The sequence below is a fragment of the Trachypithecus francoisi genome, unplaced genomic scaffold, assembly GCF_009764315.1.
Source record: "Trachypithecus francoisi isolate TF-2019V2 unplaced genomic scaffold, Tfra_2.0 Lachesis_group12, whole genome shotgun sequence".
Classification (NCBI taxonomy): domain Eukaryota; kingdom Metazoa; phylum Chordata; class Mammalia; order Primates; family Cercopithecidae; genus Trachypithecus; species Trachypithecus francoisi.
Window position 1 is genome coordinate 100,350,942 of NW_022681457.1, and position 288,358 is coordinate 100,639,299.

Below are 288,358 nucleotides of genomic sequence, written 5' to 3' on the forward strand. Positions count from 1 at the left end.
TAGCACCTGGGTCTCACCATCGCTGAGCACAGGTGTTGGATGCCAGAGCCCTGCTTCATGAGTGTCTGCCATGGACCCGGCTGTGGGCCCAGAAAGGCTGGTTTTGGCTGGCACTATTTTCCATCTTTAATTAGGGCAACATATCCTTAGTTATTAATAGTAATTCTGGTTATAGAAACTTCTCTGGCTGGGTGTGGTGGCTTATGCCTGTAATCCCAACACTTTGGGAGGCTGATGCAGGAGGATTACTTGAGGCCAGGAGTCTGAGACCAGCTTGAGCAACATAATGAGACCTCATCTCTACAAAAAAAAAAAAAAAAAATAGCCATTCATGGTGGTGTGCACCTGCAGTCCCAGCTACTCAGGAGGCTGAGGTGGGACGGCTGCTTGAGCCCAGGAGGTCAAAGCTGCAGTAAGCCAAGACTGTTCACTGCACTCCAGCCTGGGTGACAGAGTGAGACCCCATCCTAAAACGCAAAAACAAAAAAATAAAAATAAAAATTTCTCTCTTCCATAGTTAAGTTGGAAAAGATCTATGACTGTGCTTGAACTGAAGATGTATCACAATGTAGAAATCATTTTCAAGCAGTTTGGCGGCCAGTTGCCAGCCTCAAAACACCTCGAAAATGCACTTTGCCACCCGAAGAACAGGTCCACAACCACAGCTACCCCCCAATTACAGCAACATTAACAGTTAAGCTGATTAGGCAGCTGTCAGGGCTTCTACAGAAACAGTTTACACACACACACACACACACACACACACACACACACACACTCTTTCAAGATGTGAAGGTACCGCACTCAAGTGATGACACTCAAACCCTGTAGCCCATCAATAAAGAAAAGTACTTTTTATTTGGCTTTTCTATTGGAGAAGTGCGATCTTCAAAACCACAAATGGGAGAACTTCTAACAGCTTGTGACAGCAGTATCGGCCTTTTTCCCCTTAAGCCTAGAGGTTGTTTGGTTATTTACTGAATAAAGCAAAGAAGACAGAGGAGCAGATTATAAGGTCCCCTGAAGGAAACAGCAGATGGACCAAATCTAGAGAGAGTGCACACAAATTGTGAAACACAGATTTCTGTCCTTTGCAACCCCACTTACCTATTTTGCTATTGAAGGGCATCTCAAAGAGGCAGTCAAATTATAAGCAGGCAATTACCTAATCCAAAGCCCAAAAACAGCCCACAAAACACTTCAGGTTTGCAAACCTATCCAGGGAGCTGGACTCAAACATACAGTTTTGATCTAAGACATCACAGTTAAGAAAAACCACGGTGAGTTCTTCCCCCAACAAACCATGCAAATTTGCCCAGGAACAAGGGAAAGTGTTGCAGCTGCCCAGGCTGCTGTTCAAGCACTCTGGGCTCCGTTTTCAAGGTTGGTGTGGTAGCAGATCCATGCCAGCTGCTCGAGAAAACGGATGACTGCTCTCTAGAATGTCCACTGGAATCTTCCCTCCCTCTTTCTTGTCCTCCCTGTCCATGAAGTAGGAAAGATATGGGAAGCCCAAGTTCAGCTTGAATTCCACATCTGGCCTTGGGTTCCATGACAGCCAGGAGCAGAACGACATGGGCCAGGTGCAGATGCTCCGACGGCCCCATCAGAGACAGTGCCCATATGGTGATCTCTTTGTGACTTTTGTGAGCGAGCATTGGCTTTGATGAACAAGCATCAAACCCCGCTCTGCCTCTGAGAAGCGGAACATGAGTGGATGTTATCCATTCGGGAGGACCAGAGGCCCCTGTTCATAGGCCTGGTGGTGTGTGCCTGTGGTCCCAGCTACTCAGGAAGCTGAGGTAGGAGGATCACTTGAGCCCAGGAGGCAGAGGCTGCAGTGAGCCGAGATTGCTCTACTGCACTCCAGCCTGGGCAACAGAGCCAGACCCTGTCTCAAAATAATAATAATAATAATAATAAAAATAATGAATAAAGCATCCTTTCTATTCCTGAACATTCAGTCCAGAAGCTGTTGATGGAGCCATGTAAGGTAGCTGTGCACAAAGCTGGGCAGTGGGGGAGCTGCAGCAGCCCGCAGCACGGTGTGGGGTCCAGGTGGGGCAGGGCAGGTGGTCACTTGGAGAGTGGCCTGGCATGGGGTATTGGAGCCCAGCAAAGATGAGGATGGTATGCCCAACAAGAGGCTGCCTAACACAGGGTAAGGGGGCAAGTATTCCTGCATTGGAGCAGTCGGACTGGAGGGGGAAGCCCAGGCAGGGTGGGAAGGTGAGGGGGCGCTGTGTGGGAACTCAGCAGCGGGTAGTGGAGCCCTGTAGGGTGAGGGGGTGTCTATATAAGGGGTAGCCCAGTACACACAGGAAAAAGGCAGTGACAGTCACAGGGGAAGGGAGAAAATTCTTTAATATTGGACTGGAGCTGGACGTGTTAAATGTAAATACATGTATATGCACGTATGCAGATAATGTGTATATGTGTACATGTATGTAGACACATGTGTGTATCTGCATATTTCCTAGCCCTGTCCACTGAAGGGCCTGGAAACAGGGACACTCCAAGAGCAGTGGACACAGCCAACTGCCATATCCTGGTTTCTATACACTCTTCTCCACTGAAAGCAATCCAAGGGCTCCTTGGAAAAATGGCTGACTCCTAGTTCAACACTGTATGTTGGAGCCCAAGCGCCAGGGCTGAGGCAGCAAAAGTACCAAATAATTCTGGAATATCTTGTGCTAGAAAGTAAGGAAGTACTCAAAGAATGATGGGTGCATGTCAAAAAGACACAGAAGCCATCTTGAAGGGACAACTACTGGCCAACTCTGGACAAACTGCAGCATCAAAATAATCACAGTAACAGATTATAACCAATGAATAAAATAGGAAACCATGGACCTTACTGTATGAATAAACTGAATACACTGAAGGTTTGATGGGGAAACAGTTTCAAAGTACCTCCCACAAAATATTAATTAATGACAAGGAGAAAAAGAGCAACTCGACAGTGGAGAAGTCTGGCAGACACCACCTTAACCAAGGCTCAGAGCCAAAGGGGACAAATGGAAACCGCACCATCGGACAGGACCTGAAGGGAAGAGATCAGCGTCACTTCTGCAATGTTCTGGTCAAAGACGCACAAACTGAATCAAACCCAGAGGAAACAGCACGCAAACCCAAAGTGAGAGACATGCTACAGAATAACTGGACTGCAATCTTCAAGAGGGTGGGATGCTATGAACAGTGAACAAAGACAGGCTTCCTTCAGATTGAAAAGGACTTAAGAGACCTGACAAATAAATGCGATGGGTGAGAAACAACTGGATATTTTCACTATAAAGGACATTACCGGGACAACTGGCAAATCCTGAATGGGATCTGAGGATTAGGAGGGAGAAATGTAACAATGTTAATTTCCCGGTTTTTGGGATTTTTTTCTCCCAGGAAAATGCCCCTGTTTGTAGGAAATACATATCGAAGTACTGGGGAGTGACAGCTATCATTGTGGGCAACTTATGCTTTGAAATGGTGCAGGAAAAGCAAAGTGCCCTATACACCTAACCATCAAAAGTATCTTTTTTGGGGGGCATGGGATCTCGCTTTGTTGCCAAGACTGGAATGCAGTGGTGACATCATAGCTCACTACCGCCTCAAATTCCTTGGCTCAATAGATCCTCCTGCCTTGGTCTCCCAGAGTGCTGGGATGACAGGTGTGAACCATCATGCCTAGCTTATTTACTTATTTATACACATACATATATTATGAACATGTTCTACTGTCCTAAATATGACATAAAACTTACAAAAATAAAAATGTAAATCAGGCAAGGAAATAAAAAAATAGGAAAGACATGGTTATTCAAACTAATTAATAAGGGTTCAACATAAATGTTGGGGCGTGTTGATGTCTCAGTACATGTAGATTACTTTCCCAGTCATTTTTCCAGCACATATTTCATGAACAGCAAAGCTCACAAGCCAGGCTCTGTGCTAGGTGGTGTGGAGGTGACACACATGCCTATCCTGAGCTCCCTCACTTCTGAATTACCCTGTCCTCAGCCATGGGAACACTCTACCATTTTCACTTATCATTGAAAGTAATTGAAGGCCGGGCGCAGTGGCTCACGCCTGTAATCCCAGCACTTTGGGAAGCCGAGACGGGCGGATCACAAGGTCAGGAGATCGAGACCACGGTGAATCCCCGTCTCTACTAAAAATACAAAAAATTAGCCGGGCGCGGTGGCGGACACCTGTAGTCCCAGCTACTCAGGAGGCTGAGGTAGGAGGATGGTGTGAACCCAGGAGGCGGAGCTTGCAGTGAGCCGAGATCGCGCCACTGCACTCCAGCCTGGGGGACAGAGTGATACTCCGTCTCAAAAAAAAAATAATAAATAATACATAAATAAATAAAGTAATTGAAGATGCTTATCTCAAAATATATTACAATATTTCATGGCCAGGCATGGTGACTTGCTTGAATCCAGGAGGCGGAGGTTGCAGTGGGCCGAGATCGCACCACTGCACTCCCACCTGGGCAACAGAGTGAGACTGCGTCTAAAGAAAAAAATACATATATATATGTGTGTGTGTGTATATATATTTGAAATAATATAGATTTGACATACATGTATATATATGTGTGTGTATACATATTTGTATAAATATATGTGTGTATATATATTTAGGGATTTTTGAAATATCTATAGATATTTCAATTTCCAAATGTTTACTGTTACAAAGACAGTTGATTTTGTGCATTGAACCCATATCCTACAATCTTCCTAAACTCACTTATTCGCTCTAACAGCTTTTACATAGATTCCTTTCTAAAGAGACAAATCACGTCGACTTCCAATACAGACAATTTAAAATCCCAGCACTTTGGGAGGCCGAAGTGGGCGGATCACCTGAGGTGAGGAGTACGAGACCAGTCTGGCCAACATGGTGAAGCCCCATCTCCACTAAAAATACAAAAAATTAGCCAGGCGCAGTGGCAGGCACCTGTAATCCCAGCTACTTGGGAGCCTGAGGTAGGAGAATCGTTTGAACCCAGGAGGTGAAGGCTGCAGTGAGCTGAGATCGCGCCATTGCACTCCAGCCTGGGCAACAGAGTGAGACTCCATCTCAAAAAAAAAAAAAAAAAAAAGTGTGTGTACATACACACAGAGTATCAGGCTAAACCAGAATAAGTGCTGATATTTGCACTTCTGACCAACAAATAGAGCAATTTCATACGGTTAAACCTATTAAAGTTTACAGATTTCATGGAAAATGGGAAACCTGAGTTCAGGATGATGGTTGTCTCTGGAAGGAGACACAGGGGATTCAACTGTATTAGTAAAATTTCATTTGTTAAATTGGGTGGGCACGTGGGTGTTTTTTATATTAGTCTTTATCCTTTTTGCATAACCTAAAATTTGCCTTTTTTATTTTGAGAGCCTGGGACAGCACCTTACATAAGAGGAATAACCACAACCAAACTTGGAAGCTTTACCTGTGCCTAACCTGGGCTCCTTGGAGAAGCAGAGGCAAGGCAAGGCAAAGGCACACACACTGTTTGTTTCGGGAAGCGACCCCATGAGACAAGAGTGGAGGCCTGGGAACAGTGGCACTGGGAAGGAGGGCAAGCCCATTCTCTGTCCTTCCAGGTCGTGTTTTCAAGCTTGTCACCTCTGTGGGCAACTGGGGCTCCTTGCTGGGGAGCCAGTAAGAACCCACCTGAGAATTGCTGGATTCAGTGTCAGAACACTGGGCAACATAGCAAGATCTTGTCTCTTAAAAAAAAAAAAAAAAAATCAGGCCGGGCACAGTGGCTCATGCCCGTAATATCAGCACTTTGAGAGGCTGAGATGGGCAGATCACTTGAAGTCAGGAGTTTGAGACCAGCTTGGCCAACATGGAGAAACTGTCTCTACTAAAAATACAAAAATTAGCTGGGTGTGGTGGCATGTACCTGTAGTCCCAGCATTTTGGGAGGCCAAGGCAGAAAAATCATCTGAAGCCAGGAGTTTGAGACCAGCCTGGTCAACAGGTGAAACCCTGTCTTCACTAAAAATACAAAAAATTTAGCTGAGCATGGTGGTGGATGCCTGTAATCCTAGCTACTTGGGAGGCTGAGGTGGGAGGATCACTTGAATCCGGGAGGCAGAGGTTGCAGTGAGTTGAGACTGCACCACTGCGCTCCAGCCTGGGTGACAGAGTGAGACTCCATCTCAAAAATAATAATAATAAATAAATAAACAAAAATGAAAACTTAGCCGATGTTCTGGTGCATGCCTATAGTCCCAGCTACTTGAGAGGCTGAGGAAGGAGGATTGGTTGAGCCCAGGAGGTCAAGGCTGCAGTGACCTATGATCACACCACCACATTCCAGCCTGGGTGACAGAGCAAGACCCTGTCGCTTTTTAAAAAGACAGAGAAAAAAAAAACTGGCGTTAAAAACAAACAAGCGAATACAGTCACACTGGGACAAATCCAAATCTGTCAAAGAAAAATGAAGCACTAAGCCTGCCGCACTCCTGATGGAGTGACTGACTAGCACAGCACATGCATGAAATTAACAACCCTATAGCTGAGAAATATACATTGAAAGGTAAGTCCTTTACTCCACCTATTTTTCTTACAGTTTATTTTCCTATGATTTATTATCCCCCCAACACTATTAAGAAATACTGATAAAAACATAGAGCCAAACCTAATAATCTAGAGCAAAGATTTACCTTTACATGATAATAGCACCTGTGTTATTTACTCTATTGTTTGGAAGAATGTAAAAGCTTACTCCAATAGTTAGAAGCTTATGAAGACAAAAACTTTTTCAAGTTAGGAAAAAAATTTTTTTTTAACAGAGATGGGGTCTTGCTATGTTGGCCAGGCTGGTCTCGAACTCCTGGGTTCAAGCAATCCACCTGCCTCAGCCTCCCAAAGTGCTGGGACTATGGATGTGAGCCACTGCACCCAGCCAGAAATTATTTTTTGAAATTAAAGTGTTTCATTGCAATCAGGATTATTTTGCCTATAATTCAACAAAAGCAACTGTTTTATTTTTTGCACATTCATAGATAACCTGAATAAACAGGTGATTTCAGGAGAAACTACAACAAAATAAGACACTGATAGAAGAAAAATGTAAAGGAAACATTTGATTCTGCCCATATTTTAAAAAATATTTCTTTAATAGAAATGGGGTCTCACTATGTTGCCCAGGCTGGTTTCAAACTCCTGGCCTCAAGCAATCTTCTTGCCTTGGCCTCCCAAAGTGCTGGAATTACAAGCATAAGCCATCATGCCTGGCTTTGATTCTGTCCATATTTTATATCCAATTGATGATCTATAGATAACTATAATATAAACATTTTATATTTAGTCATTTCAGATATTACTGTTAAAGTTATTCAATACAATTTACTAGGAAGTCCACTGAACTGCTGTTATTAGAATTCCTGCTGGGATGATTTCCAGTATAAATTTAGGTTAGATATAATCCCCAAATGGTTTAAAAACTGAACTGAAACCCAACAAGGACTCACCCTTTTTGCAGGTTAAAAATTTCCCAGGCTACAGTTAAAAAGAAAAGGTAGAAATAGAAAAGACTGTGAGGTTTCTTGAGAGAATTCCTACGTATATAATTTTAACATAAATTGGCAATTCATCTGGTTTTTTACAACAATAAACAACAAGGTTAACTTATTTATAACATAAAAACTTAGAGCTCTTAGAAAGCATGAGAAAACTCAAAAGGATGATTTCAAAATGTCTAAATTATGACTGGACTTGGGAGAGCAAACAGCGTTTGTAAATGAAACAACCCTGAAAGACACAAGCTGGTGACTGCAGCCCCTTCCCTGCTCCACTTCCGGGTGGGTCATCTCCAGGTGGGTGCACTCCGAGAGCTCCCTGCTCTGCCCTCTTCTCCCATCGCTCCACCATCCACGTGCTGCGGGCTCAGCTTCCTGACATGGAGCTCTGATGGCCGCTCTGTGCTCAGAAAACCTCCGACCGTCTCCCACAAAAGGGCAAGCTCTGGGTTGTGCTGGGCGGCCCCATACTTACTCTTCTGGCCCGATTTTCTGACTCTGGCCACATATCAGCTATGTGCTAAGCACACAGAATGGCTCGCTACTCCCGAAATGGCCCACACTCTCCCAATTCAGCTCTTTTCTCATTTTGTTCCCTGTGGCCAAAATTCCCTTTCCCTTCCCTGCTAAAATCCTACCCAGCTCTCACAGCCCTTCTCCAATGCCACCTCCCTGTGAGATCTTTTATTCAAACTGGCTGTGATCCTTTCTCCTTTCTTACCTCAATACACTTTCTAAATTATTATTACTTTTTTATTTTATGGAGATAGGGTCTCACTATATTGCCCAGGTTGGTCATGGACCGCTGGGCTCAAGTGATCTGCCCGCTATAGCCTCCCAAAATGCTGAGATTACAGGCACGAGCCACCGTGCCTGGCCCTCTACTTTCAAGTGTTTCTTTCTTTTTTTTTTTTTTTGAGACTATTGCCCAGGCTGGGGTGCAGTGGCGTGATCTTGGCTCACTGCAACCTCCGCTTTCTAGGTTCAAGCAATTCTCCTGTCTCAGCCTCCAGAGTAGCTGGGATTACAGGCACCTGCCAACACGCCCAGATAATTTTTGTTTTTGTTTTTGTTTTGTTTTGTTTTGAGACGGAGTCTCGCTCTGTCGCCGGGGCGGGAGTGCAGTGGCGCGATCTCGGCTCACTGCAAGCTCCACCTCCCGGGTTCACGCCATTCTCCTGCCTCAGCCTCCCGAGTAGCTGGGACTACAGGCACCCGCCACCTCGCCCGGCTAGTTTTTCATATTTTGTAGTAGAGACGGGGTTTCACCATGTTAGCCAGAATGGTCTCGATCTCCTGACCTCGTGATCCACCTGTCTTGGCCTCCCAAAGTGCTGGGATTACAGGCCTGAGCCACCGCGCCCGGCCAATTTTGGTATTTTTAGTGGAGACGGGGTTTCAGCATGTTGGTCAGGCTGGTCTAGAACTCCTGACCTCGTGATCCACCTGCCTTGGCCTCCCAAAGTACTTGGACTACAGGCGTGAGCGACCATGCCCGGCCACTTTCAAGTGTTTCTAAAGGCACTAAGATTCCATTTGATATCATAATTACTTGTCATCCCTACTGCCTGGCCTTGATTTTGCTGCAGGGCTAGACACCATGAGACAGAAGCTGCATGACTCACGCTCTATCCCCTGAAGCAAATGGCACCAGTGCCTGGCACAGTGTAGGCACTCAAGTATGTCCTGAGTTAAACGGTATCGAAGTTCTGCTCCAAGAAAGTCACTGGAAGGGAAATATTTTGGGTGCACTGGCTGAAAACTAAAGGGCCAGCAATAGCGTTTTGAGAAAAAGCCTCAGAACATGGAAAACACATCCCAGTGGCAGAGCTATTTTACTTTTGTGGGACTAAGACCTATAGCCTTTTGTGAGGTCATGAGGGGGAAAAACAAAATACACACACACACACACACACACACACACAACTCTCTTTCTAGGTAAATAATAAATGAACTAAAGGAATCTTTAAAATAAGCTCAATCATTTTCCCCAGTTGTAGAAACTAATACAAGAAACGTGAACAATTTTGTTATGACAAAATCAAATAGTCCTAATAGGTTTTAGGTAAATCAGCCCCAGGAAAAAGCTGAATTCCTTCTTTTGTGAACACACTCCCAAGTAACAGGAAGCCCGGCTACAGATCTCCAGGTTTTCTTTAATTATAGTCTCTGAAAATGAGTAAGTGAATAAATAAGTAAATGGATTGAATAAGACTTGACTGAGAGTTCACTAAATGCCAGTGCTTCTCAAAGTGTCTATGGAGAAGGACTGGTTTTGAAACATTTCCTATCTGCTGCAGACTGACACTCCTCTAAAAATACAATAAAAATTCTGCGGCAACATCTATAAGTGGACGTACACTTTCTTTTTTTTTTTTTTTTGAGACGGAGTCTCGCTCTGTCCTCCAGGCTTAAGAGCAGTGGCATGGTCTTGGCTCACTGCACCCTCTGCCTCCCAGGTTCAAGTAATTCCCCTGCCTCAGCCCTGCGAGTAGCTGGGATTACAGGTGTGCGCCATCACACCTGGTTAGTTTTTGCATTTTTAGTAGAGACAGGGCTTCTACATGTTGCCCAGGCTCGTCTCGAACTCCTGACCTCAGGTGATCTGCCCGCCTCAGCCTCCCAAAGTGCTGGGATTACAGGTGTGAGCCAATGCGCCCGGCCTAAAAGTGGACATACATTTTCTATACTTAATTTGTCAGGGACCAGTCATGCTCTGTTTCCCCAAATCCACACACATTCAACATGCTACAAATGCAGGGAAAGGGAGGATAGATGCCTACCTTCTGCTCTCGTGCCTCAAACACTGCTTCATGGACGCTGCAAGCAAAAAGGGAGGTAGGCAGATCACTTAAATCCATCATCTCATCCAAATCATCTTCATTTTCACCAAAAATCATCTCTTCTTCCTCTTCTTGGTCAGTGCTACACAGATCTGACTGGCTATCATTCCAAGATTTCATAGTGTCCCTCAGCATTATCCTCCAAAGTGGGCCTTTTCCGTCTGTATAGTCCTAGAATCAGGCACCCACTGTTAAAAAAAAGAAAACGCAGAGGTAAAACTCTGAAGGCCAAATAATGTTCCAATCAATCAATGTCTCCAGGTTGCAATTCATCAAATGAAGGAATCTTATTTAGAAAGCTAACTCAGTACTTAAATCAAAGCATTTCAGTCCTCATAAGTGAATTCTAGATACGCTAATTTGATTTGCTTAGCATATTTTATGTAACATATTTCACTGGCAATGATTTATTAAGAAAAAAAGGCAAAACGTTTTCTAGTGAACTTATGGAAAAAAGGGTAATATAAAATGAGATCATATCAATATGTACTCCAGTTTATAAGCAGTAGAAAGAAAAATGTGAACCAGAAGAGCCTCCACATATTTGTTTGGGGTTTTCCATCTACAACAGTGTAACTGGCACAGCCAAATACAACCCACACTAATTCTCTCACCATCTGCACCCTGAAATATGGTCTATGATGAGCTGACTGTACCTCTCCTAACCAATTTGTTCTTTTTGAATACACTTGAAAGAATTAAGTTACACAGAATCAAAAGCTGTCTATAAATTCAGTCTTTGTTAATATCTGAAATATTTGCAGTAGGCAAAATTTAACACAGAAAATCAAAAAGAGAGCCAGGTGCAATGGCTCACGCCTATAATCCCAGCACTTTTTTTTTTTTTTTTTTTGAGATGGAGTCGTGTTGTGCTGCCCAGGCTGGAGTGCAGTGGCTCCATCTCGGTTTACTGCAACCTCTGCTTCCTGGGTTCAAGCGATTTTCATGCCTCAGCCTCCACTACAGGCGTGTACCACCATGCCTGGCTAATTTTTTATATTTTTTGGTAGAGATGGGATTTCACCATGTTGGCCAGGCTGGTCTCCAACTCCTGACCTCAGGTGATCTGCAGACCTCGGCCTCCCAAAGTGCTGGGATTACGGGTGAGAGCCACCACACCTGGCCAATCCCAGCACTTTGGGAGGCTGAGGCAGTGATCAAAGGATCACTTGAGCTCAGGAGTTCAAGACCAGCCTGGCAACATAGTGAGACCCTGCCTCTACAAAAAATTTAAAAAAATAAAAAGATGTCATTTTTCTGAACTTTTTTTGAGATGGAGTCTTGCTCTGTCGCCCAGGCCGGAGTGCAGTGGCGCAATCTTGGCTCACCGCAAGCTCCGTCTCCTGGGTTCACACCATTCTCTTGCCTCAGCCTCCCAAGTAGTTGGGACTACAGGCACCTGCCACCACGCCCAGCTAATTTTTTGTATTTTTAGCAGAGACAGGGTTTCACCGTGTTAGCCAGGATGGTCTCCATCTCCAGACCTCGTGATCCGCCCACCTCGGCCTCCCAAAGTGCTGGGATTACAAGCATGAGCCACTGCGCCCAGCCCCTTTTTCTGAACTTTAAAAAATAACCAATTTTAAGGCAAATGTCTGAAGCTGACAGTGTCCCTGAGTGGAATAACAGGACAGAATCTGTCTCTCATAGACTGTTTCTGTGCATGTCTGCCTCTTCCAATGAATTGCACATCACATCCACCAAGCAGAGAGTCTTGGACATGACACATTTCAAGATGTAGGGGCAGAATTTGAGAAATAAGTAGCAGGCACAGACAAACTAAGTGATTATGATTACTACCTCAATACCACCTGATTTGTGATTTTTCACTTTTATCTCAAAGAACAGAAGGTCACAAATACATTGCTTATACACAGTACAATACAGAATGGTAATTATAGAATAAAAATAGTGAGGGTTTTTGGTATTCTATAATACTAATCAAGACTACTTCTAAGAAGTAAAATCTTTACCCATTTGTATACACATTTTCTGAGTGCCTACTGCTTGGTGTTGGGGAGTGAAGAGAACATGGTTCCTACCCTCAAGGCACTCCCAGCAAAGCCAGCATTTCTCCTCCTCAACAATGGTAAGCACCCGCTCTCCTAAAGAACTTCGTTCCATCAGCTGTCAGCTGTACTTAATTTTTTTTTTTTTTTTGAGACAGAATTTTATCCTGCCACCCAGGCTGGAGTGCAGTAGTGCGATCTTGACTTACTGCAACCTCCGCCTCCCAGGTTCAAGCCATTCTCCTGCCTCAGCCTCCCAAGTAGCTGGGACTACAGGCATGCACCACCATGCCCGGCTAATTTTTGTATTTTTAGTAGAGACGGGGTTTCACCATGTTGGCCAGGCTGGTCTCGAACTCCTGACCTTAAGTTATTGGCCCACCTCGGCCTCCCAAACTGTCAGCTATACTTTCAATTCCTTCTTCTCCACTTGTTCCTCTTCCTCAGCAAACATATGTGTTCCCGCAAGCCCTACCATCTGGATTCTACCCTCCCTTCACACCGGCCCTAATTCTCCTTCACCTTCCTACCAGCTCCTAGGAAATGTGATATCTTCTTGCCGCGCTCCCTCTGCTCTAGTCACTCCTGAATTAGGTGTAGTTTGGCCTCCGCACTACCTTTTGGCTGCAGCTGCCCTCCTCATGGATGGCAACGGCTTCCCAACAGGCATCCTACATTTTATCATGCGTCACTGTATCACACAGAACTGCATTTTTTCCAAAGTGACGGCTTATGACAACCCTGCATTAAGCAAGTCTATCAGTGCCATTTTCAAACAGGATGTGCTCACTTCATGTTTGACATGCTCTGGTAATTCTCACAATATTTCAGACCTTTTCATTATTATTGTATCTGTTATGGTGATCTGTGGTCAGTGATCTTTGATGTTACCATTGTAATTGTTTTGGGGCACCATGAACTGCACCCATATAAGATGGCAAACTTAATCAATACATGTTGTGGGTGTTCTTAATCAATACACATGGGTGTTCTTAATCAATGAATACATGTAGGTGTCCTTAACCAATACATGTTGTGGGTGTTTTGTTTTGAGACGGAGTCTCACTCTGTCGCCAGGCTGGGGTGCAGTGGGGTGATCTTGGCTCACTGCAACCTCCACCTCCCGGGTTCAAGAGATTCTCAGCCTCCAGAGTAGCCGGGACTACAGGTGTACGCCACCACAACCAGCTAATTTTTTGTATTTTTAATAGAGACAGGGTTTCACCATATTGGCCAGGATGGCCTTGATCTCTTGACCTTGTGATCTGCCCACCTCAGCTCCCAAAGTGCTGGGATTACAGGCATAAGCCATGGTACCTGGCTGTGGGTGTTCTTAATCAGTATGTGTTGTGGGTGTTCTAACTGCTCCACTGACTGGGGCCATTCCCCCGACTCTCTCCCTCTCCTTGGGCCTCCCTACTCCCTGAGACACGACAATACTGAAATTAGGCCAACTGATAACCCTTCAATGGCCTCTAAGTGTTCAAGTGAAAGGAAGCTTCGTGAGTCTCTCGTTTCAAATCAAAAGTCAGCAATGATTAAGCCTACTGAGGAAGATTCGTCCCCAGACGCTGAAAGCTAAGTCTCTTGCACCAATCAGTCAAGTTGTGAATGCAAAGGAAAAGTTCCCAAAGGATATTGAAAGTGCTACTCCAGTGAACACACAAATGTCAAAAAGGCAAAAACAGCCTTATTGCTGATATGGAAAGTCTGAGTGGTCTAGATAGAAGATCAAACCAGCCACAACATTCCCTTAAACCAAAGTCTAATCCAGAGCAAGGCCCTAACTCTCTTCACTTCTATGAAGGCTGAGAGAGCTGAGGAAGCTGCAGAAGAAAAGTCTGAAGCTAGCAGAGGTTGGTTTATGAGGCTGAAGGAAAGAAACTGTCTCTACAACATAGAAATGCAAGGCGAAGCAGCAAGTGCTGATGTGGAAGCTGCAGCAAGTTCTCCAGCAGATCTAGCTAAGGTCACTGATGAAGGTGGCCACACTCAACAGATTTTCAATATAGACAAAATAGCCTTCTATTGGAAGATGATGCATCTAGGACTTTCATAGCTAGAAGTCAATGCCTGGCTTCAGAGCCTCGAAGAACAGGCTGACTCTTTTGTTAGGGGCTAACACAGCTGGTAACTATAAGTTAAAGCCAATGCTCATTCACTATTCTAAAAATCCTACAGCCCTTAAGAACTGTGCTAAATCTACACTGCCTATGCTCTATGAACGGAACAATACAGCCTGGATGACCGCATATCTGTTTACAGTATGGTTTCCTGTATGTTTTAAGCCCATTCTTGAGACCTACTGCTAAAAAAAAAAAAGAGATTCCTTTCAAAATATTACTGCTCGTTGACAATGCGCTTGGTCACCCAGGAGCTCTGACAGAAATACACAGGGAGATTTCTTTTCATGTCTGCTAACACAATATCCATTCTGCGGCCCATGGATCAAGGAGTAACTCTGACTTTCAAGTCTTACTATTTTAAGAAATACATTTCGTAAGTATACAGCTGCCAGAGACGGCAATTCCTCAGATGGATCTGGGCAAAGTAAATGGAAAACTTTCTGGAAAGAAGTCACCATTCTAGATGCCATTCAGAACATTCGTGATTTATGGGAGGAGGTCAAAATTGCAACATCAACAAGAGTTGGGAAGAAGTTGATTTCAACCCTCATGGATGACTCTGAGGTGTTCAAGACATCAGAGGAGAAAATAACTGCAGATGTGGTGGAAATACCAAGAGAACTAGAATTAGAAGTGGAGTCTAAAGATGTGACTGAATTCCTGCAATCTCAAACAAAACTTGAATGGATGGGAGTTGGCTTCCTGTGAATGAGCAAAGAAGGCGGTCTCCTGAGATAAAATCTACTCCTGGGGAAGATATTGTAAACATCATTGAAATGGCAACAAAGGATTTACAATATTCCATAAACTTAGTTGATAAAGCAATGGCAGGGATTAGAGGATTGGCTGCAAATTTGAAAGAACTTCTATTGTAGGTAAAATGCTATCAAACAGCATCACACACTACAGAGAAATCTGTCACGAAATGCTGTTGTCTTATTTTAATAATTGCCACAGCCACCCCAAACTACAGCATCACCACCCTGATCAGTTAGCAGCCATCAACCTCAAGGCAAGACCTTCCACTTACAAAAAGATTACGACTCAGTCGTCAGCATTATTTTTTGAGATGGGGGTCTAACTCTGTTGCCCAGACTCTAGTGCAGTGGCGTAATCATGGTTCACTGTAGCCTTGACCTTCCCAGGCTCAGGTGATCCTCCCACCTCAGTCTCCCAAGTAGCTAGAACTACAAGCACACACCATCATGCCCGGTTAATTTTTGTATTCTTTGTAGAGATGGGGTTTTGCCATGTTGCCCAGGTTGGTCTGGATCTGGTGAGCTCAAGTGATTCACTCACCTCAGCCTCCTAAAGTACTGGGGCTATAGGTGTGAGCCACCACACCAGCCGATCGTTAGCATTTTTCAGCAACAAAGTCTTTTTTAAATGAAGGTATATACATTTTTTAAAGACATATGCTATTGCACACTTAATAGACTATAGTATAGTGTAAACAAGACTTTTATATGCACTGGGAAACCAAAATTCGTGTGACCGGCTTTGTTACAATGATCTGTAACAAAACCCACGACATCCCCGAACAAGCCTGTAGTTGAAACCCAGTGTCAAGTCTCAGCCTATATCTGTAGCACATGACCAGCCTGCCTATTCCACTCATTCTTGGCTCTTCCTGGCCCTTCTTCCTCACCAACTCTATCTTTTTTACTGCCTCCTCTTTCTCCACATCCTCATCCTCTTTTCCTCATCTTCCTCTCCTGGGTGATTTTATCCACACTGGAGTATTTAGCTGCCTAACCACCAGAGGTTCTCAATCAAGTTCCTGCCTCTCTGTGGTTCACACACACCTTTGTCAATACTGACTCTCATTTCATGCAACGACCTTAAGAGAGGATGAATGTCACCAAAGTTGGGAGGGAAGCCAGAGCAGAACCTTGAGCAATAAGAAGGATAGGTAATTTGGAAAAGTACCATGTCCCCAAGAGACTGTGATCTGCCTGTTGGTCTTTCCTGCCTACACACCCTGAAAATCACTGATTTATATAGCTACGTTCAAATTTATATACCAGGATTCACTCTCTCTCCTGAGTTCTAGTCTTGTATTTTTCAATTTCTTTCTTTTTTTTTTTTTTTGAAACAGAATTTCGCTCTTGTTGTCCAGGCTGGAGTGCAGTGGCACGATCTTGGCTCACTGGCAACCTCTGCCTCCAGGTTTCAAGCGATTCTCCTGCCTCAGTCTCCTGAGTAGCTGGGACTACAGGCACGTGCCACCACACCCGGCTAACTTTTTGTATTTTTAGCAGAGATGGGGTCTCATCATGTTGGGCAGGCTGGTCTTAAACTCCTGATGTCAGGTGATCCACCCTCCTCAGACTCCCAAAGTGCTGGGATTACAGGCGTGAGCCACCACACCCAGCCGTATTTTTCACTTTCTATTGAATATATCTATCTGGGTGGCCCACAGGTACAACAACTGTTTTTAACTTATTCATTTATTGTGCCAGAAATCTCCAATCGGGAAAGGGGCCCTGGGGGAGCAGGGCAGGGAGTGATACTGTATCTCACTGTGGCTATTAGTCTTTTCTTCAAGACAAAGTTAGCAGGTGGACTTAGCTCTTACAGTGCTTGGTTCATTTTTCTGTTATACACACTTATGTTGTGATTATTTGTTTACAAATCACTCCTAGCTACAAGACTGTATCTGTGAAGCCCAGGCCCTGGCAGTTTCCCGCTCATAGTGTATGCTTAATAAGGGAGGCTGAACAAAAGCAGGTAGCATTGTGGTGACCCCACTGATAGGTCAGCACAGACACAGGTAAATTGAATTCTGCATGGGGTTAGAGATAGCTTCCCAAAGGAGGCGATGGTGAGACTTCAAGGATGAACAGAATTTCAGGAGGAAACGAATGGGGAGTATTCCATGCAAAGCCAGCAGGACATGAACAAAGGCAGGAAGACAATAGGACCCGCATGTTCACGTCATCTGGCATGGCTAAGGTGCAAGGTGTTTGGTGGGGGTGGCATGAGACAGTCGGAAAGGCAGGTATGGGCCAGGTTGCCAAGAAAGTAGGGTTACAGAGTTTTGACATAAAAACCATGTCACTATCAGCATGCCATTGTGGGTTTCTAGGCAGGGAAATGATCAAACCAAAGCAATTTACTTTTAGTATCTCTAAAGGTGGGCTGTCTTTGTGTCTTATCTCGTAGAGGCACTAATGTTTCTATCCTATTCCCAACCCGTTAAAAAGACGCAAAGAAAATACTGTGCCTGGGTTTTTGGAGGCTGACAAGTTGAGGAGCTCTGGCTGACTAGATTTTGAAATTTGAGAAAGTCAACCTATTCTTGATAAGATTTTTTTTGTTTGTTTCAAGTTCCCTCGTCTAACCCATAAAAAGATTTTAAAAAACAGAACACAGGAAACAATCCTTCACCTGACTTAAAAAAAAAAAATTCTTAGAATGTCACACCTTCATTCCTGTTTTCTACCTTCAATTCTGAGTACCTTTTTTTTTTTTTTTTTGGTATAACTTCAAACAGAAGTTATAAGAATAGCAGGAGGAACTCAGGTACGCTGTATCCTTTACCCAGAGTCACTAATTCCTTCTGTTTTGTCCATCTGCTTTATCTTTCTCTATTTTTATAGACGTGCATTTTCCTGAGCCATTGAAAGATGGAACATACCCCTTTTACTTCCAAATACTTCAGTGTATAAGAACAAGATAATTTTCTTACATAACCCATAAGATATTTATCAAAAATAGGAAATTTAACATGGATATAATACTATTATCTAATACATAATTTGTCAAATGCATAATCTGGATTCAAATTTTGTCAGTTATCCTAATAACGTCTTAGCTATTTTCCTTCCATTTTTTTTTTAGATTATTGTCAAATTATTTGTCTTTTGTCCCAAGATATCTATATTTCTTTCTTTTTTCTTTTTTTAGAGACAGGGTCTCTGTCACCCAGGCTAGAGTGCAGTGGTATGATTACCGCTCCGCTCCAACCATCACAAGACTCAACTGTTCCTCAGTTTACCAATCCAGGGAACTCCTGACTGGCCCAGCAGAGCGGGCTGAACCAATATCCTCCAGCTCCTGTAAGCAAAAGTCTGTGCTAATCCAGGTTTCCCATCATCTTCAGCACAACTATAACTGCGGCTGGCTTCTGGCAAATTGTTTCTTCATGGAAATATCAAATGAGTGCAAAAACTCCAAGTAGCATGACCATCTGGTCTGCCACAACAAGCCTGTGATAAAAGTTATCTATCAAGGCAAAATGCCAAGCACATGGCATGGATCTTGCATTTTCTGTTCTGATCAGGAAAAGGCAAATTCTTTCTCCTCCAGGATTAAAATAATAATTTTTCAAATTAATAAGCTTCCCAACTTGGTGAACATTTCAATATCTTAGCTAGAAGCACTTTTTACTTTGTGTATGTGTTAAAAATGCTAGCAAGCAATACTGGAAGCAAACAAGTGCTCCATTTTCAGCTCTACAAGCGTCCTGCTGAATAACCTTAGGGAAGATCACTTGGCTTTTCCGTATTTATAAAATGAACAAAATAAAATACATAAAATGTATAAAATAAACACAGGTGCTTTGGGCTACTAAGTTCCTTTTATAAACTTCTAAATTATAAATTTCAACTAAGTTAAAAAACAAAACGAAACACCTGGATTGGTGTGGTGGCTCATGCCTGTAATCCCAGCACTTCGGGAGGTGGAGGCAGGCGGGCTGCCAGAGCTCCAGAGTTCAAGACCAGCCCAGGCAACATGGAAAAACCCCATCTCTGCAAAAAAAAATACATGGTGCACACCTGTAGTCCCAGCCACTCAGGAGGCTGCCGTGGGAGGACTACTTCAGCCTGGGAGGCCAAGGCTGCAGTGAGCTGTGTTTGCACCACTGCACTCCAGCCTGGGCAACAGAAGGAGAACTTATCTCAAAAAAAAAGAAAAGAAAAAGAAAACAAAAACAACAACGAAAAGCCACTTAGGACCATCAATGGGAAGTTCCAAACGGCTATCACAAAGCCCTACCTTCTATTCTCTACTCATTTACCACTTACAGGTAGAACTGTACTATTTTTTAGCAGCTGCGTGTAAGAAAAATTTGGTGCGACGGTAAACTAAAACAGGTGAAGATCTGATTTTTGTATTTTTTATGTTTCAGTGACCCATGTCCTGTTTTCACAGATAACCTAGAATTAGCCCTGTTAAAATTGAGGTTCCACTCCACCAGGAATTTGTTAGCAAGAGACAGATAGAAATAAACAACAACAACCAGCCTACAAAACACATGAAAACAACAGGCTTTAAAGAATAACTGAAGTTGAGATATATAAGACTGATGCTATTTCTTGTGCTGTGTGTAATTCCTTTCCCCTGGATAGAACCTCTACATTCTAGGGAGAAAGTGGAGACTGCTGTCCTACCTCCACCTTCTGTGGTTTTTTTTTTCTAAGTAACAAATGGTGTTGAACTTCAGAGCTTCCATTATTTCACAGGCTTCAGGCTAATGAATTTCCGGTTCACGCTACTTTTCATATTTTAAGTCCTTCAACCAACAACTCTAACACCATACAAAATCTGATCTTGTCTGTTACCTAATGTTCACGTTTGAAACCTTTACAAACGTTATATTTCAACAGCAGGAAAAATCTTGTTTCCTAGAAAAGCACTGAAATCTGTTTCCAGGCTAAGAAAAAAGGTCTAGGTCGGGCGCGGTGGCTCATGCCTGTAATCCCAGCACTTTGGGAGGCAGAGGTCGATGGAAGGCTTGTGCTCAGGAGTTCAAGAACAGCCGGGCAACATGGTGAGACCCAATCTCTACAAAAAATTAGCCGGCACCTGCAGTCCCAGCTACTCGGGACGCTGAGAGGTGGGAGGATCGCTTGATCCCGGGAAGTTGAGGCTGCAGTGAGTTGTGTCTGCACCACTGCACTCCAGCCTGGGTGACAGAGCCAGGCCTATGCCTCAAAAAGAAGGAAAGGACAGGACAGGACAGGACAGGACAGGACAAGAAAAGAGAAAAGAAAAGAAAAGAAAAAAGGCAAGGCTTGCCAATGCAGTAAAATGTAAAGCTGATGACCTGGCTAACAAAGAGACTCAGTTTTCAGGCTTTTCACAGTCTTTCTGCATGGAAAGCCCATTTCTAGAAGATCAATTTAAATCCCCACCAAAAAGAACACATTTGTGTGATGCATATCTAGCTGCTGAATTACGTGTTTACAGAGCTTAAGATATTGAACTAAAGCCAATGAAACAGTCTTAGAACAAATTACTTTACATCGTATGTAATCACAGCTACCGATAAATCAATTGCTTCTTTTGCCAAATAGTACATCAGAGACTTCTATGAAAAGTTCAAATAAATGTGGTGTCCTCAGTGGCTTCCAACAAGTGGAAGCAAATATTTTTGGCTTTCAGCACTACAGGAAAACATCACTTTAAATAATCCTTGTTTGTATCTGAAACACGGATCTGGACTGCTTCCTACACTAGAATCCTAATCTCTAAAGGAGATGATCAGATTTTGCACGGAAGCTAGACGAATCAATCTGGAACAGATCACTCCTGCCCTACCTGTCCAGGCGGCGGACAGAAGCAGACAGACAAGTTTCAAGAAGTTAGGGAGTCACTGATGCGATAGTGATCCACGCACCGTGGGGGCAGCGGGGCAAGGGAGAAAGACAGGGGGCTTCCACCTTCCAGGCGCCCATGCACTGCTCCTGCCTTCAGAGGCAGGCTGGGCCTGTCGGCTTTTCAAAAAGTCAAACATTTGGTGGGAGAAAATCGTTGGTGGAGAAGACAAAACACTTTTGTTTTATTTTCCAGGACACCACCCTCGAGGCTGCCAGACTAGACTCCGCGCGCGAGAAGGGTGCGGCGGGAGGCGACGTCGCTGCGACGACCCAGCATCTCTGGGTCCCGCGGCTCGGGGCTCCCACCCCTCCCGGGCTTCTGGGGGTGCCTTCTTCCTTTTTTTTATTTTTAACTTCTCACGCCCCCCGCCACCGCCCCGCGCCCCACCCCCGCTCCGCGCTGGGTGCAAACCTGCTGGAGAGGGCGGGCGCCAAGGAGCCTCACCGGCACGCCCCACCGCCGCAGGACCACAGCCGGGAGGGCGGCGGACGAGCCCTGGCGGCCCGACGGGTCTGCGGGGAGCCGGGCGCCGCGAGCTGTGGGGCCTCCGAGAGCCTGGAAGGCGGCAGGCGGGGCCGAGGGCAAAGCCAGGAGCCGCGGGCACCAGCAGCCTCGCCGCCACGCCCTCGACGCCGGAAAGAGCGGCCGCCTAGGCGCGGACTAGGGCGGTGTCCCGGCTGAGCTAGGCTGCCGGCGCCGCGCGCGCGCCCGCGCCTGCGCGCGCCCGCCTCGTCCCCTTCTGTTCTGGCAGGGCGCGCGCGCGGCGGCGCAGGCGCCGGAGGCCGGGCAGAGGCCGGGGCCGGGGCGGGGGCGCGCGGGGGCCGGGGTGGGGGTATCTCGCCGCGCGCGCGCGCGCACCCTCCTTCCGCTCCTCCGGGTCCTTGGTCCCCAGCCTTTAGGGGGCTTGGGCTGTAGCGCTGGGGCAGGGGCTTTAGATCCCCCCAAAACAGGACCTCTGGCGACCTTCTCGTTTTCCACCGGGAGCGGAGAGAGCCGATCTCCTTTTCCTGCTAGCCCCGTAGGACAGTCTCCGGGGCAGCTCATAGGAATATGACGAACGTTTACTCAGGGCTGGTTACTATGTACACTGCGCCCCGCGCGCGGCGAGTTTACCTCGGTTCACCTCCCGGCAACCGGCGGCCCGGGTATTATCAGATGCGGGGGACTTCCCGGCGCCTCATTGCCCGAGGAGAGGCGGCCTCAAGTACCTGAGCTGGAGCTAGCACCAGGTGTGGGACGGCACAGGCTGGGTCCCGCCCTGGCGGGTACAACCCTCTTCCCCTTTCCCACACCTTCCCCTCCCCTCCCCTCCTCCCCACTCGTGCTCTTCTCGCTCCTCCCGCTCTCCCTCCTCCTCTTACTCCTCTTCACCCTATGCCCTATCTACCGTTGTCGTACAATTCACATGTATAATGCTTTCTTTTTCGTGTAAAAACGCTTCCATGCTGTCTTGCTTGCTTGTCTCCGACGCCCTAGGAGACCATGGGACATGATTACAACTATTAGGCAAAGGGAAGAGCCGGGGTCTAAACTGTTCAGCGCGTTTCAGTGGTAGAACCGAGGCTTACATTGGCAAGTATTATTATTACCAATAACAACTATGATGACAAAGCTCCTGAGCACAACTTGGAAGGCAGCTGGTGTCTCCTCCCTTAGCCGGCAGAGAGGGAAGCAGGGTCACAGAGCAGGGAAAATAACTGGGTTCAGCTCCTACCTGCAAGGACCCGCAGCCGCGCGGTGGTGCGCACCCATAGTCCCAGCAACTCAGGAGGCTGAGGCGGGAGGATCGGTTGAAGCCAGGAGTCTGAGACCAGCCTGGATAACATAGCAAGGCTCCGTCTCAAAATAAAAAAAAAGGAATGTGCAATGCAGTCAGAAGAAAATCAGCTCTACCCACTCAAGGCCTTTCAGAGGCAAAGTGAGGCACAGTGAAGGTTAACATCAAAGGCACTCAGTGCCTGCATCATGGGGCAGGAAGATGGACTAAAATGTGTACAGCACATCTAATCCCTGTTAGATGTAAACTGAGGAATCGGGGTTGGATTATGACCCCAAGGGCTCTCCAGCAGTTGAGACCAGCACCGTCACAGAGGTATACCCAGCAGATCACCCTTCCTGCTTCCTGCTTGCTGCTTCTGTGGTTCCTGCTGCCTCCAACCCTGCTGCTCCTGCTCCCCATCTTGTCTTAACTAAGTTCTTCACTTTCATTCGCTTAACTAATAGTGATTGCAAACTGCTTCTTTTGTCAAAGTCACCCTAAGGACTGCAGTAATTTTTTTTCTCTAAATTCCTCTAACACAGCAACTTTTGCAAAAGTTGAGGGTTTTTTGTTCTGTTTTGTTTGTTTTGAGATGAGGTCTGCTCTGTTGCCTAGGCTGGAGTGCAGTGGCACAATCATAGCCTCAACCATCCAGGCTTAAGCGATCTTCCCACCTCAGCCTCCTGAGTAGCTGGGACTACAGGTGCATGCCACCATGCCTGGTTAATTTTTCTATTTTTTGTAGAGATGAGGTCTCACTATGTTGCCCAGGCTGGTCTTGAACTCCTGAACTCAAGCAGTCCTCCTGCGTTGGCCTCCCAGAGTGCTGGGATTATAGGCATGAGCCATTGCACCTGGCCAAAAAAATTGAGTTTTCACATCACATGAGATTGGAAACAGCTGCATTCCATAGCCCTGCCTGGAGATGTCTGATGCATGTTCACACACACACACACAAATGGCCTTGAGAGATCCTAAGTCAAACAACCAGGTTAGTTTGTTTAACTGAGTTTCTCTGAGGTATTAGGCCCTGTGCAGGTTTTGGGCTTGCACGGGTAAGGCCCATACAGATCCACCACCTGAGGAGCCCACAGATAGGGGAGACAGTGATTGTGACACAATTGTAGATGTGCACTATTTGAGACATTGGCGACGCGCTGACAAAGCAGAGGAAGAAGTGAGCAATCTACATGATGGGCCAAGGAACGGAGTTCACATTGTCCGGTATTATTCAAGATTTTCTTTTTTTTTTTTTCATGGAATACATCACTCAGACTGGGTTAAGCAGCAAATGGAATGCATTGACTCACATAACAGAAAAGTTTGGGGCTTCAGGCATGGCTGGATTCAGGGGCTTAAACTACGACATCAGGATTAAGTCTTTTCTCTCCATTTCTTGACTCTATTTCCTGTTGACTTTTCATTCTTAGGCTTCCTTTTCCCTATGAGATGGCAGAATGGCTGCTTACAACTTCAAATCACACCCTTTCCAGCAGAAAGGGAGTTTCTTTTCCCTGATGCTGTCAACAAAAGTCCCAGGACTACATCTCATTGGTCTAACTTGTGTTACCCATGCATCACTAAACCACTCTCCTGAGGAGCATGGAACATTCTGACAGCTCCTCTCAAATCGCATGGGCTGAGATTTGGGGAGAGCTGGCTTCCTGTGCTAGACCATTTCTGTTGGCCCTTCCAGATCTACTCTCCACCCTTTTCCTTCCTGATTTGAGCCTCAAGAGGCCAACCTGCATGGATTGCTTCCACAGGTCCCTTGTCCTCTGACTTACAGTTGAATTCACCAAATAGAAGACATTGGAAATGAGACCCAAGGGTTGGAGGAGGAGGAACGTAAGGGTTTTATTCCTCTGGCCCCTGCCCTTCTGGGTTGCTGCAGGTTGGCTACATGCATTTATTGAAGCTTCTGTCAACTGGCCTTCTTCACGCAGGTACTCTCTCCTAGTTCTAGTCAATTCTCCTTTCTCCACCTCCAGAATTATCCACCCTGGAGGTGATAATGGCTCCCCTCTGTTTCCTGCCACAGTGTATCACACCATCAGACCTGCTTTTTCCCTCAACCCTGCCCACACATCTGTATGGAACCTTTACTAAACCCACTTTAGATTAATCATCTGCTGGGATGCTGATGGTTACATTCACCAAAGGAGATCCAAGTTTCTATTACCAAAAGAAAGGGGAATGAATCAAGGGCAGGCAACAGCACTACTGTAGTGATATTGGTTTGGAAGAAGTATCACCACAAGTGCAGACCAGAGATGACTGTGGCTTGGACAGGGTCGTGATGGGGGAAGCAATGAGAAATGGTAGGATTCTGGCTATATCTCAGAGGCAGTGTTAACACAGTTTACTGAGGAAATGTATGTAAATTATGAGTGGTAGAGAGGAGCTGAGGATGGAAGCAGTTGGAAAACATGCATCTGGAGCCTAGGAGTGAGCTCAATGAGTAGTGATTTGGGACGGAGTGAGTTGAAACCACGGGCTCAGATGAAATGATCCCGGGAGCGCATGTAGAATAGAACACAGAAAAGGCAAAAGGCAGAATCTAGAAGAACAAACACCAGCCTTTCCATGGTGAACAGAGGAAGAGTTGCCATCTTGTATCTATCATCTACATTGTAAGCAACTCGATAACTTGAGAACAAGAACAGAATCTTCCACATCCTTCCTCTTTACCATCATGTCTAGCGAGGTGATGACCACACGGTGGGTAATAAATGCTTGTTATGAATGAACTTGACACAGTTTCACATTTCTAACACTCCCTCTCCATCTCATGTGAGGTTTGAGTTACAGGCTGAGAAAAAGAGAAATTGATCCCTGTGGCTCAATCCGTTGAAACCTATGCCCAGGTTGCTAAGCATTTCGCTGCCCTGGAAAACTTAAGCAGAACCTCTCAGATGATGCCACAGATCCCGAGTAGCACACCTCTTGCCTTTCAGGAGAATTTCTAGACCGGCGATTTCATTTCAGATTTTCTTATTCTTATTTTAGTAGATTTAACAGTAAATATCCTAACAAATCTTTATTAGGTTTGTTTTGGAGCTGTGCTATGAAAATAATACAAGTGGCAAAAGATCTCTATCTCACATACATTGCTGGTGGAATGTAAAAGGATGCAACTGTTTTTAGAAACTGCCAGTTTACCAAGCTAAATGTACACCTACCCTATGACCCAGAAATTCCACTCCTAGATGTAGACTCGAGAAACCTAGGCAAATGTCTACCAAAAAACAGGCTGGTACAAGAATGCTCTTAACATCTTGGCTGGGTGCAGTGACTCACCCCTATAATCCCAGCACTTTGGGAGGCCAAAGTGGGTGGATCATTTGGGGTCAGGGGTTTGAGACCAGCCTGGGCAACATAATTAAATACAAAAATTAGCCAGGCATGGTGACGGGCACCTGTAATCCCAGTGACCCGGGAGGCTGAGGTGGGAGAATGGCTTGAACCCGAGAGGCAGAGGTTGCAGTGAGCCAAGATTGTGCCACTGCATTCAAGACTGAGCAACAGAGTGAGACTCCATCTCAAAAAAACAAAAACAAAAACAAAACAACAACAAAAAATCTTTACTCATACTGTTCTCCAATTGTAAATATCCCAAATGCCCATAAGAGGAATGGATAAGAAAACCATGGTATATTCAAACAATATGATACTACACAGCAATAAAAAAAAAAAATGAAATACTGATACATAACGGATAAATCTCAAAAGCAATTGTTGAGCAAAAGAAGTCAAAAAGCATAGATGTATGATTTCATTTATATGAAAGTCAAGAAGAGGCAAAACTAATGTATGGTAATAAGCATCAGAATAGCGGTTGCTTCTGAGGGTAGGGATTAACTGGAAAGGGGCACAGAACATTCAGGGGTTATGGAAATGTTCTTCCCATGCCAGTATGTTTACTAGACACGGTTCTAGGCATTGGGAATATAGCAGTGAACAAAACAAACCGAGTCCCTGCTTTTGTACTAATCTAAGTTCTTTTAATTGGTTGCATTGTTTAATGCATTTTAAATAGGAAAAAGTGACCTTTCTTTAAATATAGTCTATGACACATCTGAGGAACTTTCTTGCTTCGTTTTTAGTTGCTGATGGGAAGGCAGAAAAGTACAATGGAAAGAGTACGGGCTCCAGGAAGTCAGCTCTACCACTGGCTGGTTGTGTGATTTTTGAGCAAGTTCTTTAAGCCTGTGAAGGCTTACTTTTCTCATCTCTTACAATGGATTTTTTCATTATTATTTTTATAATTTACAAGCAAGGTCTCGTTTTTGTTGCCCAGGCTGGTCTCAAACTCCTGGGCTCAACTGACCCTCCCACCTCAGCCTCCCAAAGTTAAATAGAATCGATGATACCTGCCTTGCAAAGTTGTTTTGTAAAGTGCCAGACACATTGCAGATGCTCAGGAAACATGAGCTGGTTTATAATCAGTTTACAAGGAAAATTTTACTTTTGCCCAGTGAGATATGAGCAGAGGGAGGCTGACTTGGCTGGCAGAGGTACCCTTTTGCTTTTTTTTTGAGATGGAGCCTCACTCTATCACCCAGGCTGGAGTGCAGTGGTGTGATCTAGGCTCACTGCCACCTCGCCTCCCAGGTTCAAGCAATTTTCCTGCCTCAGCCTCCTGAGTAGCTAGGATTATAGGCATGCGCCACCACATCTGGTTAATTTTTGTATTTTTAGTAGAGACAGGGTTTCACCATGTTGGCCAGGCTGGTCTCAAACTCCTGACCTTGTGATCCGCCCACCTCATGCTCCCAAAGTGCTAGGATTACAGGCATGAGCCACCGCGCCTGGCCCAACCTTTTGCAGTTCTTTCTTCTAGACTGCAATGTGAACATGATGGCTGGAGCTCCAGCAGCCACTCTGGACCAGGAGGTAATCTTGAAGATGGAAGCCACATGTCAGGATAGTGAATCCAAAAGATGAGGAGCCTGTATCCCTTGTGACACCAGAGCTGCCGTACCAGCCCTGGGTTCCTCCATCTATACTGCCTTCATATGGTAAAGAAATATTCTTGTATCTTGTTAGGTGTCTGTTGCAGCCAAACACAATCCCAACTGATATTCACCGTAAATGATTCCATGGCTCCCTGTAGTACTTTTTCAAAGCATCTATCACAATTGTAATTAATAAAATAATTATGCAATTACTGGTTTAAGGCCTAAGTCCCAAGTAGAATATCAGTTCCATGCGGGCAGGGATTAGTCTGTTCATGGATGTATTCCCAGCTCCTGTAACAACATCTGGTTCTGGTAGGTAGTAAGTGCACAATAAATGTAGTGGAGTGAAAGGGAGAGAGGAAACGGAGCTGCTTCTGATGAGGAGAGAAATCGCTGCATGAGAGAGCATGCAGTGAGAAATAAAGAAGGGGAAACTAGAGGCCTGCCTGCTTTAACTCTAGGAATTGATCGATCTCTATCTCAGACTCATTAATATGCATCTGGGTGTGCTGGATATTTTAGTTCATGTTCTGCCACACACTCTAGATCTCCTATAGGATTTGCATCACAGATGGTACCTTTTCCTGAAGAGCCTTAAATTAACCTGCCTCCCTGGTAACACCCTCATTTGTCTCCCATTCCTGGCAAGTCAGCCATTCCCCCAAGAAGAGAGTTGCAACACGATCCAATAGTTTGCTGGAGGAGTGAAACTTCTTATCAGCACCACATCCAACATTGGTTGGGAGATGAGTCATGTTGATTTTTGATATTTAAAATTTTCTCATAAAAATTGGACTTGGCCTTTATAGAACATTTGAAAACAAAAAGATAAATAAAAAAAAATTCAAATCACGTACAATCCCAGGATCCAGAGATAGTCATGTGCAAGGAAAATACCTTGGACCCCCCAAATCACTAAGCTAAAGGGAAAAGTCAAGCTGGGAACTGCTCAGGGCAAACATGTTTCCCATTCTATTCAAAGTCACCCCTCCACTCACTGAGATAAATGCATATCTGATTGCCTCCTTTGGAGAGGCTCATCAGAAACTCAAAGGAATGCAGCCATTTGTCTCTTATCTACCTATGACCTGGAAGCCTCTTCCCCACTTCAAGTTGTCCCGCCTTTCCAGACCAACCAATGTTCATCTTACATATGTTGGTTGATGTCTCGTGACTCCCTAAAATGTATAAAACCAAAGTGTGGTTTGACACCTTGGGTACATGTTGTCATGTTGTCAGGACCTCCTGAGGCTGTGTCACAGGCATGTGTCTTCGACCTTGGCAAAATAAACTTTTTTTCTTTTTTGAGACAGAGTCTCGCACTGTCACCCAGGTTGGAGTGCAGTGGTGCAATCTTGGCTCACTGCAAGCTCCGCCTCCCAGGTTCATGCCATTCTCCTGCCTCAGCCTCCCTAGTAGCTGGGACTACAGGTGCCCGCCACCACACCCAGCTAATTTTTTTGCATTTTTAGTAGAGACGGGGTTTCACCGTGTTAGCCATGGTGGTCTCAATCTCCTGACCTCATGATCTGCCCACCTCGGCCTCCCAAAGTGCTGGGATTACAGGCGTGAGCCACCGCACCAGGCCCAACCTTGGCAAAATAAACTTTCTAAATTAACTGAGAACTGTCTTAGATTTTTGGAGTTCAGAGTCACTATTCAATATTTTAGCATAGAGTGTTTTTCTCTAATTTTTTGGGTAAGATTAGTATACCATTAATCAGCCAATTTGGGTCTCCTATCTATTTCACTTAACATATTGTAAACATTATCTTGTGCTTTAAAATACTATTTAAATTTTTTAATGACTACATAATATTGCATTGTGTGTTCTGTTATTTATCTAATTATTTCCTTATTGTTGTAATCAAAGTTTCATTCCAATTTTCTCTTACATGATTAACCATACAATGAATAATACCTTTGTATGTAAAATATGCTGTTGCATTTATGATTATTTCCTCAGCATAGATTCCCAGAAGCAGTTACTAGGCAAGGGGCATGAACATTTAAAAAAACTCTTATTGGAAAATGACAAAATGCATTTCAAAAAGGTTGTTACTGTATTTAGTTATAAATGCCTTTCCTGATTGATAGGCCAAAAAAAAACCCCAAAAAACAAAAAACCTTCCCAAACATGACATCTTGATTTTTCATGTGCTTCATTTGAGATCTGCCCAGGTTCTCTGTCCATTCTTCCACTGAACTATTAGCATTGTTTGTTTATAAGAACATCTCTTATACACTGTGGATAGTAACCCTGTGATTACATTTGTTGAAAATTTTCTCTCTTTTTTTGATATAAAGATGTTTTAAAATTTTTATTTGGCCAGGAGTGGTGGCTCATGCCTGTAATCCCAACCATTTGGGAGGCCGAGGGAAGAGGATTGCTTGGCTCCAGGAGTTTGAGATCAGCCTGGGTAAACACAGTGAAATCTTGTCTCTACAAAAGATAAAAAAATTGGCTGGGTGTGGTGGCACGCACCTTTGCTTCCAGCTACTCAGGAGGCTGAGGTGGGAGCATTGCTTGAGCCCAGGAGGTCAAGGCTGCAGTGAGCCATGATTGCACCACTGTACTCCAGCCTGGGTGACTGTGTTTTGAGACCTTGTCTCAAAACGAACAAAAAACCCATGTAATCCTAGCACTTGAGGAGGCCCAGGAGGGAGAATCACTTGAGCCCAGAGGTTCAAGACCAGCCTGGGCAACATGGCAACCCCCTAATCTCTACAAAAAAAAAAAAAATCAGCCTGGGCATAGTGACAGGTTATACCTGTGGTCCCAGTTACTCAAGAGGCTGAGGTAGGAGGATCACTTGAGCCCTAGGAGGTTGAGGCTGCAGTGCGCTGTGATCACACTGCTGCACTCCAACCTGGGTGACAGGGTGAGACCCTGTCTCAAAAAACAATTATTTGTATACAGTGTATTGATCTTGTACTTTATGATCTCTTAGCTTGCTGAAGGCTGATTAATCATGACCTTTACTTTCTTTTTTTGGAGACAGGATTTATCAAGATGTAACACCAACATAAGTCAAGGTAAGCCTCAAACTTAAATACTATTTCCAGTGGTTCTAACATTAATAATGGAAGAACCCACTGCTTCATATACATACAATTTAGTACAGATGCTCCTTGACTTATGATGGGTTGTGTCCTGATAAATCCATTGTGAGTTGAAAATATCGTTAAGTCATAAGTGTATTTATTTATTTAGAGATGGAGTCTCACTCTGTTGCCCAGGCTGGAGTGCAGGGGTGCGATCTCGGCTTACTGCAACCTCCACCTCCTGGGTTCAAGTGACTCTCCTGTCTCAGCCTCCCGAGTAGCTGGGACTACCGGCACATACCACCACACCAGGCTAATTTTTGTATTTTTAGCAGAGACAGGGTTTCACCATGTTGGCCAGGCTGGCCTCGAACTCCCGACCTCAAGTGATCTACCCACCTCAGCCTCCTAAAATGCTGGGATTGCAGGTGTGAGCCACCACGCCCGGCCCGTAAGTGTATTTAATACCGTATGTGTAACCTACTGAACATCATAGCCTACCTGAAGCATGCTCAGAGCACTTACGTTAGCCTGCAGTTAGGCAAAATCATCTAACACAAAGCCTATTTTATGAAGTGCTGGATAGCTTATGAAATTTATTGGTGACGGTACTGAAAGTAAAAGCAGAATAGTTGTGTGGGTACTCAAAGTACAGTTTCTACTGAATGCATATCGCTTTTACACCATTGCAAAGTGGAAAAATCATAAGTTGAACTATCAAAAATTAGGGACCTGGGCAGGGCGTGGTGGCTCCCACCTGTAATCCCAGCACTTTGGGAGGCTGAGGCAGGCGGATTGCTTGAGTCCAGCAGTTTGAGACCAGCTTGGGCAACTTGGTGAAACCCCATCTCTACTAAAATTACATACACACAGAAAAACTAGTTGGGCATGGTAGCATGTGCCTGCAGTCCCAGCTACTTAGGAGGCTGAGGTGGGAGGATCACTGGGGAAGTGAAGGTTGCAGTGAGCCACTGCACTCCAGCCTGGGTGACAGAGTGAGACACTGTCTCAATAAAAAATAATTAAAAAAGAAAATTGAAGGCTGTCTGAATATATAAGAACATACTACATATATATTTCCAGATGATTTCTTCTGTTGCATTGATCTAGCTGTTAATAAAAACGGTTTTGATCATTGTAATTTTATTATCTGGAAGAGAATGTCGGTACACATATTTCTAAATACTTTTCAGAAAGGTTGTACCAATTTCTACCTGCCTCCTCCTGGCCCCTGCCCCGACTCTGTCCCCTTTCCACAGTTTCACCAGGGCTGCAGGCATTTTACTTAAAAATCTTCACATCTTCAGAACACTCAGGCTCCTACCCTGCTTGCGCTACTAACTACAAGTGGCTGTTTAACATTGAACAAACCTCACATTCTTTAAGCCTGGCTCTTCAGCTTAGTGGAAATAACAGTGCTACTGCCCTTCTAAGATGGTTTGGAGGCTCAAATGAACCGTTTGTGACAGCACCTAGAAAAGTGTAAACTTTCAATAACAAGGCTGGCAATCAATAACTATTGCATTTTCATTAAAAAGAAACATGTCTTAAAAAAAACCACTCCTGCATACTTTTGAGGATCGGGTATGGAAATATGTCTTCAGCATGTTTGGAGGCCTGGATGCTGGGTAAGGTTTCATCTTGCAGCGTTGCTCTAAATTAGAAAGAATCAATCCCATTTGCCTGAAGATTCGGAAGCTGCTGAATTAACTACAGATCTGTTATCTTCAAGGGCATCAGTACCTACAGCTTCACACTGGAAGGAGCTGCTCTTTAAATGTTGCAATCCTGGAATTTGGGGGGAGGAGATTTTATTTCCTAATTAATTTGAGCTGCAGATGGTGAAGAATAAGAGCTAGATGGCCATAATCAGAAGGAAGAAGGGACAGGCAGAGAGCCAAGGAGAAAATGGAATATTAAAAATGGGCAGCTGCTTGAGCAGCCCAGGGATTCAAATGAGTCTGAATTTTCTTAAGTATCCATCAGGGTTTGGTCAAGAGACAGAAATCACATCAGTGAGTTAAACAGAAAGAATTTAATATAAAGAATTGTTGGCCAGGAGCAGTGGCTTGTGCCTGTAATCCTAGAACTTTGGGAGGCTGAGGCAAGAGGATCCCTCAAGGCCAGGAGTTCGAGACCAGCCTTGGCAACATAGAGAGACCCTGTCTCTACGAAAAAATTTTTTAATTAGCGGTGTGGGGGCGTGTGTTGGTAGTCCTGGCTATTCGGAAGGCTGAGGTAGGAGGATTGCTTAAGCCCAGGAGTTCAAGGTTGCAGTGAGCTGTGATCGTACCACTGCACTGCAGCCTGGGCAACAGAGTGAGACCTCCTCTGAAAAAGAAAAAAGAAATTGTTACCTAGACATAAAGCTATTACCTAAGTAACTGAATGGGTAAAACTCTAAAGAATCATGGTGGTAGCAACTATACAGAGCTACATGCATTCCTAGGACCAAGGGAACCAAAGGAAGAGGCTGTAATGATTAAACTTTAGAAGAGGTGATTCAGACATGAAAAGAAGTATGTGCTACAACTTGGATAAACCTTGAAAGTATTATGCTAAGTCAAAAAAGCCAATCACCAAAGCCCATACATGATTTCATTCCTAGGAAAATCCAGAATAGGGAACTCTATAGAGACAGAAGATAGATTGGTGCTTGCCAGGGGCTAGGAGTTAGGGGGTACCAGGCAGTGACAAAGAGTATAGGGTTTCTTTTTTAATTGTGGTAAAATACACCTAACATCAAATTTACTCTTTTCACTATTTTTAAGCATACAATTCAGTGGCATTAAGTACATTTTCCCTGATGTGCACTGATATAATAATTAGAGCCTCTTCCTTGGTTCCCTTGGTCTGAGGAATGGACATAGCTCTCTATAGTTGCTACCTCCATGATTCTTCAGAGCGTTTACCCGTTCAGTTACTTAGGTGATACTTTGTGTCTAGGTAACAATCCTTTTTTTTCTTTTTTGAGAGGAGGTCTCACTCTGTTGCCCAGGCTGCAGTGCAGGGTGCCATCACAGCTCACTGCAACCTCAAACTCCATCCATCTCCAGAACACTTTCCATCTTGCAAAACTGAAACTCTGTAACCATGAAACTGTCCCCTTTAACTCTGTACCCATGAAACCCTGGACCCATTGACTTTCCAGTTCCCTCTCCCCCAGCCCTTGGTAGCTGCCTTTCTACTTTCTGTCTCTATAAATTTGATCCTCTAGGTACCTCATATAAGAGGAGTCACATAATATTTGTCCCCTTGAGACTGGCTGATTGGACTTGGTTTAATAGCTTCAAGGTTCATCTATGCTGTATCATGGGTCAGAATTTCCTTTTTTTTTTTTTTTTTTTTTACGGAGTCTCTCTCTGTCACCCAGGCTGGAGTGCAGTGGTGTGATCTCGGCTTACTGCAAGCTCCACCTCCCGGGTTCACGCCATTCTCCTGCCTCAGCCTCCCGAGTAGCTGGGACTACAGGCGCCTGCCACCACACCCGGCTAATTTTTTTTGTTGTATTTTTAGTAGAGACGGGGTTTCACCATGTTAGCCAGGATGGTCTCGATCTCCTGACCTCGTGATCCACCCACCTCGGCCTCCCAAAGTGCTGAGATTTCAAGCGTGAGCTGCTGCGCCAGGCCAATTTCCTTCGTTTTTAAGGCTGAATGATATTCCATTGTGTGGAGAGACCACATTCTGCTTATCAACTGATGGGCACTTAGCTTGCTTCCATCTTGTGGCAATCATCAATAATGCTGCTACGAATGTGGGTGTACAAATACCTGTCTGAGACCCTGCTGATATGGTGTGGCTGTGACCCCCACCCAGATCTCATCTTGAAATGTAGCTCCCATAATTCCCACGTGTCGGGGAAGGGACGCAGTGGGAGGTCACTGAATCACAGGGACAGGTCTTTCCCATGCTGTTCTCCTGGTAATGAATAAGTCTCACGAGATCTGATGGTTTTATAAATGGGAATTCCCCTGCACAAGCGTTCTCTTGCCTGCCACCATGTAAAATGTGACTTTGCTTCTCATTCGCTTTCTGCCATGACTGTGAGGCCTCTCCAGCCGTGTGGAACTGTGAGTCAATTAAATCTCTTTCCTTTATAAATTACCCAGTCTCAGGTGTGTCTTTATTAGCAGCGTGAGAACAGACTAATACATCTGCTTTCACTTTTTTGTGTATATATAACTCAGAAGAAGAATTGTTGGATCATGTGATAATTCTATTTTTAATTGTTTTTTAGACGTGCACTTATTTATTTATTATTTTTGAGATGGAGTCTCACTCTGTTGCCCAGGTGGGAGTGCAGTGGCACATCTCGGCTTACTGCAGCCTCCACCTCCCAGGTTCAAGCAATTCTTGTGCCTCCGCCTCCCAGGTAGCTGGGACTACAGGCATGTGCCACCACATCCAGCTAATTTTTGTATTTTTTAGTAGAGCTAGGGTTTCACATGTTGGCCAGGCTGGTCTTGAACTCCTGACCTCAAGTGATCTGCCCACCTCGATCTCCCAATGTGCTGGGATTAAAAGCTTGAGCCACTGCGCCCAGCCTATTTTTAATTTTTACAGAAACCACCATACTGTTTTCCACAGTGGTTGCATCATTTTTCCTCTCTCTCTATCTATCTCTCTCTCTCTCTCGTCCTGCTTTGTCACCCAGGCTGGTGTGCAGTGGCAGAATCTCGGCTCACTGCAACCTCCTCCTCCTGAGTTCAGCGATTCTCCTGCTAAGCCTCCTGAGTAGCTGGGATTACAGGTGCCCACCACCACGCCTGGCTAATTTTTCTATTTTTAGTAGAGATAGGGTTTCACCATGTCGGTCAGGCTGGTATCAAACTCCTGACCTTGTGATCCACCCACCTTGGCATCATTTTCATTCCCACCAGTGCTGCAGAAGAGTTCCCAATTTCTTTTTTTTTTTTTTTGTATTTTTTTTTTTTTAGTTGAGACGGGGTTTCACCGTGTTAGCCAGGATGGTCTCGATCTCCTGACCTCGTGATCCACCCGTCTCGGCCCCCCAAAGTGCTGGGATTACAGGCTTGAGCCACCGCGCCCGGCAAATTCCCAATTTCTATACCTTGTCTCCAATACTCGTTATTTTTTTTTTCCTGTATTCTTTTGAATTGATGAAAATATTCTAAAATTAGCTGTGGTGATGCATATATTTGTGATATACTAAAACCATTGGATTGCACACTTTATTTTTTTATTTTTTATTTTTTATTGAGACAGGGTCTCACTCTGTCGTCCAGGCTGCAGTGCAGTGGCGTGATCTCGGCTCACTGCAAGCTCTGCCTCCTGGGTTCATTCCCATCCCAAAGTGCTGGGATTACAGGCGTGAGCCACCGCGCCCGGCCAGATTGCACACTGTAAATGAATACATTGTATAGTATGTGCATTATATATAGAAAAGAGTTTTTTTTAAAGAAAAGTAAGAGGAGGGGCCCTGTGGACCTGGGACATAGAACTCTGAGGAAGGAGAGCTGTTGTCTCAGATTGGGGGAGGTTCTGTGAAGCTGGTTGTGCAAGAATTGGAAAGAATCACACAACTAGATTCAGCTGCTGCTAAGCTAGAGCAAAGTTGCGTTCCTGGGGTGATGTGTGTAGAAACAGGAAGTAGATAAGAAGAGCAAGTCCTTTCTGCCTCCTCCAGCCTCAGTTTCCCTCACAGGCCCCTCACAGGGAGCAGCTGGTAAAAGAGAGAGATGCTTTGGAGAGTTCCAGCTCCAACATTCCAAAGCCAGCGATAGGTTTGGAACTGAGAGGAAACAGCGTAAGAACTTGCACTTGATCTTGGCAACAAAGAGGCCTTTATCCCTCAGCAGGAATCAGACTGGTTTTGTCATCTCAGAGGCCCCAAGTGGGTCTTCAAAAAGATACCCACAAATTTGGAGGCACAGTTAAACTTGTAAATGTCTGTTGAGAAGTGGATCGATATCTTTGGAATAGTAATCCCTCTCCCTCCCTGTTGTGTCCAAAATGTAGCCTCAAGACCCACATGAAAGGCAGGAAGCTACAAGGGAGGCACAAAGCTCTTTGCCTTCTGCCTGGCAGCTGCATCTCTACTTACACTGCTCCATGGCTTAAAGAAAAATAGTAACAACAGCTAACATTATTGGCCGGGTGCGGTGGCTTATGCCTGTAATCCCAACTTCAGGAGGCCGAGGTGGGCGGATCACGAGGTCAGGAGTTCAAGACCAGCCTGGCCAACATAGTGAAACCCCGCCTCTACTAAAAATACAAAAAAACTTAGCCAGGCACCTGTAATCCCAGCTACCTGGGAGACTGAGGCAAGAAGAATCACTTGAACCTGGGAGGTAGAGGTTGCATGTGCCATGATCCCGCCACTGCACTCCAGCCCGGGCAACAGTGTGAGACTCCATCTCAAAAAATACAAAACAAAACAAAAAAACCCAGCGAATATTATTGAGGTCTTACCATGTGTGAGGCATTGTTCTATATTCAGTCCTTATAAATACCTACAAGGAATGGAATATTACTATCTCAGTTTTACAGATGAGGAAACAGAGGCCTGGCAGTGTTATGTACTTTCTCAAAGTAATCGCAGAGAGTGAACACCAGAGCCTGGCACCCTTTGCCACGATGCCATGCTGCTTCCCAGAGTCCTGCCCCTGTGCTTGTTATGACTTGATAGGCCACGTGGTCTTCCTTCTACCTATGCTGCACGTAGCATCCCAAGAGATCTAGATGACGTTGAAAACCCACCTATGCTTGGGAATTGAACAATGAGAACACTTGGACACAGGGCGGGAACATCACACACTGGGGCCTGGAGGGGGCTGGGGGACCAGGGGAGGGATAGCATTAGGAAATATACCTACTGTAAATGACAAGTTGATGGGTGCAGCACACCAACATAGCACATTTATACCTATGGAACAAACCTGCACGTTGTGCACATGTACCCTAGAACTTAAAGTATAAAAAAAAAAAAAGAAAACCCACCTATGCCATCAAACCAGAGATCATGGTGAATGGTCCTGCTGCAATACACGCAGCCCCTTGAATGGTTTCAAATGCTGCCAGCATTTGCCTTGATGTTGCTGTGGCCTGACCGGCTGGATTGACATCACCCCGAATGCAATGGGTTACTTGGTGAAGACCTGAATAAAAATTCTGGGCTGGGCACGATGGCTCACACCTGCAATCCCAGCACCTTGGGAGGCCAAGATGGGAAGACTGCTTGAGGCCAGGAGTTTGGGACCAGCCTGGGCAACATAAGGAGACCCCACCTAGAGAAAAAAATGTTTAAAATTTAAAATTAGCTGGTGTGGTGCTGAGCACCTATCTGTTCTAGAGGATCGCTTGAGCCCAGGAGTTAGAGGTCGCAGTGAGCTATGATTGCACCACTGCACTCCAACCTGGGAAATGGAGTGAGACCTTGTCCCCCCTCAAAAAAAAAAAAAAAAAATCTGAAGCTGAAAGAAATCTACCATTTGAAATGTTTTTCTTTTCTTTTTCTTTGACACCGCGTCTCACTCTGTTGCCCAGGCTGGAGTATAGTGGCGCAATCATAGCTCATTTTAACCTTCAACTCCTGGGCTCTAGCTGTCCTCCACCTCAGCCTGTCAGGTAGCTAGGACTACAGGTGTGAGCCACCACACCTGGCTAGGTTTTTATTTTTTATAGAAACAGGGTCTCGCTATGTTGCCAGGCTGGTCTCAAATTCCTGGTCTTAAGTGATCCTCCTGCCTCAGCCTCCCAAAGTGCTGGGATTACAGGCATGAGCCACCTTGCCTGGCCTGAAATAGTTTTTGACTTTAAGGGTGAAGACTTGAGTTGCCTCAGTTCTGGGAGGGCCAGCGGTGTTGGGCTCTTTGAGAAAGGAGATGTAGCTTAAGTTCTTGAGGAAAGACTTGGGCCCAGTGGAATCCAACAGGTCTAGCTTCTCTGGTACTTGGAGATTCCTGGTGGAGAGAAAGAGAGCTGCCCCTGAACCGTGAAGGCTTACGTGGATGGAGGATTGGTGGGGGGAACCCTGCTCATTAAGTCTTTTGAGGTTAGGCATGGCCTGTAGGCTCTCATGGAGCCATTTCCAGGGGCTGCTGAGGGCCTGTGCCCTGCTTTGTGGGGAAAACCCACGGTGGAAGGCAGAGCAGGTGGGGAGCCCCTGGCAGTGGAAGGTGAGCAGCAAGGGGCTGCCATGTGCTGGTCTTGAGGGGCAACAATAGCTGAGCAAGATGAGAAAACCCAAGAGATGTTGCAGAGTACACAGTACGCTCAAAGCATTCTCTGAGAATGTCTCCAAAAAAAAACAGAAGATGGGGATGGGGGAGAGAAAATGTCACACTGAGGTCGGATGATTTCCAGCTATTAGGAACTTGTGATGGAGTCATCTGATACAAAAAGGAAAAGCATTATTAGCCAAAGTCATGGTCTGGTGAGGCCTGAGATATAAGGGTCCAATTGAAATATACATTTTTTTTTTTTTCCTCTGTTGCCCAGGCTGTAGTACAGTGGTACGATCTTGTCTCACCACAACCTCCGCCTCCCTGGTTTAAGCAATTCTTCTGCCTCAGCCTCCCTAGTAGCTGGGATTACAGGCGCACGCCACCACACCTGGCTGATTTTTGTATTTTTAGTAGAGACTGGATTTTGCCACGTTGGCCAGGCTGACCTCGAACTCCTGACCTCAGGTGATCTGCCTGCCTCAGCTTCCCAAAGTGCTGGATTACAGGCATGAGCCACCTTGCCTGGCCTGAAATAGTTTTTGACTTTAAGGGTGAAGACTTGAGTTGCCTCAGTTCTGGGAGGGCCAGCGGTGTTGGGCTCTTTGAGAAAGGAGATGTAGCTTAAGTTCTTGAGGAAAGACTTGGGCCCAGTGGAATCCAACAGGTCTAGCTTCTCTGGTACTTGGAGATTCCTGGTGGAGAGAAAGAGAGCTGCCCCTGAACCGTGAAGGCTTACGTGGATGGAGGATTGGTGGGGGGAACCCTGCTCATTAAGTCTTTTGAGGTTAGGCATGGCCTGTAGGCTCTCATGGAGCCATTTCCAGGGGCTGCTGAGGGCCTGTGCCCTGCTTTGTGGGGAAAACCCACGGTGGAAGGCAGAGCAGGTGGGGAGCCCCTGGCAGTGGAAGGTGAGCAGCAAGGGGCTGCCATGTGCTGGTCTTGAGGGGCAACAATAGCTGAGCAAGATGAGAAAACCCAAGAGATGTTGCAGAGTACACAGTACGCTCAAAGCATTCTCTGAGAATGTCTCCAAAAAAAAACAGAAGATGGGGATGGGGGAGAGAAAATGTCACACTGAGGTCGGATGATTTCCAGCTATTAGGAACTTGTGATGGAGTCATCTGATACAAAAAGGAAAAGCATTATTAGCCAAAGTCATGGTCTGGTGAGGCCTGAGATATAAGGGTCCAATTGAAATATACATTTTTTTTTTTTTTCCTCTGTTGCCCAGGCTGTAGTACAGTGGTACGATCTTGTCTCACCACAACCTCCGCCTCCCTGGTTTAAGCAATTCTTCTGCCTCAGCCTCCCTAGTAGCTGGGATTACAGGCGCACGCCACCACACCTGGCTGATTTTTGTATTTTTAGTAGAGACTGGATTTTGCCACGTTGGCCAGGCTGACCTCGAACTCCTGACCTCAGGTGATCTGCCTGCCTCAGCTTCCCAAAGTGCTGGGATTACAGGTGTGAGCCACCGCGCCTGGCCAAATTAGCATGTATCCAAGCGGGACATTAGACCAATCAGGCTGTTGGTGTCAGGTGATTTGGCTTGAAGTGAATTGACTCAGAGCCCTGCCATCTGTATCTCTCTTTTACTTCAAAGGTTTCCTATGCGGTGCTGAGCTTTTTCTTGATTTACAAGTCTTTGATTTTTCAAAAGGCAGCAGTGTAGTGCAAGTGCCCACAGAGCAGCAGAGTTTGTTTTCCTTCTTTCTTTAAATCATCATAACTTATTTCGATGGAAACTGATGCCTACAACTTTTAGGAACATGCTCTTTTTCTTGGATGAGGCATGTCTTGAGCTGGCTTCAGAGCAGCTTTCACACTAAGAACCTACCAGTTTGTGATTTTTAGTCCAAAGAAGTGGGCATTGCCTGAGTGTCCCGGAAAGGCCTCCGCTGGACAGATATCCGGGGCCTCCTTCCCGGGCACTGTGGGCTGTGCAGGTGCACAGTGCCCCACACTCCAGTGGGCATCACACTTGGTTTAAATGCCCTGCGTTTATCATCTTGAAATCCTTAACAATCTCATCTCTGAATAGTTTTCCATCTGTAAGCAAAGTCAGATGGGACAAGGCAGCCATGGGCAGATTGGCACAGTATATGTGTCTGCTGTTTTTTGCTGCCCATTCACATACAGCATTCGCCATGCCCCTGAGCACCGAGTTCTGTTGGATCCATCACGTGTGCACAAAGCAGGTCCAAGGTAAGTGTGTGATGGCCGGGTGCAGTGGCTTACACCTATAATCCCAGCACTTTGGGAGGCCAAGGTGGATAGATCATTTAAGGCCAGGGGTTTGAGACCAGCCTGACCAATATGGCAAAATCCCATCTCTACTAAAAAAATATTAAAAAATTAGCCAGGCATGGTAGCGCATGCCTGTAATCCCAGCTACTCGGGAGGCTGAGGCATGAGAATCGTTTGAATTAGGGGAGGCAGAGGTTGCAGTGAGCCGAGATTGCTCCACTGCACTCCAGCCTGGGAGACAGAGAGCGAGACCTTTTTTTTTTTTCTTCTTTTTTTGGAGACAGAGTCTTGCTTTGTTGCCCAGGCTGGAGTGCAGTGGTGTGATCTTGGCTCATAGCCACCTCCGCCTCCAGGGTTCAAGTGATTCTCCCGCCTCAGGCTACCCAGTAGCTGGGATTATAGGCATGCCACCACACCTGGCTAATTTTTTTGTAGTTTTAGTAGAGGCAAGGTTTCACCATATTGGCCAGGCTGGTCTCGAACTCTTGACCTCAGGTGATCTGCCTGCCTCAGCCTCCCAAAGTGTTGGGATTACAGGGCATGAGCCACCGTGCCAGGCTGACCCTGTCTTTAAACAGGTAGGTGTGTCATGTTTATGATTCTTTTGGGGGGGCAGGGGTGAGAATGGGGAAGGGCTGGCCTAATAGGGAGGCCACGCTTTCTCCTCCAACCCAAACTTTCTTTAAACACAGAAAGGCGGCTGTGGACAAGGAACCCTATCATGTCCTCCTTACTAATGTTACCTCCTGTGTCAGCCAACTGCTTACACTGAAAATGATGACATAGAGAGACAAGAAAAGGTGGGGCAACCCACAGTGCCTTTTCCTTTCAGTCTTTTTTTTTTTTTTTTTTTTTTTAAGAATTGGGGTCTTGCTGTCACCCAGGCTGGAGTGCAATGGTATGATCATAGCTCACTGCAGCCTTGAACTCCTGGGCTCGAGTCATCCTCCCACCTCAGCTTCCTGGGCAGATAGGACCATAGGCATGTGCCACCACTCCTGGCTAATAATTTTAAGTTTCTGTAGAGTCAAATTCCTGGGCTCAAGCGATCCTCCTGCCTCGGCCTCCTGAGTAGCTGGGACTTCTGGCATTTCCTTTTAGTCCTTCTTGACTCATCAGCAAGCTGAAGGCAGAGAGAGGTGGTAGAACATGTGCAATCAATGAAATAAACACAGTCGAGTGTGTTTCATGCAGGGTTCTCACTGTTTTGGTAAGAACAATATACATATGTATGAGCTATGAAATACAAATTCTATACTTTCAGTGATTACCGATACGAGTTAAGTGCGCTTATATTTGCATTTAAAATGGGTATTGAAGAAAATAAAGATGAATGGGTAAAAAATTCATGCTAATCATTTAAAATTTTAATTTGCCTTTACTGAAAATGACATTAAGTAACACATTTAAAAAGTCAAGAGAGAGACTCTTATTAAAAAGAGAAAAAAGCTTTTAGAAGTCTCTTGGTGGCACTTTTTCTTGGTTTTTGAACTAAGGGCCCCGCCATTTTCGTTTTGCCCTGCGTCCTGGGGACCGGGTCAGGACAGGCTCCAGGCACGAGATACACTGCCTGCTCTGTCACTGCTAGGGCCACGCCCACAGCTTCCATTTCCCTTTCCTGGTTCTCTCCCTGCCTGCTTCGTCCCGACACTGTGAATGTCATTGCTCCCTCAGTTATAACATTCACCACACTTTATGTGGTTTGCTTTAATTTCTGACTGCTCTGCATGGGGGATGGGCACTGTCTCTCCTTCTCCACTGTATATCCAGTGCTTAGCTCCTAGTAAGTGCTCAGTGACACTAAGTTTTCATTTTTTTTTTTTTTTTTTTGAGATGGAGTCTCGCTCTGTGGCCCAGGCTGGAGTGCAGTGGTGTAATCTCGGCTCACTGCAAGCTCCGCCTCCCGGGTTCACGCCATTCTCCTGCCTCAGCCTTCTGAGAAGCTGGGACTACAGGCGCCTGCCCCCACGCCCGGCTAATTTTTTTATTTTTATTTTTATTTTTAGTAGAGTCAGGGTTTCACCGTGTTTGCCAGGATGGTCTCCATCTCCTGACCTCATGATCCGCCCGCCTCGGCCTCCCAAAGTGCTGGGATTACAGGCGTGAGCCACAGCGCCCGGCAAGTTTTCATCTTTTACTATGAAAACTTCACATAGGCTGGGCTAATTTTTTTGTAGTTTTAGTAGAGGCAAGGTTTCACCATATTGGCCAGGCTGACCACAGCCAAATCTGCCACTGTTTTCTTTTCGCTTTTTTTCAGACGGAGTCTTGCTCTGTCCCCCAGGCTGAAGTGCAATGGCGCAATCTTGGCTCACTGCAACCTCCGCCTCCCGGGTTCAAGCGATTCTCCCGTCTCAGCCTCCTGAATAGCTGGGATTACAGGTATGTGCCACCACGCCCGGTAATTTTTTTTGTATTTTTAGTAGAGATAGGGTTTCACCATGTTGGGGAGGCTGGTCTCAAACTCCTGACCTCAGGTGATCCACCCGCCTTGGCCGCCCAAAGTGCTGGGATTACAGGTGTGAGTCACCGCGTCCGGCCAGCTTCCCCTGCTTAGAGTAATTCTTAGGGTTCCCTCTGGGGCCGATGTTGTTCTGTGTCCACAGGACCAATAAATAGTCTTCCCATTAATCCAGATTGCTGCCCATAGCACAATTGTTCTTGGCACTTACTGTCTAAGCTCAGAGCCACTCTGGGGCTGAGAGGTGAATGTCTGTGCCTAGGTTGCCATGTTGAACAGGAACCACTAACAGATATTCTTGGCATGGTTAAATAATTGTTTTCTCTCCCACTTAAGATCAAGGAGTGTCTCTTTGTCAATCTGTGGTCTCCAGGGCTCATCCAGAGCCTCATGGGTCTGGGTCTCCTTTTTTTTTTTTTCCCTGAGATGGAGTCTTGCTCTGTCACCTAGGCTGGAGTGCAATGGTGCAATCTTGGCTCACTGCAACCTCCACCTCCCTGGTTCAAGCAATTCTCCTGCCTCAGCTTCCCAAGTAGCTGGGACTACAGGCATGCACCACCACGCCTGGCTGATTTTTATATTTTTAGTAGAGATGGGGTTTCACCATCTTGGCCAAGCTGGTCTTGAACTCCTGACCTTGGGTGATCTGCCCACCTCGGCCTCCCAAAGTGCTAGGATTACAGGCGTGAGTCACCACTCCCGGCCTGGGTGTCCTTTTTATAGGGCCTCTCCTCTAAGCTGAGACACAGCATCAGCTAGTGAGGCTGCCTCCTCAGTGCTTGAGTTTCAGCTCCACAGGGCCCCTCCTCCAGGCACCTGCATTTTAATGATTCCAACCTGTTACCTGTCTTCCCCCAGCCCTAAGGGTGGTGGCTTCTGACAGTGCTCTCTCCACAATACCTTAGCCCTCTTTTGCCCTTTCAGCTACCTTGTGAAAAAAATGTATACCTAGTTAACAATTATGTATGTATTTATTGTAGAGACAGGGTCTCACTATGTTGCCCAGGCTGGTCTTGAACTCCTGGGCTCAAGCAATCCTCCCCCCTCAGCCTCCCAAAGTGCTAGGATTACAGGCGTAAGCCACTGCGTCCGACCCTAGTTAACAATTATTTATGTTAAATTTTCTGTTCCAATAACTGCTGTGGCTTCTGTCTCCTGACTTGACCCTGATGGACATGACTGCCTAAGAAATGATACATACCTGGGCCAGGCAGAGTGGCTCATGCCTGTAATCCCACACTTTGGGAGGCAGAGGTAGGTGGATCACCTGAGGTCAGGGGTTCAAGACCAGCCTGACCAGCCTGTCTCTACTAAAATACAAAAATTAGCCAGGCATGGTGACACGAGCCTGTAATCTCAGCTACTTGGGAGGCTGAGGCAGGAGAATCGCTTGAACTCAGGAAGCAGAGATTGCAGTGAGCCAAGATCGCGCCATTGCATTTCAGCCTGGGCAACAAGAGCGAAACTCCGTCACTGAAATAAAATAAAATAAAATAAAATAAGATAATAAAATAAAATAAAATAAAAATATAAAATAAAATAGTAAAAGACATGATATACTAGGTATATCAATGAAAGGACAGATGGCCTGGCCCAGGGAGTTTATGAAGATTGACAAGCTAATAGCTGTCGTGCTACTCAGAACCTAAGGAAGTTTCATTCTATGCAAAAAATAAATAAAAATAAAGAATTTAACGGCCGGGCGCGGTGGCTCAAGCCTGTAATCCCAGCACTTTGGGAGGCCGAGGCAGGCAGATCACTTGAGGTCAGGAGATCGAGACTATCCTGGCTAACATGGTGAAACCCCGTCTCTACTAAAAAATACAAAAAACTAGCCGGGCGAGGTGGCGGGCGCCTGTAGTCCCAGCTACTTGGGAGGCTGAGGCAGGAGAATGGCGTGAACCCGGGAGGTGGAGCTTGCAGTGAGCTGAGATCCGGCCACTGCACTCCAGCCTGGGCGACAGAGCAAGACTCCGTCTCAAAAAAAGAAAAAAAAAAAAAGAATTTAGAATAATTGTCTATTGATATATAATGGACTGAAAATTTTTTTAAAATACAGACTTTGAAGAAGGTCATATGTAGGTTTGAATCCAGGCTCTTCCACTTACCCACCAGGTGGCCTTGGGCAAATTACTGAACTTCCCTGAACCTCCGTTTCCACATGTGTATCATATAACAGGGGTTGAACAGCTTCCTTGTGGGGCTGTTGTGAGAAGGAAATGCATAATGCATGTAAAGTGCCTGCCCAGAGTGAAAGCTCAGTAAAGGGTAGTGGACCTAGGATGTAGGAGGTGTTAAGAGGAAAAGACTAGAGATCATAAGACCTGAGTTCGAGTTCTGTACCTGCAACTGACTAGCCAGTGACATCCTCTCTGTGGCCCTCCCTCTCCTTACACCGGTACCAAGACCAAGCGTGACTCTGTAATGCTGGTCTCATCTTATCGGCCTGCAGCAAAATAGGCAAATAATGACAATATCTGACATTTTTCATAAAGCTAAATTATTCCGTTTAAAGGATTACTGTCTGGGATTTTGCTCTTCTTACTGTTTTGGTGTTAATGTCTTTTTTAAATGAAATGGCAGGATAGTAGGGTATTTTTTTTTCCTTTCTATGTTCTGATTTGACAACATAAGTTTGAACAAGAGCAAGGAGCTGAGACTTGCCCAAACAGATTTGGAAACATATTGGAAAGCCTCGATAATTGACACAGTATTACTGGTAAATGTACAGGCAGACCAATGGAACAGAATGGTAAGTCCCCAAAACATAGATATTTAGTGTATTATAGAAGTGGCATCCAATTCTTTAGGGCACAGCTGGACTATTCCATAAATGGTATTGGCATAGCTTGGTAGCTATCTCAGCAGAATAAAGTTGGATCCATACCTTGAACTGTGCACCAGAATAAACTCCAAGTGGCTTTCAGATGTAAACACACAATCAGACTATTGTCTAGTAAGTCCAATATTTAAAAACAACAACAACAAAAAACCAAAAAAGACTCAAAGATGACATGGGGAATTCTTTTATAATCTTGGAATAAGTTAGACCTTTCAAACTATGATTCAAAATCCAGAAGCTATAAAAGACATTCAATTATGTAATGCAAATATTTATATAAGTAAATAACATTTATATAGAAATAATTATATGTAAAACAAAAAACACAGAAGAAAAAGTCTTTTCATAGTAAAAATAAATACTACAAGCAAATCAAAAGGCAAGTAACAAACTGGGGGGAAATCCTTGTAGGTGTTATCACAAAGAAAAGGTTAATTGATACCAAAGAGCACTTTCAAATGAATAAGAAACCAAAAGAACCACAGAATGGTGAGCAAAGCATATGGACAATTTCCAAAAAAAGAACCACAACAAATAGTGGCCGGGCGTGGTAGCTCATGCCTGTAATCTCTGCACTTTGGGAGGCCGGGGCGGGTAGATCATCTGAAGTTAGGAGTTTGAGACCAGCCTGAGCAACATGGTGAAACCCCGTCTTTACTAAAAGTACAAAAATTAGCTGGGTGTGGTGGTGTGCACCTGTAATCCCAGCTACTCAGGAGGCTGAGGCAGGAGAATCGCTTGAACCTGGGAGGCGGAGGTTGCAGTGAGCCAAGATCACACCATTGTACTCCAGCCTGGGCAACAAGAGCGAAACTCCGTCTCAGGAAAAAAAAAAAAAAAAGTACATGAACATGAACATATGCAAAGATGTTTAGTCTCACTCATATGAAGAGACATTTGTGACTTGACAATTTTGATAGAAGATATTTTCATAATTATAAGACAATATAAGAGATTGCTATCTAGTTTCCTGAATCATCCCAGGAGACCTACACAGCTGAGCTTTGTAAGATCAGAGTGTAGGGACAACTGCATAGCTGTATTTCTGATGTTGTTTTTTTTTTTTTTGAGACCGAGTCTCGCTCTGTCGCCCAGGCTGGAGTGCAGTGGCCGGCTCTCAGCTCACTGCAAGCTCCGCCTCCCGGGTTCACGCCATTCTCCTGCCTCAGCCTCCTGAGCAGCTGGGACTACAGGCGCCCGCCACCTCGTCCGGCTAGTTTTTTGTATTTTTTAGTAGAGACGGGGTTTCACCGTGTTAGCCAGGATGGTCTCGATCTCCTGACCTCGTGATCCACCCGTCTCGGCCTCCCAAAGTGCTGGGATTACAGGCTTGAGCCACTGCGCCTGGCCCTGATGTTGTTGTTTAAAAGACAAACAGGAGAGTTAAAGATAGGGCTTTCTGGGTTTTTTGTGTCTTTTAACTTCTTAAAAAGTAATCCTGAGAATTAAGTGCATCAAAGTTTCCATCCAGAGTGTCTCACATTTCAGTATAAGCTGGAGAAGGCAAAAAGCAATGCGCTCGCTGCCATGTGAATCTTCTCTCCTTACACCTGGGCAGCTTTCACAGAACTATGCTCCTACCTGAATACCTTACGGCATCACAATGGGAAAATGTTTGTTTCTTGGCTTGCATTTGCTTTATATTTATAACTTTAATATTCTGCTTGGTGCATTTTGACATTTAATAAGGTCATGACAGAACACAGTGCTACTGCACCAAACATCATCTTTTTCTTAAGCAAGCCTTGGACTTTGTTTCCTTTTTTATTGTTTGTTTGAACAAAGAAAGCTGATTTTGTAGTGAAACTAATAAGAAATATTAAAGAGAACAAGATTAGCTACAGAAAGTTAGTAGCCTTTTGCCAATCTCTATTTACTTAAAAATTTTTATTTCATGAAACCAAAAAGTAAAATGTAAACTAACTGAATAAACAAAAAAATTAATGAGAACAAGATTAACGACATAACCTTTTGCCAATATCAATCTAAATACTTTATTATTTCATGAAACCAGAAAGTAAAATCTAATAAAAATAACAACTGAATAAGCAGCAAAAAATTAATGAGAACAAGATTAACTATAAAAAGTAACTCTTTGTCAATCTCTATTTTAAAATTGTACTGTTTCATGAAATAAAGTCTGAGAGTTGTGGATGATTCTAAAATTCCCTCCAGCTCTGTGACAGACTGAATTTTTTTTTTTTTGAGATGGAGCCTTGCTCTGTCACCCAGGCTGGAGAGCAGTGGCTCAATCTTGGCTCACTGCAACCTCTGCCTCCTGGGTTCAAGCGGTTCTCCTGCCTCAGCCTCCCAAGTAGCTGGGACTACAGGCGTGCACCACCACACCCAGCTAATTTCTGTAAATTTAGTAGAGATGGGGTTTCACCGTATTGGCCAGGATGATCTCAATCTCTTGATCTTGTGATCTGCCTGCCTCTGCCTCCCAAAGTGCTGGGATTACAGGCGTGAGCCACTGTGCCTGGCTGATAGACTGAATTTTATTCACTCGTCTGGCTAGCAGGTGGGACCATTGCAAACGTGGTCCCCAGAGACTCAGCTAATGAGCTTCTGTCCTTCAAGTCCGCACCTTCCTTTGAAACTGGGCCAAAGGTGATGTCCTAACCCATGGCAGACCTTACTCCCACTAAAATCCCACTTGTCCACACCAGGAAAGGCAGCACAGTAGAGGGAAGAGCTCAGGTTCTGGAGTCAGGCAGTCCTGGGTTCAAATATTGGCTCTGCTGTTCACCAGCTCTGAGACCTGAGTCTCAATTTCTTTTCTTTTTGAGATAGGGTCTTGCTCTGTTGCCCAGGCTGGAGTGCAGAGGTGCAATCATGGCTCACTGCAGCCTCAGTCTCCTGGGATCAAGCAATCCTCTCGCCTCAGCCTCCTGAGTAGCTGGGACTATAGGTGCACACCACCATGCCTGCTAATTTTTATTTTTATTTTTTGTTTCTTTTAGTAGAGACGGGGTCTTGCTATGTTGTGCTGGTCTCAAACTGCTGAGCTCAAGTGATTCTCCTACCTTGGTCTCCCAAAGTGTTGGCACTACAGGCATGAGCCAACATGCCCAGCCAGTCTCAGTTTCTTCATCTATAAAAGGATATGATTAAAATTTACCTTGTGGAACTGTTAATAAAGGAGAAATGAGATGTAAATATGAGGTCTTACTATATCATTTGGCATACAGTAAGTGCTTAATATATGTCTGTATGACTGTATTTTTGTGTTGTACAAATAAATATATAGGTACCATACTATACCTGCCTTTGTAAACTGGAAACTCAGAATGAAGAGACATATGTGCTTGGAAATACTTAAGATCAAAAGTATTCATTATATAATTTAAAAAAGAATAAAGAGAAAAAAAACCCCCATTGTTTCAATATAATACAATGCCTTGATGGGATGCTCAATATAGTTCCAAGACTTTACATCTATTAATCCATCCAATCCTAAAATAATCCTTAATAATGTTGTTATTCCTGTTTCACAGATGAGGCACAGAGAGGTTAAGTAACTTGCCCAATGCTACACAGCTAACAAGTGGGAGAGCCAGGAATCAAATCCAAGCAGTGTACACAGAGAGTCTGTGCGTTTTTTTTTTTTTTTTTTTTTTTTTTTGAGATGGAGTTTCACTGTTGTTCATTCTTGTTGCCTGGGCTGGAGTGCAATGGTGCAATCTTGGCTCACCGCAACCTCCACCTCCCAGGTTCAAGGCACTCTCCTTGCCTCAGCCTCCCGAGTAGCCGGAATTACAGGCATGTGCCACCACGCCCCGCCAATTTTATATTTTTAGTACAGACGGGGTTTCTCCATGTTGGTCAGGCTGGTCTTGAACTCCCGACCTCAGGTGGTCTGCCCGCCTCAGCCTCCCAAATTGCTGGGATTACAGGCATGAGCCATTGTGCCCAGCCAAGAGTCTGTGGTTTTAATCATGGTGAGGGTTGCGGGGTTGTAGGGGAAGGGCAAATGAGCCTCAACTGCAATTATGGGCATCTCTAGATCTCTACTGTTAATATATGAGCTATATGGAAATGTAATTAGGTGAAATTAAATATTCAGTTCCTTGGTTGCACTAACCACGTTTAAAGTATTCAACAGCCACATGTCGAGAGTGGCTACCATGTTAGGTAGCACAGACATAGAACACTTCCGTCATCACAGAAAGTTCTACTAGACGGTCTGTTCTAGATAATTCTAGGAAGTATTAGCCAAACATAAGACACGAACTCAGCTGTCACTGCATGGATTTTTAATTAAATACCACTTCATAATGTTATTCACACCTAGTACTTTTTTTTTTTTTTGAAAAATAAGACATGCCATAAGTCGTGACGTTAACAAAATATAAGCATCCGCACAGAATATATTCTAAGGTGACTTCATTTACACCGCTTCTCAGAGAAACACACAAGTAATCTTTTATCTGCCTATCAGCCAGTGTTGGAACAGATATGGAATTCACATGGAAGGCTGCCGGGCTGGTTCCCCAACACTAGCCGGATGGAGTCCTGTATCCGCGCAGCGCCGTCAAACTGGCTGGTTTCCACTAGAAAAGCAATGGAGAGTCAACTCTCCCTTCTCTACCCATAATTCAGCTCCACACTACAAGATCTGCATAACCTGAACCTTGATGTGATAGCAACTGAAGTTTAAACCCAAGTCTGGTGACCTTGCTTTAGGGACCTGGGCTGCTCCGAAGGAAACCGAGGTGTGATATTTAACATTGCTTGCAACATTCAAGAGGACTTGGGGACGTCAGAGCCGTGAGTAACAATAACAAACCAGGGCTATGAGTGGAAACCTGATGGCACCCCTTCCCCATCCTAACAGCCAGTGCTGCGTATGGCCATCAGCAGACAGTCCATTTATACCACGGGACAACGATAGGGAGGAACCAGACTTCACATCAGCTGTGCTTCCTGACTACTCAAGTGACCTACGTGTGGCTTCCACTCAGGAAACCACCATTTAACTTTCTGCTCAGCCCTTTCAAGGCTCAGCTTGGTGGGATGACGCCACTGCCCCAAACCCTCAGGCAAGGGAGCTTCCCAGGCCTCAGCAGCAGTTCCCGGATCTGCAGGATCCCATGATCTACAGCTGACCTGAAATTACAGTGCACTTTATTCACTCATCTCAAGAAAGCTGGCTGGCCCAAGGCTAAAAGGCCCATACCAAAAGCAAGAGAAGGAGGGGGGCAGAGCAAGTTTGGGAGCATATATATGCCCAAATTATTACTGATCACCTGGGTTTGACACATCTAAATAGCCTCCCTGCTCACCTTCTCTTTCTCCCTCCTGCCCCTACTCCCAGCTTTAGAAAAAATCACTTGGGAAAGGAGGAATACACAAATAGCAGTGAAACCTGATTTTAATTTCTGCTTTTTGTTTTTTGTTCTCGTGGGCTCGGAGAAGGTAACTCATTCCCCCTTCTGATTCTTCCTCCACACTGAACAAGCCCTCCTTTTCCATCAGTGCTGATCCTGCCCTTCTCTTCCTCATGAACCATCAATGGCTCCCATGTCCTCTTGGATACACTTTAAACTCCTTAGCCAGGTATTCAAGACCTTCCATGATTTGGCCTCCACTGCTTATCTTTTTTTTTTTTTTTTTTTTTTTTTTGAGACATGGTCTCATTGTCACCCAGGTTGGAGTGCAGCAGCATGATCATGGCTCACTGTACCCTTGGCTTCCTGGGCTCTAGCAATCCTCCCACCTCAGCCCCCTGAGTAGCTGGGATCACAGGCATGCCCCACCACACCCAACTAATTTTTTTTTTTTTTAAATTTTTAGCAGAGATAAGGTCTTGCTATATTGCCCGGGCTGATATAAAACTCCTGGGCTCAAGTGATCCTCCAGCCTTGGCCTCCCAAAGTGCTGGGATTACAGGCGTGAGCCACTGTGCCCAGCTTCCACTACTTAGCTTTGAGATTCGTCTCCCACCACCTTCCCTGGCTCTCCTTTCTTTGCCCTGCTCCTCTTATCTCTGTGCCTTTGCAAATGCTGGCACCTCTGCCTCGGGGGTGATCACCCTACTTTCATATGCTTTATACAAATCTTAGATTTGCCATCCATCTATGAGTGGGGCCAAAATCATCTCCACTTCTGAATACCCCTTTGGGCTCAGGGTCCGAACTTTGGCAGGGTCTCCATGATGGTCATTTTCTGTGGCCCACCACCGCACTTGACACCCATCAGAGATTCCTGGGTATTTGTGCCTCCCTCTGCTGGCCTGGAGGGCAGGAACTATGTCTTATCTTTGTAGCTTGGGTCTTCCAAATGCTTAGCACACAGTAAATGCCTTATAAATCTTGTTGAATTGAGTTGATCCCCATCCTAAGGGAAAGGAGTCCACTGCCCGCTGCCGCCTTAGGTAGTTAAGACCACACAATACAGAAGTGGTTAAGACACAACACAGAAGTGGTGATCACAGACAACAGATGTCAATTTTTGAAGTCAAGGTATTAAATCAGTACTAAATCAGTATTAAGCACAATCCACAAAGATAAGTGATCTGCCACACTGGTCTATTAACACTGTTATCAGGCCTATTAAAGGCTGTCTAGGGAAGCGGTGAGTGTAGCTCTAAGTAGTATTCACTGGATGGAGAATGCCACAGATCCTATGGGGATTATTTAACCTTTCAAAGGAACCCTAGGGAGGAAACTTCCTGGCAAGGTTGCATGGGGCCCTGGGGGTTTTAGCAGAACATCTTGTTAAATTCTTAAGCTTTCCAGGTGTGAAATCTCAGGATTGTGGCACTGTAGCAGAATCACTGGTGGTACCAGTTAAGAATGCAGACCCCAGGGCCCCACTCCAGTCCCACTTAAGAGTGTCCGCAGTTGGGGTGCAGGAATCTGCATTTTACATACACTTCTAGGGGATCCTTATGCCCACTAAAGTCTGCAAACCTTTATCTGCGCCTCTCAAGGTACACCATCAGTGTAGGGGAAGACAGTCACATATGCAGCCAGGAAGAAAGCAACAGCCCTGTTTTTGAGAATGCTTGCTTCTCCCAGACATACATGCGTGGGGATGAGGACCCAGAGAGTCTCTATTGACTTCAAGGAAATTAACCAGTAACTTGAGCTTGGCTTGTGGCTCTGTAATGGAGAGACAGAGGACAGGTGAAGAGGCTGGCTCTGAAATGAGCATCCTCACCTTTCCAAGGGGCACTGGTATGCAGGAAAAAATCACACAGAAGATGGCCAGATTTTCTGCCTATCCCTTTTGAAATGGTGAAATCACCTTTTGTAAGAGTAAGGGGCACTTTTCTTCCTTAATGGGCTGAAGCATCATCACCCTCTCCTATCCTTCTTCTTCCCCTTCTCCTAACTTCCTAATTCCTTTGGGGGCAGGAGGCAGACAAACAAGTAGTCCTCACAGGACCACAATCAAATCCGTTTTCAGAGTAGATCCAATTTGAACATATCAAGCACATCTTCCCTAGAAGGGCACAGATGACTGGAAGGCAGATGTACATTTCTGAAACACAAATGTCAGAACCTTCCACCCAGGGTTGGCCCAGCCTGCCATGTGAAGGCAGCACGAGTGGTATCACAGATACGGCACCAGGAGTGTTGGGGAGAGATCAGGCATGCACGTGAGGTGGAGGAAGACGAGATTTAGAGGTGTCCAGCCTTTCGCTGGATTTGAGAATTAACAGCAGACTCTCTGTCTTGTCTTAGCTCTGAAGGACACAGCAACCTTTGGTCACTGTCTGAGGAAGCTCAGTTACCATCCTCAAGGATGGTAGAAAGGCTTTCCAAATCCTGCTGGGCTAATCCAGGCAGAAGCTGGATTCTATCCTGTCCACCTGGAATAATGTTTCCATCTCCCCACCCTCATCATCTGAAATTTCCAAGACCAAGATAACGCATCCTTTCCCAGAGACAAAGGCTTTCTGAGATCATCATCCATAGCGTTCTCAGTTAAAAACAAAATGAGACTTGAAAGGCAAGTTTTAGGATTCAGGGTTGAACCGCTGTCAGCCTGGTGGGGACAGTCATAAATAGAGGGAGGCGAGTCTCATTCCTTCTTGGTGTGCTCTAGGACTCGGTAGGGGACCCCAGAGGCACTTCTGGAGCCGTGCTCTTCTTGCATGACTGGCAGTGTGGCAGGAGCGTAGATTTCAGAAATGTTGTCATTGTTTTCCAGAGCCCCATAGGAAAAAGAAGCTTTGAGGTCAGGCTGGACAGTCATCCCTTTATCGTGCATGTTCTGCATACCTGAAATGAAATCCATTTTCCTCAAATCATTATGTGGTAAGGGGGCCCAGGAGGCCGCATCTCCCTCTATCCTGCCACAGACTAATTATAGTGCTCAGCAGCTAATCATGTGCATTGTCAATGTCCCGAATGCTTTATATTTAAAAGAGAACACCCACAAATACACACTGGAACTATTACGGTTGCTAAGCAACAAGAGATGAATCTTCAGGAAATATGCACACAGACCAGCTGCTGTCAGGAGAAACCCTCAAGTTGGCCTAAAGTGAGGTGGGAATGTCGGTGTGGGCCCCAGGTGGAATGGAACTAGCACTGTGCTTTGAACGTGGTAGATGCCAACGCTTCACTGCTGAATTAAATCAGGATCCAGGAAACTCTGTCACACTGTCGAGGAAAGAGAGTAATTTTTGTGTCATGGGCACCTGAAGGTGACAGATGTATCATGATGCCCAGAGGGAACATCTTGGCCTTTAACTTTAAAGTCCCTGCTCCACATATAGGGGAAGGTGAGATTTGCTTATTATTACTTCCGGGTACTTTGACAAGGGATTCCTATTTACATTTGAGGGCAAAGCCTTTAATCTTTAATTCCTTTACCTTTGTCCTACAATTCCCCTAGTCAGGTCAGGAGGGACGTGTTTTGTTTGTTTGTTCATTTATTCATTTATTGAGACAGAGTCTTGCTCTGTCGCTCAGGCTGGAGTGCAGTGGAACGATCTTGGCTCACTGCTGCCTCAACCTCTGGGGCTCAAGCGATCCTCCCATATCAGCCTCCCGAGTGGCTGGCACTACAGGTGCATGCCACCATGTTTGGCTAATTTTTTTTTTTGGGTAGAGATGGGGTTTCACCATGTTGCCCAGGCTGGTCTCAAACTTTTGGGCTGAAGTGGTCCACCTGCCCCACCTCCCAAAGTGTTGGGATTACACATGTGAGCCATTTCGCCAGGCCGGTTACTTTTGAGGCCAACTTTTCCTGCCAGGGAATTAAGACTCTTCAAATTCTGCCTTCAGGCCGAGTCATAAGAAATTGAATGCAACGAAACTATGATGATAATAACAGCTGACATCTAACTATTTAATATGCCCTGGGCACTGGGCTAAAGGACTTTCTTTTTAAAGGCAGAGTCTATGTTTTCCAGGCTAGTCTTGAACACCTGGGGCTCAAATGATCCTCCTGCCTCAGTCTCCCAAGTAGCTGGGATTACACGTGTGAGCTACGACACCCGACTGGGCTAAGCACTTTAAATAATAGCAATGACAATGGTTATGTGTATTGAGTATTTAACTGGTGGCAGATACCGTTCCAAATAGTTACAAAGTTCTATCTCATTTGATCCTCAGGATGACTGATAAGGAAAACGAAGGAGCAGAAATGAAGCACGTCATTTGCCTGAGATCACGCAGCTAGTAAGAGGCAGTGCCAGGGTCCAAACTTGGGGCTTTCAACTCAGAAGTCCATACTCTTAACTGAATGCTATGTGGCTTCCCTATGTACCTGCACTTAATCCCCAAACAATCCTATGACAGAGATGAACTACTGTCCTCATTTTCTGGAAAGAGATTCAGAGAGGTGAAGTAACTTGCCCAAGGTCACACAGCTAATGAGAGACAGAGGTGGGATCTGCCACCAGAGCCTGTGCTCTTATCCACTCTGCAAATGGCCGGGGAAGACCCAGTCCGTGAAAGGCCCTTTGGCTCCCTATTGCATAAGACTTAACTGATGGTTCTTCGAAGGGCACAGTCTAAGAGCCTGTGGTTTGGATTTTGGGGGAGGGTAGAAGAGGGAAATAGAAGAGCTGAGGAGGTGCCTGTCCTCAGGCAAGAGAGCTGGCTTAACAGGCCCGGTTTACCTTTTGGATTTTGTCAATGCCCTCCAGCCAAAGACCAACGGGAATACACCTCCAGTCTAACAAATGTGGGTTTACTGACACATTGCAATGTGAGAGGTGTACATGGCAGGGAACCACGAACTATCTAAGAGGGGGTTAGAAAGGAGTTATGGTGGGGTTGGCTTGGACTAGGTGACTTTGGGGTGGGTTCAAGGAAGTGAGGCTTTGCTTTGGGTTGGATGCTGTCAGGAAGCAGGGCTAATTCCATAATTGGGGATCTTAGTTTTTATCTAGAAGATGACTAGATTGGAGCTAAAGCTGTGACTGGTAAAGAGGTGGCCATCTCTCACAGCCAGGTAAGAGAGATGTTTGGTGTTTTTCATGATTTGGACAATGTCCATTTTTTGTCTGTGTTTAGACAGGATAGCAGAGTAGTCCTGTTTGTGTTCTTTCATTTATTTATTTATTTATTTTTAACTTTAGGAAAAAAACCCTTTCCTTCCCATTCCACCTGCTTATGTCCTGATCCATCACAGCTGCAGAGTGGCCTTGTTTGCTGTTGATGTTCTGTGAAATTGTTTCTGCTCAACAGGAGAGGGCCAAGGCCCAGCTGAGAGTGCCAGGCTAGCTCCTGGAGGTCAGGGGCTATTTCTCATTCTCATTTTTAAGAAGTCTTTCAGGTGCATGAATTCCTCAAAGGTTCTCCAAATAGTGATGTGGTACATTTCTGGAATTTGAATACCTCTTGAACAGCAGTTGTCTGTTGTGAAGATACGAATCTAGGTAGACAAAAGGCAAGGTCCTAATGCTGACCAGGGAAACCAAGTGGCTGGAAAAGCACCTCTGTTTAGGCTGAGACTATTCAGCAGTTTTATTCTGCATGTTCTATCTGCCACCAAGTCAAACAAATGTGTGAAACTTCCAAAGGTTTTTAAAGCAAAAGGGAAGTGAAACCAAACGTAACCAGGCATCTACCATGTCCCAGACACTGCGCAAGAGACCTTTACACATATGACCACTAGCCTGAAAGAAGGAATCCCAGTTACAAGTGAGGATGAGAGGCCTTGGGAGGTCACACAGCAGGAAGGTGGTAGAGCTGGGATTTGAATCCAGGTCATCTGAACTCCAAGCCCACGCTCTTCACAGGACAGAACACCTACAATCAGAAGTGTCCTGACAAGCCACTGCAAGGGCAGGGTCTCCCTGATTCAACAGCTGACATCCCACTGGTCACAAGGTACAAAGAAAAAGCTGAGAGCCACACCTACAAACAGACCACAGAATGTTGATATCTAAGATTACCTTAGGTTACCTTCTATTTTCTACCAGAAAATACATCTATCTATCTACATATATATATACACACACAAATACCGATATTGATATATACACATAGTTTATAAACACACAAACACACGTATACATACACATACTTGCACACACAGAGTTGACACCTCACCTATCTGGAATTCAGCTATCCAGCGCCCTCATCTATCCGGAACACAGCCGAGAAACAAGGAAGTTAGCAAAAAAGGAATCTCAGCAGCCAGATTAGACGTTTAAAAAGTTCATGCACCAAAGCTCATGCACTTAACTCCTAGTAGAAATCTTAGGCCCCCAACTCAGAGCTCCTTCATTTTGATTTTATTTGTAATTTGAACAAGTTGGGCTGAAGGAGCACATTGACATTGAGTTGCTATACTCAGGCAGGCTGGCTACAGCAAGGACAGACAACAGCTTAATAACAAGAGGGGAGGAACTAATATAAAAAGTACACACATAAACCCTGGGGCCATTTAATGTAGGGGCACACCAGTCAGCCCTGAGAACACACCTGCATCACAGCGTTACAGCATGAAAACCTCTCGAGTAAGCAGTCCTCTAGACCATCAATGTGTTTATATTTTGTTCATGAGATTGTGTTAATGAAGGACTGGAGATTATATTTCAGAGACAGTTCCATCTTGTATAAATAAAATTAAAATGTTGATTAAGTGCGAAAGCTAATGGTCACCAGCAACCTACAGAGTTTAGGTCAGCAAATCTGAGGCTGGTCCAATGTCTTAACTTTTCTAATCTGAATTCTAATTTCTAATTCCTTTAGGCTAGACAGGCACTTTCCAGTCCTCCACAGGTCCCACCACTCCCTGCTGGGCAGTATTTGCCTGATTCACATGTTTATGTTACTGTCAGGGCTTACAGGCATTTACATTTGTGTTTCTCAGTATGAATCCTTAGCTCACTATGAAATTAGCTTTCCAGAATGATGTACTCCCTTGTGGCATCCAGGGAGTGAGATTATAAAGTTTTAATTTCATTCCACTCATTTTCCTTCCCCTCTCTGATCATTTCATTCCGACTAGATGAATGGATTTTTCCATTTGCAGGCATGAAGCCTGGGGCTGCAGATCCTAATTATAATGAGTATGAATCAGAATTTTCTTTAAAAGATCCCCAAATAGACACGGAACTGGCAAGATGTGCTCAAAACCAACTGAGGTGCCTCAGCCATTGCCTACCCTTTTGCACAAGATTAAAAAAAAAAAGAAAAGAAAAACGACAGTGAGAGAACATCCACACGATAAAGGCACAGCACAGCAGTTGGTTGTCTCTTTTTAAACAGGAAGTAGCAGTCATTCTACATGGATGGTCAGCTAGACCCACGGGGCTTTAACCTTACCTGGCATGGCATCCATGGAAATATAGGGCTCAAATGGAATGGCCTTCTTCCTGTTACGCGTGATTAAGAAGACGCCCAGGAACGCAATGAGGCACCTGAGGAATGGAGATAAGACAGGAAGAGAAATAAGGCCAGGAGCAGGGTCGGGGAGGGACACACTTTCAGGCTCAGGTGATGTGAAAGAGGTAAAAAGGCTTGCAGGCTGCGGAGGAAGGCTCACCGCCCAAGGAGCCCTGAGAGGCTGCCAGCCTGGGATCAGCAGGGGCAGATGCAAGTTGAATAACAATAGCTGGAGTGGCCTCACATGCCCTACACTCTCCATGAGCTGTAATCAGAATAAATTAGACTCTCCTGGGCGAGCTTCTCATGGCTCTTCACTTCCATTTAATCAGGATTCTCGAAACCTTGCCTTTTAAAACTTGTTTTTTCTAATTGAAGTCATTCGTTTCAATCACTACTGAAGTATAGATAGTAAAAATCAACAAAAAGTGGAGAGTCCATGTACTCTTGGTCTCACTCGGCCAGGCAGGTGTATAGCCTTCCAGGTTATTTTTTGTTTTGCTTTGTTTTTTCCCTTTTTCCTATAGCTTACATAAACAAGCATACTTTCTAAACATTAAGGTATCATTTACAAGCAGCAAAATGCAACAACCTTAGATGTTTAGATGAATGATTTTTTTTTTTTTTTTTTTTTTTGAGACGGAGTCTCGCTCTGTCACCCAAGCTGGAGTGCAGTGGCCGGATCTCAGCTCATTGCAAGCTCCGCCTCCCGGGTTCACGCCATTCTCCTGCCTCAGCCTCCCGAGTAGCTGGGACTACAGGCACCCGTCACCTCGCCCGGCTAGTTTTTTGTATTTTTTAGTAGAGACGGGGTTTCACCGTGTTAGCCAGGATGGTCTCGATCTCCTGACTTCGTGATCTGCCCGCCTCGGCCTCCCAAAGTGCTGGGATTACAGGCTTGAGCCACCGCGCCCAGCCGATGAATGAATTTTACTTGTGGAATCATCACCCAGGTCAAGACAGAAAATACTTCCATCCCCCTCAGAAAGTTTTCCTGGGCCCCTTTCCATTTCATGCCAGCCCTTCCCCAGAGGTAACTACTATCCTGACTTCTCTCACCATGGATGAAATTAGTCTGTTCTTTAATTCATGTAAGTTAAATCATATAGTATGTAAGTTAAATCATATAGTATGTACTCTTTTATGTCTGGTTTCTTTCATTTGATACAATGTTAAGATTCATCTTCTTTTTTTATTTTTTATTTTAATCTTTTTTTGAGACAGAGTCTCACTCTGTTGCCTGGGTTGGAGTCCAGTGGCACGATCTCAGCTCACGCAGCCTCCGCCTCCCAGGTTTAAGTGATCCTCCTGCCTCAGCCTCCCGAGTAGCTAGGATTACAGGTGCCTGCCACCACACCTGGCTAACTTTTCTCTGCGTCAGCACCTATGGACTGGCCTCAAGTTTTCAAAATGGCAGCACGGCACGCTATTATCTAGATATGGCATAATTTTTTAACACCTGTATTCTACTGCTGAGCATTTCTATTGTTTTCAGTTGTTTGCTTATACAACTAATTTAAAAATTAATCAATAGCCCCATACATGTGTCTTTGCATCCCTGTTGAAGCATTTTTCCAAGATAAATGATTAGAATGGAATACTGCATCAAAAAGTATGCCTGTTTGGATTTTTGTTGCTGTTGTTAAATTTTCCTCCCACATTAAAGTAAGCTAACAGTGTGGTAGTGGGCTGGCCTCCTCATCCTCTTGCCAATGTGGAATACTATTAATCCTGTTAGTTTTTGCAAAAGGATGGTATCTCATGTAGCTTCAATATGCATTTCTTAGATCCAAGGTGAGGTTGAGAGACCTTTCATGTGTCAAAATGTGATATTTGAGAAATGCCAAAGAGATTAGAGTCCAAAAGAGAAGAAAGGGGAAGATAAAGCCCTTAGAGGAATAAAATGCTCACCTCTGGGGAGAAAGTTCCCACACCCCACAGCTCCTCTGACTCTAAAGGATGGGGCAGCTGTAGCAATAGGATAGAGAGGGGGGCAACCTGCTTGGAATTCTACACACAACATCTTGGGGCCGGCAAGCAGGACAGAACTCACCCCAGTGCAAACATGCAGATGTGCAGCACATCCTCCCCGATGAAGTCCAGGTAAAATATCGCACCTGCAGCAGCAAATCATAGAAAATACCGCTGAGCTGTTTTCAAGTCACCCATCTGCAAGTCTGTCTAGGATTTGGCTAAGCTCTCTTCCCTTTAGGAAACCAAAATGATCAAAATGTGTTATGACGGTGCCTTACAAGAAGAATGGAATAAAAGCCATTTAGGGGATCAGGTTGTCAACTTTTTTTCACCTTAGGCCCCTCTGATCTCCATGTTTCTTAACTTATATTGGGGGATAATATTAGACTCACAAAAATGGTGTAGAGTCCCCATGCACTCTTCCTCCAGCTTTCCCCAGTCATGTCTTCCATAACCACAGTGCATAATCAAAGCAGGAAAACGACAATGAACACTTACGAACTAAACCACAGACCCTATTTACCAGTTTGTGCCTGCAATCATCTCCCCTCCATCTTTCTTAACATGGATAAACAAGGCTTTGTGATTATGTTGTTAGAGCTTTCTAACCTCATATGGCCAGTAGATGCCAAGTCTGTGGGTCTACTCCTGTGATATGGGAGTGGGGTGGGCCTACTGCCTCTGCCCTGAGCCAGCCTTTGTCTGGAATCATCTCACCCACACAGGCCTCCAGCTGTATTCCTGAGCTCCTGATTCCCTGCCTTGACTTCTGTTCTCACTCAACCATGGTGTTTGCGATTCCTTTCAACCTTGACTGGACTTCACGCTTCTTGACCAAGCTTCTTGACCATGACTTAGCTTATGGCTTCTGGCTGCTCTGGGTCAATGCCTCATGGCCCCTGGTGCTGCTCACAGCATGGGCCCTGGAAGCTGTGCGCCTTGTGTGTTCCTCCTGTGTAGACAGGAACTGCGGCACCACTTGTCTTAAGTGCTGTGCAGAGCATAGGGCTTTACAGCCAGGCTTTCATCAAAGGAAAGCACTTAGTTCTTACTGGATTTTTTACTCTGAAGATTTTAGTTACCTATTATGCCATTTAAACAAACAAACAGCTTTATATGATTGCAGCCTCTAAGGCCACTACAGAAAGAAAATAAAAAAGAAATTAGAGGTGAAATAGAGGAAAAGGGGGCTGTAATGCTAATGATCACTTATTGAGCATCGATGATGTTGCAATGCTATACATATTCATGATCTCTAAAATAATATAGAAGAGATGTGTGGTCACTTAGCCAGTGGGGGTTGTGGAGTTAGAAGATAGCAAAACTTGTGAAAGTACACACAGTATGGCATAGGGCACATTTGGATCATACCTATTACAATTCTAGGAGGTAAGCGTTATCACTCCCATTTTATGAATGGGGAGCTGAGGCTCAGAGAGGTTAAGTGATGTTTGCAGAGCTGATGTGTGTCTGTGCAGGTGTGGATACAAACCTGGGTCTCTCTGTCTGGAAATCCTGCACATTCTCCATGAACCTATACACCACTCTATGGGGAGAACGAGTCAGCAGAATCAGCCTCTCTCCACCCTGGGATAATACCCTGCTGCTAAAGTAGAAGACAGAAATCTAGCAATGGACCACCCTTACCTGCTGTGATAGCAATGGTTGTGGACAGAATGTAGCCCACACTGGCAATCAAAGAGGAGTCGTACATCTGTGAGGCTTGACTCAAAAACCTTCAAAACAAAAGCACTCCAGTCAGTGGGCTGTGGAGATGTTGGAAAGGTTAAGAGCTGACAACAGTAGAGTTTGGTTTGAAATATGAAGATGATACATTTAGAAATGTTCCTTGGGTTTCTAAAAATGCCACCCTCATGTTACAGGGCACCGTGTATCCCTGGTCTGGGGTCCATGCTTGATTCCCACTCTCCCCCTAGACTAACACAGCTAAGGCCCATCCCCATTTCCCAACTGAGCCATGCCATCATGGTCTCATACCTTTGGCCGCATGGTTCCTGTCACCTGAAATGCCCTTCTCCTTACCCCCTGTATCCCCACCCCACTAAAAAGAGCCATTCCTGCATCTCTTATACCCCTGCCCCCAGAAACTCTTATAGCCCTAATCACATTCTGCCTAGTGTTATAATTATTCTTTTCAACAAAATTTCTTTTTAATTTGAAAATAATGGCCGGGCGCGGTGGCTCAAGCCTGTAATCCCAGCACTTTGGGAGGCCGAGACGGGTGGATCACGAGGTCAGGAGATTGAGACCATCCTGGCTAACACGGTGAAACCCCGTCTCTACTAAAAAATACAAAAATCTAGCCGGGCGAGGTGGCGGGCGCCTGTAGTCCCAGCTGCTCGGGAGGCTGAGGCAGGAGAATGGCGTGAACCCGGGAGGCGGAGCTTGCAGTGAGCTGAGATCCGGCCACTGCACTCCAGCCTGGGCGACAGAGCGAGACTCCGCCTCAAAAAAAAAAAAAAAAAAAAAGAAAATAATGTGATCACTGCAATAAATATAGGAAAAAGAGAAAAGTAAAGTCCTTCCTAATCACTCCATCTATGAAAAAAAAAATACTCCAATTTTGGAAGATATTCTTTGCCCTTTCTCTGCATAGTTGCTTACACCATGCTCACCACTCAATTGCTTTTATTTTTTTACTTCACTCTGTGGCCTGGGCTGGAGTGCAGTGGCACAATGATAGCTCACCACAGCCTCTAACTACTGGGCTCAAATGCTCCTCCTGCCTCAGCCTCCTGAGTAGCTGGGATTACAGGTGTGAGCCACTGCATGCGGCTTGGCTGTACTAGTTTGTTCACTGGCTGCCCCCCAGCCAGGGCTGTGAATGCCTGAGGGCAGTGAGTGACTACCCTCATCATCCCTGGGTGCTGAGCACCCTCAGTGGGCTGCACTGGTTAGTAAATGAGTAGCTCCTTAGGAGATGGGCGGGGGCATCTGAGCCATGTTTGTGACACCTGGAGTGCTCAGCACAGGGCCTTGGACTGGCAGGGGCTCCCTGGTGATGACTGCAATTGTTGTAGTGGGACCAAAAATAATAATAACCAAAATAACAATAGCAAGGCCAATAATCATAGAAGCAGCTCATGTTTACTGGGCATTTCCCTAGAGACGTTCTCCGTTCTCCTAAGAGCTTCACGTGATTCTCTTAAGTAGGGACTGTTGTTCTCATTAGCGGGTGAAGAATCTGAGTCTGGGAGAAGCTGAGTAGGCAACAGCAGAGCAGAGCGGTGAGGGCATGGGCTGGGGAGCCAGACACCTGGGTTCAGATCTCAGCTCTGCCACTTCCTAGCCTCTTACCCTCTCTGCTTCAGTTCCTCATATGCAAAGTGGGGATAATATCCTCTACGTCAAAGGAGTGTTGTAAGGACCAAATGAGCTGGTTCCATAAAGCACTGAGAAAAGAGCTGGGCTCACACCAAACACCGGGCCAGCAGCAGCTGCTCATATGGTCCCTGGAGGCCTGAGCTTTCCAGGCTGAATCAGCCTCGTGTGCTGGTGAGTCCTGTGTACCTACACAGGTTTTGTCACCTACAACATTCTTAGAGCCTCTCCTCTTCCCAGGCCCTCTGTTGGGCTCCAGGACTCAAATGCAAACAAGACACAGGCCCTGTCCTCAGGCTGCTGCCTTTTATTTAACTTCATGCTTAGAAAGAGGAGGGGGTACTTTGCCTTCCACTCAGGAAGATTTGGAGGTGATATATTGAAGGCAAGAAATGACAACTTTTCTTTCCAACCCAGAAGACAAGCAGGTGCGTCCTAGGGATGGCCATGCTTCCGAGGCCCCTGAGATGATCACCTGCCCCAGAGAAGATGGGAAGTCAGTCTGCCTCCAACCACAAATTTCTCACATTCTGGCCAGGCATGGTGGCTCATGCCTGTAATCCCAGTACTTTGGGCGGCCAAGGTGGGCAGATCACTTGAGGTTAGGAGTTTGAGACTAGCCTGGCCCACAATGTGAAATCCCATCTCTACTAAAAATATAAAAATTTGCCGAGTGTGGTGGCACACACCTGTAGTCCCAGCTACTTGGGAGGCTGAGGCAGGAGACTCACTTGAACCCCAGAGGCAGAGGTTACAGTGAGCCGAGATGGCACCACTGCACTCCAGCCTGGGGAACAGAATGAGCCTCCATCTCAAAACAAAACAAAACAAAACAAAACAAAACAAATCTCACATTCTGAGGTAGCAGGGAAAAACCCATCCACTGCTGGCTTCATATTTCTTTCTTTTTTATTTTTTAATTCTTGTGTCTCAGCTTTCTGAGTAGCTAGGACTACAGGCATGTGCCACCACGCCCAGCTAATTTTTTTTTTTTTTGTATTTTTAGTAAAGACAGGATTTTACCATGTTGGCCAGGCTAGTCTCAAACTCCTGGCCTCAAGTGACCCACCCACCTCAGCCTCCCAAAGAGCTGGGATTACAGGTGTGGGTCACTGTGCCTGGCCTGACTTCATCTTTTGAGTGACCCTCCAGGTGACAACTCAGCAAATTAGTAGCCCCTCTCTCCACACGGGATGCCAGGCCCTGTGGCATGTTCGGCCCTCCTTGTAGCTTCATGGCATATGTCATCAGGTCCCCAAAAGAGAAGCAACCCGAATGGTGGGGCCCAGCAGGAAAACGATTTGTAACTCACGCAGCCTGATAGACGGCAGTTGCTACCATGCACACGAACATCACGTAGAAGATGGGGTAGTCAAGCTGCAGGTTCCCTTGAATGGACAAGACAAGCATCCCAGCCACAGCCTTGACTGTCACCACCGTCATGGAGCCTGCAGATGGGAGACAAGGGCAAGTGGGGAGCCTCAGGGAAATGCAGAGAGTTACGTCCGGAAAGCTAGTCTATAACCCCAAAGGACTTGGGGAGACAGAGGGGAGGGAACAGGAACAGAGTTAAGCCGGTGGTTTGCATGGTGACAAACACCATTTGCACTGGGTCTCGTGTGCACCTCTCCCGTGGACTCCCATGCTCTGTGCTGATTACACCCTAAAGGAGGGAGGAAAGCCAAACTCCTGAAGGTAATCCTAGATGTCACTTCTAAACTGCCAAGCATGGGCAGTAAGTTCAGTTCTCTGAGGACCAAAGTGCCCAGCACTGTGGCCAAAAAGATCCCTGAGTGGATCAATGAACTCACCAGTCTCATAGCAACCACAGGAAAAACATGTGGTGTGTAAACAGCTTAGGAGTTGTTGGGTTTTTTAGTGCTCAGTCACTGGTATTTTGTTGTTGTTGTTGTATTTTTTTTTTTCCTTTTTGTGGAGAACAAGGTCTCACTATATTGCCCAGGCAGGTCTTGAACTCCTGGGCTCAAGCTATCCTCCCACGTCTGTCTCCCTAAGAGCTGGGTTTGCAGGCGTGAGCCACCGCACCCGGCTGGTCACTTGTATTTTTTTTTTTTTTTTTGAGATGGAGTCTCGCTCTGTCACCGGGGCGGGAGTGCAGTGGCCGGATCTCAGCTCACTGTAAGCTCCGCCTCCCGGGTTTACGCCATTCTCCTGCCTCAGCCTCCTGAGTAGCTGGGACTACAGGCGCCTGCCACCTCGCCCGGCTAGATTTTTGTATTTTTTAGTAGAGACGGGGTTTCACCGTGTTAGCCAGGATGGTCTCGATCTCCTGACCTCGTGATCCGCCCGTCTCGGCCTCCCAAAGTGCTGGGATTACAGGCTTGAGCCACCGCACCCGGCAGTCACTTGTATTTTTAAAAACATTTCTCCAGTGTTTTGGAAGGCACACCCCTGTGCATATGTGCAAACATTTCCAATATGTGTGTACTTTTTTTCAAATTAAAGTCATGTGACCCTGTACTTAAATGGTATGCACGTTATAAAATTTGTACAGGAATATAAATTAAAAGGCAGAGAAAAAATGATTGAAGTTCTAATATTCTCTCTGTGTACCCAGCGGAGCATCCTGCTCACCTCCCTGTGGAGACCCTTGCTCTACCCTACTGTTCAGAAATGCCTTCTAACTACAGACCATCAGCCTGCCCTGCCAAACAGGAGTTAGAGACAGCCCCCAAGAGTGGTCCAAGTGAAGTCCTGGTCCCAGCTGCTCTGGTTTGCTTCCCTATTCTTCAGCTTTGGTTTATTTCGCTTTCTCCTGCCAATACCCACCCCCGCCCACAGTGTCTCTCGGGCTCCTCACCCATTAGGCTACAGTTTCCAAACACTGGCAGCCACTTAAGCACTTGTCATCAGGGAGTCCTCCTTAGTGAGAAGGGGATTGGCCAATGGCCTCAGAACCTTCTGGCCTTCCTACGTAAGAGGAGAGGATGTTTCAGGGCCGTGATCCTTCCCATCCACTTTGAAAACAAAGTCACTGAGGAATGAAGGACTGATTCATGCTATGATGTGGGTGAACCTCAGAATCATCATGCTCAGTGAAAGAAGCCAATCACAACAGGCCACAAAGCATATGACTTTATTTATGAAGGAGTTCAAAAAGGCAAATCTTTTTTTGCCTTTTTGAAGGTAGCTTAGTGGTTGCCTGGGGCTGGGAAGAGGGGAACAGGGAGTGACTGTTAATAGGCACAGGGTTTCTTTTTGGGGTGACAAAATGTTTTAAAATTAGATTAGGATGATGGTTTCACAACTCTATGAAATACTAAAAACCACTGAATTGTAAACTTTAAACAGGTGAACTTTATGGTATGTAAATGATATCTTAACAGAGCTGTTAAAAAATTAATGAATGAAACCCTGTCTTCAGTGACAGATATCTATTTGGTTGATGGCTTGTGGCCGTGGTAGGGTGCACAATAGGAAGGTTGGAAGAAAAATGCACATGCACATATTAGGCACCTGTGCACATCTCATTTAACCCCCACTCCCTTCTGTGACTTGGATGTTCTCATACCCCCCCTTTAGAGAAGTGGACGGTGTGGTTTAAGGAGGGAGGGTCACTAGCCTGAGGCCAGAGACACAAGACCAGCACGGCAGCAGGCTCTACCAGCCCTGACACCAGCCTGCTCCTCCACCTCTGTCCACTTCTCCTTCTCAGGAAGGATGGATTCCCCACAGCTCTATTTAGGTATAAAATTATACACAGTTCTAGCCAGGCACAGCGGCTCAGGCCTGTAATCCTGGCACTTTGGGAGGCTGAAGCAGAGGGATCACTTGAGGCCAGGAGGTCAAGGCTACTGTGAGCTATGATTGTACCACTGCACTCCAGCCTGGGTGACAGAGTGAGACTGTTTCAAAAAAAAAAAAAGGAAAAATTAATATGCAGTTCTAGCCTCCAGCTGATGCAGGAGCTATCTCTTCCACAGCACTCATCTTTGAATCCAGAATGAATTCCTAAGCTCTGATAGGTTTTGCATGGATCTTTTCAGGGCTCAATCACTGGGGCCTGTTCTACTTCTGCCATCTCTGAAACAACGTAACTCACCTTGTCCTCGCTCTGCTTAATTCTTCCTCATTGGAATTGTTATTGCCCAAACTTACATAACCTACGAATTTGGCTAGTTGTTTACTGCTATTTTCTCCCTTTAGATTGGAGGCTCCTGGAGGACAGGAGTTTGTCTCCAGTCAGCAGGGACCCAGCTCCCCAGAGCCACTGATGGAGACAGAACAACCTGAGCCAGTCTCAAGCAGCTTCTGTGTCCAGGGGCCAAAGCTCTGCAAACAAAACCCACATCTCCATTTGGTGCTTCTTGGTGGTGGCAAAACCCAATCATCCAGATGCCAACTTACCGAGTAACGCCACCAAGAGAAGAATCACGACAATGTTGTTGGCGTTCTTCTCCTTGTAGAAGTAGAGCAGCAAGCAGAACAGAATGATCTCCACCAGCTGTGGAAGGCAGCGAGCAGGGGGGTCAGTGGGGGCCACAGAGGTAGTCAAGACCGGGAGACCCTGGTGGGCTGGGCCATCATCAGAGTCACAGGGTTGAAAGGGAATGACTGAGCTATGATTCAGCATTTCCCAAACTACTGTTAGACATTCAGGGGAAAGGGCAACAGAGTGAATCTCTCTAATCCCTGGCTAGTACTGAGAAGGACTTCCCCGTTGTCCTGAGGCTGAAGCTTTGAGAGTGATGTGCTACCCTCATGTCCACTCTTTCTTGGAGGGCCAAGATTCATCAGGCTGAAAAGGTTTCTTCCCACTCCACTGCTCCATGGGTATCCCCATTAAAACAATGGGTCATTCCAAGAGGGAGACACTGTTCACCAAGCTCTTTGGTCAAGAATAAGAAGTCAGGTGCGGTGGCTCACTCCTGTAATCCTAGCACTTTGGGAGGCTGAGGCGGGCGGGTCACCTGAAGTCAGGAGTTTGAGCTCAGCTCGACCAACATGGTAAAACCTGGTCTCTACTAAAAATAGAAAAAAAAAAAAATTAGTTGGGCGTGGTGGCATCTGCCTGTAATCTCAGCTACCCAGGAGGCTGAGGCAGGAGAATTGCTGAGATCGTGCCACTGCATGTCAGCCTGGGAGACAGAGCGAGGTTCCATCTCAAAGAAAAAAAGAATATGAGTATATACTCCCTGTGCCCCCAGCCAAGCTTCCAGTGTGAGGCTTAACAAAATAGAATGAGGAAGGCATGTGGAGTCAGGGAGACCTGGGTTTGAACTTGGATCTGCCTCTAAACTAGTTGTGTGACCTGAGGTAAGTCACTTAACTTCTCTAAACCTTAGTTAACCCTGTGGGAAATAGGGATGAGAATTCTTTTTGGGCCGGGCGCGGTGGCTCAAGCCTGTAATCCCAGCACTTTGGGAGGCCGAGACGGGCGGATCACGAGGTCAGGAGATCGAGACCATCCTAGCTAACCCGGTGAAACCCCGTCTCTACTAAAAAATACAAAAAACTAGCCGGGCGAGGTGGCGGGCGCCTGTAGTCCCAGCTACTCGGGAGGCTGAGGCAGGAGAATGGCGTAAACCCGGGAGGCGGAGCTTGCTGTGAGCTGAGATCCGGCCACTGCACTCCAGCCTGGGCAACAGAGCGAGACTCCGTCTCAAAAAAAAAAAAAAAAAAAAAGAATTCTTTTTAAGGGGTCCGTAATCATAGCTTACACTAAATGACGTCTCCTTGTATGCCAGGTAGTGTTCTAAGCATTTTATCTAAATTAATCTCATGAAATCAGCACAAGAACTCTAGGAAGCAGGTACTACCACGATCCCATGCATGACACAGAGGAATTTAAACCTGGACAGTCTGGCTCCCAGGCCCATGCACTTTCCTGCTAGACCACACTGTCTGGAGCTGGGTGGCCCAGTGCCTGGTGTTTAGAAGGTGCTCTATCAGTAGAAACTTACCATTAGACGATGGCAAGTCCGAGTTTGAGAAGCTCCCCCTCCTCGTATCACCAACTTGTCCTTACCACCCCTTAAAAGCCCAGATATTTGCTAACACTTTCCCAAGAAGTTGAGCCAGCCCTAGCACCCAGTGCAACTAAAGCAGAAAACTTAGACAACAGCCTCGTCCCATTTGCCTACCCCAAACCCCTTATCAAAGCTGATTTAGTATAAAAAACAACATAGAAACATTAATGGGCATTTTGAAACATTTAAAACATTCCTTCTAATTAGAGACCACAAAACACAGCTGCTTTCATTTCCCTCTGTTTCTTCTTTGTCTTTGTTCCAGGGAATCCATATTTTATCGAGTTGTCATTATAGTCAATGCACAATTTTGGACTGGGCTGTTTTTAGTTACCATAAACAATCTTCATGTTGTGTGAAGTTGTCATAATTATCTTTAATTGCTGCAGAACACTTCATCAAGTGGATGTGCTGCCAGTCATCAACATTCCCAACCACTGTGCCTGCATTTGAGGGGCCCCAATTGTTCAGCCATTCTCTATGATTCTTTTTTCCTTTTTCTTTTTTTTGAGACACGGTCTCACTGTGTCACTCAGGCTGGAGTGCAGTACTGTGATCATGGCTCACTGCAGCTTTGACCTCCAGGGCTCAAACTATCCTCCCACCTTAACCTCCTTAGTAGCTGGTACTACAGGCACGCGCCAACACATCCGGCTAATTTTTAATTTTTCCTAATAGAGATGGGGTTTTGCCACATTGTCCACACTGGTCTCAAGTTCCTAGGCTCAAGTAATCCTCCTGCCTCAGCCTCCCAAAGTGCTGTGATTACAGGTGTGAGCCACCACATGTGGCCCATTCTCCATGATTCTAAAATGAATGCTGGAATAGCACTGGATATTCTATCATGAGATGGCTGTGCATATGCAGTGCCTCCCAACAGTCCGTGAGTTCTGTGGGCATGTCTCATTTATTTTTTATAACCATAGTGTCGAGCACACAGCAGACGCTCAATAAATATTGACTGAATTTGGTTTGGCCAAATCTCTCCAGCTGGCAGCACTGCCTCCTGGTCATGATGAAGTAAGACAACAGAGTCATTCACTGAGCACCTACCACGTTCTGGGTGACTTAAATGCTACTTCCTGGATCTCCCAATAGCAATTCTAAGTCCAGAGATTCTTGCCATTTTACAGAGGGGGAAACAGAGAAGGAAAGCGACTTGGCTAAGGCCACACAGCACTTAGAGGATTGAAGCCCAAGACTTCCTGAGTGAAAGGCCTGTTCTGGGGTAAAGCTTTGCCCAAGGAGGCGGTCTTTTGCTCTGTCACCAACTACATGCCGGGGCTGGCTGCCAGTTGGGAAATGACACAGCCCCCACTTCAGGGGAAGTGATCCTCTGCCTTGTGGATAAACTGAGGAAAAAGGATGTTCCAGGGCCTCTAGACTCAATCAGAGACCAGGCTGTTTATGTCAGAGGAAAACAGTGAACACCTTTGTCGGCAGGCCACAGGGAAGGAAGATGGCACCTGAGGCCACGCGGGCCCAGCCTTCAAATCCAGTTCTGCTTTTATGGACTCTGAGCAGGTCAGCTAACCTCTTAGAGCCCTGGTTTTCTCATGCATCAAATGGGAAGAACATTTACTTTATAGGGTTAAGAGAATCTGAGATGATATATAAAAATGTATTTAGCACAGCGCAGGGCATGGAACAAGAACGTACCAATAGCTTTATCAAATACTTTAGATGTTTTCCTTAATCAGCTGATTTATAGACTTAAAATGGGATAGAACTGGGGCAGAGGACTGAGCTCTGGCAGAGGGGTTAGGAGACAAAGTTTCCCGTGGCTCCTGGGCTTCTATCAGCAGTGTGATACTGAGAAAAAAAATAAAATAACATTCTTAAATTGTTTACAGTTTTAACTTTTTCTTCCCCTTACCATCAAAGTTTGAAATGGTTACTGCAGAAATTTTGGACAATTCAGAAAGATGAAGAGGAAATAAGACTGAGTCATAAGACTATCTCCCAGAGCCAACCACTGATGCAATTTGCTTTCGCATCTAGGCCTTCATAGATATATTACATGACCAAATCTATACCCACTTCTAAAAAACAAAACTGGCATCAGACTATATAATGGTTTTGATATTACTCAGGACATAAATAAAACAAGCATTTCACCATGAACTGCATACTCTCCAGAAGCACGGTCTTTCATGCTGGTACAATCTGCCACAATTCACGGAATCCCCTATTGCTGGGTATTCATGTTTCTGGTTTCTAGGACTTGATCTCCCACCTGCCATCTCAGGGGGAAGGAGCGGAGGCTTCTCTTACCATGTACAAAAGGAAAGGCCAGCTCACGAGGTGCTTGGTGACATTCTCGCCCGTCATCTTCTCGTGACTGTTGGGTGCAAATGTCACCAGCAGGTAGGTACCCACGACAGCCAAACCGCAGCCAACAAAGGACAAGACGTAGCGCCCTGCGGGGAAGAGGGGCTGTCACCAACTCATTGTAACAGGCCTGAGATACAGTACACATTCTCAGCCACGAAAAAACAGGCTTCTCCTGCAACATACCATGACCTGTTATTGTTTGTATTTTTGGTTTTTCTTTACTTTAAAAAATAAATGATCTTCCTTAATTTTGTTAAAAAAAAAAACACTTAATGTAAAAAAAAAAAAAAAAAAAAACTTTAATGAAGCATAACATGCATACAAAAAGTGCTTGAGGAATTTTCCCAAAGTGAACACACTCATGAAACCAGCTCCCAGATGGAGAAAGAGAACATGAGTCAGATCCTGAAATTTCTCATTTGTGAAACTGATCGCTAGACCCCGCCCTCAGGGTAACACTATCTTGACCTGTAACAGCACTGATAGCTTTTCCTGGCTTTGTGCTTTATATGAATGGACCCACACAGTGTGATCTCTTTTGTCTGTATTCACTCAACATGTTTCTGAGATCCATCTGCGTTGTGGGGCACAGTGGCAGTTCATTCGTTCGCACTGTGTACGGTGATCCACTGTGTAAATACAATACAATTTATCCATTCTACTGCTGGGGTGCATCTGAGGAGTCTCCAGCCTGGAGTTATAAAAAATTATGTTGCTGTGAACATTCTTATACATGTCATTTGAGAAACACATGTATGCATTTCTGCTGAGTATAAAATGAGGGGTGGAATTCCTCCGTAGGATATGTGGATGTTCAATTTGGTAGTCAGTGTCAAATGTTTTTCCCAAGTGGCTATTGCAATTTACACTCCCACCAGTAGAGCAAGAGAGTTCTACTTACATTCTTGTCAACACTTACATTTTGTCTTTTTCATTTTAGCCATGATAGTATTGCACTGTGATTTTAATGCACATTATAGGTAACATTTTAAAACTAAAATCACTTTATGGGCAAACTAAAAAACCAAATAAAATAAAATATAAAGGCCAACCTTCAGAGCTCAACATGTACCTTTTAAAAATTACCTCATCCTTTCCCAACTGGCTATTTAACCTAATGTCAAGGGAACTATATAATAGCTATATAACTACTATCAATATTCTACTCCAAAGACCTGTCAGAGACTGTTAGTGGTCCAGGTGGCATGGCTCTTGTCTCTTCCCTGGAGGCTTGTCACACTCCTATTGAACTCTGTAAGGTTGGTGAAAAGACTCCAAGGTCCAGCCCAGCCCCAGGCAGCCAAAAAACAGCTGAGAGTTCTAAGCCACACTTATGGTAACCACAGGCCTCTGGACTTTTCTGGAATAGAACTAACTTTGCCTATTTCATCCCACTGTCTAGAGAAAATGTGATTCTATGTTAAACGTCTTTTATCTTTATTCTTAGTACCAGGCCTCATAAATGTAGGAGGTGTTCAAAAAATGGTTGTTGAATGGTTCAATGAATGAATGAGCCACGGTTAAGCTCAACAAAGTAAGTCTGTTATCTAAAGTTTTCTTCAGGCAGGGATGGGTCTTACTCATCTCTATACCTGCAGTGTTCAACACAGGTCTAGCACTGAGTGAATGTTTGCTGAATATAATGGAACTCCAGGTAAGACAGCCATGTTCAGCTGTGTAGGGTGCTTACTGCACAAGGGCACCTGGCTGAATGGGTGAGATGGGCTACAATCCAGCCCATGCTCTGCTCATCAAGGCTTGTGCCTACAAAACTACAGATGCCCAGAGGGGCCTTCTTTTTCCAAGTCACATAGCGTACTGCTTGCACTAGCATGGCTCTCATCCTAGGACTACCTAGAGTATTCCCAAAGGGATGCAAACTTCTATGCTGGTCTTAGAACCAGCCCTAATCCCCCTGCCCCATCATTAAGACTACTGAAATTCAGTCTGTCGTTTGGTCTTCTTGACAATAGCTCCAAAGTCTCTAGTTTTTTCTTTTGGCAAAGTTCTGCTTTTTTTTTTTTTTTTTTTTTTGAGACGGAGTCTTGCTCTGTCGCCGGGGCTGGAGTGCAGTGGCCGGATCTCAGCTCACTGCAAGCTCCGCCTCCCAGGTTCACGCCATTCTCCTGCCTCAGCCTCCCGAGTAGCTGGGACTACAGACGCCCGCCACCTCGCCCGGCTAGTTTTTTGTATTTTTTAGTAGAGACGGGGTTTCACAGTGTTCGCCAGGATGGTCTCGATCTCCTGACCTCGTGATCCACCCGTCTCGGCCTCCCAAAGTGCTGGGATTACAGGCTTGAGCCACCACGCCCGGCCTGCTTTTTTTTTTTTCAGAGTAAAATTCTTTTCTTTTTTGGCCTCTTGGTCCCACCTTGATCTTATTCTATATCAGTGATGTAGAGTGGTCCCCAAACCTGGCTGTATATCCACAACATCTTAGAAATTTTCTCTCCCTGAAGTTCTGTTTTAAAATTTTTCAGACGTACATTAAAGTTCAGAGTTGTATAATGAGTACGCATAGTCCCAACAGCTAGATTCTAAATTGACCTTTCGTACTTGTTTCTCACATATCTATCCATCTCTGTATCCATGTATTAATCCATTTTATTTTTGATGCATTTCAAAGCAATTTGCAGACATCAGTATACACTTCACCCTGGTGAGCTCTATAAGAATGCCAATGCCCCGGCCCCGGCCCAGAGCTCAGAATCACTGAGGACAGAGCTTGGGCCACCATCACCTCACTCCTCAACTCCTCAGTATGGCACATAAGGTCTACACATCAGCCAGTCCTCCATGTCTCCCCGATCTCACTCTCACTTTATTCATTACCCTCTGGCTACACAGCCTTACTGAGACTGGACAAACCAAGCTTGTTCCTGCCTCAGATCCTTGCACCTGTGGCTCCCAGTATGTGGAAAACCCTGCCCACAGACCTGGGGATGGAAATCTCCTTAGTATTAACTGGATCTGGGCTTAAAAAATCATCTCCTTGTGTAAATTAGTTCAATGATTGTGGAAGACAGTGTGGTGATTCCTCAAAGTCCTAGAGGCAGAAATACCATTTGACCCAGCAATCCCATTACTGGGTATATACCCAAAGGAATATAAATTGTTCTATTATAAAGATACATGTGCACATATGTTCACTGTAGCACATTCACAATAGCAAAGACACAGAATCAACCTAAATGCCTATCAATGACAGATTGGATAAAGAAAATGTGGTACATATACACCATGGAGTACTATGCAGCCAAAAAAAAGAACAATATCATATCCTTTGCAGGGACATAGATGGAGCTGGAAGTCATTATTCTCAGCAAACTAATGCAGGAATGGAAAACCAAATACTGTGTGTGCTCACTTGTAAGTGGGAGCTGAATGATGAGAACACATGGACACATGGTCGGAGACCAACACACACTGGGGCCTGTTGGAGGGTGGGGGTTTGGGGGAGGGAGACCATTGGGAAGAATAGCTAATGGTTGCTGGGCTTAATACTTAGGTGATGGGATGATAGCACACGTTGCCCTATGTAACAAACCTACACATCCTGCACACGTACTCCTGAAATTAAAATAAAAACTGGGGGGAAAAATCACCTCCTCAGAGAGTCTGACCCTGATCAGTCTAGGAAAGTGTTCCCATCTCCCCAGGCCCCAAAAGCATTCAATTTTCTCTGAAAAACTCACTACGACCTAAAATTACTTCATTTAGTTACTTGTTTATTGTTATCTCTCCCCTCCCCCAACACACACACACACACACACACACACACACACACACACACACACATACACAACAATAATCTCTGTGAGCAGAAGCCCCATTTATCCTACTGCTGTATCCCCAGTACCTATAACACAACATGGCACTTAGTAGGTGTTTTGGGGGGAATGCTTCTTCCCAACTCCTTGGGTTTCCATGTGGAGAGATCTCCATTAAAGTGACACTTCTGCCTCTTGCCCTGTTGGTCTACATTTCTCAACTTGGATGGAGCTAATCTACTTAAAAATTAAACACTGGGGCTTTGATCTTTTTTCTTCCTTCTCTGGCCCAAACTATGTGAAGCAATAATCCTTGCTAAGTGTCTCCACTCTGTAAACCCAAGTGTTTCTTGGGGGGACCCACCCAAGGTCTGACTGGGAGCTGGAGGGTCCTGTGGGGAGAGTGCAAGGACATTCCCTTGGCTGCTCACCTAAGCAGCTTCATGCTTTAATCTAGCTCACCTAAAATGCCCTAATCTAGTTTTTATTAGGAGTAAAGCATGACTTCTGATCGCCTGTGTTTGACTCCCATTGCTTTAGAACTTGGTCAGGGAGAGAGGGTTTCTTTTATTGGGCCTCCTAAAATCCCAATAATAGATGCTCAAAATTGATCCAATGGGGTGGATAAAAGTCCATTTTCAAAAGCTTCACCGATGATTCTGATGTGTGGTCAGGCTTGAGAACCCCTGATTAAAAACTCCAGCTCTCAGGAGCCTGTTGAGGGCAGAACATAGAACCACAGAGGACAGCAGGAGGCAGATAACCTCTGAATTAGAGTGAACTGGTTTTACAATTTTAAAAAAAAAAGCATTCATATAAAATTAAGGACACAGTACAAATCCCTGAACTTACTCAGAAAGTCTTTCGGTTTCCACTTTTCCTTGATGAATATGATTCCTATGATGGCACTAGCTGAAAAATGAAGCACAAAGAAATGGGAATTGAGGCTGCCGTCAGTGAAAGGGCATCCCTTTGCCCAGGCCTTCTGGGTGGCTCCTTTGCATTGGAACTTGGTACTTCCTAACCTGTCACTCACACTGCCAAGAGCTTGGTTCCTGTGTGATTCCATCTAGGAAAGGGAGGCTCAGAGAGGAGCCTTCCTTCCTGAGGATTTCCTACAAGGCCAGAAGCATTGAGTACCTGCTGCGTGACAGGCGATTTACACAAGTTATTTCTGGCATGTTCACCCTCGGGGGTGGGTACTCTCATTATTCCTATTTGACAAATGGGGACACTGAAGCTGAGAGAGGTAAAGGGCCCACTGAAGATCATGAAGGTGGTAGGGGAAAGCAAGACTTGAACCCAGGACTGCAGGAGGCCAGGGCGCTTACTTCTTCCACCGTAACACCCACCTCTGACATTTCTCTGGCTCTTTCCTCTTCCGGGCTCTTCCATGTTCACAGATGTACTCAAACACCCTTGGGACTGCCCAAAAGAACAGGGCTGGCAGTCACTGTGAACAGACCCGGATCACTCACTACCCTAGTTCTGCCTCTTCTGGCCGTGTGTCCTTGGATCCGTCACTTCACCTGAGTCTCAGTTCTCTAACCTATGAAATACGGTGCTAGATCCAGATGACACCAGCTCATAGAATGTTAAATATTTTGTTACACATTCAGAAAACCATCCGTAGTTTGAAATCGGCCACAGTGGGAGTAATAATGTCTATACCATATAAACTGGCAAACGCTACAAATCAGGTCTTCCTTTTCTCCTTTCCACCTTTCCATCCCTTTTCTCCATCTCTCTTTTTTTTTTCCATCCCTCCTCTTCTTTTTCTTCTCCTTTGTCTCTCTGAGAGGTGGTTTACCAGCATACCATTGAAAATTACTTTTCTGAATGATAGGGGTAATTCAATGACATATGTAAGTCATTTGGTACACAATCTCAATAACTAAGCTAGTATTACTACTAAAAGTACCTGGAGCAGTGATGGTTAAGTCATAGATATCCAATAAATGATAATCATTATTATTTTTAATATTACTCCTCAGTGGATAACTTCAGAAGCTCTAGGGCCCCTTAATTCCCAGTGGTTGATATCTGAAGTTTTATCATTATAACTTGGCCTCTTTAAAAAAATAAAAGAATTTGGTTATTTGAACCTTATTAAAATTCGGAGACTAATATTTAAAGCACCAGTCATTTACTTATTTCTCATTGGGAAAAAGGTTTTGGAGCCCTCTGGAGATACCTGCAGTGGGCAGAGCAGAGTGATAAGGCTACAGGTATGATCACATAGAGGGGCTGGGGAGTAACATAACAGAAACATAGAAAATGGTCCGGAAGTAAGACAACAGGGACAGGCTGAGACTCTGGCAAACTACTTGCCTCAGCTAAAGACATTCAAATTACATTTAAAAAAACACTGTGTGGGGAAAAAACACACACCATGTCTGAGGACCTCATTCACTTTGTAAGCTGTCAGTTCACCAACCCTGGTTAGGAAAAACAGGGCCTTATGACAGGATCAGGGAAAGTAAATAGGTTTCTGCTCCTTTGCCAACTCCTGGTGATTGGTAGTGACTGTTGGAAACACTGAGAATTCTGAGGCCCCATCTCTGCTCTCTAGGAAGGAGTGCCATGATTGATTAATGATGTCTGCCTTGAGCACAGGAAGGGAGGGGCACATAATTACCATACATCTGCCATCCCTTGTATAGAAGAGAACCTCTTAACTCAAGGAGGAGTAAGACCCAAAATATGACTTTCCCCTTTAAGAGCAGAGAAGAGCATCTGGGCAGAGTAGTGCTTGCCAGTAAAATGGAAAGAAATATTTCAAAGCAAGTTCATTGTCCTGGCTGCTATGCACACAAAAAAGCTATTGTTCACTAATCTACTAACATCTTTTCTTTAAGAAGAAATTTTTTTTTCCTAATTTTGTTTTGCTTGTGTTCTCATGAACATTAAAGCTCCCTTGTCTTTTAGTTGGTTCAAAAGTTCTGAAACACTGGTTCAGTGATTATGGAAATCATAGAAAGCTGGCAGATGAGAAAGTTAATGGCCGGGCGCAGTGGCTTACGATTGTAGTACCAGCACTTTGGGAGGAAAGGCAGGCAGATAGTTTGAGCTTAAGAATTTGAGACCAGCCTGGCCTGGCCCCAAACCCTACAAAAGCTTAATCTGTGTTTTTAATAGATGGGGTCTAGCTCTGTCACCCAGGCTGGAGTACAATTGTGCAATCAAAGCTCACTGTAGCCTCAAACTCTGGACTTAAGGGATCCTCCTGTTCCTGTTTCCCAAGTAGCTAGGGCCACAGGTGCACACCACCATGCCCAGCTAATTGTTTTTCTTTCTTTCTTTTTTTTTTTTTTTTTGTAGAGATGGGGTCTCTCCATGTTGCCCCAGCTGGTCTCAAACTCCTGGCCTCAAGTGATCCTCACACTTCAGCCTCCCAACTAGCTGGGATGACAGGTACAAGCCACTGCACCCAGTGACAAACTTAATGTATCTTGACGGTGAAAAGATATATGGGTTAAGGTTTATCTTCCTTCTTCTTTTAGAAATAAAAAGCAATCCTAATAAAGTTGCTGAATCTTAAACAGATCCTGGAGCCACACAGCCCAGTTCATATCCCAGCCCTGTTACTCACTAGTGTCATTTGGGGAAAGTAATTTCATTACCCTGTGCCTTAGTTTCCTCATCTGTTAAATGGGGATAACACCACCACCTTCCTCAACAGGTGGCTGGAAGATTAGCAGAATTAATATCTGTAAGCACTTACAGGGCCTGGTGTGTCTGAAGTCCTTTGTATTAGGCTATTACTATCCAAGCTAAAGCTGGTTTGTTCAATGGACACATTTGATCCTGGCAGTGGCACTCTGGTCACACAGCTGGGAGCACCCCAGGGGAGGGGGGGGCAGCCCTGGTCTTACCTATCACGGAGACTGCGCTGAGGGGCACGATGAGTGACAGCGGTGCGAAAGCGTAGGAGGCGAACACACCCAGCTCACCCAGAAGCATCAGGAACAGGCCCAGCCACCATGTCTTGGTCTTGAAATAGGCCCGGGGATCCTTGGAGCCTGCCAGGCGGATGTGGCAGTATTTCTAGAAACCCGAGAAATAATGTAATTTGCTCATATGTTTGGGGGAAAAAATGCTATGATGTAGTTACCCTAAATCTACCCCCAACTTGAAGATAAATTGGGAAGACTTGTCAGGTTCTTGTGGAGTCCTGACTCACAGACGAGCAAAACAGTAGGGATCTAAATACTAGACGGTTATTCTAGGACAGTAGCACTCCAACACGCTGGGAATCCTTATAAGCCCCTGGGAAGCTCTGACAAAATACCCATCTGGGCCTCATCCTGAGTCAGTCTCAGAGGTGTGGGTGAGCCCAAAAACAGGCATTTCTAATGCACGTCACAGGCAATGTGCAGTCTCAGGGTGGGAGCCATAGTCTAAGGATCCCACTTGGCTTGGCCCTTGGGTCGACCTCCTCCCTTTCTCTGCAGTTTCCAGGATTCCTCATGTTTGGATGCCCAAGTGTATGGCACACTCCTTCCTGTCTACATGGCAGCAGCTCTCACTGGGCAGTTGTGTGGGTATCAGTGGACCTTGCGCTCCCTGGGGTGGTTACATGGCTCAAGCATGGTCAATATTCTTTTTTGGAGAAATGTGAACCTGTGACATGGAAACTGAGGTGGTAACTAACAGGCTAGAAAGTCACGTTGACTTAAAGGACCAAGTCTGCCATTTGGGGAGGATCATGATGTGGGCTGCCCAGAAGCAGATAAATAACCAGAGATGCTGCCCTGGAGAAAGAAGAGAATGAATCATTCAAGTAGCTAAGAGACCACATGGTCTCAGCGACATATGGAAACATACACATCCCAGAGCTGAGATGCATAGGGTACAGGTGAACAAGGCACATGCGTGTGCCCACAGGGATCACAGTCTCCTGCCTGCTCCAGGGCCAGGGAGAGCAGTTCACTGCAGGCAGAAGCTGGGCAGTGCTGCTGGAGTGAAACCAGTCAGTGTGCTGTGGGATTCATCCTGTTAGCAGGTATCAAGTCTTATTTGGGTTTCCCAGAAGCAGTCCCTGAGACAAGAACGTGGAGCAGGTAGTCTGTATGAGATGATTCCAGGGAGCTCAAGTAAGGGAGGGGGAAAGTGAGGCAGGGAACGGAGATGAAAGGTGGTTCATGAGTGAATTAGTCCCGTGGGCAACTGGGGCTCAGTCCCACAGGGGCCCTCTGAAAAACCCTGTGAATCTCACCTTAGAATCATCCTAGCAGAGGATAAGAGCCTGGGCCTTTTATTCCCTGCCTCCCACCCCTCCTGGCAGAAGGCAGCCTCCAGGGGCATTAACTGTCCCACTCCCCCAGTGCAAACCCCAGTTGCGCCTGCATGCCAGTAGCACCAGCTCCCTGGTGCCCCCATGAGAAGCTCATTAGCTATCAACTTGCTCCACACCACAGCTGCTTGTGAACTCAGACAGGCTGAGGGGACCTAGAGGTCAGTAGGGGGGTCCCCAGCAGCTGTACAGGGCATCCCAGAGGCTTGTAAGTAATGAACAATGCTGTAATTAGAGTTGAGTTTGACAAAACTATGGTAATTCCAGCAGCTATGTGGCAAGGCAAAGAGAGGATGATACCAGAGCCAGGGAAGCTAGCAGGAGGTCACTGCAAAGCCCAAGGAGAGACAGTGAGGACCTGGCTAGGAGAGTGAGGGCGGGATGGAGTGGGGCCACCAAATCAAGAGAAATCCTGGAACGGCCTACAAGGTGTTGTCCCAGGTGCAGCCCAGGGATGGAGTAGGCAAGGCCCTGCAGAAAGGAGGCAGCTGGACCTGGATAAGACACCCTGACTTATCTGTTGTGTCTCTGCCCCTAGACAGTGCTGGTGACTGAAACTTACCTGGAGGTTAAGTGCAATGCTGACCACAAGGTGCCCAAAGATCGCCAAGAGGGCGCCGATCAGGTTTTCCTGTAAGGAAAGTTCACAGGAGTAAACATGATTTGGGCACAAGCCAGGGGGCCCCAGGACACTTTTGACACTCAACCATTGGCTGCCCCAAAACAAAACCAGAAAAACAGTATCAGTGACAAAGCCACATTCCAGACCCACAACTGAAATTTTACTACTCAAGGTTAATCTGGCTGCTTTGCTAGTTTATAAAACGCTGTCCTGAATTGGATACTTTGGTGGCCCAATCACACTGACCTGACAAGGTCAAAACCTGCTGTGCTATTCCCTTTAAAGTATTAACTTGCCGGCCGGGCGTGGTGCTCACATCTGTAATCCCAGCACTTTGGGAGGCTGAGGCGTGTGGATCACGAGGTCAGGAGATCGAGACCATCCTGGCTAACATGGTGAAACCCTGTCTCTACTAAAAAATACAAAAAACTAGCCGGGCGAGGTGGCGGGCGCCTGTAGTCCCAGCTACTCGGGAGGCTGAGGCAGGAGAATGGCGTAAACCCAGGAGGCGGAGCTTGCAGGGAGCTGAGATCCGGCCACTGCACTCCAGCCTGGGCGACAGAGCGAGACTCTGTCTCAAAAAAAAACAAAAACAAAAACAAAAACAAAAAAAAAAATTAGCCGGGCGTGGTGGCGGGTGCCTGTAGTCCCAGCTACTCGGGAGGCTGAGGCAGGAGAATGGCATGAACCCAGGAGAGCTTGCAGTGAGCCGAGATGTGCCACTACACACCAGCCTGGGTGACAGAGCGAGACTCCGTCTCAAAAAAAAAAAGTATTAACTTGCCATCATCTTGTGCAGAAAAGCAACATTCCAAAATCAGAATTTACAAGAGAAATACAGGCCAGAGAATACTTTTTGCTATCTTGTCAACAGAGTCTTCAATTTCCCAGAGGGATTTCAATGAAACTCTTTTAACTGGCTCACTTGCTTAGGGCATTTTCAATTATTCAATTTATAAAAAGTTAATTTACATCACCTATGGGTTAGGTTCAGACTTCCTGGCATGGAATTTTTTACTTTATAAAATGATTACCAAACACATATTCATTGTAATTAGGAAATACATATAGATAATAATAAATTAGACAAGGTAGCATGAGAAAAAAATGAAAAATAAAAATAACAATAACACCAAAACCATAATAGAAAAGTCACCTTTAATTCTATAACCCAGAGATAATGACTATAAACATTTTGGTTCTTATTCCTGCAAACATTTTCCTGTCCATAAATTTACATATCAATGGAAATGTTAATTTACTTTATAAAAATAAGATTACCATCTGTTTTATAATCTGTTTTTTTATTTAGCATATTGTGAACACATTTCCCTGTCAGGCATACCTAATTTGTCATTTTTATTAAATGTCAAATAACTCATTATTTTTGGATGTGCCATATTTTATATCATAGCTTTGCTATTACTGGATATTTAGGTTGCTTCCTTTATTATTAATTTTTCATTTAATTTTATTGTAGACTCAGGGGGTACATGTGCAGGTGTGTTACATGGGTATATTGTGTAATGCTGAGGTTTGGGTTTCTAGTGAACCCATCACCCAAATAAGTGTATACAGTACCCAATTGGTAATTTTTCAACTCTCGCCCTCACCCCAACCCTTCCCTGTTTTGGAGTCCCCTGTGTCTATTATGTTTCCTTTTTAAAAAACAATGCTGTGATTGAAGAGCCTAGTGCACACATTTTTGTGCGTTTGTCTGGATTAGTCCCTTGGGACAAATTCTTATAAGTGGAATTGCTGGGTCAAAGTGTACTAGCATTTAAACGACACTATGGTGAGTCCCCAGTACACCTTTTGGCCTTATTCCACCACTGAACACCAAGGAATGCTCTATGCTGGCCATTGCTGCATCCTCCTTCCCAGCATGTTCTCTTCCCAACCCCAGCTGGCTCCCCTCCCTGGTGAAATCCTGCCCATTCTTCAAGGCATGGGATAGGCCCTAGGGAATCGGCAGTTAACAAGACAAACAGTCCTCACTGTCATATGTTCAGTCCATCTGGAAAGACAGATAACTAGCAAGCTGCCCTGCAGCGGCCAGAGCTGGCCGAGGCTTCCTCCTCAGGACTCAGGCTGACTCCTGAGTCAGCAGTAATAGTGAAGTCAACCCTCCCTCCTTCCCTCTCCTAGATCGCGGGGCTTAGAGAGCTGAGGGCAGGTCTTCCCTGAGAAGGGGCAGTTGGCCAGGGACAGGCGAGGGCAGGAGGACCGAGCGGGAGGCCCACCAACTGAAATCACCATGGACAGTTGTCCTTAACTTCTCTCCCAACAAGGCTCAGGGCTGCCACAGAAGGGAAAAACGTGGAGCCAGGGGACTCCAGTGTAGTCCCAGCTCCGCCACCGTGACCTCACCACATCTGAGATGTGTCCCCCACGTGGAAAAAGTCAGAGCTGGGAACTGATTCTGACTCACCTGATGAGCAGCAAGATGGAATAAAGCCACCTGCGGGCAGAACACGTCCTTCCTGTAGGATCACAGGATCTCAGAGCTAAAAGGCTTGCTGGAGACCTGCCCAGCCAGGGTTCCCCCAGCTGAGTTCCCAGAGATGCTAATGGGGTTCCAAGGCAAGAAAAGCACCATGTAGTTAAAGGCAATGCATCCTCTACCCACTGCTGGGAGGCCCCCAGAGCATGTTAGAGGCTCTCAGAAGAGTTTCTCCTTGTCTTACTCAGGCTCTCAAACTTATTTAGCTCTAGAACTCTTAACTTGGAATCCAGCCATGGGTGTCTGGAGTAAGCATCTATGACTCTCACTTGACTAACATTTTAATCCTTACCTTTTCTTCTGATAAAGGGCACTCTGATTTTGCTGGGGAGGACTCTTCTCCACCCCCTCCCCATTGGACAGAGTCTTATTGGAACTGTCATTCCTAGTGCTCCATCCTCCCTAAGACATCATGGCCCAAGTGTGACCCAAGCCAGGCAGGCCAGAATCTCTTTCTCTGGGATCCAGATCTTGGACTGAGAAACACAAAGGCTGAAGAAAGGATGGCTCCCTTCAGCCCAAGGTGAGGCCCGAACAAATCAGGAGTTGCTGCTCCTCAGGACCCTGGAGCCATCCTCACTCTGGACTTTCCTGAAGCCAGGAATACCCGGTCTCTTGCTTAAGAACTTGTTTCTGTTACTTGCAACTAAAAAGCTCAACAGAATCAACACTTTGGGGAAAAGCAGTTTGGGACATATTTATTGTTAGTCCAACTTCTCATAAACATGAGTGAGGTTTTGTCTTCCCCTTTCTTAGAGGCATGGCTTTGGTGGACAAAAAAGGGAATCTGCTTTTCTTTTGTAAAAAGAAATATGTTATTCAAATTTAGTTTTTTGAAATAAAACCTTACCACAGAACTAATTATTATAAATCTAACAAATTATATTTACAAATATAATGACTCTTAGTTTCAATATTTTAATGCTCCTTGCACACAAAAAAATTAGCTTATAACTTTCCATTTAAAAAGTCAATTATAGAACATCTGCTTCTGGTAAGATAGAGTAGATGTACTCTTCCCTATTCTTCCTGCTACATACAACTAAAACCCTGGTCATCACATATAAGACAAACATAAGGCTGGGCATGGTGGCTCACGCCTGTAATGCCAGCACTTTGGGAGGCCAAGGCAGGTGGATCACCTGAGGTCAAGAGTTCCAGACCAGTCTGGCCAACTTGGTGAAACTCCATCTCTACTAAAAAAAAAAAAAAAAAAACACAAAAATTATCTGGGTGTGGTGGTGGGTGCCTATAATCCCAGCTACTCAAGAGGCTGAGGCAGGAGAATCACTTGAACCCAGGAGGCGGAGGTTACAGTGAGCCGAGATCATGCCATTGCACTCCAGCCTGGGTGACAACAGTGAAACTCTGTCTCAAAAAAAAAAAAAAAAAAATTCTGAAGGCAGAGAGAAGAAGGCAGACAAGCTAGAAAAGAATGGCATATGGTGAGCTTCTTGAGTATTCTGTATTCTTTTTGCCTCATACATCCCAAACTTGTAGAGGAAGAAGCAAGCACTCTGGAAATACCAACAGGGGTGGAGCAGGGAAAACAAAAGCCCCAAGAAAAGCCTCCTCTCACTACCAAAGGACAAGCTGATGGGAAGCTTGGCAAGAAAAACACTTTTAGACAATAACCTCCAAACTCCAAACACCTCAAGGAACAAGGTACCTGTACGTCTGAATGTTTGAGCCAGCTACCCCCTAAGTTTATATGTTGAAGTCCTAACCCCTAAGGGAATGGTATTAGGAGGTGGTGCCTTTGGGAAGTGACTAGGTCATGCAGGGGAGCCCTCATGAATGGGATTAGTGTTCTTAAAAAAGAGGCCCAAGAGAGGCTGCTCGCCCCTTCCATCATGCGAGGACACAGGGAGGAGGTGCCATCTATGAGATGGCGGGCCCTCGCCAGACACCCAATGTGCTGGTGCCTTGATCTTGGACTTCCCAGCTTTCAGAACTGTGAGAAATACATTTCTGTTGTTATAAGCTACCCAGTTTATGGCATTTTGTTACAGCAGCCCAAATGAACTAAGTCAGCCCCCCAACTCCCCTGCTGGGACTATCAGGAAAGGCTAACTAGGGAGCCAGTGGCGAGGTGTCCTCCTCCCCATGGTGTCAACAGAGAGCACACAGACAGCCTAGACTTCTGCCTTTGATGCAGAAAAGTTTTAAATTTTGATGAAGTCTAACCTATCTTTTGTTTTCTTTTCTTGTTTATGCTTTTGGTGTCATATTTTGTGACAATAATAGCATCATGGGTGGGGGAGAGAGATGGAGCTATATAGGTGCGACATTTCATGTACCACTAAAATTAGGTTGGTGTTAATCTGAACTAGATTGTTATAAGTTAAGGTGTTAATTGTCATCCTCAGCACAATCACTAAGATGATAACTCAAAATACATAGTAAAAGAAATGACAAGGGAATTAAAATGGTACACTACAAAATATGTCTATTTAACACAAAAGAAGGCAGCAATGAAGGAACTGAATTAAAAGAGACAAAAACTGTTGCCTGATTTAAATGAACACCTTTATTTCCTTCTAAGAATTTTATAGTTTTAGCCCTTACATTTAGCTCTCCAATCCATTTTGAGTTAATTTCTATGCATGGTGTGAGGTGGGAATCCAATTTCATTCACTCTTTTACATGTGGCTATCCAGTTATCCTGCACTATTTGTTGAAAAGACTATTCTTTCTCCATTGAATAGTCTTAGCATTTTTGTTGAAATCAATTGATCATAGAGGTATGGATTAATTTCTGGACTCTGAATTCTATCCCATTGATTTATTTGTCTGTCTTTATGCCAGTACCATATTGTTTTGACTACTGTAGTTTTGTAGTAAGTTTTGAAATCAGAAGTGTGAGTTCTTCAACTTTGTTCTTCTTCCTCCAAGATTGTTTTGGCAATTTTGGGTCCCCTGGATTTCCATATGGATTTTAGGATCAGCTTGTCTCAAGGTAGTTGCTATAATTTCCCTTGGATTTTTTTCATTGACTTGTTGGTTATTTAGGAGGATGTTGTTAAATTTATACATATTTGTGAATTTCCCACTTTGTTTTTGTGAATTTCCTTTTGTGATTGATTTTTAATTTCATTCCATTGTGATCAGAAAACATACTTTGTATAATTTCAATCTTTTAAATGTAATGAGACTTGTTTTCTGTCCTAATATGTGCTCTATCCCAGAAAATGTTCATGTGCACTTAAGAAGAATTTGTATTTTGCTTTTGTTGAGTGGAATATTCTATGGATTTCTGTCAGTTCTAGTTGCTTAACAGTGTTGTTCAAGTCTTCTATTTCCTTGCTGATCTCCTAATTGTTCTATCCATTAGTAAAAGTGGTGTATTCGCTATTCAAGTCTTTGGCTATTATTGTCTATTTCTTCCTTTGATTCTGTCAGTTTTTGCTTCATCTATTTTGGGGCTCTGTAGGTGCATATATTTTACAATTGTTACATCTTCTTGAGGAATTTACCCCTTCATCATAATATAATGTCCTTCTTTGTACCTTGTAACAATTTTATCTTCAAGTCTATTTTGTTTAATATTAGTACAGCCACTCCAGCTCTCCTTTGGTTATTGTTTACATAGAATATCTTCTTCTTTTTTACTTTCAATCTATGTGTCTTTGAATTTAAAGACAATCTTTTGTAGCACATACTTGAATGTTTTAAAATATATATTCTGCCAATCTCTGCCTTTTACTTGGAGAGTTTAACCCACTTACATTTAATAACAATTGGTGATAAGAAAGGACTTCTGTCATTTTGCCATTTGTTTTCTATAGTCTCTTTTTGTTCCTAAATTCCTCCATTACTGCCCTCTTTTGTGGTAGATACGTTTTCTAGTGTACCACTTTAATTCCCTTGTCATTTAGAGTTATTTTCTTAATGGTTGTGCTGAGGATTACAATTAACACCTTAATTTGTAACAATCTAGTTCAGATTAATAGCAACTTAATTTTAGTGTTAAACAAACCTTTGCTCCTATATTGTTCCATCTCTCTCCCCACCCATTATGCTATTATTGTCACAGATTTCTTAATTCCTTTTAAAACTTAATCATCTGATATGGGTAGACGGAATTCTGCCTTCCTTTCATTTAGAAATGATATCTAATTGGAGTCTCCATGTCTCTCTTTTCTTTCCCAATCAATAGAAGGAACTCAGTTTATGTTTGCTGAATACATGACTTAATCTAAGCACAAATAAATGGCAATAATTGAGAGAGTGCTGAGAAAAAGGTGGAATGTCAAAGGAGGAATTTACTCTGGGCACAAGACCTGAACTACTTTGCTTAATATTATGTAGCAAAGGCAGTATGGAAGGACCATGGCTAAAATGTAGGCTCTCAGACTTTCAGCCTGAGTTTTTTTTATATGCCTGGCCTGCTCTTCCAACCTTCACATGGCACCTGGCCTAAGGCAGAGCATACCCAACCCCCTCAACCAACATCTGTGGCTGAAGAGGACTGCAGAAGGCAACCTACAACGTACAGTGTTTTGTGGAAACTAAGAGGACATTGTAATCCTAAGGAACTGCTCCAGCACAATAAGTGTGTGGAGTGTAGTTATTCAGAGGTTAGGCCCGAGAGTCAGGCAGACCTCACCTTGAATCCAGCCTCTGTCCTTCATGACACTGTGACTTGGACATATCTTTGGGCATTTGTTTCCTCAACTGTAAAATGGAGTTATTAAGGGTACTTACTCCTCAGGGCAGTTGCAAGAATGAAACAAGATAAACCTATAGAAGTAACAAAGCATGATTCCTAGCACAAGTCAGAGGGTTTACGGATACAGATTTCTTTCCTATGGGGCTTCTCAGAGCCTTCAATAAATATTAGCTATCATAGTTAGATTCAAACATCATTAAACAATAGGGCATTGTGAGAACCTCCTATGTGTTAGGCACATGCCAGTGGGAGGTGATCAGGTTTACTAGAGAGAGCTCAGCCTTTAGAAACTGACAGACTAGGCTTGTTGTAAAGATTAGAAATCATGACAACAATGATAATGATAAACGAACATTTATCAAGCACTTACAATGTGCCAAGTATTACTCAACGTACTTCAAACATACTAACTCATTTAATCCTCATAACAACCTTTTAAAGCAGATACTATTACCATCTAATTTTCCTCGGTGAGGAAGCTGAGGCACAGTGGATAAGAGATAGCTAGTAAGTGGCTGAAAAAGGATGGGAACCCAGGTAGTCTGACACCAGAGCCCATGCTCATAATTATTACGTCAAACTATATAATATATAAAGCTCTATAACAGGCCTGGAACAGGGTAGGTATTGAATAAATAGTAACTGTTATTGGGAGCTGGTGAATTGGTTCTTGACCCAGTGACTCCCAGGCTAGTACAGAATACAGATACTTAAAATATTACAATCTGGCTGGGCGCGGTGGCTCATACCTGTAATCCCAGCACCTTGGGAGGTTGAGGCGGGCAGATCACCTGAGGTTGGGAGTTTGAGACCAGCCTGACCAACATGGAGAAACCCCGTCTTTACTAAAAATACAAAATTAGCCGGGCGTGGTGGTGCATGCCTGTAATCCCAGCTACTCGGGAGGCTGAGGCAGGAGAATCGCTTGAACCTGGGAGGCGGAGGTTGCAGTGAGCCGGGATTGTGCCATTGCACTCCAGCTTAGGCAACAAGAATGGAACTCCATCTCAAAAAAAAAAAAAAAAAATTACAATCTATTAGAGATGGACACAAGAAGTACAGAGAAGGGAAGAATGGCACTACAGTCATTTGTTCCTTCAGTGCCTAGTTTGTGCCATGCCCTGTCCTTGTCCTCACATAACATATATTGAACTGACTATGTAATCACATTGTGGTTAGTGCTACACAGGAGAGGCACAGGGTACTCTACATGACAGGGACCTGATCTAGTGTGTGTACTGGGTGGTGGTCAAGAAAGGCATCTCTGAAGAATGATTTCTGAAGGGAGGCCTGAAGACCTGGAGTGGTGGGGGTGGGGTGGAGAAAGCCATTCCACAACGCATAGGAAGCTCCTGAGGTGGGAACAAGCAAGCACTTTTGAGGAAGAGAAAGATGGCTGGTGTAAGGGGAAAAGACTCAGGGAAAAATGGGATTGGGGAACTGATTAAAGGGAACCCCCTTTAATCCAGTTTTAAAAGGGGTCCAGGGAAGATGGAAAGAAACCAGAGAAGCCCTATTCCAAGACATTGGACCTGGACCTGGGCTTAGAGAGGACAGGGAGGCTCTGAGTGACGTTATTAGGACTATGGTTCTAAAAGAGAAATCATTTCACTTGAACACTTAGAGGTCATAAAACAAAAAAATAAATAAAATAGAAATCAGGGTTGCAAGGACTAGAAGGCCATTTTCTTTGGACTGGGGCCAGAGATTTTCTTCCACGAGGTGATGCTGACAGTTTTAAGGGACTTGATCACCTATCTTCATGTCCCTCCATGTTCTTTGCTAGCTTTTTGTTATGTTCCGCTTTCTCATTTCACCCTTCACAGCAGCTTTTTCCCATTTGATCAAAGAGAGGCTTGTCCTTCGTTTACCTTCGAATCTGACTCTGGTACATTGCCAAGTTGTAAAACCACCAGGAAATCAAGGGGAATTCTGAAATTTTGTTTCCCACGTTTCTTTGGTGATAATCAAGATGCTGTAACACCCATTCTAAGAATGACTTTTCTTCCTTCTGTCATCCGTATTCCTGTTAAGACATGACACTGGAATGGGATAGTTTGGCCCTTGTTGGAATATTCCTAAGCCAGAGTCTGGTTTGACTGATGTTTAGACTATAAGGACTAGCTTTGTTAATTAGGTTATATTCCAGATCTGTTACATAGATTGAATGAGCTAAATTTGCTGCTCTAAGCTTTGACAAAAATATATTCAAAGTTTGTTATAAAATAAAATCATTTATACTTGAAATATATGTACAAATACTTATACACTATACTAAATAATAAATGTAAAAATATACGTGCATTAAAGTACAGCATAAGCAAAGGTATAGTAAAAATAATATTTCAATTTCCCTGACCCATTCTAGACATATCAGGTTAACACAAGGTGTCTTTAGGTGAAAAAAGTTACAGGCATAATTGATAAGCCCTTTTGGTAAACTTCACAGAAATTGTGGAAGCAGAACAAATCTTGTTGTAAATTAGGTGCATCCAGTACTTTGCTTTGAATAAAAATGAAGGTGGCTCTAATCATATTGTTAGCTGATGAAAATAGTTTATCATAACGTGATTTTTAGCATGTAACTTGGAAGGAGTTTAAAGAATTTAGTGATACTGGAGCCTAGCGTGGTGGCTCATGCCTGTAATCCCAGCACTTTGGGAGGCTGAGGCAGGTGGATCACTTGAGGTCAGGAGTTCAGGACCAGCCTGGCCAACATGGTGAAACCCCATCTCTAGCAAAAATACAAAAATTAGCCAGGTGTGATGTCTGGCACCTGTCATCCTAGCTACTTGGGAAGCTAAGGCAGGAGAATCACTTGAACCTGGGAGGTGGAGGTTGTAATGAGCCAAGATCGCACCACTGCACTCCAGCCTGGGCAACAAGAGTGGGACTCTGTCTCAAAAAAAAGAAAAAAAAAAAAAAAGAATTTAGTGATACTGCTATACCAACACTCCTTCCATTCCAGGTACTTATACTAATGTGAATAAAGTTCTTAGCACTTTAGCTACGGGAACCAAAACTTGCAATAGAATGGATGCTAAACTCTACCTCATTCTAGCAATCAGTAATATTTATCTTGAATACAGAAATTAATTTTTAAAGGAAGCCTCATTCTTCTCATTCAGTTATTCATTTCTAAAACACTGGTTTTTTTTGCTTAATAATCATTGTAAAACTTTATACTGCATTAACAGCTTTCAGTCAATCATACCAATAAAAAACTCTTCTGATCAAATCAACACTTATGAACCTTACATCCAAGGAAATTTTAATAAATGAAATTTCATTACCTATTCTACATCTTTCTTATAGAGAAGTGTGAAAAATTTTTCACTGGGAGGCCATCAGGCTGAGACAGCTGTAGGGCCTTGGGTTCCTACGTAAGCCAACTGAATTTCAATGTAACCAGTAAAATGAAACTTAAGCATAACCAATCAAAGCATCAACTAACCTCTAACAAGGGACTTTCCTCCAATCAGACCCAAATAAGGCAAGCACCTATCTGTAGCCAATCAAGCCATTTCTTTGCTTTGCTTCTGCACCCAACCTATAAAAGCCTGCTGCTCAGGCCACTAAAGTGGAGTTCTCTGAACCTCTTCTGGTTCTGAGTGCCTGCCTGATTCATGAATCATTCTTAGCTCAAATAACTCTGTTAAATTTCATTTGTCCAAAGTTTTCCTCTTAATGGAAGTATGGGAGGAGTCCACAAAACTTTCAGGTATTAAAATACACAATTTTGGAATAAAACTCTGTGAGGGAAATAGAATGGAAATACAAATTCAAGGAGAAAAGGGAATGATGTAAAATTTTCAACACTTAAAGAACAGCTTATATATTTTTCAGAAGGCTGATAGTGGGTACTGAATGGTCTTTATACCAAGGGCTTCAGTTAAGAGTATCTAACAGTTTTAAAAAATACCAATGTTTACATTTGCCAGAAACGGTTCAATCCATTCTCCTGCCTCAGACTCCTGAGTAGCTGGGACTACAGGCATGTGCCACCATGCCCAGCTAATTTTTTTTTTTGCATTTTTATTAGAGATGGGGTTTCTCCATGTTGGCCAGGCTGGTCTCGAACTCTTGACCTCAGGTGATCTGCCTGCCTCAGCCTCCCAAAGTGCCGGGATTACAGGCATGAGCCACCAAGCCCAGCTAATACTCAAACCATTTTTGATGCATAAAGATGGTAGTTTCATATTAGTTTCAAAAGCTACCTATAACTGGTAGCTATTTTATTTTTACCGCAAGGGACCAAGATGAGATGGCCTTGGATGAATGGCTGACTAAATCCACAAGGATTTAGTCTGTGAAGGTGTTAGCCTGAGAATGTGTTAATAACTCGCTACTGGTGGAAGTGCAGAGCTGCAGAAGGGCCGAGGGAGGCCACCGTGGCCACAGAGATGAGTCAGGGAGTGGGGCAGGGAAGGGTGGGACCCAGAAGTAAAAACTATAAACCTCACAAGGGTGAACCCATCTAGGCAGCAAACACATTGGAGGCTAAAAGGTTATGTAGGGGCCAAGGGAAGACTTCCCCATTGCCCTCGGAAGGTTCGCTGAAAATCAACTGATAAAAGGCAGATCAATAGGCGAAAAGGCGTATACATTGATTTGATCGTCATTTCATGTGACATGGGAGCCTTCAGAGTGAAGACCCAAAGACAGAAGAGAAACTGTCATTTTTAGTATGGACGGCTGTGTAGAAATATGACTGGACAAAGAGGCCTTGTGTAATGCTGATAGACTGAGTGGGGAACCCAGCCAGGTCTGTCTGTTGAGATTCTTCTCAGCCTCTCTGGGCAGCATTCCCTTCTTATATGAGACAGGATCCTCTCCGGAATGGGGGTCTTCTGACCTATGATCAGATAAAGTAGGTCTGATAATTTCCTTATGGCCAATTTTTACAAAGAAAAGTGGAAGAAAATTAGAGTAGTATTTTAGGTTGTATAGCTGGCTTTGCGGAAAGGAAGTTCTGTCTGTCTCTCTCTCTCTTTTTGAGACAGGGTCTCGCTCTGTCACCCAGGATGGAATGAGGCTGGAATGCAGTGATGTGATCTCAGCTCACTGCAACCTCCATCTCCAGAGATCGAGCCATACTCCTACCTCAGCCTCCTGAGTAGCTGGGACTACAGGTGCATGCCATAACACCCAGCTAATTTTTGTATTTTTAGTAGAGACGGTGTTTCACCATGTTGCCCAGGCTGGTCTTGAACTCCTGGGCTCAAAGGCCGCCTCAGCCTTCCATAGTTCTGGGATTACAAGCATGAGTCACCTCAGTGCCTGCAGGGATTCTGGTTTCGATGACCTGCCTTGGGGAAGAGGGATTGTAGTTTCTGTGGCTAGGCTGGTGAAGGGGGGCCAGAGAAAGGAGAGCAAGAGAAGGTCAGAGAGGAACTTTTGCTTCTGAGGCTTTCTTTTTCGGGTATGGTTTTCTGATCCCCAACAGTCAGTATGATAATAAAGGCTGGTACTGATGGAGCACATGTTGTGCTAAGCCCTTTCTGTGCACCCTCCTCTTAGGGCCACAAACAACGCTATGAGATGGGTGTTACTATGAGTCCTATTTTTAGCATCTAAGCCTGACTTCCAGCCTCTTGATGATAATTACTCCTCCAGACTGTCTCCATTGTGTTCTATGAAGTGTCCTTCAAAGGTGGCACAGTCAATTAGGAAAAAAAAAAAATCTTATCAGTGCTGCATTTCCACTAAGGACACAGGTGGCTGAGGTTTCTTTTAAAAGCCATTTCCAATAACACATGAATGTCCACATGTAATAACCAGTTAGAGACAGACATGATTAGCAATAGCCTAATATAACTCCACCTAAGCGTTTCAAAGGGCTTCATCAACATTAATTACGCCCCCAAACCCTTGTGAAGTGATGACGGGTCCAATTTTATGAGCATTCAAAGACAGGCCAAGAAGTTGCCACCAGCCCTGGGTTACATGGCTTGTACACACACCTACGAGACGCCCTGCAGTGCCTGACATAGGGCAATGGAGAGCAAAAATGACTCCCGCCAGCAAGCCCTTCCTCCAACACTCAGGTTGGAAACCACAAATGTGGGTGCCCAGTTCTGCTGCAGGGAGGGAATGGGTAGTACCTGGCCAGCTCCCACCTCTGGACCCCACTGGCAGCCTTCTCAACCTCTTCTGCTCCTCTTTTTGCTGAGGAACCACGCTGTATGTCTTCACTGGGGTTATTTTAGAGGTGGAGCGTTCACAAGTACACATGCACGGTTAACCCAGAACAGGGATATTCCACCTTGGAATCAGTGACTTTGTCCCTTAAGCAAAGACATGGTGCAAAGTGGAACATATGGTTCCCAGCTGAGAGGCAGGGGTGAGAACTGTCTTGGGCGGCCCCAGGCTTGGGCACTGCCAGATCAGGTTGATTCTTCTGAGGCAACACCCAGTCAGGCTCCCAACTATTTATCAAGTTGACAAGGCAGAGTGGAATAGACAGTGTCCATTGAGGTGGAAGAGAGGGAAGAAGGCAGGCAAATATCTCAGGAGCTGCTCCCAGTGGAGATCTGTTACCCAAGAAAGTCCAAGACTCGGCCAAAGTCACAGAATAAGCAACTGTCAGGGTCTCCCCACACCGCTCTGGTCCCAGTATTTTATGGGTGAGGAAGTATGAGGCCTCCCAACTACCAGGAGCCTTATATTTAGGGTAACTATATACCTTCCAAATAGGGAGACTCCTTGGATCACCTGAGGTCAGGAGTTCAAGACCAGCCTGGTCAACATGGTGAAACCCTGTCTCTACTAACAATATAAAAATTAGCTGGGTGTAGTGGCACACGCCTGTAATCCCAGCTACTCAGGAGGCTGAGGCATGAGAATCACTTGATCCCGGAAGGTGGAGGTTAGAGTGAGCCAAGATCACACCACTGCACTCCAGCTTAGGCGATAGACTGAAACTGCATCTCAAAAAAAAGAAGACTCTGAGAATGAAAGGGGGTCTATTAACATACACAGGCATGAGGCACAAACCAGGACCATGGTCACTCTACCCATGCTGCAGTCTCTCAATGGGGAGGGTTATTGGCAAAAGAAGTGAGGTGAGGGCAAAGCTACTCACCCCAGCTACACTACCCATTGACTGTGTGGCCATGGGCAAGTTAATTAACCTCTCTGTGCCAGTTTCTTCACAGGTAAAACGGGGTTATAACAGTACCTATCTCATGAGAGATTTTGTGAGGATTAGCACAGTTCCTGTCCTATAAGTAAATAATGTTAGCTGCTTTTATTATGATGATTACAATGGTCATTCTTAACTGGTTATGAAAGGGTGGCTAAAGGACCTATATTTTATTGCCAGGAAGACTGACAGAGGTTTCATGGATGAAAAGGTGATACTTGCGCTAGAAGGCTAGGTAGGATTTTCCAAAGGCAGAAGCAGGGAACGGTGCAGGCAGCTTCAGTTTGCTCATCTGTAAATTCCAGTCATGCTCATAACTACCCTATAGGACGGGTATACAACTTACCCACAGAGGGGTTACATGATTTTCCCCAAGTTATAATGCTAGAAAGTAACAGAACTGGTGCAGAGAGCTATAATCACTGTGCACTCAGTCTGGGCCACATAGGAGACTCTGTCTCCCAAAAAAATAAGAAGAAAGGTAATAGAGCCAGGGTTTGAAGCCAAGTCTCTGATTCCAAAGGCCATGCTCTTAACAATCTGTTGTATCTCTAATTTTGGGTCGAATTCTGTCTTGGGGGTAGACACTTATGAAAATGTATCTTCCCCACCTCCCTCTTAGACTATAACCAGGGACAATCTGTCTTGATGATCTATATCGGGATGTCCAATCTTTTGGCTTCCCTGGGCCACAATGGAAGAAGAAGAACTGTCTTGGGTAACACATAAAATATGCTAACACTAATGATAGCCGCTGATGAGCTAAAAAAAAAAAAAAAAAATTGCAAAAAGTCTCATAATGTTTTAAGGAAGTTTATGAATTTGTGTTGGGCTGCATGCAAAGCTGTCCTGGGCTGTGGGTTGGAAACTTTATCTACATAGCTCCCGCCCCACCCAGCACAAGCTGGAGAGAGTAGGTGCTCAGATGAAATGTCTACTCGCTCAATAGAAGAATAGAGGCCTGACTTTTCCAGGCTGCGGTAAAGCTTCCACAGTGTCAATATCCTGCTAGGAGCTGCTTCCTGGGCAGCTCAGCCTTGGGGCTTCCTGTGGCAGAGTACCCTCCCCAACAACCAAAATTTATACCCTGATGGGCAGGGCAGAAGGCAGGGCTGCAACTCAAGGACAAATAGCTTGCTCCTAACTTCATCCCACCCATCAAGCTGGACTTAAGACTTGTCTCTCAGTATTTTCCTCCTCCCAAAGGTAATCGATGAGCTGTGAGCAGCCTGCCCAGCCCACATGACCACTTTTCTGAGACCTGCCTGTAATGGTAGAGCCTCAGAAACCATGTTTGCCAGGTGGCATCAGCTGAGTGGCACTCCTAGGCCATCACCAACTGGACCAGGTAGATACCTTACCCAAGCTGGCCACTCAGGTCTTCCCTCTTTTGAAGGGGAGGCATGAGTTCCAGCACCTTCCAAGCCCCACTGCCTTTCCTGCCACAGGGTTTCATGAGCTACCCTGTTAGCCTTATAATAATTTTCCTTTTTGTCTCAGCTTCTCTGAAATGGGTTTTTACTCCTTGCAATCAAAATAGCCTTAACAAAATCGAGAAAGGAGACAGCTTTCCCTCAAAACCCCTCTCCCCATCCCCATGCAGAATTAACCACACCTTCACCTCTACTCTGTGTACCTTCATCTGTTCCTCTTGGAAACCCCGTGGCATTTCTGAGTCACATGCTTCCTACATGCCTAGTACATGGTCAGACACTGCATTAGGTGCTTTTTCATTGATCCACACAGCCGTTGGGAGGGAAGGATGAAAACCAACATTCTACAGATGAGATAACAGGACCTCTCCAGTGTTGCACCATACACCCAAGGTCACTAAGCTAAGAAGGAACAGAGTGGGGATTTGGATCTAGGTCCTCTTCTCTTTACCCCACCCAGTACTTCAGTCAGCTCCATCATCATCACAACCACGCCTGTCCCTCACCTCAATTCATACATCCTTGGTAGAGTCATCATGAATTATTCATCTTTGCTCTGGCAGGAAGATATTCCATACTAGGCAACTGAATTGATTTTGTGATTAAAATGGAAACTTACTAGAAATCTCATCAGGGAAAGTGCTCTGAGTTTTCTTAGATTCTTATATTTGTCCACTTGGCATCCATTCATCACAGGGCCAATTATATTAACTGATTTTTTATATTCTAAGGAGCATGCCTCTCATATGCTAACTAACCAATCCAGAGCTGCAAATATCTCCTTTAATAAACTCTCACACCCCAGGTCAATATTTCCCCTGCTCTAAATCAACCCAGGGCTACATACCAGACAACCCAGAGTTCTTAAATCAGCCAATCCTAAACTGTTCGCCCTGTCCTGCCGTGCCTTTCCCACAGAAAAACACAATAAAGGCTCTGATCTAAGCTTTCCCTAGATGCCCTCTGCTTCTAACCAACTGACCTTGGTGTGTCCCGTGTGGCCCTCTGCAGCACGATGTGCCTCCTTCTTTTAGGAAACGTAAGCAACAAAAATCTTCTTCAATGGCATTAGCCATCCATGGAGTCACTCTGTCATCTCCATAAATTAAGGCCCAGGAAAAACTCAAGATAACAGCTTCTATCATTACATTAGAAATGGTGTAGATCTGAATATTGAAAGCAGAATGGAATGTTCTGGTTCCTTCACAGAATGAAAGCACTCAGCACCTTCAATATGTAAGGCAGTATTCACTCAAGCTGACCAGCAGCTCCTGAATTTCCTCTGAAGTCAAGACTGTGCCACCATCAATGCGTTTTCTGACTTGAAGAGAGGGTGGTTACCCCTGCCGCGAGGGGAGTGATTAGCAGGGGCACAAGGAGACTTTTGGATACTAGTAATGTTCTGTTTCTTGATTTGGGCGTCAGTAACATGTATGCTCCCTTTTCATTAAAATTTGACATCTAGAGCTTATGATTTTTATATTTTTCTGTATGCATACCATACATCGATAAAAAGGTTAGAAAAAGTGTTTTCAGACTTGAAACCCTGCTCCATTTTGCATAATGCTCTGTGAAGCACGTGGACACCTCCAAAGATGCAAACAGTAACACTGCCTACTTGAGAAGAGTGTTTTGCTCACTTTGAATATCAGTGCTAAGACATGGTGACCTGAGATCTTGATTTCTCAGGATGATGGAGCTGGTGCGGGAAGGAGCTTAGTAGATCATGTGGTCCAGAAATTCCTACACCTGGCTGATTATCTGATTCACCTGAAGAGGTTTTACAAAATGCACGTTCTGGGTTTCTAGCCTAGCTATGCAAAACCACAATTTGCAGGGGAGCAGAGATGAGGGGGTAAAAGGGTGAAGGCAGAGAGATGAGTCTGAGGCCTAGAAATTTGCATAATTTTGAGCTCCCCGGGTGTTTCAGGTGGTTAGGCAGGATTGGGGACCATCTATGAACTCTACCTCTTCATTTTATAGAGACAGAAACTGAGGCATAGAGAAGGGATGACACTTGCCCAAGATCACACAGCCAGAGATGACAGAGCTGGGCTAAGAACTCAGGTCTCCCAGTTCTCAGTCTGATACTCTTCCCAACAGAGCCCTAGATGAATACAGTAGCTGCACAGGAAGGGGAAACAACAGGCTTTCATGGAAAGAAGATCAAGGAGTGAGATGCCAACACTGAAACCATCATGCCATCTTGGCTGTGAAACTGGTCTGCTTGGTGAGGCAGAGTCCGCTGAGAATGTCAGAGTCAATCTTGGCTCTAGAACGAGTCTACTTCCAGACAAATGTTCACAATTTCCATACATATTCCACCTGGCTGGTCAGATGGAATTAAAATGACAAAAGCCCTTTAATGACCTGCAGAGTCCCCTCCTTGGGCATGCTGGGGTGTGGTGGCAGCAGTAGGAGTCAGGACACTGGGGAGTCAGAGCAGTGCTGCAGTTAGGAGCATGGGTTCTGCAGCCAGTCTGACTTGGGTTTAAATTCTGGTTGCACAACTTACTAGTTGTGCCAGTCGGGCCATTACTGAACTTCTCTGTGTCTCAGTTTCCTTGTCTCTAAAGTGGGGATAAAGATGGTAACAGCTAGCACTAGCACTTGACAAATGTTGGCCATTATGTGTGGGTCATTGCCTAAGGGCTTCACGTGAATACATTCATTTTATCCTCACCATCACCAGGAGGCAGCTACTATTCTACAGAGGAGGAAACCTGGACCTACTGTGTAGTGCCAGTGTGAAGATTACCCAAGGAAAGGCATGTGACGAACTCAGCACAGTACCTGGGATAGAATAAATGCTCAATAAATATTAGTCATTGTTATTATGGTCATCATTATTATCTAAAATTAACGGTTCTAGCTCTTCCTCTTAACTTGCTATAGGATCTTAAGTATGTCACTTCTCACCTCCCAGCCTCACCGTTCCAATCCATCAAATGAGAGGTGTGATGAGATGATCTCTAAAGTCTCCTTTAGCTCTAGGGTATTAGCAGTCACTGATCTTGTTTTCTTTCTTTCTTTCTTTCTTTTTTTTTTTTGAGGTGGGGTCTCACTCTGTCACCCAGGCTGGAGTGCAGTGGTGTGATCTTGGCTCACTGCAATCTCTTCTTCCCTGGCTCCAGTGATCCTCCCAATTCAGCCTCCCGAGTAGCTGGGACCACAGGTGTGCACTACCACACCTGGCTAATTTTTTGCATTTTTGGTAGAGACAGGGTTTCATCATGTTTGCCCAGGCTGGTCTTGAACTCCCAAGGTCAAGCCATCCACCCATCTCGGCTTCCCAAAGCGTTGAAGTTACAGGCATAAGGCACCACACCCCGCTTCTCTGATCTTTAAAAAAAAATTTTTCAGGCCCGGCGCGGTGGCTCAAGCCTGTAATCCCAGCACTTTGGGAGGCCGAGACGGGCGGATCACAAGGTCAGGAGATCGAGACCATCCTGGCGAACACGGTGAAACCCCGTCTCTACTAAAAAAAATACAAAAACTAGCCGGGCGAGGTGGCGAGCGCCTGTAGTCCCAGCTACTCAGGAGGCTGAGGCAGGAGAATGGTGTAAACCCGGAAGGCGGAGCTTGCAGTGAGCTGAGATCCGGCCACTGCCCTCCAGCCTGGGCGAGAGAGCGAGACTCTGCCTCAAAAAAAAAAAAAAAAAAAATTTTTTCAATAAATCCAAGTCATCGGATGCTGCATTGATAGGTGTTTAGAAACACTTAAATCTGACATTAAAACCCCCCTTTTTAAAAAAGGTTCATTCCCTTCTGCCTATTCATTGTACCTATATGACTATATCTAAGGAAAGGATGAGAGATCTGCACAGAGGTTTACACTCCAGGATGTTCACGGTTTACAGCCACTCCAGATTAGAGACAGCCTGAATAGCCAGCAATGAGGATCTGTCGAGCAAATTTTGACACAGCAGCTCAACAGATTATTGGGCAATCATTCAAAAAGTATGCTTTCAGTCACTACTCGATGACATGGGGAAATATTCCACAAGTAAGGTCAAGTTAAACAACCAAGATACAAAACTTCATGTGCAATGTGACCCCAAATTTATACTACTAGAAAAAAACAAGGATCTATACTGAAATATGAATGAAAATTATCTCCAAATAATGGAGGTGATATACATACATACATATATGTATGTGTGTGTGTGTGTATATATACATACACATATATATATAATTTTCTTTTTTTTTTTTGGCAACAGGGTCTTGCTCTGTCACCCAGGCTAGAGTGCAGTGGTGCAATCATAGCTCACAGCACCCTCAAACTACTCTTAGGCTCAAACTATCCTCTCGTCTCAGCCTCTTGAGTAGTTAGGACTTCAGGCGCATGCCACCACACCTGGCTAATTTTCAATTTTTCTGTACAGATGGGGTCTCACTATGTTGCCCAGGCTGGTTTCAAACTTCTGGCCTCAAGAGATCCTCCCACCTTGGCCTCCCAACGTACTGGAATTACAGGCATGAGCCACCATAACTGGTCCACAGTAGGTGATTTTTTAAAAAATAAAATCTACTAAGGGGGAATGCATTCCTTTTATTCCATACCTTTTATGGTGTATCTCTGCCTCCCTATTTTTACGTATTTTAATGAGCATCTCTTTTTTTTTTTTTTTTTTTTTTTTTGAGATGGAGTCTCGCCCTGTTGCCAGGCTGGATTACAATGGCACCATCTCAGCTCACTGCAACCTCCACCTTCAGGGTTCAAGCAATTCTCCTGCCTCAGCCTCCAGAGTAGCTGGGACTACAGGCGGGTGCCACCATGCCCAGCTAATCTTCGTGTTTTTAGTAGAGATGGGGTTTCACCATGCTGGCCAGAATGGTCTCGATCTCTTGACCTCGTGACCCACCCACCTCCCAAAGTGCTAGGATTACAGGCGAGAGCTGCCGCTCCCGGCCCATCTCTTTTCTTTTGATTACACATTCCCTTGTCTGTGTGAAGGGCCTGCCTGTTTCTGCCAGTGACAGGCATACAGACCCCATGTATATCTGTTAGCCAATGCAGAGCACTGTGTAACTTTCTTATTAGGAAAATACAAATTCCCAAACCCCAAAAAAGCCCTTGCCTTGTAGGAGAAGGAAGTCTCGCTCAGGGCGCTGGCGCTACTTGTGGGAGGCAGCTGCTGCAGCTGCAGGGCTGCGCTGTGGGCTCCGTCCATGGTGGTCTAGTGGTGCATCCCGCCGGGCCTGGCTCAGGAGGTGGAGCTGCTGCTAGGCGGGGTCCAGGCCAGATGCCATCTCTCCTCGTGGTGTTCACCTCCCTCCAGCAGCCATCACTTCCTCATGCCAAAAGAATGCTTCAAGGCTCTTTTGGCTGATTTACAGCCTTCTCCTCAGCTTCACTCCGAGAAGTGCCAGTCTCCGTGGCTCTCCCAGCAGACAGAGAGGGGCGTGTTTTCCAGTTCTTGCGGTGCTCTAGGGTGGTGGAGAGGAACATTAAAAATGCATGGACAAGGAAACACTGAGCCCAGCTTTGTTACCTGAGAATACCATTCAGATAAAACATAACCGGCCATGACAAGTGAGTCCATTAAAAAAATTCTTCAAAAGTCAATTCTAGCTGTTAAAAACAAGTTCTATCATGCCTTTGTCCTCCCCTTAATACAAACCTGACTCATCTATCTCAAAAGCTTTCTCTCTGGCTCTTAAATGTCCCCTTTCCTCCTCCACTCTGCTTCCTTCCTCCTATCGCACCCAACTTAAATCCTCCCTTTTTCCATAGCTCTTGAGCACAATAAGTAGAATACTAACTTCTCCAGTTCTAAAAAAAAAAAAAAAAAAAAAAAAAAAAAAAAAAAAATTCTGCTACCACAAAAAGGGAACATTTAAGTTTCAACTTGGGAAGAAAAGAATCAGAAGAAAAGCTACCTCCATGGAAGACAGAAGAACTGGCCTACTACCGAGGGTCAGCCTGACACAGGTGAGGAAACACTGGTCTTGGAGGTGGAAACCCTGTGTGACCAGGTAACTTTGCCTCTCAGAGATTCAGTTGCCTCCTCTGTAAAGCGGGGGTAATAACATGGCCTCAAATAAACCCAGCAATGATGACAATCCCTGCTAATTTCATTGGACTTATATTTTCAGTGCTTCCCAAACTGTTCCCTTTTTTGGAGACAGAATCTCACTCTGTCATCTAGGCTGGAGTGCAGTGGCACAAACATAGCCTCCACTTGCTGGGCTCAAGAGATCCTCCCTCAGCCTCCCAAGTAGCTGGGACCTCAGACGTGTGCCACAAGGCCTGGCTAATTTTTTTTTGTAGAGACAGGGTTTTGCTTGAACTCTTGGGCTCAAGCAATCCACTTGCCTCAGCCCCTCAAAGTGCTGGGATTACAGGTGTGTGCCACTTCTCAAACTTTTCTACCAAACAGAGAAGAGAAAGTATACTCCTAGTGTCCTAGGAGGCATGGCCAAAATCCTACTTAAAAGTGTTAGCGGTGAAACTCCGTCTCTACTAAAGATACAAAAAAAAAACTAGCCGGGCGCGGTTGCGGGCGCCTGTAGTCCCAGCTACTCGGGAGGCTGAGGCAGGAGAATGGCGTAAACCCGGGAGGCGGAGCTTGCAGTGAGCTGAGATCCGGCCACTGCACTCCAGTCCGGGCGACAGAGCGAGACTCCGCCTCAAAAAAAAAAAAAAAAAGTGTTAGGGGTTTCTTTGAGGACTTTTTATACATTTTTAAAAAATGTATTCTACTGCATAGTCTATATTTATTTTAATAGAAAAATGTTTTAAATTGCTTTTGATGTGCCATGTGCTACCCGTTTTACTTTTGCCAGGTCATTTAACTTTTCAGCCAGTTTCTCCAGCTGTGAAATATAGATAATAATGTTCCCTCCCCACATGGCAGTCTTGAGAATTTGATGAAATTATACATGTAAAATGCAGGCATAGCAAATGGTCCATGAATGTGAGCTGCTGTTAGGATTAGTTTTATTCTCCCATGTTTAATTATTTATTTTGCCCACTCTTTTCTCGCTCATGCATTCATCCAACAAATATTTACTGAGGGCTCACCGTGAGCTAAACAATTTCTGCCACTCCCTGAGGCTTCAGAGAGCTGCCTCCTGTGTATCCTGTAGCTGCCAGTTCCTTCTGCTATCCGGCCCTAGGTTCAGGAATTCTGGTTCATGGTGTGAATAGCACATACATATGTGATGAGGCGAACACCATGTCCAGCACTAGGAAACAACAGCTGCAGGTTTTGCACAGGGACAGCTACAGAAACCATTTGGCTTGGTTTCACTGTCAAAGGGCCTCAGGATGAAATCATTGCTACTACCTGCAGACGAGGTTATGTATCCAGTATACAGACATGAGATGTAAGCATGCACCGTGTAACTTTATCAGGTAATTCACACCCCATAGCTAGACCTCCCAGCCTGTAAAACCCTATGAATATGTGTTTGCAATCTTGTGGAAAGCATAACTATTCACTATACTTTCATGTACATGTGAAAAGCATTATTGCGTTAAATGTCTGTAACAATGTTTTAGCATTTGTAATAACCATAAGAGCCTTAAGAGTGGCTCAGGGCTCTTTCTACCCCTGAGAGGCCCCGAGAAGCATTCGACCATGAAGCAGTCATGAAATTGAGGAGCACACACTCCAGTGAGGTGTCTGCGGCATACCCTGTTCAGTTGCTCCCAGCTGAGATCTAGCCCAGAGCCTGACAGTGACTTGTATACATACCAACCGACTCACTAAATGCAGGCCAGTTAAGCACCACGTGCGCTGTGGCCCCTTCACAGTCAAGAATGCCTTTCTAAGTCCTAATCAACCGCAACTCCAGAGCTCCAACAAGCAGATATACTCAGCCTCACCTACAGGAGGTCAGAGAAAGCCAATAGCCCTTAGCGACATGTCAGTCAAGGGAGTGGTGGGAACCCAGGCCTCTTAACATCCTTTAGACTAGTTAGTTTGCCCAAGTGCTTTTCTGGTTTTGCTTTTGTTTGTGGTGGTTGGCATTGATGTGGTTTAATTTTTTCTTCTAAAAAGCAGCTTCCCTCTCTGCCTCAGGAACTCCCAGGCCTCTGAGGCATTGCCTGCAAAGATAGAAGGCTCTCCCTCAGCTGGGTGGGAGTCCGGACTGAAAGCCTGGAGGAACCCTTTGCAAGCTGTACTCCCTTATAAGACACATACTCTTTGCCTGGTGACTCTCTTTCCCTGATTTTGAAGCATTTCTCCAGGACCTACATATGACCCAGAGGCAAGCAGTCACCTCTGCATTGTCAGCCACCCCACAATTAGAGCACGTGGTCACTGACCCAAGAAAGGAATGATAATTCACTAGGTGCTCTGCTTCCATTCCCACCCCGTTTATCTCGTTGACGGATTTCACCAATCCCACCGAGCACGTTTTACAGACGAGAAAGCTGTGGCTCATGGCCGCTTAGGATAGCGTCAGTATTCGAATCTGCCTCTTTCCGAACAAATCAATAAAACACACTCTTTCCCACCACCTGACGATCTGGCTTCTGGAGGTGAGCGCCAGTTCCCTGCCAACCTTCCCGTTCCTGGACTTTGGCTCACGAGAAGGTTACATTCTTCTGTCCCCTCCCATTGAGTTGGAAACTCTACAACTCGAGGAGACAGCACCTCTGTTCCAGAAGCGGGCTTAGACCAAGAACGCCTCCCCTCATCCCACCTGCTAACTCCACCATCTGCTGCCGCCAGGAAGTCCGAGCCGTTCGGCACGAAGAGGAGAAATTCTGGCAAAGTTACTCCATGTTACTTCCTGCTTTGATAGAACCTGGCATCACCTTTAGTAAGGTAGCCCATGCCCCTGTTCTTCTTAGCCTCGATACAAAACTGCAAAAAACATTCTGAGGCAACGGGACCCAGGTTGGCGAGGCTGGTGACAGCAACAAGGACGGGTATGTATACTAGGGGACATTAGGTGACTTCGCTCTTTCCAGAAAAAACGAAGGTTAAATTCAATTCCCCTTCCTCCCAGTGTTAATCACTACTCACCGGCGGCGTCTCCTCTAAGGCCCACCTATCAAAACCTTCTGAGAAATGACTTGGACTCCGTGCAACCCGGAGGCACAGCCTCCTTCATCCCTTCCCAATTCAGAGCTGCCAAGATGTTGCAGTGTTTTGCTTTCAGAGGTCGCGATTTGATTTGCCAGGCTGCCTGCCAGTCAGAAGTTGGCAGCCATTTCGCGCAGGCGAGTGGCTACGAGGACGGAGGGGGGGGGGGTGGGCGGGACAGCCCCCGGCAATTGGCTGCGCCGCAAAGCTTGCTTGAAGGATAGGGGAGCAACCTGGGTCTAGAGTTTGGCGCTCACCTGGAGCGGGGACCCCCTAGCGGCCACAGGAAGAATGTTGCGGCGACTCCCCTGCCCCCTCTCCCGCAGTCCTAGAGAGCTCAGGTGATTGCTCGCCTCCACCTGCCCGGCAGGCGGGCCTGGTTTTAGCAGCCTACCAGGTGTCCTCCCTTCTTACCCCCATAGCCACCTTCTGGGCTTTGCTCCTGCTGTTCCCCTACCCGACGCTCTCATCAACTATTCAAATCTGAAACGTCCTTGAAGACCCAGCGCTCCCCAAAGCCCTCGCGAGACTTGGGGCCAAACATATCTCTACTTTCCTGCCCTCCTGGAACACCTGTTGGATACCAAGTCTCCCAGCAATACTGAAGGTCCTGAACCGAGCCTAGCGCTTGGTTGTTTCTATAATATACATAATTATCACAGCCATGATAATTAACATGCGCATGGAGTTTTACAGATGACAAGCTTCTCATCGCTCACACGTTGTCATATACACGCATTTGCTTTCAGATCGTCACAGCCATGAGTGAGACATGAAGCCCGTTTACATACGAAGAAATGTCATTTGGGCCTAGACATCAAAAATGAGAAAGAGGCAGTTCTGGTCTCAGATCGCGGGGCAGAGAAAGCTCCCTGGGAACACGAAAGAGGAACAAGCTGGTGCATTGTAGAAACTGCCCGAAGGCCAGCAGGGCTGTTGAGAGAGTTTTCTGGGGGCGTGGTTGGGGCTGCGATCTGAGGAACGGGCCAGGGACAGTTTATAAATAATATATTTGGGGCCCGGCGCAGTGGCTCATGCCTGTAATCTCAGAACTCTGGGAGGCCGGGAGGATCACTTAATCCCAAGAGTTTGAGACCAGCCTGGACAACATAGTGGGAACCCATCTCCACACAAAAAAAATAAAAATTAGCCAGGCCTGGCGGCGAGCGCCTGTGGTCCCAGCTACTCAGGAGGTTGAGGCGGGAGGATCGCTTGAACCCGGGAGGCGGAGGTTGCAGCAAGTCGAAATCGCGCCACTGCACTCCAGCCTGGGCAACAGAGCAAGACCCCGTCAAACAAAAACAAAAACAAAAAAACTCGGATTTCACCCTAAATTTAAAGGGGAGCCATTGGAGGACTTTAAGCAGGGGAGTGACAAGGTCGCTGTGATCACCCTGCCCTGAAGCATGTGAAGAGGGTCTCCTGGAATACCAAATGGCTGCCCTTGTATAGTCGCCCATGTCAATCTATTTTTTTTTTTTTTTTTTTTGTGCTGTTAGAAACAGGGCTTGGGGCCGCGTGTGGTTTCTCATGCCTGTAATCCCAACACTTTAGAAGGCCGAGGCGGGTGGATCACCTGAGGTCAGCAGTTTGAGACCAGCTGGCCAACATGGTGAAACCCTGTCTCTACTAAAAATACAAAAAAATCAGCCTGGCGTGGTGGCGAGAGCCAGTAATCCCAGTTACTCAGGAGGCTGAGGCAAGAGCATCGCTTGAACCTGGAGGGCGGAGGTTGCAGTGAGCCAAGATTGCGCCACTGCACTCCAGCCTGGGCGATAAAGCGAGACTCTGTCTCAAAAAAAAAAGAAACAGGGTTTGGATGAATGTTAATTCTCTTAGGTATATTCCCTGAAGCAGGATTTTTGAGTGAGCAAAATTCTAAGGCTTTTGGTTTATCACAAGATTTTTGAGGCATGGCCTAGATAAATCTCTTATTAGTTCCCCACCCCGCCACCGGTCCGGATGTAATTAACCTAAACCCTAAAATTCGGCCGGCTTCTCTGCGGACTTTGAAACGCCTCTAATGATTGGTCAATAACTTTTCACGTTAAAGAAACAGAGGATGCCATTGGCTAGAGTTACCTCCGGGACGGCGGAAGGTGGACTTGCGAATGTTAGGCCTGTGGTTGCCATAGCGACCGGGAGGTTGGGCTGGCCAGATTCAGCCGCCGGGACCGGACCAGGTAGGAGGCAGTTTCGGCGGGGGGACAGTTTCTTGAGGTCGTGGGGAAGAGGACACGGCGCACCATGTCCTCCGCGTGGGACGCCCACGGAGATCCCCCGGCCTCCGGGTTTTTGCGTAATTCCAGGGCCGAGCTAGGTGGAGCCCCGAGGGCGGGAAGAAGCCACCATGGTAGTTGCCCCCGCGTCGGGGCGTGTCCTCCGTGGTTCCACCCGAAAAGTGGTGACTGCTGGGGCTTGCCTGCTCCACCGACCTCCTGCGAGAGGCGTGGGCGTCCGACCCTTCTGGCTCAGCCTCCGCGAGTGCGCAAAAGTTGGGAGGCCTCAGTGCCTGGCAGTGGGTGGACGCCAAAGACAGGTCCGCCAAAGGTGGACCTATGAGTAGAGATCAGGTCTTCGGCGTCCACCCACTGCCAGGCACTGAAGCCTCCCAACTTTTGCGCACTCGCGGAGGCTGAGCCAGAAGGGTCGGACGCCCACGCCTCTCGCAGGAGATCGGTGGAGCAGGCAAGCCCCAGCTGTCACCACTTTTCGGGTGGAACCACCGAGGACACGCCCCGACGCAGGGGCAACTACCATGGTGGCTTCTTCCCGCCCTCGGGGCTCCACCTAGCTCGGCCCTGGAATTCCACAAGCACCCCCAGCTCAGGGGGGGTGTCCCCCAGCAAACGACTTCCCTGCTCTGGGCCTCGATTTACCCATCTGTAAAATAAAAGGGTGAGATTGGAACCTGGTGGTTACTAGCGCGCCGCTAAATTTCCTTCCAGCTCCCTGACACACTTTCTCAGCCAACGAAGACTATCGAATGGGTTATTTACCTGAGAGTGCTTTGAAAAAGTGTAAACTGCTTTCAAGATGCTTATAACTGAGTAGATAAAAATCCCTACGGTTGAAACTACTCGGCCGGGCGCGGTGGCTCAAGCCTGTAATCCCAGCACTTTGGGAGGCCGAGACGGGCGGATCACGAGGTCAGGAGATCGAGACCATCCTGGCTAACACGGTGAAACCCCGTCTCTACTAAAAATACAAAAACTAGCCGGGCGAGGTGGCGGGCGCCTGTAGTCCCAGCTACTCGGGAGGCTGAGGCAGGAGAATGGCGTAAACCCGGGAGGCGGAGCTTGCAGTGAGCTGAGATCTGGCCACTGCACTCCAGTCCGGGCGACAGAGCGAGACTCCGCCTCAAAAAAAAAAAAAAAAGAAACAGGACAGCCAAAAAAATTCCATCTAAAGTATACATAGTTTAGTACATGTTTGTATACCCTGTACAGTAACATGTATAATGTAAACTATGTGATAATACTTAGCATATATAACTGTTTTAAAAACATAAAAGATGATAAAATGAAACTGTGCCTATAGTTGTGACCATGTGAGCTGTCCTTATGGAATCTAACGCCTGCAGGAAAGATATTATGAGCACATCTATACACACAATTGCCAAAAAGGGTCTACTTCTAGTATTCATTCATTCATTCATTCCACAAATATTTATGGAGAAAATACTATTTTTAAAAAGTCTCATTACTATTATTATTATTTTTGTACAGACAGGACCTCACTATGTTGCCCAGGCTAGTCTTGAACTCCTGTCTCAAGCCATCCTTCCCCCTCAGCCTCTCAAAGTGCTGGGATTACAGGTGTGAGCCACCATGCCCAGCCAATGGAGCAAATACTATATGCCAGGAAATAGACTGAAGATTCAGAGATGAACTTTCTTTTGGGGAAGATCATAAATAAAGTAATAAACATACAATATAATGTTGGGTAGTGAAAAGTGCTTTGAAAAAGCAGAGTAAGGGGCTAGAGAGAGATTGGTTAGTGCTTCTTAGGAGAGGGTGGTCAGGGAAGTCATCCCTAAGAAGGTTTGAACAGAGAGTCTCGTGAATTTGGTGACAGGACCGCAGGATGATGCCCCGGTACGGTGAAGAAAGGAGCTCCCTGTGCAACACGGAGGTATATGGCAAAAGCCAAGGAAGTCCCATGTGGAGAAGAAGATTAGTCTTTAGGTGGCGAGGCATGACAACTGCCTTCAAATTCTTACAGACTAGTCATATAGAACAGTGGCTTTCAAACAGTTTGACTGTGACTCATGGTAAATGCATTTTATATTGTGATCCAATGCGCACACATGCGTATGACAAACTAAAACTTCACAAAAGACTACAGACTCTGACTTGCATTTTGAAAATCACCAATGTGGAAGAGAAATGAGACTTATTTTGAGTTGATTCCAAGGGTGGGAATCAGGACAGGTAGAAAAAAAAAACAGAGAATCAGCTTTGATTCAGGAAGGAACTTTCTAGCAATTAGAACTGCCCAACAGTGAACTTCCCCCAGGAGTTTTTAAACTGTGTTCTGATGAAACCTAGCATTCTGTGAATATTCAAGAGAGTCAAATATTTGCCCCCCACCCAGCCATCCCTTATTTGCTTCATATTTTGAAAACTGTATATAATATTCTAACTTCAGAAACCCAACCAGGTCAGGCACTGTGGCTCACTGTAATCCCAGTGCTTTGGGAAGCTGAGGTGAGAAGATCGCTCAAGGCTAGGATTTCGAGACCAGCCTGGGCAGCATAGTGAGAAATTGTCTCTAAGAAAAATTTTAAAACTAGCCAGGTGTGGTGGCAGGTGTCTGTAGTCTTCCAGCTACTCTGGAGGCTGCGGTGGGAGGATCACTTGAGCCCAGGAGTTTGAGGTTGCAGTTAGCTATGATTGCATCACTGCACTCTAGCAACTGGATGACACAGCAAGATCCTATTTCTAAAAATAATAACAGCAAACCAATCATACCCCCTTGGGTACTAAATGTCAAAATTTAGCAAGTTAATATTTAGTGTGTGCTGCCTGAGAGATTATTAGAGGTTAAGGAGTGAGTAGAAATCAGACTTCCTGAGTTCAAAGCCTGATTCCACCTTTCTTCTAATGTGGCCTTGGGTAAGTCACTTAATCCCCCCCAAACTTCAGTTTTCTCATCTGTGAAAAATGGGGATTATACCTCACTGGATTGTTGTAAAAATTGCACGAGGTATTCCATAGAAGACATTTAGGACTGTACAGGCTCAATAAATGATAGCTATTATTTTAAGTTGTTAATTTGATATCCCTGTGCATATATTAAAACCCTACATTAATACAAGCCTGCTGCAGGACAGGCAGTATTAACCACTTCATATGGATCAGTCTGAGAGGAAGGTACTGTTATCACTCCCAGTTTATGGAGGAGGAAATGGGCTCAGAAGGTTAAGTGACTCATCCAGAATCAGAGCTAAGTGGCAGAGCATAATCTTGAACTCAGGACTGGATATTCTGGACTGCTGCACTGGCCCCCACCTAGGAATTGCTTAAACATATGTTGTTGATTCAGAAGGTGGTATATCTTCACTGCTCTTTCTTAGATTCTAGGCCCATGCCATCCTGTCATGAACAGTTATACAAGCAAGTGGACCAGTGAGGCACATTTGGGCAGTGCTCTGCTCACATCTGGCCTGCACCTGCTCTCATCCTGCCTTCACAGGTATGCAGTGAGAAGACTGGAATAGTGTAGTCTTTTGGTGGTAGGATTGGGGATTGTTTTTTATTTGTCTGTTTGTTTGTTTTGAGATGGAGTCTCACTCTGTTGCCCAGGCTGGAGTGCGGTGGTGCAGTGTTGGCTCACTGTGACCTTCACCTCCTGGGTTCAAGCGATTCTCCTGCCTCAGCCTCCTGAGTAGCTGGGACTACAGGCGCACGCCACCATGTCTGGCTAATTTTTGTATTTTTGGTAGACACGGGGTTTCACCATGTTAGCCAGGATGGTCTCAATCTCCTGACCTCATGATCCACCCGCCTCGGCCTCCCAAAGTGCTGGCATTACAGGTGTGAGCTGCCGCGCCCAGCCATGGATTGGGGATTGTTTAAAATTTTTTTGTAGCTTATCATATTTTCTTAAATGTTGACAGTGTACATACATTATTATTACAGTAGTCCTCCTTTATTCAAGGGGTATATGTTCCAAGACTACCAGTAGATGCCAGTGAAACAATGGATAATACCCAAACTGATTACTGTCAATCAGACTCTTTCCGTTCATATCTTCCACTCACAAATTTAGTGCTCTTTCCATCTTGAGTAAGCACTTATCATGCTCTGTGGCTACTTACAGTCTGAGGTGAAGCACCAAAACTAGCACCAATTTTTTTCCCCTTTGAAATTTCATGGATAAAAGTTTTGTTTTTACTGTAGATCTTAGCAGCCTCAGAATACAGTTTTTTCTTGCCTTATTAAGTCAAGAACTTTCACCTTTTCACTTAAAGGAGGCACTTTACAGCTTCTCTTTGACATGTCCAAAGTGCTGGCGTCAGTACTCTTGTGCTTTGGGGCCGTTATTAAGTGAAGTAAGAGTTACTTGAACACAAGCACTGAGACAACGTGTCAGTGGATCTGACAATCGTGTTGGCTACTAAGTGACTAATGGTGGAGTAGCAAATACAGCTTGAATGTGCTGGACAAGGATGATTCACATCCCAGGTGGGGCGGAGTCAGACGATATGAGATTTCATCACATGCCTCAGAATGGTGCATAATTTAAAGCTGATGAATTATTTATTTCTGGAATTTTCCATTTAGTATTTTCAAACCACAATTGACCATGGGTAACTGAAACTGGAAATTGAAGCTACAGACAAGGTGGACTACTGTATAACAGGAAGCTTACTATTTTTCTAATCACTCATAATTCAGGAACACTAATGCATTTTTTAATAACAGCTTTATTAAAGCTAGGGCAGTAGATGGTTCTTACTAAAATGGTATAGCATTGAGGAGTGGTAAATGAATAGTGGCTGCTTTGGTTATTTTTGGAGACAGGGTCTCACTTTGTCACCCAAGCTGAAGAGCAGTGGCACGAACATAGCTCACTGCAGCCTTGACCTCCTGGGCTCAAGTGATCCTCCTGCCCCAGCCCCTAAGGTAGCTGGGACTACAGGCGCATGCCACCATGCCTGGTTAATTTTTATATTTTTTGTGGAGACAGAGTTTCACCATGTTGCCCAGGCTGGTCATGAGCTCAAGCTATCCCCCAACCTCGGCCTCCCAAAGTGCTGGGATTACAGGAGTGACCCACCGCACCCAGCCCTAGGGGCTGCTTTTATAGACACTAAAAGACCTTGTTAAGCTGGATTGGTGATTGTACTTTGATCATTATCGATTTGTTTCTGTTGTTTTGAATCTCTTAATTTCTTGAAGAATGTTGTCAATAATTCTATTAAATATCAAATTTTTGGTATAGATTGTCCACCAAAAAATGTTGAGAATTGCTGCTGTGAGGATTTCAGAATAAAGTAAGGAAAAATACTGTGGGGAAAAGGACTACTAGAGCATCAAATCATTTATTCAATCCTTTACTCATTAGTATATATAAATGGTATAAGTTCCTTAGGGAAAAAAATGGGCAAAATGAAACCCAAGTCTGCTAATGAAAAATAATTGCTATGGAAATTACATTGTGCCTTTGCTATTAACAACTAAAAAGTAGTTAAATATGTTAAACAACTCACAATGGACAACAGGCAGTTATAATAATCCCTGAAGGAAGAAAAACAAGGTGAGTCCTACAATTGCCCCCATTTAGTACTGGGGTCAGTTTTTAGGTCATATTGTAGGAAATCCAGATGAATGCTAGATTTCTGAGTTGAGAAGATAAAAATAAGAATTCAGAGAGGCCAAAGAGGCTAGAATTTATAGGGAGAACCCTAAAGGAAGGAGCTGCACCAAAAATGTTCAGAAACCTGAAAGAGAGGTCTCCTTACGTTTTTGGCTGAGCAGTAATCTGCACATGCATGAGAAGAAACTAAGATTGGGGAAGTACCCACCAAAAGACCATAGGCTGAACAATTTCTGGGGCTTAAACAGATCTGGGAATATTTCATGTTACCATAAACCAGAATGGAGAGACATGGTATTAGATAGGAATTGGGTAGAGTTCACAGAAAGGTTATGCCTTAGTAGTGGGGATAAATTATTCCCAGAGTAAAAGCTGCTCTGGACTTGCCGTAACACAGTTTGAAAGCTTGAAAGGGTCAGATGGATCTGCAAGTTACTGAAAAGTGTTCCACATCCTTTACAGGAATATATAAAAACCCAGCACTCAGCAATGTAAAATTCAAAATGTCCAATATCTAATGCAAAATTACCAGACATGAAAAGATACAGGAAATTATGACTCATATCTGAGAGGAAAATCAACCATAGGAACAGACTTAAAAATGACAGATTATATAATTAGTATAAAGAAACCTTAAAGCAGCTATTATGAATTTTACAAATATGCCCAAGGATGTAAAAGAAACTGAACACAATAAGGCTAGAAATGGAAGACATAGAAAAAGAGCCCAAATGTAACCTCTAGAAAGAAAAAATACAATATTTGAAATAAGAATACAATAGATGGGATTTGCAGCTGAGTAGAGACTTCAGAAGATCAGTGAACTTGGCTGGGCATGGTGGCTCATGCTTGTAATCCCAGCACTTTGGGAGGCTGAGGCAGGTAGATCACAAGCTCAGGAGTTCAAGACCAACCTGGCCAAGATGGTGAAACCCTGTCTCTGCTAAAAATACAAAAATTAGCCAGGCATGGTGGCAGGCACTTGTACCCAGATACTCGGGAGGCTGACACAGAGAAGTGCTTGAAGCTGGGAGGCAGAGGTTGCAGTGAGCCAAGACTGCACCACTGCAATCCAGTCTGGGTGACAGAGTGAGACTCCATTAAAAAAAAAAAAAAAAAATCAGTGAACTTGAAGACATGACAATATCGACTACCCAAATGAAGGGCAGAGAGAAAAGAGACTAAGAAATAATAAACAGAATATCAATAATCTTTGAGAAAATATATCTAATATAACTGTAGCCCCAGGAAAGAAGGGAGCAGAGGTAGAAAAAATATTTGAAAAAATAATGACTGAATATTTTCCAAATTTGATGAAAACTCTAGCCAGCAGATTAAAAAAGTTCATTAAAACCAAACCCAAACATTAAAGACATAAAGAAAATTATGCCAAGGTACCATGAAAATAAAACTGCTGAGAGGCACATAGAGTTGTCAAATTAATAGAAATAGAAAATACAATAGCGGTTGCAAGGGGTTGCAGGGAAAAAGGAATGGGGAAATACCGAGGAAACACCATATTGTAGGAAATACTGGGGAAGTACCATGTTAGTTAATGGGTATAGCGTTTCAGTTGTTCAAAATGAAAAGATTTACAGAGACAGATAGTGGTGATGGTTGCACAACATTATGAATTTGAATTCCACTGAGCTGTACACTTAGAAATGCTTGAGATGATGGCCGGGCGCGGTGGCTCAAGCCTGTAATCCCAGCACTTTGGGAGGCCGAGGCGGGCAGATCACAAGGTCAGGAGATCGAGACTATCCTGGCTAACAGGGTGAAACCCCATCTCTACTAAAAATACAAAAAAGCCGGGCGTGGTGGCGGACACCTGTAGTCCCAGCTACTTGGGAGGCTGAGGCAGGAGAATGGCGTGAACCCGGGAGGCGGAGCTTGCAGTGAGCCGAGATCGCGCCACTGCACTCCAGCCTGGGCAACACAGCGAGGCTCCGTCTCAAAAAAAAAAAAAAAAGAAAAGCACTGGAAATGATAAAGTTAAAATACATTTTTTTCTTATTTTAATTTCTTTAAGAGATAATTGAGTGTTTAAAAACAATATAAAATTAATAATATATGTAGAAGTAAAATGTATACAAAAGTAACAGAAAAGATGGAAGGTAGGAAATGGAAGTGTATTGTAAAGTTCTTACATTATATGTGAAGTAGCGTACTATTATTTGACTGTGATAAATTAAAGATGTATACTGTAAACCTTAAATCAATCACTATACATAATTATAGCTAATAAGTCAGAAATGAAGATAAAATGGGATCATAAGAAATATGCACTTAATCTCAAAGGATCCAAGAAGAAAGAAACAAGGGCCCATATAACAAGTAGGAAATTGATAGGTTTAAGCCCAACTATCAAGTGCTACATTAAATGTAAAAGTTCTAAACACTCCAATCAAAAGGCAGAGTTTGATTAGATTAAAAACCAGGACCTAAGATATGTTGTCTTTAAAAAACCATCTTTAAATATACAGACACATTCCTTCCAGCAGAAGTGTGAAGAAAACTCAATAATTAAATATAAAGACACAAGCAGGTTAAAAGTAAAAGGACAGAAAAAATATAGTGTGCTAATAGTAATCAAAAGAAAGCTGGAATGGCCGTGTTAATATCAGAAAAACAGACTTTAGAACAAGGAATATTACCAGGGATAAAGCAGGGTATTTCATAATGATAAAGGGGTCAATTCACCAAAAAGATAAAAATTATAAATATTCATGCACCTGGTAATAATGCTTCAAAATACACAACAACAATCAACAAAGCTTAAAAGAGAAATAAATTCACAATAATATAATATGGGAATTTCAACATTTCTCTCTTAGTATTGATAGAATGAATAAATTGGAAATCAGTAAGGATGTAAAAGACTTGAACAAACTATCAGCCAGTTCTACCTAACTGACATTTATAAAAACCCCCATTCAACAACAAAAGGAAAATTCAAATCAACAACAAAAAGATAACTAGGGAATCCCCCTGACTACTTGGAAATTAAACATCAAACTTCCAAATAAGCCATGTATAAAAAAGAAATTACAATGAAAAAAAAGATATTTTAAACGGAAAGAAAAATGAAAACACAACATGTTAAAATATATGAGATGCCACTAAAATGGTGCTTACAGGAACATTTAAGATATTAAATACATGTATTAAGAAAGAAGGCGGCACTGGGTGCGGTGGCTCATGTCACCTGTAATCCCAGCAATTTGAGAGGCCATGGTGGGCAGTTCACTTGAGGTCAGGAGTTCGAGACCAGCCTGGCAAACGTGGTGAAACCCTATCTCTACTAAAAATACAAAAAATTAGCTGGATGTGGTGGTGAAAGCCTGTAATCCCAGCTACTGGGGAGGCTGAGGCAGGAGAATCACTTGAACCTGGGAGTTGGAGGTTGCAGTGAGCCGAGATTGTGCCATTGTACCCCAGCCTGGGCAACAAGAGTAAAACTCCGTCTCAAAAATAATAATAATAATAATAATATAATAATAATAAAGGATCTAAATTCAATTATTGAAGCTTCCACCTAAAAAGCTAGAAAGAGAAGAACAAATGAAACCCAATGTAAGCAGGAAGAAAGAAAAGATAATCATAGAGGTCAATGAAATAGAAAATTTAGAAAAACAGTAGAGAAATATCAATAAAACCACATGCTGTTTTCTTTTTAAAAAATCAATACATTGGTAAACTTCTAGCCAGACTTGACAAAAATATGTAAAACACAAATTACCAATATCAGGAATGACGTAGGGACATTACTACAGAATCTGCAGATATTGAAAGGATGATAAATAACTTTATGCCAGTAAGTTTCATGACAGATGAAATGGAAAAATTTTCTTGAAATATACAAATTACCAAAGCTCAGTTAAGAAGAGATCGATAATCTGAAGAGCCTATATCTATTAAGTTAATGAACTTTGTCATTAAAAATCTTCCCACAAAGAAAACTCCAGGCCCAGACGGCTTCACTTGTAAATTTAAGGAAGAACTAACCAATTTTATACAAACTGTGCCAGAAATTAAAAGAGAAAAAAAACACCTTCCAACTCATTTCATGAAGCAAGCATTACCCTGATGCCCAAATCAAAGACATTTTTAAAATGAAAAAGAAAGCTACAGATTAATAGCCCTCATGAACACAGATGTGAAGGGGTGGCCTGCCCCTCCACACCTGTGGGCGTTTCTCGTTAGGTGGAAGACGTGAGAAAAGAAATGAGACACAGAGACAAAGTATAGAGAAAGAAAAAGTGGGCCCAGGGGACCGGAGCTCAGCATACAGAGGACCCCCACGCTGGCACCGGTCTCTGAGTTCACTTAGTATTTATTGATAATTATCTTTACCATCTTAAAGAAAAGGAAGTGGCAGGATAACAGGATCATTATAGGGAGAAAGTCAGCAGTAAGACATATGAGTAAAGTTCTCTGTGACATGAATAAGTTTAAGGAAAAGTGCTGTACCTTGATATGCTTATGTAAACATTTCCATAAACCTTTTTAGTGCATAAAGAGCAGCATTGCCCTAGCAAGGCCCGCCTTTCTCCCTAAGGCGGTTTTCTTCTTTCTCAGTAAACAGAACATACAATCGGGTTTTATACCGAGATGTTCCATTATGGCCCAGGGACGGGCAGGAGACAGATGCTTTTCTCTATCTCAACTGCCAACCACCGCCAAGAGGCCGTCTTTCCTCTTGTACTGGTCCTCCTCAGCACAGACCCTTCACGGGTGTCAGGCTGGGGGACGATCAGGTCTTTTCCCTTCCCATGAGGCCATATTTCAGACCATCACATGGGGAGAAACCTTGGACAATACCTAGCTTTCCTAGGCAGAGGTCCCTGTGACCTTTGGCAGTGTGCATGTCCCTGGGTACTTGAGATTAAGAGAATGGTGATGACTTTTAACCAGCAAGCTGCCTTCAGGCACTTGTTTAACAAAGCACAGCCTGCACAGCCCAAAATCCTTTAAACCTTGAGTCACCACAGCACATGTCTCTTGCAAGGACAAGGTTGGGGGTAGGGTCACAGATTCACAGCATCTCAAATACAGAACAAAATGGAGTCTCTTATGTCTACTTCTTTCTATATAGACACAGTAACAGTCTGATCTTTCTTTCTTCTCCCCACACAGATGCAAAAATCCTTAACAGAATTTTAGCAAATTGAATCCTTCAGTATATAAAATATATGATAATATCTTATGACCAGGTAGCATTTATTCCAGGAACACTAGGTGGTTTTAACATTTGAAAATCAATCAATGTAATTCAATTAATATATTCACAAAGAACGATTATATGATCATCTCCATAGATGCAGAAAAAGTATTTGATAAAATTGATCACCTATTCCTGTTAAAAACTCTTAGGAAACTAAGATGAGAAGTGATAACAAGGTTTTATTTAAAAAAACCTACAGTTAACATTGTACTTAATGCGGAAAGACTGAATGCTTTCCCACTCAAGCCAGTAACAAGACAAAGATGTCCACTGTTGTCACTTCTGTTCAACATTGTACTGCATGCCCTAGTCATTGCAATATTACAATAAAAAGAAATAATAGGCATACAAATTAGAAAGGAAGAAATAAAACATTTTATTCATATATGACATGATTATATATGTAGAAATTCCTAATTGACAAAAAAGCTACTAGAACTAAAAAAAAAGTTTAGCAAGGTTGCAGGATACAGTATCAATATATAAAAATTACTTAAATTTCTGTACACCAGCAATAAACAGAAATTTAAAAAATTTTAAGACCATTTTTATGACATAAAAATATGAAATACTTAGGAATCAGTTTAAGAAAATATGTGTAATATTTGTACACTGATTAACTGTAAAATATTACTGAGAAATTAAATAATATCTAAATAAATGGAGAGTGTACCATATTAATGGAATATAACACTCAACAAAGTTAAGATGTAAATTCTCCCTAAATTGTTCTATAGAGTCAATGCAATCTCAATGAAGATCCAGGGAGTGTTTTTTTTTTTTTTTTTTTTTTTTTTAGCAGAAATTGACCTGTAAGTTATATGGTAATTCAAAAGGGCTAGCACAAGAGCTAATATAGTCAAAATAATTTTGAAAAATAAGACAAAGTTGGAACTACCTGATTTTAAAACTTATTCTAAAGCAAGATAGTGTGCTCTTGGTATACGGATATACACAGAGTTCAAAAGAACAGAACAGAGAATCTAGAAATAGCACTATATATATCTAAATAAACACATACACACACAGTAGATTTTTGATTAATGTGCCAAGATAATTCAGTGAAAAAAGGATATTCTTTTTAGCAGATGGTGCTGGATTAATTGAATCTCCAAATATAATAAAATGAACCTGACCCTTACCTTAATACTGTATACAAAATTTAATTCAAAATGGATCCTAGGCCTAAATGTAAGAGCTAAAACTATAAAACTTCTAAAAGAAAATGTAGGAGAAAATATTTGTGACCTAGGCAAAAATTGCTTAGATCTGACAAAAGAAATCTTAAAACCTTAAAAGAAAAGTTTGACAAATTTGATCAAAATTTTAAAATTTGCATTCAAAAGATAATGTTAAGAAAATAAAAAGGCAGACATCAGCTGGGGAGCAAATATTTTCAAAACATATGTGATAAAAGGCTTGTATCCAGAAGGTATTAACTTTTACAACTCAGTAATAACCCAGTTAAATCCAATCATTTTTGTTTTTTGTGTTTTTTTTTTGTTGTTGTTGTTGAGATAGGCTCTTGCTCTGCTGTCCAGTCTGGAGTGCAGTGGCACTATCATGGCTCAGTGCAGCCTTGATTTCCTGGGCTTAAGCAGTTCTCCCACCTCAGCCTCCAGAGTAGCTGGGACTACAGGCTGGCTAATTTTTTATTTTTTGTAGAGACGGGGTCTCATTATGTTGCTTACGCTAGTCTCAAACTCCTCACTTCAAGCAATCCTCCTGCTTCAGCCTCCCAAAGTGTTGTGATTACAGGTGTGAGCCACCATGCTTGGCCCCAATTTTTTTGTTTTAAAGGCAGAAGATTTGAACACACTTCACTAAAGAAGATAAATAAGCACATGAAAATGACAATGAGATACCACTGTAAAATCACTAGAATGTCTAAAATTAACAAGATTGAGCAAATACATGTTGGTGAGGATGTAGAACAATTGGAACAAAGTACTGATCTATGCAACAATATGGAAGAATTTCAAAAGCATTACACTAAGTGAAAAAAGACACAAAAGAATGTCTACTCTATGATTGTACTTATGTGACATTGTAGAAAGGCAACAATTGTGACAGCAGAGCAGTGTGGTTGCCAGAGCAGTGGTTGGGAGGGTACTGACTGCAAAGGGACACAAGGAGCTTCTCAGCATCATAGATAAATTAATATCTTAATAGTGGGGGTATTTAACTCGACTGTAAACATTTGCCAAAACTTGGAATTGTACAACTAACACTGATTAATTTTATTTGTTTATACATTATATCTCAGTAACGCAAAATTTCAATAAAAATAGGCCAGGCGTGGTGGCTCACGCCCGGAATCTTAGCACTTTGGGAGGCAGAGGCAGGCAGATCACCTGAGGTCAGGAGTTTGAGACCAGCCTGGCCAACATAGTCTTTTTAGTCTCTACTAAAAATACAAATTACAGGTGGTGGACGCCTGTAATCCCAGCTACTCAGAAGGCTAAGGCAGGAGAATCACTTGAACCTGGGGTGGGGGGTGGCGGAGGTTGCAGTGAGCCAAGATCACGCCATTACACTCCAGCCTGGGTGACAAGAGCGAAACTCTGAATCAAAAAATAAAAATAAAAGCCAAGCCTTTGGTAGTTCTGTCATCAACAGTGACATCTTATGCAGTTCCTACTGCAGGCAGCACAGTGTGCTTGGGGCTTTGGGTCACTGGACTTGGTAGATCTCAGCTGGCACCCATACCATTTCTGTCTACCCTGTAGATAGAACAGAACCCATTTGCAATAATTAACCAATGTGAAATGATCTCTACAAAGGCTGTGTTTTGCTGTTTCAGGTGCTTAGGAGAACAATGGAATACGTCATCAAACAAATGGAATACGTCACAGTATTTTGCTAACATGGACAACTCTGCACAGAGAAATGAACGCACTGGCAAACATCCCAGAGGTGCCATTGAAGTACAGAAAGGTACATGTGTCTTTGCAGGGAGGAGATGGCTCCTGACATATGCTTATTTTAGTACATAAGAGCAAATTTGGGGGGAATAGTAAATCCTGGGTTATATCCACAGGGCCATCCTTATAGGCATATCAGATAGATGAGTTTAGGCCCTACTGTTTCAAGTGTGATGATTAGGAAGAAACTGTGAGAAGAAAGGATGAGAGCAGAAGGAGGAAGTCTCTTTAAAAATAAAAAACAAATAAACAAAACCCAGACGTGTTATTTCCATGTATCTGGTAAGAATCTCTATCCTCAAATTTAGATACGTAAGAGATCTTTTTTTATTTCCTAGAACCCAACTTGAGTTATGACTGCAAACCCCCATTCTGCTAGGTTGTTGGAAAGGATAACTCCAGCCATTATCAGCATAAATCCTATCTCCCTCATGGCTGTTTCAAGTTTGGAACTTTCCCAATAGTTAGTGTAATCTTGGGAGGCTGGGTTGGGGAGGGGAGGAATACTCAGGTCGTTGGTCAACCATCCACATTGGTGAGATCCCCAGTGTCCTAGCTCACGTGCTCCCTTTGGTTTTGCTAGTTTTCTGGCAAACTAGTGTTCTGGTTTGTTAGTGTATTCTGGGCCATACCTGTGGTTTAGGAATTATTGCTGAGACTGGAAACATCATTTTGAGATCCTCCTAGGCTCTAGTGCGTTTTCTTTCAAGGCTATTATCACCTCCCTGGTGGGCTTCCAGAGTCACTGCTGGTCTCAAATCCAGAGAAATCTCTCTTCCTCCCATCCTCTGATTTTGCACTCTCTTTTTCTTTAATATTTCTTTAAATTGAAGCATAAGTATATATTCAGGAAAAGTGCACAAATCCTAATTGTATAGCTTAATGAATATTCACAAAGAAGACACCACCTGTGGAATTACTTCTCAGACCAAGACAGAATGTCAGCAGCATCTCAAAGCCCTTGTCCCTTCTCAGATATGATCTCCCCCACAAAAGTAAACACTACGGTTATCCTGACTTCCCACATCATTAATAACTTTAGTTTGTTTTTGAATGTTGTGTAAATGTGAATCATACAATATGAACTCTTTTCTCTCAGGCTTTTTTCACTTATGTTTCAGAGATTTAACTTCATGTTGTTTTATCTTATATATCAGTAATTTGTTCATTTTATTACTCTTGTTTGAATATACCACAATTTATTTATCTATTCTACTACTGAAGGACTTTTAGGCTGTTTCCAGTTTGGGGCTATTATTAATAAAAACTTCTGTAACTATTCTTGTGCTTGTCTTGTGGGACACATGTTTATGTATTTCATGGGTCTATACCCGAGGAGTGGAACCGCTGGGTCATAGGGTATGTTTAGGGTAAGCTTAGTTGATATTGCCAAGCAGTTTTCCAAAGTAGGCATGCCAGTTTTACCTCCTTACAAGCAATATATGTGAATTCCACCTGCTCCAAATCCTCACCAACATTTTTTTTTTTTTTTTGAGACGGAGTCTGGCTCTGTCGCCTAGGCTGGAGTGCGGTGGCCGGATCTCAACTCAGTGCAAGTTCCGCCTTCCAGGTTTACGCCATTCTCCTGCCTCCGCCTCCCAAGTAGCTGGGACTACAGGCGCCCGCCTCGTCGCCCGGCTAGTTTTTTGTATTCTTTAGTAGAGACGGGGTTTCACCGTATTAGCCAGCATGGTCTCGATCTCCTGACCTTGTGATCCGCCCGTCTCGGCCTCCCAAAATGCTGGGATTACAGGCTTGAGCCACCACGCCCGGCCTCCTCACCAACATTTTAAGCTCATAATAGTTTTAATTTGCATTGCCTTAGATCAATGAGATTGAGCACTTCTTCATGTTGACTGGCCTTTTGGATATTCTCTTTGGAGAAGTGACTGTTCAACGTTTTTGCCCATTTTCTTCTGCTGGGTTTTTCTTTCTTTTCTTTCTTTCTTTTTTTAAATATGTTTATAGGAGTTCTTTAAACCATTCTGTCCTTATTTATAGGGGTTCTTTAACTATTCTAGAAACAAGTCATTTGTTAGCTATAGGTAAATGTCTTCCCCTATCCTGGGACTTTGCTTTCCACTCTCTTAACAATGTGCTAAGAAACGGAAACTCTTGATTTTAATATAGCCCAATTTATCAGTCTCTTTATGTTTAGTGTATATGTCTATTCCATTAATACTTAAGAAATCTTTGCCCATCCCAAGATAGTTTCTTTAGAAACTCTATTACTTTACCTTTTACATTTGGATCTACAATTCACTTGAAATTGTTTTTGTATGAGGAAGATGCCCAAGTCTGTTGTTTTCCATGTTGACCCAGCACCACTTATTGAAAGGCTGTTCATTCTCTTTTTTTTTTTTTTTTTGGATCTCAGCTCACTGCAAGCTCCGCCTCCTGGGTTTACGCCATTCTCCTGCCTCAGCCTCCCGAGTAGCTGGGACTACAGGCGCCCGCCACCTCGCCCGGCTAGTTTTTGTATTTTTAGTAGAGACGGGGTTTCACCGTGTTAGCCAGGATGGTCTCGATCTCCTGACCTCGTGATCCACCCGTCTCGGCCTCCCAAAGTGCTGGGATTACAGGCTTGAGCCACCGCGCCCGGCCTCATTCTCTACTACTCTGTATTGCTGTTGCTATCTTTGTCATAAATCAAGTGTCCAGGCATATGCAGCTCTGCTTCTGGATTATTTATTCTGTTCGAATATCATACTGTCCTAGTTACTGTAACTTTATAATAACTCTTTAGTAGCATAAGCCCTTCAACTTTGTGCTTCTTTGTTTATGCTGGCTATTCTTGACCCCAGTGCATTTCCATATAAATTTATTTTACTGTTTTATTTTTAATTTTTATGGATATGTAATAGTTGTACATATTTATGGTGCACATGTGATATTTTGATACAAGCATACAATGTGTAATGATCGAATCAGGGTAGCTATAAAAATTTTATAATCAGCTTATTAATGTCTTAAAAAAATCTCTACTCTCATTCTAATTTGGATTACATTGATTCTATAAATCAATTTAAGGATAATTTACATCGTTACAATAAATATTAACTTATCTAATCCATGTATAGATCCTTTTAAGTTACCTTAAATTGTTCTCAGTGTTTTAGAGTTTTCTATGTAGAAGTCTTACATATCTTCATTATATCTATTCTAGGCATTTGATTTTTATGCTGTTATAAATGGTAATTTTAAATTTTATTTTAAATTGTTGCTGGTGTACAAAAATATTAATTGATTTTTGTATATTGACCTTGATTCTGGCGACCTCACTAAATCCAACTATTACCTCTTATAGGGTATCCATAGATTCTTTTGCAATTTCCCCATATTCAATCTTGTCATCTGTGAAAATGACAACTTGATTTCTTCCTTTCTCATCCATATATTTTATATTTTATGTATTTTTAATATATTTTATGTAGGCATTTGTATTGGCTAGACACCTTCAGTACAGTGCTGAATAGAAGGATGATAGCAGTTGTACTAGTTTCACTCCCTATCTCGAGGGAGAACTTTTAATATTTCACAATTTGGTATCGTGTTTGCTATAGGCTTTTGTTATAGACACCTTTTATCAGATTAACAAAGTTTGCTCCTATTCCTAGTTTGCTAGTTTTTCTTTTAATCATCAAAGGATATTAGATTTTATGAAAAGCTTTTTCTGTATCTACTGAACAGTTACTTCACCAAAAAAAAAGATATACAGAGGGAAAATAGCATATGAAGGAATGTTCAGCATCATTAGTCATTAGGGAAATGCAAATTAAAACCACAATGAGATACCATTACATACCTAATTGGATGCCTGAGATTAAAAAGACTTCCCATTGCTGATGAGAATGTGAAGTCATGGAAATTTTCATACACTAATAGTGGGGATGTACGAAAGTACAATGACTATGAAAAATAGTTTGGCAGTTTTTTAAAAAGTTAAACATCTGATCTAGTCATTCCACTCCTAGGCATTTACCCCACAAAATGAAAGCTTATCTCCATTTAAAGACTTGTAGATAAAATGCTCATAGCAGTTTTATTTGTAATACCCCAAAACTGGCGACAACTCAAATTTACATCACCAACGAATAAACATCATGTTTTTATACAATGGAATACTACTCAACAATAAAAAGCAATGGAGTATTGATATATCAGCAACAGAGATGAATCTCTTAGTAATTATGGTGAATGAAAGAAGCCAGATAAAAAGAGTACCTGTTACAGTTATATGATTTTTTTTTTAATCTATTGAGATACACATTTGGTTTTTCTTTTTTAGTTCGTTAATATGATGAATTATATTGATTTTCAAATGTTAAACTATTTTTGCATTACTGGGGTTGGTCATGATGTATTATCTTTTTATATATTGTGTGATTTGATTTGCTAAAAGTTTTCTAAGAATTTATGTATTTACGTTTATGAGGGCTCTTGATCCCTAGTGATTTTTTTTCCCTCTTGTAATGACACCGTATAGTTTTGGTATCAGGTAGTGGTTGCCTCATTGAATGAATTTGGAAATGTCTTTTCCTCTTCAGTTTTCTGGGACAGCTTGTATGGAATTGATAGGTGGAGTGTTCTATAAATGCCAATTAGGTCAGGTTAGGTAATAGTTTTGTTCAAGTTTCATATATCTTTACTGATCTATCTACTTGTTTAAATTATTGAGGGAGATGTTTTAAAATCTCTGACTATAATTTTGAAATTTTCTATTTTTCTTGCAGTTTTATCAGTTTCCGCTTCTTATATTTTCTATCTCTTTTTATTGGGTACATCAGCATTTAGGACTGTTGGGTTCTCTTGAGGAGCTGACTCCTCACAATGATCCCATTATGAAATGACTCTCTTTAATGCAGGTAATATTTTTTGCTCTGAAATCTACTTTATCTGATAATATCTATCTTTTGCTTAGTGTTAGCGTAATAAATCTTTTTCCATTATTTTACTTTTAACTTATTTCTGGGTTGATATTTAAAGTATGTTTCTCAGATGTAACATATAGTTGGGTCTTTCTTATGCAATCTGAGAATCTCTGTTTTTTAATTGGGATATTTAGAGTATTTATGTTTAATGTGATTATTGGTGTATAAGTTTGTCTGTCATCTTGTGACGTGCTTTCTGTTTGTACCATCTGTTCTTTATTTACCTTTTCTCTGTCTCTTGTGTTATTTTTAATGCTTCAATTTTATCTCATTTGTTAGCCTATTAGGAATAACTCTTTGTAGTATTTTCCTGGTGGTTACCTTAAAGCAATGGTTGGCAAACTTTGCCCCTTGGACCAAATCTGACCCCCTGCCTATTTCTATTAATAAAGTTTTATTGGAACATGGCCACCCCAGTTTGTTTATGTATTGTCTGTGGCTGCCTTTACTCCATAATGGCAGCACTGAATAGTTGCCACAGAGAATAAATAGACTGCAATGACAAAAATATTTACTATCTGGCCGGGCATGGTGGCTCACACTTGCAATCCCAGAACTTTGGGAGGCTGAGGCAGGAGGATTGCTTAAGTCCAGGAGGTCAAGGCTGCAGTGAGCTATGACTGCACCACTGCACTCCAACCTGGGCAACAGAATAAGATCCTGTCTCAAAATATAGATTAATTAGATAGATAAATATAGATGGATAGACAGATATGTACTCTCTGGCCCTTAGAAAAAGTTTGTTGATCCCTATATACTTTAGAGTTTATAGTATATATCTTTTTGTTGTTATTGTTCTTTTTTTTTTTTGAGACAGAGTCTCGCTCTGTCGCCCAGGCTGGACTGCAAAGGCGCGATCTCGGCTCACTGCAAGCTCCGCCTCCCGGGTTCACGCCATTCTCCTGCCTCAGCCTCCCGAGTAGCTGGGACTACAGGCTCCCGCCACAATGCCCGGCTAATTTTTTTGTATTTTTAGTAGAGACGGGGTTTCACCGTGTTAGCCAGGATGGTCTCGATCTCCTGATCTCGTGATCTACCCGCCTCAGCCTCCCAAAGTGCTGGGATTACAGGCGTGAGCCAACGCGCCTGACCTGTTTTCTCTTTTTTTTTTTTGAGATCGAGTCTTGCTCTGTTGCTCAGGCTGGGCGCAGTGGTGCAATCTTGGCTCACCTAGGCCTCCCAGGTTCAAGCGATTCTCCTGACTCAGCCTCCTGAGTAGCTGGGATTACAGGCACCTGTCACTATGCCTGGCTAACTTGGTGAGGAGACCTCCCAAAGTGCTGGATTACAGGCTACCACGCCTAGCCTATAATCATTACTTTTTACATGTTTAAAATGTTATATTTAAATTATTCAATTTATACTCATAGTTTTATGTTTTCTATTTACTCACATATTTACTATTTCCAGAGCTCTTCATTCCTTTATGTGATTCAGATTTCCAAGTGGTATCATTTTCTTTGACTTGAAGGGCTTCCCTTAATACTTCTTGTAGCTCCCGTTTGCTGATGATTAATTCTTTCAATATTTATATATTTTTAAAAGTTTTTATTCTGCTTTTGCTTTTGAAGATGTTTTTACTGGGTACAGGATTCTAGGGTGACAGGTTTTATTTATTTATTTTTTCCTTTTAGTGCCTTAAGGGTGTTGTTTTCAATACCAATCTGCTGTCATTCTCATATTTGTTTCTTCACATGTGACATGTCTTTTTTCTCTGCCCAGTTTTAACATTTTCTTCTTGTCACTTTTTAAGCAATTTGATTATGGTTGGCCTACAGTGTCATTTTCTTCATGTTTCTTGTATTTGACATTAAGTGACTTTTTGAATCTGTAAGTCAATAGTTTTTTTAAAATCAAATTTGGAAAAATTTCAACCATTTTTTCTTTAACTATTTTTTTCTGTTTCTTCTCTCCTCATATTTCTTTTTTTTGAGAGCCTGATTACATATATGTTAGGCTCCTCAAAGTTTCCACACAGCTCACTAATCCTTTTTCTTGTCCTTTTTCTGTGTTTTATTTTGTATAGTTTTATTTCTAGATCTTCAAGTTTACTCATCTTTTTTCTGTAATGGCTAATTTGCTATTCATCTCATCTAGTGTATTTTTAATCTCAGACATCTTAGTTTTCACATCTGAAAGTTTGATTTGGATCTTTTCATTGTATCTTCCATGTCTACTTAATACGTTCAGTCTTTTCTCTAGCTTCTTGGACATATGAAATACAGTTAGTATAACAGTTATAGTGTTCTTCTCCACTAATTCTATCATCTGTATCATTTCCGAGCTGGTTTTGGTTGTTTATTTTCTCCCCACTTTGAAGTCTATTTTGTCCTTCTTCCTCCTATTAATTTTTTATCAATGCCAGGTATTTTGAATTTTACCTCTTAGGTGCTGTCTATTTTTGTAGTCCCATAAATATTCTTGTGCTTTGTTCTGAGATGCAGTTAAATTGTTTGGAAACAGTTTGATCTTTTCAGGTCTTGCTTTAAAGCTTTGTTAGCTGGAACCAGAACAGTATTGAGTCTAGGGGTAATTTGGCCCTATTTCTGAGGCGAAACCCTCCTGCATACTCTGTGTTCCATGAATTGTGAGGTTTTCCTGCTGTGACTCGTGAAAGCAGGAGCTATTCCTGGCCCTGTGGAAGCCTCAGGGATTGCTCACTTGAGTTCTGCCAGGTGGTTCCTTCTCCAGCCCTGGATGGTTTTCTCATTTGCATGAGTTGGTCACTACCCAGGAACTTACTCAGGGCACCCTGTTGCAGAGCTCCATAGCTCTCCCTCTGGGTAGCTCTCTCTTCTCTGGTACTCTGCTCTGTGAACTTAGCTGTCTTGGCCTTTCTGGACTCCCAGATCCATTTCCTCAACTCAGGAAGACCACGGGGCCCCATCTGGATCCCTTCTTCCTGTGCTGTGGTCTGGAGATTTCCTCCTGGCAGAAAGCTGGGGGCCATCTTATTGCCAACCTCATTTATTTTGCTTCTCTCAGGGATCCCTGTCCTTTGTTGCCTGATGTCCAGTGTCTTGATTGCTTTATGTATCTTGCCCATTTTTAACTTTTTTTTCCCAGCTGGGAGGGCAAATCTAGTCCCGTTTCGGTCAGAAATAGGAATTTAGTCATCCAGAGTGGTTTTCAAAAATTCTACTTTTTTAGTTGTTTCATCAAGAGGGCTGCTCTGACAAATGCCATTCTGTTATAGCCAGAAGCCTTGGATCTCCTTTCCAGTCAGGCAGAAACCTCTCCTTTCCCCAGGAGAATGTCCTTCCTGTAACCTTTTTTAAACAACTCTCTTTCTTTACTGTCTCCTCTGCACACTCTCTTAGCTGTTCTATAGGCTTAGGTTTTTAGAAACAAAAGCCAGTAAGTCTTGCAGCTGCTTCTGCCTTTCGATTTGCTGTATAGCTCTCTTAAAGCAAACAAACCAAAAACATAGCCATTCATCTGCTTAAATGGGGAGGGGAGGAGAAGAATACATTTACTGTATATTGATATCCCCAAGTATTTTCTACTTAAACATGTATTCAGCTCCTTTTACTTGCTTTGTCCTCCACCCAGGCAGATTAGGCTCAAGTGTCCCTCTCCCCATTGTATCAGTCATCTGTTTATTGAGCACTTACTAGAGGCCAGCTCAGGAAGAGGAAGCACAGTTCAGAGCTCAAGAGCCTGGGCTCATTAGGCAAATCATGTTCACACCCCACCTGTTCCGCTTAAGTGCTGGGTGATTTGGATGAATCACTGAATCCCTCTAAGCCTCAGTTTCCTCATCTGTGAAGCTGGTTCATGATTGTACTCCTCAAGGGGTCCCTATTGTCTTCAGGCTTCTCACTCTGAAAAGGAGTATTGTTTTTTTTTTTAAAAATTCAGAGATGAAGAAATGAGCCTTACTAATAGTCTCCATACAAACCACCCTCTGCTATGGCTAACACATACTTTCTTCTTTCCTTCCCTTGACTGTTTTTTCCCCATTTCTGCATGTATTTTCTCTCTGAGGGTTAGGATTCTGATGTTAAAATAATTTGGCTTACTGTTGTGAACAGCCTACAGAGTCAGGATGCACCCTCCCACCCAAAATTTGGTTTGGATGGCAAGACTTACGGTGCCGCACACATGCTCATCAAGAGTGTAGGAAAAGGCTTATCATAGTGAGGCCTTCTGAGGACAGCAGCACAGCCTTCCTAACCTGATCCAATAATGGCTTGAGAGAGCAGGGAAAGGAGCCTGACTTGGGGATTTTCTTACGGTTGGAAAGCGGGGCTGGACTGAGGGCAGGGGTTTGTGTGGTTTGAACTTCCAGCTGGTGCCACAGGAGGGAGCACTGGGCTTTCTCATCCACTTGCCCAGTGTTGGGGCAGAAGGGAATGAGGGAGTGGTGAAGCTGAAGAGCTATCAGCCATCAAACATCAGAAAACTGAAGTCAGAGTCCATTACACTTACAGGTTCGAGTCTATAATCAACCTGCTATGCAGACAGATGCTGCCAAGTTCTAGCAGTTGTGGAAGTCTCAGCAGGAGGAGAGTTTATACATCAGACATTTTACACATCACAACCTAGACAAAGGAACTTTTAACTTCAGTTTCTATAGATAAGCCCTTTCTGCTTTTTAACCCCATGTCTGCTCAAAGCAGAAACGAAAACTTACGCGTGTCTTGCACAGTGCCCTGGAAAGTGAGAGCCAGCCCCACGCTGGGATTTCCCTAACCTCTTTTGATTTTAACGGCCTGATGCTGGTGTCTGAATCTAGGCCAAGGAGCAGTGAGGACGCTTCCTCTGTCCTCTGACCGCGCCTTGTCCAGGCTGCTCCCAGAATAGTTTTGCTGTCTCCTTCCTGCCTGGCAAGAATGTCTTTACTATCATCTCCTTGCTTTTCTCCAGGACAGCCCTGCTTTAAGGTACTTTATGAGACCACATCTCACTAGTGTAAGCGCTGGAAGGGGGGAAGTCCGATAAATTGCCGAGAGGGAAAGAAAGTGGGGATTTTTTTAAAAAATCTGGTTTCATGTCTATTTCCTGTCAAAAGGCAAGTTTCTCTTCTTTACCATTTAAAATAAAACTTTAATATACACCTTTGTGTTTTCCACATTTGTCAATCATTGTTTTGTATTCATTTTGATTTTATTTCATTTTTGTTGTTTAGGTTTTACTGCTGCATATCCAACACAATCCTCCATTCCTTTTAAATGTCAAGCTCCAGTAATCCCAGAATCAGAAAAAAAAGGATTCAATAGTCAAGCCAAGAGATTTTCTCAAAAGAAGGTAATGACGTTGTCTTAGGGGTTCTTTCGTTTTAGTCTGGATTTTAGCCTTGCGGGACAGGCACGTTCTCTCTGGCTGCTGTGTCTTTCTGTGGACAGTGGAGGGCAGTGTGCTCCCAGGAGCCACGGCACCAGCTCCACTGAGGGGCACTGACTGGACTAACTGTAAGAATGAGCCTGAAAAATGGGACATCCAGGGAAAAACAACTATGTCTGGATTTATGGCGCCAAAAATATTGAACTGGACCAAAACTATTTTAAGAAAAAAATGCCGGGCGCGGTGGCTCAAGCCTGTAATCCCAGCACTTTGGGAGGCCGAGACGGGCGGATCACGAGGTCAGGAGATCGAGACCATCCTGGCTAACACGGTGAAACCCCGTCTCTACTAAAAAAATACAAAAAACTAGCCGGGCGAGGTGACGGGCGCCTGTAGTCCCAGCTACTCGGGAGGCTGAGGCGAGAGAATGGCGTAAACCCGGGAGGCGGAGCTTGCAGTGAGCTGAGATCCCGCCACTGCACTCCAGCCTGGGCGACAGAGCGAGACTCCGTCTCAAAAAAAAAAAAAAAAAAAAAAAAAAAAAAAATATTTTAAAAATCATTATAAAACTGAAAAATTGCAAAAATTCCCAAGTGTTATCAATTAAGTAAAAAGTTAAAACAAAAATCTTCCTCATCCTTGTGAGAGGAAATCACATGACTTCAAATAACACGAAGAAAAGAAAAGTCAAATACATCTAGAATTACCTTTGGAGGGCTGGGCACGGTGGCTTATGCCTGTAATCCCAGCACTTTGAGAAGCTAAGATAGGAGAATTAATTGCTTGAGCCAGGAGTTTCAGACCAGCCCAGGCAACAAAGGAAAACCCAATCTCCACAAGAAAAAAAAAGTACAAAAATTTGCTGGGCATAGTGGTGCGTGCCTGTAGACCCAGCTACTCAAGAGGCTGAGGAAGGAGGATCACCTGAACCTCAGGAGATTGAGGTTGCATTGAAGCAAGATAGTGCAACTGTACTCCAGCCTGGGTGACAGAGCGAGACCCTGTCTGGAAAAAAAAAAAAAATTACCTTTGTAATGAGCCCTGCTCTACTTTAAAACAACAACAACAACAAAAAACAACTTCCTTAAACAATGTGTTATTAGCCAGGCACAGTGGCTTATGTCTGTAATCCCAGCAGTTTGGGAGGCCAAGGTGGACAGATCACTTGAGGTCCAGAGTTCGAGACCAGCCTGGCCAACGTGGTGAAACCCCATCTCTACTAAAAATACAAAAATTAGCTGGGAGTGGTGGCGCGTGCCTGTAGACCCAAATACTACCTCTCCTGAGGCAGGAGAATCGCTTGAACCTAGGAGGTGGAGATTGCAGTGAGCTGAGATCACACCACTGGACTTCAGCCTGGGCAACAGAATGAGACTCCATCTCAAAACCACCACTACCACAACGTGTTATCATATTCCTGTGTTACCCACCTCCCCCCGCCTTCCCTAAATCTTGCCGCATCTCTTTTCCTCTTTAACCTGGAAGGTTCTGCGTGGTTCCTGACCAGTCCTTATTTAATCTTTGGGATTTCTGGGACCTGACTTTCTCCTCTCTCACCATCAGGGGACAGAAGCAACCAGAAGCAACTCACAGGTGTCCTTAGAATCTAAAAAATGTTTCATTCCTTCATTCATTTAAGCAAGACCTTTAGAATAATGTTCTTTTGGAGGAGTCCTCATTTCACGATCTTTTGCTGCTCTCTGAAAATGGTTTTCATCCTATCACCTAGCCCAGATGGCAGAAAGGGAATGAGGAGATCTGGGTTCTGAATGGAGCCCAGGCATGGAGTGAGGGGCCTTGGCTAGCCCTGGTGCCCTCACCCTGATTCCTCCTTGGTAGATGAGAACGCTGAACTAGAGAATGTTTTAAGTTTCTTCCACTTCTAATATTTTAGGATTCTAAGAAAGCAAATAATAAAGAATAGAGTGTACACACACAAACACACACACACAGTTTTAAATCACTTGTAGGTTTTCTCCAAAGACAATACATATTTGCTCAGGAGTTTTCTTCTCTCTCTAGTTCCTCTGTTTTAACTGTTTGACTCTTTCCCATTTTCTGTCTGGTTTCCCATTTGTCAATTTAATGGTAATATATTGTCCATCTCTAGGATATTTGCAGCCCAGCCTCCGATAAAAACAATAGCAGCCACCATTTACTTATCCTTACTATGTGTACTTTTAGACTGCCTTTTATCTCTAATCCTCGAAACAATGCTGAAAGGAAGGGCTTATTATTTTAATGTAACACAAGAGGAAACCGAGGCTTGGGGAAGTTAAATGACCCACCCAAGGTCACACAACGCAGGGTTTGGCACATAAGAGGCTCAAAAGAAATGTTTGCTGAATCAATGTTGAAAGAATTAGACCTCAACCCAGGTCTAGTTCACTCCAAAGCCTCTTGCTCTTTCCACACACTGCACCACACCTGCCTTTGTGGCCCGCAGAGCTGTAACTTTGTCCTGTGAAAGTCAGCAAGTTTCTGAAAAGGCCTTAGTGAAACAGACCAAGCTGAAGACAGGGGAGGATGTTACCTAGCGTGGATGGGCCCCATCCCCCATGATCTAGTTCTGAACACTCAAATTCAGAAAGCAAACGGGCTGACTTCTCAAGTTAGTGTTTGAAGAGATGATTGCTTCTCAGAACGTTTTCAACTGAATGAACCAAGGAGGCGGGTAGCCAAACCTACAGGCAGCATTGAATAAAGACAGGAATTGCTCAGAGATTGGGTTCCAACTTTTAAAATGTGGTCGTATTACCTGACAACATGAAAACTTTCGTCTCGGCATTTGTAAACATTTTAGAAATAAGGATGGAATTTTATGGAAAAGGCAGGGGATCCATCAATCAGGCTTTCTGTGTCCTACTCTGTCACTGACTGTGTGCCTTTAAACCAGTCACTTAACTTTTCTGGGCTTCAGTTTCCTCAACTGAAACATACAATTTGGGTTATATAATTTTTGAGGTCTCCTCAAGTTATAAAAACAGAAAAAAAGTTCCTATTCTATGGTTCATTCTCATTTTTCCTGAGGGAAATAGGCATTGAGAAGTTAAAGATCTTGTTTAACATCACCTGATAATTTAGTGAGGCAATACAAATTAAAAACAGATTTTAAAACTCCAGGGCTTCACCACCCTTCTTAAAGAATTAGTCGCACACACCCTTGCTCCAGATCAAACATGGCTGCCTCCTCACAGTAGTCCTGTGGCCCACCTTAGCACATCTTTGACACAGAGAATCAGTGCCCTTTGAAATGTGCAGTTACCTTATGAGGCTAACTTTGCAGTGAACCATCAGGGCCTCCTTGCCTAGCTCACATTCCCCATGAGAATCTTACTGCAGAGTACAAGGAATCCTTCACAAAGCTCAGTGTCTGGAATGGCAATTTTGGCTGCTAGAAATGAAGTCTGTTTTCCTGAACATTTTCGAGTTATTTCCAGATGTGCTGGTAACTTTGCGTAGGTGAAGAGACACGCCTGATCTGTGTGACAGAGCACGGCCTGGCGGCCTGTTGGACATTTTCTACCCCCACCTCCGTGCTTCTGTCTCCACTTCACCGTGGATTGTGGTCACTGTTTCCGAAACTGTGTACCCCTAAGGACACCCCTTAATGTCTTTGCTTCTCTGTTTCCTCATCCTAAAAATAAAGATGTTGCAATAGGTAGGTAAGCCCTTGCCAGGAATGACTATTTCATGGTTCTAAACCTCATCCCTTCCAGGCTTGAGTAAATAAATACTGGTAGAACATCAGTACCATGTGCTCTAGATGGGCACAACTTAAAAATATAGGTTAATACCATTACATAGTAAATCTACCCTTCCAGATAGGAAGCCAGCCAGTGGTTAATTTGTGATGAAATCATGCAAAGTTAATATTGTTCACTTATTAACTTGATATGACACCAGACCAGGGATATTTGAATGAAAGGAGGTTCAGTTTGCAGCAGTCACCATGTTCAAAGGGACAGCTGCCCCAAGTGTGCCCTCAGCTGCATATCTGACCCACAGTAGGGTCTGCCCTGCCTCCCTGCTCTGTGAAGCCTGACTTCTTCATATCCAGTCACCAGCACCCCTTCCAAAGGGGTCTGCAGACACTGGGCTGGCACTCATGACATGCCAGGTCCCCCTCAAAGACTTTTGCATTTATTACCTCATTTAATCCCCATAATAACCCTGTGAGCTACATCCCATCATTATCCACACTTTTCAGATAATGATCCCAAGACGAAAACGGGGAAGTAGCTTGTGTATTCGAGGCTGGGCAGAGTGAGGATGAACCCAGGTAGCAGCTCCTGGTCCTCAGATCCTATTTCCCCAGCATCTTCCCCAGGTGGAAGCACCTCCCACGGTCCGTCTTATGCCCTTGACACGAGGTTAATGTGTGTGCTGTCTTACCTCCCCCACCTGCATAGGGGCTTCTTGGGCAGTGGTCATTGCTGTCCTTTCCAGACCCCACAAATCCCTCAAAAATGGTTGAATGACCCCAGCTCAAGTCTGCACATTTCCCATTGAGTCACGACCACACATCCATCCATGAGCACTGTTGTGATGCGTCTCCTTCCTCCCATTCCTAGACCTTGTGAGCTGCTAACAGGTTGCGCCTATATCTTCCACCCTTAGCACAGGTCCTGATGCACAGTAGGTTTCAATCAGTGTCTGCTAAATTGCATGTTTGCCCCATTCCACTCAGGGGACTTCAAGAGGCTGCTAATAAGCTGCTCAGTCCCACTCTGAAGGTTTGTGACTCCCAAGGGAGGGTCCTGGCTCCATGGAGGCAGTAGTAGGCAACGTCATGCATGGTGATGGTGGTGATGGTGATGATGATGGCGGGCTGCATCGATGCTGTTCCACCTGCTTTATGTGTATTGACCCCTTTAATCCTCATGCTAAGAGGCAGCGAAAGAGACGGCTGGTAGGACATCTGGCACCGGGCTTTCATAGTGTGCTAGTAACTGTGAGTTTGTGAGTTCTCTTCCCGTCTCCCTCCCCATACGTGTTTTTGTTTTGTTTGTTTATTTGGTTTTTGCCAAGAAACCAAGGAGTGGCTAAGTTCACACCAGTCACAACTTGGATTCTCGTTCTCTGGGATTTGCTCTGAGAGGCCTAAATTCATCCAAGTCACAGAACGTCAGTTGCAGGAACTATTATCGCACAGGCGAAAGGTCTCTCCTAGGGTGCTATCTGCCCACCTCTAGAAGTTGCAGGAGAATGCTTGACATTCCCCTCCCAGAGACCTACTTGGGCGTTGCACGAAGGTGGTGGCATGCTGGTTAACCACCATTTACCCTCCTTGAAGAAAACTGCTGAGTTGTAGCATCTGCCCATTTTTGTGGTATAAATACTCCCACCCTGGCCAGTTTCAAGCCACCACCAGCAACATTTTGGAATTTTTAACAGTTTTCCTCACAAGCTGCCACTGGCCAGCTCCAGCTGCTACTGCCTGGAGGACTCTCCTTTTGCTTGCTAAGAACAAACAGGCAGCACTCCGTTCCTCCGGGCGAAGTGGTAACAGTCTTCTTCCCATGTGCCCTGGACTCAAGCCAGTTTGCAAAGTGGCAGAATTAAAGTGTGGGTAAAGCCCAGGAAGGTTGTGAGCTTCAGCAAATGAGAATACAAGATGTCCAGTTAAATTAGAATTTCAGATAATGGCAACTCTGTTAGTACAAGTATATCCCAAATATTGCATGGGATATACTAAAATCGTCATCTACAGTTTATCTGAAATTCTAATTTAACTAGGCAGGTAGGATGGAGCAGGCATTTAGGTCTTGTATTTTCTCTGGAAACCCTAGCTCCTCAGACACATAAGAGTGCTCAGAAAATTCTTGCAAACTGATGGTCAGGTTCAGAGCGTGGTGATAACCAGGAGCTAGAGGTGTGTGTCTTCACTGTCTGCTATTTAAACCTAGAAGAGTCACAGCGACACTTCCTGCGTCAGCTTTCCTAGATTCAGGGACTCCGGAAGCTCAAAAGCACCCCAAGGCCCAACACCTTGGACTTACAAATAAGGAAGCCCAGAGAGGTGACTTGCTCAGTATCACTTAGCGTGTGGCAGCACTGAGACTACAATTTCTGATTCATAACCCACTGGGGATTTTTTTAATCCTATACAATGTCATTTGAAAGTTAGTTTGGTTTCGTGGTTAAGAGCAGACTCTGTGGTCAGAGTGCCTCAGTTCTGGCTCTGACATTTCGTAGTTATGTGGGCCTTATCTCTTTTGGCCCCAACTTCTTTAAAATGGAGATTAAGTGAGCTAATAGTACATGTAAAGTCCTCAGAACGGTGCATGACACACAATGAGCACTCAATAAATTGATGCTTGCCTTGAAAACAGCTGCCTAGAAAAATCTCTTCCTTGTCTCCCCGTAGCCCTTCGCATCTGCATCCACAACGGCAGGGTTCTCCTGAGCTCTTGGACTGGGGTGCTGGCGTACCTGGCTCCGCAGTGCCTCCTGCTGCCTGCCTCACTCTCCATGACAGTCAGTTCCTCTTCCGTCCAACGGGATCATTCTCACCTAAAGCAGGAATCAGCTCCCCTATCCCTACCTGCCATGGGGCAAAGGTGAAAGGGCTCACTGCATTTAAAAGTCAGCACAGAAGAACCTGTTAATTGCACTTTGACTCTATCCCCTATATGAAACCATGATTACATACTGCCCAGCCAGACTGGAAAGTCCTGGAAGGCACTGATGGTACCTTGGGCTTTCTACCCTAAGGAAGGCAGTAGGGGCGGTAGAGACAGGACAGGCCTGAGTGGCAGAGATTGGAGATGGCAAGCTCTGGAGTCGGGCTGTCTCAGTTCAGCTCCGGGGTTTGCCACTTACTAGCTATGGCCCAATGTCTCTGGGCCTCACTTTCCTTAAAGTGGCCCTGACCATATCTCACTGTAAAAAGCTTGTGTGAGGAGTAAACAAGACAGTACACACCATGCGCTTGGCACTGAAGTCAGGTGGGACCTTGGAGAAATTCATCTCCACGTGCCTCAGTGTCTCCATGTATCAAAGGGGCAGTAATCCCTTCCTCACTGACTGGTGGTGAAAATGAGACCAACTTGGAAAAGCTTCTGGCACCAAGCAGGTACCCAGGAACCTCTTGCGACAGTGGAGCATCCGTAGCGTTTCACACCGCTCAGCCAGCTGCTGTCAACATTTACTTCCCCCTGGTAACTAGCATGGGAAATGCAATGAAAGCCCAATGAACTGCCGCAGCAGAAATGAACTTGGAAATGACCTCTCACTTATTCCTCTCTCACATGCCTGCATCGTTCAGCACTTGAGCCTCAAGAGCTAGCCTCTTTTTGTCTGAGAGTTAGAAATGGCCTGGTTTGGGATGAAGGTGGTTTTTGTTTCATTTTGCTTTATAAACAGAAACACTCCCTGGTTTCTCTTCTGAAAGGCTGAGGAGGAAGCTGAGTCAGGTGGGGTGGGGTGAACGTGAAATTGCTCACCCTTCCCTTGCCGTGGGTCTGGCTTACCCAATCACTGCACACTGACTTGTACATCAGCCGCGTTCAGTGTCCCACTTTAGGCCCATTTCTCTAATGACATGAAAAACAACTGTGTTCTTTTGGAATGCGGCAGGGCATAGTGGAAAGAGCAAGGGCTTTAGGAGTCTTAGCCTGGCTTGGAATTCCAGCCCCACCACTTGGTAACTGAGCCGAAGATCGGGCAAGTCAGGAAATGGTACAGCCAGGCTGTCACCCGCCAAGTGGTGGTAGCGCCTGTGCTGTGGGATTACGGTAAGGTTCAGTGTTAATGGATGTAAATCCTGTGGAAAAGCACAATGGAATTGCAATATCTCGATGACGCCACCTTCTCTTCCCTTTCAGAATGATATCCCAGGTCCTGGGTTCTACAATGTCATTCACCAGTCACCAGTGTCCAACAGTGTCTCATTGTCCAAGAAAGGAACATGCATGTTTCCCTCGATGGTGAGAATCACTTCTCTTGAGTAAAGCATTAACTGGTCAGCAATTTCCTTCATTCATTACATAATTATATATTGGACATCTGGTCCTTTCTCTCCAAAGGCCCATGGTTCTAATTAGGAGAGTAACTGCCTCCTCAAATTTCATGCAGGTAAATTGGACCTTGTGTCTCTAAGTAACTTTTTCCCATCTCTACCCATTGCCAGGGTGGGAAGAGAAACCAAAGGAATCTTCAGGACTTGATCCTGCCAAACCAATTTTGTCATCAGTGAGTGGACTAAGCAAGTATTTTCCTGAGATGTTTAGGCATACCAGGAAATTGTTACTCTTACACATCTTGGTGTAGTATGATTTTTACAATGCTTAATCTAATTGGTTGTCAAACTATTGAGAAATCTGATAGGACTAAAAAGAAAGCCAGCAGTGGGCCTGAAATGTACTGGCCCTACCCCATTCCTTCTCTTTGTAAGATATGGGACTTAATTTTGGTTGAGGGCTGTAGCAATCAAGCAGCTGTATGAATTGCCAATGACCCTGACCAGAGTTGGGCAAAGGTAGGCTTCTTAAAAGTATTTATACATTGTCAAGAAAAATAGATACAGCAAGCCGGGCGCGGTGGCTCAAGCCTGTAATCCCAGCACTTTGGGAGGCTGAGACGGGCAGATCCCGAGGTCAGGAGATCGAGACCATCCTGGCTAACACGGTGAAACCCCGTCTCTACTAAAAATACAAAATACTAGCCGGGCGAGGTGGCGGGTGCCTGTAGTCCCAGCTACTCCGGAGGCCGAGGCAGGAGAATGGCGTAAACCCGGGAGGCGGAGCTTGCAGTAAGCTGAGATCCGGCCACTGCACTCCAGCCCCGGCGACAGAGCAAGACTCCGTCTCAAAAAAAACAAAAAAAGAAAAAAAAAAATAGATACAGCAAAATAGATAAATGGTCAAGAAAAATAGATACAGCAAGGGGAAAGATACAAACTAGGGTAAGGCTACCTGAGGAAGAAAAGTGAAAAGTGGACAGGCATGGTGGCTCATGCCTATAATGCCAGCATTTCAGGAGGCCAATGCGGGAGCATCACTTAAGCCCAGGAGTTCAAGACCAGTCTGGGCAACACAGTGAGTCTCCATCTCTACAAAATAATTTAAAAATTAGCCAGGAGTTATGATGTGTGCCCATAATCCCAGCTACTCGGGAGGCTGAGGTGGGAGGATCACTTGAGCCCAGGATGTTGAGGCTGCAGTGAACTATGATTTCACCATCACACTCCAGCCTGGATGAGAGAGGCAGACTCTGTCCCCCTACCCCCTGCACCAAAAAAAAAAAAAAAAAAAAAGTGAAAAGAAAACAAGCCTAGACTCTAATATTAAATTAATAAACATATGCCATCTTTTTCCTTTAAAAGTTATAATAATTTCTTGCACAGATGTATTATGATGCCTGACATTGGAATTGATTTTTTTTTAACCACACAAAGGGATCATTTAAGAAAAAACTAAATATAGCCACGTCTTATTGGAATTCGAATTTGGCAGAGTTGGATACTCAAGGAACAGACCAGCTTTGGAGTTAACTTCTCATTACCAAAGAAGCTGAGTTTGTACATGGCCTCAGTAGGTTCACAGAACAACCATGCCTCTACTTATTTTTCTGCCACCAGCTCTGCTAGGAAAGAAATTCAAAAGAAGTGCCGTCTCATGAAGTCCTGGTGTAGAAGACAAGACTTCAGACCTGATCCTGCCTCAGCTGTGGATTCTTGACGTGACCTCAAGCACGTCACCCTTCTGTGTCCCAGTTGCCTCATGAAAGTGGAGACTCCCTGGAGGCACTGGGCAAATTAACATTGCAATGAGTGAAATACTCTTTGAAACAGCAAAGCATTATAAACATGCTAAATATTATGATTGTTACCACCTGAGTCACAAACAATACTTCCTGCAACACCTAGGTTTTCTCTCCGAGAACTTCTTTGCTAAATAATGGCACTGCCCATTCCTTCTTGGTGCCAAAAAAGAGACTGAATCAGAGGACATGATTGGTTGTCTACAAGGCTTTGCGTGCGGTAACTTTCCAAATGAAAAGCCGGACTATCTGGAGGAGAAGGGGCCCAAGGCAAGAGCTGAGTGTTACAGAACCTAGCCACACCTTACAGGCCTTTAAAAAATTCAGAACCAAACCCCAAAGAAGGCAGACTTTTGAATTGTTCAGGCTTCCCCCTCTCCTCCCTTTCACAAATATGGGAATTTGTATTTATAGTTACGTTACACTCAAGTATAAACACTTAAGGTCCTGTACCTGGGGATGGGTGCCTGAAGTGGCCGATGGAGATCTAGTAGGAGATCCCTGCATCTTACCTCATTCCTGTGTGAACTGGATGAGAATTTCATATCCCCCCACCCCACTGCCTCTTTCAGTAACTTTCACCTTTAGCACCTCCTCCACTTCTGGATCCCAAGACTTGAAGGGAATTAAAAGTAGCTCTCATCAGAGAAAGATCAGAATGACCAGTAGGAATGTGACTATGGGTGAGGCTGACCAAAAAACTCTGTGGGTCTATAAATTTTTGAAACTTCCTCATGACTGTTGAAACAACTACACCCAACCTTTTGAGAGACCTGTCATCTCTCTAAGTCCAAATGATATAAAGAGCTTTATTAGTATATTCCAAATCTTTGCTCCAGAACCTTCCACAGTACTGACTAGGAGAAGTGTATGAGGCAGGTGGGTGGAGAGTTTGATGGCCTCTCTGTATTTGCATGCTGGCAGGAGTGGCTCTAGAAAAGTTAGTAGGTGCTGGAGAGAAGTTCATAAATGCTGGCGTATGGCCAGATTGGAGGCCACAGGTCTGGCAAGTAAACCAAGGGGTGTGTAGTGTTGGTGAGTGAGTGTTACTGTAGCCACACTCTGAGACTAATTCTATTACAATACTTTATAAAACATTGCCTCTACTGGAACTTTTTTGGGAAGAATTTTTTTCATTTCCAAAACGTAAGTTGTAGGTGTTCTAAACCAAGAAAGACTCTATGATTGAAAGGGCTTGCTGTTACCCCAAGGCCATACCACTTGACCTTTTCCTCTTTAGAATGGATCTCTGATCCATGTCATGTAGTGGAGGCCGACTGCTTGGGTAGGAATGCTGGTCCTCCACCTGAATTAGCTAAGGAAGTTCAGCTTCCTCATCTATAAAAGTAGAGATAATCATAAGATCCACTGCTCAGGGTTGTCGTGAGGATTCAACACAAAAACCCACCAAAGGTATTGGTTAACTCTTGGCCAGAATGAAAAAGACGAAGCATGTTCAAGGCTGGGGTGACCTTGCTTTTAGGAGCATCAGCAAATCCTTACACACTGCATGTGGCCACTTCTTATTAGAATTCGAGTTTGGCAGAGTTGGATACTCAAGGAACAGACCAGCTTTGGAGTTAACTCCCCATTACTGAAGAGATTGAGGTCGAGCTGGGGCTTGAACCCAGGTTAGGCTCTGAACAACTTAGGCTCTGGACAAGAACACTCCCGCTTCTGGTGGTGCTACACCCACCCAAATGCTAGTGGTGGTCCGTAAACCAGACACTGAGGACCGTCACCACCAACCACAGAGTGAAGTAGGGGGGCCCTAATGCCTTCCTTTGGGCTCACCCATGGCATGTTCTGTGTTTGTGTAGTTATTGATTCCTATCAAGTGAGAAAATCCAAGGCAATGTTCTCAAGCTTTTGACCATTAAATAGTAGGAAATATTTTGTTTTATCAGACTCTAATACTTGCCATGCTATCTTAGGGGAAAGTGATGTTATCACTGAGTTTCTGTAACTTTTGTCCCTGTTCTTTTGACAAACATTGATTCTGTTTGTTTTTTAACTGAAGATAATTTATCGTGGCTTCCTGAAAGGAGTGGGATTGGTTCTGTTAAACAGTGAAAATACTGTAGGATTTGATGAAAACAGTAATTTGGTGGAGAGTAGGAGGCACGGATGAACAACAAGCCCCCTGGAGCTTTGTTTGAAGCAAACTCATTGCTTAGGCAGTTCAGATCATTTAATCTTAGAAACAAGATGTGAGATTTTACTCAGAAGAAAAGCCTAGGCTGAGAAGAGCGTCTAAAGCTTCCTATCATGTAAATTACCCAACAGCTGATGAGTCAAGGGTAAGTGGCCTGGAACAGGATTGGGTGGAAATGCATTTATGGCAAAATCATTTTTGCCAAGTCCCAAACAGAAGATGAATAATTTGAGTTAGTTTACAGAAGCGAGTACAGGTCTGAACTTGTGTTTTCCAGGGGAAGATCCTTAAAGCCCGAGGTCAGTGTATCGTTGTTACCTGCCAGAGTTTTGCCTTTTATAAAATGCATTTAGACCTTGTGCTGGTCACCATCTTTTTGACATCTGTCCTTCAGAGCCACAATATTATGTGACAATGCTGATTCCTTTGGTTGTTTCCTTACAGTGCGCCCGACTGGACACCATCATTTCTAAATACCCTGCAGCGAATGCATACACTATCCCATCGGATTTTATTTCCAAGAGAGACTTTAGTAATTCATGTTCCAGCATGTTCCAGTTGCCAAGCTTTATGAAAGTTCTCAAATTTGAAACTCCTGCACCAAACTATTACAATGTAAGAACTCTGCCTTTACTTGCTAAATATAGATCAAATGAATGGTTTACTGAAATAAAAGGAAGAGGGGATCTTGGGGACATCATATTTTAATGCAGTTGTCAAGCCAGTTAGCATTTGTTGACTACCCAATGGGTGCCTAAGGCTGTACAAGACTCTTTACAGGAAATTTGCAGGCCCCAGAGATCAGGGCGGGCAACGTGGAGGCCCGTATGAAGTGGGGAGGCCACTGCCCTGAGAAACACATATTCTGATTACTCTCGTCCTGTAACCTTTCTGGGACATAGTTTTCTCATCTGTAACAATGGGTGTATTATTTACCACTGTGTCTGCAGCCACTAGTGATTTACTTTTTAGGTTCTTGTAGGGAAAATAAACTTTCATATCAGAAAAGAGGTGTTTTAACAGTTGTGCTCTGCTGTGCCAATTATGATCGCTTTGTATTCACTGAGGCAGAATGGCATGGATGGTTTTTTTTTTTTTTTGAGACGGAGTCTCGCTCTATCGCCCGGGCTGGAGTACAGTGGCCGGATCTCAGCTCACTGCAAGCTCCGCCTCCCGGGTTTACGCCATTCTCCTGCCTCAGCCTCCCGAGTAGCTGGGACTACAGGCGCCCGCCACCTCGCCCGGCTAGTTTTTTGTATTTTTTTAGTAGAGACGGGGTTTCACCGTGTTAGCCAGGATGGTCTCGATCTCCTGACCTCGTGATCTGCTCGTCTCGGCCTCCCAAAGTGCTGGGATTACAGGCTTGAGCCAGGCATGGATGGTTAAGAGATGGATTCAGGAAGGTTTGGTTTAGCTCTCATCTCTGCCACTTTCTAACTGTGTGGCCTTGGGCAAGTCCCTTAACCTTTCCAGGGCTTAGTTTATTGATCTGTAAAATGGGGATGTATGTTCATCTCATCGTGTCAATGCAAATATTAAATGAGATAATGTATGCTGCATGCCCAGGACAGCACCAGTCACACAAGGACCGCACAATACATGGAGATTGGTAGGGCTGTCTTTGTTGGTACATGAAGGGTATTTACTTACCCTTAAATATGAGGCAAGTAAGTCACAGCCCCCACAGTACAATGGAATCAATTCTACTTGCCCTACAGGGTTACCGTAAGGCAACAAACGTGAAAGCACTCTGAAGTGCGTAAGACATGGATTGTACTTAAGATATTCATGTTACTGTGCCATTTGCCAAGCTATTTTGGTTTTATACATTTATTATGCCATTTCCTTTTTTCCTTCATAATATTTATAATTCATAATTATCTTTCTGACTACAAAGATCCTGCCCACCTTCTATGATGGATTCAAGCAATTATAATGTATCCCAAGTAATATAAGTGCCTGCTAGGCCAGCACTGTCCACTAGAAGTAAAATGGGAGCCACAGACATCATTAAAGATTTTCTTTTTTTTTTTTTTTGAGATGGAGTCTCGCTCTGTCACCCAGGCTGGAGTGCAGTGGTGCGATCTCGGCTCATTGCAAGCTCCGCCTCCCTGGCTCACGCCATTCTCCTGCCTCAGCCTGCTGAGTAGCTGGGACTACAGGCGCCCACCACCACACTCGGCTAATTTTTTGTATTTTTAGCAGAGACGGGGTTTCACCGTGTTAACCAGGATGGTCTCGATCTCCTGACCTCGTGATCCACCCGACTCGGCCTCCCAAAGTGCTGGGATTACAGGCATGAGCCACTGTGCCCAGCCTCATTTAAGATTTTCTAGTAGCCACATCTAAAAAGAAAAAGGAACAGATGAAGTTAATTTGAGTAATACAGTTTACCCAACAGATCCAAAATATTATCTTTTCAACACTAATCAATATAAAAGTTATGAATTTTATATTTGAGGAAGATTATTTTCCTTGTACTGAGTCTTTAAAATCCAGTATGTGTTTTATTCTTCCAGCACATCTTAATTTGGGCCAGCCACGTTTCCAGGGCCAATAGCCACATGCAACCTGTGGCTACTATACTGGGCAGTACAACTCCAGGCAGTCTTCCCTCGGCAGAATCAGAGCCTGAAAATAATGACGATGAGGAGGAGGAGGAGGATGAAGCCCTTCTCATGTACTAAGTGCTGGTCTAAGAGTTATATATTAATCATATCTAATACTCACAAGTGAATCCATAACGTGGATTATCTTGTTCCCAGTATAAAGAAGTGAAAGCGGAGGCTCAGAGAGGTGAAGGGACTTGGCCAAAATTACCCAGCTTGAAGGCATCATTTGCACATCAGTGGGCACTGGTGGATGACTGGGGTGGAAAGCTGGGGAATGGTCAGAGTCACCTCATTCCAGCCCTGACAGGCTTCCCTCCATGGATCCTATTGCTCCTCCGTGCCAGGCTGGTGATACAGCTTAGATTCCAGTGGGAAACTCAGAAAAGAACAGGTAAACAAACAAAATAATTACAAACTGTGATCAATTTGAGGGTCAGCTGGAGCCTGAGGGAGAATATGTGGGAGATATGGAGGTTGGCAGTACCACATACTTTAGACTTGGTAGTCAGAGAAGGTGCTGAGGCTGAGACCCAAGGATTGAGGAAGAGCCAGGGTTGGAGAAAGAGCATGTGCCAAGGTCCTGGGACAACAAGGAGCTCAGCCCACGAGGACCTACAGGAAGGTCGAGTGGCTAGTGTAGCATGAGCAAGAGGAGGGGGAGAAGGGGGCGCTAGACAGGCAGCGGCCAGTTCATGCAGGGCACTGAAGATCCCAGGAGGAAGTTTACATTTTGTTCTCTGGGTCCTAGGAAACCCATGAGGGGGTTGGAGGTGTGGGGTGGCATGATCTGATTTTTTTTTTTTTAGATGGGGTCTTGCTCTGTTGCCCAGGCTGGAGTGCAGTGGCACAATCTTGGCTCACTGCAACCTCCGCCTCCCCAGTTCAAGTAATTCTCCTGCCTTAGCCTCCCAAGTAGCTTCGGGATTATAGGCACATGCCACCACGCCCGACTAATTTTGGTGTTTTTTTTTTTTTTTAGTAGAGATGGGGTTTCGCCATGTTGGCCGGACTGATCTTGAACTCCTGACCTCGTAATCCACCCACCTCGGCCTCCCAAAGTGCTGGGATTACAGGCATGAGCCACCGCATCCAGCCATTCTGATGTATTTTTTTAAAAGTTCCTTCCAGCTCTGCTGTGTGGTGAATGGACTGCAGTGTGGGTTGGAGACTGGGTTCTGAAAAACCAGCGAGGAGACTATTATGCTAACAGGAGAGATGGCAAGGTGTGGTCCAAGAAAGTGATCAGAAAGGGGCTTAACCATTGCCCCTTTGCCAATCCCAAGTGGCAACCAGGCTACTAGGGAGACAGATACAGGAACTGACTCTTTGTGCGGATGCCCCTCTCTGCAGCCTCCCAGTTGTAGCTGAGGGACGCCACCATCAGTGTTTCATGCGCCATTCTCCCCAAATCACTGTCTGTTCCCTCACCCGGCTTCCTGTCTCCAATGCCCAGCACAGGTCCTGGGATGCAGTAAGCATCCATCAATGTTTATGACATCAAAGGAATAACTTTCCAGTAGTATACAGTTGTTAATCTAGAAAGGACCACTTCCCAAGTCAGAATTGTGTCCTTCTGCCAATAGATACATTTAGGTGCATGTTTTTTGTTCATTATTGTCTTAATATGATCCTGAAAATAATACACACTCATCATAAAATATATTCAAGCCCTGTAGAAACCCATGAATTAGAAAGTGGAAGTCCCTTATAATTCTACTTCCCAAAGCAAACCACTGCGTTAGAAACCAGGTGCAGACTGGGCACAGTGACTCATGCCTGTAATCCCAGCACTTCGGGAGGCCAAGGCGGACAGATCACCTGAGGTCAGAAGTTCGAGACCAGCCTGGCCAATATGGTGAAACCCTGCCTCTACTAAAAATACGAAAGTTATCCAGGCATGGTGGCACACATCTGTAACCCCAGCTACTCAGGTGGCTGAGGCAGGAGAATTGCTTGAACCCGAGAAGCGGAGGTTGCAGTGAGCCAGCATCGCACCATTGCACTCCAGCCTGGGCAGCAGAGTGAGACTCCATCTCAAAACAAAACAACAAAACAAAACAAAAAACAAATCAGGTGCAATTTCTTTCATATTCTCTCCTACCTCTGTCCCTCCACCAGTATTAGCATTATGCTATACACAGCACACATGCATTTTCTTCTTAGATTTCGTTCCATGGCAATACAATAAATCTGCTTCAGTCTTTTTTAACCTGCTGAATATTTTCCTGGCCCCATGGGGAAATCTTCCAGTGACGCACACTCAACGTATACAAAAATGTTCCCTTTTTCAGTTGCTTTTCTGTCTGGGTGAAAAATAAAGCTGACATGCTGTTTTGTCTACAGGTGGCTTTTTTTCAGGCCAGGAGAACAATGGTTGAGTCAACTGGCGAGGAGTAGAAATGCAGTAATCCTGTTAGCCACACTGTGCTTTGAGGTCTGTCAAAGCAGACACACTGTGCTTTGAGGTCTGTCAAAGCCTTTCTCTGCCTTTGCTGCCACCATCCCTCACTTGTATATTCGAGTCCTCTTCCTCCGTACTGTGTTATTACCTTCTCTCCGGCAACCTGGCTCCTCTCCCCCACTCCCCATGTCCAGTAATTAACCTGTCCCATCTGGTCTCTTTGTTTGCCCTCTCTGCATGCCGTCTAGCCATTAGGGCCCTGGGAAAAGCTAAATTCCTCCACCTTTGTAAACACAAAATCAAAATGCCATCTGCATTTCTCAAGAAACATTTTTTTTGACAAAGGAGTATCACAGCAAATCAAACCATCCTGGCCCCAGCAAATAGTTTCACTCATTCAGCAAATATCCCCAGCAATCACAGGTTTAATTTGTATTGCCTCTGTTCTCCAATGAATACAGGAGACTGCAAATTGGCATTTAAAATATTTATGATTCGTGTGTAACAGAAGAATGATCTCAGGGTTTTTTCCTATTATTTTTAGAGTTCTGGACACATCACACACTCTCAAATGTATTTCATGAGTCGGCCAGAATGCTTAATTTCTGATCAGTTCAGGAAAGTCGAGACAAGGGAGTGCTTGCAAATGTGATCACAATGTTAAATGATACGACTTTCTTGTGTGCCCCAAGTGCTGCATTTATAGAAGGGCTATTTGAACAGTGAGCAATGCACCTAGGAATGAGGATGGGGATGGGTAGGACTGTGTGTCCTGAACACAGTAAAAATAGTAGAAAACCAAGTGCAGTGGCTCATGCCTGTAATCCCAACACTTTGGGAGGCCGAGGCAGGCAGATCATTTGAGTGTAGGAGTTCAAGACTAACCTGGGCAACATGGTGAAATCCCGTCTCCACAAAAAAATACAAAAAAATTAGCCAGGTGTGGTGGCGTGTGCCTGTAGTCCCTGCTACTCTGGAGGCTGAGGTGGGACGATTGCTTGAGCCCGGGAGGCAGAGATTGCAGTGAGCTGAGATGGCACCACTGCCCTCCAGCCTGGGCAACACAGTGAGACTCTGTCTCCAAAAAAAAAAAAAGTAGCAACAAAATGAAGATAATTTGCAGGTGTAGCATTACACACTTCAAAAAAAAACCACTTTCCTAGAGGTGATCTCTGTTGGCCCACCCCTACTCCCTGACAGAACTCCACAGCAAGTGGAGCCGACTGTCCAATCCGTTTTACAGATGAGAAAACTTGGTTTCAGAAAGGTTACAGATGCAGGACCACACAGCCTGTCCTTAGCAGAAGTGAGCCTGCAAAGCAGCCTGCAGCTAGCTCTGTGCTCTGTTCCCGGTTGAGTGACCAGCATTTTCCGGGGATCACAAACTCATAGACCACTTGAGCTGGGATGACGGGGAAGCCACAGCCAGTGTGAGCTTTACAGCTCACATCTGTACATTTGCTAAGAAGGACAGGTTTCAGTTGGATTTTTTTTTTTTTTTAAGTAGATTTGCCACTTGTCCAGGCACGATGACAAAGAAAGGAAAGGCACTGAGTACACTGGGTGTATTTTCTCCCCCTAGGCCTCTGTCTCTTGCTGCAAGCAGAGAAACAACGTCTGCGCCCGAGCCGGGTTTATGTCAAAAACCCAAAGAGGATCTTTTGTGTTTGCTGAAAAAGGACCTCCCCCAGGTAAGCAGCTGCTTTGCCCTGGCCTTGACCTAAGGGTTAAGTGTCCCAGAATTGATTTGCAGGGCACCTACTTCTTCACAGGGAGTCTTTGGAAGGATTTAGTCTTTGGGTGGGGAGGAGTAGCAGGCAGGTGCTGAACAAAGAGGAGAGGTGAGAAGACAGTCAGCTCTCCCCACCAGGAGGACAACAGCTGGCTCTGGAAATGGGCCTCCAAAGCAGCTTCCGGGACTCCCCTTTTATGACCTGGCATACCTGCTCTGGGCAGCCAAGTGGAGAGGTGACTTCTCACCTTAGAAGTGTGCACATTTGTATACCCCAGGTGCCATCAGAGGCCACTAGGGAGGGGTGGGAGATACAGGGCATGGCCATATATCCTGTTCCTTCTACACTCAGCTGCTGTGTTCCTTTTCTCCTATGCCAGAGGTGACTTCATCATCTAGTCATGAAACAGAGGCGGCAGCTCTGTCTCCCGAGCACCCACTCAGTGGTTTCCATGCAGTCTTGCAGGTCTGCCCTCGTAGGTTCATCCACTTAGCCCTGCTTTTCAGATGAGGAAATGGAGGCTCAGAGAGTTGAAACGACTTGCCCAGTGTCACACAGCCAGTAAATGGCAGACACAAGCCCAGAGAGGTCTCACTAAGGAGCCCATGTCCTCCATCATTCCATTGTCGCTTCTGGAACCTCCAAGATTCAGGAATAACAAGAGCTTTCCTCCAAGTGTTTCCCCTGCTGGCCTTGGGGAAAGGTGTTGCACCTCTCCTGTGCTCTCTGACCGCCAGTCCTGGAGCACTCATTATGTTAGATTATCCCAAATAGGTCCCACAGACCACGCCCTACCCCCAGGATCCTTGGGCACCAGAGCTACCCCAGGAGCCTTGGGCCCCAGAACCAGGAGGAGCAGGGAAGGTTTGCTTCTGCAATCACGCCTCTTGCAGAGGGGTGTGGATAAAATTATAGTGCATGTCAGATTTCAGCAAATCCAGATTAAAGTTGAAAAGATTAATCTGAAGCTGAATAACAAAACCAGTGCTAATTAGGAGGCTCAGCCCCAGTTCATGCTCCCCCGCCTTGCATCATCCATGGGCAAAACCCCACCTTGTCTGTTTATACAGAAGAACAAAGCCAGCATCCCTGGAGTTGGCCAGAGTCCCTGCCAGTGAGCCCTGGGATGCGGGCACCTCCACAGTCCACTACCTGCTCCTGCTCCTTCCCGGGGGGTGGATCCTGAGAAGCCGCCAGCCCCTTATAACACAGAACAGGAGGGGAAGGGTGGGTACTAGCATCTGTCAAGCTCCCCGTGGGTGCCAGGGGCCTTACATTCATTATCTCATTGAATGCACCAAAGCCCCATGGAGCAGGCACTCACCACGTAATCATGTGCTCAGAAAGTATGAGCTCTTCTTACTTTATCCCCACTTCACCGACAGAGGTGATAGAAAAGCAGGTGATGGGCCCAGTGTCCCACAGCTGGATTTCTTTTAGTTTTTGTTTTTGTTTTTTGGAGATGGAGTCTTCTCTGTCACCCAGGCCGGAGTGCAGTGGCATGATCTTGGCTCACTGCAACCTCCGCCCCCTGGGTTCAAGTGATTCTCCTGCCTCAGCCTCCCGAGTAGCTAGGGTTACAGGCATGTGCTGCCACGCCCAGCTAATTTTTGTATTTTTAGTAAAAATGGGATTTCACCATGTTGGCCAGGCTGGTCTCAAACTCCTGACCTCAAGTGATCCATCTGCCTTGGCCTCCCAAAGTGCTGGGATTACAGGTGTAAGCCACCACGCCTAGCCCCACGGCTGGATTTAAATCCAGGCTCATCTAGTTCAATACATGGTACCTTCTCACTCCCCACCCCAGCTTCCTGGCGGTTGGCTCTCTCTGGTAGTGGCAGCATAAATGCCTTCTATTCCTTGCTTTTGCTTTTCATTGTTTTCCGTATTTTGTAATTCAAGTGTTGCTATAACCTTTTTAGTAGAAATATATATATGAAACAAAGAATATGAGAGAGAGTTATCCAGTATTGTAAATGCTGCTGACATCTGCTTTTTTAAAAATTTAAGTATCAGGCCGGGCGCGGTGGCTCAAGCCTGTAATCCCAGCACTTTGGGAGGCCGAGATGGGTGGATCACGAGGTCAGGAGATCGAGACCATCCTGGCTAATACGGTGAAACCCCGTCTCTACTAAAAAAAATACAAAAAACTAGCCGGGCGACGAGGCGGGCGCCTGTAGTCCCAGCTACTCGGGAGGCTGAGGCAGGAGAATGGCGTAAACCCGGGAGGCGGAGCTTGCAATGAGCTGAGAACCGGCCACTGCACTCCAGCCTGGGCGGCAGAGCAAGACTCCGTCTCAGAAAAAAAAAAAAAAAAAAATTTAAGTATTTATTGGGAACTTTTTTTTTTTTTTTTTTTTGAGAAGGAGTCCTGCTCTGTCACCCAGGCTGGAGTGCAGTGGTGCAATCTCAGCTCACTGCAACCTTCGCCTCCTGGGTTCAAGTGATTTTCCTGCCTTAGCCTCCAGAGCAGCTGAGACTACAGGTGTGCGCCACCACACCTGGCTAATTTTTTTTGTATTTTTAGTAGAGATGGGGTTTCACCTTATTGGTCAGGCTGGTCTCAAACTCCTGACCTCAAGTGATCTGCCCACCTTGCCCTCCCAAAGTGCTGGGATTATAGGTGTGAGCCACCGTGCCCGGCTGATACAGAGAACCCGTTTTCATGTTAGTAAAAATCCTTTCGGAACATCATTTTAAATAAATATATAGTATATTATTTGGTGGTATTATATATAATATATAATAATATATAATATATACTATATATTATAATATATAATATAAGATATACCACTATATATTATGATGGTACCATAAATTAAGGAAGTAGTATTGTCTTATTGGAAATTGTGATTGTTCTGAATTGATTGCTAATATGAATAGAGTGGTGGAGAACATCCATGCACAGGGCTACTGACAACTTAGGGGTGAGATGGCTTCCTCTTCACCCCAGTTTTGGTCATTCTCTTCTTCCTTAAAACTTTGTACACAAATTCATTTTATTCTGTCACAGTTTCTCAAGACTAGGCATTGTGGCATAGTGAGGAAGTGTGGGCTTTGGAGACAAGCTGACCAGTCTCTACATAGTGGTGCTCAATACATACATGTTAGCTGGGCATGATGGCTCACACCTGTAGTCCTAGCACTTTGGGAGGCTGAGGTGGGAGGATTGCTTGACCTAACGAGTTCAAGACCAGCCTGGGTAAAATAATGAGACCTCGTTTCTACCAAAAAAGAAATTTTTTTTTTTTAAAATTTTCAAGACGTGGTAGTACATACCTGTAGTCTCAGCTACTCAGGAGGCTGAGATGGGAGGATCACTGAGCCCAGCAGGTCAAGGCTGCAGTGAGCTGTGATTGTGCCACTGCATTCCAGCCTGGGCAACAGAGCAAGACTCTATCTCAAAACAAACAAAAAAGATAGTTGTTGATTGCATGATATTTACAAAGCAACCACTATGTGCTAGGAACTTAAAATATTATTCAACTATCATAATAACTCTGTTGTCAGAAGAATTATTATTCTTACTTTGTAGAGAAGGAAAACTGGGCTTCAGCAAGGTGGAGAGATTTATCTAAGTTCCTGGTTAGATGAATGTCCTTTGGCAAATTATTTAATATCTCTGAGTCTCGGTTTCCTCACATTTAGAATGGAAGCAGTAATACTCATCTGGCCAGGCTAGTGCGAGAACTCAATCAGCTAAGTGTGTGCTGCCCGTGCCGTCTGTTCTCTGCTTGGTGAGGATTGTTTTTGTTTATCTCGGGCAGCCCTTCCACTTGACCATCCTAGAGTGATATTGCCTTGCAGCCATCAAGTGTGTTCTTAGGGGTAAGGTACTGCTTTTTATTTACTTGAGAAGAGTTCCTTATTCTGTCATAAAATTTCTTTCTCCGTAGGGCATTATGATATCAACGAATCCCTTGTGAAGCAGTCGCCAAACACGTTAATGTCTTGTTTTAAATCAAAAACCAACCGTGGATTAAAACTGACGTCAACAGGCCCGGGACCTGATTATTACAACCCCAGTGATTGCACAAAAGTTCCAAAAAAGACTCTTTTCCCGTGAGTCCCAATCATTCTGATCTTTCTTTTGAAAGGTGGTTGTGGGGAAGGAGCCCAACATAGAGAAAAGGAAGGGGTGTCACTGCTTGGCAGAACACAGTGCCAGGCCACTCTTCAGGGACCCTTAGTCACACATAATGGTGCTCAATAAATGCCTGTTGAATGCCTGATATTTATGGAGCAACTACTGTGTACCAGGAACTTAAAATTGTATTCAATTATTATTATAATCCTGTTGAAAGAATCGTTAGTCTTACCCCATAGAGGAGGAAGCAAGGCTTCAGATTTGGCGGGAGATTTGCCTAAGTCCACACAGCCAAAGTGAGGAGCCATAGGGAATTGGCTCAGGACTAAGTCTTTCCTCATCCCCTGTGATGCTGGATTCTCCTGGTGCTGACATTGTTGTATTTTTGTAACATAAAATCCTCGCTGGAGTGACAGGACATTCAGAGGCAGTCAAGCTCTCGTAGCTTTATACTGATGGACATTTAAGCCCTGACTTTGGAGTTGGTGATACCTGCTGGATTTATACTTCAGCTCTGCTGTTTTTATGCTCTGTGACCTTGGGCAGAGTTCTAACCTCTCTGAGCCTCCATGCCCTCATCTGTAAAGTGGGAATAATTCCTGCCTTGTGGGATTGCTTTCAGAATTAAAAGTATATGTTTGGCTGGGCGCAGTGGCTTGCACCTGTAATCCCAGCACTTTGGGAGGCCGAGGTGGGTGAATCACTTGAGATCAGGTGTTCGAGACCAGCCTGGCCAACATGGTGAAACCCTGTCTCTACTAAAAATACAAAAATTAGCCAGGCATGATGGTGCATGCCTATAATCCCAGCTACTCAAGAGGCTGAGGCAGGAGAGCCAAGTGGCAGTGAGCCAAGATCACACCACTGCACTCTAGCCTGGGTGACAGAGCAAGACTTGGTCTCAAAAAGAAAATAGCTATTACCCTTATAATGATAGCTGTGGTTATTTTATATCTTATAGACATATTAGGCTATATTATACAATACGGCTGTTATTTGGCATGGCAGCTCAAGCCCCCAGCCCAAATTTGGAAGCTTCTTCAAGGAAAATGGTGAAATAACATAAGAGTGGAGGACACTTGGTTTTTAACTGTTTTAGCTGGAGAAGTATCTTCTGGCTTTTGCTCAAGTTTGAGCAGGTGGTTTGAGATCATTCTTATTTTATGGCGTTTGCATTTGTCAGTCATCAGGCTCTATAGATTTCTAGTTCTGTACTGGAGGCTCAGGTGAACAGGACACCACGCTCCAGCCAGCCTCATCTGGGAACAGCCTGGAAGCCAAGTGGAGGAGCCTGCAGCAAAATGCTGGGTTAGGTGGCCTCAGGGGTGTGTGGCCATGCACATCCCGTGGGGCCGTCTTCCCACTGGGCAGTGCAGCGGGGCTGCGTGTCTGGGGCTTCTAGGGATCGCTGTCTGTCTGTCAATGCTTCACAAATAAAAGGTCTTTGGTTAATAAGTCTGAGAAGCACTGCATGGTAACCCTCTGCCCCTGAGAACATCACAGTCTGCACGGGCATCTTAAAGGCTCTGAGAAGGCCTGCAGTAAAGGAACCTATTAACCCGGTGTCTCCTAAACTTGGGTTCACCCTGATGAACGGATGGTGCCCCAGGCTCTATAGCAGGACATTTGTGTAGCTGGCTCTGTGGTCTGGGGCTGCTCTGGGCACCTCTCTGGGTCTTCATTTCTCTATGAGCGAAAGAAGGGTGTCTGCATTTCTGACACGTCACAATGCCAGGCTTGCTCACCATGGACTCAGGAGAGCACACAGAGGGCAATGAACGTGGAGCCAGCCTGGACCCACAGAGGAGGTCCAGATTATGTATTTTAAAATTAACATGAGAAGGATGAAGCTAAGACATTTATAATTTTATTTGGAAAGCAAGAAGATAAGACTGGTAGGCTTTGGGCTATTCTAAAAAAGCATCTATCTTCCCAGTGAATGATGAAGAAAATGATGTAATGAAAAGAAAAGACACCTGAATATCAGAATGTTGAGGAAATATCCAAAATCCAGTGTCTCAAATTCCAGTTCTGTTTTCTCTTGTGTCCCTGAAGGGAAGAGAGGGTCAGGAGCCACACGAGGTCCTGAGGTCAGTAGACCCCTGAGGTGACCCCATCTGCATGCACCTGCCCTTAGGACTTTGTCCACATCAGACCTAATCCTCTTTAGCTCTCCATGGCTACTCGCCGTCATGTTTCTTTCTCGGGAACACATACGTGCCATGCAGAGGGAGACCTGCCCTCATCTGTCTTGGGTTGGAGTTGATGGGCTCCCCATTCTTGGGCAGAGTTACAGCTACAGAAATGCTCTTCTGGATCTGCTTTCTTCAGGGTGCAGGAAGCATCAGTGCAGACATGAGTTCTCCCTGGAGTTTTTAGTCTCATGCTACCGGCCAAAAAATATAAAACCCAGCTGTGAGAGGGTGGCTGGATATGACCAAAGTTCAGGTGGCCGCCATTAGGGCAGGGAACAGCTGATCACGTCTCCTGGGGAGGCCATGGAGGCAGCGTGGGCAGTGGATTGATTAGCACAGACCCCAAAGTCAGTACCGTGGAACCTCCACTTTCCCCGCTCACCAGCCAGGTGGGCCTGGGGGAAGGGAGGTCACTTAACTCCCAGTGAATTCAAAGTCGTCTTTGGTGAACAGGGATAAGAACACCTCATAATGTGGTTGCAAGGATAAAAGGAGATAACCCACAAAACTCACGTAGTAACTTGTATCTTTATCAAAGCAGGTGAGCAGGTCTTCCGTGTCTTCCTAGGGTTTCTAGTGTGGCCCCATGGGGCAGATGCTGTGCTAGGGGCTGGCTGTTTGTTAGCACTGGCATTTCTGAGCTCCTTAGCTAAAGGCCACGCCATCGGGTGTTCCTTGGCCATGGCCACCTTGCTGAATCAAAAGCTAAGAGGAGTTCTCAGCTACCAGGGTGTCTTCAGAAGCAAAGTGAAGTGTCAGCCAAGGTTTCACTTCTGAGGTCTTCAATGTCCATCACAGTGGTGACTCAATGACTTAGGGTGAGTCAGGGTGAGAGTTTTGGAGATCAAAATAGTTCCTCCTAGGCACTGCCTTCCAACTCATGCTCCCCGGCAAGGAGGTGCAACACTCAGGGTCATCTTTCTAACCCTTGATCTGCCTCCTGGAGTTTTAAGCCACTGGATTTGCACAGACACGCTGTCTTGTCACAGCTCAAGCTGAAAAATCAAGCCCCGTTGGCCCCACTCCAATTTTGGTAATTAGATTGGGCCCACCTTAACTTCCCCGGGGATTTTCAATTCGATATGGGATGCTTCCTCCCAAGCGGCTGTGATCTGTCACCCGCCACCCTGTTAAATAGATACTGCATTCCACCCCAGAGGCAATCGGCTGCCCTTTAATGATGAGAAAAATTGCCCCTTTATCCCTCCCAACCCTGGGAATCCCTGAGGCAGAGTGAATGTATGCCTGGGAGTGGCTGGAGGGTCTCGGATGCCTTCCCCAAGTGGCCTGCTGAGTCCTCTAAGACATTCATTATTCTTAGGTGATTTGCAAACAGCTCACATTGGAAGCTGCAAACACACTTAATCCAGTTGTGGCCAACTCAGAGCCTTTGATAGATGTTTTCTTTCCACGGGGCAGGGCCAGGTTGGCTTTTATAACTGAGCAATGAGGCTCATAAAAGCCCTGGTCACAGTGCACTGTGGGCTGCCCTGGGTTTGATCTGGCCTGACCTTTGTGATTTGTCAGCCCCACCTCGACATGGAGGGACCAGCCCTGGATGAGGATGAAGGTGTCATGTGGGCCTCAGATGCCTGGGCGCCTTTACTTGCTACCAGCCCTCTGCTTTTCTCTGCACTTCAGCAAATGTTCCTGGGATAGGGCTGGGGGCCTCAAAGCTGAGGAAGACACAGTCCCTTCCCTTAAAGAGCTAGGCAAGTAAAAGCCATAGAAAATGCAACATTTTAAGTGCAAAGGAAGAGCCAGAATGTATTCAAGGGCCGCATACTCTGAGCTGAGAGCTCTCAGCTGCGACCTGCCGTCATCCTTCCACCGCTCCTCCAGGTGGGCGTGTCACTCCGAGTTTACAGTGAAGTGCAGGCTGTTTACCGTCGTGGGGCTGGGATTTGAATCCAGGTCCCTCTGCCTCCAAAATCCATCTCCAAAACCCATGTTCCTCACTTGAGTCACAGGATGGGAACATCCAAGACAGGTGGGGGGTGGTGAGATGGGTGTCGGTGGAGGAGACAAGTTTCCCCGAAGGAAGTGAGAACGTCAATAATTGAATTCAAGTTTGCAGGGAAAGTTGGTGTTCCTCACAGAAGGAACAGCAGGGACAAAGGCATGGAGTTGCTGAACTGTGTTGTGTTGGGTGTTTCTGGAAGGTAAAACGGAAGCAGCCGTACGTGGGAGATTAGGCTGGATTGAGAGGCCATAAATAGATCTTGCCTTTAACTTTTCATCAGGGTTTGTAAGTGGGGAGGGTCAGAAGCAAGTGAACAACCCAGGAACTCACCGGTGGATGGAGGGTTGAAGGCAGTCCAAGTGCTCAGCGTCTGTCTCCCTGTGTCCCAATTCCTGCCATAACAGCTACAGCTTTCCCCATTCCATGCTTTTCCTCCTGCTGTTCCCTCTGCTGGAAATGCCCTTCACCTGAAGACTTTCTGGATTTCTGGGTGGGTTTCTGGATTCATCCTGTTGGAATTAATGTCCCTCTGTCTCTGTCTCTTTCTGCTGTCAATGCAGTTTTGTTTGTTTGTTTTGGGGTTTTTTTGTTGTTGTTTGTTGTTTTTTTAACCTCTATTCTAATAGATTTCATGTTTTTAAACAAATGTTACAAGTAAAGCACTAGTTAATTTTCCTAGCAATCTGGGCGGTAGGTATTATTTCCACCATTTTACAGATGAGGAAACTGAGGCTTAAGGAGGTGAAGAGTCTTTTCTAAGAACACATAGCTGGTGAATGGAGAAGAGGGGATTCAAACCCAGTTCTGTCTGAGTGCAAAGCCCGTACTGCCTGAAGTTGTCACCAAGCTCTTAAGGACACTCAGGTCCGTGTCTTAGTACAGAACTGCCTGGATTCCCAAACATGTCTGGCCCAGAGTCACACACATGGCTGGTGCTCATGAAAGATCCATAGAGCTAGGCTGAAGGTTCTGAGCCTCTCCTGGGCATATTAAAGGAATGGAAGACAAGGGACCTCTCTAACCCATCTTGCCAAGAACACTGGTGAGTCATGAGCTCAGTGTGCGCCAGCCTCCTGCAGGCTGTCCTTGGGTAAGAAAGCAGACACCTCATGGTGTTCTCAAAGACCAGGGTGGGAATCTTGGGCATAGAGTGACCCAGACCAGTGATGGGGTGACCTCATACAATGGTTGGTTCATTCCAGCTTTAATTTCCAGGAATCAAACCTGTCTCTCTATGATGCCAGCCACAAACTCATCAAATGTCTGGAGGTGTTTTGAAGGGGGAACCGCAAGCCAGAACAAGGAGAAGCCAGCTTTTATTTATAAGGGGAGAGGTTGTTGATTACACCCTATAACCAGTTTTTCCATGCAGATTCACAGCAAACAGGGAGGCAGCATGTCCCCGCTTTCCCTGTGGGTACCTTTGTTCTAAATATAAGCATCCACGCCAGCTGCTCCTCCACCACAAGATGTGAACCCAAGCACATTTATGATGACTTTCAGTGTCCTCCCTGACAAGGGGGGTGTCCCCTGCCTCAGCATGACTCTGGGGTGGAAGGGCCCTAAATCAGTCTTTTACGAGGCTCAGTTGCCTGTCTGTCACCAAGCAGCACACAGTGACGCTGACACAGGGATCATCAGAAGAATAACAACTACCTTTATTGAGCACCTACTATGTGCTGATGCTCTACTAGGTGCTTTACATACCTTTTCTCTATTCATCATAACTCCTTTATAAAGTTAGTGTCGTTGCTCCTTGCCGTGCTGTGTATACTGACACTAAGCTATAGAGAGATCAGGGGACTTGTCTTACAGCCAGTAAGTGGTGTGACTAGAATTCAGCCTCAGGTCTGTGTGACCCTTAAACTCAGTCCCCTCCGCCATCATGCTTTCCTCCATATTGCTAGGCGCCAAAGACTTGAGTTCCATGCCAGCATTCCTATGAACGTGCCTGTAACTTTGGATCAGTTGGATCTGAACACCAACATTTTTAGAAAACTAAGGAGGTTGAAGAAGATATCACTTGGCCAGGCGCAGTGGCTCAAGCCTGTAATCCCAGCACTTTGGGAGGCCAAGACAGGCGGATCACGAGGTCAGGAGATCGAGACCATCCTGGCTAACACGGTGAAACCCCGTCTCTACTAAAAAATACAAAAATCTAGCTGGGCGAGGTGGCGGGCGCCTGCAGTCCCAGCTACTCGGGAGGCTGAGGCAGGAGAATGGCGTGAACCCGGGAGGCGGAGTTTGCAGTGAGCTGAGATCCGGCCACTGCACTCCAGCCTGGGTGACAGAGCGAGACTCCATCTTAAAAAAAAAAAAAAAAGATATCACTTGGGTCCCCTCAAGCTCTCTGTGTTTAAGAAGTTGTTGGCTAAAGTGCAGTAGTGCCCCAGTGGCCAGGAATCCCAAGTCCCCTCCTTTGCTTGGATGGGCTGGCTCCCTTGGTCGTTGAGTGCTGGGGGAGGCTGGAGGAGGCTGGGGGAGGCTCCTTTGGCCATTCAGTGCAGAGTACCTCCTCTCCCCTTTTGGTGAGAAGCCTTTTAGAAGAAGCCTTGGGTAGGAGCCAGAAGGAGGCGGCCCTTCTATTGCGTGGTTAGGAGAGTAGCATGATTCCTGTAACAAGCCCAGAAGTCTCTGACAACCAGTGGAACTTTGAATCAAGGCCTGATGAAAGGTCACAGCAGGAAGGGATCTCAGAGGTCATCTTGTCTAATTCCTTCCTTTTACAGATGGGGAAACTGAAGCCCAGAATGAATTAATGACCAAGCTGGGACTCAAGTACAGGTCCTATTTCTCTTTCATTTAATGTCTCAATATCAGAGATAAAAGATAGACTCCCTTTCTTGAAGGAGGGGAAGACAGACCTGAAAACAATGACAGTGTAAGTGGTAAGGGTTATGCAGTCTCTTGATTTCCAGCCCAGTGCTTTTCCACTCATGCCTCCTGCCTCCCCAGGATGATATTTAGTAGGATTCTGGAACATCAATGTTACAGTGGCCTCTAAAGACCTGCTGGTCTTGGGATGGCAAATCTCTGGACTGTGGGATGCTTCTTTCTCTTCCCTGACCATGGCAGACATCACAAGTGGCTCACCAAGGCCTCTTCCCATTGAGTCCATGTGAGGCGTCAGTTTCTTTCACAGAACTCCAGCTAGGCACTACCAATCAATCAGAGTTGGCACATGAGATATACACTGCCTGCCATTTCTGATTAGCTCCACGTCTCCAACAATGCACACTGAGCTCTCACTGTGTGCCAGGCCCTGTCCTGAGTGCTGTGTTTTAGGTGCATCATCTCATTTATCCTGACAACCCTGACCTCAAAGTAGTTACTATCATGATTGCCATGTGCAGATGAGGAAACAGATCCCGGGGTTCCCAGCTCACTACCAGTGGAGCTAGGACTCTGCCCAGGTGCCATGTCCAGTCCTCTTCCAGACAACTTGGTGCTGTGCAGGCCTTGGCTGTGTCTAGAAACTATGCCTTCCCCACTAGACTGCCTTAGTGACATCTTCCCGTTTTATCTTTCCCAAAGGAAAAACCCCATCCTGAACTTCTCTGCTCAGCCTTCGCCTCTGCCCCCGAAGCCACCTCTCCCAGGTCCTGGTCAGTATGAGATCGTGGACTACTTAGGCCCCCGCAAGCATTTCATCTCGAGCGCGTCATTCGTGTCTAACACCAGCCGGTGGACAGTGGCACCACCTCAGCCAGGCCTGCCTGGCCCAGGTCAGAGGATTGTTTTAAATGATTGTAAAAACCAAATCTTCTGGAACTATCATTCTTGGGTCGCCACATGCCCCGGATGTATAGCTTGTTTCCCAAATAGGTGACAGGGATGGGAGTAGATTGGGAAGCGTTATCCGTTCACATTTTCACAGTACAGAAATGTTTTGTTTTTTAAGGTGAAGGGGCTCTTAGAGATGGTCCAGGCCAGGGATTCATACTGAGGACCATGAACATCTAAAAGGCTCAAAGATAGTCTTTTTTTTTTTTTTTTTGGAGGCGGAGTCTCGCTCTGTCGCCCGGGCTGGAGTACAGTGGCCGGATCTCAGCTCACTGCAAGCTCCGCCTCCCGGGTTTACGCCATTCTCCCGCCTCAGCCTCCGGAGTAGCTGGGACTACAGGCGCCCGCCACCTCGCCCGGCTAGTTTTTTGTATTTTTTAGTAGAGATAGGGTTTCACCGTATTAGCCAGGATGGTCTCGATCTCCTGACCTCGTGATCCGCCCATCTCGGCCTCCCAAAGTGCTGGGATTACAGGCTTGAGCCACCACACCCAGCCCAAAGATAGTCTTAAAGGGGTCTGTGACTCTGCAGCTGGCTGCAGACTTGGCACATATAGACATTATTTTCTGGGAAAGGAGGTCATAGCTTTTGTCAGTGTGTCAGAAAAGTTCTTTTTCTTTATTAATTTTTTTTACTTTTATGTTTTTTTTTTTGAGATGGAGTCTCGCTCTGTCGCCTAGGCTGGAGTGCAGTAGTGTAATCTTGGCTCACTGCAACTTCCACCTCCCAGGTTCAAGCAATTCTCGTGCCTCAGCCTCCCGAGTAGCTGGAATTACAGGCACATGCCACCACACCCAGCTACTTTTTGTATTTTTAGCAGAGACAGGGGTTCTCTATGTTGGCTAGGCTGGTCTCGAACTCCTGACCTCAACTGATCGGCCCGCCTTGGCCTCCCAAAGTGCTGGGATTACAGGCGTGAGCCACTGTGCCCAGCCAGAAAAGTTCTTTTTCTTAAAAATATTTAAACTACTGGTCTAGTGTGGCCAGGTTATTTTACAGCTGAAGAACCCCTGGAGAGCAGGTTGGCCACAGGTCCATGGCGAATTCATGGCGGGCAGTGCCAGGCGTTTCCCCATTTATGCCTTGTTTGTTAATGAAATTAACCAGGGATTGTCCAATGGAGAAGCACTTTTCAGCCATCTAGCGCCATGCCCTTTTTATAGGCAAGCATAAGTAGGGATCCCCTGTTACATCTGGGATCTACCTGGGAGCTAATATCATGAGGGACTCACTCCAGTGGGCAGTCTCTGTGCTTCCTGACCTATTTGTAGCTCTCTATAGAGCACTTTTGCTATTAGCACACCCTGACCATGGCCAAAGCATTGGGGACTGACATGTGTGGCAGGTGGCACAGGAGGACGAAGGCAGAGCTGTGATGGCCGCCAGCTTGGTTACACTCAGCCTTTCCGTGAGTATTGACGATGTTCCTGTGCTCAGGAGCCAAGATGACCTGGGCCCTGGGTTTGCCCCCAGAGGCTGCAGTCAGGTAGGGAGACTCCTTCCACTCCATACTCACAGGTGAGACTAACATAAGGCAGACTGGCAGGGAGAAAGTCACTCTCATAGCTTTGGCCTTGCAAATGTGGTAATAATCACACCAGCAAGGCTATAGAGGTTTGATCTGGGGCTCATCTGGTCAGTCAAGGAGAACTCAGCATTGCAAACATGCATATGCTCTATACAAGGGGTGAGCTCCAGAGAGGGCAGGGCATGGCCAGGGATCCTGGCTTGACCCTGCTCTGCCACATCCTCTAGAAGCATTGCCCGAATGACTTTTCCATGCCATTTGTGGTGCTAGGCACCTGGCACACAGAGACACGCAGCTCCTGCTACTCTGATCACCCATGCCAAGGTGGGCTTCTGCGAGGGGTTTCCTGGGCACATGTATGTGTCGGCATCTGCCTGCTCAGCTTCCAGTAAACTCAGATATACCTGGACTGCCATGGGCTCCCCTCAGCAGCTTCCCAAGTATAGGGACAGAGAGGCCGCACACAGGACCCTCATTAACCAAGTCAGTATCAACATGAGAGTTTCCGGTCGCCTGGGGCTGCGATTCCCAAGCCCTGTTCATCTCCTAGAGAACCATGTCCGCAACTGTCATGGCTTCTGCTTTTATGGAAACCCCTGAACTAAATCAAAACAAGACCCCATGAAGCTAATACCTTGCTTCAAGAATATTGCTTTACTCAATTTCTTTTCGAATTTCATAGAAAATAGTTTTGTAAATTTTGTTCTGTTAAATAAGTTGAAAAGAATTAAAGAAGGCCAGGCGTGGTGGCTCAAGCCTGTAATCCCAGCACTTTGGGAGGCCGAGACGGTTGGATCACGAGGTCAAGAGATCGAGACCATCCTGGCTAACACCGTGAAACCCCGTCTCTACTAAAAAATACAAAAAAAAACTAGCCGGGCGAGGTGGCGGGCGCCTGTAGTCCCAGCTACTCGGAGGCTGAGGCAGGAGAATGGCGTAAACCCGGGAGGCGGAGCTTGCAGTGAGCTGAGAACCGGCCACTGCACTCCAGCCTGGGCGACAGAGCGAGACTCCGTCTCAAAAAAAAAAAAAAAGAATTAAAGAAGGCAGGAAGCCAGAGTTTGACTCCTGCCTGGGCCGGTTAAGAGCCAGATAACCTCGGGCCAGTTCCTTCCACTCTGTGTCCCCACGTGTAATATACAGGGGCTGGCACAGGGGTCCCCAGGCCTTTCCAGCTCTGAGGTAGAATGCCAGAGACTGCAGCAATGGGCCTTTTCTCTCTTAATGCCTCCTCCTCTTCTCCCCTCACAGCCACGTACAAGCCAGAGCTCCCAGGAAAGCAGTCCTTCCTCTACAACGAGGATAAGAAATGGATCCCGGTGCTGTAGGGATGTCACACAAGGTCAAGGAGAACCCCGGCCATCAGCCCGTCCCGCCCAGCTTCCCCAGGACATTCCTCAGGAGGAGACTGATCATGTGCGTGGCAGCTGACAACTTGGGGGCTGGCTCTACCACTCTGGCCTGGCGTGCTAGCCGGACTGCTGCCATTGCCTTTGTCTTGAGCTGGAGACATTGCTCCCTGGAGACTGCATCCCAGCCCCATGGACTCCAGTGGGTTCCTGAGCAGAAGGGAGGAGTGAACAGAGCCCCCTGGCTGCCTCCCCACGCACCCATCCAGGCTGGCTTCCAGGACGACTCCCTGCCACAGACTGAAGGGACTCCTGAGGTGCAGACTTCAAGGAGGAGCAGTCCACCCTGAAGGTGGCCAAGCCTGGAAGCCCCACCCTTCCCTGTGTCATTCCTTCATTCATTTACGCATTCATTCATTCCCTCACTCCTGCCTTTCTCATTTGTCCCTTTCTGACCTCACTCACTCACTCACTCATGGTACGTCTGCTGGGCGAAAGCTACCTGCAGGCAGGTAATGCTTTTTCCACCAGTCCACAGCTTTCTTTCTAAAGTGACCACCTGTTTGGAAAGGCCTCTCTTTACTCCTTTTAGACCTTTTTCTTCTTTGGAGTGGGAGGTCATCTTGAAATGTCAGTGGCCGGGCCCAGGGGCTGTGCTTTTCCCTGACTTCCTTTGCCAGCGGGACTGAATTTTCTCAAGGGTTACAGGCCCCTCCATGGAGTCCACATGGCCTGTCTAGGCCTGATAGCCTTTGTCTTTATGTGGAGGGAAAAAGATATGTGCCCTGGTGGTTTTGGTGGAGGCTGCACAGGTGCGCGGTGGGCGGGGAGCTGCCAGGTTCCTTCCCTCATCTCCCAGCAGACTTTGACTGACGCTGTAAGTCTCTCTCTGCATTCACCCCGCCAGATACTGAGAGGTTACAAAGGCTCCAAGGCCTGTACGTCTGTGGTCTCTCCAGAGAAGTGGTTCTCAGCCTTGACTGCACACTGTAACCACCCGGGGACTTTAAAAAGTACTGAGGCCTGGGGCCCACCCACAAATGCTGATTTAACTCCTCCAGGGTGGGGTCTGGGCAGTGGGGAAGCAGGAGGGGGTAAAAGCCACCCAGGTGATTCCAGTGATAGGTGAAGGTTGAGCAGCGACACCTTCCAGCTTCCTGACTGGCTCTGGGAGGGGAGCTGGGAAGGAGGACAGGAGGTGGGGACTTTATACACACGGAGCACCTACAGCGTGGCTGTGGTTCCACACTCCTCTGTCATTTAACCTCCACGCGTCACCTCATTCTGACATCACGGGGGCGCCACAGCCACAGTGAGGCCTGGCCTGGGCAGAGCAACTCTGGGTGCCCCACTGGGTCCCTCCCACAGTGGCAGGCAAGCCTAATGGGAACCCGAGGCAAAAGGAAACATCAGTAATACGAATCCTGTCTTTAAAACTGTGATGTTTTGTTCACCATGCATTTTTTTTTTTGGCCTTAATTTTTAAAATATTGCATTTAACTTATTTATCTTGATTATTGAGCTTTTGGGCACCCCTTAATTTTTGTGCCTTAGGCTAGAGACTCACCTGCCCGTAGCCTTGACTCTAGGTAGGGGCTTGGGAATTAGGACCACAGACTCTGTCAGTGCTGGAAGTTTCTTATAGGCATCATGGTTTTCACACTTCTTTTAAAAAAAGTTTTATTCAGATAAATGTTTACAAGAAATCCTAATATTTAAATGGGGAGAAGCAGAGCTACGGTGATGGAGTTGGGGGGGGGATACACAGGGCCTGCTGCAGCCCCTTCCTCACTTTGTAGTGACCTTGGAGACCCACCAGTGAGTCCTGAGGCTCTGAAGATGATAATTACAAACAAACAACGGAGATCATGTCCTGCACTTCATAGCCAGAGAAACTGAGGGCTACAGGTAGCAGTGGCTGGAAAGTCTGCTCTCCCAAAGAAGAGACACTTCAACTTGGCAGCTTAAAAAAGCTAAATGAGGCAATGAAGGAATTGAACTAAGAGACAAAAACTGGCCGTTCACGGTAGCTCATGCCTGTAATCCCAGCACTTTGGGAGGCCAAGGCGGGTGGATTACAAGGTTAGGAGTTCGAGACCAGCCTGGCCAATATGGTGAAACCCTGTCTCTACTAAAAATACAAAAATTAGCTAAGCATGGTGGTGGGCACCTGTAGTCCCATCTACTCGGGAAGCTGAGGCAGGAGAATCGCTTGAACCCAGGAGGCGGAGGTTGCAGTGAGCGGAGATCACGCCACTGCACTCCAGCCTGGGTGACAGAGTGAGGCTCCATCTCAAGAAAAAAAAAAAAAAAAAGATAAATGAAAAGAAAGCAAGCCTGAATCTGTGATTTGTTCTCTAAGGAAAATAAAGGCCTTGACTTGTAGTATTTGTCAATCTCTGACTGTCACCATGGCTGACTTCAGTGTGCCAACATGACCACACTGCTGCAGAGTTGGGAAGACGTGTGCGATTGCTTCTGTGAGCTGTAGGAGCTGGCTCTGGGGAAAGTGGCTTGGCCTAGAGAATAGGGGCAGAGCTGGCACAAGACTCAGGTCGTGGCTCCAGCCTTGGGTGCTGCCTGCTGGCCCCAGCTGTGAGGTCCTCTTCAAGCTCATTCTGCACCCTTCCCAGGACTTTCTCTTCAGAGTCAATGATCCTGAGGTTGTAACATTCAAAGACAAACATCTGGGCATCAGGAATCTGCTGCCTTCCAGAGGCGGCACCTTTGCTCCACTGGTGCCCTGCACGTCCCAGCATCCTTCAAGTCCAAGACAACCCGCTCTCAGCACAGAGCCAGAGCGAAGGGAGAAAGAGGAGCAAGACCCCAACCACTGTGGCCCTCTCTTCCCAACAGACTCTCCCAAAAGGAACGAGTGCAGCATGTGAAGTAATGTGACGTAATACATAGGTAGATTTTTATTACTAAATACCACGTGAGTATACAAAATGCATCACTGAATAACAGCTAAAAAAAAGCCCAATGTGAAATACACATTTTTTGAAATGATAAAAACATATCCATGAAAAATATAAAATGTTGCATATATGTACAATATATTTATATATATATAACATAAAATCGTAAATAAGAAATGTATACAACAGTAAGTGGCAAGGCAGTAGTTTTACACAGCAGTCACTTTGTTCCAGTCAGTCGTTGGTGCTATTTACATCTTGCGTTGAGGAAGTCTGAGAAAGAGACTCCACTATAGTGTCTTTTAAGTCATTTGCACTGAAAATCAAGAGTTTTCAAGTTAACTGACCAAAGGGTGAGAAATCCTTTGTCTGAAGTTGAAGACGGAGAGTGGGAGCCGCACCAGCTGGCGTGATGCTGCGGGAGGGAGCGTGTGCCGCCACCATCTTAACGGGCAGCCTGCAGGAGCGCCACTGCAGACAAGGGTCTTGGGAGGAGGGAACAGTCTTCTGGGTAGGTGGTAACCACGGTGACATTGTTTTGGGCTACGGGAGGCACTGGCAGGAAGTTCAGGGAGCAGATTCAAGCATGCCATGGGGGTTCAGGCCAGGGAATCCCCCAGGTCTCTCCCTGGCCCTGACGTCTATGGGTCTGTGACTCAAGGGCCTCTTCCCTCAGGGAAGGCATTCAAGTAACAGCGCTGAGGCATGTGGAGAGGTTGTGTGTGGCATGGGGCCACGTCCCTGCTGGCCCCTTGCAGGTCACGAGGGTTTGGATGCTCAAGAGGCCTTACAGCTCCTTAAGGATGATCTGAATTTTGCCATCCAGCTCCCCCATGTCCAGCAGGAAGGCGACGTGGTTGCTGTAATGCTGAATGATGTTGTTGTCCATGTTGACTAAGATTCTGGAAGGGAAGAGGGGATGTGGTTGGAACACAGCAGGCGCCCTGTTTTCTTTTTTTTTTTTTTTTTTTTTTTTGAGACGGAGTCTTGCTCTGCCACCCAGGCTGGAGTGCAGTGGCCGGCTCTCAGCTCACTGCAAGCTCCGCCTCCCGGGTTCACGCCATTCTCCTGTCTCAGCCTCCCGAGTAGCTGGGACTACAGGCGCCCGCCTCGTCGCCCGGCTAGTTTTTTGTATTTTTTAGTAGAGACGGGGTTTCAGGCCTTCTGAGTGACCAGGATGAGTGACGGGTCATACCCAGTGGGTACCTGCCACATTTTAGGCACCTCACAAACTTTCCCTCTGATCCTCACAACAACCCCGCAAGGTTGGGGAGTCACAGTCTCCTTTACTGCACAATGCCCAGTGGCCGAGCCACAACTCAACCCAGGCCTGCTGGCCCCCACGCTCACAGCTACTGCGCCGGATTGCCTCTGTCCTGGTGCACCCGAGGATGGACGCTCAAGCAACTAGTATGTAGATCTGGGGGAGATGCAGTGCTCCCTTAGTCACCATATTGAGGACTCAGACATGAAGTGTGAGTTCAAGTCCAGGAGGGGTGGTGGTTTGGGTTCAACAAGAGGCCTGGATGTGTCACTCAGGCATGCCTGCCTGAGCCTGAGGCAGCTGCCACACAAGCCCCTCCCAGTTCCATTCCCAGGAAGCTGAAATCAAAGGAGGATTGTCCGATAGACTTGAGGGGCTAGGCCCACTCTCTCCCCATATTCTCCAGGGAAGGACCTGGGTCAACCTGAGAGAGACAGAACCTTCATGGCTGTGGGCCCCTCATGCAGGCAGTCAGAGCCATTGTTTATGCCAAAAAGCAGCCCCCTAGGAGCTGCTCCTGATGAAGGACCCACCAAGATGTGACTTGAGCTGATCACATCAATCTTCTCTTTGCCCCTTCCCTGCTGTCATCTGAGCATGTAATGGAGTTGGCTATATCCACCCACACATTCACCATCCACCATCCATTCACATATAGCCCCCATCCATCATCCACCCACCCAACCACACCCCCACCCCATCTACCCTCTACTACGCACCCACACACACCTATCTGGCATCTATTCACCCATCCACCCACTCATGCACCATCTACCCACACACCCATCCACCATCCTCCATCCACCTGCCCACCTGGCCTTCATCTTCCCATTCATCCCCTATATTCACTGAGGCCTTTCCATGTGCAGGGCCTTGCTCAAAAACAAGGACCATATGGAGATGAATTAGACCTAGTTCCTGCCTTCCAGGAGTTTTGAATCTAGTAGGGACTGGGAGGATGAATCCTTATATTACCCCAGTTCATAGATGGGGAAGCTGAGGTTCAAAGAAATAGTTATTTGTCTAAGGTCACACATTTCCTAGATGGCAGGGCTGGGATTTGAACCTTTGTCTCTTTCTACTGTATCATTGTTAGAAGGAAACAAAGCCCTATAAGTACGAGTTCGGAAGCAGTGGATAGAAGGAGGGCAAAATCCACGGCCATGGGAGAGTTCTTTGAAGTGGTGAAGGAGCAGCAGTCACAAGGACCCCCGACCCGAAGGCATGGCCCACATCCAGTTTTCTCTCCCTGCCACTTTCAGGAAGGAGATCCAGGCTTGTGCTTTCAGTGGTTTGAGTGCTGACTGCCAGTGTGTAATCACAGGCTCCCCTTTCTTGGGTCCTGCCTGGAGTTCCTTCCTTTCACAGAGGGCTCTTTGGGCACTGGAGGTCGGAAACAGACCAGGGGAGACCAGAACTGGGTAGAGGGGAGGGCGCTTTGTCAAAATCAGGGTGGTTTTGCTTGCCATTTATTGGGTGCTTCTAGGTGCCAGGCACTATGAAGTACCTGATGTGCACCAGCTGGAAGGCTGGATCCCTCCCACTCCCCAGCAGAGCCTCCCAGCACCCTGAACGCACACCTGCTCACACCTGCCAAGCTACACCTGCTCACACCTGCACAAGAGGGTTTCCAGATGGGCTCACAGACCCCTCCTCTCATAAGTCAGTAACAACAGGCCCCTGAGAGGCAGAACCACTGTCAGCAAATGGGGGCCTCTTGTTATTCTCCCCCTTCTAGCTGTCTTCAGTCCTGGGTCACATTAAACCCCTGGCCAGCTGCCAGCAAAAACAATGTATTTGTTCATCTTTCCAGCACTTTGTGGTGCCTGCAAAGCTGATTCTATCCACCTTCGTCCAGAGGACTTTCGGGAGGGTTTCATGAAAATAAACCAGGCCTTTGATCAGAATTTCCTGTTTCTCACATGAGGACTTGGAGGGAGGCAGAAGATAAGCCTGGACTCTCCTCTCCTAAGAGGTATTTTGGGGAACACTGTCATTCAGACATTTCAGACAGTCCTGGGGCTGAGGTTTTCATGGCCGTGGGGGCGTGTGGGGTGCCTCTGAAGGGCTGCTGAGTGATGCCCTGGGCTATGGTGCTGGACAAATAAACTGGCCAGCCTGGCTGCATCCTTTATTTGCACATTGCTTAGCGGTTAGAGAAACAAGCAGGAGGCAGGATAACAGAGTGGATGCCTGTACAGGCTTTAGAAGTCGGGGATGCTTCTGCCAGTTCCTAACTCATGACCTTGTAACTACTGCAGACCTCAGCTTCCCCATACGTACAAACGGAGATAAGCATACCCAGCTCAAAGGGTCCGTGAGTGATGCTCGGGAGGGACGCAGCCCAGTGCCTGGTATGTAGGAAGTGCCCCATAAATGGGAAGTTTTAGAATTATGATTTCAATAGCTGACTGGGGCTTAAGGGGAAGCCTCTGGCAACTCAGTTAGTGGGGCTGGGGAACATTCTTGTATGCACACCCCACCCTCCTACCCCCCACGCAATCACACAGCCTGGCCTGGAGTGGGATTGGTAAGGGAGGCCTGCCACAGGTGGGGCTGGAGCCAGGGGGCGTGGGCACCGGTGCTGAAGGGAGAGTGCGGCTGGGCTTGTCTGGGCAAAGCAGAGCCTGCCCTTCGCCATGAAGTGGATTTCACTCTACAGAGCATGTGAGACTCAGTTGGAAACCGAAACTTGGAAAACAAGACACACAAAAAACTAGACATGTATGCAACTAAAAGCAAAAAAAACCCTTCCCAGGGGATGCAGGGATGGACACCTTGCCCCACGCTCAGCCTTCTATGGAAGGCTAGGTAGGAACCAAGGAGGAGGAAGGAAGGCAGGGCTGGGCCTGTGAGGAAGGCGGCCAGGCCCCTAGGCCTGATGAGATGGGGACTCAGCTTGAGTATAAAACCTGCCTCACTTTGCAAAGTCTTCTAAAAAGGAAGATCCACATGCAATAGCCATCGGGCAAGGGGCTGAGCACCTCCAAGGTGCTACTAGCAAATGTCGCTGGAGTCAGACTATCCACAGCAAGAGGATCAGATTGGAGCTGTGCGCAGAGGGGCTGGGAGTGCATTTCCCAGGGCTCTGGTTCTGGGGCCTCTGGGCTGGCAATAGCAGTGACAATTCCTCACTGTCTGGGGGCCCTATGCCAGGCTGGTGAAGTCACCTACTCAGGAAGGGCTGCAGAGGCCAGGCTCACTGACTCTGACCAGGGGACAGAGTGTCTGGAGGAGAGTTACCATGTGACCCTACCTCCCTTTCCCAAGGGATCTTCTGAGCAGACAACAAAGGTACTGTGGTCCTCAGGAGCCCATGGTAGGCAGCCAGGCACTGCCTGCCCCTAGAGGGTACAGCTTTACTCCTGGCCTAGTCTGGCTAGCAAAGGTGGAGGAGGTTTGGCCGGGCGCCGTGGCTCAAGCCTGTAATCCCAGCACTTTGGGAGGCCGAGACGGGCGGATCACGAGGTCAGGAGATCGAGACCATCCTGGCTAACACGGTGAAACCCCGTCTCTACTAAAAATACAAAAAAAAACCTAGCTGGGCGTGGTGGTGGGCGCCTGTAGTCCCAGCTACTCGGGAGGCTGAGGCAGGAGAATGGCGTAAACCCGGGAGGCAGAGCTTGCAGTAAGCTGAGATCTGGCCACTGCACTCCAGTCCGGGCGACAGAGCGAGACTCTGCCTCAAAAAAAAAAAAAAAAAAAAAGGTGGAGGAGGTCTGTGGAGCATCCCTGGCTAGATTCCCTCAAAATGACTCCCAATCACAATTCCTTTTCCAGACTCATCGCCAGCCACTCCCTTCCTGCCTACGGCTCTGTTAGTAGCAACTTTGTTGGGCCTGCCTACCTCATGCCTTTGATCTACTTCTTCTGCCCCTGAACACTGCTTATTACCTCTGAGCCTCAGTTTCCTTATCTGTCAAATGAGGACTCTTAGTGTGGCTGTGAGGGTTAAGTGGGGTGTGTTCAGCCTGGTGTCTGACACATAGTGAGTGGTCAAGTGGATGGTGGTCACTACAATCATTATAATCAAATGGCTTGATTTCCCAGTGGCCTTGAACCTGGGTCTTCTGACACATGACCCTCCACTCTCCCTCCACCCCACACAGGAGATCATATGTAAAGACCCTTCCACTTGTCTCCCACTCCCATCCTTCCCAATTGTGACCCATGTCTTGTCTCTGCAGATGGAGAGGTGACCAGTGGCCCTGGCCTGGCTAGGGGGCTGTCCACCCCAACTCCACAGCCCCTCAGCCCCTCCACAAAGGCCAAGTACAAACACTGCTCAGCACTGAACAACCAGCTGGAGGGTGAACTAGGCACTCACCCTCGCTTGCATTTCTTGTAGACTTTGTAAATGTTCTCTTCAGGGAACCCATACTTCTCAGAGATCTGGAAGGAAAAGACAGGTGATTCATTGCCTGCTGCCCACGCTAGATTTAGACAAGTCTTTTAGGCCATCACTTTTTTTACTTCCTGATTACAAAAGTAAAATATATGCATATTGTGGACAAATATGATGAAGAAAATTACAACCATCTATAATCCTGTTTCTCAGAGACAGACACTGAGTGTGCGTCTTCCCATCTTTTGGTCATGTGTACGGTTATGTGGATAAATGTTTCTAGGCTCCACCTGGTTTTATGTATCTTTTTACTTATCATCCTATTATAAGCCTTCCTATATCACAACAAACAGTTGTCAAGCAGCATTTTTAGTGGCTGAAAAATAGCCTGAAGAGCATCTATCACTGCCCTGAACTCGCCCATCAGACATTGAAACTGTCCTAGTGCTGCGGGTGCACCCAGGTACCAGCTGGCCGGCCTCGTGCCAGCTACCTGTGGACACAGAAACAGTGCCCACCTCAGAGGGCTGCTGGAAGAATTAAGTGGATTGGTCCACATTAAACACTTAAGACAGCTCCTGGCACGTACTGAGGCCTGAATAAGCGGTCAGTGTGGTTTTTTTTTTTTAGAAGCAGAGCAGTGAGGATGCTTCTTGCCCTGCTGTGACAGGGGAAAGCCCAGACATCTCCCCCATCTAGGCTGGAATTGTTAACCCCATTTGATGGGCGAGCATGTGGAGCTCGAACAGGATAAGCCACACGCCCAAGGCCTAGACCCCAGGTTAACTGACTCCATCACATCCGAAAATGTTGGAACTTAGTTCCCTGCATGAGGAGACTGTGGGTCAGAGGCTTGTTGAGTGACCTGCCTGAGATGACACAGCCAGCATCAGGTTGTCTCCCCAGAGCTTCTGAAGTTTCCTCTGGGGCAGGCAGATCCAGTCTGGTCCCAGCTGAGCCACCTGAACATGCAGAACTTTGGACAGGTCACTGTTACTTCTCTGAGCCTCAGTTTCCTCACTTGTAAAATGGGCATAGTAATAGAATGTACATACAGGGTAGTTCTGCACATGAACTGAGACAAATACGTAAAGGGCCCAGCCCAGTGCCTGTGCCGGGTAACAGCTCTGTAAGACATCGGTGTTGATTAGTACCAGCTGCCTAGAGGCTGCAGCCAACCTCAGGTCCTGGGTTTCAGGTAGAGGTCATCCTCTCTGGCATTTTAGAAAAAGGATCGGGTTCAACTTCTCAGTTATTCTCTGCCCTAACAGAGATTCCTCCTGGCAAGAAAAGTTCTTAGACTACTATTTCTTTTCATGATGATGTGACTGAAAGCTACCAGGAAGAAGATCTCAAGTCAATCTAAGGAAGAACTCAGGAACTGTCTCACCACAAATTGGACAAAGACGCCACGGCTGCCCCTAGGTAGTGAACTCTCCATTACTAGAAGTACACAGGTCAGAAGTGGGCATCAGCTTGGAAGCGCTGCTGGAGAGAGGGAGCGCAGGCACTAGATGGGGAGCTGACCCTTTAAGGTATTGTCCAAAGCCTCTGAGTCTATATTTAGGTGACATTAATGGTCTTTGTGAGTCCAACTTCCTGGGGCTGATGCCAAGCAGGGCTGACGATGCGTAAACAGCACGCAGTCGAGCAGTGTGAGGAGAGCCTGGGCTGGCATCCCGGCTCTGTCACCTGGAGCTGAGGAACCCTGGCAAGTCACCCGACCTCTCGCAGGCTGTATTCTCAGGAAATGAGGAGATACAAATAGTACCCACTTTTCAGGGTTGTTAAGGAAACATGATGAGCCAGCACAGGCAGCATGTCTGACCAACTGCCTGGCACATAGTGGGCCTTCAATAAAGGTCAGCTAGTGTTACTATTTGATGCCATTTTTACTCTGCCAGCCTGAAATCTTGACACCATCTGGCTTTTCTGAGTGGTTCTACCTTCAGGCACAGCTGGCCCTGGTGGAGGCTGTTTGCTTAGTTTTTGGTGGAGCCACAAAGCTGGCTATGGGTTTTATTCAGGACTGGGCTGTTTTGCCCACTCTCTGGTGCTTTAGGGGGCTGGGGAAGGTCTCCTTGCACAGACATTGCCTTCAGCCACCCCAGCCAGTGGCCCCCAGCCAACCACAAGCAGGCGGAATGAGGCCCCCTGGGAAAGAAAGGCAGCATCTCTGGGGTCTGGCCTTTTTGGGTTCCATTCCCATTAAAACAGAAACAGGTTTACAAAGCCAACAAAAAACCCTGGGCTGTCAGACAGCAGGCATCAGATTAAGGAGGATTTATGGTGTGTGCGATTCCCAGGGTGCAGTCAGGGTTCTGACTGGGAGATAACATCGCGGAGGCACACCCCCACCGGCAGGGCCCCTCAGGCCCCCTGAACAGGGTGGGACGGGTAGGCCACCGGCAAGCCAAGGTTCCCTCCTGTGGGAAATCAGAACTGCATGGTGAGGAGTGGGGACAGGAGCCTAGAGGGGGTCTGCCATGGGGGGCGGGGTCCACAGGCAACTTACCGCATTCCTCAGCCCCTTCAGGTCTGGGGTCTTCAACATGAGGGCGTCAAACACCTCCTCAGTCTCCCTCCGCACGTACAACAGAACTGAAAAGAAAGGGGCAGCTTGACGAGTGCAAGGAAGAGAATGTGAGCAGGGCCTGGGGAATCTGAAAAGGTTACTTGAAGACTGACTTCTGCTGAGGGGCTGTGCCCAGCTGGGAGGCCCTTCGGCCAGATCTGCAGATTCCCACGTATCTTCTTAAGCTGTGCTGATGTGAGGGTGTCTGAACCGCTGCTCTCCTACCTGCCAGCCAGGTGACCTTGCAAACGTGATTTTAACATCACGGAGTCTCATTTTATGTGTTTGTAAAATGGAGGCTCTGTCTGCTGTTTCATAGAGCCATTGTGGGAATTGATGGCGGTGTCTGGAAACACGAGGTGCCACGCACAGCTCGATTCATGGCTGCTGGAAGCTTTTGAGCTTAGCTGCCAGTTGGTTCTTCCTGATGGTCAGCGACAGCCCCAGAGGTTTGGGCTTGTTCCCCACCCCGAGAAGTCACAGATTTAGAGGGTCAAAGCCAGAAAGCCAGACATCAAAACCCCACCCTTCTCCCACTCCCCATTAGAAAAAGTGGGGGAGGGGGACTCGCCCAGCATACTGAGCCTGTTGACTATGCCAGCTGCCCAGGGTGCCCATGTGCACACGAGTTCAGGAGACAGAAGCCACCAGTCCTGTGGTGGTCTCTCCAAGAGGCCTGAGGTGCCCTCCTTACCCCCACCCCCGAGTCTTGAGCTAAACCTAGCTCCAAGGGGTGAGGCAGCTCCTCGTGCCCTCTCCAGGACGCCATGAGGGACGGGGAGGCTGGGGTGGGCTCGGTGAGTAAATGTGGAGGGCGGGTGGTCACCTCTCTGAAGGTCGTCTTCCTTGGCCTGCTTGGAGGGCAGAGGCTCAAACTCCTCAGCGAAGGGCGAGCAGCTACGCTTCAGAGGCAGCCTGTGGGGATGGTAGTGGGGGAGCTTGTGAGGAACTCGGGGGCCCCTAGAGGCTGAAAGACCCTGCTGGGCCTCCAGGGGCCCTAGAAATGGGGAAGAAAACACAAGGGTGCACGCAAAGCAGAGGGACAGTGGGGATAAAGCAGCAGGTCTGGAGTTGGACTGCCTGGGTTCAAATCCCAGCCCTGCCACGCACTAGCTGTGTGACCTGGGTGCATCTATAAAATGGGGTGATGAGAAAGCAATGATAGCAATACTTCATAGAGTGGTGTGAGGCCACAGGAGACCATGCACACTGCTCTTAGAACACTGCGATGCACAGTAGGGCCTCAATAAATGTGGACTCATCATCATCATCACCATTCCTTTTTAAAAGAAATCAGGTCAGATGTGAGGCAGTGGGGATGGAAGGACTGTGGGCTTTGGAATAAGACAGACTTGGGTTCCAGTCCTGCTGCCGTGACCTAACAGCTATGTGACTAGAAGGCACTTCACTTCTCTGAGCCTCAGTTTCCTCATCCATAAAATAGGGCAATAACCCTGCTTGCCTAACTCTTAGGCTGTTGTGAGGTGACAAGTGACACAATTTGGGGTGAAAGCACCATCTGAAAAGTACATTTTGTTCATAGGGAAGAAACTGATTATAACAAATGATCTTCATAAAGCGCTTTCCCACTTACGAAGATTCCATATCCATGCCACCCTCCTCACCCTCTCAAGGCTGTTTTCCTCATCTGACAAATGTGTAGGCTGAGGCTCAGAGAGGCGAAGGGACTGCTCAGGGCACTAAGGCTGTGGCTGACAGAAGGAAGGACACGAAGGCCTTTCCTAGGCCCCAGCTAGGCCCCCCGGTGGGTGTGTGTTGGGGAAGGAGATGGAGGGTTTTCATCCCCTAAGCCTCCAGCACAGCTTCCCTCTTCTCTCTGAATCTGCACCACCACAGACTCTCTTCCTTTCCCTTTTTTACAAGCTGGTGTCTCGCCAGAGATTCGCCAACTTTTCACATAAAACAAACCCATAAAAACCCAGGCAGTTTCAGTGAGAAAGGAGCATGGATCTAGCTTGGGAGCTGGGGTAGGAAGCTTGTGGCTTCCTCCTCTGGCCCCATGCCCTAGCTTACAAGGAACAGGGAGAAAAGTAGGCTAGGGGCAATGGGCATGGTACAGAGGTCACAGGTGTGGAGGGGACACAGGTGTGGAGGGGGCACAGGTGTGGAGGGGGCACAGGTGTGGAGGGGGCACAGGTGTGGAGGGGACACAGGTGTGGCGGGGGCACAGGTGTGGAGAGGATACAGGTGTGGCGGGGGCACAGGTGTGGAGGGGGCACAGGTGTGGAGGGGACACAGGTGTGGAGAGGATACAGGTGTGGCGGGGGCACAGGTGTGGAGGGGGCACAGGTGTGGAGGGGACACAGGTGTGGAGGGAGGCGTGTGGTTGCTGCTCTCCGTACCTGTTGGAACTGCTGGGTCCTGCCGAGGGGGCTGCCTGCAATGAAGCGAAAAAGACATTTTCCATCACACACAAGAAGATGAGAGGGGCCCCTGGCTGCTGGAGGCTCTCTGGGAGGAATATTTTTGGTGGGACGTGGGGAGAATACTGTTACAGTGCCTTTCTAGCCCATTCTGCTCAGACAAGTGCCCTTAGGTGACCTGAGATGTTGAGTGGAAAGGAATCACCCAGCCCAAGCTGGACGGGTCAGGGACTCAATGAACACACAGGAGGTGCTAAAGCCGTGTTGTCAGAGCAGAGCCGCCCTGAGCCCCACCTGGGCCCCAGCATGCCCAGAAGGGCCGGGAATTGCAGATGGTCCTGTGGCCAGTCTCTAGGCAGTTGGAGCTGAGGGCCAAGGGGGCGACGGAAGAGGCTTTTTTTTTTTTTTTTTTTTGCTGGAGGGAAGTCTCCCAGGCTGGAGTGCAGTCCCCCATCACAGCTGGCTGCAGCCTCGACCTCCTGGGCTGAAGCAATCCTGCCACCTCAGCCTCCCAAGTAGCTGGGATTACAGGTGTGTGCCACTGAGCCTGGCCACAGGCCTTCTTCTTGGACCCTACAGTGTACCTGGCACTGTCGGTCTGGGGCAGGCATCACCCAGTCTTGTGAGGTAAGAAGCCGAGGCCTAGAGAGAGCAGAGAGCCTCTAGAGGTGACACACACGGCAGGAGGCAGAGTCGGGGTTCAAACTCAGGCTCTCTGTTGGCTATTGCCCTGGGCTTCCCCTCTCCCAGGCTCACAGGTGTGGAGACTGGCCTGCCCTCATCCCCCACAGGTTGACTGTCAACCTAGCCACAGCGGCCTTCACCCTGAGTGGTCATCTCCTTACTCAGGGCCTCTAGTTGGTGAGAGAGTGAGGAGAGTCAAGAGAGAACAGGTTCACACAGCCGCCTGTGCTGTGGGGCCACAGTGCTGCTCCCAAGGCGGCAGAGACAGGAGGGACACAGGCAGTGCTCTGCGCCTGTGCCAAGCTCTGTCAGCACTGGCTGCTCTTCTCAGCGCCACTGTCTACCTCACTGTCCTAAGTCAATACACTAAACGTGCCTTGTACACCGAGGTCCATTTGTATAAATATTCCTGAGGAAACAGTGCGGAGCTGTACCCCTAAAGGAAGGAAGTGCTCAGACTCTCCAGAGGAAGGGCACTGGGAGACAGGCTCTGGGGTCTTGACCCTGCCACTGAATTGCCGTGGGACCGTGCCTGTAAAAGGGGGTAGATGCAGTCTCTTGGAGGACAGCTGTAACAGGGAACCCAGCCCACTCCTGGCTGCCAGGCGCTCAGTCCCGGCTGCTTGAGAGGCGGAGCAGCTAGTGGGGAAAGGTGTGGATTCTGAACAGGTGCCTCAGTCCAGATCTTGGTTCTGCCACTCACTAGCTATGCAATCTCAGGAGGTTTCTTAACTTCTCTGTGCCTCCATTTCTACCCCACGGGTCCAGGGAGACATTATTATTGACTTCACAGGGCTGTAGAGAAGGGTAAGGAAGGTGATGCCTGGGAAGCGCTCAGAGCCACACCTGGCACATGGTGAGCACCACAAGTACTGCCATGAGAATTCCATGTGGCTGCAGTCAAATTTGGGGTCAGATATCAGAAGCCTCCTCTTTGTGTGCCCTAAGCACGAACACTTTAATGGTTACGAAATCTGTTTCTTCATAACATTCTTCTCTTCAGTACAATAGGTCACTGAAGCTATAGGACCATAAATACATGTTTAAACCCCTGTGATTCAATAAAGGTCTTGAAACTGGCTGAGTGGCAGGCTGCTCCCCACTGGTCTGCGCTAAGGCAGGCCCCACCCAGGAGCCAGGACCCTCTCTCGACCCCTCCCTGAGACCCCAGCCCTGGCCTCACCCCTCCAGAGCGCTGCAGACTGGAGAAGTGCACGTTGGGGATGAACAGCACAGGTGGCGTCTCCAGGTCAGTCTCTGGCCGAAGGTACGTCGTCTCATTGCCCCTGAAGCCCGACAGCAAGCAGCCTTTGACGCCTGATGGGAGAAGGAAGCCTGTGTGCCCCCAGGTCCTTCCACTCAGGTCCCTCCCACCTCTGGTCTCCTTCTCCCCTTCACGCCAGACCAACCCACCCAGGCCCTGGATCCCCACTGACCACTGTTACTGGAGTCAGGGCACTTGACCTTCCTCCGGAACTGCTTCCGCTCGTCATCGCGCATCTTCCTCTCAGCTCCCTGCAGGGGAGAAGGAGAGAGGGTCACCAAGGGCCTGGGAGGGGCTAGCTACTTTCACAGCTGCTGCTTTGCATCTTAAATATGGGCCAGGCTTCTGGTCCTTCTTTTTTCCAGAACAAGACCAGGAAATGGGAAGGTACCAGCACTTACCTGGCCCAGCCTGGCCAGTGGGGCCTGGCCCTGCTTGCCTGAGGTCAGTACAGACCATGAGAGAGGCAGACAGAAGACAGAAAAGAAGAAACTCAGAGAGACAGAGAGATGGAGGAGTGGGGGTGGAGGAGGAGACAGAGAAGAAGGAGGAGAAGGGATAGAAAAAGAGAGAGAGACAGACAACCCAGAGAGGCTAGGAGGATGCACGGCTCAGGGCTTGGCCCTTCTACCTCCCTGGGACCCAGCATTGGGTCTGCCTGGTCCAGTCACCTTGTCACAGAAGATCTTGATCTGGCAGACAGCGCGGTGCACCAGGCGCTCAGTGCCTGAGCCACAGTCATAGGTGTCAATCTGCAGGTTCAGGGGGACACCCTTCACCCCCTTTTGTGAGGAAAAGTCTGTGCTCAGACAGTTTATGCCGATGAACACCTGGAGACAGAGGGGGCCGCTGGGTAAGTGGCCTGCCCAGGTGCCCAGCCCCACCGTCCCACAGTGATCCTGTTTTTCTAGCGTTCTGTGTGCCTGCTGCTCACCCTTAAGCCTCACTGGGCCCCTAGAAGGCCAACATCAGCACTCCTCTTTCACAGATGGGGAGCTGATGCTCAGAGAGGTGGGGCAACTTGCCCGAGGTGACACGGGCAGTGTGTGGTGCAGCAGGGGTTCGAACCCAGACTCACAGCCCAGGCTTTTCACCTCTGTTGGTACAGTTTCTGCTAGACTGCCAAGGGCAGCCCAAGGGGTGGAGACTGGGGGGGGAGGTGTCGAGTCCTGTAGGAGCTTAAGATCCAGAGCCTCATTTTTCTGCAACTCAGGACAAGGAGGTGGAAAAGGGCTGAGTCCCCTGTCCCCAGCACAGGGAGACTACTTTCCTGCTGGCCCAGAGACACAGCCCCTCTCCACCCCAGCCACCCACTCCAGCCACAGCAGGACCCTCTAGTGAGAGGTTCTTCCCGCTGATTTGATCCCACCCCACATACAGCAAGGGAGCGTCCTAGTCACCCCATCTTACAGTCGGGGAAATAGAAGCTCTGCGCAGGGCCATAATTGCTGCTGTTCCCCCAGGGAGTCAGGTGTGAGGCATCACAAAGTGAGCCGGGCGGTGGGGCCGCCCACACCTGCCGCAGGAAGCTGGGCTCTGCTGCTCACTAGCTATATGTGGCTTCAGACAAATCCTTTCACCTCACTGAGCCTCAGTTTCCTTGTCTGCAGAATGAGGATAATGAACCCTATCTTGTGAGGCTGTCGGGGGGTGGATGCTTGATATGTTGTGACTATTGCCATGAGAGGGACAGCTGGAAGTCTCATCCCAAAGCCTATGCCCAATTGATGGTCGCCTGGGGTCGGTCTCAGCTCGGCAAACCCTGGCAAGATCACCTGGTGATTGTCCTTCTCTGGGGCTCCATGGGAACCCGGCCCCTGCATGGCAGGCTGGCCCCTGGTCTTTGGAATATTTCCTTTGGAAATGACCCTGACCCAAACAGGATGTAGGGGGGTGTGTCTGAGCAGACCCCCTTCTTTCCCTGGCTGTGCGGACCAGGCCCCCAGGCACATGCCAGACATACCTCCCCCTCAGCCAGCTCTGCCCTCATGCAGCCCCCGCCCAGCTCGCACCTGAGAAAGACCCAAGCCTGGGGGCTTAAGAGGCTGTGAGAAAATCCCCACCGAAACCCATTTCTCCCTTCCCATGAAACTCCCACCTCCCTGAACCCGAGGCCCCAGCTCCTCCTCCAGTCGGTGCCTGTCTGAATAATAATAATCCCTGCCTTTGTGCTCCCTTTGTGTTTTCTGAGCTCCTGTACCTCCATCTTCTCCAGGCGGCTTGGCCATCCCTGGAGGCAGGCAGAGAGGCAGGAGTTAGCTCCCCAGCCTCTCCAGGCCAGAAATGCCCCTGAGATGAGCTGGACCTGACCCTGGTGAGTGAGGTAAGCCTGGTCCAGGGAGAGAAGGGACAGGCCAAAGGTACTCAGCTCCTGACTCCCACACTAGTGCCTCTCTACCATGCCGGCTCTCTAAACAGCAAACTCAGACACTGCGAGGCCCATGAGCGCACGGCAAGCCCGCGGCTGGGCTCGAGCACTAAAGCTGGAAGGATCTTAATGGCTTAACTACTGGCACGAAAACATCACCAGAGGCTCCGTCTCTCAGGCCTCTCCGGTTTGTAGACATGCATGATCTTGTGGGGTCTGCACTCCAATTCTAGCAGGCAGGTTACTGTTCTCATTTTTATGGGCTCAGAGAAGTGAGATAACTGGGATTCAAGCCCTCATTCACCGGACTCCTTCGCATTTCTCCTGCATGTGACACTCTGCACTGGCCAAGAAGTCAGGAAACCTGGGTGCCCCCAGTGGCTTGCTGTGTGACCATGCAGAAGGCTCAGCTTTCCCATCTAGTAAATGGGTGGACTGGAGTAATATCAACAGCTGCCACTTTTGGGCCAGGTGTATGCTCTACCTGTTACTTATCTCACCTGCTCCTCACTACAACCTACCAGTGGGTGCTATGATGCCACTCCTATTTTATAGGCAAAACAACCGGGACTCAGAGGCACTAAGGCACTGGCCCAAAGTCACACTTTGGACCAACAGGTGGAAAGGTGGGATGCAGACCCAGCCTGCCTGGCTCCAAAGCCTGAGCTTCCACACCACACTACGTCCTGCCTCCTCCATGGGTACACTCGTCAGAGCAAATGCCACTCTCCTAGGTGTAAGAAAACCTCTCCTCCAGAAGAGGGACTTCCGGGCAGCCCAGTCCCATCCCAGCCACTGCCCTCAGCACTGACCTTGGCCTCTTCATTCACGTTCCACACAAAGGAGAGTGCATTATAGGCCACCTCCTCAATGTGCTCCACAGTGTTGAAGTTTTCTTTGCAGTCAGCTGAAACCACAGGAGACCAGAAGTAGAATTAGGAAGGAAGGGATCTGGGGCCACTTGACTGGGCCTCACTCTTGGCAGGGGCATACATCCTCTCCCCCAAGAACCACACTTCAATCCAAGGAGGAAAAGGGATTCCTGTGCCCTGGATTACAGATGGGAAAACAGATCCAGCCTGAGAAGCAGATCTGCCCCAAGCCCGAGAGGGAACCCCAAGCTTTGCCAAATAGGCTCATCATATTGGGGGTGGAGGTTGTACTTTTCACCATGGCTGTGATTTGGGAGTTCTCCCAGATGAAGCAGCAGCAGCAGTATGGTAATAACAACAGTAATAGGGGTAGTAAGAGCAATAGCAAAAGTAGTAGGGTTAGCAAGTATCAGTCCTTCAGCACTTACAACATGCTAAGCCCTTAGTTCATCCTCACAACTATGCTTTGAATATTCAGTTTATATATGAGGAAAACGAAGCTCAGAGAGGTTTGGTTACTTGGCTAAGGTCACTCAGCTTTTATTAAAAGGCAGAGTAGGGGCTGGAGCTCCGATCTCTCTGGCTCCTGAACCCATGCTCCTTACTACTCTGCTGTCCAGCCTCTCGGACAAGTCATTAAACAGTCCCCTGTGTGTATCGTGTTCCCCAGTGCACACAGCTCCAAAGCAGAAATCAGCACTGTAAGCAGGCAAGGCAGCTGGCCTCAGCCCGTTTGAGAGGTGAACAAACTGAGGCTCAGGAAGGTGAGGTGACACAGGTCACACAGCCAGGAAGGGAGTAAGGGAGCCAGAAGCTGAAGACTTGAGGGCGGGCTGTGCCTCCCACTTGTTTCAGGGCTAGGGATGGGGACCAGGTGGCACCCACAGAGAGCCTTTCCTCTGCCCAGCTCCCAAAAGCTGAACATCCTGTGCTGTGCCTCAGGCCTTCTGAACCACCTGCTGCCTGCACCTTATCTTGTCCCTTTGTGTCTTCATCAGCCTCCTGATGGGGACAAACAGGCCAGCATCTCAGGGGCCTATTTATTTCACAGTGCTAGGGTCCGTCCCCAGGGCCCTGTTTATCCCAAAGCAAAACAGAAGAGAGGCCAAGACTTCTAGTCAACAGATGCAAATCCTTGCAAACCCCAGTGTTTGACCTGCAGACAGAGGTCAGAGCCGGGTAGGGAAACGGGGGTGAGCAAGAAAAAGGCCTGATTGGTGCGGGGCTGGGGAGCGCGCAGAGCTGGAGCGGCGTCTTGAGAAGGCTCTCACCCACGTCGATGACCCGCTGCTTGGCAGTGGGTTGCCGGGAATGCCAGTGCTTCCAGAAACGCAGCTGCTCTACTGGGACCTTCTCATTGTCGAAGACAACCATCACCACACTCTGCAAGCACAGTTGGTCACAGTCACTCCCGGCCTCTTCCTAGAGCCTGGGTCCACTGGCCTGCCCTTTTGCCTCAGCTTCCCCAACCCTGTGGCCATGGGCTGTTATCAAACAGCCTTTCCCCAGGGTCCGTGGCTAGCCCAAGGAGGAGGTCCATCTCGCCCCATTCCACCCCTTCCGAAGCTGCTCCACACCAACGCACCTTGACTTTGTTGCAGGACAAGGCAAGGCCTTTGCCACCTGCTGGGGTCCGCAGGGTGACGGGGTAGAACTGGCCTTTGTTGAGGTAGGCCATGGGTGACTCGCCTGACTTGATGTGGATGGCTTTGGGGGAGCCCAGGGTGTATTCAAAGTCACTGCAGGGAGGAGGGAGAGGGCAGTGAGGCTGGGCTCCCAGGCAGGAAGTACCCTAGAGAGCAGTGGGGCAGGAAGCCTGAGGCTATGGTACAGACTTGCTGTCTGACCTTGGAAAATAACTTTACTTCCTTGGGCCCCCGTTTCCTCAATTTGGGGGTTCTATTTAATGGCTTTGTTGAGCCACAATCCTGCTGAATAATGAGGGCCCAGTGAAAATGAGAGAGAACCTTGAGAGGTGACAAAACCAGGGGCAACTAAGGATAAAAGAACCTCAGTTTTCTGATAAGGTGCAAGTTCTGAGCTCCCTGTCACGCCAGGGACAGGAAGTGGGAAGCGTTCTCTCTCCCTCTATCTATCTGCCTTCATCTCCCACTTCTCATTCATTGACTGTGCCTGCTATGCCCTGGGGACAGTGTGGGGCTCTGTCTGCAGCCTCCTGCGCACTGCCCAGGTGTCTGAGGGTCCAGGGAGACCAAGTTACCTTTTGAGGCTGGGGTAGTCCTCTGGACATGGGGGTTCCGGGGAGGTTTTCAGGATATCCGGGAAGAGCATTGACTGCAGAGAAACACAGCCCCAAGAGAATAAATGATCACATTCACTCTGGGGAGCCTCAGCCCAGGGCTGTGCATTACAGCTGTGCAGGTTGTCCAGTGTACAACTTGGACAATAGTACATGGCAACCCTGTCTCAGCTCTAGGATGCTTTCCCCGATGGATTCCAAAGCTCTGATCTGTTCACTATCTTCTCTCCTTCTGTACATGCACACACATATCTATGCTATAAGGGAATGGGGATGGGCCCTCACCTCCTGTGGGTCATCTTTGAAGGTGCTGTCTGGCTGCCAGCGCTGTGTGGGCGGTACCCCATGAATGCTCTCAAACAAGGAGTTGAGGGAGCCATTATCATATATAATATCACTGGTGGGCAACAGGTAGCTGTCCACAGAGCCGGTCTCCAGCTTGCTGGGGCCTGCAGGGAGGGGAGCTGTCTTGCCAGGGGTGGGCAAAGCCCCCTCCAAGCTCATCAGGTTATTCTTCTTGAGCAAATCTGGGTACTCCGGGGTTCCAGACACGTTCTCTGTCAGGAATTTCATGAGGTGTGTGGGGCTTTCAAGGGGGGTGAGGTCCGTCTCATATTCCATGCCATGGTAGTACCTGGGGAGAAAGAAAAAGGGCTCAGTATACTTCTCTCTGGGGGTAGAGGGGAGTCCTTGGCTAGAGTGGAAGGCAACTGACACACTGGCCTTTGATCCAGTGTAATGTTCAGGCCCATCCAACATGCACAAAATAAGTCACTGTAGCAGCCCAATTGGCTACAGGGATGAGCAGGGAGGTGCTGAGAATGGAACCAAGTACAGGCTCAGGGTTAAGGGAGCAACATCTGTTTTATCCATTACAGTACTTGTTAATTTAAAAAAAAAAAAAAAAAAAAACACAACCTGAAAGTTTAATCATTTATTTTTGGCCAAAGTCAAATGTCTCTGTGTCAAAATGTCCCTACTTCAAAACAACTGTATGGAGTCAACCCTAGCGGGGTGTGTACAAAGTGGGGAGGGTGGGGGAAATGTGTATCTGTGAGTATAGTTAACACATGCTTAGAGAAAGGTCTGGAAGGATGTACCCCAAACTGTTCAGCAGGAGAGGGGTACAGGATTATAGGAATTTTTTTTTTACTTTATACATTTCTGAAGAGTTTGAATCTTTTGCAAGAGACTGGTGTTGCTTTTGTAATCAGAAGAGCTAATGATATTTTTTAAAATTAGTTTTGAGAAAGGTCCCCATGTACCCAAACCCACTGTTCCTGGCAGTGGGGGGGACTGGCCCTGAGCCAGCTGCAGGCCCAGGCTGGGTTATGAGAAGAGCTGCAATGCCTGTTTGAATTTTTCAAAAGGCTTCCCAGCAGAGGCACGACAGGGTCATTTGTGAGAAGTCACCTGATTGGCCAGGAAGGAGAAAGTGGAGAGAGGCAAGGTCTTTCCAGTGCCCATCTAGCCATAAGCATGGCCTGGGCTGCTTTCTGAAGGAAAGGAACGTCAATGCCCTGGGGCACTAATGCCAGGGGAAGAAGTATGGGAACCCAGATGTCCCTCCCCCAACACAGGTCTCCCTCCCCAAGAGGCTGTGGGACTGCAGGGGAGAGGGTTTTGAAGCTCAGAAAGAAAAGCTGCCTCCAGGGCTTTTCTATTACTAAGGCTTTGAAGTTTGTTTTCAGTAAACTCCAGCCCACATGGCCTACAGGCATCTGGGGGGGCTGTGTGTGTGTGTGTGTGTGTGTGTGTGTGTGTGTGTTTTCAAGCTGAGTTTCATTAGGACTTTCAAGAGCCCTAGGCTCTGCCTTCACTGACCCCTTCCAAAATATTTAAAAATATCTTTAATAAGTACATTGGTATAAAGACAAATATAATCCAAGTTGGATTATATTGATTTTTTTCTTTTAATTTTAAAAGGAAAACACTATCATGGATCCCAAAATGTGTTGTGGGCCCTCAACACTGCGCCTCCTGTGCCTAATGGAGAAGTCAAACCTGTGTGGAAGAGGCCCCAGGTGGAGGTGGGGAAGGGCAAAGAGGCAGAGGGTGTTGGCAAGCCTCACCTCTTTCCTTGGTCATTCCTGCCCCCAGTGCTGGAGGACAAGATCCGCTTCTCCTTGGGACCCTGAGAGGAGAGAAAGGAAGGATTTATGCATGGCTAAGCTTTTGCTGGTAGGAGCCTCAACCCCCTTTTGCAGCTTTGGCCAGGCAGGGAAGTAACTTTGGTGATATGGTTCAGCTGTGTCCCCACCCAAATCTCACCTAGACTTGTAGTTCCCATAATCACATGGGAGTGGGAGGTAACTGAATGATGGGGGCAGTTACTCGCATGCTGCTGTTCTTGTGATAGTGAGTTCTCATCGTATCTGATTATTTTATATGGGGGCTTTCTCCCTTTTGCTCTGGACTTTTCCTTGCTGCCGCCATGTGAAGAAGGATGTGTTTGCATCCCCTTCCGCCATGATTGTAAGTTTCCTGACGCTTCCTGGCCATGCTGAATTGTGAGTCAATTAAACCTCTTTCCTTTAAAAATTACCCAGTCCCGGCCGGGCGCGGTGGCTCAAGCCTGTAATCCCAGCACTTTGGGAGGCCGAGACGGGTGGATCACGAGGTCAGGAGATCGAGACCATCCTGGCTAACCCGGTGAAACCCCCTCTCTACTAAAAAATACAAAAAGCTAGCCGGGCGAGGTGGCGGGTGCCTGTAGTCCCAGCCACTCGTGAGGCTGAGGCAGGAGAATGGCGTAAACCGGGAGGTGGAGCTTGCAGTGAGCTGAGATCCGGCCACTGCACTCAAGCCTGGGCGACAGAGCGAGACTCCATCTCAAAAAAAAAAAAAAAAAAAAAAAAAAATACCCAGTCCCGGGTATGTCTTTATTAGCAGTGTGAGAACAGACTAATACACTTGGTCACTAGAAAACCCTCCAGTCCTTCCCACTGGCTGGAGCTCTAGCTATGATTAGTCTGATCCCCAAGTCAGGGAGTGGGAAGAAGAACCTCAAGCTTAGTAGTTAAGGAGCATGAAATTTGGAGTCAGGCAGGCCTGGCGTAAGTCCTAGAAATGCCACTTGAAAATGCAGTGTGATTCTGGATAAATGACTACGCCTCTCTAAGACTCAGTTTCTTCATATGTCAAGTGAGTGGTTATAATACCTACTTAAAGGAGATTGTGAATATTTGTCAATAAAAAATACTCACTTTTTTAATAGAGTGCTTTTTATGGGCTAGGCCTCGTACTAAGTGCCTTCTCGTTTCTAATTTAATCCTCACAATCACTCTGAGATGTCTACTAGCATCATCGCCATTCTATGGATGAGGAAATGGGGGCTCAGAGAGACTCTGTTGTCTTAGTACTTATGAGCATGGACTCTGAATCCAGATTTATTGGGTTCAGTTCCTAGACCTACCACATGCTAGCTGTGTGACTTTACACAAGTCCCTTAACCTCTCCATTCCTCATATCCTCATCTATACAGAGATCATAATATAATACCAACCTCAGGGGTCACTTTGAGTGCTCAGAACAGCATCTAGCACATGGAGAGCACTATATAAATGTGACCTTTCACGAGTATAATTATAATATTGTTACATCTTAGAACATTCTAATTCATTTGTCTCTAAGGCTGTTACAGCTAGAACCAGGACCCCAACCCAGCATAGCCTCCAAAGCCTGTACTCTTAATCACACCCCATGAGAGTATGAAGGAAGGTGCCCGACACAGTGGTGGACATTCAGTAAGAAATGGTAACCAGTTGCCTTTAGCACTATATTACCCAAAGCCACATTTGTGGCAGGACTAGGTCTCAAATTCCCGACTTAGTGGTCCTTCTATACCATCAGACCATGTCCTCACTGTCCAGGGGGCTTCTCTGAATCCAGAGTGCTCTGGAATGGGGAGGCCAGGGCAGGTGTATCTCACTGAGACACTGTACTTCGCTAAAACCAGTATTACCGGTGGCACCTTCAGAGCCTCTCTTCTACCATCCTGGCCCCCGAATGGCTTCTTGCCAAGGGGACAAGGAGTCAGATTGTAATTTAAGGTCCATTCTCAACCTATAAATCCCAGGCTGGAGTTTGAACCTAGATCTAGAATTCTGGCTCCTACCATGGCCCCAAGCTGAGGCAGCCATTCAAACTCCTCTTCCATTGACCTGGGCTGAACACTCACTGGAGGCTACCAGTCTGCTGGGAAGGAAGGAGGGTAGGGTAACCAGACCATTCCAGAAGGAGAACCAAAGCCAGAGGATAGTTTTGGGCCTTCTCCTATCTGGAACCCCCTTGGCCTCTGAGTTCATGCAAAGAATGTGCCTTTATTCTTGAGGTAGAGTGGATAAAATACTTCTTGGGCTAGTAAGTTTGAGGTCTTATGTACAAGGTGGCTCTAAATCTTCAAGTTTCTCAAGAATTGGCTAGCTGTGTGCCCCCATTCCCCAATCTAGGAAAGTTTCTTGGAGCAGTTACCCAGCCCAGGGACAGCATGTCAGTTTGCTGTCTTGTGACAATTCAGACAGATGGGTAGGGCCTACCTGGACTACTACATTGACAAAGATTCTGCAGCCACCTGTACCCTTCATGAGAATGCAGGCTGCAATCCATTAGCAATGTCTGGCACATGCACTGGAGATGGGAGGGGGGTTGTATCATGTATTACACCCTTGTGATTCCTGACTAGCCCAACCCCTACTTATCAGATATGGGAGGGCCTAATTCCTATTCTCAAGAGCCAACAGCCTCCCAGAGACAAGGCCAAGACCCTGGAAGCAGTTAGAGAACAGTACAAGACATAATGTCAGCTGGAGTAGGAAGGACAGTAAGACCCTTGGCAGAGGGAGATGAGGTGGCAGGTGGCTTCTAAGAGAAGGTGGGCCTTGGGAAGGGCCCTGAAGGAAGGGAATGGGTTAAAGAGCAGGAGGTATGCTCCAGGTGGTGGGGCTGTACCAGGTGGGTGGGGATGACAGGGAAACGTAAGATCCGAGGGACAGGGGCAGAAAGAAGATGGTGGGGTACAAGAGTGTTGCTGTCATAGAATGTGCTTGGACCAGGCAAGGGTTGGGTCAGGCACTGTCTACTTGGTCAGCACGTGTCATGCACCATGTGGCAGGCTGTATGGTGGGCTGAAGACTCGGTAATGATCCTCTAGGAGCTCAGTCTCATGCAGAAGATGGAAGAAATAAATATGTAAACAGCAAGCTTCTAAGCATTCTTGATAGCATCAAGGATGATGGTGGTTGCTGAGGGCACCCAGACAAGAAAGCCTCCCCTCCAGTAAATGAATGAAGTGACATTTAAGCTGAGACCAGAGATTAGCCATGGGAAAGGGAGGGTGCCAGGCAGAGGGAACAGCATTGTGCAAAGGCCCAGAGATGAGGGGCTGGGGTGGTCATGGTGGGCTGCTGAGCCATGAGGCCTGAAAGCAAAGACACCCATTCAGTCAAAAGGGGGCCATGCCCAGAGGGGGCAGGTGTACCATGTAGTAATCGTAGAGGAAGCTCAAGGCTGCAACGCTGTCATCATCTCCATTGACTCTCATCATGGCCTTTGTGGCAGCTGTCAACGGGTTTTCTAGGTACGTCTTCCAGGCCTCATCCTCACTAGTGTAAGGGAATTTCTGCAAGTTGACTGGATCGTTCTTTAGCAGCCGCACAGACCTGAAACTGAATGCAAGTAATGAGGGTCAAATTTGGGCTGTCCCAGAGGAAGGTCCATGAATGGGCACCTGCAGGCCAACGCTCAGGAATTCAGAGTTATTAGCTTTGAAAACATGAAACTGTCTCTTCTGCCACCATTAGGCAGTATGGGGCAGCGGAAGGGACACAAACTCTGGAGCTGGATCAATTCCAAATGTTGCCATGTAGAAGCTGATGACCTGGGCCTTAGTTCCCTCATCCACAGCATGAGGGCCATCATCCTGATCTTCAAGACCACAGAGTGGATTCAATAAAATACTTTCATAGTAGGTACTTATTCAAAGAGAATTCGTGTAAAGAATGGGAAATGCCAATGACAAGCTGCAATGTGATAAGAATAAAATTTCCAGATAACCCATCATGAGTTCTACTGAAGAAGTTGTCCTCAAGACTGTGAAAGGCACAGAAGGCTGTAGATCATTTCAAGTCTGGGAGAAAGCGTGGTCTATGACAGAGACAGCCAGGGAAAGGAAGCCCTTAGGCAGAACCTGGTCTGGGAAATGCCATTTCAGAACAATTTTATTATAGAGTTTCGAGCAGCTGCTCAGAAGCCAGGGACTGGAGTTGAAGGCTACAGAGCACACAGAGGCAAGCAGGACCCAGGTACTGGTGCTGAGAAGCTTGGACACATACAAGGCATGAGAGGCAAGCCACAAGGGCTCAAAGGAAAGAGATCAGGAAAGGCTTTCTGGAGCAGGCAGACATTTTCGTTGGGGAAACTCAGCACTGGGGGTTATTTCACTCAGCCATGGGGGGAAGGAGCAGGGACCTAACACAGAAAAATAATGAGAATGGTAAAAATAATAGCTACTCTTTATTGAACACTGACCATGTGTTAGGCACTAGCTAAGCACATTTCATAAATTACCCTGTTACTTGAAACAACCCCGCAAGGCAGATACTATTATTGTTCCTATTTTACAGTGGAGGAAACTAAAGCTCAGAGAAGTTGAGAGTTGTCCAGGGTTCCAGTAAGTGAGTGGCCCAGAGGGGATTCAAGCTCCTTCAGGGTGATGCAATGGTACAGAATAATGTTCTCAAACTTTAGCTGCATGAGCATGACTTGGAAGGCTTGTTAAAACACAGATCGCTTTCACAGCAGGGTGACTACAGCAAAGAACAATGTAGTGTATACTTCAGGATACCTACAAGAGTAGATTTGCAATGTTATCATCCCAAAGAAATGATAAATATTTAAAGTGATAAATATGGCAATTATCCTGATTTGGTCATTATACAATGTAAAGGTACATTGAAATCTTACACTGTACTCCATAAATATGTACAATTATGTGTCCTTTATTTAAAATTAATTTAAAAACACACAGATTACTGGGCCCCACCCCCGGGGTGTCTGATTCACTGGCTCTGGGTGGCTGAGAATGTGCATTTCTAGCAACTTCTCTGGTGCTGCTGATACTGGTAGTCTGGGGACCACATTTTGAGGAATCACTGGTTACTGCGCACGATGTTAACCACAAACAAAGGCATAGAAGCAGAAAAGTTCTGGTTGTGTTCAATTTAGAGCAAAGAGTGTATGAAGATGGGGTGGTCCAGGCTATGAAGAGAGAGTCCCAGTGATGAAGTGGGCACTGACTGGTCTCCTGGTTTCCCAGTGTCTCCCTTTCTACATGGGCCAGGCAAAATCTCCCACGTTAGGAACCTAAGAACAATGCCGGCTGCCACTTACTATGATGCATATGAATGTTCTGCGTTCATTAGCCCTGCTTCTTACAAGGACACTACAAGGTAAGGATCATTTGCTTCGTCTGTTAAGGTAAAGGAACCTGTGTCTTGCAGAGAACAAGAAAATGTCCAAGATCATCCAGCTGGTCCATGAGACAACCAGGATTTCAACTCAGCCTTATCGAGCACAAAGGCACACACTTGCCACTCGGCCACACTGCTTTTCCATTGATGCAGGGGTACAGTCTTTATCACAGCAGAAAAATGTGTTTGTGGTAAAACTGCGGCACAGTGGCAGACTAGTGGGTGGGCAGAGACCCCTGTAATCAGGTGCATGAAGTACCTTCCTGCTGCCAGGCCACTCGGGCCCAAATCCTCAGACTGCAGTGGGAACAGCCGGCCAGGCCATACCTCGGCACACAGGAGGCGGCAGCTCTCCCAGCAGCTTCATCCAGGACAGCGTCTCCCATCAGTGTCTCCCATCCCACCGGGCCCCGGGGTGTGAGGAGTTGGGCTCTGAGAGGAAGGGAGGTGGAGCTGTCACACAGGAAAGAGGAATGACAGAAACTTTCCTGTTCTAGGTGTGCGGGAGGCACACCCTGAGTTTCTGTTGCCATAAATCAAGGGGTCTCAAGGAGAGGTGAGAAGAGGCCCCTCCTCATTGCCTCCTGGGCCTGGAGTTTAGAGGAATTTACTGAGCAAGTCCAGGGTGACCACCCTCACTGTCTGCCCAACCCTGAGCTAATGGAAACTCCCAACCAACGAGGTAGGGGAAAAGCAGGGAAATGCCTGATCGATCCCACCCCCTGGGTCAATGGGGACCACCAGTGCTTAGCACTGTTCCTCATTTGTAAACAAATCTAATAAAAGCACCCCCCACTAACATAATGAGGATAATGCATCAGCACAAGAAAAATGCTTAAAACTGTGCCTGGCACAAAACAAGTGTGTAATTCATGCAAGCCATCACTGTGTTCCAGGTCAGCTTGGGGTGAGACATTGAGGGGTTGCAAAGTAGTAGAAGACACGGTTATTCTGCAAGTCAGTGGCAGGTCTGGGCCTGGAGCCCCAATCTGCTGACTCTAGGGGTTGACCATTATCAGCTTTGATGCTGAGTTATCTTACCCTTTAAAAAAGATAAATTTTAGAAGACAACAATAAAGTAACACTGAAACAAAAGAACAATGTCTGCTATTCACCTGGGTGGGTCTCCTGGCCTATAAGGTCTCCCGTCTATACTGTTGGGATCTCAAAGTCTGATTCCTTGATAAACAGCAGCTTCTGTACTTTAAACACTTACCACTGGCAAACACAGTGCCATCTATTTTTGTGTGTCATCTCATCTACTCCACACATTAGCCCTGAGAGACAGGAATTATCATCTCCTTTTATAGAAGGGGAAACTGAGACTCAAACAGGTGATATCACCTGCTCAAGGTTACTCAATCAATAAGTGACGGAGGCTCAGCTTGAGCTTGGAGCTGTCAGACTACACAGTATAGTGCTCAACCCCTGTGCTAGTCTCTTTTCTAGATGCCTTTCCTATTCTGGAAATTTCCCTTCTCAAAACACATTGAACTAATTCTCTGCTGCAAGGCAGAAAGGAATTTCCCACCCACACAAGGCAGAAGAAAGGTGGCGAGATGATGACTGTAAGAGTTTCTGGTCAGGGGCTGGGAGTCCCAGTGCCCTGGTTCCCATACCTGCTCCTGCCACCAATAACCTCATGTTCTAGAACTAAGCATTTGGCTTCTAGAAAGTCTTAATGGATAAGGTTAGTATTGACTTGTGTGTTGAATCCTGAAATCTAAGAACTTTTGGCTCTCTGCTCTCTTAAAGATTACAAATGAGTATTGAGGAGCCAGTAGGTGAGAGAGAGGGGAAAAAAAAAAAAGTTGTCCCAGGCGCTGATACTGGATCAATGTGAAAAGAGTTCTAAGAAGGAGTGAGTCCTACTCATGGGTGATAGGGCCAGAAGAAAGAAGGGAAACCAGGGGACTCCCAACCTATGAGGTCAGCTTCCCCGGGGCCTCCACAGATTCTCTGTTGGTGTCCCTGTCCAAGACTGAACTAAACTACCAGAAAGTGAAAAGGAAATGAGGGGCCGGGTGCGGTGGCTCAAGCCTGTAATCTTTGGGAGGCCGAGACGGGCGGATCACGAGGTCAGGAGATCGAGACCATCCTGGCTAACACGGTGAAACCCCGTCTCTACTAAAAAATACAAAAACCTAGCCGGGCGAGGTGGCTGGTGCCTGTAGTCCCAGCTACTTGGGAGGCTGAGGCAGGAGAATGGCGTAAACCCGGGAGGCAGAGCTTGCAGTGAGCTGAGATCCGGCCACTGCACTCCAGCCCAGGTGACAGAGCGAGACTCCGTCTCAAAAAAAAAAAAAAAAGAAAAGGAAATGAGGGAGGAGGGAAGACCTGCCATGGACAGCCTGCCATCAGACCTCTACCAGATACAGCATACCAGAACCTGCACCACCATAGAAGGAGGCAGCACCAGGGTCACAGTGTATGGCTGTGTTAACTACATGTCCTTGGGTAAGGCACTTAGCCCTTCTATTTCCTCATCTGTTAAATGGGTCTACTGAGTGTCTTCTATGTGCCAGTGTGCCAGTCAGGGACTGGGCACTGGGAATCAACTAAAATGAGACAGGTAAGTCTCTGTTTCCATGGAACTTACAATCTAATTGGGGAAGACAGACCATAAACAAGTAGGTAAATTAGTTATTTTTAGTTAGTAATAACTGCTGTGAAGAAAATTAACATAGTAAGATAATGGAGAGTCATTAGGGGTGGCTAGTTTAGAGTTGGGTTTGTCTCATGGGTTGTTAGGAGAATGAAGTACATTAAGGTAAGAAATGTGTTTAGCCTAGAGCCTGCCAGAGAATAATTGCTTCGTTAGTAATAGCCATCATCACCATCATCATCCCAGAAACTCCAAATGGGAGTAAAGGGGAGACTCTGCCTGAGGTTCTTATCATTCCCCCACAAGCCTCCTGTCTGTGAATGGGGTTCTGTTCAAAAGAAACAAAAGAGATAGTGTAATAACACCTTGCCCAACCTTCCATTATCTCACAGAGCCTCCCGACATATGTGATGTGTTATTATCCCTACTTTACAGACCAGGAAATATACAACAGAGATGTGAGGTGATCTGTTGCAGGGGACTGGATGACTGAAGCCAGGACTCCTAGGGTCTGGCCTGGGAACTCCATGGCTAGCACTTTTCCAAGAAGGAAAAAACCACTACTTTCCAAGAACGGATGTAGGAGAGATTTAAAAAGCAATAACCCTGGGTGGCATCCATCCATGTAACCATCTATCCCTCATTTTTAACAAATATTTATCAAGTAACTACTATGTGCCAGAACCTGTCCTGGGAGAAGAAGGAGGTCATCCCTGCTGACATGGAGGTTGCATTTTAGTGGCAGCAAGACACACATGACCACAAAAACAAGCAGTTAACATTAGATAGGTGAAGAGAGCTATGAAGAAAAAGAAACAAGAGGACTTCTGACCTGTCTCAACCCAAGGGAGTGACATGTTGGCTGAGAAGAGGGGTGGAGGGGAAGAGGGAGAATGGAGATGAGTTGGGAGGACCTTGGACCTTCCAGATGAAAGGAAAGGCAAGATCAAAGGCATCAGCCTGGGACAGCTCCCAGAGCTTGTCCGCCTACTGTGTGCCAGGTGTGAGCCAGGTGCTTTGCATATGCCACCTTGTTTTAAGGAAAGCCAGCCCACTAAGGAGGAAATCCAAGATTTGATAATCCCTCACATTTGCATAGTGTTATATTTTTCAATGTACTCACACATCTGTCATCACCTCTGATCCTGCAACGCCCTTGTCAGGTAGGGAGGGAAGGTATGACTGTCCTCGTTTGAGGAAAAACTGAGCCATGGAGAGGGCCACTGGCTTGCCTAAGGCCACCCAGCTGGTACCTCAAGGCATCAGGCGTAGAACTGAGGTCTCTGACTCCCAGCATCCAGAACCTTCACAGAGCTGCCTCCTCAGTCTCCTGTCTGGCTTCTTCTCCATTTAGGAGAGAGTTGGCAACAAGATCAAGAGAGAGGAGCTCAGGGGTCTACCTGATAGGCCTCACTTCCTGAGGCCTCCTGTCCGGTCTGTGGGGAAGTGCAAATTGCCAGGGCCCCTGCTCTGGGAGGAGGGGATAGGACCTTTCCCCAGTTCACTGGCTCTCAGCACAGCAGGGGTGTGGTGCCAGCTGCTCCATGTCCAGTCAGCTTCAGCCTTCATAGCTCCAACATGCCTCATTCTGGGCACCAGGATGGTGAAAGTCTAGAGTGGTAAAGTGGGTTTTCATCCCAACAAGTCTTTTCTGACTCAAAATGCCTACTGCTTTCTGGCTGAGCTACTTAAAACCCCCAATAAGACCAAGGAAATGCCGTCTCAGCCATTAGTTGAGAACTTTTGGTATCATTTCCTTCTGTTAGAATCCTAGCGATTGAGGATGCAGAGAGACCTCAGAGATCTAGTTCCAGAGAGGGACCTGCCTAAGGACATGAAGCACACGGCAGAAGGGGACTCAGTAGTTAAGCTACGGAAAAGAAAGTACTCAATTTTCCAGAAGGTGGGAAGAAAACCCAACACCAAAGAAGGTGGTCTCAAGTTCCACCAAAGGAGGTGTGTGGCACAGGACAGATCCAGCGGGCTAGACCCCACTTCCCTTCAGCCAGAGGAGGAAGAGTCCCAGGGGCCGCCTGAGCTGGGTGTTGACACCCAGATACTCCCAGTCAATGACTTGCTAAATCCTCCCATGAGCCACCCAACCTCATTAACGGTGATCAATCACTCTCTAATCACCCACAGGGAGGCCCTGACACAACTGCTCACAGAGGAATCATTTTCGGTCAGCCCCACACACGATGTTCCCTGGGCACGACAGGGGTGCCCCAGGGTTCTCGTGCCTGCCAGTGGCCCATCTGGTTTTCTGGGTGTACAGATTGTGAAATGTGCCTTGTCACATGGGCTAGGGGCTCCATTTGGGGGCCTCAATGGGGAAATGGCAGAGTGTAGGGCATGGCTCTGTAATGACTCCAGTTTGAATGAGACAGTATGAACTCATCGTTATGGGAGTGGGCCCAGAGTTTGGCAGACCTGAGTTCCAGGTCTAGCTCTGCTACTTACTGTGTGACTTCAAGCAAGCAACCTGACATCTCTGTGCCTGTTTTCTTACCGGTAAAATGTGAGGCGATGAGAATGCTAACCTCACAGAATTATGATGAGAGCTACCGTTCATTGAGGGATTACCAAGTACCAGGTGCTGGCTGACAACAACTTCTAATCATTGTCTTATTTTTTTACAACTTTGTGAAGTATTACTGTTGGAAGATGCAATGAGATAATGCAGGTAAAGCAATCAGCATAGTGCCAGCACCTAATAATGTGAACTATTTTTATTATTATTACTAATACGTTGTAGGGCAGTCCCCAGCAAATTGCACAACTCATAGCCTTTCTCCGGCCTATATATTAGGATATCTCTTCCTAGCTGACAGAATCAGACCTGATGCTTGCAAATTTCCATTTAAGAGGAACACGCACTACCAGCTTCATCGTCAGGACCCAGGCGGGCAAGCTGACGGTGGTCAGGCTCCAGCAGACAACTTTTAGTGGCATGTAAATTATTTAGGCGCCCTTTCCTAATTATAGCAGAAACTCCCTTTCTTCGCTTTTAAAAATTCTTCTCTGTATGGGAATTTCTCCTTCACGCTATATTGGTGTCTTATCTAATTTTCTTACCACGCCCACCCCCAACCCCCCCCCCCCCCCCCCCCCACCCCCCGGCCATCTATTGTTCAACTGAGGTGTGAAAGAAGTTGAAATCCACCTCTAACCTGGGGGTGCCACATCCCTTCACTTATTCACTCACATTTACTGAGGATTACTCTGTAAATGGCCACGTACTGGGTGCTGAGGACAAAAAGGTGAAGGCCACTGCCATTCATGTGGCTACACTGTTCTGTCCCCTTTCAGTCCCTGCCCTTGAAAGTTCCCAATTCTTGCTGACCTTCTGGAAAAGCCTAGCAAAATAACACCAAATAACGGTGAGATAATTTCCCTTCAAGACTTTCACTAGGTCAGTTGTTCTAACCTTTTTAGGAGGCAAAAGGAATAGAGAGAGGGAGGCAGCCAGCCAGGATTATTTGCTGCATTTTAGATGGGAAAGGTGAGTTCCAGAGAGGAGGGAAGGCAAGAGAGGGAAAGGAACTCAATTATTTAAGAGTCAGGACTTGTGCCTTTTTATTCTCATACACGCCTTGTGAGGTGGCTATTTTTATCATCATTTTATATGCGCAAAAACGGACAGGTTAAGGAGCTCATCCAAGGCACCCAATCTATAGGTGGCAGACCTGGGCTTTAAACACAGGTGTGATCTTGGAACTAAGCTCTCAGCCTGCTGACTCAGCAACAACACTGTAGGTCAGTAGTGGATTTGGGAACCTCCTGCTTCCCAGTCCTTGTCTGGTCTTCCAGGCCAACAGTTTTACAACTTGGACACGCATCAGAATCACCTGGAGGGCCTGTGAAAACACATAACGCTGAGCCGTACCCCCAGTTTCTGCTTCAGTAGGTCTAGGGTGGGGCTGAGAATTTGCATTTTTAACTAGTTCCCAGGTGATGATGATGATGATGATGCTGGCCCACGGGCCACAGTTTGAGAACACTGTTCTAGGTGTTCTCTTTCAAAATAATGACTCCCTCTTCCCCCTAACGATTCCAAAGGTAACATAGGTTTGTAAAATACAACAAATACATAAAATGTGGAACCTACAGAAAAACAGGAAGAATGGAATTCATCTACATTCTTCTGCTCAGAAATAACCACTCTTAACAGTTTGGCGTATTTCTCTGCCTTCTTTTCAGAGTCTAAGCACAGAGGAAGCAGTGTGGCTTATGGCTGCTCAGCTAAGACCCGGTCATAATCCCAGTGCTTCCGTGAAACCTTGGGCAAGCCTGAACCAAGTCTGGGTCCTCTCTTCGGCAAAACTGCATTTACACTCCCATCCCTCATTAGTTCGTTGGGAGGGTTAAAGAAGAGCGTGTATTTATCAAGGACTCGACACAATGTCAGATGCGGAGTCAGCGCTCTATAAATGTTGGCTGTCATTTTTGTTCTAACATAAGAGAAAGCTGGATGATCCCATTTGGGTTTCAGCCCTGTTGCCCCTCTTCACTCCTCCGGTGGTTCAGTGGGAGCTCTGCCGACCGCCTGGCTGCGGCCACTCACTGCTGGGACTGCGCGGCCTGCCCCTGGCCTGGGTCCGAGCGCCTGTCCGCTCCCAGCAGCTGGTGGAGCCGCAGGACCCCCGCGCAGCCCGGGCCGCCGCCGTTAGGGTTGGCTCAAGCCTCTCGGCCCAGTCTGCCAGTTTTACAGCCCGAACTCAAAGAGGGCTTTTAACTTTTCATTCAGCAGCAGCGTAGCTCCGACTTTTAATAACACACCTCGTGCACGACAAAAATTTGCTCCTGGCAATCATGGTTTCGACCACAAAACCACAGCGGGGAGGCGTTCCTGGTTAACTCTTTCAGTGCTCCAGGCAGTCTGGAGCCGGCGCTCCTGGAGATCAGATAGACCGGCGGCGGCGGCCGCGGTCAGGACTGCGACGCTTCTCGTCCCCATCCCCCAATCGAGTCGCGCCTCTGCGAGGCTGCGGGGAGACTCCAGGCGGCGGCGGTGGGGCCCAGAGAGCCCGGAGCGAGGCTGCGGGGGACGCTCCTGCCTCGGTGCCTTAGACCTACTGTGTGCCAAGCCCCTTTGCGGCGAAACTCTACTGGGCTGTCAACGGGGCCTGCCTGGAGGGCCGGGGGATGGCAGGCGCTCCAACGGGCAACAGGAGGTCACCAGCGAGGTCGCCAGCAGCTCCAATTCCCCGGGGCCCCAACGCACCTTCAGGAAAACCCTACAGCAGGCAGCTCGCGGGCTCTAGCTGTTTTCCCGCGATACCCGGGCGGTCGGCAGCGACTTCCGGCGCCCTCGGCCGCAGCCCAGGATCCTTTGCGCCCTGCGGTAGCCCGGGGCTGCCCAGGGCTGCGGGCTCCAGGTACCCAGAGCGCTGCGACCACATGAAAGGCCCGGCGTTCAGCACCCGCCAACCACCGCCAGCTGGTTTCTAACTACACCGCCGGGGCCTCCATGCTTCTCAGGGACCAGCCTTCGAAGTGCCGCCTTACACCCGGGGCCTGCCCACCGGGCGGGCGCGGATGGAGCTCCTGGTCCACATTGGGGAGCTCACAGTTGTTCCTGCCAGGTAGGTGTTACAGACGGATGAGCAGAATGAGAGTCAGGGACGACAAACAAATTCACCAGGATCCTGCTATTGGTAAGTGGCAGAATTTAGAGTGACAGGCAAGTCTCACTTTTTCCACTATATCAAGGCCTGGCCAGAGTTGGCCATTCCGTGAGGGCCCAAGCTATAAGCTATGGCCAGTCCTCTTGGCACTTTTTAGGAGAATGCCGAGGCCGCAGCAGCAACAGCAGCTCAGAACTTGCAAGCCAAGCACCGGGTGTCCTCCCCTTATCAGTAGGGGCAGCTGAGTCCCCAGGCTATGCCATTATAATCTCAAATGGTGGCTTGGAGTCCGCTTGCAATTACTCAGCAGGCAGCTGGCTTTCCCTCACCCCACCCCAAACTGAGAAGCCTCAACTGTCAGCGGATCTGACTTCAAATCCAAACCATCAGGGAGGAGAAAAGCAGGAAATCTTTCTGTTCAAGTAACCCAGCTTCAGAACACATACCCCCTAACGTACAGCAATGAATAGATTCTGTCTGTAGCCTCCGCAGTTTTAGCCAGCAAATTTAAGTGGGATGGAAACACATCTCAAAGATTTTTTTTGTGTGTTCAAAGTATGGAAAAATAAGAGGTTCGGGAATGCTCATTGGTTATTTCTACATGAAGGAACAATGGTGTTACTAGCGTGTTCTCCACCAGCCTTAAAAGCAATCAATATTCTAAAGTTGTCAAATCCCCTAACAACCCCATGAGGTGGATACTACTGTTGGCCACAATTTACATGTGAGGATTAAGTGACTTGCTCAACATCACACAGCTGTAAGTGCTGGAGCTGGGACTCGAACCCAGGTGTCAGCACCAATGCTCCTGCTCTTATTCTCGTTGTGGTCCAATTGTCAACACATTGTCAACCCCGAGAAATTCATTCAAAAGAAATGAAATGTGCCTGTTAAACCAAGTGATTGTGCTGTGAACATGAAGAGCTGAAGGGCTAGCTAGAACATAGAATCCTGTCTGCAATCAGGACCTGGCACTGCTCTGCACACAGATCTTCAAGTTCTTAAAACAGTCTGTTGAGGAGCAGTTAGAAAAAAGATGGTACAATCCTTGCCTCTGCCCACTCACCTCTGAGGGTGGCAGGAAAAGGAGAGCCTGTGTTTAAAGGGTTCCGGCTTCTCCTGCCAGCTCCCTGAACCCAATCTAAAGCAGTCCAGATCCCAGCCTCATCCTACCTTCTCTAAGGTCTGGACCCCAAGAAGGACACCATGGTGAGGATGAGCATCAGTCAGTCAGGATCTTAAATCTCAGATGTGGGCAGGAAAGCACATGCATCCTGCCAGCCAACAGAGGTGACCTACCAAAAATCCCTTCTCAGCTTCCCTAGCCTTAGAACTGCCTCTGAATAAGATGAACCACATTTTACTGAACACATCTTTAGACCATAGCTTTATGCTAAGCATTTTACAGCATTTATCACACTTAACTCTTTCAAGAATTCTACAAAGCATTCTTGTACCTGTTTTCCAGATGAGGAAAATGAAGCCCAGAAAAATTGAGATCACCCAGGGACAGAGCCTGGATTTGAACTTAGGTCAAGCCCACTACAGAGAGTACACATGCTTAACCACCACGCTGTAACCTTCCCACTTGGGACTGTTCCAGCCCACTAAACAAGTCCCTTTAGAGAAACTCAACTCTGCCTAAGACAGCTCTTAGAACTACCTCAAAGAAGTTCCTTTTGGCAAGAAGATAGAAAGCCTGGATGGGACTGGGATTGTCTGATTTCCAAGGCCCCTTCAGAGGATCAAAAAGTGGTGCCAGAAACCTTCACAGTTTGTCTTGTGTTTCCCTGCCTGGCTCGAAACTGCTCAGCAAAGAGAATGAGAAAAACTATTTTCCCAGGGAAACACTCACCTCTAGCTTGAGACTGGGGCTTGCCTTGACACGCCAAAGTAAGATCGTCAGCCCATTCATTTACCCTTACAAATTGCTCTGTGAATCCCGGTGCCGGCCTCCCCGCTCTTCCCCCTCCAGGAAACCCCATCCAGCCTCCACGCCCCGAGAGCGGCAGGTATCCACCGATGTTTACTCACTCAAGTTCATTCGACATCTTCCTGCTCCCAGGCTCCGACGATCAGCACTGAGGCTCTGCTGACCGCTTGTCTCTAATTCTTGCCTGACACAGACATTCTCTGCCCAGGGAAGTGTTTGATTTATGTTGAGGTTTGGGTGTCGAGATTTTGCTGACAGGTAGGTTCCCAGCAGCGCTGGCGCCGATTGGCTACAGGTACAGGTGCCCGCGACTGGAGGTATACCTCAACAGGTGCAGCTGTTAACTCTTAGCCCGCCGAGGAGGGCGGAGCTATGGGGGACTGGCTGGGTGGAGCTGGCCAATTCCTTCCTTGGTGAGGGGGTGGGGGGTGGAGATGAGGGAGGAGGGATGGAGAAAAAAATGTTGGAAAGAAGCAAGATAACTAGAGGAAAAGTACAGGGACAAACAGATAACTTGGCTTAAAGGAAAACTTGATTCCTGTTTCTAGCCGTCCCAGATACCCAGAAACATCCCCACCTGCACATTTCTTTGCCCCCTCCTTCTGTACCACTGGGGAATTCTCAAAGGCGAGAGCAACTTTTCCCAGGTACATCTTTGTATAAGTTCCCTTTTTTTCGGTTTCCCCTTTAAGATAATACTTATGAATAATCTTTTACAGTTACTCAAGTGACTTTTTTTGGTTCTTAGAGTAACCCACTGTGATTTATTATCGCTTCCCCCTTCCTCTTCAACACACATTTTACAGATGAGGGAGGAAATGGAGACCAGAGAGGCAAAGTGCCTTGCCCAAGGGCACAGCTAGCAAGGTCCCAGCCCAGATCCAATCTGCGGTCATCTCGCTCCAAGTCTGGCTGCCCCTTGGGCTGAAGTCAGTGGCCTCAATTCAGCAGACATCCGTTGAGTACCTGTTGTGTGCCAGACCCTACTCTGGGTTCTGGAGAAACTGAGGCCAGAAAAACAGGGTTACTGTTCTAGAGGAATTTACAAGAGTTAAACAAGGGTTTATCTGGGGGTGATGTGTGTTGGTGGCAGGGGGTGGGGGAGTAAAGGAGACCAGGCTTTTATTGGGTGTGAAGGGGGTGTGGGCAAGCCACATACCTCTGCTTAGCACAGAAGGGATAGAAAAGTTGAAGGTGCCTCCGAAGCCTCAGCCAGCTGGTCATTTCACAGGCGCCAAGTGCTTCGTTCTGTATGGGGAACTTGGGAGAAATTCAATGCCTGATAGATGAAGTAATTGTGGAGTAATTGCTGTGAGCTGTCTTCTATGAAGAACAAGCTTGGTAAACCCCAGAATATCCACAAACACAAACAGGAGAATGTTAGAGCTTTTTAAAGAGCTTCTTCCAGGATTAGTTTGAAATTAAATCTAAGCCAGAGATCTTGGCATCTTTGTTTCCCTCTCTCTCTCTTTCAATTCTCCCCTCCCCCACCCTTCCCCTTTTGGCAAATTATCTCTTTGCTGTATCTTCCTGGGAACCTCAACTTGGCCCACTCCTCTCTCTCTCTTCTCTGGGAACGGCAAATGAGGTTTCAGCTACTCCTGCCAATTTATGGAGGTTTTTCAGGGTAAAGTCGGAATTCAAAGGAGCCCTCTTGGGGTGGGGTCAGGGCTCTGGAGAGGGGGTACTGGGTTTGAGAACTCTCGGAGGTTGGTTTCTCCCTGGAGGCTGTGTTGGGGGAAGCCCAGGGGACCCTAATAAATAATAGTAAATAATTGCTAATAAAGCCACCTCCTCAGAACAGCTCTCTTCAGTCACCCTTGTAAATAAAGTAGACATTCAATCACTCTGGATCACACTACTGTTTGTTCTCTGCAGAGCCCTTATGACTTACGATATAATGTAATATGACCTATGATATTTTTCTAATTGTTTATTGTCTTTCTTCCCTTCCTCTGGAATGTAAACTCCATAAGAGCAAAGACTTTGTTTCACTCACTGTGGAATCTCCAGTGTCTAGCACCTAGTAGGTGCTTCATATACCACAGGCACTGGGCATTGTGCTAAGCCTTTGCATACGTTGTCTCACCTAATCCTTACAGCAACCCTGGGAGAAAGACACTTTTGATATCTCCATTTTATAGATGAGGAAACTGCGGTACAGAATACTGAAGTAAACTACTCAAGCTGCAGAGCTAGGCAGTGGTAAAGCTAGAGCTGGGATTTAATCCGAGAGCAGAGCCTGGGTACCCAACCACTTCACAGAGGTTATTGGTGGCCGAAGGGCTATTTGGTGCCAACTGTAACTGCAAAACTCATTGCAGTCCAAAGGATGGCACACTCCTCTGTATGTACCTGTCTGCCCACCTCTTGGAAGGCTGTGGAGTTTCTGTCGGCCGTGTTGCAACCCACAGGTGAAGGGCTGTGGGGTGACTCATGCTGGCTGGGCTCAGGGGAGGCTGGGATTCCAGGTGGCGTGTCTGTGCTCGCTAGGCTTTTAAAAATGGGTCCTCTCCCTCTGCCTCTAGGTCTTGCCTCTTTCATCAACTGTACCCATCTTCAGAGATCAGCAGAGACCCAAATCACAGGGCAGAGGGTTTCTATGTGTCCACACACAGGAAGGCCACAGAAGTGTCCTGGATGGGATAGAAGGACTGGTGGTCTGGGCTAGGTAGGCAGGGATGCCATGAGCCAGTTTGTAAGGTCACCAGACCCCTCAATAGGAGTTACACCTCCCGGGCAGGAGGTACAAGTGCTGTTCCAGGCCTTCATCCCAACAATCCAGAGATGCCAGGCCTTTAAAGAGATGCCCCCATGCTTTGCTGCTGCCCCCTTCCTGCTCCCGTGGGGCTAAGCAAGGCTGGCACCTACTTCCCCTTCATGGATCAGCACAGCTCTTGGTTCCTCTGCAGAGGAGATTTAAAACAGAACAGCTATTCCAAAAACAAAACAACAAAGTTTAAAAAAACATAAACAGAGACCAGCCGATTACATGTAACATAATAATTATATCCACAATAACGACAGTAAATAATGAGGGCTGCTGTTTAGTTAGCGTTTGTATTTTGCAAGCGCTGTGCTAAGACTTACCTATGTGATAAGATAGTATTGTTCTGAGACTCACAGGCCTCCTTTCAAATCTCAGCCCAACCACCTACTAGCTACATGATGTCAGGCAAGTGGCTATAGCTCTTTGAGCCTCGGTTTCCTCACCTGTGAAATGTATATAAAAACTGTATTCCCCCCTTATGGGGTTATTGTGAGGAGTAAATGAGATAATGCGTGTGAAGCACATTATCTGTACCTGGCATCTAGCACTCAATACTTGTTAGAAAAGCCTTTTTTTTTCTTATTTAATTCTCATTTAAATCTAACGAGGACGGTATTAACCTTATTTCACAAGTGAAGAAACTGAGACTCAGAGGTTAAATGATTTGTTGGAAGTCAAAAGTTAGCTGGGTGCAGTGGCTCATGCCAATAATCCCAGCACTTTAGGAGGCAGGCAGATCACTTGAGATCAGGAGTTTGAGACCAGCCTGGCCAACATGGTGAAACCGTCTCTACTAAGAAAACAAAAATCAGCCGGGCATGGTGGTATATACCTGTAACGCCAGCTACTTGGAAGGCTGAGGCAGGAGGATTGCTTGAACCTGAGAGGCGGAGGTTGCAGTGAACCAAAATTGCGCCACTGCACTCAGCCTGGGCAAACAGTGAGATTCTTTAAAAGAAAAAAAAAAGCTAATAAATTAAAGAATTGAGATTTGAACCTACATCTTTCTGATTCCATTCTTGCAGGACTGGACTAAGTTAGGGAGTGCCCTGGGCTCAAGTTCTGCCTGGCCTCTGGCCACTTACTGTGTGACTGAGTAAATTCTCGCCTCTCAGAGCCTCAATTTCCCCCTCTATAAGACCAGATTAGTGAATCACTGTAAGGGTGGAGTTCCCTATCAAAATCATCTTGATTTGCTTTTCTAGATTACTGATGTTCTTTCTCCAGACATTACCATCTGCCCTCTTGGAGGATTGCACAGTCCTTCATCCCTCCCCTCCTTTCCACGATCATGCCTGTCCAGAAACCGCTGTTCCCAAAGAGTATGACACTTCTCCTTGGCACGCTGGGGAGCAGTAAAAGTTAGGGCCACTGTAAGTGAGCCCTGAGAGCCAGGGCTCCTGTGTGTGTCTGTGAAAGTGGTGTACTGAACAACGACGACACCGTTTACCAGACAGGACACGCGCTGCTGAACACGAGGACCCTGCTGACTCGCTGTCCTTTTCTAACACTTGAATGCTTTCTCATTATCCAGAACTCTTAATGCAAATCTGTTGACCTATATTCAAATATTGAAAGAACATATACCCATATGTCAACAGTGCTTCTCTGTGGGCACTGAAATACCAGGATTTCAGTATTTTCCCTGTCTTCCCCCAAAGGGCTACATTGAACTTGCATTGCTTTTGTAATTAGAAATTCTATACAAAGCCCCAGTTTAAATGTCATTAAACCAAAATAATTTCCCATCGACAAATGACCATTGTGTCCCCATCCTTCCTGGGGCAAGGGCAGGGATGAGGAGAGTGAAGACTGAGTCCTTGCCCAGAAATCCCCAGGAGGCACAGGAATGGAGATGGGGGGCTGTCTGGCTTACAGGCTCTCAGCAGTGAGCTTAGCTATCTGATCTCATTTTGATTTTCCAATTAAAATTACTATCATTTATTGAGCACTTAACGCTGTAATGCTAGCTGTAGATGCTCTATCCCATTCCTACCTGTAAAATGGGGTCACATGGTTGGCCAAGTTACTAAAGAACGTCAGCTCTGAGGGTGACTGCCTGAGGCCTTGGACAAGCAACTTCACTTCCTTCTACCTCAGTTTGTCCTCAGCAAAATGATTGCTATGAGAATTAGATAACAGTGTCCACAGTATATGTCAGGCACTGTTCTAGTGCTTGACATATATATCATGTAATTCAAGAGGCCTGTGAAGTAGCCCCCATAAGTATCCCTGTTTTACAGAAGACGTTAACAGTCCCAAAGCGGTGATATAACATCTAAGGTCACCTGGCTCTCCCCTTAGTGACAGAGATGAAATCAAACCGAAGTTGGCCTGATCCCAAAGTTGTGGACGTAGTCCTTTCAAGCTTCCTACTCCCTTTCTGGAACAAGGTCTAGGATAGATAAATAGAAAGGAGACGGGAGGGAGGGAGGGAAGAAAAGCAGATAGGTTAGTTGATAGTATCTGCAAGGCAGATAGGATTTGTAAGCTTCTGGAGGGCAGAAACCATACAAGGAAAAATAAATCTCATATAGCACTTGTCCTGTGTCTCAACATAATAGGTGTTCAATAAATGTTTGTTGAATAAATCAAAAACGGATGAATGAATATAATCTCACACATTACTGACATTTTGGGCAAATTAGGTATTGCCTTCTACCCCACCCCCCACCACTACCCAAGGGAAGACCTCCAAAGTTTGAATTCCTCTACTCCCTCTTATTGTCATGCACCAGTGTCTTCTCTTTGCACCCATGACTTCATGTCTATAAGTAATTTCCCATCATACTTCAGTGGAGTCAGCCTGGGGATTAAATTAAATGAGATATTGACATAAAACCTATGGCAAATAGGTACCCAATAAAAGGTAGCAGGTGTTACAGGGAGCAACCAGCTTAGAAAAAAGGCCTCTCAGCCACTTCCCATCTCCAGCCCCAGTGCACAGCTAACTTCACAGCATTCAGCCCTCAACCTCCCTTAGAAACAGTCTCTGCTAGATGCAGAGCTCTTTTCAAAGTGTTTTCCTGTGCTTCCTCTCCTCTGATCCATACAGCTGCCCCCGGAGGAGGGGACAAGAGTGCATTGTTGTCCCCATTTGTTAGACTGAGGTTCAGAGAGAGTGCCCCTGGTTAAGTGTAGAACTTTGGATTGACCCTTGACTTTTCAGACAAAGCATTACCCTAGATACCATTATGGGTCCTAAGGGGTCACAGAAGTGCTGTCCTGGGCACTCACTCAAAGCTCATTAAAATATTCTGTAGCATTTCATTTGAACGTTCAACATTTAAAGTAAAAGCTTCATTATAATGTTCTTAAGCAGAGGGATAGGTCATACACCCTACATAGAGAATATGACCCTTTTTTTTGAGACGTAGTTTCGTTCTTGTTGTCCGGGCTGGAGTACAATGGCGTGATCTTGACTCACCACAACCTCCCCTCAGCCTCCCTAGTAGCTGGGATTACAGGCATGTGCCGCCACACCCAACTAATTTTCTATTTTTTGTAGAGACAGGGTTTCTCCATGTTGGTCAGGCTGGTCTCAAACTTCCAACCTCAGGTGATCCGCCCAGGTGACCCGCCCGCCTCGGCCTCCCAAAGTGCTGGATTACAGTCATGAGCCACCGCACCAGGCCATGAGAATATGGCCCTTCTTTGAAGGCGTGGATGGACCTGGAAGTTGTGCATGCAGAGCAGCAGGACATGAAAAGGGCAGCTCTCAGGCCCTTTTATATCCTGTACTTTAGATTGTTATCACAGTGCTTCCAATAACACCACCTACATTCCTTCCTGGAACTTTCTTGGACATGAGGACTCATGGAGTCTAAAGTCACCCTGAAAGCTCTTCCTAAAAATAAAAGTCTCTGAAAGCAAACAAGCAATTATTTTTTTTTTTTTCATTTATCCAGTTGATAAAGATGAAAGAAAATGCTAATCACAGTATTGGCAAGGGAAAACAAGCGTGCTCCTTGCTGGAAGGAGAGTGAGCCAGTCCAAGCTTTGGCTTTCAAGTTTAGCTCATCCTTTGATCTAGCAATTTCACTCATAGGAATTTTGTCTGAGCAAATAATCTGTGTGTGCAAAGAGTTACCTACAAGGATATGCGTCAGAGCATTGTTTATAATCCTGAAAAATTAGAATTAATAAAAATACCCTTCAGAGGAGATTCAGTGAAGTAAATTAAGATACCTGAATGTAGCTGCATGCCCCGCTACAGTTTAAAAGGATGCTCCGGAGGCTTCCTGAGTACCATGGAAGTTATTTACTGTGCTTTCAGTACAGTTGTTAGCAATTATGTGTCTTTATGATGTTCCAGGCACTGGGCTTAGTGTTTGACCTCATACTATTCTCACAACCACCTTATGATGTAAGTACTATTACCTTTATTTGGAAAATGAGGCCCAGGAGTGAAACTTACTAAGGTTATTTTCAGGGAGCTTCTGAGCTAAGTCTTGAATCTGGGTCTGATTCCCTACTTTTAAGTCTTCCGTTTACTTTTAGTAAATTAGTCCATTCCTCTTTTAAAAATCCATTTATATGAATAAAGAAAACAATAATTCACCCCAGGGAGTGATATTGGATATTGGGGTCAGTGGTGATTTTTTGCTTTATTTTTGTTTCTGTGGACATTATTTCTTCTGTTAATAGGAAAAAGAAACTTTATTTAAAAGTAACAAATCAGGCTGGGCGTGGTGGCTCAAGCCTGTAATCCCAGCCCTTTGGGAGGCCGAGACGGGCGGATCACGAGGTCAGGAGATCGAAACCATCCTGGCTAACGCAGTGAAACCCCGTCTCTACTAAAAAATATGAAAAACTAGCCGGGCGAGGTGGCAGGAGCCTGTAGTCCCAGCTACTCGGGAGGCTGAGGCAGGAGAATGGCGTGAACCCGGGAGGCGGAGCTTGCAGTGAGCTGAGATTCGGCCATTGCACTCCAGCCTGGGCGACAGAGTGAGACTCTGTCTCAAAAAAAAAAACAAAAAACAAATCAGAGAAGGCTTATCCTCTGCTCAGGCAGAGAAAGAAACAGCAGCCAGAGTGCTGTCTTGAGATTCTTCCTCTGTTGCGAGGAACTAGCCAGATCAGGAGGCAGCCAGGGAGAGGGGAGCCAGGGAGAATGCAGCCTCAGTCCTGGAAGGAAAGGGCCTGTTAGAAAGAACAGAACCCAGCTGCTTTGGCCCCAGGTGAGCCCTCACCTGTGCCTCGGGCCCCAGCAACCCAACCACTATTGCTGGGTCTGTCTTAAAAGAGGCCATTAAACAAGACACTGCCCACTTCCAAATAAAAGCATCATGGAGAAAAACATATTTATCCCCACTACCCCCACGGCAACCAACACTGAAAATGTATTTCCTCCTCTCTGCAGGGGTCAAACTGGGGCCTGGAGGGTTAAGATGAAGATTTCCTTGAAATGCTACAGAGGAAAATTGGCCAAGATCTGGCTTGGACAGAGGGTCTTGGTGCCCCGGTGCTGAATGGAATGAGTAGGTAGCTAGGGTCAGTGCTGCCTTCCTAGGGTGGGGTGGGGTGAGGTGGGGCAGGCAGGGCGGGACCTGCTCTGCTTAGAGAGGTTCAGATAGGCACAACTAATCCATAAGGTCTTAACCTGTCCTGTTCCTTAGGAGTGTTCCTTCAAAGGCTGCCATTGGTGTTTATTTAGATCTGATATCGCTGGAGAGGGAGGGTTTTGCTGAGGCCTTTCTGGGCCCTGTATCCCCCCTAGGAAGGCAGAGGCCGTGTGGTCAGAGGTTAAGTGCTCAACCTTGGGCCTTGAACATTCAGGTGAGGGGTTTTCTGAATCCACCGCTGGCCTGCTAGGGAATTTTTCAAGGCCATCAGTTTGGGGCCCTATGGTCCAGCAGTGGAGAAGAAGAAGGACTTAGAAACTGTGGCCTGCAGGGGCCTAAGAACCATATCTTCCGTCAAGATCAGGCCCCTCTGGCTCTTCCCTCAGGAAGGTAACCGCTCAGAAGTCACCATCAATCTCCCCACCCCTCACTTGACCCTGCTCACCTTTTCAGCCAGGGCTCGGGACAGGCTGTCACATTGCTAGGCGCATGCGTTATTCATTTATCCATTCATTCAATGAGTATGGAAAGTTATTTAATCATCACCAATTATAATAGCAGCTCTCATCTTTTGAGCACTTAACTCTCTGCCCGGGTCTGTACACTTTACCTGTCCTGTTTCACTCGGTCCTTACGAGTGCTCACCTCTATTTTATAGATGCAGAAGCTGAGACTTAAAGAAGCTATGAAACTTGATCAGGTCATGCAGCGCCAGAGGACCCAAGCTGGGATCTCAACCCAGACTGTTTGGCTCCAAAGCTGAACTGCTACATTATGTTGCTTCAGCAGTCATTCAGGTAACTTGGTGAGGACGCGCTCAGTTCAAGCAGCTATGCCACAGTCTGGGGAGATAAATGAATAAGGTATATTCCTGTACACAAGCCCAGTGGGGGAACCTTGATGAAACCTTTCTACTTGAAAACCTTTCCTCGGCTTGCAACTAGATGTTTGGAAACATTGTTTTGTTGTCAAATTTCATAAAGTCTCTTGTGTTGGAGGAGTCCATTAGACTTCTCTAATTTCACCCTTCAGATGATGCAGAAGTCTCTACTGCCGACTCCCTGCCCTCACACACACATACACAGAAGGTGGAGCCCATCTAGCTTGGATTTTAGAGCCAGTCTACGTGAGTCTGTATCCTGGCTCTCAACCATTTACTACTTGTGTGACTTTGGGCAAGTCCTTTGAGCTCTCTGAGCCTCAGTTTCTTCATCTGTAAAGTAGGCATAATTTCATCGTTGTGAGGTTTTTGCAAATAAGGTAATACATGCAAAACATTCAGTACCACTCTGGTGTATAGTTAAGACCTGATAAGCCTCAGCCATTGTCTTTTATCATTAGGGATGGGCATCTCTTGCCACCCCAGTGAAACAGTTCCTTGTCTTGTCTCTTTCTTTGCTTCTGCCACCTGGGGCACTCAGCCCAAGGCAAATGTACCTGATGATGGGGGTTAGTCATCAGGTTCCCCTGCCTCAGAGAATGAGAGCATGACTGCTGCTCTCTGCCCAGACTCCTTAGAAATCTGATTCATGCCTTGCCAATCCTCTATGAATATGCATACTTCACCTGCAGCCCTGTCTCCTTTCACAATGAGCTCAGTCATTTGCACCTCCTGGGTCATGTGCAGACATCCTCAGTATTACCCACTGATGGGCGCTGAAGAATCCTCTAAGAAGATGAGTCTTGATAGGCAGGTGACAGTGGCTTGACTCTCTAACCTATGGCTTTGCCTGTTCGGCCATATTTCAAAACTACCAGGGGCCTCTGAATTGATTGATTACCCAGCGTAGGGTCACAGTGTTTCATTTGGCTGCTCTTAGACTAAAGTGACAACTTGGGATAGCCCCATCAGAATGGGACCAGTTTGAGAGCCTTTTGTTTCACCCTGTTTCTCTCTCCAGTCCTTATGGGTTCCCTGAAACCTGTGAGGTGGTTTGGGGATGTTGAAAGTTAAGCCCCTCAAAGAGAAGTCTTATGCCTTAGATTAGTGTTAGTGATTACAAGCTCCGGGTTTTGAGACTGATCTGGTTTGAAACCTGGCTCAGCTTTTTGTTAGCCATGACCCTAAGCTTCATAACTTGTTTCTCTGAGTCTGTTTCCTCATCTATAAATGGGATTAGTAGTAGTATTTATTTCATAGGATGGTTTTAAGGATTAAATGCATATAAAGCACTTAATATACTGCCTGGCACACAGTAAATGCTCCATAGCGATTATCAATATTATGCAGCAGGAGAGACAGCACAGGACCGAGGGGCAAGAGATCAAGGTTTGAGTTCCAGCTCTGCTGCTTGTTGGCTGTGTGACCTCAGGCAAGTCATCTTCCTTCTCTGAGCCAGTTTCTTCAATTGTGAAATGAATGGTTTGAGTTTGAAGGTCACTCAGGTTCTTTCTAACTGTCTGAGATCTGTGACTTTGAAGGTGACAAAAAAAGAAAACAAAGGAAAAAATAATAGCAGATGCCTTTATCAGCCAAGATTAACATTTCATAAACCCCAGGGCCTTGACACCATCTTCAAAAGCCACCCCATCCTGCAGTTTTTAGGCAGGACTTTCTCGACCAGATAGGGTGAATGAACTGTTTGCAAGACCGCAGAAAGCTTTCTGGAGCCACAAGGAGGCCTCAGGGAAGGTGTAAGGCTAAAAAGCGAAGCCTGCATCACAAAGGGAGCAGGCCTGAGAAAACCAGCTAACCCCAAACATCAGACCTGAGGGATTCTGCTTTTTGGTGCCTTGGGCAAGAATCATCCTCCACTTGACCAGAATGGATTAGTTTATGGTGAGGGAGGGATGTTGTCCCTAGAGCCTGGGGATGTCCTCATCTGTTGTAAAACAGGCCCCACCTGGGAAATAGAACATTTTCTTTTTTGGGGCCTAGTGACCTCTGACACCCCCACCCCCTGCTTCCTGGCCCACTACGCAGTCTGAGTCACACCCAGCAGGAGACCAATGCTAGGAATGGAGGAGGCATTCAGCATCCCCCTTACTCACAAGAATCTCCACCGAGTTATTCTTAAGCCCTGCTTGAACCCTGAGGGGGATGACACGGGTGGGATTTACAGAAAATAAAACACAATCAGTTTCAACTCGTTCTACCAGTTTTTGCCCCTTATAGTACAAAGTCTCTTAACCATCTTAATGTAACAAATTTCCCTTTACAGAGACAATGGGCTTTAGAGGAGTTTAGTGATGCTACTAACAAACATAAATACCTTGTACTAAGCTCCTGGTGCCCAAGTGTTTCAGGTGAAAAAACCGGAAACATGAAAAGCCCAGAGAGGTAAAGTGACTGGCTCAAGGTAAGTGGTGGAGCTGGTATTTGAACCCAGATCCCCTGTTACTTCAGAACCTCAGCTACCGCGGTGACTTTGTGTGCAAACGTGTCTGAAGCCTGTTGGTGAAGCTCTGCTGGCTATGAAGAGGCACAGATCTGCCTGCCTTCTTTGGAAGGTTCAGACTCTTTTTCTGGAAGGCCTACCTTTTCATCCTTTGGTGGTTGGGGGAACGGAAGCACAGTGAGGGAGGTGAGTGTGCCATACAATGAGAAGACAGAACTCAGCGCTCTTCACTTCTCTGCCTGTGGGAAAGAGGCCAGTTCCAGGGGTGGGGATCACGAAGGAGCACACTGCTTCCCTGTCCTTGTCACATTCCATGGCCCGTAGCCATGTACTTTTTCCTCCTTTTTCTCCTGCCCAGCAAATATAGGCTCCAGCTGCAGCCACTTTGAAGATAAAGTTTCCTCCATAGGAATTCTGCAATACAGATGTCTTTCCACGGTCCCAGTTCAGCCCTGCACCAGTTCCTTTTCCCACTGGGAAGTTTCTTTCCTCTTCCTGCTTCCATGCAACTGCGAGGCAAGGCTCAAGCCCACTTCCTTCTCCTTTTCCTGTGCCTTCCTGTGGAAGGAGCTCCCTCTTCTTCACTGCTCCAGGCTCTTCCCTACTCTGGCCCAGCCTTATGGGCATTTTGCTCCATAACTCTCCTTGATCTGAACCGCTTCTGATTTCTCTCAAGTCATGTCGGCGAATCTCACAAATGCATTCTGAGAAACACAGGAATGCCTGAGATGTTCCAGGCAGAAAAGATTCACGCCTCTTCTTAGAAATGAACAAGGCATAGTCATCAAGCCTTTGAAAAGTCCTGCAGTCAGGAAACCTACTTTGTTTGTTTTTTAACCCAGTATTCCCCAAACTAAGATGGCCATGATTTCATTTCTTCCATCCCCACTGAATCCTATAACAACCTGCAGAACCAGTGATCCACTGTGGAACACACTTTGGGAAACACTGTCCCCAGCCCTCCAAGAAGGTATAGAGTTGACGTTGCCTTCATTTATTTAAACCCTTCCTGTTTCTCTGGGCTATTTACTTATTATCTCACATACAAAATAATCTAAGGTGATACCTGCCCAATTGGGTTTTTAGAAAAGACATACCCAATGGGAATGAAGATTTTCTTAGCAGGATTTGATGAGCCCACTACTAGAAAAAAAATTAAGGATTTCCCAGAATTTTGGGGCGGGGAGAGAATTTGATACAACCAGCAGAGGCTGGGTGCAGTGACCCACGCCTGTAATCCTAGCACTTTGGTAGACCAAGGAGGGAGGATTGCTTGAGCCCAGGAATTCAAGACCAGTTTGGGCAACACAGTAAGATCCCATCTCAATTCTTAAAAAAAGGAAGAACCAGCAGAAGGAGTTTAGCAGACTTACTTGTTTCCTAGTCAATGTATAAAGCCAGAGATGTAATGGCCAGAAACCAAAATCTAGAGTTCAGTACCAGATAAATACTTTTTGGGTGAATGAATGAATGAGCAGACTATTGATCACAAAGTTGGCAGACATCGTGAATGAATGGATGAACTAATAAACAATCAAATAACTGGTCTCCAGGCCTCCAGACTTCCTGAACTTCATTGTATCTACCTGCTGTGGCCACATACACATCTTCTCAAAACCCAGATCACATCAGTCCACTCTTCTGTTCCCTGGCTGGCTCCCTGTTGCCTTCAGGATAAAGTCTACATGCATTTGTCCTGGCATTGAAAACTCTGCAAAACAAAGCTCTAACCTAGCTTTCCATCCTTCTTTCTCTTCCCCACTGGGTACCCCTTTCTCTAGTCACACCAGTCCCCAATTCACTTTTATCTGTCTCCTTTTCTTTCTTTCTTTTTTTTTTTTTGAGACGGAGTCTTGCTCTGTTACCCGGCCTGGAGTGCAGTGGCCAGATCTCAGCTCACTGCAAGCTCTGCCTCCTGGGTTCACGCCATTCTCCTGCCTCAGCCTCCGGCGTAGCTGGGACTACAGGCGCCCGCTACCTCGCCCGGCTAGTTTTTTGTATTTTTAGTAGAGACGGGGTTTCACCGTGTTAGCCAGGATGGTCTCGATCTCCTGACCTCGTGATCCGCCCGTCTCGGCCTCCCAAAGTGCTGGGATTACAGGCTTGAGCCACCGTGCCCGGCCTCTGTCTCCTTTTCTTTCTCAAGCTATTCCCTATACCTCATATTTTCTCCCCTGCCTCCATGGCTGCTTATTCAATCCTAGCAGTGCTTTCAGGCTCAGCTCAAACCTTATCACCCATGTTAAATGAAAGAAGCCGGCCGGGCACAGTGGCTCAAGCCTGTAATCCCAGCACTTTGGGAGGCCGAGACGGGCGGATCACGAGGTCAGGAGATCGAGACCATCCTGGGTAACACGGTGAAACCCCGTCTGTACTAAAAAAAAAAAAAAAAAAATACAAAAAACTAGCCGGGCGAGGTGGCGGGCGCCTGTAGTCCCAGCTACTCCAGAGGCTGAGGCAGGAGAATGGCGGGAACCCGGGAGGCGGAGCTTGCAGTGAGCTGAGATCCGGCCACTGCACTCCAGCCTGGGAGACAGAGCCAGACTCCGTCTCAAAAAAAAAAAAAAAGAAAGAAGCCAGTCACAAGAAGGGGACATTCTGAGTGATTCCATTTATATGAAGGTTAAGAACAGGCAAAACTATTGTGGGGAAAAAACAGAACTGTGGTTGCCTTTGGGGAGTGAGGATTGATTAGAAGGGATTTTTAGGGTATGTCAATGTTCTTGATCTTCATTCCAGTGGTAGTTTCATAGGTGAATACATTTGCCAAAATTCACTGAATTGTACACTGAAGATCTACATTTCTCTGTATTGTAAATTTAATCTAAAAATAAAAATCTTAGCACCCCGATCTCCCTGGCAAGAATTCACTCCTTTATCCCTTATTCTCTCAGTGCACTTTGTCTATACTGGCAGCACTTCACTTAGCATAGACTGCCTTCTTTGAGAATAATTTACGTGTATGTCTGTTTGCCTTCCCCACTACATAAAACCTTGCCTCTGGGGCCTTTACACAGACACTCAACAAACATTTGTGAGATTGAGTTAAGGCCCAAAAGCAACAAACAACAGCAGTTTTCATGTATTAAGCACCTATTATGTGCCAGGCTGCATGCTAAGTTCTTTACACACATATTTAATTTTATAATATAAAATATATATATATATCTCCCATGAGTTCAGATCTATCTCATGAGCTACTCTGTATCTGAAAAGAGGAAAATATGCATAACAAATGTGAATGGTATAACTCGATTACATTAAAATACAGGCAAAATAAATGTGTTTCCAAACTTTATGGTTACTGTGTGATTAAGGACATGTATGTTTAATTTTCAGTCTCTAATTTACATTGGTAATACTGAGGCCCGAAATACAACAACGTATAGTGCTGGAAATAGGCTACAAACCCAGGACAGGCAGATCTCAAAGCCATCAAGCTTGAGTACCTCCAAAGTGGCATCACATAAATCTAGGAAAACCAAAACAAAACAAAACAAAACAAATCTTGTGAGATCTTTCTGGCCAAGAGACTTGAAAACAGCAAGTCTTGAAATTGAAAATGTGTGTAAAGTGTGTATATGAAGCACGCCCTGAGAAGAGGCTCTCTGGGGACTCTCCAGGCCTACAGGTGGGTGGTTAGCAAGAGGAGGACTTGAGTTTATAATCCTAACTGCTCCGTTTAGCAGCTGTATAACCTCAAACAAGTTATTTAACCTTACTCAGCCTGACTGCTCTTCCACTTGCAAAACTGGTGTAATAACGGTGCCTACCTCATGGGGTTTCAAGGGAAGATTCAATGAAATAATGCATATAAACCCCTCAGCATGTGTAAGCACTCAGGAAACATTCGTTGCAGTTTATTAACATTTTGCTGCTTTTACTATGATTACAACCACCTCCGTGTCCTCCCTTACACCTCCACACCCCCCACAATGGTATTTTGTCCTTCTCCCCACCCCTTCCTTTCCTCAGGTGGTAGAAACCCAGCAGGTAGTTCTCTAACAGCAGTTGTGATGGACAGTTTCATAATGAACAGCTGTCACAATAGCCAATCAGCCCTGTGAGTACAAAAAGGGGTTAATTCCCTGGTGGGTAGTGACTCTAGGGATCCCTAGCTAATTTGGAGAAAAAAAAAATCTTTGTTTTTAAATAATCTTTGCCACCTGCTTTGGGCTTTCCTGCCTAACTCACTCTGAAATGAGGTGGTGGGAAGGCTTCCCACATGATGAATGGGGCCACTGAGATCTGGGTGCCCAGCTTTGAATTGCTGGCGAAGACTGGGCTATGGAATTCAGGGCTGATGGGAAGACGGGAAACTGCCGGTTGGAAACTCGCCCTTTGGGATTTGGCTTGAGGGGCTGGCTGGGGATGAGGGTCCTCCATTAGAGTTCTGAAGACCAGACGTTAGGGTTTTCTGTCCTCCATCTGAAACAACCCTCTGGCAGGTAGAGGACTTGCCAAAGATAAACTCTCTTATATTTCAAGCTTTTCATTTTTGTGATTTGTGAGTTCAACAGGCCAATGTTATTTGAAATAAAATAACTTATTTTCTTCTAATTACAAAAACAACCAATGCTTATTGAGAGGAAAAAAAATCAATGAAAATGCAGATAATTATAATGAAGAAAAAATTAAATATTCATAATTCGCCATCCCAAGAGAACCACCATTATTCTCCTGTATGGGTTTCTTTGCCTGTAGGAAAGCAATTACATCCGAGTTAACTGCACAGGCTCTCAGAGCCAAACTTCAATCCCAGCTATAACATGTGGGCTAGTCTCTTATACTCTGAGAGCCTCAACTTTCTCAACTGTAAAATGAGAATAAAAAGAGCGCCTATGAGGCTGGGTCCACACTGGTGGTCTCAGCTACTTGAGAGGCTGAGGCAGGAGAAACACTTGATCCTAGGACTTTAAGGCTGTAGTGCACTATGGTCACACCTCCAAACAGCCACTGCACTCCAGCCTGGGCAACAGCGAGACCTGTCTCTAAAAACAATATTTATTTATTTATTTATATTTTTATTTATTTATTTTTTTGAGACAGAATCTCACTCTTGTTGCCCAGGCTGGAGTGCAGTGGTGCAATCTCAGCTCACTGCAACCTCCGCCTCCTGGTTTTAAGCGATTCTCCCGCCTCAGCCTCCCAAGTAGCTGAGATTACAAGCACCCGCCACTACGCCCGGCTAATTTTTGTATTTTAGGAAAGACGGGATTTCACCATGTTGGTCAGGCTGGTCTCAAACTCCCGACCTCAGGTGATCGCCCACCTCAGCCTCCCAAAGTGCTGGGATTACAGGTGTGAGCCACCGCGCCTGGCTATTTATTTATTTTTTTTGGAGACAGAGTCTCACTCTATCACTTAGGCTGGAGTGAAGTGGTATGATCTCGGCTCACTGCAACCTCTGCCTCCCGGGTTTGAGCGATTCTCCTGCCTCAGCCTCCCGAGTAGCTGGATTACAGGCACTGACCACTATACTGGCTAATTTTTATATTTGTAGTAGAGATGGGGTTTCACCATGTTGGCCAAACTGGTCTTGAACTTCTGACCTCAGGTGATCCGCCTGCCTTGGCCTCCCCACAAAAAAAATATTTTAAAGAGCACCTATGATAGTTAAGAGTTTATTAAACAAATTTTTAAAAAAGAGTATCTGTTACAGGGTTGAAATAATGCCTAAAAATGACTACAGATGTTAGCTCTTACTGTAGAAAACTTACATTCTTTTTCGTCTTTTTGAGATGGAGTCATGCTCCGTTGCCAGGCTGAAGTGCAGTGGTGCAATCTCGCCTCGCTGCAACCTCCGCCTCCCAGGGTCAAGCGATTCTCATGTCTCAGCCTCCCAAGTAGCTGGGATTACAGGCACCCACCATCACACCCAGCTAATTTTTGGAAAAGGCATATTCTTACTGAAAAAATGCTGCCACACTATCTGATGGCATTTTTGTATCCTGCCTCTTCTCCCCACTGGGTAACAATGTGAACCTCTGTAGCATTAAATATTCTCTGATGACCTTGGTGTGGAAGACCCATGCCTAATTTACCAGTCCCCCATTGACATACAAGGGTGTATCCAGTATTTCATTATCATAACGCTGCACAAACATAATTATGGCTAAACCTTTGTGCCCAGCCATAATTATTTCCTTGGGGCCAATTTCAAGAAGTAGAATTGCAGGGTTATAAGGGTAGGCACAGTTTTATGACTTTTGATAACTGTTACCGAACTGCCCTCTAGAAAGGTTGGACCATGTTCCTTTCCCACCAGCAGGGAATAAGAGTGACTGTTTCCCTGCACAGTCACAAACACTGAGTTTTATCATTTTTGTCCATCTTTAAACAATTATTCTTGAGCAAGGGAATTTCTTCTATCTGCCTGATTCAACTGAGAACTCCCAGAGGGCAGGGCGGGAAGTAGTCCCTTCATCTCTGCATATTTCCAGTGCCTAGTACATGCTCTGCCCACAGTAGACACTCAAGAAATATTTGAACTGAATCTTAGAAGCAGCCAAGAGTGATTTTAAAAGCACCCTACACAGCCAATTCTTACTAAGTGTAACACTTTTTTTTTTTTTTTTTTTTTTTTGAGACGGAGTCTCGCTCTGCCGCCCAGGCTGGAGTGCAGTGGCCGGGTCTCAGCTCACTGCAAGCTCCGCCTCCTGGGTTTACGCCATTCTCCTGCCTCAGCCTCCCAAGCAGCTGGGACTACAGGCGCCCGCCATGTCGCCCGGCTAGTTTTTTGTATTTTTTAGTAGAGACGGGGTTTCACCATGTTAGCCAGGATGGTCTCGATCTCCTGACCTCGTGATCCGCCCGTCTCGGCCTCCCAAAGTGCTGGGATTACAGGCTTGAGCCACCGCGCCCGGCCCTAAGTGTAACACTTAACAACTAAGAATTGTACCTGGATGAAATTCAGCGAATATGCACTGAGGAAGGCCAAGGCATTTCCAGAAACGCGGCCCTGATATTCAGATATTAATCAGCTAAGCGATACTTTCTGAGATCAGCCTGGGTTGGGGCTGCTTATCTGCCAACAGATTTGCATGTGTAATTTGAGATCCACTCCAGTTCCAAATACTTGGGGGAACTGTGAGCCAGGGTATCTGGGTTTTGCTCTGTCACCATTTTGGCGGTGGTCCAGAGCTCATCACTTCATCCTGTTGAGTTTGGTTTCTCTATCTGTTTAACGGGGAACATACTAGGATTTCCATCAGAAATATTTTAACAGTCATAGAATTCTGCCTCCCTCTCCCTCCAGCATTTATTGAGGACATAGCCTCCTACCTGTACTGAAAGCAGGTTAGCATGGTGGATGAGGAAACAGGTTCTGGGGCTGGACTACTTGGGTCCAAAATCCTCTCTGTCACATTCTCACTATAGGAATTTGGGTTTGCTGGGAGGATTAAATAAGTTCATCTGTGCAAAGCGCTTAGGACAGTGTTTGGTAATAGTAAGCACCAAGTGTTGGCAACAGTTACCTTATTTAAACCTTACAGTAACCCTGTGAAGTCACTATTTATTATTTACTCCATTTTAAAGATAGAGAAACAAGGCACAGAGAAGTTACACAGCTGGTAGGATAAAGCCAGGCTTTGATCCCATCTCTGTCTGACTCAGGACTATTTTCAAAACTCTAAAATGTTAAAGCTGGAAAACACCCTATAGATTATCTAATCCAGTCCTGTCATCTGACCCATGAGGAAATCAAGACCCAGAGAGCAGAAAGAACTTGCCCAAGGACACAGCAAAATAGTGACAGAGCAGGGTCTGGGCTCTAGCCCCTGCTTCCCAGAGACAATGAAGCCTCTCATGTTGCTGCCTTTGCTCCCCCGCAAAGGAGAGGAGCACAGGAGCTTGCAGGTACTTGAGCAAAAAGTGCCTTGAGCAACTCCGCAGCCTGGCCCAGGCCAGGTGCCAGGAGAAGGCAGTGTTGTCATTGGCCACTCCAGTTACTCCTTTTGTCCAGTTAATCCAGCCCTGAGTCCCCTCCCAGGGGGAAATCTACCAACTCCTGCCTGGACTTGTGCTTTCTGCAGCTCCCCTAAGTGCCAAGGCACAGTGACTCAAAAAGTGGCTGCTCCTCCCAGGCCCTCCCTCGCCCCTCATTCTAAGTCCACCATTGAGTGCAGAAAGTTGAACAAAGAGACCCGAGGAGGAAGGTCCCTGCCGTCCCTCCCCCACAGTCACACCTCCTCTGCTTTGTTTCTAGGCTTGTTTTTTTCGATGGTATATTTTACTGAACTCCATATACAAACAGTCTTATTTTGGGCCAGGCGTGGTGGCTCACACCTGTAATCCCAGCACTTTAGGAGGCCGAGGTGGGCGGATCACCTGAGGTCGGGAGTTCGAGACCAGCCTGACCAACATGGAGAAACCCTGTCTCTACTAAAAATACAAAATTAGCTGGATGTGGTGGCACACTCCTATAATCCCAGCTACTCGGGAGGCTGAGGCAGGAGAATCGCTTGAACCTGGGAGGCAGAGGTTGTGGTGAGCTGAGACTGCCGTTGCTCTCCAGCCTGGGCAATAAGAGCGAAACTCTGTCTCAAAAAAACAAACAAAAAAACGTATTTCAAAATGTATTGAATATAAATAAATTATTGAGGTATTTTTATTATTTTTTCTGTAAGTTTGATTTACCCTTACAACACATCTCATTTGAATGCTATATTTTCAAGGGCTAGTAGCCAAAAAAAATGGAAACACCCAAATGTCCATCAGCTGATGAATGAACAAAACCTGGTACAGTCATACAATGGAATATTATTCAGCCATAAAAGGAGTACATCATGGTTGAACCTTGAAAACGTATACTAACTGAAAAGAGCCAGACACAAAAGACACATATTAAGTGATTGTATCTGTATAAAATGTCCAGAATAGGCAGATCCATAGAGACAGACAGTGGACTAGTGTTTGCCTGAGGCTAGGGGTTAGGGAGGAATTCAGATGGTTGACAGATATGGGTTTTATTTGGGGGGAGGGGTGATAAAATGTTCTGGAATTAGACAGTGGTGATGGTTGCATAACCTTGTGAATATACTAAAACCACTGAGCTGTCACACTTTAAAATGGTGAATTGTAAAAAAAAAAAAAAAAGCCCGGGATGGTGGCTCACACTTATTATTGCAACATTTTGAGGGGCTAAGGCAGGAGGATTACTTGAGCCCAGGAGTTCGAGAGCAGCCTGGGCAACATAGTGATATCTTGTCTTACTAAAAGTTTTTTTAAAAATTGGCCAGGCATGGTGGCTCACACCTGTGGTCCCAGCTCCTCAGGAGGCTGAGGTGGGAGGATCCCTTGAGCTGGGGAGTTTGAAGCTGCAGTCAGCTGTGATGGTGCCGCTGCACTGCAGCCTGGGTGACAGAGCAAGACCCTGTCTCAAAAATTTAAAAAATGAATAACAAAATGGTGAATTTTATGGTATGTGAATTACATCTCAGGAAAAAAAATTAACAATAAAATAAATAAAATTAAGAAGTAGTTCTACCAAAACAATACAGTTATATTTAGTAGGAAAATCTTTTACACTGATTTGGTTTCTAAATTTAAATGTAAGTTAATTCAGATTATAAAATTAAAAGTTAACTTCCCTCATTAAGGCAGCCACATTTCAAGTCATAATAGCCATGTGGGATCAGGGGCTACCATAAAGGATGTTGTACCTCTGAGAGCTCACTGCCCCTGGATACCAAATGAGGTCCTGAGTGGCCATCCGCGACCACTCCCTGGGTAAGTCCTGAAGGAACCAAAAGCAGGCTGATAAGAGGACGCTAGAGTGAACAAATGAAACTATACCATACAGACCCTTTTTCTTTCCACCAAAATGCAGAATCATATCAATTACATCATTTCTTTCCAGCAACAACTCTATCTTATAGGTGAAGAAATCCATACAATGTCAAAACCAGAAGGAATCTTTGAGACAACCAATTTTTTAAAAGTTTAAAGAAGTACAATTCAGGGCCAGGCGCGGTGGCTCACGCCTGTAATCCCAGCTCTTTGGGAGGCTGAGGCGGGCGGATCACGAGGTCAGGAGATTGAGACTATCCTGGCTAACACGGTGAAACCCCGTCTCTACTAAAAAATACAAAAAATTAGCTGGGCGCGGTGGCGGGCGCCTGTAGTCCCAGCTACTCGGGAGGCTGAGGCAGGAGAATGGCGTGAACCCGGGAGGCGGAGCTTGCAGTGAGCCGAGATGGCGCCACTGCACTCCAGCCTGGGCGACAGAGCCAGACTCCGTCTCAAAAAAAAAAAAAAAAAGTGCAATTCACTCTTTATGGCATACAGTTCTATGGATTTTGGCAAAGGTATAGAGTTGTGTCCCCTCCACCACGATTAACACACAGAACTGTTCCATCACCCTCAGAGGTCTCTCATGCTGCCCAGTTATTGTTTGAAGCTTTTGTTCATTTCTTGACTATCCACTGTTTACCAGGCTCCTGCTCTGCGCTGTGAACTTTCTTTTTTTTTTTTTTTGAGACAGAGTCTCAATCTGTCACCAGGCTGGAGTGCAGCGGCCTTGGCTCACCACAACCTCTGCCTCCCGGGTTCAAGCAATTCTCCTGCCTCAGCCTGGGACTACAGGCACAGGCCACCATGCCCAGCTAATTTTTGTATTTTAGTAAAGATGAGGTTTCACCATGTTGGCCAGGATGGTCTCAATCTCTTGACCTCGTGATCCGCCCACCTTGGCCTCCCAAAGTGCTGGGATTACAAGCGTGAGCCACTGCACCTGGCCAACTGTGAACTTTCTTAGTCTCCCTAACCACCCTGTGTAGTGGGTATTCGGTTCCCCTTTGCTCAAGGCCACACAGCTCTTGGTGGCAGAGCTGAAATGTGAACTCAGATCCACCAACTCTAGTCTTAACTAAGAGTTAACTTAGTAGTTCTTAACTGCTGCTGTCCAAGACTCCTTCATTTGCTGACTGCCCACCAGATGCTGGGTGTTCATTGAAATATTTATTAGCACCAGCTGTGTGCTGCCCTGTTCCAGGAACAAACAGGCCATGGTCCTTTCTGGACTATGCCCAGACTGCTGGGGTGCTGGGCTCTCACCTGCCTCACCAGAGGCAAGTTCAGTGGTACAAAAGCACACGGCTGCCCTCTCTTCTTCTTCCTTCTTCTCCTCCTCCTCCTCCTCCTCCTCCTCCTCCTCCTTCTCCTCTTCCTCCTCCTCCTACTCTTCCTCCTCCTTCTTCTCCTCCTCCTCCTGCTGCTTTCCTTCTCCATGTGCCAAGCCTGACAGCTTTCACCAGTAGAACTGAGAAGCCTCTCCGTAGATCCTTTTCTGTTAACAGTGAGCTAAGGGCAGGTCCCCTCTGTCATCCTTGTCCAAAGGACAGGAAGATGCCCCACTTCACCAGCCCTCCTCCTCACCCAAGCCTTCCTTAGGGTGGACATAATCTCCTCAGAAGCAGCAGCAGGGCTGCAGGACCAGGCGCACAGGCGGCGGCTTGGAGGGCTCTTGCACAGAACCACTGTGTTTTGCAACCAGGAGCAGAAGGGAGGCTCAGAAAACATCCCCAGGAGCAATGACCCTGGTGGCCTGAGGGCTATTTCTCCCCATCGCATAAGCAACTACTGTCTGGGGTTTCAAATCCCTTTTCAGGCTTCATCACTAAAAAGTGTTTTACTCCCAAATGACCTGTTGTCATCCTCCTGATCTTCTAGAGCTTTTTTTTTTTTTTTTTAAATGAACCCCTCCCCTTGCTCAAGGTGAGGTGATGCCAAGACTTCGCTTCAGGCTTCCAGCTGAGGAAGCTGAAGAGATTTAGTAGCGGAAGCCTCATAAAGAGAGGTTTCCCCCAGGGTCCTGCTTGTTCCTGGCTCCAGCTGAGGAGCAGACAGACCAGAAAGGCTGGGAGACAGGGCTGGTTCCATACTCAAAATCCTGGTTGCCTTAACCTGGGTTTAAACAGCACATTTTGATAAACAGCCCCACTCAGAACTGTACAGTGTTGCTAATCCCAGCCTCTCAGGGTAAAGCAGAGGCAAGGGGAAAACAAACATTTTATGGCTGTGGAAAGACAGCCACTCCTGCCCCGTGCCCTTCTGTGACAGCTCTCATTATAGGAGAAGCTAGGTCTAGAGGGAAAAGGGGGCCACTGAGTCAAATACAAATGGTGAACAATGATTTCCCTTTTTTGGTTTTGAAACGGAGTCTTGCTCTGTCGCCCAGGCTGGAGTGCAGTGGCGCGATCTCGTTCACTGCAACCTCTGCCTCTGGGGTTCAAGTGACTCTCCTGCCTCAGCCTCTGGAGTAGCTGGGATTACAGGCGCCCACCACCATGCCCCGGCTAATTTTTGTATATTTAGTAGAGATGGAGTTTCACCATGTTGGCCACGCTGGTCTCGAACTCCTGACCTCAGGTGATCCACCCACCTTGGCCTCCTAAAATGATGGGATTACAGGTGTGAGCCACTGCACCCAGCCTAATAATTTATCTTTAGCTTCAACTCCCTGGGCTTTCGGGGCAGTAGGGCTGAATTGAAGAAGGCATAAAAGCAGAAATTAGCCACTGACCTCAAGATATTTTTGTCTGAATCTGGGAGACAATTTTAAGCTAAGCTGGGGTTGGATTTACCAGAAATATCCGGGGGGTTACTTTTATTATTTATTTCAAATGTAATATATGTTTGTTGGAGAAAATTTTCAGAATTACCAAAGTCAATAAATAACTAAAAATTTAAAAACGTTACTCCACCATTCAATGTTGATATTTTAAAACCTTCTAACCTATTCTTTCCATAGTAGATTGTTTTCCACAAAAATGGAATCGCAGACAAGATACTATGTTTTATAAGCTTGCTTTTTTCTTTTTTTCTTTTTTTTTGAGATGGAGTCTCTCACTCTTACCAGGGCTGGAGTGCAGTGGCACAATCTCAGCTCACTGCAACCTCCACCTCCTGGGTTCAAGCGATTCTCCTGCTTCAGCCTCCCAAGTAGCTGGGATTACAGGCATCTGACACCACACTCAGCTAATTTTTTGTATTTCTAGTAGAGACAGGGTTTTACCATGTTGGCCAGTCTGGTCTCGAACTGACCTCATGATTCACCCAGCTCGGCCTTCCAAAGTGCTGGGATTATAGGCGTGAGCCACCGCGCCTGGCCTAAGCTTGCTTTTTTCAAAAAAAGTATCAATAGATTTTGTTGTTATTAATGACCATATCAATAGTTCCTAAGCCCACTGGGCAAATTATTAATACTCTATAACTAGAAAATGGTTCCCCTACAGCGTCCTGGGAGATGAATATGGTTCCGCACAGTGACTTCAGGAGATAAACTCCTCCATCTTGTTAAGCATGTCTGTTCAACAGTTCAAGCTCAAGATGAAAGGCAAGTGGCATGACTGAATCAGCACTTTGGCCCCACCGTGCCTGCCACCTGTTTTATGAAGCGTGCCAGTGTGTCAAGTGCTGAAGTATGAAAAGAAGGGTGGTGTTGTCAACCAGGACTTCATCCCCTCACTCCAGTCCTTCCCTCAGCCACCTCAGCTGGAGAGGCCTTGAGGCTGAGGAAAACGTGCCTTCTGGGAAAGCAACTGCACACGCTGACCTCAGAAAATAGGAAGCCCCCAAGAGCAGTGAATGAAACATTACTTTGCTGTCTTTGGAGACCAATTTCCAGGTCTCTCCATTTTAAAAGGAATGCAGATACCAAATCTCCTCAGTCCCATGTAGCCGCATGGGTTGTGTTTGTCCCCTGGGACAGAAAATGGTGAGTTTATGGCCTTTGGTGAGCAAGAGCCCCCACCTTGACCTGAGGCAGCTTCCATCTGCCCCTCAGCCTCCCCCTTCTCCTTTCCAGTAAAGAAACCCAGTTGCCTGTTACAGTGTCAGACTTTGCAAGGATGTTAACGACCTATAAAAGTCCAAAGACAGAATACTCCGGAAGGAGGAAACACTAATTAAGGAAATCCTGAATGCCCTAAGCCTGCTCATTAACAAGAGGCGCATAATAACAGCCAAAGTGGAGAAGCTCATAAATTACCCAAGGAAGCCCAACGCAGTTGGGAGGTGGGGCCTGGCCAGTGGAACCCAGGGTTCACTTCTGGGGTTAATGGAATCCTGGCTGGTCCCCGGGATTGCCCAAGGCCAGGCGTGGTGTTTCCTTCCTGCCTTGCTGGGAGAGGTGAGTAAGTTTGAGGGAGGTGATTATTCAGAGTCACCCGCAAATCAGGGCGATACTTGCTCTGGGCCACAGAGGGAAGTGGGTCACGCACGGGAGAGTATTAGAACTCCAAGCTTTGTCTTGGCGATGTGCTCGCAGATAAGTAAACAACATCCCTCCCTTTCTCTCCCCCTACTGGGCATCTTCCACTCCCAGTCATTTATCACAGGCTGAAGAAAACACATTATTAAAAAGAAAAGGGAGAGGCAGGGAGGAAGACCGAGGACTTCTCAAACCCCTTTCCTTCCAGCAGCTCCAGGCTCGATGCTATGATCACTATGAGCTTCCCGGCAAAAGATTGACACATTCAGCTAGAGAGAAACCAAGCGACACAGAGGTTCACTGACGGGCTTCCGCCCCCCCAGCAAACTGGGGGATGAGTTTAATTTGCTTTCCATTAAAGCTTCTGCTGCTTACTAAAGATTTCACAACGTGATGGCTCAGTATAAGCAAAATGGAAGCCCCATGCATGACTCAGCCCACCTTTTCATGACTCAGGATCTGGAAGAAATTGGAGAATGTATGATCAAATCTCACCTGTGGCACATCCAGTACGAAGATGTTTCCCAATGCCCTGATTTTTGTGTCTGTGTATTCGGTGATTTCATCACTCCACCAATAAAGCCTAACAGTATCAACAACAGCAAAAGAATGGCAGCTGACTCTTATGGAGCGTTATCCATCCCAGGAAACACTTACACCTGGCCCTCGCGCTAAACACTTACACCTGGCCCTCGCTCTAAACACTTACACCTGGCCCTCACGCTAAACTCAAGAGGAAACCTAGGCTCAGAGAGGCAATGTGACTGTGCAGATCGCACAGGGTGAGAGCCACGGCCAAACTCGGGGCCCAGTTTCCTGTTTGACTACCACCAGATTTTGGGGCCATATTTGATGCAAACTCAGGTAGAGGTTAAGATCACGGGCCAAAGAGCCCGAAAGTCCTTGGAGACTGTCTTGGCCACATACTTTAGGGTGAGTCACTTTGCCTCCCTGAGCCTCACCTGTAAGATGGGGGAAATAATACCGTTGATGAGGATTAAATGAGATTCTTCACATAAAACGCTTAGAACACTTGTAATAAGTTGTCAGTAACTGTAGGTTGCCATGGACTGGGAGTGCCGGCTTCTGGGGGCACCCAGGTGGGAGGGGTTAGGGAGGGCCCCAGCAGGGCCCTTAGAGGAGCCGCAGAAAGCAGCGCTTGTCGTTTCCACAATTTCGATGAAACCCATAATTATAACCCCTCCTGCCGTCCTTGGCCCTGGGGCAGTGATAGAATCTTGCTGCTTTCGGGGTCAGGTCTAATCACCACATGGATGGGCAGGCACAGGGTGCTGTGGGAGATGGGTGGGGAACAGGTGGGAGAGGGCACTCGTCTCTGAGTCAGGCAGGAGGACACACCCAGAACGGCACCGTGGGGCACCCACCCAGATGGAGAAGCTGCTGCGGCCCCTTTCACAGGAGATCGCAGAGTGAGATTGCAAGCCCTAGAATTGCTGCCCAGGTTTTTTTTCTCCCCCCACCCTAGGAGCTCATATGTAACATGCTGAATTTGAGCCAAAGTCATATTAAATAACAGCTCTTCTGAATTGAGTTCTTACCGTATACCAGGCCCTAGGCTGAACACGTTTTATTTATATTCTAATTTAATCCTCACAACAGCCCCATGGGATGGTATCAGTTGGGTACATGTATGTAGCAGTTACTATGTGCCAGGCACTGTTCTAAGCATTTCATGTCTATGACTTTATCCACTCCTAAGAGGGGAGTACTATTATTACTCCCTTTTTACAGCTGGAGAAACCCAGGCACATAGAGTTAAGTAATCTGCTCAAGGTCACAGGGCTAGAAAATGAGGGAGCCAGGTCTCAAAGCAGGGCAACTAGACCCGTGCACACACTTAACCTCTATATTACAAACCTTCTTTACCCCACAAGCTGCTGTTATTATCCCCATTTGGCAGATGAGCAAACTGAGGCTCGGAGACCAGAGCCAGGATCTGGCGCCAAGACCCACGTTCAAATTGTTATACCAGACTGGCCTACACTCCGACTGCAGTGGGTCTTTTTTTTTTTTTTTTCTGAGACGGAGTTCTGTTCTTGTCGCCCAGGCTGGAGTGCAGTGGCGCGATCTCACTTACTGCAACCTCCGCCTCCCAGGTTCAAGCGATTCTCCTGCCTCCGCCTCCCGAGTAACTGGGACTGCAGGCGCATACCACCATGCCGGACTAATTTTTTTGTATTTTAGGTAGAGATGGCATTTCACTATGTTGGCTAGGCTGGTCTCGAACTCCTGACCTCATGATCTGCCTGCCTCAGCCTCCCAAAGTGCTGGGATTACAGGCATGAGCCACCACGCCTGGCTAGTGGGTCTTTTTTCAGTGGGACATGAATGATGTGATTTGGGAGAAGAGAGGGGCAGAGAGCCCCAATGCCTAGAAATAACCACAATCAGTAGCCCTTACACCTGTAGGTGTTACTTTTCTTCTCATTTTATGTATGAAAAAAATGAGGTCCAGAGAGGTGAGGTCCCTGTCCTGCCAGGGAGCAATGGGACTAAGACTTGAACCCCTGACTCCTGAGCCGAAGCCCCAGTGCATCTCTTCTTTCAGGCAAAGTGTCTGAAATTCCACTCTAAGAAATTCATTCTTTGGATCCTGAAAGTGTTTGGCCTTCAAATCATTTAAAAAGAATTTGTTGAGCAGCAACCTTATTCCAGGTGTCGTGCTGAGTCAGGGGTTTTCACACCGTGTTATGAGACCCGGGAGCGCCAGAGAGCGTCCCTGAGATGCTCGCACAGGCAGGGCTGCCCCCAGCCCCCTTCCCCATTCTGCCAAGAACTGCTTTCTTGTATCTGTTTTATATTGAGATACCTATAGATTTTGCTTTTGAAGGGAGAGTTCCACCACTGAAAATGCTTTCAAATCACTGTATCTGGTCCTGGGGACATAGAGGTGGTCTGTCATGTCCCCAGCCTCAAAGACCCACCTGGGACAGACAGACAGGAAAACTCACTGCAGTACAGCTTAGCAACCACCCAGGCAGGTGTGAAGTGCAGAGACAATGCAAAAGAAGTGATTTAGCTCTGGGGCAAAGGAGGGAGAAGACTTTCTAGAGGAAGGGACGTTGAACTGAACTTGGAAAGACTGGATTCTCTGAGCAGCCGAGGTAGGAAGAGCATTCCAGGTGGAAGGAACAGCATAGCCAAGGATTGTAGTGGAAAGTGTATTAAGGGAACTGAAGGAATCCTGGAACGGAAGGTGTGGGACACCAGCATGTCATCATCAGCTAGTGGCTGAACACGGAGTAGGTCACTTTTAACTATCTTTAACTGTTAGTGTACTTATGCCGGGTCCTATGCTGGGCAGCGGGAACAAGGATGTGAGCTAGACAGAACTCCTTGCTCTCCCAAATCTCAACATCTGGGGTAGGGAGGGATGAAGCAATTCAGTCCAGCTGCTGGTCAATGAGAGTTTCTTAGGGTGGGATGTTGGGGGCTGGAGATGATCAGGAGTTAGTTATTGAAGCCCAGAGCAGGGCAAGGCGCAATGCATTTTAAACAGGGACGGCCAGGAAGGGCTTCACAGGCAAAGTGGCACCTGAATTGGACTTGGAGAGGTGGGGATGATTGTGAGAGCCAGGGGTGGGAGAGCACATTCCAGGCCAAGGAAGGAACAGCAGCAGGAAAAGCCTAGACACAGGAATGCACAGGGTGTGAGCAGGGAACAGGGAGTAGCTGGGTTGGGTGCAGCATCAGGTACGGGAAAGGAAGTAGAAGGAGATCAAACTGAAAGTGTCTGTTAGAGCTAGACTGTGGAGAAATGGGCAAGAGGCAAGCAAAGGAGTCCACACCTGAGGATCTGAGCAACAGGATGAGCAGGACACAATACCAGGCCTGTGTCATCGCCACCTGTGCGGGGGTCCACCTCCTGAAACACCTCGGAGGGACCAAAGCAATCCCAGCCCAGAGGGCAGCCTCTGGAACCAGCTGCTCCACTGGCAGCCACATGACCTTGAGCTTGTTACTTGGCTTCCTGGAGCGTCAGTCTGCTCATCTGTGAAATGGGCACAGAAATACATCTCCTAGAATTGGTGTGAGAATTAAATTAGTTAATACACTCAAAATGAACAGAACACAGCTGGTCACATGGTAAATACTCCTATTATGCTAGTGCTTATTATTTAAAAGACCAACTTACTTAATTTCTCTCCTTTTCCAATGATGAGAAGGAGAGCTCTCCAGAGAATGAGAGCTACAAGAGGAATTCCATTTCATTTGTTTCTTGGTTCTTTCATACTTTGATCATCCAGTTGGTAGGTCAGGCATGCCTCTTCTTTCCTTCCTTTTCCTCCCTTCCTCCCTGCTTCCACAAATACTTTTTGTTGTTGTTGTTGTTGTTGAGATGGAGTCTCGCTCTGTCACCCAGGCTGGAGTGCAGTGCACAATCTTGGCTCACTGCAACCTTCGCCTCGTGGGTTCAAGAGATTCTCATGCCTCAGCCTCCCCAGTAGCTGGGATTACAGGCACCTACTACCACGCTTGGCTAATTTTTGTTTTTTCAGTAGAGTTTCATCATGCTGGCCCGGCTGGTCTTGAACTCCTGACCTTAAGCGATCCACCCACCTCAGCCTCCCGAAGTGCTGGGATTACAAGCGTGAACCACCGTGCCCGGCCCACAAATACATATTAAGTGCTAACTCTGTTCATCGCTTTCTATTCCGTGTCAGGGAAGTTTGGGTGAGATACCTAGTACACTCTAGGTCACTATTTTTTCAACTCATAGCCCTTCACAGGGCACTGATCTCTGCCAGGCCCTGTGCTGAGTATGGGGAATACTGATGTGTAAGCTGCTTCCTACCCTGGGCAAGTTGCCATCCTGGCCCTGCGCCCAGGACTCTTGAATGTTAACCATAACCCAGTGGGATCCATGCAAAGTAGTCCCATGGGAAGCCCAAGGGGAGAGTGGAGAGCCAGGGCCACAGCAGAGGAGAGGAGAAAGGTGTCATTACAAAGGAGAAAAGTCCTGATTTGGCCTGTGTCATGAAATCATTTTATTGCCTACAAATTTCAACATTCAGATTATTTCCGAGTACCCAGAGAGGGGCTGAATGGGACAATGAATTTATGAAAATGATGCCAGCCCAGAGTTCTGCTGTAGACAGACCTTCCCCAAACCTTGGTTAAAACCACCCTGCCACCCAGAGTATAGAACACAGGGTCCTGGGCCAATGATGATAATAGTAACAATGCACTTTTTCTGTTTTTTGCTTTTATGAGACAGGGTCTCACTGTGTCACCAGTATGATCATGACTCACTGCAGCCTCCAGCTCCCAAGCTCAAGTGATCCTCCTGCCTCAGCTTCCCAAGTTGGAACTACAGACATACACCACCACACCCAGCTAATGTTTAAAAAAAATTTTTTTCTAGAGAGGGGATATTGCTATGTTGCTTAGGTTGCTCTTGAATTTCTGGCCTCAAGTGATCCTCCCTCCTTGGCCTCCCAAAGCACTGGGATTACAGGCATAAGCCATCTCATAATGGCCGGTTTTTTAGCACCTACTATGTGTCGGGCACTGTGCTAGGTGTTTTACAGACATCATTTCACTTAATTCTCACAACGACTCTGCAAAGGAGAGGAAATCTAGTTGAGATATTGACACCCAAGGTCACACAGCTGGCCAGAGGCCTGGCGTGGCACCAGGGAGCTTGTAGAATGCCAAGTCGAACCTTAAAAGTATCGCCAGTCGATCCTCATCCTTTGCAGATTGCATATTTGCGGATTTGCTTGCTTGCTAAAATATATTTGCAACACCAAAATCAGTATCACAGGGTTTTCACTGTCTTTCACACACATGCATGGAGCAGCAAAAACTTTGGGTTGCCCGATGCTACATTCCCAACTGAGTCTGAACAAAGCAAGGCCATGCCCTCTTGTTTCAGCTGTCACACAGTCAACAAATGTCATATCATGCTTTATTTAATTCTGCACTTTTCACTTTTTGTGCTTTTTTTTGGTGATTTTGCTGTTTAAAATGGGCCCCAAGGCTGAGTGCGGTGGCTCATGCCTGTAATTTCAACACTTTGGGAGGCCGAGGTGAGAGGATCGCTTGAGCTCAGAAATTGGAAACCAGCCTGGGCTATATAGTGAGACCCTATCTTTACAAAAATAAAAAAAAATTAGCCAGACAAAGTGGTGCATGCCTGTGGCTCCAGCTACTCAGGAGGCTGAGATAGGAGGATCACTTAGGCCTGGGAGGTCAAGGCTGCAATGAGCCGTGATCACACCCCTGCACTCCAGCCTGGGCAACACAGCCAGTCCCTGTCTCAAAATAAATAAATAAATAATAAAATGGCCCATAAGTGTAGGGCTGAAGTGTTGTCTAGTGTTCCTAAGCTGTGATGTGCCTTACAGAGAGAAAATACATGTTAGATAAGCTTCATTCATGCATGAGTTATAGTGGGGTCAATGTTGAAGCAACAACTTACACTAAATAAAGTGTGTTTAACAGAATCACACATAAAACAAGGTTACATGTTGCTTGGTTGATGAAAACGCTGTGATCAGTGGCTCACAGGAGTTTCACCTTGGATTTATCCTAGGAGCAATGGTTCTGTTTTTGGGAAGTCAGTGTTTGCGGTGACTTTATAGGAGGAGAACTACCATAAGTAATGAGTGTCAACTGTACAGAACAACACAGAAATTCTTCATTCAGTGTACTTCTCTCTGTCTCCTACACATGCACACACATACATACATACACATTTATACTTTTTTTTTTTGAGACAGGATCTCACTCTGTTGCCCAGGCTGGAATGCAGTGGCACAATCTCTACCCGTTGGGCTCAAGTGATCCTCCTGCCTCAGCCTCCCGAGTAGCTGGGACTACAGGCGTGTACCAGTACATACAGCTAAGTTTTTTTTTTAATCGAGACAGGGGTTTCACCATGTTGGCCAGGCTGGTCTTGAACTCCTGACCTCAAGTGATCCACCCGCCTCAGCCTCCCAAAGTGCTGGGATTACAGGCATGAACCATTGCATCTGGCTGGTTTTTGAAACTTTTTTTTTTGTAGAGATGAGGTGTTCCTATGTTGCCCAGGCTGGTCTCAAACTCCTGCGCTCAAGTGATCCACCTGCCTTGGCCTCCCAAAGTGCTGGGATTACAGGTGTTTCTACACACACACACACACACAATTGGCCAGGTGTGGTGGTGGACACCTGTAGTCCCAGCTACTCGGGAGGCTCAGGTGAGAGGATCACTGGAGCTGGAAAGTTCAAGACTGCAGTAAGTCGAGATTGCACCACTGCACTCCAGCCTGGGCAATAGAGGGAGACCCTATCTCAAAAAAAATCATTAAATAAAATAAAATAAATGAACCTAAATGGGATCCTACTGTGTATATTCTTTTGCAGTTTTCTCTTTTTGCTTCACAGCAGGCTGTATGTGCTTTCTGTGTTGCTGTGCCCAGAGACCAGCCTCACTCTTTTTAAATATCTGTGTGATGTGAATGTTCGTTCTTATGTGTTTAACCATTTGCCCCTTTGATTGACATTTAGGCTGTTTCTATTTTTTCATTTTGACAAACATTTCTTGTCCATGACAATAGGGATCTGTAATGGGCCCTTCCATTCCTTCATAGAGGGTTTTCACTGGGAGAGACTGGGACCAAGACTTGCTCAGATCTCCGGGCAGAGCTAGAGCCAGAGGACCTGCAATCCCAGCAGCGCTCCAGTTACCTGTGAGAGAAATAGGTGCCTGCAAGGACAGGGAGGGTGGCCGGTGGGCACAGAGCCCCGCTCCCTGGCAGTGCGTGTGGTCCCATTCCTCAGGTCCTTGTGCAAACACCGCTTTGTCCCTGGCTGAATAGGAAAGTCAGCCCGAAATTAGCACTAATGTGAGGGCGTTTAACCCTCTTGTGAGGCCCTTTGAGAAAGCACAAAAGGACTTTTTCAGGGGCTGGGCTGTGCAGCCCAAACAGGTCTGACTTGGAGACACATGCCTAGCAGGAATGCCAGCCCTAGGGAGACTCAGCAGCTGCCCTCTCCCGGCAGGTAACCCAGCAGATGGAATCTGAACACAGCCCCCGGTCCTGGAAGGCCTGCACCCCGAGGGCTGTGGCAAGCAGGGGCAGGCCACGGTGCCAGAAGGCAGGATGTCTGGTTAACTAATGCTTTGACATCAGGGAGATCTGGGTTCAAATCCTAGCTCTGCTGTCACAGACTGAGACCCTCTGAGCACGTCTGTTCCCCATCTGAGCCTCAGCTCTGTCAGCCATAACATGGGGATGATAATAGTGATGACCAGAGGAGCTTATTAAGAAGGTGACCTGAGACGATACAGTGTCACCTTCTCCGGGAGCCTGATCAGGCTGTTTAAAACCACAACATTAGGTGGGGAACAGTGACTCACGCCTGTAATCCCAGTATTTTGGGAGGCCAAGGTGGAAGGATCTCTTGAGCCCAGGAGTTTGAGACCAGTCTGGGCAACATGAAACCTCTCCACAAAAAATACAAAAAAGAAAAAAAAAGAAAAATTACCTGGGTGCGGTGGTGCACACCTGTAGTTCCAGCTACTTGGGAAGCTAAGGTGGAAGGATGGCTTGAGCCTGGGAGGTTGAGGTTGCAGTGGGAGTAGTGATTACACCACTGCCCCCTAGCCTGGGCAACAGAGCAACACCCAGTCTCAAAAATAAAAACATTAAAAACAAACAAACAAACAAAAAAACACAGCATTCCCCTGCCCAACTCCACTTCTCTCTCCTCCTTTCCTACCTTATGTCTATCCATAGCACACACCCCTTCTAACCTGCTATGTAAGTTACTTACTTGTTTCACTTACTCTGTGCCTTTCCCCACCATAAGCTGCACGAAGGCACAACTTCATACCTTCTCTGTTCATCGCTGTACCCCGAGAGCCTTACACAGAGCCTGGAGCACAGTGGGCCCTCAGTAAATATTGGTCATGTACAGAGGGCTTAGCACAGTGCCTGGCACATAGAAGTCTTTGATTTTAAAAGACAGCTTTGGCAGCTGCCACTGTTGGCATTGTTCTTATTCTCAATGTAATTCCCCAGGGCACACAGACAACCAAGTCCCTGTGCCACTGGGCTGTGCCTATCGGGATTCTCACCCTCCTCAGCTCATAAATCAAGAAAGAGAAGTATTTGGGCCCAAGCAAAACCACAGCAGAGGGCTGGGTCTTGCCCAGAAGTTGTCTCCGAGTGGAGTCTGTATGTGCGTGCGCGCACGTGTATTCGTTGACCTGTCTGTGTGTTTTCCCACCAGCACAGGTGCCTGCTGGGGCCACACTCTCCACCACAGGCTCTCCTCTCTCTCAAGATGGAGGTCGGTGTGTAGCTACATTTGGGGAGCAGCTGCCGCATTTCCTTAGGCGTGTAGCAGCCTGCGTGTGCTCCGGAGACGGAGCAGTGTGGGTGAGGCTCAGGGTTTGCCCGCCCCAGCGGCCTCTGCTCCAGAACAGGCTTGTCTGGGCCTGCCCACCCCTAATCTGACCACAGAATCAGGGAACTGACTGAACCCCAAGTTCTAGGGGGGCACAGCTTGAATGCCAAGGCTTATGCCACAGTCTCCATGGCCTTGGCCCGAACGTTATCCACAAGAGGCCAAGTCAAAGGGCTTCATGTGGGTGTTGGAGGTTCCAGATCCACAGGCCATCTCCTGGGTTCTGAAAGGGTCACTCGTGTTTCCCAAGTGCCCACTAGTGCCAGATCTGCATGAGGAGTGGGATGGAGACCCAGAGACCCAGCCCTACCCCATGGGGCTCCCAGGTTGGGCCAAAGAGGCAGATGTTAAACAAAGAGTTACTTAAATCACAGATGTGTGGCCGGGCGCGGTGGCTCAAGCCTGTAATCCCAGCACTTTGGGAGGCCGAGACGGGTGGATCACAAGGTCAGGAGATCGAGACCATCCTGGCTAACACAGTGAAACCCCGTCTCTACTAAAAAATACAAAAAACTAGCTGGGCGAGGTGGCGGGCGCCTGTAGTCCCAGCTACTCAGGAGGCTGAGACAGGAGAATGGCGTGAACCCGGGAGGCGGAGCTTGCAGTGAGCTGAGATCCGGCCATTGCACTCCAGCCTGGGCAACAGAGCGAGACTCCGTCTCAAAAAAAAAAAAAAAAAATCACAGATGTGATGAGGCTGAGAAGGAAAAGTTCAAGGGACTGTGTGTGCTTTGAACTGTGCATCTGCGCTGGGCTGAGGTGCTCTCTGAAGAAATAATACTTATTTATTTATTTAATTTTGAGACAGGGTCTTGCTCTGTTACCCAGGCTGGAGTACAATGGCATGATTACAGCTCACAGTAGCCTCAACCTCCCGGTCTCAAGCAATCCTCCCACCTCAGCCTCCTGAGTATCTGGGACCACAGGCACACACCACTACACTGGGCTAATTTTGTTTACTTTTGTAGAGACAGGGTCTATGTTGCCCAGGCTGGTCTTGAACTCCTGGAGTCAAGCAATCTGCCCACCTTGGCCTCCCAAAGCGCCGGGATTACAGGCATGAGCCAGTGCACCCGGCCAGAAATGATATTTAAACTACAGCTGGAAGGATGGTTGGTGTTAACCAAGTTGAGAGGCTGGCGTGGTGATGGGAAGAGAGGAATTGTGTCTCAGAAAAAGGGAACAGAATGTGCAATGGCCCCGAAATGAGCCTGATCCACAGTGTGATTGTATTGAAAACTGCAACACCTAAGAGGGAACTTTTTATTTTGCTGATGAGAAGACAAGGCTTGAGGAGGTTTGGCCACCGGCCTGGGACTCTGCACATTGCATCCTGAGCCCCTGGGGTTTTCCTGAGGACTCAGCCTGAGTCACCAGGACTCAGCTGAGTCCAGAAGACCAGCCTCCTTTACCTGTGGAAAATGTTCAAAAAGTTTCAGGGTTAATGAGGTTTCTGGGGAGGAAACTCATTGTGAAGGAGAAATCATAAAAAAAGAGAAGAATCCTGATTCTGAGGTAACTGAGAAGGCAATTCTGGGATTCCAGCATCCTTTCCCAACCGGGTTCCTCCTTGGATGTGGTCCCATCTGATACAGCTTTCCCAGAATGAATCATAATGCAAAACTGTCCAGATGCATGTAGATAAGTAAATAAATAAACCCAACAAGTGGCCCAATTCCTTCTTTCCGGAGGAAGTAGCTCAGTAGAGTCTACAGATACAAAACAGTGTGTCTTAAGATTTTAATTAATCGGCCGGGCGCGGTGGCTCAAGCCTGTAATCCCAGCACTTTGGGAGGCCGAGACGGGCGGATCACAAGGTCAGGAGATCGAGACCATCCTGGCTAACACGGTGAAACCCCGTCTCTACTAAAAATACAAAAAACTAGCCGGGCGAGGTGGCGGGCGCCTGTAGTCCCAGCTACTCAGGAGGCTGAGACAGGAGAATGGCGTGAACCCGGGAGGCGGAGCTTGCAGTGAGCTGAGATCCGGCCATTGCACTCCAGCCTGGGCAACAGAGCGAGACTCCGTCTCAAAAAAAAAAAAAAAAAATCACAGATGTGATGAGGCTGAGAAGGAAAAGTTCAAGGGACTGTGTGTGCTTTGAACTGTGCATCTGCGCTGGGCTGAGGTGCTCTCTGAAGAAATAATACTTATTTATTTATTTAATTTTGAGACAGGGTCTTGCTCTGTTACCCAGGCTGGAGTACAATGGCATGATTACAGCTCACAGTAGCCTCAACCTCCCGGTCTCAAGCAATCCTCCCACCTCAGCCTCCTGAGTATCTGGGACCACAGGCACACACCACTACACTGGGCTAATTTTGTTTACTTTTGTAGAGACAGGGTCTATGTTGCCCAGGCTGGTCTTGAACTCCTGGAGTCAAGCAATCTGCCCACCTTGGCCTCCCAAAGCGCCGGGATTACAGGCATGAGCCAGGGCACCCGGCCAGAAATGATATTTAAACTACAGCTGGAAGGATGGTTGGTGTTAACCAAGTTGAGAGGCTGGCGTGGTGATGGGAAGAGAGGAATTGTGTCTCAGAAAAAGGGAACAGAATGTGCAATGGCCCCGAAATGAGCCTGATCCACAGTGTGATTGTATTGAAAACTGCAACACCCTAAGAGGGAACTTTTTATTTTGCTGATGAGAAGACAAGGCTTGAGGAGGTTTGGCCACCGGCCTGGGACTCTGCACATTGCATCCTGAGCCCCTGGGGTTTTCCTGAGGACTCAGCCTGAGTCACCCAGGACTCAGCTGAGTCCAGAAGACCAGCCTCCTTTACCTGTGGAAAATGTTCAAAAAGTTTCAGGGTTAATGAGGTTTCTGGGGAGGAAACTCATTGTGAAGGAGAAATCATAAAAAAAGAGAAGAATCCTGATTCTGAGGTAACTGAGAAGGCAATTCTGGATTCCAGCATCCTTTCCCAACCGGGTTCCTCCTTGGATGTGGTCCCATCTGATACAGCTTTCCCAGAATGAATCATAATGCAAAACTGTCCAGATGCATGTAGATAAGTAAATAAATAAACCCAACAAGTGGCCCAATTCCTTCTTTCCGGAGGAAGTAGCTCAGTAGAGTCTACAGATACAAAACAGTGTCTTAAGATTTTAATTAATCGGCCGGGCGCGGTGGCTCAAGCCTGTAATCCCAGCACTTTGGGAGGCCGAGACGGGCGGATCACAAGGTCAGGAGATCGAGACCATCCTGGCTAACACGGTGAAACCCCGTCTCTACTAAAAATACAAAAAAACTAGCAGGGCGAGGTGGCGGGCGCCTGTAGTCCCAGCTACTCCGGAGGCTGAGGCAGGAGAATGGCGTAAAACCCGGGAGGCGGAGCTTGCAGTGAGCTGAGATCTGGCCACTGCACTCCAGCCCGGACGAAAGAGCAAGACTCCGTCTCAAAAAAAAAAAAAAAAAAAAAAAAAGATTTTAATTAATCACATTGTTGGTTTTCCCTGGGTTGCTGAATAAGATCCGCTCGGAAATAATGAAGACACCAATGTGCCTGGGCTCCTGGGCGAGTAAAGAGAAGGCAGCATTTGGCAATGCCTGGTGAAGGCCTAAGTGAGGTGTGGGTCATTCACTGTGACTTGCTCCACATTTATTTACAAGACCAGCAAGCTGTCCTTACTGTCCCAAGGTGAGCAACCACAGCTTGACTTCCTGGGCTAGAGCAGGTGGTGTCTTTTTTGAGGAGGCTCCAAATGGCATCCCCTATACTCCCTGATATGATGACTATGACTGGGGCCTCCAAGTAGTGGGTGAGGCCTGGGCACCCACCTGTCTTGGGGTAACCACACCTACCTTGGTAAGCATTGGGTAACTAGGCATGAGGCACCCATCTGCATCGGCAATTTGTGCAATTACCCTGTGTGCACAAGTGAATCAATGTTTACTTGCTGCAAAGCTGGGGAACCTCAACCTCGCCTGTGGTCCAGGGACCTCCAGGACAGCAGCACGGGAGGAATATCTGGTCCAAAGGGCCAAGGCATCCCTGGCCCAGTTTCAGGTACAGACTCCAGCAGACTCTCCTGTATCCATTCAGGGTTGAGAATGTTGAGGAACCTGGAGATATTTGAAAAATAACTCCAGAAACAAATGAAGCAATTTTTGAAGACAGGACACAGTGAGGCGAATTAACTTGCCCTAGGTCACACAGTGAATACACAGCAGAGTCAGGACTTGAACCAGGCACAGGCAGACTCCAGCATCCCCTTCTACTCTTGGGTTAGTATACTTATATCTATGGTTGCGTATGTATGGAATAGAAGGTCTGAGAGCATGTAGATCAAAGTGATTTTTCTTTACTAGTGAGATTATTGGGGAGGGAGGGGGGCTTTCACTTTCTATTTTTACAAACTGCATTCATTTTATATTTAGGAAAAAGTGAAAAGATGTGGTTTTGACCTGGTGCTCCAAATTGATAATGTTTATCAAAGGCTTTAAAAATATCCTAAGGGGGCGGGCGCGGTGGCTCAAGCCTGTAATCCCAGCACTTTGGGAGGCCGAGACGGGCGGATCACGAGTCAGGAGATCGAGACCATCCTGCGAACACTGTGAAACCCCGTCTCTACTAAAAATACAAAAAAACTAGCGGGCGAGGTGGCGGGCGTCTGTAGTCCCAGCTACTCGGGAGGCTGAGGCAGGAGAATGGCGTGAACCGGGAGGCGGAGCTTGCAGTGAGCTGAGATCGGCCACTGCACTCAGCCCCGGCGACAGAGCAAGACTCCGTCTCAAAAAAAAAAAAAAAAAATATCCTAGGGAATAATCACATGTAGTCAAGAGGATACAAGGCTGTTTCTGGAATCACTGATCTTCAACCCACTGCTTTATCACCTGACACAGTGTAGCACCTGTTGCTGGAACATTCCACAGCCTTTAGGAGTGGAGTTTTGAAGAACATGCAATGACATGAGAAAATGTTAATGACATAGAGTTAAATATAGAAAGGAGGGTATGAAATTGTATACGGAGTATGATGCCATTGGTGTTTTTAAACAATTCTAGGCTGGGCACAGTGGCTCACGACTGTAATCCCAACACTTTGGGAGGCCAAGGTGGGAGGATAGCTTGAGCCCAGGAGTTTCAGACCAGCCTAGGCAACAAAGTGAAACCCCATCTCCACAAAAAAATGAAAAAATTAGCCAGGCATGGTGGTGTGTGCCTATGGTCCCAGCTACTCAGGAGTCTGAGGCAGGAGGATTGCTTGAGCCCAAGAGGTTGAGGCTGCAGTGAGCCGAGATCATGCCACTGCACTCCTCCCCAGGTGACAGAGTGAGACTGTATTAAAAAAAAAATTAATCCTATATAGAAATACTAGAAAAATGTGCCAAATATTAATAACAGTTATCTTTGGGTGTTAGGGTTATAGTAACTTTAAGTTTCTTTCTACTTTTCTTCATTTTCTATGATTTATAGAAATTGCGTGTAACTTTTCTACTCTGATAGAACAATAACAAAACAACCAATGTTTACTAGTGTTTTCTGTGCTAGGCATGTTACATGTTCCATCTTATTTAATCTTCACCACAAACTTATGAGTAGATGTGAGGGAATGAAGAGTTAGAAATGGGAAGTCATTTGCCCATTCTCACGCAGCTGGTATGTGGTGAGGCTGGGATCTGAACCCAGACAGTCTAACTGCAGAGGCCACTGTCAACCACTATAAATGCTATTTTTCTTTAAAATAAATGTAGTACTTCAAGGGCTGACTCCTGTTCCTTTTGCCCAGTAGGCACCATGGAGACCTGAAGCACAGCCACCATGGGTCATTGGGCAGGCTGTGCTCTGCATGAGAGAGCATGTACTCTGCTTGCTAAGCTGTGAGCCTTGGCAAGGAACTGTATCCATCTGGAGAAAGAGGTGCTTTTAATAAAAATGTGAATTAAAACCACAGTGAGATGCTACTACATACCTACCAGAAACATTAAAAAGATGGATAATACCAACCAGGTGTAGTAGCTCATGCCTGTAATCCCAGCACTTGCTGGGAGGCTGAGGTGGAGTGGATCATTTGAGCTCAGAAGTTCGAGACAAGCTTGGGTAACATAGTGATACCCCGTCTCTACAAAAAATAGAAAAATGTAGCCCAGCATGGCCACACATGCCTGTAGACCCAGCTACTTGGGAGGCTGAGGTGGGAGGATCACTTGAGCTTGGGAGGTGGAGGTTGCAGTGAACTGAAATCATGCCACTGCACTCCAGCCTGGGTGACAGAGCAAGACTCTGTCTCAAAAAAAAAAAAAAAATTAGACCAAATGTTGATGAGGCTGTGGAGCAACTGGAACTCTCATTCATTGTTGGTGGTAAAGTGATACATTGTTGGTGGTGCAATAAAATGATACCACCACCTTGGAAAAAGATCTGTCATTTTTTTATAAAATTAAACATACACCTACCTTGTGACCCAGTCATTGTACTCCTAAGTATTTACTCAAAAGAAATGAAAGCATATGTTCACAAAAAGCCTTGTACAAGAGTGCTCATAGACCTTTCTCATAATAGCCCCAAATTGTCAACAGGCCAGGTGTCCATCAATAGGAAAATGGACAAACAAACTGCAGTATATGCCTACAAAAGAATACTCCCCATTAATAAAAAGGAATGAATTAATGATATGCAGGAATAACACGGATGAATCTCAAAACGCTACATTGAATGAAAGAAGCCTTACATGAGAGATTATACAAGGTATGATTCCATTTATATGAATTTTCAGAACAGGCAAAACCAATACACTGTGGAAAAATATTAGAACAATGGGTTGCCTAGGGTGCTGGAGGGGAGAGTATTGACTGGGAAGGGGCATGAGGGAACTTCCTGGAGTGACGGGAATGTTCTTTATTTTTTTATTTTATTTTATTTTTTTGAGGCGGAGTCTCACTCTGTCGCCCGGACTGGAGTGCAGTGGCCAGATCTCAGCTCACTGCAAGCTCCGCCTCCGGGTTTACGCCGTTCTCCTGCCTCAGCCTCCCGAGTAGCTGGGACTACAGGCGCCCGCCACCTCGCCCTGCTAGTTTTTTTGTATTTTTAGTAGAGACGGGGTTTCACCGTGTTAGCCAGGATGGTCTCGATCTCCTGACCTCGTGATCCGCCCGTCTCGGCCTCCCAAAGTGCTGGGATTACAGGCTTGAGCCACCGCGCCCGGCATGTTCTTTATTTTGATAGAGTTTGGGGTCACAGCTGTATACATTTATCAAAACTCAATAAAAAGCACTTGTGTATTTCATCATAAATTTTACATCAAAAGGATAAAAGTTGTGAGCAAATATATGTGCATGCTGATGTAGTTAAGGAAATTGTATTGATGCCTGCAATTTACTTTGAAATTCATAATGAAGTCGGAGCATTAATGAAAGTCTAAAAGAATGGCTTTATATGAAAGAAAAGCAAGTGCAGTACAACATTCATAGTAAAATTTAAATGGTGAGTTTAAGGATATTCACTACAAAATGCTTTCAGCTTTTGCTGTGATGTTTGAAAACTTTCATAATGAAATGTTGAAAAACACACTTGCTGTACACAAACATAATGTATGAAAGAAGTCAGGCACAAAAGGACACATGATATGTGATTTCATTTAGCTAAAGGACAAAATGAACTGATGAGATTAGAAGTCAGGATAACGGTCAGGACAGGGGGATGAGGGGGTGTGTTTGTGTTGCTGGGAAAGTTCTGCTTCTGCACCCTGGTGTGGATGGCAGTGTTCACGTTGCGAAAATTCATGATTGGTGCCCTTTTCTATAATGTATATTACACTTTTCTGTACCTATGTGTAGTGTACTTAATAAAAAAGGGTTTTAAAAGACTTGCCATGTTACCAACTCCTGCTTCAATCAAGATGTGGTAATAATTCACCATCTGTCTTACTCACAGAGAAATGTGGGTTCAAATTCTGGTTCTGCCACTTACCAGCTGTGGGATCAGGGACAAGTAACCTCCAGAGGTCTCAGTTTTCTCCTCTGTTAAGAGGAATGATGACATCTCTCTCAGGGGAGGTGATGTTGAGATGGAAGGAGACAATACACACTTGTTGCTTGGCCCTGAGCCTGCCACACGGTATTAGGCTGGTGCAAAAGTTGCTGAGTTTTTGCCATTAAAAGTAATGGCAAGAACCGCAATGACTTTTGCACCAACTTAATAACTGCTTTCAATGAGATTAAACGGTGGTGATTAATCAGTACCCTCAGGCTCCCCCTGTTTTCAACACCACCAGGGATGTCATGACTGGACAGCAAGAAAGGCTTTTGGATTGGCTGAGGTCCTTTGGGCCACTTGCTTAACTTCAACCTCTCTGAGCCTCAGTTTCCTCATCTACAAAGTGCAGATGATAATTCCTGCTGGGCGGGGTTGCTGTTAGCACCAGAAAAACTCTAGATCCATTAGCTTGAAGACGTTCAGGGTTCTCTGAGGACCTTCTTGTTTTTGTTTTGTTTTGTTTTGTTTTTTTGAGACAGGGTCTCACTCTGTTGCCCAGACTGGAGTGCAGTGGCGCAATCTCAGCTCACTGCAACCTCCATCTCCCAGGCTCAAGTAATTCTCCTGCTTCAGCCTCCCAAGTACCTGGGATTACAGGCACATGCCATTACCACCCGGCTAATTTTTGTATGTTTTAGTGGAGACGGGGTTTCATCGTGTTGGCCAGGCTGGTCTTGAACTCCTGACCTCAAATGATCCACCTGCCTCAGCCTCCCAAAGTGCTGGGACTACAGGCATGAGCCACCGCGCCCAGCCTCTTCTTGAAGTTTCAAACCCCACTGGAGATAATGGATGTAGCTTGGACGTCTTGGAATGGAGGCTCAGGGGTCCTCCCCAGGATACAGTGGCAACCCTTGTGGCACCTGCCCCTGGAGGCCAACACAGTAGCCTTGCTGTGGCAGCCTAGCAATCGCTCCAGTTATTAAATCAGGGATTGCACTTCAGTGAGTAACCTGTCACCCAGGAGCAGTTATCCACTGCTGCCACCACACAAAGGAAGCTCTGTTCAGGCACAAAGTGACTGCTCGGGGTGCTGGCGACCAGAGCTTCCCTCAGGCCAGGACTTGGGGCTGGGTGTCTGGCCCTGAAGACGGGTCTCAGCTTCCCAAAGGTGTCTGCCAAGCTCAGAGGCATTAGGATGTACTCATTCCTGAGCTTCAAGACAGCTTGTCTTCCACCCACCCACTCTGCCAAGACCCAGGCTGGCTTTCCTGGGGGCAGCTGGTCATTCTAGTGTGGTATGTATGCCAGCCATGGACCAGATGGTCTACAAGCCAAGGATCCTCAAATGGAGACCCTTGACCCCAGCCCAGGACTCCTCAGATGGAGAATCACCCCACTCCTGCCCAAGAGGGACAGGTGCTTAGGACCAAGTGGGCAGTCAGTAAACACACATTAGAGAGAATAGTAGCTAAGGGCTTAATTGCCAGGCAGCATGCCAAAGCATTACACACATTGTCACATTTGGACTGTTATTTATCCCATTCCTCAGATGAGGAAAATGAGGTTTAGAGAGATGATGTTACCTGCCCCGGAATCCGTGGTTTGAGCCCAGCTTGGGTGACTTTGAAAGGCCCCCAATCTTTTTTTCTTTTCTTTTTCTTTTTCTTTTTCTTTTCTTTTCTTTCTTTCTTTCTTTTTTTTTTTCTGAGACAGTGTCTCACCCCATCACCCAGGCTGAAGTGCAGTGCCCCGATCACAGCTCACTGCCACCTCAAACTCCTGGGCTCAATTGATTCCACTGTCTCAGCCTCCTGAATAGCTGAGACTACAGGCAAGTGCCACCACACCCAGCTAGGTTTTTTGTATTTTTAGTAGAGATGGAGTCTCATGATGTTGCCCAGGTTGGTCTTGAACTCCTGGATCCACCCACCTCGGCCTCCCAAAGTGCTGGGATTACAAGCGTGAGCCACTGTGCCTGGCCAAGCCTCCACTCTTGCCCACCTTGTTATACTAGCAGCAAGTGATGACAACAATGATACCTGACTTTTAAGCACAGATAGTACATATGCTAAGCACTGTACATTCATTATTGGATTAAATCACTCGAACCACCCTATGAAGTAAGTATGATTATTCCCCATTTTATGGAAGAGGAAATTGAATAAATGAATGGCTGGTGGGCTTGGCCTCTCAATAACTAATTTTTATTACATACCTTCTCAACAGAATTGGGTATTAGGACAGGCACATTCATAGTGATGACCACCTTTCATCTCCACAACCCCAATACAACGTCAGTGTTAGTTCTTTCATTTTCTAGATGATATAACTGAGGCTTGAACAGTTAAGTTTCCTGTTACACAGCTAAAAGTGCTAGAGCTGCGATTCAAACCCTAGGAATCTGCCCCTAGAATGCACATTCCTACCATTCTAAACTACTATGCCAAACCTACAAGCCAGTTGCCTTTAGCCATGCTTAATTAAAGAACGGTGCCATGTGAAATATGCCTGGCTGGGTTGGTTAAATTAATCGAGTGTCAAAATATCTGGGTGGACAGTAAGACAAGTCAGTGTAAGATGAAAGGACTGCGTAACTGCCCCAGGCCCCTGGTTTTTGGGGGGCAGTATTGCTTAGTGGTTAGGAGCCCAGAGTGCCAGAGCCAGCCTGCGTGGGTTCAAATCTCAGCTTTACCATTGACGAACCGTATGACCTTCAACATGTTGCTGAACTTTTCTGTACCTAGTTTATTCATCTGTAAAATGGGTATGATGACAGCAATATAACAGTGCCCATCTCCTAGGGCACATCTCCTAATATGAGAATTAAACCAGTTAATATATGTAAAGTACTTAGCACACAGCCTGGCAGGCTGTCAGCATTGTATAAGAGTCTGTGATTCCATCCACGAGTTGGGCAATGTATGCAAGCACTTGAGTTTTGCCACATGCAAAAATATCTTTGCTGAGTTGTGATTTGATGTTATACCCTAGTTTTTATAGAGGGTGGATGTGACAAATAGTTAATGAAGAATGTGTCAGTGTCACTGGCGAAGCTGAGGACATTGTTCACCACGTTGCACAACGCCCTTTATCTCAACATTCCCATGCTCTCTCTGTTCCTCCCGGAGCTGAACACCAGGAAAGAGCATGTCCCTCCAGACCAGCACGCGTGATGTCTGGGAGCAGCACAAGACCCCTTTGACTGTCAGGAATTTGGAAATAAAATGAAATATGATGTTCATTGGCTTAAGCTCAGGTCCTAGGACATTCTCCTTTTCCTATTGGTTGTTTTCTTTATCAAAAACATTGTTTCAACTTTGATGTTCTTGAAATGACAATTGTTTTATAGATTCTTTCTGATTTTAAAACATATGTATCTTGATTGTAAAGAAAAGAATTAATATTTTGGTGTATCCCCTTACAGATGTTTGTGTATACTTTGTGTATGTATAATGTATGTGTGTGTTATGTATATTATATGCATGTGTATGTGTAAACATGGATATGTGTGTGCATATGTTTTTGGAAACAAAATTTTAGAAAAGGGAAAATAGTGCCATACTGTTTTGAAACCTACCATTATCAGCCGGGCACGGTGGCTCACGCCTGTAATCCCAGCACTCTGGGAGGCCGAGGTGGGTGGATCAGGAGATCGAGACCATCCTGGCTAACACGGTGAAACCCCGTCTCTACTAAAAATACAAAAAATTAGCCAGGCGTGGTGGCAGGCACCTGTAGTCCCAGCTACTTAGGAGGCTGAGGCAGGAGAATGGCGGAGCTTGCAGTGAACCGATATCGTGCCACTGCACTCCAGCCTGGGTGACAGAGCGAGACTCAATCTCATAAAAAAAAAAAAAAAAACTATCATTGTCTTTTAAGCTTACTGCAGACATTTTAAGGAGTTACAATATCTCAGGGTATGCTTGTTGAAAAGGAAAAGAAGTTACAATAACCACAGTCATCATAACTTTATTTATTCATTTAGTGAAATATGTATGATACCCGTAAATATTTTCTAGGCACTCTCTCTAGGCTCTGAGAACATAAAACTGAACAAAATAGATAAGATCTGCCCCTCATAGGAGCTATCAAACCATAAACCACTGAAAATGATCATTTCAAATGTTGCTATGAAGAAAGTGATGCTCATGTGTTGAGGGCAACATTGAAAAGGGGGTCATAAAAGCCTGCTTAGGTGATGCACAATGCCTCATGCCTGTAATCCCAGCACTTTGGGAGGCAGAAGAGGGTGGATCACCTGAGGTCAGGAGTTCAAGATCAACCTGGTCGACATGGTGAAACCCAGTCTCTATTAAAATACAAAAAGTAGCCAGGCGTGGTGTCGGGTGCCTGTAATCCCAGCTACTCAGGAGACTGAAGTGACAGGATCACTTGAACTCGGGAGGCAGAGGTTGCAATGAGCCACAATCATGCCACTGTACCCCAGCCTAGGTGACAAAGTAAGACTCTATCCCAAAAAATAAAAATAACAAATAAACATTTTTTAAAAAATAAAGCCTGCTTTGAGGAAGGGATGTGTGAGCTGAAGGGATGTGTGAGTCATGAGAACGGGACAGCCTTGACCGCATCCTGGCAGGAAAATGGAGGAATTGGCAAGTGCACAATCCCTGTGGTGAGAACAAGCGTGGTCCATTCTAGGAACAGCAAGAAGGCTACTGTGGCTGGAGCTGATCAACACACAGGTGGAGAGGCGGGAAGGGGCCAGTTCTTGCAGATCCTGGGGAAGGGCTTGGATTTTTCTTTCAGTGTCATGCTCTGATTTAGCCATCTGAAGATCAAGATCCCTGTGGCTGCTTGGTGGGGACTGACTGCAGGGACCAAGAGTGGAAGCAAGGAGAACAATTGCAGGAATCTGGGTGGTATGCACTGGAGTGGCAGCAATAGACATGCCAAACCCTGGCTGGATTTAGACTTAATTTTGAAGTAAGTCAAAAGAGGTACTTGCAGAGGTAAGGAATAGGGGGTTCAAGGACAGCTTGGAAGCTTTGGATAACAACTTCTAGTCAGCACTCTGTACCCAAGGATTCAGCCAACTGTGGATGGAAAATATTTCTTAAAAATACAGTAACAAGTGGGTGGCTGACAAGATGGCTGAATAGGAACAGCTCCAGTCTGCAGCTCCCAGTGAGATCAACACAGAAGGCGCGTGATTTCCACATTTCCAACTGAGGTACCCAGCTCATCTCATTGGTACTGGTTAGACAGTGGGTGCAGCCCACGGAAGGCGAGCCAAAGCAGGGTGGGGCGTTGCCTCACCCAGGAAGTACAAGGAGTTGGGGAACTCCCTCCCCTAGCTAAGGGAAGCCGTGAGGGACTGTGCCTTGAGGAACAGTGCATTCCGGCCCAGATACTACACTTTTCCCATGGTCTTCGCAACCCATAGACCACGAGATTCCCTCAGGTGCCTACACCACCAGGGATCCAGGTTTCAAGCACGAAACTGGGTGGCCATTTGGGCAGACGCCGAGCTAGCTGCAGGAGTATTTTTTCATACCCCAGTGGTGCCTGGAACACCAGCAAGACAGAACCATTCACTCCCCTGGAAAGGGGGCTGAAGCCAGGGAGCCAAGTGGTCTAGCTCAGCATATCCCACCCCCACGGAGCCCAGCAAGCTAAGATCCACTGGCTTGAAATTCTCGCTGCCAGCACAGCACCCTGAAGTCGACCTGGGACACTCGAGTTTGGTTGTGGGAGAGGCATCCGCCATAACTGAGGCTTGAGTAGGTGGTTTTTCCCTCACAGTGTAAACAAAGCCTCTGGGAAGTTTGAACTGGGCGGAGCCCACCACAGCTCAACAAAGCCGCTGTAGCCAGATTGCCTCTCTAGATTCCTCCTCTCTGGGAAGGGCACCTCTGAAAGAAAGGCAGCACCCCTAGTCAGGGACTTATAGATAAAACTCCCTGGGACAGAGCACCTGGGGGAGGGGGTGGCTCTGGGCACAGCTTCAGCAGACTTAAACATTCCTGCCTGCTGGCTGGGAAGAGAGCAGTGGATCTGCCAGCACAGCGCTCGAGCTCTGCTAAGGAACAGACTGCCTTCTCAAGTGGGTCCCGGACCCTCATGCCTCCTGACTGGGAGATACCTCCCAGCAGGGGTAGATAGACACCTCATATAGGAGAACTCCAGCTGGCATCTGGTGGGTGCCCCCTCATACAGGAGAGCTCCAGCTGGCATCTGGCAGGTGCCCCTCTGGGACAAAACTTCCAGAGGAAGGAACAGGCAGCATTCTTTGCTGTTCTGCAGCCTCTGCTGGTGATACCCAGGCAAACAGCATCTGGAGTGGACCTCCAGATGCTGGAGCAAACTCCAGCAGACCTGCAGCAGAAGGGCCTGACTGTTTTAAGGAAACTAACAAACAGAAAAGAATAGCATCAACATCAACAAAAAGGATGTCCACACAAAAACCCCATCCGAAGGTCACCAACATCAAACACCAAAGGTGGATAAATCCATGAAGATGAGGAAAAGCCAGGGTAAAAAGGCTGGAAATTCCAAAAACCAGAACACTTCTTCTGTTCCAAAAGATCACAACTCCTCACCAGCAAGAGAACAAAACTGGAGGGAGAATCAGTTTGTCGAATTGACAGAAGGAGGCTTCAGAAGGTGGGTGATAACAAACTCCTCTGAGCTAAGGAAGCGTGTTCTAACCCAATGACAGGAAGTTAAGAACCTTGAAAAAAGGTTAGAGGAATTGCTAACTAGAACAACCAGTTTAGAGAAGAACATAAATGACCTGATGGAGCTGAAAAACACAGGACGAGAACTTCATGAAGTATACACAAGTATCAATAACTGAATTGATCAAGCAGAAGAAAGGATATCAGAGACTGAAGATCACCTAAATGAAATAAAGTGTGAAGACAAGATTAGAGAAAAAATAATGAAAAGGAACAAACAAAACCTCCAAGAAATATGGGACTATGTGAAAAGACCAAACCTACAAATGATTGGTGTACCTGAAAGTGGCAAGCAGAATGGAAACAAGTTGGAAAACATTCTTCAGGATATTATCCAGGAGAACTTTCCCAACCTAACAAGACAAGCCAACATTCAAATTCAGGAAATACGAGAACACCACAAAGATACTCCTCAAGAAGAGCAACCCCGAGACACATAATCGTCAGATTCACCAAGGTTGAAATGAAGGAAATAATGTTAAGGGCAGCCAGAGAGAAAGGTTGGGTTTCCCACAAAGGGAAACCCATCAGACTAACAGTGGATCTCTCTGCAGAAACCCTACAAGTCAGAAGAGAGTGAGGGCCAATATTCAACATTCTTAAAGAAAAGAACTTTCAACCCAGAATTTCATATCCAGCCAAACTAAGCTTCATAAGCGAAGGAGAAATAAAATCCTTTACAGACAATCAAATGCTGAGAGATTTTTGTCATCATCAGGTCTGCCTTACAAGAGTTCCTGAAGGAAGCACTAAATATGGAAAGGAAAAACTGGTACCACCCACTGCAAAAACATACCAAATTGTAAAGACCATCAACACTATGAAGAAATTGCATCAACTAACAGGCAAAATAACCAGATAGCATCATAATGACAGGATCAAATTCACACAACAATATTAACCTTAAATGTAAATGGGCTAAATGCTCCAATTAAAAGACGCAGACTGGCAAATTGGATAAAAAGTTGAGACCTATTGGTGTGCTATATTCAAGAGACCCATCTAATGTGCAAAGACACACATAGGCTCAAAATAAAGGGATGGAGGAAAATTTACCAAGACAAAAAAAAAAAAAAAAAACCCCAGAGGCTGCAATCCTAGTCTCTGATAAAACAGACTTTAAACCAACAAAGATCAAAAAAGACAAAGAAGGGCATTACATAATGGTAAAGGGATCAATGCAACAAGAAGAGCTAACTTTCCTAAATGTATATGCACCCAATACAGGAGCACTCAGGTTCATAAAGCAAGTTCTTAGAGACCTACAAAGAGACAGACTCCCACACAATAATAGTGGGAGACTTTAACCCCACTGTCAATATTAGACAGATCAATGAGACAGAAAATTAACAAGGATATTCAGGACTTGAACTCAGCTCTGGACCAAGTGGACCTAATTGACATCTACAAAACTCTCCACCCCAAATCAACAGAATATGCATTATTCTCAGCACCACATCACACTTATTCCAAAATTGACTACATAGTTGGAAGTAAAACACTCCTCAGAAAACACAAAAGAAAAAAGTCATAACAAACAGTCTGTCTACCACAGTACAATCAAATTAGAACTCAGGATTAAGAAACTCACTGAAAACCACACAACTACATGGAAACTGAACAATCTGCTCCTGAACGACTACTGGGTAAATAATAAAATTAAGGCAGAAATAAATAAGTTCTTTGAAACCAATGAGAACAAAGACACAACATACCAGAATCTCTGGGACACAGCTAAAGCAGTGTTTAGAGGGAAACACTTTTTAGAGGGAAACATTTATAGCACTAAATACCCACAGGAGAAAGCAAGAAAGATCTAAAATCGACACCCTAACATCACAATTAAAAGAACTAGAGAAGCAAGAGCAAACAGATTCAAAAGCTAGCAGAAGACAAGAAATAAGTAAGAACAGAGCACAACTGAAGGAGATAGAGACACGAAAAACCCTTCAAAAAATCAGTGAATCCAGGAGATGGTTTTCTAAAAGATGAAAAATATAGATAGACTGCTAACCAGACTAATAAAGAATAAAAGAGAGAAGGAATCAAATAGACACAATAAAAAATGATAAAGGGGATATCACTCCTGATCCCACAGAAATACAAACTACCATCAGAGAATACTATAATCACCTCTACACAAATAAACTAGAAAATCTGGAAGAAATGGGCCGGGCACGGTGGCTCAAGCCTGTAATCCCAGCACTTTGGGAGGCCGAGACGGGCGGATCACAAGGTCAGGAGATCGAGACCATCCTGGCTAACACGGTGAAACCCCGTCTCTACTAAAAAATACAAAAAACTAGGCCGGGCGCGGTGGCTCAAGCCTGTAATCCCAGCACTTTGGGAGGCCGAGACGGGCGGATCACGAGGTCAGGAGATCGAGACCATCCTGGCTAATACGGTGAAACCCTGTCTCTACTTAAAAATACAAAAAACTAGCCGGGCGACGAGGCGGGCGCCTGTAGTCCCAGCTGCTCAGGAGGCTGAGGCAGGAGAATGGCGTAAACCCGGGAGGCGGAGCTTGCAGTGAGCTGAGATCCCGCCACTGCACTCCAGCCTGGGTGGCAGAGCGAGACTCCGTCTCAAAAAAAAAAAAAAAAACAAAAAACTAGCCGGGCGAGGTGGCGGGCGCCTGTAGTCCCAGCTACTCGGGAGGCTGAGGCAGGAGAATGGCGTAAACTCGGAAGGCGGAGCTTGCAGTGAGCTGAGATCCGGCCACTGCACTCCAGCCTGGGCGGCAGAGCGAGACTCCGTCTCAAAAAAAAAAAAAAAGAAAAGAAAATCTGGAAGAAATGGATAAATTCCTGAACACAACACCCTCCCAAGACTAAATCAGGAAGAAGTTGAATCTCTGAATAGACCAAATAACAAGTTCTGAAATTGAAGCAGTAATTAATAGTCTACCCACCAGAAAAAGCCCAGGACAAGAAGGATTCACAGCTGAATTCTACCAGAGGTACAAAAAGGAGCTGGTACCATTCCTTCTGAAACGATTCCAAACAATAGAAAAAGAGGGACTCCTCCCTAACTCATTTTAGGAGGCCAGTATCATCCTGATACCAAAGGCTGGCAGAGACACAACAAAAAAAGAAAATTTTAGGCCAATGTCCTGATGAACATCGATGTGAAAATCCTCAATAAAATACTGGCAAACCAAATCCAGCAGCACATCAAAAAGCTTATCCACACGATTAAGTCGGCTTCATCCCTGGGACACAAGGCTGGTTCAACATATGCAAATCAATAAACGTAATCCGTCACATAAGCAGAACCAATGACAAGAACCACATGATTGTCTCAATAGATGCAGAAAAGACCTTCAATAAAATTCAACACCTCTTCATGTTAAAAACTCTCAATAAACTAGATATTGATGGAATATATCTCATATATGTAATAATAAGAGCTACTTATGACAAACCCACGGCCAATATCATACTGAATGAGCAAAAGCTGGAAGCACTCCCTTTGAAAACAAGCACAAGGCAAGGATGCCCTCTTTTACCATTCCTATTCAACATAGTGTTGGAAGTTTTAGCCAGGGCAATCAGGCAAGAGAAAGAAGTAAAGAGTATTCAAATAGGAAGAGAGGAAGTCAAATTGTGTCTGTTTGCAGATGACATGATTGTATATTTAGAAAACCCCATCGTCTCGGCTCAAAATCTCCTTAAGCTGACAAGCAACTTCAGCAAAGTCTCAGCATAAAAAATCAAAGTGCAAAAATTACAAGCATTCCTATACACCAATAATAGACAAACAGAGAGCCAAATCTTGAGTGAACTCCCATTCACAGTTGCTACAAAGAGAATAAAATACCTAGGAATACAACTTACAAGGGATGTGAAGTACCTCTTCAAGGAGAACTACAAACCACTGCTCAAGGGAATAAGAGAGGACACAAACAAACGGAAAAACATTCCATGCTCATGGATAGGAAGAATCAATATCATGAAAATGGCCATACTGCCCAAAGTAATTTGTAGATTCAATGCTATTCCCATCAAACTACCATTGACTTTCTTCACAGAATTAAAAAAAAAAAAAAAACTACTTTAAATTTCATATGGAACCAAAAAAGAGCCCATATAGCCAAGACAATCCTAAGAAAAGAAGGAAGCTGGAGGCATCATGCTACCTGCCTCCAAACTATACTACAAGGCTGCAGTAACCAAAACAATATGGTACTGGTACCAAAACAGATACATAGACCAATGGAACAGAACAGAGGCCTCAGAAATAATGCCACATGTCTACAACCATCTGATCTTTGACATATCTGACAAAAACAAGCAATGGGGAAAGATTCCCTATTTAATAAACAGTATTGGGAAAACTAACTAGCCATATTCAGAAAACTGAAACTGGACCCCTTCCTTACACTTTATACAAAAATTAACTTAAGATGGATTAAAGACTTAAATGTAAGACTTAAAACCGTAAAACTCTGGAAGAAAACCTAGGCAATACCATTCAGGACATAGGCATGGACAAAGACTTCATGACCAAAACACCAAAAGCAATGACAACAAAAGCCAAAATTGACAAATGGGATCTAATTAAACTAAAGAGCTTCTGCAGAGCAAAAGAAACTATCATTAGAGTAAAGAGAATGGGAGAAAATTTTTGCAATCTATCCATCTGACAAAGGGCTAATATCCAGAATCTACAAGGAACTTAAACAAAGGTACAAGAAAAAAACAAACAACTCCATCAAAAATTGGGCAAAGGATATGAACAGACACTTCTCAAAAGGAGACATTTATGCAACCAACAAACATATTAAAAAAAAGCTCATCATCACTGGTCATTAGAGAAATGCAAATCAAAACCACAATGAGATACCATCTCATGCCAGTTAGAATGGCTATCATTAAAAAGCCAGGAAACAATAGATGCTGGAGAGGATGTGGAGAAATAGGAATGCTTTTTTTTTTTTTTTTTTTTTTTTTTTTGAGATGGAGTCTTGCTTTGTTGCCAGGCTGGAGTACAGTGGCATGATCTCAGCTCACTGCAACCTCCACCTTCTGGGTTCAAGCAATTCTCCTGCCTCAGCCTCTCGAGTAGCTGGGACTACAGGCGTGCACCACCATGCCCAGCTAATTTTTGTATTTTTAGTAGAGACGGGGTTTCACTGTGTTGGCCAGGATGGTCTCAATCTCTTGACCTCGTGATCTGCCCGTCTCAGCCTCCCAAAGTGCTAGGATTACAGGCTTGAGCCATCATGCCTGGCCAGGAATGCTTTTACACTGTTGGTGGGAGTGTAAATTAGTTCAATCATTGTAGAAGACAGTGTGGTGATTCCTTAAGGATTAGAACCAGAAAACCATTTGACCCAGCAATCCCATTACTAGGTATATACCCAAAGGATTATAAATCATTCTACCATAAAGACACATGCACACGTATGTTTATTGCAGCACTGTTCACAATAGCAAAGACTTGGAACCAACCCAAATGCCCATCAATGATAGACTGGATAAAGAAAATGTGGCACATATATACCATGGAATACTATGCAGCCATGAAAAAGGATGAGTTCATGTCCTTTGCAGGGACATGGATGAAGCTGGAAACCATCATTCTCAGCAAAGTAACACAGGAACAGAAAACCAAACACCGCATGTTCTCACTTATAAGTGGGAGTTGAACAATGAGAACACATGGACATAGGGAGGGGAACATCACACACCGGGGCCTGTCAGAGGGTGGGGGGCAAAGGGAGGGATAGCATTAGGAGAAATACCTAATGTAGATGATGGGTGGATGGCACAGCAAACCACCATGGTACGTGTATACCTACATAACAAACCTGCATGTTCTGCACATGTACCCCAGAACTTAGAGTACAATTTAAAGGCCGGGCGCGGTGGCTCAAGCCTGTAATCCCAGCACTTTGGGAGGCCGAGACGGGCGGATCACGAGGTCAGGAAATCGAGACCACCCTGGCTAACCCGGTGAAACCCCGTCTCTACTAAAAAAAATACAAAAAACTAGCCGGGCGAGGTGGCGGGCGCCTGTAGTCCCAGCCACTCGGGAGGCTGAGGCAGGAGAATGGCGTAAACCCGGGAGGCGGAGCTTGCAGTGAGCTGAGGTCCGGCCACTGCACTCCAGCCTGGGTGACAGAGCGAGACTCTGTCTCAAAAAAAAAAAAAAGAGTACAATTTAAAAAATACAATAACAAATAAATTTACAACAATAAAAATAATACAAATAAAAACCAATATGGTAGAACAACTATTTACATAGAGTTTACATCGTATTAGGTATCATAAGTAATCTAGAAACGATTTAAAGTATACAGGAGGAAGCTGAGCAGAGTAGCTTACACCTGTAATCCTAGTACTTTGGAAGGCAGAGGCAGACAGATCACTTGAGGTCAGGAGTTCAAGACTAGCCTGGCCAACATGGCAAAACCTCATCTCTACTAAAAATACAAAAAATTAGCCAGGTGTGTTGGCACATGCCTGTAATCCCAGCTACTCAGGAGGCTGAAGCACAAAAATCCCTTGAACCCAGGAGGTGGAGGTTGCAGTGAGCTGAGATCATGCCACTCTGGATGACAGAGACTTTGTCTCAAAAAATAAAAAATAAAGTATACTGGAGGGGACTGGGCACAGTGGCTCATGCCTGAAATCCCAACACTTTGGGAGTCTAAGGGGGGACAGATGGCTTGAGCTCAGGAGTTCGAGACCAGCTTGGCCAACATGGTGAAACCCTGTCTCTACAAAAAGTACAAAAAATTAGGATACGGTGGCATATACCTATGGTCCTAGCTACTCAGGAGGCCAAGGTGGGAGGATTGCTTTTGCCCAGGAGGTCGAGGGTGCAGCGAGCTATGATCACACCACTGCACTCTAGCCTGGACAACAGAGCAAGACCCTGTCCCCTCAAAAAAAATGTATATGGGAGGATGTGCATGTTATATGCAAATACTACATCATTTTATGTCAAGGACCTGAGCATCCTCAGATTTTGGTATCCTGGAGGGGTCCGGGAACCAATCTCCCTCAGACACCGAGGAATGACTATATTTACTGAGAAGTTACTAACACCAAGAACTGTGCAAAGCCCATGTATAGATTGATTCCACAGTTCCCCAAAGTAGGTCTGTGGTCTAAGATATTAGACCCACCTGCTGTGGTCCTGAAAACGCAGGGATTTGTATTCGTATCATTATTCCAGGGATCTCATTTGTGGCCAAGCTTGGGGGTATCTGTGCTCATTTAATCATTCAATAAGTCCACAGGTAGGACTTTGTATATTAGTTTTACAGAGTGGGAAACTGAGGCTCTGGAAGCATAAAGTGACTGGCACTAAGTTGACAGTCCCTCTGACTTCACAGCTGGGCACCTAGGCACTGCAGTCCAAATACTGGCAAAAAATATGGTACCACCCAGTGACTTAACAGCTGCCCTGGATTCTACTTTATGGATTGCCTGGCACTAAGTAAACATAATCTTGCCTTTTTACCTTTTATTTTCATTACTTTGGGGTGTGACGTGGACTTGGGTTCCAAACCATGGGCTTAAAATCCTTTCTAGATGTAGCCAGAGTGAAGCACCACTTCAGTAGCAGTTAATTACCTTTAATGATAATTGGTAACACTAATAATTGCAGCTCCCATTTACTGAGCGCTTACTACAGGCCAGGCCCTGTGCTACAGGTGATGTGTGCCCTTTGAACACATCATCTCCTTCATCCCGCCCAGGTGAGTGTGGGCTGGGGATACTCACATCGCCCACAGCTCCCTCCCTCCCTCCCGGTATGTGGGGAGACAGTGATACCATCAGGGAAGCCTGGTGATTAAGTATCTTGGGCCTTTGCTACTATTTCCATAAAGAGGCAGTGGCTTTTGACCTACTTTCTGGGCCAAAACCTGCTCTGGGGATTTGGTGGCTCTGTGGCAAAATCTGACCACTGGTCTCTCTCCTTGTGGTCAAGAATCAGGGTGGGGCTGTGGGTGCTGGTGGAGAGAAAGGGGGAGGAAAGATTGCAGCATGAATCAGGCCCTGGCTTCACACTTAATGGTCACCAAGAATTCTGCCCCACCGTGGTGGCATTCCAGAGGCCAGAAGCCGGCATGACTCCAGCAGCTGGAATCTGACTACTGTGGCGTCCACCATAATGATACCTTGAGAGAGGCTTAGTGGTCACATGGGGTGTGTTTTATTCCCTACTCTTCTCCCACAGTCTTTTCCACTCTCAGCTGGGCCCTTGGGCTATCCCTGGGGAAGGGAGCAGAGAGCTATTTGAGCAGAATGCTCCGTAGGCAAGCGCTTCCTCCGGGGACTCTTGTATTCATGCAGTCATTGGTTCCTCTGCCCATCTATCCATCCATCCATCCATCCATCCATCCATCCATCCATCCTTCCATCTATCCGTCCACCCACCCATCTGTTTATCCATGCAGCAAATGCCTATGTCTAAGGTACACTTGTAGATATTTGGGGCTATGGGAAATACAGAGGAGTGAGACACAGACCCTGCTCTCAAGGAACCTGCACTCTCATATGGGAAACAGAAGTAAACTGACAACGCCGTAAACTTTGGGAGTAGTTTCTAGGAGACCTATTAAGCTGTGCTGAACAAGTTCATTTGAATTACTCAGAGCCAGTTTGTCCTCTGGAGGCACACATCCCTGCTCAGATCTCAGCTCCACCAATTATCATCTGCATGGCCTTGGGTAAGGCACTTCACTTCTCTGAGCCTCAATTCCCTCATCTGTAAAATGGGAGTAATTATAATACCTACTTCACTGAGTTGTGAGAATTACAAGGAATATGTATATACAAGACAATGCCTGGCCTGTAGTAGATGTGCAATCATTGGTTATTTCATTTCTCTTTTCTTCTTGAAGCTCTCTTGGCGGGGTACAGAAACAGATAAGCTCTGGTTCCTGTTACAAAGGGACTTAGAATGTAGTAGGAGACAGTGACCGTGGGTTTAGCCCTTGCTGTTTGCCAAGTACTGTAAAATGCTTCCTGTTTATTTTCACATTTAGTTTGTACAACACAGTGAAGGCTTTATAATTCCCATTTCACAGATAAGGTAACGGAAGCTCACAGAGTTAAATGACTTGCCAAGTTTGCACAGCTAATAAATGGCAAAGCTGGGATCTGAACCCTGGTTTGTTTTACTGCAGAGTCCACAGTCAAACACCAGATTATAGTGTCTGTACACAGCTATGCATGGTAGAAGGTCATAAGTATCCTAATAAAGTATCAAGCATATTGTTCTGAAAACACAGAGAAAGAATTTCTCGAGATTTTTTGGAGAAGATGGTATTTGAGCTCCATTGTGAAGGAGAGAAATCTAGAATATCAGTCTCATCTCATAGAAATCGCAGGTGGCAACTGTGATCTTCTAGGCAGACAGTATAGCTTGGATAAAAGCATGAAGGTGAAAAGTGTGCAGTGCTTTGGGGGAGTAATCCCAGGATCATATACCATTTATAAAACCTGAATATCATGTTAGTCCAATCCGATTATCTCACTGGTGACAAAGCCAAGGTCCTGACCCAGGCCCCGTGGTAATGAGTGGCAATGCTGGGGTCAGCCCAGCATTGTTGGGGTGCAGAGTGTAGGACAGATAAGGCCCACCAGAAAAGTGGGAGTCAGATTACAGAAGACCTGGATTCTAGTGTGAGGAGTTTGGAAATGGAGAACTGGTGAAGGTACCTGAACAAGGTGAGTTTCAACCTATTGATGGTGGAACTGGAGGGACCACAGCCCCACGTGATGGGAATCCTGGGTGGGGTCCGGCAAACCCTTGACTTCTTGGGATTTGAGCCACTTCAACTGGTCTGGAGCTCTTCATCATGGGGACATTCATTTGCTTCTCAAAAAAATAGGTTCGCTTGAGGACTGGCAGTTCTAACAAGGGGTTTCGATTTTTCGATTTAGAGGTTTCCCCTGCTAAACAAATGCCCCCATAGAACTCTGTATTTTCTTCTTTGGAGCACTTATCACACTGTATCATTAAAGTTAATTGTATGAAAGTAGTGGATGTCTGGTTCCATGGTCGAATCAAAACTCTAGGGTGGGAGGGACTGCTGTCTGTTTTTTTCAACACCATATACCTAACATCTAGCAAGGGCCTGGCATAGAAGGGCTTAACCAACATTTTTGAATGAATCAGTGAACCAACCAATGAATCAAAACTAAGTTCAGCCCAATCAATTTCCAGACAAGAAAACCGAGGTCCAGAGAGAAGCAATTCCTTCATTCAACTTGACACATATTCCTTGACCTACTATGCACCAGGTAATATCATAAATATAATGAACAAGACAGATGAAGTCCCTGTCCTCATACGGATTACGAGTGAGTAAACAATACACGAGTAAGCAGATAAATTGAAAAGGCAGTTCTGTTAGGTGCCTGTCTTGCGAACAAGGTTTCCCTTGGAAACAGGATGGGCTGGCCAGAGATGACTCTTTTTTTCCTTACTACACACTTCATTCCTCTATTTCCTCCAAACATTTTGAAGGTTTTGGTTTAAATCAACATGTGGGATCAACTCTTAGGCATTTTCTCCCAAACCAGATTGAACATTTGGAGTTCTGGGATGATGGGTTTGAAGCCACCAACAGCATTTGTGGAGCACACTATTTGCTTCTAGAAATATAGGCAGGCCAGGCACAGTGACTCATGCCTGCAATCCCAACACTTTGGGAGGCCAAGGCAGGCAGATTGCTTCAGCTCAGGAGTTCAAGACTAGCATGGGCAACACAGGGAGACCCAGTCTCTACAAAACAAAACACACACACAAAAAAAATTAGCTGAGGTTGGTGGTGTGCACCGGTAGTTCCAGCTACTTGAGAGGCTGAGGTGGGAGGATCTTTTGAGCCCAGGAAGTGGAGGCTGCAGTAAGCCATGACTGCACTACTACACTCCAGTGACAGAGTGAGACCCTTTCTCAAAAACAAACAAACAACAACAACAACAAAAACAGAAAGAAAGAAAAAAAAAAAAAGTAGGGGAGACCAAGAGACAGAGTCCACAGCTTACATCATCTCAAAGGTCAAATTTCACTTGATGAGGCAAAAAGAACCATGGAGGTTCTCATTATTGTTTGAGTTTGCATTTCCTTGATTATGAATGAGGTGAAGCATCGTTTCATATGCTTCCTGGCCGTTTGAGTTTCCTCCCCTGAGAAGTGGTTGTTCATGGCCTTCTTTTTTTCTATGACCTCTGCCTCCTTTCGCACAGGAGGAAACTAAGGTTGACAGTCACATGACTTGCCTAAAATCAGATAACTATTTTACATAAAATTACAGAAAACTATGTTATCTATTGTATGGTGCCTTCCTCAAGGTAGGTCCCTGCTCAAGACCTATGTGTTGAACTGAATTTAAATGAATAGAGAACAACCCTGAATGTGAGACACTGTCCTTGGGTGGTGAAAGGAACACAGATCTGGAGTCAGCCAGCCCAGGAGGGCTCTAAACCTGGCTGTGTTGTGTGATCTTAGATAACCACCGAGCCTCTCTAAGCCTCCATTTCCTTGTGGAAATGTAAGAATCTCTATCCCCAGGTGAATCAGGGCACCTACCACAGGGCTTGCTCAGGGACCATTCATTTTTCCCTCTCGCCCCTTCCTGGAGGATGCAGAACAGCCAAGTGCACAGGGTTGTGGAGGCCAAATCAATAGGTATGAATAGGAAGGCAGGCTAGATGATGGCCCCCAAAACGTGCAGTCTTAATCCCCAGAGCTTGTGAATATGTTACCTTACCTGCTCAAAGGCACTTTGCAGATGTAATTAAGTTAAGGATCTTGACATGAGAGATTATCTGGGTAGGCCCACTGTAATCACCAGGTTTTATGGTCAGAAAGGTCAGAGATACAGAGAAAGAAGTGAGGACAGAAGGCAGAGGCTAGAGTGATGTTCTTTGAAGATGGAGGAAGGGGCCACAAGCCAAGGGATGGAGGCAACCTCTAGAAATTGATAAAGAGAAGAAAACAGATTCTTCCCCGGAGCCTTGGAGGGAGCACAGCCCTGATGACATCTGGATTTGATCCAGCAAAACCCACTTCAGACTTCTTCATTTTTATTTATTTTTACCTCTTCGAGACAAGGTCATGCTCTGTCACTCAGGCTAGAGTACAGTGGCACAATCATAGCTCATGGCAGCTTCAACCTCTCGGGCTTAAGCAATCCTCCTACCTCAGCCTCCTGACTAGCTGGGACTTCAGGCACACACCACCACACTTGGTTAATTTTTTTTTTTTTTTTTTTATAAGAAACTTAAATTTATTTATTTATTTTTTTAAATTATACTTTTTTTTTTTTTTTTTAATACTTAAGTTCTAGGGTACATGTGCATGACTTTTATATCATGTATAACTCCCCAATGCAATCCCTCCCTCCTCCCCCCTCCCCATGATAGGCCCCAGTGTGTGATGTTCCCCTTCCCGAGTCCAAGTGATCTCATTGTTCAGTTCCCACCTATGAGTGAGAACATGCGGTGTTTGGTTTTCTCTTCTTGTGATAGTTTGCTAAGAATGATGGTTTCCAGCTGCATCCATGTCCCTACAAAGGATGCAAACTCATCCTTTTTGATGGCTGCATAGTATTCCATGGTGTATATGTGCCACATTTTCTTAATCCAGTCTGTCACAGATGGACATTTGGGTTGATTCCAAGTCTTTGCTATTATGAATAGTGCCGCAATAAACATACGTGTGCATGTGTCTTTGTAGTAGAGTAATTATAATCCTTTGGGTATATACCCAGTAGTGGGATGGCTGGGTCATATGGTACATCTAGTTCTAGATCCTTGAGGAATCGCCATACTGTTTTCCATAATGGTTGAACTAGTTTACAATCCCACCAACAGTAAAAGTGTTCCTATTTCTCCACATCCTCTCCAACACCTGTTGTTTCCTGACTTCTTAATGATTGCCATTCTAACTGGTGTGAGATGGTATCTCATTGTAGTTTTGATTTGCATTTCTCTGATGGTGAGTGATGATGAGCATTTTTTCATGTGTCTGTTGGCTGTATGGATGTCTTCTTTTGAGAAATGTCTGTTCATATCCTTTCCCCACTTTTTGATGGGGTTGTTTGTTTTTTTCTTGTATATTTGTTTGAGTTCTTTGTAGATTCTGGATATTAGCCCTTGTCAGATGAGTAGGTTGCAAAAATTTTTTCCCATTCTGTAGGTTGCCTGTTCACTCTGATGGTAGTTTCTTTAGCTGTGCAAAAGCTCTTTAGTTTAATTAGATCCCATGTGTCAATTTTTGCTTTTGCTGCCGTTGCTTTTGGTGTTTTAGACATGAAGTCCTTGCCCATGCCTATGTCCTGAATGGTACTACCTAGATTTTCTTCTAGGGTTTTTATGGTATTAGGTCTAACATTTAAGTCTCTAATCCATCTTGAATTAATTTTCGTATAAGGGGTAAGGAAAGGATCCAGTTTCAGCTTTCTACTTATGGCTAGCCAATTTTCCCAGCACCATTTATTAAATAGGGAATCCTTTCCCCATTTCTTGTTTCTCTCAGGTTTGTCAAAGATCAGATGGCTGTAGATGTGTGGTATTATTTCTGAGGACTCTGTTCTGTTCCATTGGTCTATATCTCTGTTGTGGTACCAGTACCATGCTGTTTTGGTTACTGTAGCCTTGTAGTATAGTTTGAAGTCAGGTAGCGTGACGCCTCCAGCTTTGTCCTTTTGACTTAGGATTGTCTTGGCAATGCGGGCTCTTTTTTGGTTCCATATGAACTTTAAAGCAGTTTTTTCCAATTCTGTGAAGAAACTCATTGGTAGCTTGATGGGGATGGCATTGAATCTATAAATCACCTTGGGCAGTATGGCCATTTTCACGATATTGATTCTTCCTATCCATGAGCATGGTATGTTCTTCCATTTGTTTGTGTCCTCTTTGATTTCACTGAGCAGTGGTTTGTAGTTCTCCTTGAAGAGGTCCTTTACATCCCTTGTAAGCTGGATTCCTAGGTATTTTATTCTCTTTGAAGCAATTGTGAATGGAAGTTCATTCCTGATTTGGCTCTCTGCTTGTCTGTTACTGGTGTATAAGAATGCTTGTGATTTTTGCACATTAATTTTGTATCCTGAGACTTTGCTGAAGTTGCTTATCAGCTTAAGGAGATTTTGGGCTGAGACGATGGGGTTTTCTAAATATACAATCATGTCATCTGCAAACAGGGACAATTTGACTTCTTCTTTTCCTAACTGGATACCCTTGATTTCTTTCTCTTGCCTGATTGCCCTAGCCAGAACTTCCAACACTATGTTGAATAGGAGTGGTGAGAGAGGGCATCCCTGTCTTGTGCCAGTTTTCAAAGGGAATTTTTCCAGTTTTTGCCCATTCAGTATGATATTAGCTGTGGGTTTGTCATAAATAGCTCTTATTATTTTGAGGTACGTTCCATTAATACCAAATTTATTGAGCGTTTTTAGCATAAAGGGCTGTTGAATTTTGTCAAAAGCCTTTTCTGCATCTATTGAGATAATTATGTGGTTCTTGTCTTTGGTTCTGTTTATATGCTGGATTACGTTTATGATTTGCGAATGTTGAACCAGCCTTGCATCCCAGGGATGAAGCCCACTTGATCATGGTGGATAAGCTTTTTGATGTGCTGCTGAATCCGGTTTGCCAGTATTTTATTGAGGATTTTTGCATCGATGTTCATCAGGGATATTGGTCTAAAATTCTCTTTTTTTGTTGTGTCTCTGCCAGGCTTTGGTATCAGGATGATGTTGGCCTCATAAAAAGAGTTAGGGAGGATTCCCTCTTTTTCTATTAATTGGAATAGTTTCAGAAGGAATGGTACCAGCTCCTCCTTGTACCTCTGGTAGAATTCAGCTGTGAATCCATCTGGTCCTGGACTTTTTTTGGTGGGTAGGCTATTAATTGTTGCCTCAATTTCAGAGCCTGCTATTGGTCTATTCAGGGATTCAACTTCTTCCTGGTTTAGTCTTGGGAGAGTGTAAGTGTCCAGGAAATTATCCATTTCTTCTAGATTTTCTAGTTGATTTGCGTAGAGGCATTTATAGTATTCTCTGATGGTTTTTGTATTTCTGTGGGGTTGGTGGTGATATCCCCTTTATCATTTTTTATTGCGTCTATTTGATTCTTCTCTCTTTTCTTCTTTATTAGTCTAGCTAGCGGTCTGTCAATTTTGTTTATCTTTTCAAAAAACCAACTCCTGGATTCATTGATTTTTTGGAGTTTTTGTGTCTCTATCTCCTTCAGTTCTGCTCTGATCTTAGTTATTTCTTGCCTTCTGCTAGCTTTTGAATGTGTTTGCTCTTGCCTCTCTAGTTCTTTTAATTGTGATGTTAGAGTGTCAATTTTAGATCTCTCCTGCTTTCTCTTGTGGGCATTTAGTGCTATAAATTTCCCTCTACACACTGCTTTAAATGTGTCCCAGAGATTCTGGTATGTTGTATCTTTGTTCTCATTGGTTTCAAAGAACATCTTTATTTCTGCTTTCATTTCGTTATGTACCCAGTAGTCATCAGGAGCAGGTTGTTCAGTTTCCATGTAGTTGAGCGGTTTTGATTGAGTTTCTTAGTCCTGAGTTCTAGTTTGATTGCACTGTGGTCTGAGAGACAGTTTGTTATAATTTCAGTTCTTGTACATTTGCTGAGGAGTGCTTTACTTCCAATTATGTGGTCAATTTTGGAATAAGTGCGATGTGGTGCTGAGAAGAATGTATATTCTGTTGATTTGGGGTGGAGAGTTCTATAGATGTCTATTAGGTCCGCTTGGTGCAGAGATGAGTTCAATTCCTGGATATCCTTGTTAACTTTCTGTCTCGTTGATCTGTCTAATGTTGACAGTGGAGTGTTGAAGTCTCCCATTATTATTGTATGGGAGTCTAAGTCTCTTTGTAGGTCTCTAAGGACTTGCTTTATGAATCTGGGTGCTCCTGTATTGGGTGCATATATATTTAGGAGAGTTAGCTCTTCCTGTTGAATTGATCCCTTTACCATTATGTAATGGCCTTCTTTGTCTCTTTTGATCTTTGATGGTTTAAAGTCTGTTTTATCAGAGACTAGGATTGCAACCCCTGCTTTTTTTTGTTCTCCATTTGCTTGGTAGATCTTCCTCCATCCCTTTATTTTGAGCCTATGTATGTCTCTGCATGTGAGATGGGTCTCCTGAATACAGCAGACTGATGGGTCTTGACTCTTTATCCAGTTTGCCAGTCTGTGTCTTTTAATTGGAGCATTTAGTCCATTGACATTTAAGGTTAATATTGTTATGTGTGAACTTGATCCTGTCATTATGATATTAACTGGTTATTTTGCTCGTTAGTTGATGCAGTTTCTTCCTAGCCTCGATGGTCTTTACATTTTGGCATGTTTTTGCAATGGCTGGTACCGGTTGTTCCTTTCCATGTTTAGGGCTTCCTTCAGGGTCTCTTGTAAGGCAGGCCTGGTGGTGACAAAATCTCTAAGCATTTGCTTATCTGTAAAGGATTTTATTTCTCCTTCACTGATGAAGCTTAGTTTGGCTGGATATGAAATTCTCGGTTGAAAATTCTTTTCTTTAAGAACGTTGAGAGGGGGCGGAGCAAGATGGCCGAATAGGAACAGCTCCAGTCTCCAACTCCCAGCGCGAGTAACACAGAAGACCGGTGATTTCTGCATTTTCAACTGAGGTACTGGGGTCATCTCTCTAGGGAGTGCCGGACAATCGGTGCTGGTCAGCTGCTGCAGCCTGACCAGCGTGAGCTGAAGCAGGGCGAGGCATCGCCTCACCTGGAAGCGCAAGGGGGAAGGAAATCCGTTTTCCTAGCCAGGGGAACTGAGACACATAACACCTGGAAAATCGCGTAACTCCCACCCCAATACTGCGCTTTAAGGAAACAGGCACACCAGGAGAATATATCCCACACCTGGCCGGGGGTCCCTCGCCCACGGAGCCTCCCTCACTGCTAACACAGCAGTCTGCGGCGATCTATCCGCAAGGTAGCAGCGAGGCTGGGGGAGGGGCGCCCGCCATTGCTGAGGCTTAAGTAGGTAAACAAAGCCGCTGGGAAGCTCGAACTGGGTGGAGCTCACAGCAGCTCAAGGAAACCTGCCTGTCTCTGTAGACTCCACCTCTGGGGACAGCCACAGCTGAGGTCCAATAGGGAAAGCAGCGGGGGCGGTGCAGAGGCGAACGACTCTGTCTGACAGCTTTGGGGAGAGCCGTGGATCTCCCAACGCGGAGGTTGAGATCCGAGAACGGACAGACTGCCTGCTCAGGTGGGTCCCTGACCCCTGAGTAGCCTAGCTGGGAGACATCCCCCACTAGGGGCAGTCTGACACCACACCACCTCACAGGGTGGAGTCATCCCTGAGAGGAAACTTCCAAAGGAAGAATCAGACAGGTACACTCGCTGCTCAGCAATATTCTATCTTTGGCAACCTCTGCTGCTGATACCCAGGCAAACAGGGTCTGGAGTGGACCTCAAGCAATCTCCAACAGACCAACAGACAGTCCTTCTGACTGTCAGACGGAAAACTATCAAACAGGAAGGACACCTATACCAAAACCCCATCAGTACGTCACCATCATCAAAGACCAGAGACAGATAAAACCACAAAGATGGGGAAAAGCAGAGCAGAAAAGCTGGAAATTCAAAAAATAAGAGCGCATCTCCCCCTGCAAAGGAGCGCAGCCCATCGCCAGCAACGGATCAAAGCTGGTCAGAGAATGACTTTGACGAGATGAGAGAAGAAGGCTTCAGTCCATCAAACTTCTCAGAGCTAAAGGAGGATTACGTACCCAGCGCAAAGAAACTAAAAATCTTGAAAAAAAAGTGGAAGAATTGACAGCTAGACTAATTAATGCAGAGAAGATCATAAACGAAATGACAGAGATGAAAACCATGACACGAGAAATACGTGACAAATGCACAAGCTTCAGTAACCGACTCGATCAACTGGAAGAAGAGTATCAGCGATTGAGGATCAAATGAATGAAATGAAGCGAGAAGAGAAAACCAAAAGAAAAAAGAAGAAAAAGAAATGAACAAAGCCTGCAAGAAGTATGGGATTATGTAAAAAGACCAAATCTACGTCTGATTGGGGTGCCTGAAAGTGAGGGGGAAAATGGAACCAAGTTGGAAAACACTCTTCAGGATATCATCCAGGAGAACTTCCCCAACCTAGTAGGGCAGGCCAACATTCAAATTCAGGAAATACAGAGAACGCCACAAAGATACTCCTCCAGAAGAGCAACTCCAAGACACATAATTGCCAGATTCACCAAAGTTGAAATGAAGGAAAAAATCTTAAGGGCAGCCAGAGAGAAAGGTCGGGTTACCCACAAGGGAAGCCCATCAGACTAACAGCAGATCTCTCGGCAGAAACTCTACAAGCCAGAAGAGAGTGGGGGCCAATATTCAACGTTCTTAAAGAAAAGAATTTTAAACCCAGAATTTCATATCCAGCCAAACTAAGTTTCATCAGTGAAGGAGAAATAAAATCCTTTACAGATAAGCAAATGCTTAGAGATTTTGTCACCACCAGGCCTGCCTTACAAGAGACCCTGAAGGAAGCCCTAAACATGGAAAGGAACAACCGGTACCAGCCATTGCAAAAACATGCCAAAATGTAAAGACCATCGAGGCTAGGAAGAAACTGCATCAACTAATGAGCAAAATAACCAGTTAATATCATAATGACAGGATCAAGTTCACACATAACAATATTAACCTTAAATGTAAATGGACTAAATGCTCCAATTAAAAGACACAGACTGGCAAACTGGATAAAGAGTCAAGACCCATCAGTCTGCTGTATTCAGGAGACCCATCTCACATGCAGAGACATACATAGGCTCAAAATAAAGGGATGGAGAAAGATCTACCAAGCAAATGGAGAACAAAAAAAAGCAGGGGTTGCAATCCTAGTCTCTGATAAAACAGACTTTAAACCATCAAAGATCAAAAGAGACAAAGAAGGCCATTACATAATGGTAAAGGGATCAATTCAACAGGAAGAGCTAACTCTCCTAAATATATATGCACCCAATACAGGAGCACCCAGATTCATAAAGCAAGTCCTTAGAGACCTACAAAGAGACTTAGACTCCCATACAATAATAATGGGAGATTTCAACACTCCACTGTCAACATTAGACAGATCAACGAGACAGAAAGTTAACAAGGATATCCAGGAATTGAACTCATCTCTGCACCAAGCGGACCTAATAGACATCTATAGAACTCTCCACCCCAAATCAACAGAATATACATTCTTCTCAGCACCACATCGCACTTATTCCAAAATTGACCACATAATTGGAAGTAAAGCACTCCTCAGCAAATGTACAAGAACAGAAATTATAACAAACTGTCTCTCAGACCACAGTGCAATCAAACTAGAACTCAGGACTAAGAAACTCAATCAAAACCACTCAACTACATGGAAACTGAATAACCTGCTCCTGAATGACTACTGGGTACATAACGAAATGAAAGCAGAAATAAAGATGTTCTTTGAAACCAATGAGAACAAAGATACAACATACCAGAATCTCTGGGACACATTTAAGGCAGTGTGTAGAGGGAAATTTATAGCACTAAATGCCCACAAGAGAAAGCAGAAAGATCTAAAATTGACACTTTAACATCACAATTAAAAGAACTAGAGAGGCAAGAGCAAACACATTCAAAAGCTAGCAGAAGGCAAGAAATAACTAAGATCAGAGCAGAACTGAAGGAGATAGAGACACAAAAAACCCTCCAAAAAATCAATGAATCCAGGAGTTGGTTTTTTGAAAAGGTCAACAAAATTGACAGACCGCTAGCAAGACTAATAAAGAAGAAAAGAGAGAGGAATCAAATAGACGCAATAAAAAATGATAAAGGGGATATCACCACCGACCCCACAGAAATACAAACAACCATCAGAGAATACTATAAATGCCTCTACGCAAATCGACTAGAAAATCTAGAAGAAATGGATAATTTCCTGGACACTTACACTCTCCCAACTGAACCAGGAAGAAGTTGAATCCCTGAATAGACCAATAACAGGCTCTGAAATTGAGGCAACAATTAATAGCCTACCCACGAAAAAAAGTCCAGGACCAGATGGATTCACAGCTGAATTCTACCAGAAGTACAAGGAGGAGCTGGTACCATTCCTTCTGAAACTATTCCAATTAATAGAAAAAGAGGGAATCCTCCCTAACTCTTTTTATGAGGCCAACATCATCCTGATACCAAAGCCTGGCAGAGACACAACAAAAAAAGAGAATTTTAGACCAATATCCCTGATGAACATCGATGCAAAAATTCTCAATAAAATACTGGCAAACCGGATTCAGCAGCACATCAAAAAGCTTATCCACCATGATCAAGTGGGCTTCATCCCTGGGATGCAAGGCTGGTTCAACATTCGCAAATCAATAAACGTAATCCAGCATATAAACAGAACCAAAGACAAGAACCACATGATTATCTCAATAGATGCAGAAAAGGCTTTTGACAAAATTCAACAGCCCTTTATGCTAAAAACCCTCAATAAATTCGGTATTGATGGAACGTACCTCAAATATAAGAGCTATTTACGACAAACCCACAGCTAATATCATACTGAATGGGCAAAAACTGGAAAAATTCCCTTTGAAAACTGGCACAAGACAGGGATGCCCTCTCTCACCACTCCTATTCAACATAGTGTTGGAAGTTCTGGCTAGGGCAATCAGGCAAGAAAGAAATCAAGGGTATCCAGTTAGGAAAAGAAGAAGTCAAATTGTCCCTGTTTGCAGATGACATGATTGTATATTTAGAAAAACCCATCGTCTCAGCCCAAAATCTCCTTAAGCTGATAAGCAACTTCAGCAAAGTCTCAGGATACAAAATTAATGTGCAAAAATCACAAGCATTCTTATACACCAGTAACAGACAAGCAGAGAGCCAAGTCAGGAATGAACTTCCATTCACAATTGCTTCAAAGAGAATAAAATACCTAGGAATCCAGCTTACAAGGGATGTAAAGGACCTCTTCAAGGAGAACTACAAACCACTGCTCAGTGAAATCAAAGAGGACACAAACAAATGGAAGAACATACCATGCTCATGGATAGGAAGAATCAATATCGTGAAAATGGCCATACTGCCCAAGGTGATTTATAGATTCAATGCCATCCCCATCAAGCTACCAATGAGTTTCTTCACAGAATTGGAAAAAACTGCTTTAAAGTTCATATGGAACCAAAAAAGAGCCCGCATTGCCAAGACAATCCTAAGTCAAAAGGACAAAGCTGGAGGCGTCACGCTACCTGACTTCAAACTATACTACAAGGCTACAGTAACCAAAACAGCATGGTACTGGTACCACAACAGAGAATAGACCAGTGGAACAGAACAGAGTCCTCAGAAATAATACCACACATCTACAGCCATCTGATCTTTGACAAACCTGACAAAAACAAGAAATGGGGAAAGGATTCCCTATTTAATAAATGGTGCTGGGAAAATTGGCTAGCCACAAGTAGAAAGCTGAAACTGGATCCTTTCCTTACCCCTTATACGAAAATTAATTCAAGATGGATTAGAGACTTAAATGTTAGACCTAATACCATAAAAACCCTAGAAGAAAATCTAGGTAGTACCATTCAGGACATAGGCATGGGCAAGGACTTCATGTCTAAAACACCAAAAGCAACGCAGCAAAAGCCAAAATTGACAAATGGGATCTCATTAAACTAAAGAGCTTTTGCACAGCAAAGAAAACTACCATCAGAGTGAACAGGCAACCTACAGAATGGGAGAAAATTTTTGCAACCTACTCATCTGACAAAGGGCTAATATCCAGAATCTACAAAGAACTCAAACAAATATACAAGAAAAAAACAAACAACCCCATCAAAAAGTGGGGAAAGGATATGAACAGACATTTCTCAAAAGAAGACATCCATACAGCCAACAGACACATGAAAAAATGCTCATCATCACTCGCCATCAGAGAAATGCAAATCAAAACCACAATGAGATACCATCTCACACCAGTTAGAATGGCAATCATTAAGAAGTCAGGAAACAATAGATGTTGGAGAGGATGTGGAGAAATAGGAACACTTTTACACTGTTGGTGGGATTGTAAACTAGTTCAACCATTATGGAAAACAGTATGGCGATTCCTCAAGGATCTAGAACTAGATGTACCATATGACCCAGCCATCCCACTACTGGGTATATACCCAAAGGACTATAAATTACTCTACTACAAAGACACATGCACACGTATGTTTATTGCGGCACTATTCACAATAGCAAAGACTTGGAATCAACCCAAATGTCCATCTGTGACAGACTGGATTAAGAAAATGTGGCACATATACACCATGGAATACTATGCAGCCATCAAAAAGGATGAGTTTGCATCCTTTGTAGGGACATGGATGCAGCTGGAAACCATCATTCTTAGCAAACTATCACAAGAAGAGAAAACCAAACACCGCATGTTCTCACTCATAGGTGGGAACTGAACAATGAGATCACTTGGACTCGGGAAGGGGAACATCACACACTGGGGCCTATCATGGGGAGGGGGGAGGAGGGAGGGATTGCATTGGGGAGTTATACATGATATAAACGTTATGCACATGTACCCTAGAACTTAAAGTATAAAAAAAAAAATAAAAAATAAAAAATAAAAAATAAAAAATAAAAAATAAAAAAAAAAGAACGTTGATATTGGCCCCCACTCTCTTCTGGCTTGTAGAGTTTCTGCCGAGAGGTCTGCTGTTATTCTGATGGGCTTCCCTTTGTGGGTAACCCACCTTTCTCTCTGGCTGCCCTTAAGATTTTTTCCTTCATTTCAACTTGGTGAATCTGGCAATTATGTGTCTTGGAGTTGCTCTTCTGGAGGAGTATCTTTGTGGCGTTCTCTGTATTTCCTGAATTTGAATGTGGCCTGCCCTACTAGGTTGGGGAAGTTCTCCTGGATGATATCCTGAAGAGTGTTTTCCAACTTGGTTCCATTTCCCCCTCACTTTCAGGCACCCCAATCAGACGTAGATTTGGTCTTTTTACATAATCCCATACTTCTTGCAGGCTTTGTTCATTTCTTTTTCTTCTTTTTTCTTTTGGTTCTCTTCTCGCTTCATTTCATTCATTTGATCCTCAATCGCTGATACTCTTTCCTCCAGTTGATCGAGTCGGTTACCGAAGCTTGTGCATTTGTCACGTATTTCTCGTGTCATGGTTTTCATCTCTGTCATTTCGTTTATGATCTTCTCTGCATTAATTAGTCTAGCTGTCAATTCTTCCACTTTTTTTTCAAGATTTTAGTTTCTTTGCGCTGGGTACGTAATTCCTCCTTTAGCTCTGAGAGGTTTGATGGACTGAAGCCTTCTTCTCTCATCTCGTCAAAGTCATTCTCTGACCAGCTTTGATCCGTTGCTGGCGATGGGCTGCGCTCCTTTGCAGGGGGAGATGCGCTCTTATTTTTTGAATTTCCAGCTTTTCTGCCCTGCTTCTTCCCCATCTTGTGGTTTTATCTGTCTCTGGACTTTGATGATGGTGACGTACTGATGGGGTTTTGGTATAGGTGTCTTCCTGTTTGATAGTTTTCCGTCTGACAGTCAGAAGGACTGTCTGTTGGTCTCTTAGAGATTGCTTGAGGTCCACTCCAGACCCTGTTTGCCTGGGTATCAGCAGCAGAGGTTGCTCAGTTGAAAATGCAGAAATCACCGGTCTTCTGTGTCGCTCGCGCTGGGAGTTGGAGACTGGAGCTGTTCCTATTCGGCCATCTTGCTCCGCCCCCTTCTGGTTAATTTTTTTACTTTTTGTGGAGATGGGGTCTCACTACGTTGTCCAGGCTGGTCTCAAACTCCTGGCCTCACATGATCCTCCCACCACAGCCTCCTAAAGTGCTGGGATTACAGGCATGAGCCACCACACCCAGCCCCATTTCAGACTTTTAATACGTGGAAATGTAAGAGGATACATCTTTGTTGTTTTAAGCCACTAAGTTTGGGGTAATTCATCGCAGTAACAGTAGGAAACCAGTAGAGATGACATCTTGGAAAAATCAAGTTTTCTGAAGGAAGGGAGAGACATGAATGGTGGTGAAGAAACAATAATAGCTCCTGTGTTGTTTTTCTTAGTGTTTATTTTATACCAAGAAGTGTTCAAAACCCTTGTTTCAAATTATTTCATTTAATCCTCACATCACCAAGTGAGGTAAAAGCCATCATCCCATTTGCCAACTGAGGGAACAAAGGCCCAGCAAGGGCGAAGAATTTAGTCCCATTAAGTCAGTAGAGGAGCTGTCATCAAAACACCATGCTTTTCCTGAAGTGGAAGTCTATGGATGGCCAGAGGCTAGAGGAAGTCTAGGCTTTAGTTTTAGAACTGGCAGGTTGCTGCCAAGTTCACTTATCTGTGCCTAGCATTGCACTAGTGCAGGGGAGACCCACACTTCCTGGGAGATAGGATGTGGTAGAACACAGAGACCCAATCTGAATGATTCTGAAAATATAAGCATGTTCTAAAATGCCTAATTGTGCTTAAATAAACTGGAGAGGGGAAGAAAAATAGAGACTGTGGCTAGCAGGGTAGGCTTTTGAGAGAAGGCGGAGCCTTAACTGGTCTTTGAAGAATGTATAGGAATTAGGAAGATGTGGAGAAGCCCCTCTGAGGGTGAAAGGGCTAGAGAAGGGGATGCTGCCTGTGCCATCCCAGGCTGCGATGTAGCAGAAACTCAGTCCTGGGAGAACTTACACAACTCCACGAGAAAAACCTTGAAGACGCCGAAAGCTAAATGGATGAAGGAAAGGAAAGGTTAGAAGACAGGAATAAGCAATTCACAAACACATGGAAAGATGTTCCGTCTCATTAGTTATTGAAGGAATAAAAATTAAAACGAGATGCAAATGGTTGCCTACCAAATCAGCCCAGATTTGAGAAAACGATAGTAGCCAAGGTTGCCAAGGGTGTGGTGAAAGATGAATTCTCATTCATGGCTGGTGGGAGTAGAAATTAGTAGAACTGCTTTGGAAAACAATTTGGCAATGTGTCTTAAAAGCACTGGTATGTTGATATCCTTTGATCCTGTGCCTCCTCCTCAGGGAGACTTGCTCCGGTTATTGTGAATAGGGAAAACCTTTGTATATGAAATTCTCACTGCATCCTTACTTACACAGTGGAATAACAACCACAGTGTCCCAAAGGGGAATGTGAGGTACATTATAGTGTCTCAACCTAGTGAAGTATTATGTATCCATTCAAAATAATGGCAGCAAAAATCTAGATTTGCTGTAATATTTTACATTAAGTGACTACAGCAGGACAAAAAACTTCATATCTGGTAGAGCAGCCATATGCAAAGTGTTTTTTGTAATTGTGGTAAAAAAAAACAAAAAAACTCCACAACATAAATTTACCCCTTAACTATTTTTAAGTGTACAGTAGTGTTAACTGTATGCACGCTGTCATATAACAGAGCCCTAGACTTTTTTTTTTTTTTTTGAGACAGAGTCTCCCTCTGTCACCAGGGCTGCAGTGCAGTGGCACAATCCTGGCTCACTGCAACCTCTGCCTCCCGGGTTCAAGCAAGTCTCCTGCCTCAGTCTCCTGAGTAGCTGGGATTACAGGCACCCGCCACCACACCTGGCTAATTTTTTGTATTTTTAGTAGAGACAGGGTTTCACCATGTTGACCAGGTTGGTCTTGAACTCCTGACCTCACGATTCGCCCGCCTCGGCCTCCCAAAGTGCTGGGATTACAGGTGTGAGCCACCGTGCCCAGCCAGCTCTAGAACGTTTTCATCTTGCATAACTGAAAATCTATACCCACCAAACAACTCCTCATTCCCCTCTCTTGAGTCCCAGGCAACCACACCCTACTTTCTGTTTCTATGAGTTTGAATGACTTTAGATTCCTCACAGAAGTGGAATCGTGCAGTATTTGCCTTTTTGTAACTGGCTTACTTCACTTAGCATAACGTCAAAGTGTTTTTAAAGGATTCAAATAAAAGACGCCAAAACTTGTGGTTGGCTTTGAGTGGTGGGTCTAAATATGGTTTTAAAACTTCTTTCTACATTTCCCTTTTTCCAAATGGTTTAGACTCATTTCTTTTCATGGAAAAAGGACAAGAGAGTGGGTCCCAGAGGCCTAGGAAGTAGCACATTCTTAAATTTGTCAGATGCTATGGAGGTGATAGGCTGGCACAAAGAAGACCTCAGGCTCAAGAAAAGGCTGCAATATGAGGCCCAAAGCATCCAAGCTTCTCCCTGTCATCTTGCCTTCCCAGAAAGCCAGCTGCATTCTAGGTAAGGCCTGAGAGCCAGGGATGTAGAGGACATCCTGCCCTGGTTCTCTTCTCCGAGAACCTACCACTCCTGGACCCAGTATGGATTAGTGACAGGGCCAGTTGACATTCACCACCCAGGACAACTATGATTCATTCCTCCCTCTCCCAGGGAATGTTAAATAGCTGTCTGCTCTTGGCTCTCTCTAAACCCACCCAGCCAAGCAGCCCTCGGGGACCTAAGCCATGCTCCACCTGCTACGTGCAGAGTTAAAAGGAGGGACTCATGCTGAGTGGGTATAAATTAGGAAGTAGGTGGAGGGCACAGAAATACATCCACCCAGTACTGTTTTTTGGGTCCACTGCTGTATTGGAAAACCCTTGCGGGCCCAGATCTTTTGTTGTCCAGCATCTCCGCCCTCCAGCCCTGATTACAGGGTTGTAGACCTTGTGGAGACTTCATAAATATTCATTCATTGGATGAACCAAACAGCTCATTTGAGGTGTGGTGCATTCATCTTGGGAAATCCACCAAGACACTGGAAAGTTACAGCAACAGGCAGAGGACAGGCAGGGAGGAGACCTCAGGCAGGGAGCTGGAAAGGACGCCAGGCACAGCAGAGGGGCTCTCGGTTACCTTCCATCCCGCCCTGCTTCCATGCTGCTACCTCTGAGTGCTAGACCCCCTCCCCAACTTGATGTCTACTCCTATCCCTAAGAAGCATGATATGAACACAGGCAAGCACACTTCTCCCATCCTATTCAGGTCAGCTGGAATACAATAAGCACCGACTGCTACCATCCCTCAGGACCAGGAAAACCGAGTGTGAGTCCCAGCTCTGCTGCTTACGAGCTGAGTGACCTTGGGCAAGTCATGTATCCAAGGGGCAACACACTATCTAATAACTATATAAGGCATACCTAATTTTAAAATATTCATTTTTTGAGTTCTTGGAAACTTGACAAATAGCACCTACTTCTCGCAATGCCCTGTGACAGAGGGACTATTCTTATCCCCATTTTACAGAGAAAGAAAGTCCAGATTCAGAGAGGTTTAGAAAATTTCCCAAAGTCATAAGGCTATGAAGTGGTAGAGCTGAGATCTGAACCAGGTCTGATGACTTTCCAACTTGGGCTCTGCCACCAGGCCATGCTGCTTCCCATCCACACCTACCTACAAAGCATTGCTGTAAGGCTCAAAAATGGGGTCACATATGTGAAAGCATGTTGTGAACTCCAGTGCACTGTATGATTATTAGGATGGCTGTGGAGACATTCACAGGACAGGGAGAGGGGAAGGGACTGGAAAATCTCAGGACCACCTACCACACCTGCATCTGTCCCTATAAGCTTCTCAATTCCCATGAGGGTGTTTGCCCCTGAGGCAGCCCTCCCTCCTAAGATGGGCAGGAAGAAATTCTCCTTGCTCTGAAACTAAGAGCAGTTTCACAACTAGGGCTGTGTCCCATGGGCTCTCTGCATCAACCAACTGACCTTTCCATCAGCTGACAAGGTGTCCTGAGTGCCTAATATGCACTCAGCGCAGCGCCAAGCCCTCTGCCTTCACCGGGGGCCAGGCCAGGCTTCAGGAGGCAGGCTTTTGCCCCAAGAGAGCTGCCTAACTCCAGGGCTCTGGGGAAAGAGAGCCTGACTAGAGAAAGACCTCTTTCAGATGTCACTAGAGGTAAGAACACACAGATGACAAAATCACATGCTTTGTAGGTCTGGCTGCCTGAACTGGCTGTTGATTGACTCAGCTCTACAATTCATCACCCATATATCATGGTTACTGAACAACTTCTCAGCAAAGCTGGGTGGCACAGCGATCAACCACGTGGGCTCCAGAATCAGACAGACCTGTGTTGGAACTTGGCATTGTGTTAATGAAATTACTTCAACTTTCTGTTCCTCAGTTGCCACATCTGCAAGATGGGGTAATATGATCCATTCAGAGAATTTCTGTGAGGAGTAGAAGAGATGATGCACATGGAGGCTTCAGCATAGTGGGTATGTAGTAAGTGCTTCAGCATGTAGTAGGTGCTCAGTAAATGTATCTGTGTGTGTGGCCAGAGCTACTTAGTTAGATGAGTAACTAAGATGAGTAAGAAAAAAGCTTGCCTTCAAGGATTATACATTCAGTAGCAGGGTCAGAAAACTACAATCTATACTATAATCATGACTGTACTTAATATTTATATTCAGTTATTCCATGCAATCCTTGCCCAACCAAGATCAGGCAACAAAAAAGTTGTAGAGCCAGGATTTGAACCCAAGTATGGCTTACTAAGATTGAGACATTAATCTGGAGAAAAGGATCAGACCCAGAATTAGGAGACCCAGGAATGAGTCCTCTTTTTGGACCAATTTTCCTAGCTGTCATATATATATATGGACATTTGGAAATGAAGGTGCTGTGTACTTGTCAGGTTGATAATTATTACATATGATGGTAGAAACTGAAACCAAACAGTCCTACAGATAGTAAATTAGAGGCAAGGTCTGAAATCCTTTCTGACTTCTGAGCCTGTGCTCTTTCCCATGTGCTATGTCGACCTGCCAGCCTTGAAAGTCTGATGAGAAATTCACCACGGATCTGCCAAGAAGCAATAGTCTTACCAGTCATTCATTGTTTTACTCTCAATCACTAGTTTTGAGGAACTGATGGATTTATACTAAGGTAATTGTGTCTCCTGGGTGACCTAATCATGACACTGGGCAATGAAGCAAGGAGACAAGAGAGAATACTTTCACGGAGCCTGCATGTATTCATGACCTACTGTGTGCTCAGCCCTGTGCCAAACCCCAGCATACAGATGTCATGCCCTCCCCATGCTTCTAGGTTTGTGGTGAGCCAAGGCAAACACTGAGGAAGTATCCAGCCACACAAGACTCTAACCAGAAGCTCAGTTTTACTTTGAACTGTAATTATGAAGACCTTGGAGTCATACAGACCTGGTTGCAAAACTGGGTTCTGATACTCAGTGCCTGTGCAGTTTTGAGCAAGTCACTTCACGACTGTGAAAAGGAGATGAGAGGGATGTACTCAGGGACGTTGGCTGACAAAGACTTCGTTGGGTTGTGCAAGACAGGGTGGGTTCCAAGACCACCTAGGGGGAACACTACAGCCTTGTGGTTGCCAACTCAAGAAAAATCAGGCTTTTAAATAGTTTTACTTTTTCTATCTTTTATTTTTTGAGACGGAGTCTCGCTCTGTCGCACAGGCTGGAGTGACATGGCGCGAACTTGCTCACTGCAACCTCCGCCTTCCAGGTTCAAGCGATTCTCCTGCCTCAGCCTCCTGAGTAGCTGGGATTACAGGCGTGTGTCACTACGCTCGGCTAATTTTTGTATTTTTAGTAGAGACGGCGTTTCACCATGTTGCCCAAGCTGGTCTCGAAGTCCTGACCTCAGGTGATCTGCCCACCTTGGCCTCCCAAAGTGCTGGGATTACAGTTGTGAGCCACCGTCCCCTGCCTAAGAATTCGTTTTATTAAGAGGATTGCAACCTGGTAGTCTTTCAGAGAGTTTATGTTAGACTGCTTCAAAGCAGTATTTAAGTCCAGTTTATATGAAGATAGGGGTGGTTCTGTATGTGCTCAGAAGTTACATCAAACCTACTCAGAAGTTACATTAGAGCAAAATCTTATGAAAGTTTGGGTGCGAGGGTACATGTGTTTATAGATTACTGAGGCACAATCATTAGTCCTGTCAGTATCTTATGCAGAGGAAGAAGCAAGGGCCAGCCAGGATCATTGAACTTATTTTTTTCTAAAAATCCTGTAATTCGGGCAAGAGATGTGGGAACCTGTGCTCTATCCCGCTCATCATCTTAAGAGCAGGAGGACTGCGCTGTCACAGAGTCAAGGGCTTTGTGAAATTCTGCTGGGAGGCAGAATGAGCAAACATTGCTCCTTAGCTCTGCTACTTTGTCTTACGTGGTTAAGAGTGGACTTGTGTAAGACAGACCGGGTACGGAATACTAACTGCTCCATGATAGCTGCGTGACTGTGCAATTTATTCATTTTCCCAGGTCTCTGTTTTTTATAGGAACAGAATGCAGTGACAACAAGCTTCCTGAAGGAGACAGAGACCACATCACGAAACAGGAATAGCAAAACTCCAGGGACAAGGCCCCCAAAGAGCGCACCTATGATATTCAGCTGGACTTAAAAAAGAGCGAGAGAAAGAGAGAGAGAGTCTAGGGGGTGCCACCAGCCCTGCAGCAACTCTGTAACAGCCTCATGCAGCCGACTGTGGGAGCGAGTGCCTGTACCTCCACAGGCAAAGATGGTGGCCCGGAAAAACCACTTTTGGTGTTAACGGCTGAGTGTAAATTTCCAGTCCCAGTCTGCACCAAGCGGCTGAGCTCCTAATGGAATGCCCTGATTGGGTCTGCTTGCCACCGTCCAACATTGAGCTCTCCTATTGGACAGAGCCTCTGCACCAGCACGCCTCTCTGTATCACCATGAGCCAATTAGCTGAGGCCGGGCTGTGAGGTCACCCAGGGGACAGGGTTGGCTCCAGCTGTAGCTGGGAAGGAGCCGTTTCCCGTAACGTCCAAGACTCCTCTGCAGTTCACAGCTTGACCTGACTTTCTTCCCTGTGTGCCAGCTCCTCACGGCCCTTGATCTGCAGATGGACTCGAGTCTATCCTTCACACGCACGTTTATGAGGCATTGGCCAGAGTGGTGTCCTCTGTGGCCCTGGGACAGAATTTGTGTGCTTAGCAGTGTTGCCTATCCAAGACCAAGATGGTGGAAATTACCCGCACATTACTTGGAAGTCTGGATAAGACTCGATTGATGGCTGCCGTGACCCAAGCACCAAGAGGGGCATCAAGATGATGCAGATGTGCCCTTGTCCACAAAGAGCATCTGCGTCCTTGCAGAAAGAGAAAAGCAGTTGCAGAAATGTAATACAAAGTAGAAAATATCCATGCCTCAAAAGAGGTGAAGATAGCGTGCAAAAGAGGTGAGGATGTAGTGCTCTGGGAAGACTGCTGGAGCTCTGGGGCAGGAAGGACGAGAGCAGATGGCTTTTTAGAACAATGCCACTCTGGCCATCACTGAGTGCTGCGAGGAACTCACAGTTCTCACAAGCTCTCTGTCAGTGGGAGACAGAGGAGTATAGTGGTTGGAAGCACAGGCCTTGGAGTTGGCCCACTGGTTTCAAATTCCTCTTCTATTTTCTAGCTCTGTGAACTTAAGAGGTTTAAGTGAGAAGAAAGTACCTCAGTGCCCGGCGTATAGACGAATGGTTATTATCAGTTGTCAAATGAACTATTACACGCCCTCAGATAACACATCACAAACTCCAGGATCCACAACGACAGGACTAGAACCTTAGCCTCTTCCAGTTCTTCGGTAATCTGCAATTCACATTGAATGGTGAGAAGAGAGGATAGAGCAGACAGACCCACACAGGCCTTTACTCAACTCCACACCTCCTCTCCGGTGGCCTTAAGTGAGGCAGGGAAGGCTCACCTGGATCCCTGAGGTCAGCGCTCCATCTCGCCCTGATGTCTGCCTGGTCTGTGATGCTGCCCTGGCCTTCCTGCAAGCCTTGGTCTGGGGCTGATCTTTCACCAGATGAAATGGGCCCTTTCAATGGTTGAGGAAGAGAAAGACTGACCCCTGCCTTCTGTAGCTTGTCATTAGGGGGCAGTCAGCAGCCTAGGGACATGCAAAGGTTTCCAGCCCTTTAACTCTTGATTCTCAACTCCTTCCTTCCCCAGCTCTCCCCCAGGTATATTACGAGCAGGGGGGGCTTCTAGTGTGAAGATAATCCCTCCGCAACTTGAAAACAAAGTTTCATCACTGGTTGGCACTCTCCTTCCAGTTGTTTGTTACCATATTCTCATCTGTAAGAGGTATATTTTAAAGCCCCAGCAAGGAAAGAATTGTTGGGCCTTGCTCTGTGTTTTGCAGTTACCTTTATTTTAGTACTAACCTGAAAATAATTATCTGTGGCTGATTCTGCTTCCACTGGGGTCCTCAAGGGCCGGATCTGTGTCTGATTGATCTCTGTGCTCCTGGAATTGAGTACAAGACCTGGTACGGGGCAGGAGTGGGGGGTGTCCCATGAATATTTTGAGGGGTGGATGGATGGATGGCATAGCTCATCCATTTGGGCCTAGACACTTGGGAACTCATATCACAACAGAAAGCTGTCCCCATTTCTCACCCTCTGACCTGACCTAGGTTATTGCCTAAAATTCCCCCATTTGACAGTTCACCTCTTTGAATTCATCATTTACCGCCTCGGCCTCCTGGAATTTGGATTCTCTTTTAAAATCAGTTTGTCAGGGGTTCTGGAGGGTT

The 288,358-nt window shown here is 45.8% G+C and overlaps 4 protein-coding genes across 19 annotated transcripts in view; 1 reads left to right on the forward strand and 3 right to left on the reverse strand.

Moving 5' to 3' along the window:
• The window catches only part of RCAN3 (RCAN family member 3), a 37,181-nt gene extending 14,351 nt beyond the window's left edge, over positions 1–22,830 (reverse strand). The window contains exons 1-3 of one of the 5 annotated variants that reach the window (XM_033227805.1): positions 21,528–21,879; positions 21,136–21,232; positions 10,316–10,563 (exon numbers count right to left, since the gene is read on the reverse strand). In XM_033227805.1, the coding sequence (XP_033083696.1) occupies positions 10,316–10,510 (195 nt within the window). In that variant the 5' untranslated portion in view covers positions 10,511–10,563; positions 21,136–21,232; positions 21,528–21,879. Of the gene's footprint in view, positions 1–10,315; positions 10,564–21,056; positions 21,078–21,135; positions 21,233–21,527; positions 21,880–22,229 lie in introns of those variants that run through there. The other 4 variants (XM_033227807.1, XM_033227804.1, XM_033227803.1 and 1 more) reach the window with 4 other exon arrangements.
• A 28,031-nt stretch (positions 22,831–50,861) lies between these two features.
• NIPAL3 (NIPA like domain containing 3) lies at positions 50,862–109,917 on the reverse strand. Of its 4 annotated transcripts, none has more exons than XM_033227817.1 (12): positions 109,630–109,917; positions 103,585–103,933; positions 82,689–82,757; positions 80,706–80,877; positions 77,683–77,742; positions 73,001–73,146; positions 69,105–69,201; positions 66,049–66,184; positions 63,042–63,130; positions 61,474–61,537; positions 59,361–59,455; positions 50,862–54,851 (listed from the first exon to the last, which is right to left on the reverse strand). In XM_033227817.1, exons 2-12 carry the CDS (start codon positions 103,675–103,677, stop codon positions 54,652–54,654), a joined length of 1,221 nt encoding a protein of 406 aa, XP_033083708.1. In that variant the 5' UTR covers positions 103,678–103,933; positions 109,630–109,917; the 3' UTR covers positions 50,862–54,651. The 4 variants fall into 4 exon arrangements, with proteins under 4 accessions (XP_033083708.1, XP_033083707.1, XP_033083710.1 ...); XM_033227816.1 differs by lacking the exon at positions 109,630–109,917 and adding an exon at positions 107,488–107,619; XM_033227818.1 differs by lacking the exons at positions 50,862–54,851; positions 109,630–109,917 and adding exons at positions 55,969–57,459; positions 107,488–107,619.
• Positions 109,623–168,836, forward strand: STPG1 (sperm tail PG-rich repeat containing 1). Of its 4 annotated transcripts, XM_033227820.1 has the most exons (10): positions 109,639–109,730; positions 113,126–113,244; positions 123,402–123,535; positions 133,585–133,703; positions 141,569–141,670; positions 146,104–146,274; positions 152,255–152,363; positions 156,305–156,470; positions 164,188–164,378; positions 167,217–168,836. In XM_033227820.1, the coding sequence occupies exons 2-10, from the start codon at positions 113,150–113,152 to the stop codon at positions 167,291–167,293; spliced, it is 1,164 nt and encodes a 387-aa protein (XP_033083711.1). In that variant the 5' UTR covers positions 109,639–109,730; positions 113,126–113,149; the 3' UTR covers positions 167,294–168,836. The 4 variants fall into 4 exon arrangements, with proteins under 4 accessions (XP_033083713.1, XP_033083711.1, XP_033083714.1 ...); XM_033227822.1 differs by lacking the exon at positions 113,126–113,244 and having other exon boundaries at positions 109,623–109,730; XM_033227823.1 differs by lacking the exon at positions 164,188–164,378.
• Positions 168,837–170,204: 1,368 nt separating this feature from the next.
• Positions 170,205–206,230, reverse strand: GRHL3 (grainyhead like transcription factor 3). 6 transcript variants are annotated; one of them, XM_033227811.1, is made up of 16 exons: positions 205,984–206,230; positions 193,728–193,914; positions 190,321–190,382; positions 188,534–188,882; positions 188,210–188,283; positions 187,574–187,727; positions 187,260–187,371; positions 185,929–186,023; positions 183,420–183,578; positions 182,921–182,999; positions 182,668–182,801; positions 180,780–180,814; positions 179,243–179,331; positions 178,357–178,442; positions 175,824–175,888; positions 170,205–171,134 (listed from the first exon to the last, which is right to left on the reverse strand). In XM_033227811.1, the coding sequence occupies exons 1-16, from the start codon at positions 205,998–206,000 to the stop codon at positions 171,020–171,022; spliced, it is 1,812 nt and encodes a 603-aa protein (XP_033083702.1). In that variant the 5' UTR covers positions 206,001–206,230; the 3' UTR covers positions 170,205–171,019. The 6 variants fall into 6 exon arrangements, with proteins under 6 accessions (XP_033083702.1, XP_033083703.1, XP_033083701.1 ...); XM_033227812.1 differs by lacking the exon at positions 205,984–206,230 and adding an exon at positions 203,547–203,643; XM_033227810.1 differs by lacking the exon at positions 205,984–206,230 and adding an exon at positions 202,431–203,633.
• Between the last annotated feature and the right edge of the window lie 82,128 nt (positions 206,231–288,358).

Coding starts and splice junctions, on each gene's coding strand:
- NIPAL3 (XM_033227817.1), bottom strand. CDS start 103,677: ATGGACGGAGCCCACAGCGCAGCCCTGCAGCTGCAGCAGCTGCCTCCC. Junction 69,202..73,000: donor GGCCTTTCCTTTTGTACATG/GTAAGAGAAGCC, acceptor TGCCTTCCACAG/CTGGTGGAGATCATTCTGTT. Junction 66,185..69,104: donor TCTCTTGGTGGCGTTACTCG/GTAAGTTGGCAT, acceptor TCCCATCTGCAG/GCTCCATGACGGTGGTGACA.
- STPG1 (XM_033227820.1), top strand. CDS start 113,150: ATGAACAGTTATACAAGCAAGTGGACCAGTGAGGCACATTTGGGCAGT. Junction 146,275..152,254: donor CTGCACCAAACTATTACAAT/GTAAGAACTCTG, acceptor TTCTCCCCCTAG/GCCTCTGTCTCTTGCTGCAA. Junction 164,379..167,216: donor GCCAGGCCTGCCTGGCCCAG/GTCAGAGGATTG, acceptor CTCCCCTCACAG/CCACGTACAAGCCAGAGCTC.
- GRHL3 (XM_033227810.1), bottom strand. CDS start 202,456: ATGAATTCCATTCTTCCTGTTTTTCT. Junction 190,383..193,727: donor TCCTCTACGATTACTACATG/GTACACCTGCCC, acceptor CTCTCCTCTCAG/GGTCCCAAGGAGAAGCGGAT. Junction 188,883..190,320: donor AGGAATGACCAAGGAAAGAG/GTGAGGCTTGCC, acceptor CTTTCTCCCCAG/GTACTACCATGGCATGGAAT.